Source organism: Misgurnus anguillicaudatus, chromosome 24, assembly GCF_027580225.2.
Source record: "Misgurnus anguillicaudatus chromosome 24, ASM2758022v2, whole genome shotgun sequence".
NCBI lineage: Eukaryota > Metazoa > Chordata > Actinopteri > Cypriniformes > Cobitidae > Misgurnus > Misgurnus anguillicaudatus.
The window spans coordinates 1022427-1310784 of record NC_073360.2 but is presented as its reverse complement, the minus strand read 5'-3'; the positions used below and the strand labels follow the sequence as shown (position 1 = coordinate 1310784).

Here is a 288358-nt window from a genome sequence, read left to right as displayed (position 1 = left end):
GATTTCCACTTAAACCTTGTGGGATTTGAACATGGGTCTCCCATATGGGAGAATCAGTGCTCTAACCACTAGACTTCAAGGATGAGTTGAAGCTGGGCCAGCAAAACCTGGTCCTGTGCATTGCTGCCTATGCTCAGACTGTTGGCTGGCTGGTACAGTCAGAGTCAATCCCACAAATACATGAAACTATCAGATCTAAAGAAGATTTGTTTGTTTCTTTCAAAACCCAAAAACACTGTTGGCATCTGATGTATTTTTTGTTAATTGTATGTCCAGGACATTTTCTTCAATTGAAACTTACATGAACATTTAACTTGAAAGCACTAAATGTTATGTCCAGTACTCTATCTTAAATTTTATCTCAAACGTCCAGCAGAAACCTTAAGCCCACATCAACTATGAAGACTGCTTTAGGAGACTTAGGAACAGTAGTAAAATGAACAACCTACTGGCTTTGGGAAGGGAAAATAGAATTTGCAGGCTATATGATGCCCACAAACTCTATCAGAGCTAAAGAAGTGGCTACTGGTCAACTGAGATTTCCACTTAAACCTTGTGGGATTTGAACCTGGGTCTCCCATATGGGAGAATCAGTGCTCTAACCACTAGACTACAGAGGATGAGTTGAAGCTGGGCCAGCAAAACCTGGTCCTATTTATTGCTGCCTATGCTCAGACTGTTGGCTGGCTGGTACAGTCAGAGTCAATCCCACAAATACATGAAAACTATCAGATCTAAAGATTTGTTTGCTTCTTTCAAAACCCAAAGACACTGTTGGCATCTGCTGTATTTTTTGCTAATTGTATGTCCAGGACTCTTTCTTAAATGGAAACTTACATGAATACATTTAGCTTGAAAGCACTAAATGTTATGTCCAGTACTCTATCTTAAATTTGATCTCAAATGTCCAGCAGAAACCTTAAGCCCACATCAACTATGAAGACTGCTTTAGGAGACTTAGGAACAGTAATAAAATGGACAGCCTATTGGCTTTGGGAAGGGAAAATAGAATTTGCAGGCTATAAGATGCCCACAAACTCTATCAGAGCTAAAGAAGTGACTACTGGTCAATGGAGATTTCCACTTAAACCTTGCGGGATTTGAACCTGGGTCTCCTTTATGGGAGAATCAGTGCTCTAACCACTAGAGTACAAGGAGGAGTTGAAGCTGGGCCAGCAAAACCTGGTCCTGTGTATTGCTGCCTATGCTCAGACTGTTGGCTGGCTGGTACAGTCAGAGTCAATCCCACAAATACATGAAAACTATCAGATCTAAAGAAGACTTGTTTGCTTCTTTCAAAACCCAAAGACACTGTTGGCATCTGCTGTATTTTTTGCTAATTGTATGTCCAGGACTCTTTCTTAAATTGAAACTTACATGAATACATTTTGCTTGAAAACACTAAATGTTATGTCCAGTACTCTATCTTAAATTTGATCTCAAATGTCCAGCAGAAACCTTAAGCCCACATCAACTATGAAGACTGCTTTAGGATACTTAGGAACAGTAATAAAATTGACAGCCTATTGGCTTTGGGAAGGGAAAATAGAATTTGCAGGCTATAAGATGCCCACAAACTCTATCAGATTTAAAGAAGTGACAACTGGTCAATGGAGATTTCCACTTAAACCTTGCGGGATTTGAACCTGGGTCTCCCATATGGGAGAATCAGTGCTCTAACCACTAGACTTCAAGGATGAGTTGAAGCTGGGCCAGCAAAACCTGGTCCTGTGTATTGCTGCCTATGCTCAGACTGTTGGCTGGCTGGTACAGTCAGAGTCAATCCCACAAATACATGAAACTATCAGATCTAAAGAAGATTTGTTTGTTTCTTTCAAAACCCAAAAACACTGTTGGCATCTGATGTATTTTTTGTTAATTGTATGTCCAGGACATTTTCTTCAATTGAAACTTACATAAACATTTAACTTGAAAGCACTAAATGTTATGTCCAGTACTCTATCTTAAATTTTATCTCAAACGTCCAGCAGAAACCTTAAGCCCACATCAACTATGAAGACTGCTTTAGGAGACTTAGGAACAGTAGTAAAATGAACAACCTACTGGCTTTGGTAAGCGAAAATAGAATTTGCAGGCTATAAGATGCCCACAAACTCTATCAGAGCTAAAGAAGTGACTACTGGTCAATGGAGATTTCCATTTAAACCTAGTGGGATTTGAACCTGGGTCTCCCGTATGGGAGAATCAGTGCTCTAACCACTAGACTACAAGGATGAGTTGAAGCTGGGCCAGCAAAACCTGGTCCAGCAAAACCTGGTCCTGTGTATTGCTGCCTATGCTCAGACTGTTGGCTGGCTGGTACAGTCAGAGTCAATCCCACAAATACATGAAAACTATCAGATCTAAAGAAGACTTGTTTGCTTCTTTAAAAACCCAAAGACACTGTTGGCATCTGCTGTATTTTTTGCTAATTGTATGTCCAGGACTCTTTCTTAAATTGAAACTTACATGAAAACATTTTGCTTGAAAACACTAAATGTTATGTCCAGTACTCTATCTTTAATTTGATCTCAAATGTCCAGCAGAAACCTTAAGCCCACATCAACTATGAAGACTGCTTTAGGAGACTTAGGAACAGTAATAAAATGAACAGCCTACTGGCTTTGGGAAGGGAAAACTGAATTTGCAGGCTATAAGATGCCCACAAACTCTATCAGAGCTAAAGAAGTGACTACTGGTCAACGGAGATTTCCACTTAAACCTTGTGGGATTTGAACCTGGGTCTCCCATATGGGAGAATCAGTGCTCTAACCACTAGACTTCAAGGATGAGTTGAAGCTGGGCCAGCAAAACCTGGTCCTGTGTATTGCTGCCTATGCTCAGACTGTTGGCTGGCTGGTACAGTCAGAGTCAATCCCACAAATACATGAAACTATCAGATCTAAAGAAGATTTGTTTGTTTCTTTCAAAACCCAAAAACACTGTTGGCATCTGATGTATTTTTTGTTAATTGTATGTCCAGGACATTTTCTTCAATTGAAACTTACATAAACATTTAACTTGAAAGCACTAAATGTTATGTCCAGTACTCTATCTTAAATTTTATCTCAAACGTCCAGCAGAAACCTTAAGCCCACATCAACTATGAAGACTGCTTTAGGAGACTTAGGAACAGTAGTAAAATGAACAACCTACTGGCTTTGGTAAGCGAAAATAGAATTTGCAGGCTATAAGATGCCCACAAACTCTATCAGAGCTAAAGAAGTGACTACTGGTCAATGGAGATTTCCATTTAAACCTAGTGGGATTTGAACCTGGGTCTCCCGTATGGGAGAATCAGTGCTCTAACCACTAGACTACAAGGATGAGTTGAAGCTGGGCCAGCAAAACCTGGTCCAGCAAAACCTGGTCCTGTGTATTGCTGCCTATGCTCAGACTGTTGGCTGGCTGGTACAGTCAGAGTCAATCCCACAAATACATGAAAACTATCAGATCTAAAGAAGACTTGTTTGCTTCTTTAAAAACCCAAAGACACTGTTGGCATCTGCTGTATTTTTTGCTAATTGTATGTCCAGGACTCTTTCTTAAATTGAAACTTACATGAAAACATTTTGCTTGAAAACACTAAATGTTATGTCCAGTACTCTATCTTTAATTTGATCTCAAATGTCCAGCAGAAACCTTAAGCCCACATCAACTATGAAGACTGCTTTAGGAGACTTAGGAACAGTAATAAAATGAACAGCCTACTGGCTTTGGGAAGGGAAAACTGAATTTGCAGGCTATAAGATGCCCACAAACTCTATCAGAGCTAAAGAAGTGACTACTGGTCAACGGAGATTTCCACTTAAACCTTGTGGGATTTGAACCTGGGTCTCCCATATGGGAGAATCAGTGCTCTAACCACTAGACTACAGAGGATGAGTTGAAGCTGGGCCAGCAAAACCTGGTCCTATGTATTGCTGCCTATGCTCAGACTGTTGGCTGGCTGGTACAGTCAGAGTCAATCCCATAAATACATGAAAACTATCAGATCTAACGATTTGTTTGCTTCTTTCAAAACCCAAAGACACTGTTGGCATCTGCTGTATTTTTTGCTAATTGTATGTCCAGGACTCTTTCTTCAATTGTAACTTACATGAACATTTGGCTAGAAAGCACTAAATGTTATGTCCAGTACTCTATCTTAAATTTGATCTCAAATGTCCAGCAGAAACCTTAAGCCCACATCAACTATGAAGACTGCTTTAGGAGACTTAGGAACAGTAATAAAATGGACAGCCTATTGGCTTTGGGAAGGGAAAATAGAATTTGCAGGCTATAAGATGCCCACAAACTCTATCAGAGCTAAAGAAGTGACTACTGGTCGATGGAGATTTCCACTTAAACCTTGTGGGATTTGAACCTGGGTCTCCCATATGGGAGAATCAGTGCTCTAACAACTAGTTTACAAGGATGAGTTGAAGCTGGGCCAGCAAAACCTGGTCCTGTGTATTGCTGCCTATGCTCAGACTGTTGGCTGGCTGGTACAGTCAGAGTCAATCCCACAAATACATGAAAACTATCAGATCTAAAGATTTGTTTGCTTCTTTCAAAACCCAAAGACACTGTTGGCATCTGCTGTATTTGTTGCTAGTTGTATGCCCAGGACTCTTTCTTAAATGGAAACTTACATGAATACATTTAGCTTGAAAGCACTAAATGTTATGTCCAGTACTCTATCTTAAATTTGATCTCAAATGTCCAGCAGAAACCTTAAGCCCACATCAACTATGAAGACTGCTTTAGGAGACTTAGGAACAGTAATAAAATGAACAGCCTATTGGCTTTGGGAAGGGAAAATAGAATTTGCAGGCTATAAGATGCCCACAAACTCTATCAAGGCGAAATAAGTGACTACTGGTCAATGGAGATTTCCACTTAAACCTTGTGGGAGTTGATCCTGGGTCTCCCATATGGGAGAATCAGTGCTCTAACCACTAGACTACAGAGGATGAGTTGAAGCTGGGCCAGCAAAACCTGGTCCTATGTATTGCTGCCTATGCTCAGACTGTTGGCTGGCTGGTACAGTCAGAGTCAATCCCACAAATACATGAAAACTATCAGATCTAAAGATTTGTTTGCTTCTTTCAAAACCCAAAGACACTGTTGGCATCTGCTGTATTTTTTGCTAATTGTATGTCCAGGACTCTTTCTTAAATGGAAACTTACATGAATACATTTAGCTTGAAAGCACTAAATGTTATGTCCAGTACTCTATCTTAAATTTGATCTCAAATGTCCAGCAGAAACCTTAAGCCCACATCAACTATGAAGACTGCTTTAGGAGACTTAGGAACAGTAATAAAATGGACAGCCTATTGGCTTTGGGAAGGGAAAATAGAATTTGCAGGCTATAAGATGCCCACAAACTCTATCAGAGCTAAAGAAGTGACTACTGGTCAATGGAGATTTCCACTTAAACCTTGTGGGATTTGAACCTGGGTCTCCCATATGGGAGAATCAGTGCTCTAACCACTAGTCTACAAGGATGAGTTGAAGCTGGGCCAGCAAAACCTGGTCCTGTGTATTGCTGCCTATGCTCAGACTGTTGGCTGGCTGGTACAGTCAGAGTCAATCCCACAAATACATGAAAACTATCAGATCTAAAGATTTGTTTGCTTCTTTCAAAACCCAAAGACACTGTTGGCATCTGCTGTATTTGTTGCTAATTGTATGCCCAGGACTCTTTCTTAAATGGAAACTTACATGAATACATTTAGCTTGAAAGCACTAAATGTTATGTCCAGTACTCTATCTTAAATTTGATCTCAAATGTCCAGCAGAAACCTTAAGCCCACATCAACTATGAAGACTGCTTTAGGAGACTTAGGAACAGTAATAAAATGAACAGCCTATTGGCTTTGGGAAGGGAAAATAGAATTTGCAGGCTATAAGATGCCCACAAACTCTATCAGAGCTAAAGAAGTGACTACTGGTCAATGGAGATTTCCACTTAAACCTTGTGGGATTTGAACCTGGGTCTCACATATGGGAGAATCAGTGCTCTAACCACTAGTCTACAAGGATGAGTTGAAGCTGGGCCAGCAAAACCTGGTCCTGTGTATTGCTGCCTATGCTCAGACTGTTGGCTGGCTGGTACAGTCAGAGTCAATCCCACAAATACATGAAAACTATCAGATCTAAAGATTTGTTTGCTTCTTTCAAAACCCAAAGACACTGTTGGCATCTGCTGTATTTTTTGCTAATTGTATGCCCAGGACTCTTTCTTAAATGGAAACTTACATGAATACATTTAGCTTGAAAGCACTAAATGTTATGTCCAGTACTCTATCTTAAATTTGATCTCAAATGTCCAGCAGAAACCTTAAGCCCACATCAACTATGAAGACTGCATTAGGAGACTTAGGAACAGTAATAAAATGAACAGCCTACTGGCTTTGGGAAGGGAAAACTGAATTTGCAGGCTATAAGATGCCCACAAACTCTATCAGAGCTAAATAAGTGGATACTGCTCAAAGGAGATCTCCACTTAAACCTTGCGGGATTTGAACCTGGGTCTCCCGTATGGGAGAATCAGTGCTCAAACCACTAGACTACAGAGGATGAGTTGAAGCTGGGCCAGTAAAATCTGGTCCTGTGTATTGCTGCCTATGCTCAGACTGTTGGCTGGCTGGTACAGTCAGAGTCAATCCCACAAATACATGAAAACTATCAGATCTAAAGATTTGTTTGCTTCTTTCAAAACCCAAAGACACTGTTGGCATCTGCTGTATTTTTTGCTAATTGTATGCCCAGGACTCTTTCTTAAATTGAAACTTACATGAATACATTTAGCTTGAAAGCACTAAATGTTATGTCCAGTACTCTATCTTAAATTTGATCTCAAATGTCCAGCAGAAACCTTAAGCCCACATCAACTATGAAGACTGCTTTAGGAGACTTAGGAACAGTAATAAAATGAACAGCCTATTGGCTTTGGGAAGGGAAAATAGAATTTGCAGGCTATAAGATGCCCACAAACTCTATCAGAGCTAAAGAAGTGACTACTGGTCAATGGAGATTTCCACTTAAACCTTGTGGGATTTGAACCTGGGTCTCCCATATGTGAGAATCAGTGCTCTAACCACTAGTCTACAAGGATGAGTTGAAGCTGGGCCAGCAAAACCTGGTCCTGTGTATTGCTGCCTATGCTCAGACTGTTGGCTGGCTGGTACAGTCAGAGTCAATCCCACAAATACATGAAAACTATCAGTTCTAAAGATTTGTTTGCTTCTTTCAAAACCCAAAGACACTGTTGGCATCTGCTGTATTTTTTGCTAATTGTATGCCCAGGACTCTTTCTTAAATGGAAACTTACATGAATACATTTAGCTTGAAAGCACTACATGTTATGTCCAGTACTCTATCTTAAATTTGATCTCAAATGTCCAGCAGAAACCTTAAGCCCACATCAACTATGAAGACTGCTTTAGGAGACTTAGGAACAGTAATAAAATGGACAGCCTATTGGCTTTGGGAAGGGAAAATAGAATTTGCAGGCTATAAGATGCCCACAAACTCTATCAGAGCTAAAGAAGTGACTACTGGTCAATGGAGATTTCCACTTAAACCTTGTGGGATTTGAACCTGGGTCTCCCATATGGGAGAATCAGTGCTCTAACCACTAGTCTACAAGGATGGGTTGAAGCTGGGCCAGCAAAACCTGGTCCTGTGTATTGCTGCCTATGCTCAGACTGTTGGCTGGCTGGTACAGTCAGAGTCAATCCCACAAATACATGAAAACTATCAGATCTAAAGATTTGTTTGCTTCTTTCAAAACCCAAAGACACTGTTGGCATCTGCTGTATTTTTTGCTAATTGCATGCCCAGGACTCTTTCTTAAATGGAAACTTACATGAATACATTTAGCTTGAAAGCACTAAATGTTATGTCCAGTACTCTATCTTAAATTTGATCTCAAATGTCCAGCAGAAACCTTAAGCCCCCATCAACTATGAAGACTGCTTTAGGAGACTTAGGAACAGTAATAAAAAGAACAGCCTATTGGCTTTGGGAAGGGAAAATAGAATCTGCATGCTATAAGATGCCCACAAACTCTATCAGAGCTAAAGAAGTGGCTACTGGTCAACTGAGATTTCCACTTAAACCTTGTGGGATTTGAACCTGAGTCTCCCATATGGGAGAATCAGTGCTCTAACCACTAGACTACAGAGGATGAGTTGAAGCTGGGCCAGCAAAACCTGGTCCTATGTATTGCTGCCTATGCTCAGACTGTTGGCTGGCTGGTACAGTCAGAGTCAATCCCACAAATACATGAAAACTATCAGATCTAAAGATTTGTTTGCTTCTTTCAAAACCCAAAGACACTGTTGGCATCTGCTGTATTTTTTGCTAATTGTATGTCCAGGACTCTTTCTTAAATGGAAACTTACATGAATACATTTAGCTTGAAAGCACTAAATGTTATGTCCAGTACTCTATCTTAAATTTGATCTCAAATGTCCAGCAGAAACCTTAAGCCCACATCAACTATGAAGACTGCTTTAGGAGACTTAGGAACAGTAATAAAATGGACAGCCTATTGGCTTTGGGAAGGGAAAATAGAATTTGCAGGCTATAAGATGCCCACAAACTCCATCAGAGCTAAAGAAGTGATTACTGGTCAATGGAGATTTCCACTTAAACCTTGTGGGATTTGAACCTGGGTCTCCCATATGGGAGAATCAGTGCTCTAACCACTAGTCTACAAGGATGAGTTGAAGCTGGGCCAGCAAAACCTGGTCCTGTGTATTGCTGCCTATGCTCAGACTGTTGGCTGGCTGGTACAGTCAGAGTCAATCCCACAAATACATGAAAACTATCAGATCTAAAGATTTGTTTGCTTCTTTCAAAACCCAAAGACACTGTTGGCATCTGCTGTATTTTTTGCTAATTGTATGCCCAGGACTCTTTCTTAAATGGAAACTTACATGAATACATTTAGGTTGAAAGCACTAAATGTTATGTCCAGTACTCTATCTTAAATTTGATCTCAAATGTCCAGCAGAAACCTTAAGCCCACATCAACTATGAAGACTGCTTTAGGAGACTTAGGAACAGTAATAAAATGGACAGCCTATTGGCTTTGGGAAGGGAAAATAGAATTTGCAGGCTATAAGATGCCCACAAACTCTATCAGAGCTAAAGAAGTGACTACTGGTCAATGGAGATTTCCACTTAAACCTTGTGGGATTTGAACCTGGGTCTCCCATATGGGAGAATCAGTGCTCTAACCACTAGTCTACAAGGATGAGTTGAAGCTGGGCCAGCAAAACCTGGTCCTGTGTATTGCTGCCTATGCTCAGACTGTTGGCTGGCTGGTACAGTCAGAGTCAATCCCACAAATACATGAAAACTATCAGATCTAAAGATTTGTTTGCTTCTTTCAAAACCCAAAGACACTGTTGGCATCTGCTGTACTTTTTGCTAATTGTATGTCCAGGACTCTTTCTTAAATTGAAACTTACATGAATACATTTTGCTTGAAAACACTAAATGTTATGTACAGTACTCTATCTTTAATTTGATCTCAAATGTCCAGCAGAAACCTTAAGCCCACATCAACTATGAAGACTGCTTTAGGAGACTTAGGAACAGTAATAAAATGAACAGCCTACTGGCTTTGGGAAGGGAAAACTGAATTTGCAGGCTATAAGATGCCCACAAACTCTATCAGAGCTAAAGAAGTGACTACTGGTCAAAGGAGATTTCCACTTAAACCTTGCGGGATTTGAACCTGGGTCTCCCATATGGGAGAATCAGTGCTCTAACCACTAGACTACAGAGGATGAGTTGAAGCTGGGCCAGTAAAATCTGGTCCTGTGTATTGCTGCCTATGCTCAGACTGTTGGCTGGCTGGTACAGTCAGAGTCAATCCCACATATACATGAAAACTATGAGATCTAAAGAAGACTTGTTTGCTTCTTTCAAAACCCAAAGACACTGTTGGCATCTGCTGTATTTTTTGCTAATTGTATGTCCAGGACTCTTTCTTAAATTGAAACTTACATGAATACATTTTGCTTGAAAACACTAAATGTTATGTCCAGTACTCTATCTTTAATTTGATCTCAAATGTCCAGCAGAAACCTTAAGCCCACATCAACTATGAAGACTGCTTTTGGAGACTTAGGAACAGTAATACAATGAACAGCCTACTGGCTTTGGGAAGGGAAAACTGAATTTGCAGGCTATAAGATGCCCACAAACTCTATCAGAGCTAAAGAAGTGACTACTGGTCAATGGAGATTTCCACTTAAACCTTGTGGGATTTGAACCTGGGTCTCCCATATGGGAGAATCAGTGCTCTAACCACTAGATTTCAAGGATGAGTTGAAGCTGGGCCAGCAAAACCTGGTCCTGTGTATTGCTGCCTATGCTCAGACTGTTGGCTGGCTGGTACAGTCAGAGTCAATCCCACAAATACATGAAACTATCAGATCTAAAGAAGATTTGTTTGTTTCTTTCAAAACCCAAAAACACTGTTGGCATCTGATGTATTTTTTGTTAATTGTATGTCCAGGACATTTTCTTCAATTGAAACTTACATAAACATTTAACTTGAAAGCACTAAATGTTATGTCCAGTACTCTATCTTAAATTTTATCTTAAACGTCCAGCAGAAACCTTAAGCCCACATCAACTATGAAGACTGCTTTAGGAGACTTAGGAACAGTAGTAAAATGAACAACCTACTGGCTTTGGGAAGGGAAAATAGAATTTGCAGGCTATATGATGCCCACAAACTCTATCAGAGCTAAAGAAGTGGCTACTGGTCAACTGAGATTTCCACTTAAACCTTGTGGGATTTGAACCTGGGTCTCCCATATGGGAGAATCAGTGCTCTAACCACTAGACTACAGAGGATGAGTTGAAGCTGGGCCAGCAAAACCTGGTCCTATGTATTGCTGCCTATGCTCAGACTGTTGGCTGGCTGGTACAGTCAGAGTCAATCCCACAAATACATGAAAACTATCAGATCTAAAGATTTGTTTGCTTCTTTCAAAACCCAAAGACACTGTTGGCATCTGCTGTATTTTTTGCTAATTGTATGTCCAGGACTCTTTCTTCAATTGTAACTTACATGAACATTTGGCTAGAAAGCACGAAATGTTATGTCCAGTACTCTATCTTAAATTTGATCTCAAATGTCCAGCAGAAAGCTTAAGCCCACATCAACTATGAAGACTGCTTTAGGAGACTTAGGAACAGTAATAAAATGAACAGCCTATTGGCTTTGGGGAGGGAAAATAGAATTTGCAGGCTATAAGATGCCCACAAACTCTATCAGAGCTAAAGAAGTGACTACTGGTCAATGGAGATTTCCACTTAAACCTTGCGGGATTTGAACCTGGGTCTCCGTTATGGGAGAATCAGTGCTCTAACCACTAGACTACAAGGAGGAGTTGAAGCTGGGCCAGCAAAACCTGGTCCTGTGTATTGCTGCCTATGCTCAGACTGTTGGCTGGCTGGTACAGTCAGAGTCAATCCCACAAATACATGAAAACTATCAGATCTAAAGATTTGTTTGCTTCTTTCAAAACCCAAAGACACTGTTGGCATCTGCTGTATTTGTTGCTAATTGTATGCCCAGGACTCTTTCTTAAATGGAAACTTACATGAATACATTTAGCTTGAAAGCACTAAATGTTATGTCCAGTACTCTATCTTAAATTTGATCTCAAATGTCCAGCAGAAACCTTAAGCCCACATCAACTATGAAGACTGCTTTAGGAGACTTGGGAACAGTAATAAAATGAACAGCCTATTGGCTTTGGGAAGGGAAAATAGAATTTGCAGGCTATAAGATGCCCACAAACTCCATCAGAGCTAAAGAAGTGGCTACTGGTCAACTGAGATTTCCACTTAAACCTTGTGGGATTTGAACCTGGGTCTCCCATATGGGAGAATCAGTGCTCTAACCACTAGACTACAGAGGATGAGTAGAAGCTGGGCCAGCAAAACCTGGTCCTATGTATTGCTGCCTATGCTCAGACTGTTGGCTGGCTGGTACAGTCAGAGTCAATCCCACAAATACATGAAAACTATCAGATCTAAAGATTTGTTTGCTTCTTTCAAAACCCAAAGACACTGTTGGCATCTGCTGTATTTTTTGCTAATTGTATGCCCAGGACTCTTTCTTAAATGGAAACTTACATGAATACATTTAGCTTGAAAGCACTAAATGTTATGTCCAGTACTCTATCTTAAATTTGATCTCAAATGTCCAGCAGAAACCTTAAGCCCACATCAACTATGAAGACTGCTTTAGGAGACTTAGGAACAGTAATAAAATGGACAGCCTATTGGCTTTGGGAAGGGAAAATAGAATTTGCAGGCTATAAGATGCCCACAAACTCTATCAGAGCTAAAGAAGTGACTACTGGTCAATGGAGATTTCCACTTAAACCTTGTGGGATTTGAACCTGGGTCTCCCATATGGGAGAATCAGTGCTCTAACCACTAGTCTACAAGGATGAGTTGAAGCTGGGCCAGCAAAACCTGGTCCTATGTATTGCTGCCTATGCTCAGACTGTTGGCTGGCTGGTACAGTCAGAGTCAATCCCACAAATACATGAAAACTATCAGATCTAAAGATTTGTTTGCTTCTTTCAAAACCCAAAGACACTGTTGGCATCTGCTGTATTTTTTGCTAATTGTATGCCCAGGACTCTTTCTTAAATGGAAACTTACATGAATACATTTAGCTTGAAAGCACTAAATGTTATGTCCAGTACTCTATCTTAAATTTGATCTCAAATGTCCAGCAGAAACCTTAAGCCCACATCAACTATGAAGACTGCATTAGGAGACTTAGGAACAGTAATAAAATGAACAGCCTACTGGCTTTGGGAAGGGATAACTGATTTTGCAGGCTATAAGATGCCCACAAACTCTATCAGAGCTAAATAAGTGGATACTGCTCAAAGGAGATCTCCACTTAAACCTTGTGGGATTTGAACCTGGGTCTCCCGTATGGGAGAATCAGTGCTCAAACCACTAGACTACAGAGGATGAGTTGAAGCTGGGCCAGCAAAACCTGGTCCTATGTATTGCTGCCTATGCTCAGACTGTTGGCTGGCTGGTACAGTCAGAGTCAATCCCACAAATACATGAAAACTATCAGATCTAAAGATTTGTTTGCTTCTTTCAAAACCCAAAGACACTGTTGGCATCTGCTGTATTTTTTGCTAATTGTATGCCCAGGACTCTTTCTTAAATGGAAACTTACATGAATACATTTAGCTTGAAAGAACTAAATGTTATGTCCAGTACTCTATCTTTAATTTGATCTCAAATGTCCAGCAGAAACCTTAAGCCCACATCAACTATGAAGACTGCATTAGGAGACTTAGGAACAGTAATAAAATGAACAGCCTACTGGCTTTGGGAAGGGAAAACTGAATTTGCAGGCTATAAGATGCCCACAAACTCTATCAGAGCTAAATAAGTGGATACTGCTCAAAGGAGATCTCCACTTAAACCTTGTGGGATTTGAACCTGGGTCTCCCGTATGGGAGAATCAGTGCTCAAACCACTAGACTACAGAGGATGAGTTGAAGCTGGGCCAGTAAAATCTGGTCCTGTGTATTGCTGCCTATGCTCAGACTGTTGGCTGGCTGGTACAGTCAGAGTCAATCCCACAAATACATGAAAACTATCAGATCTAAAGATTTGTTTGCTTCTTTCAAAACCCAAAGACACTGTTGGCATCTGCTGTATTTGTAGCTAATTGTATGCCCAGGACTCTTTCTTAAATGGAAACTTACATGAATACATTTAGCTTGAAAGCACTAAATGTTATGTCCAGTACTCTATCTTAAATTTGATCTCAAATGTCCAGCAGAAACCTTAAGCCCACATCAACTATGAAGACTGCTTTAGGAGACTTAGGAACAGTAATAAAATGAACAGCCTATTGGCTTTGGGAAGGGAAAATAGAATTTGCAGGCTATAAGATGCCCACAAACTCTATCAGAGCTAAAGAAGTGGCTACTGGTCAACTGAGATTTCCACTTAAACCTTGTGGGATTTGAACCTGGGTCTCCCATATGGGAGAATCAGTGCTCTAACCACTAGACTACAGAGGATGAGTTGAAGCTGGGCCAGCAAAACCTGGTCCTATGTATTGCTGCCTATGCTCAGACTGTTGGCTGGCTGGTACAGTCAGAGTCAATCCCACAAATACATGAAAACTATCAGATCTAAAGATTTGTTTGCTTCTTTCAAAACCCAAAGACACTGTTGGCATCTGCTGTATTTTTTGCTAATTGTATGCCCAGGACTCTTTCTTAAATGGAAACTTACATGAATACATTTAGCTTGAAAGCACTAAATGTTATGTCCAGTACTCTATCTTAAATTTGATCTCAAATGTCCAGCAGAAACCTTAAGCCCACATCAACTATGAAGACTGCTTTAGGAGACTTAGGAACAGTAATAAAATGGACAGCCTATTGGCTTTGGGAAGGGAAAATAGAATTTGCAGGCTATAAGATGCCCACAAACTCTATCAGAGCTAAAGAAGTGACTACTGGTCAATGGAGATTTCCACTTAAACCTTGTGGGATTTGAACCTGGGTCTCCCATATGGGAGAATCAGTGCTCTAACCACTAGTCTACAAGGATGAGTTGAAGCTGGGCCAGCAAAACCTGGTCCTGTGTATTGCTGCCTATGCTCAGACTGTTGGCTGGCTGGTACAGTCAGAGTCAATCCCACAAATACATGAAAACTATCAGTTCTAAAGATTTGTTTGCTTCTTTTAAAACCCAAAGACACTGTTGGCATCTGCTGTATTTTTTGCTAATTGTATGCCCAGGACTCTTTCTTAAATGGAAACTTACATGAATACATTTAGCTTGAAAGCACTAAATGTTATGTCCAGTACTCTATCTTAAATTTGATCTCAAATGTCCAGCAGAAACCTTAAGCCCACATCAACTATGAAGACTGCTTTAGGAGACTTAGGAACAGTAATAAAATGAACAGCCTATTGGCTTTGGGAAGGGAAAATAGAATTTGCAGGCTATAAGATGCCCACAAACTCTATCAGAGCTAAAGAAGTGGCTACTGGTCAACTGAGATTTCCAGTTAAACCTTGTGGGATTTGAACCTGGGTCTCCCATATGGGAGAATCAGTGCTCTAACCACTAGATTACAGAGGATGAGTTGAAGCTGGGCCAGCAAAACCTGGTCCTATGTATTGCTGCCTATGCTCAGACTGTTGGCTGGCTGGTACAGTCAGAGTCAATCCCACAAATACATGAAAACTATCAGATCTAAAGATTTGTTTGCTTCTTTCAAAACCCAAAGACACTGTTGGCATCTGCTGTATTTTTTGCTAATTGTATGCCCAGGACTCTTTCTTAAATGGAAACTTACATGAATACATTTAGCTTGAAAGCACTAAATGTTATGTCCAGTACTCTATCTTAAATTTGATCTCAAATGTCCAGCAGAAACCTTAAGCCCACATCAACTATGAAGACTGCATTAGGAGACTTAGGAACAGTAATAAAATGAACAGCCTACTGGCTTTGGGAAGGGAAAACTGAATTTGCAGGCTATAAGATGCCCACAAACTCTATCAGAGCTAAATAAGTGGATACTGCTCAAAGGAGATCTCCACTTAAACCTTGTGGGATTTGAACCTGGGTCTCCCGTATGGGAGAATCAGTGCTCAAACCACTAGACTACAGAGGATGAGTTGAAGCTGGGCCAGCAAAACCTGGTCCTATGTATTGCTGCCTATGCTCAGACTGTTGGCTGGCTGGTACAGTCAGAGTCAATCCCACAAATACATGAAAACTATCAGATCTAAAGATTTGTTTGCTTCTTTCAAAACCCAAAGACACTGTTGGCATCTGCTGTATTTGTAGCTAATTGTATGCCCAGGACTCTTTCTTAAATGGAAACTTACATGAATACATTTAGCTTGAAAGCACTAAATGTTATGTCCAGTACTCTATCTTAAATTTGATCTCAAATGTCCAGCAGAAACCTTAAGCCCACATCAACTATGAAGACTGCTTTAGGAGACTTAGGAACAGTAATAAAATGAACAGCCTATTGGCTTTGGGAAGGGAAAATAGAATTTGCAGGCTATAAGATGCCCACAAACTCTATCAGAGCTAAAGAAGTGGCTACTGGTCAACTGAGATTTCCACTTAAACCTTGTGGGATTTGAACCTGGGTCTCCCATATGGGAGAATCAGTGCTCTAACCACTAGACTACAGAGGATGAGTTGAAGCTGGGCCAGCAAAACCTGGTCCTATGTATTGCTGCCTATGCTCAGACTGTTGGCTGGCTGGTACAGTCAGAGTCAATCCCACAAATACATGAAAACTATCAGATCTAAAGATTTGTTTGCTTCTTTCAAAACCCAAAGACACTGTTGGCATCTGCTGTATTTTTTGCTAATTGTATGCCCAGGACTCTTTCTTAAATGGAAACTTACATGAATACATTTAGCTTGAAAGCACTAAATGTTATGTCCAGTACTCTATCTTAAATTTGATCTCAAATGTCCAGCAGAAACCTTAAGCCCACATCAACTATGAAGACTGCTTTAGGAGACTTAGGAACAGTAATAAAATGGACAGCCTATTGGCTTTGGGAAGGGAAAATAGAATTTGCAGGCTATAAGATGCCCACAAACTCTATCAGAGCTAAAGAAGTGACTACTGGTCAATGGAGATTTCCACTTAAACCTTGTGGGATTTGAACCTGGGTCTCCCATATGGGAGAATCAGTGCTCTAACCACTAGTCTACAAGGATGAGTTGAAGCTGGGCCAGCAAAACCTGGTCCTGTGTATTGCTGCCTATGCTCAGACTGTTGGCTGGCTGGTACAGTCAGAGTCAATCCCACAAATACATGAAAACTATCAGTTCTAAAGATTTGTTTGCTTCTTTCAAAACCCAAAGACACTGTTGGCATCTGCTGTATTTTTTGCTAATTGTATGCCCAGGACTCTTTCTTAAATGGAAACTTACATGAATACATTTAGCTTGAAAGCACTAAATGTTATGTCCAGTACTCTATCTTAAATTTGATCTCAAATGTCCAGCAGAAACCTTAAGCCCCCATCAACTATGAAGACTGCTTTAGGAGACTTAGGAACAGTAATAAAAAGAACAGCCTATTGGCTTTGGGAAGGGAAAATAGAATTTGCATGCTATAAGATGCCCACAAACTCTATCAGAGCTAAAGAAGTGGCTACTGGTCAACTGAGATTTCCACTTAAACGTTGTGGGATTTGAACCTGGGTCTCCCATATGGGAGAATCAGTGCTCTAACCACTAGACTACAGAGGATGAGTTGAAGCTGGGCCAGCAAAACCTGGTCCTATGTATTGCTGCCTATGCTCAGACTGTTGGCTGGCTGGTACAGTCAGAGTCAATCCCACAAATACATGAAAACTATCAGATCTAAAGATTTGTTTGCTTCTTTCAAAACCCAAAGACACTGTTGGCATCTGCTGTATTTTTTGCTAATTGTATGTCCAGGACTCTTTCTTAAATGGAAACTTACATGAATACATTTAGCTTGAAAGCACTAAATGTTATGTCCAGTACTCTATCTTAAATTTGATCTCAAATGTCCAGCAGAAACCTTAAGCCCACATCAACTATGAAGACTGCTTTAGGAGACTTAGGAACAGTAATAAAATGGACAGCCTATTGGCTTTGGGAAGGGAAAATAGAATTTGCAGGCTATAAGATGCCCACAAACTCCATCAGAGCTAAAGAAGTGATTACTGGTCAATGGAGATTTCCACTTAAACCTTGTGGGATTTGAACCTGGGTCTCCCATATGGGAGAATCAGTGCTCTAACCACTAGTCTACAAGGATGAGTTGAAGCTGGGCCAGCAAAACCTAGTCCTGTGTATTGCTGCCTATGCTCAGACTGTTGGCTGGCTGGTACAGTCAGAGTCAATCCCACAAATACATGAAAACTATCAGATCTAAAGATTTGTTTGCTTCTTTCAAAACCCAAAGACACTGTTGGCATCTGCTGTATTTTTTGCTAATTGTATGCCCAGGACTCTTTCTTAAATGGAAACTTACATGAATACATTTAGGTTGAAAGCACTAAATGTTATGTCCAGTACTCTATCTTAAATTTGATCTCAAATGTCCAGCAGAAACCTTAAGCCCACATCAACTATGAAGACTGCTTTAGGAGACTTAGGAACAGTAATAAAATGGACAGCCTATTGGCTTTGGGAAGGGAAAATAGAATTTGCAGGCTATAAGATGCCCACAAACTCTATCAGAGCTAAAGAAGTGACTACTGGTCAATGGAGATTTCCACTTAAACCTTGTGGGATTTGAACCTGGGTCTCCCATATGGGAGAATCAGTGCTCTATCCACTAGTCTACAAGGATGAGTTGAAGCTAGGCCAGCAAAACCTGGTCCTGTGTATTGCTGCCTATGCTCAGACTGTTGGCTGGCTGGTACAGTCAGAGTCAATCCCACAAATACATGAAAACTATCAGATCTAAAGATTTGTTTGCTTCTTTCAAAACCCAAAGACACTGTTGGCATCTGCTGTACTTTTTGCTAATTGTATGTCCAGGACTCTTTCTTAAATTGAAACTTACATGAATACATTTTGCTTGAAAACACTAAATGTTATGTCCAGTACTCTATCTTTAATTTGATCTCAAATGTCCAGCAGAAACCTTAAGCCCACATCAACTATGAAGACTGCTTTAGGAGACTTAGGAACAGTAATAAAATGAACAGCCTACTGGCTTTGGGAAGGGAAAACTGAATTTGCAGGCTATAAGATGCCCACAAACTCTATCAGAGCTAAAGAAGTGACTACTGGTCAAAGGAGATTTCCACTTAAACCTTGTGGGATTTGAACCTGGGTCTCCCATATGGGAGAATCAGTGCTCTAACCACTAGACTACAGAGGATGAGTTGAAGCTGGGCCAGTAAAATCTGGTCCTGTGTATTGCTGCCTATGCTCAGACTGTTGGCTGGCTGGTACAGTCAGAGTCAATCCCACAAATACATGAAAACTATGAGATCTAAAGAAGACTTGTTTGCTTCTTTCAAAACCCAAAGACACTGTTGGCATCTGCTGTATTTTTTGCTAATTGTATGTCCAGGACTCTTTCTTAAATTGAAACTTACATGAATACATTTTGCTTGAAAACACTAAATGTTATGTCCAGTACTCTATCTTTAATTTGATCTCAAATGTCCAGCAGAAACCTTAAGCCCACATCAACTATGAAGACTGCTTTAGGAGACTTAGGAACAGTAATAAAATGAACAGCCTACTGGCTTTGGGAAGGGAAAACTGAATTTGCAGGCTATAAGATGCCCACAAACTCTATCAGAGCTAAAGAAGTGACTACTGGTCAATGGAGATTTCCACTTAAACCTTGTGGGATTTGAACCTGGGTCTCCCATATGGGAGAATCAGTGCTCTAACCACTAGACTTCAAGGATGAGTTGAAGCTGGGCCAGCAAAACCTGGTCCTGTGTATTGCTGCCTATGCTCAGACTGTTGGCTGGCTGGTACAGTCAGAGTCAATCCCACAAATACATGAAACTATCAGATCTAAAGAAGATTTGTTTGTTTCTTTCAAAACCCAAAAACACTGTTGGCATCTGATGTATTTTTTGTTAATTGTATGTCCAGGACATTTTCTTCAATTGAAACTTACATGAACATTTAACTTGAAAGCACTAAATGTTATGTCCAGTACTCTATCTTAAATTTTATCTTAAACGTCCAGCAGAAACCTTAAGCCCACATCAACTATGAAGACTGCTTTAGGAGACTTAGGAACAGTAGTAAAATGAACAACCTACTGGCTTTGGGAAGGGAAAATAGAATTTGCAGGCTATATGATGCCCACAAACTCTATCAGAGCTAAAGAAGTGGCTACTGGTCAACTGAGATTTCCACTTAAACCTTGTGGGATTTGAACCTGGGTCTCCCATATGGGAGAATCAGTGCTCTAACCACTAGACTACAGAGGATGAGTTGAACCTGGGCCAGCAAAACCTGGTCCTATGTATTGCTGCCTATGCTCAGACTGTTGGCTGGCTGGTACAGTCAGAGTCAATCCCACAAATACATGAAAACTATCAGATCTAAAGATTTGTTTGCTTCTTTCAAAACCCAAAGACACTGTTGGCATCTGCTGTATTTTTTGCTAATTGTATGTCCAGGACTCTTTCTTCAATTGTAACTTACATGAACATTTGGCTAGAAAGCACTAAATGTTATGTCCAGTACTCTATCTTAAATTTGATCTCAAATGTCCAGCAGAAACCTTAAGCCCACATCAACTATGAAGACTGCTTTAGGAGACTTAGGAACAGTAATAAAATGAACAGCCTATTGGCTTTGGGAAGGGAAAATAGAATTTGCAGGCTATAAGATGCCCACAAACTCTATCAGAGCTAAAGAAGTGGCTACTGGTCAACTGAGATTTCCACTTAAACCTTGTGGGATTTGAACCTGGGTCTCCCATATGGGAGAATCAGTGCTCTAACCACTAGACTACAGAGGATGAGTTGAAGCTGGGCCAGCAAAACCTGGTCCTATGTATTGCTGCCTATGCTCAGACTGTTGGCTGGCTGGTACAGTCAGAGTCAATCCCACAAATACATGAAAACTATCAGATCTAAAGATTTGTTTGCTTCTTTCAAAACCCAAAGACACTGTTGGCATCTGCTGTATTTTTTGCTAATTGTATGCCCAGGACTCTTTCTTAAAAGGAAACTTACATGAATACATTTAGCTTGAAAGCACTAAATGTTATGTCCAGTACTCTATCTTAAATTTGATCTCAAATGTCCAGCAGAAACCTTAAGCCCACATCAACTATGAAGACAGCTTTAGGAGACTTAGGAACAGTAATAAAATGAACAGCCTATTGGCTTTGGGAAGGGAAAATAGAATTTGCAGGCTATAAGATGCCCACAAACTCTATCAGAGCTAAAGAAGTGACTACTGGTCAATGGAGATTTCCACTTAAATCTTGTGGAATTTGAACCTGGGTCTCCCATATGGGAGGATCAGTGCTCCAACCACTAGACTACAGAGGATGAGTTGAAGCTGGGCAAGCAAAATCTGGTCCTGTGTATTGCTTCCTATGCTCAGACTGTTGGCTGGCTGGTAAAGTCAGAGTCAAACCCACAAATACATGAAAACTATCAGATCTAAAGGAGATTTATTTGTTTCTTTCAAAACCCAAAGACACTGTTGGCATCTGATGTATTTTTTGCTAATTGTATGTCTTGTACTCTTTCTTAAATTGAAACTTACATGGATATATTTTGCTTGAAAGCACTAAATGTTATGTCCAGTACTCTATGTTAAATTTGATCTCAAATGTCCAGCAGAAACCTTAAGCCCACATCAACTATGAAGACTGCTTTAGGAGACTTAGGAACAGTAATAAAATGAACAACCTACTGGCTTTGGGAAGGGAAAATAGAATTGCAGGCTATAAGATGCCCATAAACTCTATCAGAGCTAAAGAAGTGACTACTGGTCGATGGAGAATTCCACTTAAACCTTGTGGGAGTTGAACCTGGGTCTCCCATATGGGAGAATCAGTGCTTTAACCACTAGACTACAGAGGATGAGTCGAAGCTGGGCCAGCAAAATCTGGTCCTGTGTAGTGCTGCCTATGCTCAGACTGTTGGCTGGCTGGTACAGTCAGAGTCAAACCAACAAATACATGAAATCTATCAGATCTAAAGATTTGTTTACTTCTTTCAAACCCCAAAGACACTTTTGGCATTTGCTGTATTTTTTGCTAATTGTATGTCCAGGACCATTTCTTCAATTGTAACTTACATGAACATTTTGCTTGAAAGTACTAAATGTTATGTCCAGTACTCTATGTTAAATTTGATCTCAAATGTCCAGCAGAAACCTTAAGCCCACATCAACTATAAAGACTGCTTTAGGAGACTTAGGAAAAGTAGTAAAATGAACAACCTACTGGCTTTGGGAAGGGAAAATAGAAATTGCAGGCTCTAAGATGCCCACAATCTCTATCAGAGCTAAAGAAGTGACTAATGGTCAATGGAGATTTCCACTTAAACCTTGTGGGATTTGAACCTGGGTCTCCCATATGGGAGAATCAGTGCTCTAACCACTAGACTACAAGGATGAGTTGAAGCTGGGCCAGCAAAACCTGGTCCTGTGTATTGCTGCCTATGCTCAGACTGTTGGCTGGCTGGTACAGTCAGAGTCAATCCCACAAATACATGAAACTATCAGATCTAAAGAAGATTTGTTTGTTTCTTTCAAAACCCAAAAACACTGTTGGCATCTGATGTATTTTTTGTTAATTGTATGTCCAGGACATTTTCTTAAATTGAAACTTACATGAACATTTAACTTGAAAGCACTAAATGTTATGTCCAGTACTCTATCTTAAATTTTATCTTAAACGTCCAGCAGAAACCTTAAGCCCACATCAACTATGAAGACTGCTTTAGGAGACTTAGGAACAGTAGTAAAATGAACAACCTACTGGCTTTGGGAAGGGAAAATAGAATTTGCAGGCTATATGATGCCCACAAACTCTATCAGAGCTAAAGAAGTGGCTACTGGTCAACTGAGATTTCCACTTAAACCTTGTGGGATTTGAACCTGGGTCTCCCATATGGGAGAATCAGTGCTCTAACCACTAGACTACAGAGGATGAGTTGAAGCTGGGCCAGCAAAACCTGGTCCTATGTATTGCTGCCTATGCTCAGACTGTTGGCTGGCTGGTACAGTCAGAGTCAATCCCACAAATACATGAAAACTATCAGATCTAAAGATTTGTTTGCTTCTTTCAAAACCCAAAGACACTGTTGGCATCTGCTGTATTTTTTGCTAATTGTATGTCCAGGACTCTTTCTTCAATTGTAACTTACATGAACATTTGGCTAGAAAGCACGAAATGTTATGTCCAGTACTCTATCTTAAATTTGATCTCAAATGTCCAGCAGAAACCTTAAGCCCACATCAACTATGAAGACTGCTTTAGGAGACTTGGGAACAGTAATAAAATGAACAGCCTATTGGCTTTGGGAAGGGAAAATAGAATTTGCAGGCTATAAGATGCCCACAAACTCTATCAGAGCTAAAGAAGTGGCTACTGGTCAACTGAGATTTCCACTTAAACCTTGTGGGATTTGAACGTGGGTCTCCCATATGGGAGAATCAGTGCTCTAACCACTAGACTACAGAGGATGAGTTGAAGCTGGGCCAGCAAAACCTGGTCCTATGTATTGCTGCCTATGCTCAGACTGTTGGCTGGCTGGTACAGTCAGAGTCAATCCCACAAATACATGAAAACTATCAGATCTAAAGATTTGTTTGCTTCTTTCAAAACCCAAAGACACTGTTGGCATCTGCTGTATTTTTTGCTAATTGTATGCCCAGGACTCTTTCTTAAATGGAAACTTACATGAATACATTTAGCTTGAAAGCACTAAATGTTATGTCCAGTACTCTATCTTAAATTTGATCTCAAATGTCCAGCAGAAACCTTAAGCCCACATCAACTATGAAGACTGCATTAGGAGACTTAGGAACAGTAATAAAATGAACAGCCTACTGGCTTTGGGAAGGGAAAACTGAATTTGCAGGCTATAAGATGCCCACAAACTCTATCAGAGCTAAATAAGCGGATACTGCTCGAAGGAGATCTCCACTTAAACCTTGTGGGATTTGAACCTGGGTCTCCCGTATGGGAGAATCAGTGCTCAAACCACTAGACTACAGAGGATGAGTTGAAGCTGGGCCAGCAAAACCTGGTCCTATGTATTGCTGCCTATGCTCAGACTGTTGGCTGGCTGGTACAGTCAGAGTCAATCCCACAAATACATGAAAACTATCAGATCTAAAGATTTGTTTGCTTCTTTCAAAACCCAAAGACACTGTTGGCATCTGCTGTATTTTTTGCTAATTGTATGCCCAGGACTCTTTCTTAAATGGAAACTTACATGAATACATTTAGGTTGAAAGCACTAAATGTTATGTCCAGTACTCTATCTTAAATTTGATCTCAAATGTCCAGCAGAAACCTTAAGCCCACATCAATTATGAAGACTGCTTTAGGAGACTTAGGAACAGTAATAAAATGGACAGCCTATTGGCTTTGGGAAGGGAAAATAGAATTTGCAGGCTATAAGATGCCCACAAACTCTATCAGAGCTAAAGAAGTGACTACTGGTCAATGGAGATTCCACTTAAACCTTGTGGGATTTGAACCTGGGTCTCCCATATGGGAGAATCAGTGCTCTAACCACTAGTCTACAAGGATGAGTTGAAGCTGGGCCAGCAAAACCTGGTCCTGTGTATTGCTGCCTATGCTCAGACTGTTGGCTGGCTGGTACAGTCAGAGTCAATCCCACAAATACATGAAAACTATCAGATCTAAAGATTTGTTTGCTTCTTTCAAAACCCAAAGACACTGTTGGCATCTGCTGTACTTTTTGCTAATTGTATGTCCAGGACTCTTTCTTAAATTGAAACTTACATGAATACATTTAGCTTGAAAGCACTACATGTTATGTCCAGTACTCTATCTTAAATTTGATCTCAAATGTCCAGCAGAAACCTTAAGCCCACATCAACTATGAAGACTGCTTTAGGAGACTTAGGAACAGTAATAAAATGGACAGCCTATTGGCTTTGGGAAGGGAAAATAGAATTTGCAGGCTATAAGATGCCCACAAACTCTATCAGAGCTAAAGAAGTGACTACTGGTCAATGGAGATTTCCACTTAAACCTTGTGGGATTTGAACCTGGGTCTCCCATATGGGAGAATCAGTGCTCTAACCACTAGTCTACAAGGATGAGTTGAAGCTGGGCCAGCAAAACCTGGTCCTGTGTATTGCTGCCTATGCTCAGACTGTTGGCTGGCTGGTACAGTCAGAGTCAATCCCACAAATACATGAAAACTATCAGATCTAAAGATTTGTTTGCTTCTTTCAAAACCCAAAGACACTGTTGGCATCTGCTGTATTTTTTGCTAATTGTATGCCCAGGACTCTTTCTTAAATGGAAACTTACATGAATACATTTAGCTTGAAAGCACTAAATGTTATGTCCAGTACTCTATCTTAAATTTGATCTCAAATGTCCAGCAGAAACCTTAAGCCCCCATCAACTATGAAGACTGCTTTAGGAGACTTAGGAACAGTAATAAAAAGAACAGCCTATTGGCTTTGGGAAGGGAAAATAGAATTTGCATGCTATAAGATGCCCACAAACTCTATCAGAGCTAAAGAAGTGGCTACTGGTCAACTGAGATTTCCACTTAAACCTTGTGGGATTTGAACCTGGGTCTCCCATATGGGAGAATCAGTGCTCTAACCACTAGACTACAGAGGATGAGTTGAAGCTGGGCCAGCAAAACCTGGTCCTATGTATTGCTGCCTATGCTCAGACTGTTGGCTGGCTGGTACAGTCAGAGTCAATCCCACAAATACATGAAAACTATCAGATCTAAAGATTTGTTTGCTTCTTTCAAAACCCAAAGACACTGTTGGCATCTGCTGTATTTTTTGCTAATTGTATGTCCAGGACTCTTTCTTAAATGGAAACTTACATGAATACATTTAGCTTGAAAGCACTAAATGTTATGTCCAGTACTCTATCTTAAATTTGATCTCAAATGTCCAGCAGAAACCTTAAGCCCACATCAACTATGAAGACTGCTTAAGGAGACTTAGGAACAGTAATAAAATGGACAGCCTATTGGCTTTGGGAAGGGAAAATAGAATTTGCAGGCTATAAGATGCCCACAAACTCTATCAGAGCTAAAGAAGTGACTACTGGTCAATGGAGATTTCCACTTAAACCTTGTGGGATTTGAACCTGGGTCTCCCATATGGGAGAATCAGTGCTCTAACCACTAGTCTACAAGGATGAGTTGAAGCTGGGCCAGCAAAACCTGGTCCTGTGTATTGCTGCCTATGCTCAGACTGTTGGCTGGCTGGTACAGTCAGAGTCAATCCCACAAATACATGAAAACTATCAGTTCTAAAGATTTGTTTGCTTCTTTCAAAACCCAAAGACACTGTTGGCATCTGCTGTATTTTTTGCTAATTGTATGCCCAGGACTCTTTCTTAAATGGAAACTTACATGAATACATTTAGCTTGAAAGCACTAAATGTTATGTCCAGTACTCTATCTTAAATTTGATCTCAAATGTCCAGCAGAAACCTTAAGCCCCCATCAACTATGAAGACTGCTTTAGGAGACTTAGGAACAGTAATAAAAAGAACAGCCTATTGGCTTTGGGAAGGGAAAATAGAATTTGCATGCTATAAGATGCCCACAAACTCTATCAGAGCTAAAGAAGTGGCTACTGGTCAACTGAGATTTCCACTTAAACCTTGTGGGATTTGAACCTGGGTCTCCCATATGGGAGAATCAGTGCTCTAACCACTAGACTACAGAGGATGAGTTGAAGCTGGGCCAGCAAAACCTGGTCCTATGTATTGCTGCCTATGCTCAGACTGTTGGCTGGCTGGTACAGTCAGAGTCAATCCCACAAATACATGAAAACTATCAGATCTAAAGATTTGTTTGCTTCTTTCAAAACCCAAAGACACTGTTGGCATCTGCTGTATTTTTTGCTAATTGTATGTCCAGGACTCTTTCTTAAATGGAAACTTACATGAATACATTTAGCTTGAAAGCACTAAATGTTATGTCCAGTACTCTATCTTAAATTTGATCTCAAATGTCCAGCAGAAACCTTAAGCCCACATCAACTATGAAGACTGCTTTAGGAGACTTAGGAACAGTAATAAAATGGACAGCCTATTGGCTTTGGGAAGGGAAAATAGAATTTGCAGGCTATAAGATGCCCACAAACTCCATCAGAGCTAAAGAAGTGATTACTGGTCAATGGAGATTTCCACTTAAACCTTGTGGGATTTGAACCTGGGTCTCCCATATGGGAGAATCAGTGCTCTAACCACTAGTCTACAAGGATGAGTTGAAGCTGGTCCAGCAAAACCTGGTCCTGTGTATTGCTGCCTATGCTCAGACTGTTGGCTGGCTGGTACAGTCAGAGTCAATCCCACAAATACATGAAAACTATCAGATCTAAAGATTTGTTTGCTTCTTTCAAAACCCAAAGACACTGTTGGCATCTGCTGTATTTTTTGCTAATTGTATGCCCAGGACTCTTTCTTAAATGGAAACTTACATGAATACATTTAGGTTGAAAGCACTAAATGTTATGTCCAGTACTCTATCTTAAATTTGATCTCAAATGTCCAGCAGAAACCTTAAGCCCACATCAACTATGAAGACTGCTTTAGGAGACTTAGGAACAGTAATAAAATGGACAGCCTATTGGCTTTGGGAAGGGAAAATAGAATTTGCAGGCTATAAGATGCCCACAAACTCTATCAGAGCTAAAGAAGTGACTACTGGTCAATGGAGATTTCCACTTAAACCTTGTGGGATTTGAACCTGGGTCTCCCATATGGGAGAATCAGTGCTCTATCCACTAGTCTACAAGGATGAGTTGAAGCTGGGCCAGCAAAACCTGGTCCTGTGTATTGCTGCCTATGCTCAGACTGTTGGCTGGCTGGTACAGTCAGAGTCAATCCCACAAATACATGAAAACTATCAGATCTAAAGATTTGTTTGCTTCTTTCAAAACCCAAAGACACTGTTGGCATCTGCTGTATTTTTTGCTAATTGTATGCCCAGGACTCTTTCTTAAATGGAAACTTACATGAATACATTTAGGTTGAAAGCACTAAATGTTATGTCCAGTACTCTATCTTAAATTTGATCTCAAATGTCCAGCAGAAACCTTAAGCCCACATCAACTATGAAGACTGCTTTAGGAGACTTAGGAACAGTAATAAAATGGACAGCCTATTGGCTTTGGGAAGGGAAAATAGAATTTGCAGGCTATAAGATGCCCACAAACTCTATCAGAGCTAAAGAAGTGACTACTGGTCAATGGAGATTTCCACTTAAACCTTGTGGGATTTGAACCTGGGTCTCCCATATGGGAGAATCAGTGCTCTATCCACTAGTCTACAAGGATGAGTTGAAGCTGGGCCAGCAAAACCTGGTCTTGTGTATTGCTGCCTATGCTCAGACTGTTGGCTGGCTGGTACAGTCAGAGTCAATCCCACAAATACATGAAAACTATCAGATCTAAAGATTTGTTTGCTTCTTTCAAAACCCAAAGACACTGTTGGCATCTGCTGTACTTTTTGCTAATTGTATGTCCAGGACTCTTTCTTAAATTGAAACTTACATGAATACATTTTGCTTGAAAACACTAAATGTTATGTCCAGTACTCTATCTTTAATTTGATCTCAAATGTCCAGCAGAAACCTTAAGCCCACATCAACTATGAAGACTGCTTTAGGAGACTTAGGAACAGTAATAAAATGAACAGCCTACTGGCTTTGGGAAGGGAAAACTGAATTTGCAGGCTATAAGATGCCCACAAACTCTATCAGAGCTAAAGAAGTGACTACTGGTCAAAGGAGATTTCCACTTAAACCTTGTGGGATTTGAACCTGGGTCTCCCATATGGGAGAATCAGTGCTCTAACCACTAGACTACAGAGGATGAGTTGAAGCTGGGCCAGTAAAATCTGGTCCTGTGTATTGCTGCCTATGCTCAGACTGTTGGCTGGCTGGTACAGTCAGAGTCAATCCCACAAATACATGAAAACTATGAGATCTAAAGAAGACTTGTTTGCTTCTTTCAAAACCCAAAGACACTGTTGGCATCTGCTGTATTTTTTGCTAATTGTATGTCCAGGACTCTTTCTTAAATTGAAACTTACATGAATACATTTTGCTTGAAAACACTAAATGTTATGTCCAGTACTCTATCTTTAATTTGATCTCAAATGTCCAGCAGAAACCTTAAGCCCACATCAACTATGAAGACTGCTTTAGGAGACTTAGGAACAGTAATAAAATGAACAGCCTACTGGCTTTGGGAAGGGAAAACTGAATTTGCAGGCTATAAGATGCCCACAAACTCTATCAGAGCTAAAGAAGTGACTACTGGTCAATGGAGATTTCCACTTAAACCTTGTGGGATTTGAACCTGGGTCTCCCATATGGGAGAATCAGTGCTCTAACCACTAGACTTCAAGGATGAGTTGAAGCTGGGCCAGCAAAACCTGGTCCTGTGTATTGCTGCCTATGCTCAGACTGTTGGCTGGCTGGTACAGTCAGAGTCAATCCCACAAATACATGAAACTATCAGATCTAAAGAAGATTTGTTTGTTTCTTTCAAAACCCAAAAACACTGTTGGCATCTGATGTATTTTTTGTTAATTGTATGTCCAGGACATTTTCTTCAATTGAAACTTACATGAACATTTAACTTGAAAGCACTAAATGTTATGTCCAGTACTCTATCTTAAATTTTATCTTAAACGTCCAGCAGAAACCTTAAGCCCACATCAACTATGAAGACTGCTTTAGGAGACTTAGGAACAGTAGTAAAATGAACAACCTACTGGCTTTGGGAAGGGAAAATAGAATTTGCAGGCTATATGATGCCCACAAACTCTATCAGAGCTAAAGAAGTGGCTACTGGTCAACTGAGATTTCCACTTAAACCTTGTGGGATTTGAACCTGGGTCTCCCATATGGGAGAATCAGTGCTCTAACCACTAGACTACAGAGGATGAGTTGAAGCTGGGCCAGCAAAACCTGGTCCTATGTATTGCTGCCTATGCTCAGACTGTTGGCTGGCTGGTACAGTCAGAGTCAATCCCACAAATACATGAAAACTATCAGATCTAAAGATTTGTTTGCTTCTTTCAAAACCCAAAGACACTGTTGGCATCTGCTGTATTTTTTGCTAATTGTATGTCCAGGACTCTTTCTTCAATTGTAACTTACATGAACATTTGGCTAGAAAGCACTAAATGTTATGTCCAGTACTCTATCTTAAATTTGATCTCAAATGTCCAGCAGAAACCTTAAGCCCACATCAACTATGAAGACTGCTTTAGGAGACTTAGGAACAGTAATAAAATGAACAGCCTATTGGCTTTGGGAAGGGAAAATAGAATTTGCAGGCTATAAGATGCCCACAAACTCTATCAGAGCTAAAGAAGTGGCTACTGGTCAACTGAGATTTCCACTTAAACCTTGTGGGATTTGAACCTGGGTCTCCCATATGGGAGAATCAGTGCTCTAACCACTAGACTACAGAGGATGAGTTGAAGCTGGGCCAGCAAAACCTGGTCCTATGTATTGCTGCCTATGCTCAGACTGTTGGCTGGCTGGTACAGTCAGAGTCAATCCCACAAATACATGAAAACTATCAGATCTAAAGATTTGTTTGCTTCTTTCAAAACCCAAAGACACTGTTGGCATCTGCTGTATTTTTTGCTAATTGTATGTCCAGGACTCTTTCTTAAATGGAAACTTACATGAATACATTTAGCTTGAAAGCACTAAATGTTATGTCCAGTACTCTATCTTAAATTTGATCTCAAATGTCCAGCAGAAACCTTAAGCCCACATCAACTATGAAGACTGCTTTAGGAGACTTAGGAACAGTAATAAAATGGACAGCCTATTGGCTTTGGGAAGGGAAAATAGAATTTGCAGGCTATAAGATGCCCACAAACTCTATCAGAGCTAAAGAAGTGACTACTGGTCAATGGAGATTTCCACTTAAACCTTGTGGGATTTGAACCTGGGTCTCCCATATGGGAGAATCAGTGCTCTAACCACTAGTCTACAAGGATGAGTTGAAGCTGGGCCAGCAAAACCTGGTCCTGTGTATTGCTGCCTATGCTCAGACTGTTGGCTGGCTGGTACAGTCAGAGTCAATCCCACAAATACATGAAAACTATCAGATCTAAAGATTTGTTTGCTTCTTTCAAAACCCAAAGACACTGTTGGCATCTGCTGTATTTTTTGCTAATTGTATGCCCAGGACTCTTTCTTAAAAGGAAACTTACATGAATACATTTAGCTTGAAAGCACTAAATGTTATGTCCAGTACTCTATCTTAAATTTGATCTCAAATGTCCAGCAGAAACCTTAAGCCCACATCAACTATGAAGACAGCTTTAGGAGACTTAGGAATAGTAATAAAATGAACAGCCTATTGTCTTTGGAAGGGAAAATAGAATTTGCAGGCTATAAGATGCCCACAAACTCTATCAGAGCTAAAGAAGTGACTACTGGTCAATGGAGATTTCCACTTAAATCTTGTGGAATTTGAACCTGGGTCTCCCATATGGGAGGATCAGTGCTCCAACCACTAGACTACAGAGGATGAGTTGAAGCTGGGCAAGCAAATTCTGGTCCTGTGTATTGCTTCCTATGCTCAGACTGTTGGCTGGCTGGTAAAGTCAGAGTCAAACCCACAAATACATGAAAACTATCAGATCTAAAGGAGATTTATTTGTTTCTTTCAAAACCCAAAAACACTGTTGGGATCTGATGTATTTTTTGCTAATTGTATGTCTTGTACTCTTTCTTAAATTGAAACTTACATGGATATATTTTGCTTGAAAGCACTAAATGTTATGTCCAGTACTCTATGTTAAATTTGATCTCAAATGTCCAGCAGAAACCTTAAGCCCACATCAACTATGAAGACTGCTTTAGGAGACTTAGGAACAGTAATAAAATGAACAACCTACTGGCTTTGGGAAGGGAAAATAGAATTGCAGGCTATAAGATGCCCATAAACTCTATCAGAGCTAAAGAAGTGACTACTGGTCGATGGAGAATTCCACTTAAACCTTGTGGGAGTTGAACCTGGGTCTCCCATATGGGAGAATCAGTGCTTTAACCACTAGACTACAGAGGATGAGTCGAAGCTGGGCCAGCAAAATCTGGTCCTGTGTAGTGCTGCCTATGCTCAGACTGTTGGCTGGCTGGTACAGTCAGAGTCAAACCAACAAATACATGAAATCTATCAGATCTAAAGATTTGTTTACTTCTTTCAAACCCCAAAGACACTTTTGGCATTTGCTGTATTTTTTGCTAATTGTATGTCCAGGACCATTTCTTCAATTGTAACTTACATGAACATTTTGCTTGAAAGTACTAAATGTTATGTCCAGTACTCTATGTTAAATTTGATCTCAAATGTCCAGCAGAAACCTTAAGCCCACATCAACTATAAAGACTGCTTTAGGAGACTTAGGAAAAGTAGTAAAATGAACAACCTACTGGCTTTGGGAAGGGAAAATAGAAATTGCAGGCTCTAAGATGCCCACAATCTCTATCAGAGCTAAAGAAGTGACTAATGGTCAATGGAGATTTCCACTTAAACCTTGTGGGATTTGAACCTGGGTCTCCCATATGGGAGAATCAGTGCTCTAACCACTAGACTACAAGGATGAGTTGAAGCTGGGCCAGCAAAACCTGGTCCTGTGTATTGCTGCCTATGCTCAGACTGTTGGCTGGCTGGTACAGTCAGAGTCAATCCCACAAATACATGAAACTATCAGATCTAAAGAAGATTTGTTTGTTTCTTTCAAAACCCAAAAACACTGTTGGCATCTGATGTATTTTTTGTTAATTGTATGTCCAGGACATTTTCTTAAATTGAAACTTACATGAACATTTAACTTGAAAGCACTAAATGTTATGTCCAGTACTCTATCTTAAATTTTATCTTAAACGTCCAGCAGAAACCTTAAGCCCACATCAACTATGAAGACTGCTTTAGGAGACTTAGGAACAGTAGTAAAATGAACAACCTACTGGCTTTGGGAAGGGAAAATAGAATTTGCAGGCTATATGATGCCCACAAACTCTATCAGAGCTAAAGAAGTGGCTACTGGTCAACTGAGATTTCCACTTAAACCTTGTGAGATTTGAACCTGGGTCTCCCATATGGGAGAATCAGTGCTCTAACCACTAGACTACAGAGGATGAGTTGAAGCTGGGCCAGCAAAACCTGGTCCTATGTATTGCTGCCTATGCTCAGACTGTTGGCTGGCTGGTACAGTCAGAGTCAATCCCACAAATACATGAAAACTATCAGATCTAAAGATTTGTTTGCTTCTTTCAAAACCCAAAGACACTGTTGGCATCTGCTGTATTTTTTGCTAATTGTATGTCCAGGACTCTTTCTTCAATTGTAACTTACATGAACATTTGGCTAGAAAGCACGAAATGTTATGTCCAGTACTCTATCTTAAATTTGATCTCAAATGTCCAGCAGAAACCTTAAGCCCACATCAACTATGAAGACTGCTTTAGGAGACTTAGGAACAGTAATAAAATGAACAGCCTATTGGCTTTGGGGAGGGAAAATAGAATTTGCAGGCTATAAGATGCCCACAAACTCTATCAGAGCTAAAGAAGTGACTACTGGTCAATGGAGATTTCCACTTAAACCTTGCGGGATTTGAACCTGGGTCTCCGTTATGGGAGAATCAGTGCTCTAACCACTAGACTACAAGGAGGAGTTGAAGCTGGGCCAGCAAAACCTGGTCCTGTGTATTGCTGCCTATGCTCAGACTGTTGGCTGGCTGGTACAGTCAGAGTCAATCCCACAAATACATGAAAACTATCAGATCTAAAGATTTGTTTGCTTCTTTCAAAACCCAAAGACACTGTTGGCATCTGCTGTATTTGTTGCTAATTGTATGCCCAGGACTCTTTCTTAAATGGAAACTTACATGAATACATTTAGCTTGAAAGCACTAAATGTTATGTCCAGTACTCTATCTTAAATTTGATCTCAAATGTCCAGCAGAAACCTTAAGCCCACATCAACTATGAAGACTGCTTTAGGAGACTTGGGAACAGTAATAAAATGAACAGCCTATTGGCTTTGGGAAGGGAAAATAGAATTTGCAGGCTATAAGATGCCCACAAACTCTATCAGAGCTAAAGAAGTGGCTACTGGTCAACTGAGATTTCCACTTAAACCTTGTGGGATTTGAACCTGGGTCTCCCATATGGGAGAATCAGTGCTCTAACCACTAGACTACAGAGGATGAGTTGAAGCTGGGCCAGCAAAACCTGGTCCTATGTATTGCTGCCTATGCTCAGACTGTTGGCTGGCTGGTACAGTCAGAGTCAATCCCACAAATACATGAAAACTATCAGATCTAAAGATTTGTTTGCTTCTTTCAAAACCCAAAGACACTGTTGGCATCTGCTGTATTTTTTGCTAATTGTATGCCCAGGAATCTTTCTTAAATGGAAACTTACATGAATACATTTAGCTTGAAAGCACTAAATGTTATGTCCAGTACTCTATCTTAAATTTGATCTCAAATGTCCAGCAGAAACCTTAAGCCCACATCAACTATGAAGACTGCATTAGGAGACTTAGGAACAGTAATAAAATGAACAGCCTACTGGCTTTGGGAAGGGAAAACTGAATTTGCAGGCTATAAGATGCCCACAAACTCTATCAGAGCTAAATAAGCGGATACTGCTCGAAGGAGATCTCCACTTAAACCTTGTGGGATTTGAACCTGGGTCTCCCGTATGGGAGAATCAGTGCTCAAACCACTAGACTACAGAGGATGAGTTGAAGCTGGGCCAGCAAAACCTGGTCCTATGTATTGCTGCCTATGCTCAGACTGTTGGCTGGCTGGTACAGTCAGAGTCAATCCCACAAATACATGAAAACTATCAGATCTAAAGATTTGTTTGCTTCTTTCAAAACCCAAAGACACTGTTGGCATCTGCTGTATTTTTTGCTAATTGTATGCCCAGGACTCTTTCTTAAATGGAAACTTACATGAATACATTTAGGTTGAAAGCACTAAATGTTATGTCCAGTACTCTATCTTAAATTTGATCTCAAATGTCCAGCAGAAACCTTAAGCCCACATCAATTATGAAGACTGCTTTAGGAGACTTAGGAACAGTAATAAAATGGACAGCCTATTGGCTTTGGGAAGGGAAAATAGAATTTGCAGGCTATAAGATGCCCACAAACTCTATCAGAGCTAAAGAAGTGACTACTGGTCAATGGAGATTTCCACTTAAACCTTGTGGGATTTGAACCTGGGTCTCCCATATGGGAGAATCAGTGCTCTAACCACTAGTCTACAAGGATGAGTTGAAGCTGGGCCAGCAAAACCTGGTCCTGTGTATTGCTGCCTATGCTCAGACTGTTGGCTGGCTGGTACAGTCAGAGTCAATCCCACAAATACATGAAAACTATCAGATCTAAAGATTTGTTTGCTTCTTTCAAAACCCAAAGACACTGTTGGCATCTGCTGTACTTTTTGCTAATTGTATGTCCAGGACTCTTTCTTAAATTGAAACTTACATGAATACATTTAGCTTGAAAGCACTACATGTTATGTCCAGTACTCTATCTTAAATTTGATCTCAAATGTCCAGCAGAAACCTTAAGCCCACATCAACTATGAAGACTGCTTTAGGAGACTTAGGAACAGTAATAAAATGGACAGCCTATTGGCTTTGGGAAGGGAAAATAGAATTTGCAGGCTATAAGATGCCCACAAACTCTATCAGAGCTAAAGAAGTGGCTACTGGTCAACTGAGATTTCCACTTAAACCTTGTGGGATTTGAACCTGGGTCTCCCATATGGGAGAATCAGTGCTCTAACCACTAGACTACAGAGGATGAGTTGAAGCTGGGCCAGCAAAACCTGGTCCTATGTATTGCAGCCTATGCTCAGACTGTTGGCTGGCTGGTACAGTCAGAGTCAATCCCACAAATACATGAAAACTATCAGATCTAAAGATTTGTTTGCTTCTTTCAAAACCCAAAGACACTGTTGGCATCTGCTGTATTTTTTGCTAATTGTATGCCCAGGACTCTTTCTTAAATGGAAACTTACATGAATACATTTAGCTTGAAAGCACTAAATGTTATGTCCAGTACTCTATCTTAAATTTGATCTCAAATGTCCAGCAGAAACCTTAAGCCCACATCAACTATGAAGACTGCTTTAGGAGACTTAGGAACAGTAATAAAATGGACAGCCTATTGGCTTTGGGAAGGGAAAATAGAATTTGCAGGCTATAAGATGCCCACAAACTCTATCAGAGCTAAAGAAGTGACTACTGGTCAATGGAGATTTCCACTTAAACCTTGTGGGATTTGAACCTGGGTCTCCCATATGGGAGAATCAGTGCTCTAACCACTAGTCTACAAGGATGAGTTGAAGCTGGGCCAGCAAAACCTGGTCCTGTGTATTGCTGCCTATGCTCAGACTGTTGGCTGGCTGGTACAGTCAGAGTCAATCCCACAAATACATGAAAACTATCAGTTCTAAAGATTTGTTTGCTTCTTTCAAAACCCAAAGACACTGTTGGCATCTGCTGTATTTTTTGCTAATTGTATGCCCAGGACTCTTTCTTAAATGGAAACTTACATGAATACATTTAGCTTGAAAGCACTAAATGTTATGTCCAGTACTCTATCTTAAATTTGATCTCAAATGTCCAGCAGAAACCTTAAGCCCCCATCAACTATGAAGACTGCTTTAGGAGACTTAGGAACAGTAATAAAAAGAACAGCCTATTGGCTTTGGGAAGGGAAAATAGAATTTGCATGCTATAAGATGCCCACAAACTCTATCAGAGCTAAAGAAGTGGCTACTGGTCAACTGAGATTTCCAGTTAAACCTTGTGGGATTTGAACCTGGGTCTCCCATATGGGAGAATCAGTGCTCTAACCACTAGACTACAGAGGATGAGTTGAAGCTGGGCCAGCAAAACCTGGTCCTATGTATTGCTGCCTATGCTCAGACTGTTGGCTGGCTGGTACAGTCAGAGTCAATCCCACAAATACATGACAACTATCAGATCTAAAGATTTGTTTGCTTCTTTCAAAACCCAAAGACACTGTTGGCATCTGCTGTATTTTTTGCTAATTGTATGTCCAGGACTCTTTCTTAAATGGAAACTTACATGAATACATTTAGCTTGAAAGCACTAAATGTTATGTCCAGTACTCTATCTTAAATTTGATCTCAAATGTCCAGCAGAAACCTTAAGCCCACATCAACTATGAAGATTGCTTTAGGAGACTTAGGAACAGTAATAAAATGGACAGCCTATTGGCTTTGGGAAGGGAAAATAGAATTTGCAGGCTATAAGATGCCCACAAACTCCATCAGAGCTAAAGAAGTGATTACTGGTCAATGGAGATTTCCACTTAAACCTTGTGGGATTTGAACCTGGGTCTCCCATATGGGAGAATCAGTGCTCTAACCACTAGTCTACAAGGATGAGTTGAAGCTGGGCCAGCAAAACCTGGTCCTGTGTATTGCTGCCTATGCTCAGACTGTTGGCTGGCTGGTACAGTCAGAGTCAATCCCACAAATACATGAAAACTATCAGATCTAAAGATTTGTTTGCTTCTTTCAAAACCCAAAGACACTGTTGGCATCTGCTGTATTTTTTGCTAATTGTATGCCCAGGACTCTTTCTTAAATGGAAACTTACATGAATACATTTAGGTTGAAAGCACTAAATGTTATGTCCAGTACTCTATCTTAAATTTGATCTCAAATGTCCAGCAGAAACCTTAAGCCCACATCAACTATGAAGACTGCTTTAGGAGACTTAGGAACAGTAATAAAATGGACAGCCTATTGGCTTTGGGAAGGGAAATAGAATTTGCAGGCTATAAGATGCCCACAAACTCTATCAGAGCTAAAGAAGTGACTACTGGTCAATGGAGATTTCCACTTAAACCTTGTGGGATTTGAACCTGGGTCTCCCATATGGGAGAATCAGTGCTCTATCCACTAGTCTACAAGGATGAGTTGAAGCTGGGCCAGCAAAACCTGGTCCTGTGTATTGCTGCCTATGCTCAGACTGTTGGCTGGCTGGTACAGTCAGAGTCAATCCCACAAATACATGAAAACTATCAGATCTAAAGATTTGTTTGCTTCTTTCAAAACCCAAAGACACTGTTGGCATCTGCTGTACTTTTTGCTAATTGTATGTCCAGGACTCTTTCTTAAATTGAAACTTACATGAATACATTTTGCTTGAAAACACTAAATGTTATGTCCAGTACTCTATCTTTAATTTGATCTCAAATGTCCAGCAGAAACCTTAAGCCCACATCAACTATGAAGACTGCTTTAGGAGACTTAGGAACAGTAATAAAATGAACAGCCTACTGGCTTTGGGAAGGGAAAACGGAATTTGCAGGCTATAAGATGCCCACAAACTCTATCAGAGCTAAAGAAGTGACTACTGGTCAAAGGAGATTTCCACTTAAACCTTGTGGGATTTGAACCTGGGTCTCCCATATGGGAGAATCAGTGCTCTAACCACTAGACTACAGAGGATGAGTTGAAGCTGGGCCAGTAAAATCTGGTCCTGTGTATTGCTGCCTATGCTCAGACTGTTGGCTGGCTGGTACAGTCAGAGTCAATCCCACAAATACATGAAAACTATGAGATCTAAAGAAGACTTGTTTGCTTCTTTCAAAACCCAAAGACACTGTTGGCATCTGCTGTATTTTTTGCTAATTGTATGTCCAGGACTCTTTCTTAAATGGAAACTTACATGAATACATTTAGCTTGAAAACACTAAATGTTATGTCCAGTACTCTATCTTTAATTTGATCTCAAATGTCCAGCAGAAACCTTAAGCCCACATCAACTATGAAGACTGCTTTAGGAGACTTAGGAACAGTAATAAAATGAACAGCCTACTGGCTTTGGGAAGGGAAAACTGAATTTGCAGGCTATAAGATGCCCACAAACTCTATCAGAGCTAAAGAAGTGACTACTGGTCAATGGAGATTTCCACTTAAACCTTGTGGGATTTGAACCTCGGTCTCCCATATGGGAGAATCAGTGCTCTAACCACTAGACTACAGAGGATGAGTTGAAGCTGGGCCAGCAAAACCTGGTCCTATGTATTGCTGCCTATGCTCAGACTGTTGGCTGGCTGGTACAGTCAGAGTCAATCCCACAAATACATGAAAACTATCAGATCTAAAGATTTGTTTGCTTCTTTCAAAACCCAAAGACACTGTTGGCATCTGCTGTATTTTTTGCTAATTGTATGTCCAGGACTCTTTCTTCAATTGTAACTTACATGAACATTTGGCTAGAAAGCACGAAATGTTATGTCCAGTACTCTATCTTAAATTTGATCTCAAATGTCCAGCAGAAACCTTAAGCCCACATCAACTATGAAGACTGCTTTAGGAGACTTAGGAACAGTAATAAAATGAACAGCCTATTGGCTTTGGGGAGGGAAAATAGAATTTGCAGGCTATAAGATGCCCACAAACTCTATCAGAGCTAAAGAAGTGACTACTGGTCAATGGAGATTTCCACTTAAACCTTGCGGGATTTGAACCTGGGTCTCCATTATGGGAGAATCAGTGCTCTAACCACTAGACTACAAGGAGGAGTTGAAGCTGGGCCAGCAAAACCTGGTCCTGTGTATTGCTGCCTATGCTCAGACTGTTGGCTGGCTGGTACAGTCAGAGTCAATCCCACAAATACATGAAAACTATCAGATCTAAAGATTTGTTTGCTTCTTTCAAAACCCAAAGACACTGTTGGCATCTGCTATATTTGTTGCTAATTGTATGCCCAGGACTCTTTCTTAAATGGAAACTTACATGAATACATTTAGCTTGAAAGCACTAAATGTTATGTCCAGTACTCTATCTTAAATTTGATCTCAAATGTCCAGCAGAAACCTTAAGCCCACATCAACTATGAAGACTGCTTTAGGAGACTTGGGAACAGTAATAAAATGAACAGCCTATTGGCTTTGGGAAGGGAAAATAGAATTTGCAGACTATAAGATGCCCACAAACTCTATCAGAGCTAAAGAAGTGACTACTGGTCAATGGAGATTTCCACTTAAACCTTGTGGGATTTGAACCTGGGTCTCCCATATGGGAGAATCAGTGCTCTATCCACTAGTCTACAAGGATGAGTTGAAGCTGGGCCAGCAAAACCTGGTCCTGTGTATTGCTGCCTATGCTCAGACTGTTGGCTGGCTGGTACAGTCAGAGTCAATCCCACAAATACATGAAAACTATCAGATCTAAAGATTTGTTTGCTTCTTTCAAAACCCAAAGACACTGTTGGCATCTGCTGTACTTTTTGCTAATTGTATGTCCAGGACTCTTTCTTAAATTGAAACTTACATGAATACATTTTGCTTGAAAACACTAAATGTTATGTCCAGTACTCTATCTTTAATTTGATCTCAAATGTCCAGCAGAAACCTTAAGCCCACATCAACTATGAAGACTGCTTTAGGAGACTTAGGAACAGTAATAAAATGAACAGCCTACTGGCTTTGGGAAGGGAAAACTGAATTTGCAGGCTATAAGATGCCCACAAACTCTATCAGAGCTAAAGAAGTGACTACTGGTCAAAGGAGATTTCCACTTAAACCTTGTGGGATTTGAACCTGGGTCTCCCATATGGGAGAATCAGTGCTCTAACCACTAGACTACAGAGGATGAGTTGAAGCTGGGCCAGTAAAATCTGGTCCTGTGTATTGCTGCCTATGCTCAGACTGTTGGCTGGCTGGTACAGTCAGAGTCAATCCCACAAATACATGAAAACTATGAGATCTAAAGAAGACTTGTTTGCTTCTTTCAAAACCCAAAGACACTGTTGGCATCTGCTGTATTTTTTGCTAATTGTATGTCCAGGACTCTTTCTTAAATTGAAACTTACATGAATACATTTTGCTTGAAAACACTAAATGTTATGTCCAGTACTCTATCTTTAATTTGATCTCAAATGTCCAGCAGAAACCTTAAGCCCACATCAACTATGAAGACTGCTTTAGGAGACTTAGGAACAGTAATAAAATGAACAGCCTACTGGCTTTGGGAAGGGAAAACTGAATTTGCAGGCTATAAGATGCCCACAAACTCTATCAGAGCTAAAGAAGTGGCTACTGGTCAACTGAGATTTCCACTTAAACCTTGTGGGATTTGAACCTGGGTCTCCCCTATGGGAGAATCAGTGCTCTAACCACTAGTCTACAAGGATGAGTTGAAGCTGGGCCAGCAAAACCTGGTCCTATGTATTGCTGCCTATGCTCAGACTGTTGGCTGGCTGGTACAGTCAGAGTCAATCCCACAAATACATGAAAACTATCAGATCTAAAGATTTGTTGCTTCTTTCAAAACCCAAAGACACTGTTGGCATCTGCTGTATTTTTTGCTAATTGTATGCCCAGGACTCTTTCTTAAAAGGAAACTTACATGAATACATTTAGCTTGAAAGCACTAAATGTTATGTCCAGTACTCTATCTTAAATTTGATCTCAAATGTCCAGCAGAAACCTTAAGCCCACATCAACTATGAAGACAGCTTTAGGAGACTTAGGAACAGTAATAAAATGAACAGCCTATTGGCTTTGGGAAGGGAAAATAGAATTTGCAGGCTATAAGATGCCCACAAACTCTATCAGAGCTAAAGAAGTGACTACTGGTCAATGGAGATTTCCACTTAAATCTTGTGGAATTTGAACCTGGGTCTCCCATATGGGAGGATCAGTGCTCCAACCACTAGACTACAGAGGATGAGTTGAAGCTGGGCAAGCAAAATCTGGTCCTGTGTATTGCTTCCTATGCTCAGACTGTTGGCTGGCTGGTAAAGTCAGAGTCAAACCCACAAATACATGAAAACTATCAGATCTAAAGGAGATTTATTTGTTTCTTTCAAAACCCAAAAACACTGTTGGGATCTGATGTATTTTTTGCTAATTGTATGTCTTGTACTCTTTCTTAAATTGAAACTTACATGGATATATTTTGCTTGAAAGCACTAAATGTTATGTCCAGTACTCTATGTTAAATTTGATCTCAAATGTCCAGCAGAAACCTTAAGCCCACATCAACTATGAAGACTGCTTTAGGAGACTTAGGAACAGTAATAAAATGAACAACCTACTGGCTTTGGGAAGGGAAAATAGAATTGCAGGCTATAAGATGCCCATAAACTCTATCAGAGCTAAAGAAGTGACTACTGGTCGATGGAGAATTCCACTTAAACCTTGTGGGAGTTGAACCTGGGTCTCCCATATGGGAGAATCAGGGCTTTAACCACTAGACTACAGAGGATGAGTCGAAGCTGGGCCAGCAAAATCTGGTCCTGTGTAGTGCTGCCTATGCTCAGACTGTTGGCTGGCTGGTACAGTCAGAGTCAAACCAACAAATACATGAAATCTATCAGATCTAAAGATTTGTTTACTTCTTTCAAACCCCAAAGACACTTTTGGCATTTGCTGTATTTTTTGCTAATTGTATGTCCAGGACCATTTCTTCAATTGTAACTTACATGAACATTTTGCTTGAAAGTACTAAATGTTATGTCCAGTACTCTATGTTAAATTTGATCTCAAATGTCCAGCAGAAACCTTAAGCCCACATCAACTATAAAGACTGCTTTAGGAGACTTAGGAAAAGTAGTAAAATGAACAACCTACTGGCTTTGGGAAGGGAAAATAGAAATTGCAGGCTCTAAGATGCCCACAATCTCTATCAGAGCTAAAGAAGTGACTAATGGTCAATGGAGATTTCCACTTAAACCTTGTGGGATTTGAACCTGGGTCTCCCATATGGGAGAATCAGTGCTCTAACCACTAGACTACAAGGATGAGTTGAAGCTGGGCCAGCAAAACCTGGTCCTGTGTATTGCTGCCTATGCTCAGACTGTTGGCTGGCTGGTACAGTCAGAGTCAATCCCACAAATACATGAAACTATCAGATCTAAAGAAGATTTGTTTGTTTCTTTCAAAACCCAAAAACACTGTTGGCATCTGATGTATTTTTTGTTAATTGTATGTCCAGGACATTTTCTTAAATTGAAACTTACATGAACATTTAACTTGAAAGCACTAAATGTTATGTCCAGTACTCTATCTTAAATTTTATCTTAAACGTCCAGCAGAAACCTTAAGCCCACATCAACTATGAAGACTGCTTTAGGAGACTTAGGAACAGTAGTAAAATGAACAACCTACTGGCTTTGGGAAGGGAAAATAGAATTTGCAGGCTATATGATGCCCACAAACTCTATCAGAGCTAAAGAAGTGGCTACTGGTCAACTGAGATTTCCACTTAAACCTTGTGGGATTTGAACCTGGGTCTCCCATATGGGAGAATCAGTGCTCTAACCACTAGACTACAGAGGATGAGTTGAAGCTGGGCCAGCAAAACCTGGTCCTATGTATTGCTGCCTTTGCTCAGACTGTTGGCTGGCTGGTACAGTCAGAGTCAATCCCACAAATACATGAAAACTATCAGATCTAAAGATTTGTTTGCTTCTTTCAAAACCCAAAGACACTGTTGGCATCTGCTGTATTTTTTGCTAATTGTATGTCCAGGACTCTTTCTTCAATTGTAACTTACATGAACATTTGGCTAGAAAGCACGAAATGTTATGTCCAGTACTCTATCTTAAATTTGATCTCAAATGTCCAGCAGAAACCTTAAGCCCACATCAACTATGAAGACTGCTTTAGGAGACTTAGGAACAGTAATAAAATGAACAGCCTATTGGCTTTGGGGAGGGAAAATAGAATTTGCAGGCTATAAGATGCCCACAAACTCTATCAGAGCTAAAGAAGTGACTACTGGTCAATGGAGATTTCCACTTAAACCTTGCGGGATTTGAACCTGGGTCTCCGTTATGGGAGAATCAGTGCTCTAACCACTAGACTACAAGGAGGAGTTGAAGCTGGGCCAGCAAAACCTGGTCCTGTGTATTGCTGCCTATGCTCAGACTGTTGGCTGGCTGGTACAGTCAGAGTCAATCCCACAAATACATGAAAACTATCAGATCTAAAGATTTGTTTGCTTCTTTCAAAACCCAAAGACACTGTTGGCATCTGCTGTATTTGTTGCTAATTGTATGCCCAGGACTCTTTCTTAAATGGAAACTTACATGAATACATTTAGCTTGAAAGCACTAAATGTTATGTCCAGTACTCTATCTTAAATTTGATCTCAAATGTCCAGCAGAAACCTTAAGCCCACATCAACTATGAAGACTGCATTAGGAGACTTAGGAACAGTAATAAAATGAACAGCCTACTGGCTTTGGGAAGGTGTTAGAATCTAATTCTAAGCAGGTCTAGAGGTATGAGAGTTTCTTTAGTTTTCTGTGCTGAGGTAGTTCGATGAGGTCTGAGATGAGCAGCAGAGAAGTCTGATATATATCAGGGGACCATGAAAGACACTGACACCGAGATGCAGTACAAACATAGACCAAAGTTTATTAGACATCCTCCACATTATATAGGATACAGAAAGGAAATGTTTAGTCACCTGGGGACCATTAGTCATAATCTTGTGATCAACACGTTGAGCAAATCCGTCGAGACAAACAATCGCGTGATATCAATTAACTCTGCAAGCATGCATTTGGCAAACAATCCTAGACAGTTTTATGTTCTACCTACGTGTAAGGAAGTGGTGCTTAGAACAGAGAAGTTGGGTCTGGAACATGTCCCCAGCTTGCCCTACTTGACCCAACCACAATCAACCTGCAGCAAAGCTAGAGGATATGTTGTAATACCTCCCAACATAGTAAGTGCAAGCTCATCAATCATCAAGATGAAATTTGAGTGAACCAGCTTAGAGCTGAACAGTATATGTTAAACAATTATGTGAACACGGCATAAGCAGACATATACTCTAAACATGTTGCATTACGATATACAGTGTATACATTTGAAACCTAAGGCACAGGATAAAGTTGTTATGGGAACCATACCATAGGAAAGAACACCACTTAAAGGAGGGATGCTCATATGCATACAAACATAAATTTAATAGAAAGCAGGATATACATGAATATGCTGGGTTTAGATTATAAAGTAAATACTGGGGGTGGGAAAGGGCATCTTTAGATTTAGATTCTCACAATGGCCCCTTTGATACACGATAGTGGATCACAACGCTTCCCACACCCAGGAATTGCAATTTGCTGTTTTTGCGGGCTATAGACCCTATTGTTCTGCAAGCATAAAAGATCCGTTAACATAAAACCCAAAAGAAAATAATTGAATCAAAATATGAAAAATGATTAACAGGTTACAATGAAACAAAAATGGTTACATGTGATTATAATTTTGACCCCTGTTGTTACAGTGTTGTTTCAACCACATCATTACTGGTGCTTATACACCTCAACCTACGCACAATCTCATGCAACTCCTCCGTAGAGGGTAAATCATCAGGTTCAGGCAAATCATAGATGGGCTCGGGGTCTTCTGGTTCCAAAACATAAGTACGAATATATTCATCAGAATCTTCACTGTCAATCACACTATGAACCTCAGGGGTATTAGTGATCATCGCACGGGGATTCTGGTATTCCAGATTCCTTTGGGGTACCGCAATACTGACCATGGTTTGATACGTACTATTGGAGGTCATGTTCGTGATTGTTCTACCAATTAATCCCGTAATGCATTGTATTATACACGGTGCGAATAACAATAGTACCAAAAGTATTAGTACCACAGGAAGGACAGTATGGAAGATCCATGTTCCCCAACCTCCCCACAGGCTTCCTAGCCAAGTGAACAATGAATCGTTTACCTTCTCAGGTTGGGGTATGGCTCTTCTCATATGTCCTATGATGTCAGTGATGTTCCCGGAGTTATCAGGGATGCTAAAACAACACGAAACCGATAACATTTTACATATACCTCCTTTCTCCGCTGTTAGCATATCCAATACCAATCGATGTTGAATTACTGCTTCTCGCATCTTTTTTATCTCATCGCCGATCAACTGAAAAGCGTACGTGGTATCGTTTTCAAGAGACAATACTTGCCATGCTAACCCATTGATTTTATTCAGCGCAACGGTTGTACCCACCCCAGTAAGCATTCCAGCTAAGGACCATCCCACGTTTTCCCATGGGCTGGTCCACGGATCAGCGGTGCGGTACCCTTCGTAGTGATCTGGCCGAGTTTCACTAAACAAATCTCTTTTAGATCGTGTCTTATTTGCTCCTACAATTTCATTACCTTTTCCAGATATGATGGTGGTACCTGTAGAGATCAAAGATGGGTAGCAACATCCCTGCCATTCTCCTGGATCTAGATGGTAATGAGCTACCCCTCCGCAGGTCCACATCATACCTGGAGCACTGTCTAAATGTGAAAAGGGACAGTTAAAAATCTTCACCTTTTTTTCTTTGGTGTGTAAAGTACAATTACCAGTTCGTTTAGTAGAATTAATGGTGACAGTATTCTTACAATCTGACATGCCAACAAAATGTGTTCCTGAGGTGGAACAAATACACAGTTCTGCTAAATGGGACTGTACATGAAATGTAGGTCCCCTAAAAGGTAAACCTGGATGAGAACAACGATGGCTTGTAAGATTGGACATTATGGGTTGACTTGCCTTTAAATTGTCACTCATTTTAACAATGATTGACATCTGTTCTGGCATTACACATTCGTTCGTTATCATTTCTGAAGTCAACGGCTGAGTTCTCCATGCTGTATGTAACTGCATGCAGACCCAGCAATCTCCATCTAATTCATCTTTCACAACATCTCTTTGCAACAGTGCTAATGCACAGGCATAATTACCACTACATTTAGCTTTAGCTGTTCTTACTTCTTTGATGTTATCACTCAAATCAGAACCCATAATGTACTCAATATCTTTCCTTGAGAAATTTTGTGACATCTGATTGGGGTTGGGAAATAAATCAGCCATAACATTTTTCATCGTTATCTCGGGAGGAGGTGGAATTACATTAAGTTGCACTTCTTGATACGCATCTGTTCCAGACAGAGCCCATACACAGTAATATTTTCCTGCATCTGTAAATTGGACATTGGCAATGGTGACATTAAATAACCAAAGGTATTGTCTGGTCCGATATCGTTCCACTATTCGGGGTTTTACTCTTCTGGTTGCTATTACGGTGTGTTCTCTTTTAGCAATTCCAGCCTTGAATCTAGGGTTGGGCTCAACTTGTTCATTACCATAATACACTTTGACATCGGACCAGGCACACCTTTCTGAACAAAAATACAAATCCCTACTATATTTAATTCGGGTTGCTTCAATATTAAGATCCTTTCCCACACTGACAGATATGGGGTCACAAAGGAAACTCCCATCTTTACCTTGATGTAAAGTTACTCGTAACGGGTTACTTTCGGGGGCGATTACAGTCTGATCTTCTAAGGCTCGTTTGATAGGGGTTGTGGCATTATAAATTTCAGATTTTAACTCAAAATAAAGAATTAATCCAACTATTGTGACGGAGAGGAAGAACAAGATGCATGTTGTTCCTCTCAGTCCACACAGGCCCGGCACTCTAAAGGGGTGCCATGGTCTGCGTCTTGTTCCAATCATTTCGTCAATTATCTGGTTAAACTACACAAGTTAAGAAGTAGTGTACATATGTTCTTTTGCTACCATTCGTGTTTGAGCTCTAAAGGCTCCCCCGTGTTTGAAAATACAAAACTGGATCACAGAAGGGTGTTGGTCTGCAACCAAACTAATTACTACCCCGCCAACACCAGGCTCTGTATTCAGTGCCTGTTTGGCTTGTTCCACGAGGTCGTGGCCTATAATGCTTGCGGCAAATGCCAAGGTTGAATTTACGCACCCAGGAAGCCTTGGCTCCATAAATGTTCTTATGAAACAACCTGGATGTAAAGAGGGTTCACCACCTGTAAAAGGTCCTTGAAAATCAAAATACACAGTATAGGTTTCCAGAATGTCAGTTTGTATAATGTTCTTTTGAAATATTACAAAGTTTCAGTGGCAAAAAGCTTTCAGTCGTCCTTCTTGTATGTTTTCAATATACCTTCGTCAATCGTGAACAGGTACCAAAGGGTGTAGTAATGGAAAAGTGATCGCTTTGCAATCACATACGAGATCTCAACGTGGTCTTCCAAGATATCGACAATATCTTCCACCGTTTCTTGCCCGAAAAAAGTGTAGACTTCAGCTACGTCGCACTCTGTGAACCCTTCCAATGGTAGGGCTTCCATGAAGGTCATGCGAGCTTATATAGTTGTGTTGGTTCTCCCCGTGGGTCCCTGTGGCTCTGGTTCGTCTCCTGCGTCCCGTACCGTGGCAAGGTGGTGTTTCAGCCTCGAGGCGTGGATCCACTGTGGTTGGTGGTCAGTCAGGACCCCGGTCCTGGTGATCGCAATCACTTTAGCCGGGCCGTGGTATTTAGGTTCTCCAACCCTCACCGGTCTCAGGCTCTTAATTAGAACACTCTGGCCAGGGACAAAGGAATGAGTAGGGTTTTCTGAGGGAAGAGGAAGAGACAGAGAAACATCAGCACAAATAGAGTTCAACTTCTCAATCAGGGACGCCGTGTAATCCTCCCGTATCACCTCCAGGTCACCTAGGGAAGAAATGCCAGCACGGCCCTTCACCCAGGGTGTGGGGAAGGGCCTGCCCATTAGTATTTCAAATGGAGACAGTTTTGTGGTTGAAGATGGTGTCATTCTCATTTCTGCTAGTACCGTGGGTAGCAAATCTACCCATTTCTTGCCTGTCTCCAGTGCAGCTTTGGTAACTCTTTGTTTAATCGTCCCGTTCGTTCGTTCTACTACAGCGGCGGACTGTGGATGGTACGGGATATTAAAATGCCAATCAATGGACAACGCTTTTGCCAGGAGCTGTGTTATTTTAGATGCAAAAGGTGTCCCGTTATCCGACTCGATCGTTGTCGGTATGCCAAAACGAGGAATGATTTCTCTGGTCAGAATTCTTACCACAGTCTTTGCGTCTTCTTTTGCGCACGCAAAAGCTTCAGGCCATTTCGTAAATCTGTCGACAATGACGAGAAGAAACTTCAAATTTCCGACAGGCGGCATGTGTGTGAAATCAATTTGCACATGTTGAAAAGGTGCGTCGGGGTGTGGTAATGCATCATGTTTGGTTTGCCTGTGCGGGTTAACCTTTGCACAGATCAGACAAGAATCTAAAATTAATTTGGTGGTTCTGTTTACATCATCAATACAATATAACTTATTGATGGCTTGTATCACTTTTGCACTACTGGTGTGTGATAAACCATGGTAATGTCGGATTAAAATTACCAAACCCAATTTCGGGAGCGCCACCCTTCCTTTGTCATCTCTTACGATTCCTTTCTCATCGGGTGCACAGCCGTGCTTACTCCAATGTTCAAGGTCAGCCTGTGTTGGTTGGCTCTGTAAAAGTTTGATATCAATATCAGGTATGTTAGTCACATGTACAGTCATAGCAAGGTTTGTTTTGATGTCACACTCAAATGGTGATTTAATCTGAGCCTGAGCTGCTTCTCTGGCAGCCTCGTCTGCCTTCCTGTTTCCCACAGCTTGATCATCCTTTCCTGGTGCATGGCCTTTTACTTTCACTATTGCCACTTCTGACGGTAGCTGTACTGCTTTTGTCAACCGTCCTATCAAATTTGAATGGGCAATAGGCTTACCGTCTGCTGTCTTAAAATCTCGGGCTTCCCATGTCTTAGCATAGTTATGCACTACACCCCACCCATATTTTGAGTCAGTATAGATTGTCACCCTTTTCCCTTTCATCAACTCACATGCTCTTATCAAAGCTACCAGTTCTGCAGCTTGTGCTGAATTGTAGTTTAGAGCAAAAGCTTCCATGACCTCACCAGTATCCGACACCACAGCATAGCCACACAGGTAGACGCCGTCCGATGGCTTTGCACATGAGCCATCCACATATATGTGCTCCCCCCCATCTAGGGGCGAGTCCTTTAAATCGGCCCTAGAGCAACAGGAAGTGGTAAGTTCAACAATACAATCATGTTCAATGTTATGATCAGTCATGTCAACCAACCCCAAAACCCCCAATAGAGCGGAGTTAATGGTAGATGTGGGTTGGATAGACAGATTTTTGGTTGCCAGCAGCGTCGCCTCATACCCAGACCTTCTTTGTGCTGTCATGTGTTGTGTTTGCATGTTATGTAGAATGGCACCTACTTGATGTGATGTGTAGAGTGTCATTGGATGTGACAACACCGTTCTTTCCGCCATCTGTACAACCAGAGAAGCAGCAGCCACTGCGCGAAGACATGCAGGCATACCTGAAACTACATTATCTAGCTTTTTAGACAGATATGCCACTGGCCTATAAGTAGTACCGTGTTGCTGGAGCAAGACTCCCACAGCCACTCCCCCCGCCTCACGTGCGTGCAAATGGAAAGTCTTTGTGTAATCTGGCAACCCCAATGCAGGGGCTGTTGTAACTGCTTGCTTCAGTGCTTCGAAATGGATGTCAGCCTCAGCCGTCCAGCAAACAGGTGATCCGGGCGGAGCTTTGTGGTCGATCAGACCTCTCAGGTACTTGTCGTGGGCAGCACATTCAGGAATCCACGATCGGCAGTAATTGATCAGTCCCAGAAAGCTTTGTAGCTGTTGTACAGTTCGTGGAGCTGTCATGCTCCGAATGAGTTGAACTCGATCCGTGGAGATCGCTCGTAGACCTGGCATGATGACGTGTCCCAGGTACGATACTTTCTGCTGCACCCACTGAAGTTTTTCTTTTGATGCTTTGAATCCTGCGTCCGCCAACACATTGCAAACGACAATAGAAGCTTTCTCACAGTCTGTTTGTGTTTCAGCAGATACCAAAATGTCATCGGCATACTGCAGAACGCAGACCGAAGGTGGTAAATCAGTCATTTTTGCAAGAGTCTTTTGCACGGCGGCGGAGAAAACGGCTGGAGAATCGATGAACCCCTGAGCAAGGCGTGTATATGCAAATTGGCGCCCCCTATAGGTAAATGCTAGCAGTGGCTGTGTCTCCGGATGCACTGGAACAGAGAAGAAGGCAGCACATAAGTCAATGACAGTGAAAAAATTATGTGTACATGGTATTGAATTGATTACTGTTACCACATCTGGTACAATGGGAGACAGAGGGATAATCAGTTTATTGATCTGTCTTAAATCTTGTGTCAGTCTCCATGTCTTCCCATCTGCCTTCAATACCGGGTTGATAGGTGTGTTGTATGGAGAATGAATGGGTCTGAGGACGCCCTGCTGGAGAAAATTTTCAACAAGAGGGGCAATACCATCTTCCTTTTCTTTAGATAAAGGATATTGTTTAATGTAAACAGGTTTATCAGTTGCAAGTTTAGCTTTGTAAGGCTCTATATCAATGAAGCCTGCATCATTGTTTGATTGAGACCATAGAGCTGGGTTAATCAGAATATCTGCATCCTGTGGCATGTGGGTGGGTACTGGATGAGGATCACGGTCAGCGTTCTCACTTCCTCCCCCCATTGAGAGGGTGTCACTGTATGTCTGTGAACAGGACATAAAAGAGAAAATTACATGTGAGGGATGAAACTTGATATCCATGTTCAATTTATGCATCATATCACGCCCAAGCAGATTTCGACAAGCATCAGGTATAATATGAAATGTGTGAAAAAATGGTTTAACACCTGGAGCCCTTACCTCCAGGGATGGGGTAATTGGACAGAACATGTCAGTTCCTGAAATACCCATAGAACACGCAAATTTGTCAGTTATTGGTCCCTCATATTCATAAGATGAAATTGAAGAGGCGTCCGCCCCTGTATCCAGCAGAAATGTATACATCGTACCATTTACCATTAAATCAAAATAAGGTGAGCTTTCTACATCATTATCAAAAGAGAGGGATACCATTGACAAATCGGAACTGACATTGTTCTGTGGGCCCCGTCATTGTTTCTGATTATGCCAGGTTGTTTGATATTTACGCTCAACCTGTTGTTGTTGCATTGGCTGGGGTTGTTGGCCTTGCTGTGGCTGTACCGTTGACTGTCCACGTGGTGGCGCCCTTGGATTAAAATTACGGTCAGGGTTATACATACAATTTCTCTTAATGTGGCCCCTTCTACCGCAACAGAAACACACAATCTCTGATCTAAGTTTCCGTTCCTGTTTTAGTTCCGGAGCTCGGGCAGGCTGCCTCGTTTCTTGCGGCGTCTGCCCTGTAAACATAGCATGTTCAGTTTTAACAGAAAAACCACCAGAAGCATCAAGTTCACGAATTCGTTTACCCAAATCAGTCACATTCATTTCCATCAAATTAGTCGTAGTCACTCTGATCAGCTGCGCTTGCCTGGGGTTCATGTTGTTCAACAGGGTGTTAGCAAATAATGCGCTCAAATCTCTGGTTATGGGTAATTTTGAGTCATCAACCCAGGCAGTTTTAAAACGAGTGAAAAATTCAGAAGCACTCTCTTTAGGCTTCTGTTTGGTGTTTATCGCAAACGACAAATCTTGTCGAGAACCAGCGCGTTTCTCCAAGAATTTGCGCAGCTGACCATAAAACAATTCAACATGCTTAACATTCTCCCAAAAAGATTGTTGCGGCGAGCGCGCACTTCCATCACCAACTATTTCATCATTATCGCGTGTCAAACACGGACATGCTTCAATCAACATTTCTTCTGTTACATCAGATTCCATCGAACGCATCAAAATCGCACGATAGTCTGCACCGGTGAGGTGTGCATACTTCGTGTGTGTTTGTAAAACATTCACAAATTTTGCTGCATTTTGCGGAGGTGGCAAACTTTTACAAATTGTGTCCATATCAGACATTTGCAAAGGCTTAATACGCAGCTGATTTCCAGCTCTCGTCCAAACCATAGCTTTATACTTTCCCTGTGCAGATTCATTGTCAGGTTGGTCAGAGGCTGTTTTTACTGGTTTCGGGGATTGAACCCGTCGTGAAATTACTTTCTCTTCCACAGACGCCGGCGGCGCGCTTGCGGGCTGACCGGCAGCGGCTGTGGGCACCACATTATATGGTGGTGGAGCTTTCTCTGAACAATCATTCAATTTACAGAATTGTTGTAATTTTGATTTCTCTGGACCTTTGTCCCATACCTTTTTCATTTCTTTCCAAACATTAAAACATTCTTTCATGTAAGACATATCCCAATTATGATTCGCTAAGCCATGAATGCACATGCTTTCAGCCAATCGCATGCCACTTTTTGTGAATGAACCCGTTCGTGGATAAACAGGGTCCACTTGTGGATACAGCTTCTCAGACCAACCAGACAAATTCTCCACATAAGGATCAACAAAGTAAGACTTTCTATTACGTTTCATAAAGTCGACGGGGGTTTCCCCCGGCAACGGCCTTGAAACAGAATCACCCATCTTCAAACACTGTAGTGTATACACAATCAACAATAAACAAAATAGCAGCACAGCGTCACAGCAGTGACGAAAAGCATAAAATAGCAGCACCCGGGTTTTTTCTGTGCTCCTCCGCTCAGCCTCAGTTATAATTTCGTACCGTTCGTAAATTTTTTAGACATTCATTTGTCAAATCATTCTGTAGAATTTAGACAATTTTTCTCTTTTTGAAACAATTTGTTATTTCAAATTTGCAGGTTCAATTTCAAGAAATTAGTCCGAATTTTATTTGTTCACAATTTCAGTATAGTCCGAATTTTATTTGTTCACAATTTCATTCAATAAGGGGCATAAACAAATAATAGCTTGTTTACTGTTAGCTTATTTCCAATCAGCTTATTCCAAACGGGCCGCGCTCGTAAAATATACGATTAAATAACAATTTACCAACACCGCGATCCCAAATATACAGTGAGCTCAGGCTGTATATTTGACTTCGCTTCGATCCATAGTCTAGCTATGTAGCTGGCAGTATTCAACTCCAGCTATTCACGGAACTTCGTGTTCGAATTTAATCTCGACCAAATCCCTCTGTCCTTCGAAGCGAGCACCTCACTCGTTATATTCTGTAGCATCAGCTACCTGCCTTTTCGGCCCCGAGTGAATTAAAAATCTTGTCTCGAGTCACAAGACCGGACACTACAGGGGGTAAGCGCTGTATTTCAAAATTAGAAATATCGCAAACACTTACCCCTTTTGTAGGTCCTTCCCGATCTGCGGTGTTCGAATTTTCGGTCTCCGGATCTGTCGGAGGATCTCCCCCCTTTCGCCGGACGAGCGCCCAACTGTTAGAATCTAATTCTAAGCAGGTCTAGAGGTATGAGAGTTTCTTTAGTTTTCTGTGCTGAGGTAGTTCGATGAGGTCTGAGATGAGCAGCAGAGAAGTCTGATATATATCAGGGGACCATGAAAGACACTGACACCGAGATGCAGTACAAACATAGACCAAAGTTTATTAGACATCCTCCACATTATATAGGATACAGAAAGGAAATGTTTAGTCACCTGGGGACCATTAGTCATAATCTTGTGATCAACACGTTGAGCAAATCCGTCGAGACAAACAATCGCGTGATATCAATTAACTCTGCAAGCATGCATTTGGCAAACAATCCTAGACAGTTTTATGTTCTACCTACGTGTAAGGAAGTGGTGCTTAGAACAGAGAAGTTGGGTCTGGAACATGTCCCCAGCTTGCCTTACTTGACCCAACCACAATCAACCTGCAGCAAAGCTAGAGGATATGTTGTAATAACTCCCAACATAGTAAGTGCAAGCTCATCAATCATCAAGAGGAAATTTGAGTGAACCAGCTTGGAGCTGAACAGTATATGTTAAACAATTATGTGAACACGGCATAAGCAGACATATACTCTAAACATGTTGCATTACGATATACAGTGTATACATTTGAAACCTAAGGCACAGGATAAAGTTGTTATGGGAAACATACCATAGGAAAGAACACCACTTAAAAGAGGGATGCTCATATGCATACAAACATAAATTTAATAGAAAGCAGGATATACATGAATATGCTGGGTTTAAATTATAAAGTAAATACTGGGGGTGGGAAAGGGCATCTTTAGATTCAGATTCTCACAGAAGGGAAAACTGAATTTGCAGGCTATAAGATGCCCACAAACTCTATCAGAGCTAAATAAGCGGATACTGCTCGAAGGAGATCTCCACTTAAACCTTGTGGGATTTGAACCTGGGTCTCCCGTATGGGAGAATCAGTGCTCAAACCACTAGACTACAGAGGATGAGTTGAAGCTGGGCCAGCAAAACCTGGTCCTATGTATTGCTGCCTATGCTCAGACTGTTGGCTGGCTGGTACAGTCAGAGTCAATCCCACAAATACATGAAAACTATCAGATCTAAAGATTTGTTTGCTTCTTTCAAAACCCAAAGACACTGTTGGCATCTGCTGTATTTTTTGCTAATTGTATGCCCAGGACTCTTTCTTAAATGGAAACTTACATGAATACATTTAGGTTGAAAGCACTAAATGTTATGTCCAGTACTCTATCTTAAATTTGATCTCAAATGTCCAGCAGAAACCTTAAGCCCACATCAATTATGAAGACTGCTTTAGGAGACTTAGGAACAGTAATAAAATGGACAGCCTATTGGCTTTGGGAAGGGAAAATAGAATTTGCAGGCTATAAGATGCCCACAAACTCTATCAGAGCTAAAGAAGTGACTACTGGTCAATGGAGATTTCCACTTAAACCTTGTGGGATTTGAACCTGGGTCTCCCATATGGGAGAATCAGTGCTCTAACCACTAGTCTACAAGGATGAGTTGAAGCTGGGCCAGCAAAACCTGGTCCTGTGTATTGCTGCCTATGCTCAGACTGTTGGCTGGCTGGTACAGTCAGAGTCAATCCCACAAATACATGAAAACTATCAGATCTAAAGATTTGTTTGCTTCTTTCAAAACCCAAAGACACTGTTGGCATCTGCTGTACTTTTTGCTAATTGTATGTCCAGGACTCTTTCTTAAATTGAAACTTACATGAATACATTTAGCTTGAAAGCACTACATGTTATGTCCAGTACTCTATCTTAAATTTGATCTCAAATGTCCAGCAGAAACCTTAAGCCCACATCAACTATGAAGACTGCTTTAGGAGACTTAGGAACAGTAATAAAAAGAACAGCCTATTGGCTTTGGGAAGGGAAAATAGAATTTGCATGCTATAAGATGCCCACAAACTCTATCAGAGCTAAAGAAGTGGCTACTGGTCAACAGAGATTTCCACTTAAACCTTGTGGGATTTGAACCTGGGTCTCCCATATGGGAGAATCAGTGCTCTAACCACTAGACTACAGAGGATGAGTTGAAGCTGGGCCAGCAAAACCTGGTCCTATGTATTGCTGCCTATGCTCAGACTGTTGGCTGGCTGGTACAGTCAGAGTCAATCCCACAAATACATGAAAACTATCAGATCTAAAGATTTGTTTGCTTCTTTCAAAACCCAAAGACACTGTTGGCATCTGCTGTATTTTTTGCTAATTGTATGTCCAGGACTCTTTCTTAAATGGAAACTTACATGAATACATTTAGCTTGAAAGCACTAAATGTTATGTCCAGTACTCTATCTTAAATTTGATCTCAAATGTCCAGCAGAAACCTTAAGCCCACATCAACTATGAAGACTGCATTAGGAGACTTAGGAACAGTAATAAAATGAACAGCCTACTGGCTTTGGGAAGGGAAAACTGAATTTGCAGGCTATAAGATGCCCACAAACTCTATCAGAGCTAAATAAGTGGATACTGCTCAAAGGAGATCTGCACTTAAACCTTGTGGGATTTGAACCTGGGTCTCCCGTATGGGAGAATCAGTGCTCAAACCACTAGACTACAGAGGATGAGTTGAAGCTGGGCCAGTAAAATCTGGTCCTGTGTATTGCTGCCTATGCTCAGACTGTTGGCTGGCTGGTACAGTCAGAGTCAATCCCACAAATACATGAAAACTATCAGATCTAAAGATTTGTTTGCTTCTTTCAAAACCCAAAGACACTGTTGGCATCTGCTGTATTTGTAGCTAATTGTATGCCCAGGACTCTTTCTTAAATGGAAACTTACATGAATACATTTAGCTTGAAAGCACTAAATGTTATGTCCAGTACTCTATCTTAAATTTGATCTCAAATGTCCAGCAGAAACCTTAAGCCCACATCAACTATGAAGACTGCTTTAGGAGACTTAGGAACAGTAATAAAATGAACAGCCTATTGGCTTTGGGAAGGGAAAATAGAATTTGCAGGCTATAAGATGCCCACAAACTCTATCAGAGCTAAAGAAGTGGCTACTGGTCAACTGAGATTTCCACTTAAACCTTGTGGGATTTGAACCTGGGTCTCCCATATGGGAGAATCAGTGCTCTAACCACTAGACTACAGAGGATGAGTTGAAGCTGGGCCAGCAAAACCTGGTCCTATGTATTGCTGCCTATGCTCAGACTGTTGGCTGGCTGGTACAGTCAGAGTCAATCCCACAAATACATGAAAACTATCAGATCTAAAGATTTGTTTGCTTCTTTCAAAACCCAAAGACACTGTTGGCATCTGCTGTATTTTTTGCTAATTGTATGCCCAGGACTCTTTCTTAAATGGAAACTTACATGAATACATTTAGCTTGAAAGCACTAAATGTTATGTCCAGTACTCTATCTTAAATTTGATCTCAAATGTCCAGCAGAAACCTTAAGCCCACATCAACTATGAAGACTGCTTTAGGAGACTTAGGAACAGTAATAAAATGGACAGCCTATTGGCTTTGGGAAGGGAAAATAGAATTTGCAGGCTATAAGATGCCCACAAACTCTATCAGAGCTAAAGAAGTGACTACTGGTCAATGGAGATTTCCACTTAAACCTTGTGGGATTTGAACCTGGGTCTCCCATATGGGAGAATCAGTGCTCTAACCACTAGTCTACAAGGATGAGTTGAAGCTGGGCCAGCAAAACCTGGTCCTGTGTATTGCTGCCTATGCTCAGACTGTTGGCTGGCTGGTACAGTCAGAGTCAATCCCACAAATACATGAAAACTATCAGTTCTAAAGATTTGTTTGCTTCTTTCAAAACCCAAAGACACTGTTGGCATCTGCTGTATTTTTTTCTAATTGTATGCCCAGGACTCTTTCTTAAATGGAAACTTACATGAATACATTTAGCTTGAAAGCACTAAATGTTATGTCCAGTACTCTATCTTAAATTTGATCTCAAATGTCCAGCAGAAACCTTAAGCCCACATCAACTATGAAGACTGCTTTAGGAGACTTAGGAACAGTAATAAAATGAACAGCCTATTGGCTTTGGGAAGGGAAAATAGAATTTGCAGGCTATAAGATGCCCACAAACTCTATCAGAGCTAAAGAAGTGGCTACTGGTCAACTGAGATTTCCACTTAAACCTTGTGGGATTTGAACCTGGGTCTCCCATATGGGAGAATCAGTGCTCTAACCACTAGACTACAGAGGATGAGTTGAAGCTGGGCCAGCAAAACCTGGTCCTATGTATTGCTGCCTATGCTCAGACTGTTGGCTGGCTGGTACAGTCAGAGTCAATCCCACAAATACATGAAAACTATCAGATCTAAAGATTTGTTTGCTTCTTTCAAAACCCAAAGACACTGTTGGCATCTGCTGTATTTTTTGCTAATTGTATGCCCAGGACTCTTTCTTAAATGGAAACTTACATGAATACATTTAGCTTGAAAGCACTAAATGTTATGTCCAGTACTCTATCTTAAATTTGATCTCAAATGTCCAGCAGAAACCTTAAGCCCACATCAACTATGAAGACTGCTTTAGGAGACTTAGGAACAGTAATAAAATGGACAGCCTATTGGCTTTGGGAAGGGAAAATAGAATTTGCAGGCTATAAGATGCCCACAAACTCTATCAGAGCTAAAGAAGTGACTACTGGTCAATGGAGATTTCCACTTAAACCTTGTGGGATTTGAACCTGGGTCTCCCATATGGGAGAATCAGTGCTCTAACCACTAGTCTACAAGGATGAGTTGAAGCTGGGCCAGCAAAACCTGGTCCTGTGTATTGCTGCCTATGCTCAGACTGTTGGCTGGCTGGTACAGTCAGAGTCAATCCCACAAATACATGAAAACTATCAGTTCTAAAGATTTGTTTGCTTCTTTCAAAACCCAAAGACACTGTTGGCATCTGCTGTATTTTTTTCTAATTGTATGCCCAGGACTCTTTCTTAAATGGAAACTTACATGAATACATTTAGCTTGAAAGCACTAAATGTTATGTCCAGTACTCTATCTTAAATTTGATCTCAAATGTCCAGCAGAAACCTTAAGCCCCCATCAACTATGAAGACTGCTTTAGGAGACTTAGGAACAGTAATAAAAAGAACAGCCTATTGGCTTTGGGAAGGGAAAATAGAATTTGCATGCTATAAGATGCCCACAAACTCTATCAGAGCTAAAGAAGTGGCTACTGGTCAACTGAGATTTCCACTTAAACCTTGTGGGATTTGAACCTGGGTCTCCCATATGGGAGAATCAGTGCTCTAACCACTAGACTACAGAGGATGAGTTGAAGCTGGGCCAGCAAAACCTGGTCCTATGTATTGCTGCCTATGCTCAGACTGTTGGCTGGCTGGTACAGTCAGAGTCAATCCCACAAATACATGAAAACTATCAGATCTAAAGATTTGTTTGCTTCTTTCAAAACCCAAAGACACTGTTGGCATCTGCTGTATTTTTTGCTAATTGTATGTCCAGGACTCTTTCTTAAATGGAAACTTACATGAATACATTTAGCTTGAAAGCACTAAATGTTATGTCCAGTACTCTATCTTAAATTTGATCTCAAATGTCCAGCAGAAACCTTAAGCCCACATCAACTATGAAGATTGCTTTAGGAGACTTAGGAACAGTAATGAAATGGACAGCCTATTGGCTTTGGGAAGGGAAAATAGAATTTGCAGGCTATAAGATGCCCACAAACTCCATCAGAGCTAAAGAAGTGATTACTGGTCAATGGAGATTTCCACTTAAACCTTGTGGGATTTGAACCTGGGTCTCCCATATGGGAGAATCAGTGCTCTAACCACTAGTCTACAAGGATGAGTTGAAGCTGGGCCAGCAAAACCTGGTCCTGTGTATTGCTGCCTATGCTCAGACTGTTGGCTGGCTGGTACAGTCAGAGTCAATCCCACAAATACATGAAAACTATCAGATCTAAAGATTTGTTTGCTTCTTTCAAAACCCAAAGACACTGTTGGCATCTGCTGTATTTTTTGCTAATTGTATGCCCAGGACTCTTTCTTAAATGGAAACTTACATGAATACATTTAGGTTGAAAGCACTAAATGTTATGTCCAGTACTCTATCTTAAATTTGATCTCAAATGTCCAGCAGAAACCTTAAGCCCACATCAACTATGAAGACTGCTTTAGGAGACTTAGGAACAGTAATAAAATGGACAGCCTATTGGCTTTGGGAAGGGAAATAGAATTTGCAGGCTATAAGATGCCCACAAACTCTATCAGAGCTAAAGAAGTGACTACTGGTCAATGGAGATTTCCACTTAAACCTTGTGGGATTTGAACCTGGGTCTCCCATATGGGAGAATCAGTGCTCTATCCACTAGTCTACAAGGATGAGTTGAAGCTGGGCCAGCAAAACCTGGTCCTGTGTATTGCTGCCTATGCTCAGACTGTTGGCTGGCTGGTACAGTCAGAGTCAATCCCACAAATACATGAAAACTATCAGATCTAAAGATTTGTTTGCTTCTTTCAAAACCCAAAGACACTGTTGGCATCTGCTGTACTTTTTGCTAATTGTATGTCCAGGACTCTTTCTTAAATTGAAACTTACATGAATACATTTTGCTTGAAAACACTAAATGTTATGTCCAGTACTCTATCTTTAATTTGATCTCAAATGTCCAGCAGAAACCTTAAGCCCACATCAACTATGAAGACTGCTTTAGGAGACTTAGGAACAGTAATAAAATGAACAGCCTACTGGCTTTGGGAAGGGAAAACTGAATTTGCAGGCTATAAGATGCCCACAAACTCTATCAGAGCTAAAGAAGTGACTACTGGTCAAAGGAGATTTCCACTTAAACCTTGTGGGATTTGAACCTGGGTCTCCCATATGGGAGAATCAGTGCTCTAACCACTAGACTACAGAGGATGAGTTGAAGCTGGGCCAGTAAAATCTGGTCCTGTGTATTGCTGCCTATGCTCAGACTGTTGGCTGGCTGGTACAGTCAGAGTCAATCCCACAAATACATGAAAACTATGAGATCTAAAGAAGACTTGTTTGCTTCTTTCAAAACCCAAAGACACTGTTGGCATCTGCTGTATTTTTTGCTAATTGTATGTCCAGGACTCTTTCTTAAATGGAAACTTACATGAATACATTTTGCTTGAAAACACTAAATGTTATGTCCAGTACTCTATCTTTAATTTGATCTCAAATGTCCAGCAGAAACCTTAAGCCCACATCAACTATGAAGACTGCTTTAGGAGACTTAGGAACAGTAATAAAATGAACAGCCTACTGGCTTTGGGAAGGGAAAACTGAATTTGCAGGCTATAAGATGCCCACAAACTCTATCAGAGCTAAAGAAGTGACTACTGGTCAATGGAGATTTCCACTTAAACCTTGTGGGATTTGAACCTGGGTCTCCCATATGGGAGAATCAGTGCTCTAACCACTAGACTTCAAGGATGAGTTGAAGCTGGGCCAGCAAAACCTGGTCCTGTGTATTGCTGCCTATGCTCAGACTGTTGGCTGGCTGGTACAGTCAGAGTCAATCCCACAAATACATGAAACTATCAGATCTAAAGAAGATTTGTTTGTTTCTTTCAAAACCCAAAAACACTGTTGGCATCTGATGTATTTTTTGTTAATTGTATGTCCAGGACATTTTCTTCAATTGAAACTTACATGAACATTTAACTTGAAAGCACTAAATGTTATGTCCAGTACTCTATCTTAAATTTTATCTTAAACGTCCAGCAGAAACCTTAAGCCCACATCAACTATGAAGACTGCTTTAGGAGACTTAGGAACAGTAGTAAAATGAACAACCTACTGGCTTTGGGAAGGGAAAATAGAATTTGCAGGCTATATGATGCCCACAAACTCTATCAGAGCTAAAGAAGTGGCTACTGGTCAACTGAGATTTCCACTTAAACCTTGTGGGATTTGAACCTGGGTCTCCCATATGGGAGAATCAGTGCTCTAACCACTAGACTACAGAGGATGAGTTGAAGCTGGGCCAGCAAAACCTGGTCCTATGTATTGCTGCCTATGCTCAGACTGTTGGCTGGCTGGTACAGTCAGAGTCAATCCCACAAATACATGAAAACTATCAGATCTAAAGATTTGTTTGCTTCTTTCAAAACCCAAAGACACTGTTGGCATCTGCTGTATTTTTTGCTAATTGTATGTCCAGGACTCTTTCTTCAATTGTAACTTACATGAACATTTGGCTAGAAAGCACGAAATGTTATGTCCAGTACTCTATCTTTAATTTGATCTCAAATGTCCAGCAGAAACCTTAAGCCCACATCAACTATGAAGACTGCTTTAGGAGACTTAGGAACAGTAATAAAATGAACAGCCTATTGGCTTTGGGGAGGGAAAATAGAATTTGCAGGCTATAAGATGCCCACAAACTCTATCAGAGCTAAAGAAGTGACTACTGGTCAATGGAGATTTCCACTTAAACCTTGCGGGATTTGAACCTGGGTCTCCATTATGGGAGAATCAGTGCTCTAACCACTAGACTACAAGGAGGAGTTGAAGCTGGGCCAGCAAAACCTGGTCCTGTGTATTGCTGCCTATGCTCAGACTGTTGGCTGGCTGGTACAGTCAGAGTCAATCCCACAAATACATGAAAACTATCAGATCTAAAGATTTGTTTGCTTCTTTCAAAACCCAAAGACACTGTTGGCATCTGCTGTATTTGTTGCTAATTGTATGCCCAGGACTCTTTCTTAAATGGAAACTTACATGAATACATTTAGCTTGAAAGCACTAAATGTTATGTCCAGTACTCTATCTTAAATTTGATCTCAAATGTCCAGCAGAGACCTTAAGCCCACATCAACTATGAAGACTGCTTTAGGAGACTTGGGAACAGTAATAAAATGAACAGCCTATTGGCTTTGGGAAGGGAAAATAGAATTTGCAGGCTATAAGATGCCCACAAACTCTATCAGAGCTAAAGAAGTGGCTACTGGTCAACTGAGATTTCCACTTAAACCTTGTGGGATTTGAACCTGGGTCTCCCATATGGGAGAATCAGTGCTCTAACCACTAGACTACAGAGGATGAGTTGAAGCTGGGCCAGCAAAACCTGGTCCTATGTATTGCTGCCTATGCTCAGACTGTTGGCTGGCTGGTACAGTCAGAGTCAATCCCACAAATACATGAAAACTATCAGATCTAAAGATTTGTTTGCTTCTTTCAAAACCCAAAGACACTGTTGGCATCTGCTGTATTTTTTGCTAATTGTATGCCCAGGACTCTTTCTTAAATGGAAACTTACATGAATACATTTAGCTTGAAAGCACTAAATGTTATGTCCAGTACTCTATCTTAAATTTGATCTCAAATGTCCAGCAGAAACCTTAAGCCCACATCAACTATGAAGACTGCTTTAGGAGACTTAGGAACAGTAATAAAATGGACAGCCTATTGGCTTTGGGAAGGGAAAATAGAATTTGCAGGCTATAAGATGCCCACAAACTCTATCAGAGCTAAAGAAGTGACTACTGGTCAATGGAGATTTCCACTTAAACCTTGTGGGATTTGAACCTGGGTCTCCCATATGGGAGAATCAGTGCTCTAACCACTAGTCTACAAGGATGAGTTGAAGCTGGGCCAGCAAAACCTGGTCCTGTGTATTGCTGCCTATGCTCAGACTGTTGGCTGGCTGGTACAGTCAGAGTCAATCCCACAAATACATGAAAACTATCAGATCTAAAGATTTGTTTGCTTCTTTCAAAACCCAAAGACACTGTTGGCATCTGCTGTATTTTTTGCTAATTGTATGCCCAGGACTCTTTCTTAAATGGAAACTTACATGAATACATTCAGCTTGAAAGCACTAAATGTTATGTCCAGTACTCTATCTTAAATTTGATCTCAAATGTCCAGCAGAAACCTTAAGCCCACATCAACTATGAAGACTGCTTTAGGAGACTTGGGAACAGTAATAAAATGAACAGCCTATTGGCTTTGGGAAGGGAAAATAGAATTTGCAGGCTATAAGATGCCCACAAACTCTATCAGAGCTAAAGAAGTGGCTACTGGTCAACTGAGATTTCCACTTAAACCTTGTGGGATTTGAACCTGGGTCTCCCATATGGGAGAATCAGTGCTCTAACCACTAGACTACAGAGGATGAGTTGAAGCTGGGCCAGCAAAACCTGGTCCTATGTATTGCTGCCTATGCTCAGACTGTTGGCTGGCTGGTACAGTCAGAGTCAATCCCACAAATACATGAAAACTATCAGATCTAAAGATTTGTTTGCTTCTTTCAAAACCCAAAGACACTGTTGGCATCTGCTGTATTTTTTGCTAATTGTATGCCCAGGACTCTTTCTTAAATGGAAACTTACATGAATACATTTAGCTTGAAAGCACTAAATGTTATGTCCAGTACTCTATCTTAAATTTGATCTCAAATGTCCAGCAGAAACCTTAAGCCCACATCAACTATGAAGACTGCTTTAGGAGACTTAGGAACAGTAATAAAATGGACAGCCTATTGGCTTTGGGAAGGGAAAATAGAATTTGCAGGCTATAAGATGCCCACAAACTCTATCAGAGCTAAAGAAGTGACTACTGGTCAATGGAGATTTCCACTTAAACCTTGTGGGATTTGAACCTGGGTCTCCCATATGGGAGAATCAGTGCTCTAACCACTAGTCTACAAGGATGAGTTGAAGCTGGGCCAGCAAAACCTGGTCCTGTGTATTGCTGCCTATGCTCAGACTGTTGGCTGGCTGGTACAGTCAGAGTCAATCCCACAAATACATGAAAACTATCAGATCTAAAGATTTGTTTGCTTCTTTCAAAACCCAAAGACACTGTTGGCATCTGCTGTATTTTTTGCTAATTGTATGCCCAGGACTCTTTCTTAAATGGAAACTTACATGAATACATTCAGCTTGAAAGCACTAAATGTTATGTCCAGTACTCTATCTTAAATTTGATCTCAAATGTCCAGCAGAAACCTTAAGCCCACATCAACTATGAAGACTGCTTTAGGAGACTTAGGAACAGTAATAAAATGAACAGCCTATTGGCTTTGGGAAGGGAAAATAGAATTTGCAGGCTATAAGATGCCCACAAACTCTATCAGAGCTAAAGAAGTGGCTACTGGTCAACTGAGATTTCCACTTAAACCTTGTGGGATTTGAACCTGGGTCTCCCATATGGGAGAATCAGTGCTCTAACCACTAGACTACAGAGGATGAGTTGAAGCTGGGCCAGCAAAACCTGGTCCTATGTATTGCTGCCTATGCTCAGACTGTTGGCTGGCTGGTACAGTCAGAGTCAATCCCACAAATACATGAAAACTATCAGATCTAAAGATTTGTTTGCTTCTTTCAAAACCCAAAGACACTGTTGGCATCTGCTGTATTTTTTGCTAATTGTATGTCCAGGACTCTTTCTTAAATGGAAACTTACATGAATACATTTAGCTTGAAAGCACTAAATGTTATGTCCAGTACTCTATCTTAAATTTGATCTCAAATGTCCAGCAGAAACCTTAAGCCCACATCAACTATGAAGACTGCTTTAGGAGACTTAGGAACAGTAATAAAATGGACAGCCTATTGGCTTTGGGAAGGGAAAATAGAATTTGCAGGCTATAAGATGCCCACAAACTCTATCAGAGCTAAAGAAGTGAGTACTGGTCAATGGAGATTTCCACTTAAACCTTGTGGGATTTGAACCTGGGTCTCCCATATGGGAGAATCAGTGCTCTAACCACTAGTCTACAAGGATGAGTTGAAGCTGGGCCAGCAAAACCTGGTCCTGTGTATTGCTGCCTATGCTCAGACTGTTGGCTGGCTGGTACAGTCAGAGTCAATCCCACAAATACATGAAAACTATCAGATCTAAAGATTTGTTTGCTTCTTTCAAAACCCAAAGACACTGTTGGCATCTGCTGTATTTTTTGCTAATTGTATGCCCAGGACTCTTTCTTAAAAGGAAACTTACATGAATACATTTAGCTTGAAAGCACTAAATGTTATGTCCAGTACTCTATCTTAAATTTGATCTCAAATGTCCAGCAGAAACCTTAAGCCCACATCAACTATGAAGACAGCTTTAGGAGACTTAGGAACAGTAATAAAATGAACAGCCTATTGGCTTTGGGAAGGGAAAATAGAATTTGCAGGCTATAAGATGCCCACAAACTCTATCAGAGCTAAAGAAGTGACTACTGGTCAATGGAGATTTCCACTTAAATCTTGTGGAATTTGAACCTGGGTCTCCCATATGGGAGGATCAGTGCTCCAACCACTAGACTACAGAGGATGAGTTGAAGCTGGGCAAGCAAAATCTGGTCCTGTGTATTGCTTCCTATGCTCAGACTGTTGGCTGGCTGGTAAAGTCAGAGTCAAACCCACAAATACATGAAAACTATCAGATCTAAAGGAGATTTATTTGTTTCTTTCAAAACCCAAAAACACTGTTGGGATCTGATGTATTTTTTGCTAATTGTATGTCTTGTACTCTTTCTTAAATTGAAACTTACATGGATATATTTTGCTTGAAAGCACTAAATGTTATGTCCAGTACTCTATGTTAAATTTGATCTCAAATGTCCAGCAGAAACCTTAAGCCCACATCAACTATGAAGACTGCTTTAGGAGACTTAGGAACAGTAATAAAATGAACAACCTACTGGCTTTGGGAAGGGAAAATAGAATTGCAGGCTATAAGATGCCCATAAACTCTATCAGAGCTAAAGAAGTGACTACTGGTCGATGGAGAATTCCACTTAAACCTTGTGGGAGTTGAACCTGGGTCTCCCATATGGGAGAATCAGTGCTTTAACCACTAGACTACAGAGGATGAGTTGAAGCTGGGCAAGCAAAATCTGGTCCTGTGTATTGCTTCCTATGCTCAGACTGTTGGCTGGCTGGTAAAGTCAGAGTCAAACCCACAAATACATGAAAACTATCAGATCTAAAGATTTGTTTGCTTCTTTCAAAACCCAAAGACACAGTTGGCATCTGCTGTATTTTTTGCTAATTGTATGCCCAGGACTCTTTCTTAAAAGGAAACTTACATGAATACATTTAGCTTGAAAGCACTAAATGTTATGTCCAGTACTCTATCTTAAATTTGATCTCAAATGTCCAGCAGAAACCTTAAGCCCACATCAACTATGAAGACAGCTTTAGGAGACTTAGGAACAGTAATAAAATGAACAGCCTATTGGCTTTGGGAAGGGAAAATAGAATTTGCAGGCTATAAGATGCCCACAAACTCTATCAGAGCTAAAGAAGTGACTACTGGTCAATGGAGATTTCCACTTAAATCTTGTGGAATTTGAACCTGGGTCTCCCATATGGGAGGATCAGTGCTCCAACCACTAGACTACAGAGGATGAGTTGAAGCTGGGCAAGCAAAATCTGGTCCTGTGTATTGCTTCCTATGCTCAGACTGTTGGCTGGCTGGTAAAGTCAGAGTCAAACCCACAAATACATGAAAACTATCAGATCTAAAGGAGATTTATTTGTTTCTTTCAAAACCCAAAGACACTGTTGGCATCTGATGTATTTTTTGCTAATTGTATGTCTTGTACTCTTTCTTAAATTGAAACTTACATGGATATATTTTGCTTGAAAGCACTAAATGTTATGTCCAGTACTCTATGTTAAATTTGATCTCAAATGTCCAGCAGAAACCTTAAGCCCACATCAACTATGAAGACTGCTTTAGGAGACTTAGGAACAGTAATAAAATGAACAACCTACTGGCTTTGGGAAGGGAAAATAGAATTGCAGGCTATAAGATGCCCATAAACTCTATCAGAGCTAAAGAAGTGACTACTGGTCGATGGAGAATTCCACTTAAACCTTGTGGGAGTTGAACCTGGGTCTCCCATATGGGAGAATCAGTGCTTTAACCACTAGACTACAGAGGATGAGTCGAAGCTGGGCCAGCAAAATCTGGTCCTGTGTAGTGCTGCCTATGCTCAGACTGTTGGCTGGCTGGTACAGTCAGAGTCAAACCAACAAATACATGAAATCTATCAGATCTAAAGATTTGTTTACTTCTTTCAAACCCCAAAGACACTTTTGGCATTTGCTGTATTTTTTGCTAATTGTATGTCCAGGACCATTTCTTCAATTGTAACTTACATGAACATTTTGCTTGAAAGTACTAAATGTTATGTCCAGTACTCTATGTTAAATTTGATCTCAAATGTCCAGCAGAAACCTTAAGCCCACATCAACTATAAAGACTGCTTTAGGAGACTTAGGAAAAGTAGTAAAATGAACAACCTACTGGCTTTGGGAAGGGAAAATAGAAATTGCAGGCTCTAAGATGCCCACAATCTCTATCAGAGCTAAAGAAGTGACTAATGGTCAATGGAGATTTCCACTTAAACCTTGTGGGATTTGAACCTGGGTCTCCCATATGGGAGAATCAGTGCTCTAACCACTAGACTACAAGGATGAGTTGAAGCTGGGCCAGCAAAACCTGGTCCTGTGTATTGCTGCCTATGCTCAGACTGTTGGCTGGCTGGTACAGTCAGAGTCAATCCCACAAATACATGAAACTATCAGATCTAAAGAAGATTTGTTTGTTTCTTTCAAAACCCAAAAACACTGTTGGCATCTGATGTATTTTTTGTTAATTGTATGTCCAGGACATTTTCTTAAATTGAAACTTACATGAACATTTAACTTGAAAGCACTAAATGTTATGTCCAGTACTCTATCTTAAATTTTATCTTAAACGTCCAGCAGAAACCTTAAGCCCACATCAACTATGAAGACTGCTTTAGGAGACTTAGGAACAGTAGTAAAATGAACAACCTACTGGCTTTGGGAAGGGAAAATAGAATTTGCAGGCTATATGATGCCCACAAACTCTATCAGAGCTAAAGAAGTGGCTACTGGTCAACTGAGATTTCCACTTAAACCTTGTGGGATTTGAACCTGGGTCTCCCATATGGGAGAATCAGTGCTCTAACCACTAGACTACAGAGGATGAGTTGAAGCTGGGCCAGCAAAACCTGGTCCTATGTATTGCTGCCTATGCTCAGACTGTTGGCTGGCTGGTACAGTCAGAGTCAATCCCACAAATACATGAAAACTATCAGATCTAAAGATTTGTTTGCTTCTTTCAAAACCCAAAGACACTGTTGGCATCTGCTGTATTTTTTGCTAATTGTATGTCCAGGACTCTTTCTTCAATTGTAACTTACATGAACATTTGGCTAGAAAGCACGAAATGTTATGTCCAGTACTCTATCTTAAATTTGATCTCAAATGTCCAGCAGAAACCTTAAGCCCACATCAACTATGAAGACTGCTTTAGGAGACTTAGGAACAGTAATAAAATGAACAGCCTATTGGCTTTGGGGAGGGAAAATAGAATTTGCAGGCTATAAGATGCCCACAAACTCTATCAGAGCTAAAGAAGTGACTACTGGTCAATGGAGATTTCCACTTAAACCTTGCGGGATTTGAACCTGGGTCTCCGTTATGGGAGAATCAGTGCTCTAACCACTAGACTACAAGGAGGAGTTGAAGCTGGGCCAGCAAAACCTGGTCCTGTGTATTGCTGCCTATGCTCAGACTGTTGGCTGGCTGGTACAGTCAGAGTCAATCCCACAAATACATGAAAACTATCAGATCTAAAGATTTGTTTGCTTCTTTCAAAACCCAAAGACACTGTTGGCATCTGCTGTATTTGTTGCTAATTGTATGCCCAGGACTCTTTCTTAAATGGAAACTTACATGAATACATTTAGCTTAAAAGCACTAAATGTTATGTCCAGTACTCTATCTTAAATTTGATCTCAAATGTCCAGCAGAAACCTTAAGCCCACATCAACTATGAAGACTGCTTTAGGAGACTTGGGAACAGTAATAAAATGAACAGCCTATTGGCTTTGGGAAGGGAAAATAGAATTTGCAGGCTATAAGATGCCCACAAACTCTATCAGAGCTAAAGAAGTGGCTACTGGTCAACTGAGATTTCCACTTAAACCTTGTGGGATTTGAACCTGGGTCTCCCATATGGGAGAATCAGTGCTCTAACCACTAGACTACAGAGGATGAGTTGAAGCTGGGCCAGCAAAACCTGGTCCTGTGTATTGCTGCCTATGCTCAGACTGTTGGCTGGCTGGTACAGTCAGAGTCAATCCCACAAATACATGAAAACTATCAGATCTAAAGATTTGTTTGCTTCTTTCAAAACCCAAAGACACTGTTGGCATCTGCTGTATTTTTTGCTAATTGTATGCCCAGGACTCTTTCTTAAATGGAAACTTACATGAATACATTTAGCTTGAAAGCACTAAATGTTATGTCCAGTACTCTATCTTAAATTTGATCTCAAATGTCCAGCAGAAACCTTAAGCCCACATCAACTATGAAGACTGCTTTAGGAGACTTAGGAACAGTAATAAAATGAACAGCCTATTGGCTTTGGGAAGGGAAAATAGAATTTGCAGGCTATAAGATGCCCACAAACTCTATCAGAGCTAAAGAAGTGGCTACTGGTCAACTGAGATTTCCACTTAAACCTTGTGGGATTTGAACCTGGGTCTCCCATATGGGAGAATCAGTGCTCTAACCACTAGACTACAGAGGATGAGTTGAAGCTGGGCCAGCAAAACCTGGTCCTATGTATTGCTGCCTATGCTCAGACTGTTGGCTGGCTGGTACAGTCAGAGTCAATCCCACAAATACATGAAAACTATCAGATCTAAAGATTTGTTTGCTTCTTTCAAAACCCAAAGACACTGTTGGCATCTGCTGTATTTTTTGCTAATTGTATGCCCAGGACTCTTTCTTAAATGGAAACTTACATGAATACATTTAGCTTGAAAGCACTAAATGTTATGTCCAGTACTCTATCTTAAATTTGATCTCAAATGTCCAGCAGAAACCTTAAGCCCACATCAACTATGAAGACTGCTTTAGGAGACTTAGGAACAGTAATAAAATGAACAACCTACTGGCTTTGGGAAGGGAAACTAGAATTGCAGGCTATAAGATGCCCATAAACTCTATCAGAGCTAAAGAAGTGACTACTGGTCGATGGAGAATTCCACTTAAACCTTGTGGGATTTGAACCTGGGTCTCCCATATGGGAGAATCAGTGCTTTAACCACTAGACTACAGAGGATGAGTCGAAGCTGGGCCAGCAAAATCTGGTCCTGTGTAGTGCTGCCTATGCTCAGACTGTTGGCTGGCTGGTACAGTCAGAGTAAAACCAACAAATACATGAAATCTATCAGATCTAAAGATTTGTTTACTTCTTTCAAACCCCAAAGACACTTTTGGCATTTGCTGTATTTTTTGCTAATTGTATGTCCAGGACCATTTCTTCAATTGTAACTTACATGAACATTTTGCTTGAAAGTACTAAATGTTATGTCCAGTACTCTATGTTAAATTTGATCTCAAATGTCCAGCAGAAACCTTAAGCCCACATCAACTATAAAGACTGCTTTAGGAGACTTAGGAAAAGTAATAAAATTAACAAACTACTGGCTTTGGAAAGGGAAAATAGAATTTGCAGGCTATAAGATGCCGACAAAATCTATCAGAGCTAAAGAAGTGACTATTAGTCTATGGGGATTTCCACTTAAACCTTGTGGAATTTGAACCTGGGTCTCCCACATGGGAGAATCACTGCTCTAACCACTAGATTACAGAGGATGAGTTGATGCTGGGCAAGCAAAATCTGGTCCTGTGTATTGTTGCCTATGCTCAGACTGTTGGCTGGCTGGTAAAGTCAGAGTCAAACCCACAAATACATGAAAACTATCAGATCTTAAGGAGATTTATTTGTTTCTTTCAAAACCCAAAGACACTGTTGGGATCTGATGTATTTTTTGCTAATTGTATGTCTTGGACTCTTTCTTAAATTGAAACTTACATGGATATATTTTGCTTAAAAGCACTAAATGTTATGTCCAGTACTCTATGTTAAATTTGATCTCAAATGTCCAGCAGAAACCTTAAGCCCACATCAACTAGGAAGACTGCTTTAGGAGACTAAGGAACAGTAATAAAATGAACAACCTACTGGCTTTGGGAAGGGAAAATAGAACTTGCAGGGTATAAGATGCCCACAAACTCTATCAGAGCTAAAGAAGTGACTATTTGTCAATGGAGATTTTTCACTTAAATCTTGTGGGATTTGAACCTGGATCTCCCATACGGGAGAATCAGTGCTCTAACCACTAGACTACAGAGGATGAGTTAAAGCTGGGGCAGCAAAACCTGGTCCTGTGTATTGCTGCCTATGCTCAGACTGTTGGCTGGCTGGTACAGTCAGAGTCAATCCCACAAATACATGAAAACTATCAGATCTAAAGAAGACTTGTTTGCTTCTTTCAAAACCCAAAGACACTGTTGGCATCTGCTGTATTTTTTGCTAATTGTATGTCCAGGACTCTTTCTTAAATTGAAACTTACATGAATACATTTAGCTTGAAGCAATAAATGCTATGTCCAGTACTCTATCTTAAATTTTATCTCAAACGTCCAGCAGAAACCTTAAGCCCACATCAACTATGAAGACTGCTTTAGGAGACTAAGGAACAGTAGTAAAATGAACAACCTACTGGCTTTGGGAAGGGAAAATAGAATTTGCAGGCTATAAGATGCCCACAAACTCTATCAGAGCTAAAGAAGTGACTACTGATCAATGGAGATTTCCACTTAAACCTTGTGGGATTTGAACCTGGGTCTCCCATATGGGAGAATCAGTGCTCTAACCACTAGACTACAGAGGATGAGTCGAAGCTGGGCAAGCAAAATCTGGTCCTGTGTATTGCTGCCTATGCTCAGACTGTTGGCTGGCTTGTAAAGTCAGAGTCAAACCCACAAATACATGAAAACTATCAGATCTAAAGGAGATTTATTTGTTTCTTTCAAAACCCAAAGACACTGTTTGGATCTGATGTATTTTTTGCTAATTGTATGTCCAGGAGTCTTTCGTAAATTGAAACTTACATGAATACATTTTGCTTGAAAGAACTAAATGTTATGTCCAGTACTCTATGTTAAATTTGATCTCAAATGTCCAGCAGAAACCTTAAGCCCACATCAACTATGAAGACTGCTTTAGGAGACTTAGGAACAGTAATAAAATGAACAACCTACTGGCTTTGGGAAGGGAAACTAGAATTGCAGGCTATAAGATGCCCACAAACTCTATCAGAGCTAAACAAGTGACTACTGGTCAATGGAGAATTCGACTTAAACCTTGTGGGATTTGAACCTGGGTCTCCCATATGGGAGAATCAGTGCTCTAATCACTAGACTACAGAGGACGAGATGAAGTTGGGCCAGCAAAACCTGGTCCTGTGTATTGCTGCCTATGCTAAGACTGTTGGCTGGCTTGTACAGTCAGAGTCAAACCCACAAATACATGAAAACTATCAGATCTAAAGAAGATTTGTTTGCTTCTTTCAAAACCCAAAGACACTGTTGGCATCTGATGTATTTTTTGCTAATTGTATGTCTTGGACTCTTTCTTAAATTGAAACTTACATGGATATATTTTGCTTGAAAGTACTAAATGTTATGTCCAGTACTCTATGTTAAATTTGGTCTCAAATGTCCAGCAGAAACCTTAAGCCCACATCAACTATGAAGACTGCTTTAGGAGACTAAGGAACAGTAATAAAATGAACAACCTACTGGCTTTGGGAAGGGAAAATAGAATTGCAATCTATCAGAGCTAAACAAGTGACTACTGGTCAATGGAGAGTTCCACTTAAACCTTGTGGGATTTGAACCTGGGTCTCCCATATGGGGGAATCAGTGCTCTAACCACTAGTCTACAAGGATGAGTTGAAGCTGGTCCAGCAAAACCTGGTCCTGTGTATTGCTGCCTATGCTGAGACTGTTGGCTGGCTGGTACAGTCAGAGTCAATCCCACAAATACATGAAAACTATCAGATCTAAAGGAGATTTATTTGTTTCTTTCAAAACCCAAAGACACTGTTTGGATCTGATGTATTTTTTGCTAATTGTATGTCCAGGAGTCTTTCGTAAATTGAAACTTACATGAATATATTTTGCTTGAAAGAACTAAATGTTATGTCCAGTACTCTATGTTAAATTTGATCTCAAATGTCCAGCAGAAACCTTAAGCCCACATCAACTATGAAGACTGCTTTAGGAGACTTAGGAACAGTAATAAAATGAACAACCTACTGGCTTTGGGAAGGGAAACTAGAATTGCAGGCTATAAGATGCCCATAAACTCTATCAGAGCTAAAGAAGTGACTACTGGTCGATGGAGAATTCCACTTAAACCTTGTGGGATTTGAACCTGGGTCTCCCATATGGGAGAATCAGTGCTTTAACCACTAGACTACAGAGGATGAGTCGAAGCTGGGCCAGCAAAATCTGGTCCTGTGTAGTGCTGCCTATGCTCAGACTGTTGGCTGGCTGGTACAGTCAGAGTCAAACCAACAAATACATGAAATCTATCAGATCTAAAGATTTGTTTACTTCTTTCAAACCCCAAAGACACTTTTGGCATTTGCTGTATTTTTTGCTAATTGTATGTGCAGGACCATTTCTTCAATTGTAACTTACATGAACATTTTGCTTGAAAGTACTAAATGTTATGTCCAGTACTCTATGTTAAATTTGATCTCAAATGTCCAGCAGAAACCTTAAGCCCACATCAACTATAAAGACTGCTTTAGGAGACTTAGGAAAAGTAATAAAATTAACAAACTACTGGCTTTGGAAAGGGAAAATAGAATTTGCAGGCTATAAGATGCCGACAAAATCTATCAGAGCTAAAGAAGTGACTATTGGTCTATGGGGATTTCCACTTAAACCTTGTGGAATTTGAACCTGGGTCTCCCACATGGGAGAATCACTGCTCTAACCACTAGATTACAGAGGATGAGTTGATGCTGGGCAAGCAAAATCTGGTCCTGTGTATTGTTGCCTATGCTCAGACTGTTGGCTGGCTGGTAAAGTCAGAGTCAAACCCACAAATACATGAAAACTATCAGATCTTAAGGAGATTTATTTGTTTCTTTCAAAACCCAAAGACACTGTTGGGATCTGATGTATTTTTTGCTAATTGTATGTCTTGGACTCTTTCTTAAATTGAAACTTACATGGATATATTTTGCTTAAAAGCACTAAATGTTATGTCCAGTACTCTATGTTAAATTTGATCTCAAATGTCCAGCAGAAACCTTAAGCCCACATCAACTATAAAGACTGCTTTAGGAGACTTAGGAAAAGTAATAAAATTAACAAACTACTGGCTTTGGAAAGGGAAAATAGAATTTGCAGGCTATAAGATGCCGACAAAATCTATCAGAGCTAAAGAAGTGACTATTGGTCTATGGGGATTTCCACTTAAACCTTGTGGAATTTGAACCTGGGTCTCCCACATGGGAGAATCACTGCTCTAACCACTAGATTACAGAGGATGAGTTGATGCTGGGCAAGCAAAATCTGGTCCTGTGTATTGTTGCCTATGCTCAGACTGTTGGCTGGCTGGTAAAGTCAGAGTCAAACCCACAAATACATGAAAACTATCAGATCTTAAGGAGATTTATTTGTTTCTTTCAAAACCCAAAGACACTGTTGGGATCTGATGTATTTTTTGCTAATTGTATGTCTTGGACTCTTTCTTAAATTGAAACTTACATGGATATATTTTGCTTAAAAGCACTAAATGTTATGTCCAGTACTCTATGTTAAATTTGATCTCAAATGTCCAGCAGAAACCTTAAGCCCACATCAACTAGGAAGACTGCTTTAGGAGACTAAGGAACAGTAATAAAATGAACAACCTACTGGCTTTGGGAAGGGAAAATAGAACTTGCAGGGTATAAGATGCCCACAAACTCTATCAGAGCTAAAGAAGTGACTATTTGTCAATGGAGACTTTTCACTTAAACCTTGTGGGATTTGAACCTGGATCTCCCATACGGGAGAATCAGTGCTCTAACCACTAGACTACAGAGGATGAGTTAAAGCTGGGGCAGCAAAACCTGGTCCTGTGTATTGCTGCCTATGCTCAGACTGTTGGCTGGCTGGTACAGTCAGAGTCAATCCCACAAATACATGAAAACTATCAGATCTAAAGAAGACTTGTTTGCTTCTTTCAAAACCCAAAGACACTGTTGGCATCTGCTGTATTTTTTGCTAATTGTATGTCCAGGACTCTTTCTTAAATTGAAACTTACATGAATACATTTAGCTTGAAGCAATAAATGCTATGTCCAGTACTCTATCTTAAATTTGAGCTCAAATGTCCAGCAGAAACCTTAAGCCCACATCATCTATGAAGACTGCTTTAGGAGACTTAAGAACAGTAATAAAATGAACAACCTACTGGCTTTGGGAAGGGAAAAAAAATTGCACTCTATTAGAGCTAAAGAAGTGACTACTGGTCAATGGAGATTTCAACTTAAACCTTGTGGAATTTGAACCTGGGTCTCCCATATGGGGGAATCAGTGCTCTAACAGTAGACTACAGAGGATGAGATGAAGTTGGGCCAGCAAAACCTGGTCCTGTGTATTGCTGCCTATGCTAAGACTGTTGGCTGGCTTGTACAGTCAGAGTCAAACCCACAAATACATGAAAACTATCAGATCTAAAGAAGATTTGTTTGCTTCTTTCAAAACCCAAAGACACTGTTGGCATCTGATGTATTTTTTGCTAATTGTATGTCTTGGACTCTTTCTTAAATTGAAACTTACATGGATATATTTTGCTTGAAAGTACTAAATGTTATGTCCAGTACTCTATGTTAAATTTGGTCTCAAATGTCCAGCAGAAACCTTAAGCCCACATCAACTATGAAGACTGCTTTAGGAGACTAAGGAACAGTAATAAAATGAACAACCTACTGGCTTTGGGAAGGGAAAATAGAATTGCAATCTATCAGAGCTAAACAAGTGACTACTGGTCAATGGAGAGTTCCACTTAAACCTTGTGGGATTTGAACCTGGGTCTCCCATATGGGGGAATCAGTGCTCTAACCACTAGTCTACAAGGATGAGTTGAAGCTGGTCCAGCAAAACCTGGTCCTGTGTATTGCTGCCTATGCTGAGACTGTTGGCTGGCTGGTACAGTCAGAGTCAATCCCACAAATACATGAAAACTATCAGATCTAAAGGAGATTTATTTGTTTCTTTCAAAACCCAAAGACACTGTTTGGATCTGATGTATTTTTTGCTAATTGTATGTCCAGGAATCTTTCGTAAATTGAAACTTACATGAATATATTTGGCTTGAAAGAACTAAATGTTATGTCCAGTACTCTATGTTAAATTTGATCTCAAATGTCCAGCAGAAACCTTAAGCCCACATCAACTATGAAGACTGCTTTAGGAGACTTAGGAACAGTAATAAAATGAACAACCTACTGGCTTTGGGAAGGGAAACTAGAATTGCAGGCTATAAGATGCCCACAAACTCTGTCAGAGCTAAAGAAGTGACTACTGGTCAATGGAGATTTCCACTTAAACCTTGTGGGATTTGAACCTGGGTCTCCCATATGGGAGAATCAGTGCTCTAACCACTAGTCTACAAGGATGAGTTGAAGCTGGGCCAGCAAAACCTGGTCCTGTGTATTGCTGCCTATGCTCAGACTGTTGGCTGGCTGGTACAGTCAGAGTCAATCCCACAAATACATGAAAACTATCAGATCTAAAGATTTGTTTGCTTCTTTCAAAACCCAAAGACACTGTTGGCATCTGCTGTACTTTTTGCTAATTGTATGTCCAGGACTCTTTCTTAAATTGAAACTTACATGAATACATTTAGCTTGAAAACACTAAATGTTATGTCCAGTACTCTATCTTTAATTTGATCTCAAATGTCCAGCAGAAACCTTAAGCCCACATCAATTATGAAGACTGCTTTAGGAGACTTAGGAACAGTAATAAAATGAACAGCCTATTGGCTTTGGGAAGGGAAAATAGAATTTGCAGGCTATAAGATGCCCACAAACTCTATCAGAGCTAAAGAAGTGACTACTGGTCAATGGAGATTTCCACTTAAACCTTGTGGGATTTGAACCTGGGTCTCCCATATGGGAGAATCAGTGCTCTAACCACTAGACTACAAGGATGAGTTGAAGCTGGGCCAGCAAAACCTGGTCCTGTGTATTGCTGCCTATGCTCAGACTGTTGGCTGGCTGGTACAGTCAGAGTCAAACCCACAAATACATGAAAACTATCAGATCTAAAGGAGATTTATTTGTTTCTTTCAAAACCCAAAAACACTGTTGGGATCTGATGTATTTTTTGCTAATTGTATGTCTTGTACTCTTTCTTAAATTGAAACTTACATGGATATATTTTGCTTGAAAGCACTAAATGTTATGTCCAGTATTCTATGTTAAATTTGATCTCAAATGTCCAGCAGAAACCTTAAGCCCACATCAACTATAAAGACTGCTTTAGGAGACTTAGGAAAAGTAATAAAATTAACAAACTACTGGCTTTGGAAAGGGAAAATAGAATTTGCAGGCTATAAGATGCCGACAAAATCTATCAGAGCTAAAGAAGTGACTATTGGTCTATGGGGATTTCCACTTAAACCTTGTGGAATTTGAACCTGGGTCTCCCACATGGGAGAATCACTGCTCTAACCACTAGATTACAGAGGATGAGTTGATGCTGGGCAAGCAAAATCTGGTCCTGTGTATTGTTGCCTATGCTCAGACTGTTGGCTGGCTGGTAAAGTCAGAGTCAAACCCACAAATACATGAAAACTATCAGATCTTAAGGAGATTTATTTGTTTCTTTCAAAACCCAAAGACACTGTTGGGATCTGATGTATTTTTTGCTAATTGTATGTCTTGGACTCTTTCTTAAATTGAAACTTACATGGATATATTTTGCTTAAAAGCACTAAATGTTATGTCCAGTACTCTATGTTAAATTTGATCTCAAATGTCCAGCAGAAACCTTAAGCCCACATCAACTATAAAGACTGCTTTAGGAGACTTAGGAAAAGTAATAAAATTAACAAACTACTGGCTTTGGAAAGGGAAAATAGAATTTGCAGGCTATAAGATGCCGACAAAATCTATCAGAGCTAAAGAAGTGACTATTGGTCTATGGGGATTTCCACTTAAACCTTGTGGAATTTGAACCTGGGTCTCCCACATGGGAGAATCACTGCTCTAACCACTAGATTACAGAGGATGAGTTGATGCTGGGCAAGCAAAATCTGGTCCTGTGTATTGTTGCCTATGCTCAGACTGTTGGCTGGCTGGTAAAGTCAGAGTCAAACCCACAAATACATGAAAACTATCAGATCTTAAGGAGATTTATTTGTTTCTTTCAAAACCCAAAGACACTGTTGGGATCTGATGTATTTTTTGCTAATTGTATGTCTTGGACTCTTTCTTAAATTGAAACTTACATGGATATATTTTGCTTAAAAGCACTAAATGGTATGTCCAGTACTCTATGTTAAATTTGATCTCAAATGTCCAGCAGAAACCTTAAGCCCACATCAACTAGGAAGACTGCTTTAGGAGACTAAGGAACAGTAATAAAATGAACAACCTACTGGCTTTGGGAAGGGAAAATAGAACTTGCAGGGTATAAGATGCCCACAAACTCTATCAGAGCTAAAGAAGTGACTATTTGTCAATGGAGATTTTTCACTTAAACCTTGTGGGATTTGAACCTGGATCTCCCATACGGGAAAATCAGTGCTCTAACCACTAGACTACAGAGGATGAGTTAAAGCTGGGGCAGCAAAACCTGGTCCTGTGTATTGCTGCCTATGCTCAGACTGTTGGCTGGCTGGTACAGTCAGAGTCAATCCCACAAATACATGAAAACTATCAGATCTAAAGAAGACTTGTTTGCTTCTTTCAAAACCCAAAGACACTGTTGGCATCTGCTGTATTTTTTGCTAATTGTATGTCCAGGACTCTTTCTTAAATTGAAACTTACATGAATACATTTAGCTTGAAGCAATAAATGCTATGTCCAGTACTCTATCTTAAATTTGAGCTCAAATGTCCAGCAGAAACCTTAAGCCCACATCATCTATGAAGACTGCTTTAGGAGACTTAAGAACAGTAATAAAATGAACAACCTACTGGCTTTGGGAAGGGAAAAAAAATTGCACTCTATTAGAGCTAAAGAAGTGACTACTGGTCAATGGAGATTTCAACTTAAACCTTGTGGAATTTGAACCTGGGTCTCCCATATGGGGGAATCAGTGCTCTAACAGTAGACTACAGAGGATGAGATGAAGTTGGGCCAGCAAAACCTGGTCCTGTGTATTGCTGCCTATGCTAAGACTGTTGGCTGGCTTGTACAGTCAGAGTCAAACCCACAAATACATGAAAACTATCAGATCTAAAGAAGATTTGTTTGCTTCTTTCAAAACCCAAAGACACTGTTGGCATCTGATGTATTTTTTGCTAATTGTATGTCTTGGACTCTTTCTTAAATTGAAACTTACATGGATATATTTTGCTTGAAAGTACTAAATGTTATGTCCAGTACTCTATGTTAAATTTGGTCTCAAATGTCCAGCAGAAACCTTAAGCCCACATCAACTATGAAGACTGCTTTAGGAGACTAAGGAACAGTAATAAAATGAACAACCTACTGGCTTTGGGAAGGGAAAATAGAATTGCAATCTATCAGAGCTAAACAAGTGACTACTGGTCAATGGAGAGTTCCACTTAAACCTTGTGGGATTTGAACCTGGGTCTCCCATATGGGGGAATCAGTGCTCTAACCACTAGTCTACAAGGATGAGTTGAAGCTGGTCCAGCAAAACCTGGTCCTGTGTATTGCTGCCTATGCTGAGACTGTTGGCTGGCTGGTACAGTCAGAGTCAATCCCACAAATACATGAAAACTATCAGATCTAAAGGAGATTTATTTGTTTCTTTCAAAACCCAAAGACACTGTTTGGATCTGATGTATTTTTTGCTAATTGTATGTCCAGGAGTCTTTCGTAAATTGAAACTTACATGAATATATTTTGCTTGAAAGAACTAAATGTTATGTCCAGTACTCTATGTTAAATTTGATCTCAAATGTCCAGCAGAAACCTTAAGCCCACATCAACTATGAAGACTGCTTTAGGAGACTTAGGAACAGTAATAAAATGAACAACCTACTGGCTTTGGGAAGGGAAACTAGAATTGCAGGCTATAAGATGCCCACAAACTCTGTCAGAGCTAAAGAAGTGACTACTGGTCAATGGAGATTTCCACTTAAACCTTGTGGGATTTGAACCTGGGTCTCCCATATGGGAGAATCAGTGCTCTAACCACTAGTCTACAAGGATGAGTTGAAGCTGGGCCAGCAAAACCTGGTCCTGTGTATTGCTGCCTATGCTCAGACTGTTGGCTGGCTGGTACAGTCAGAGTCAATCCCACAAATACATGAAAACTATCAGATCTAAAGATTTGTTTGCTTCTTTCAAAACCCAAAGACACTGTTGGCATCTGCTGTACTTTTTGCTAATTGTATGTCCAGGACTCTTTCTTAAATTGAAACTTACATGAATACATTTAGCTTGAAAACACTAAATGTTATGTCCAGTACTCTATCTTTAATTTGATCTCAAATGTCCAGCAGAAACCTTAAGCCCACATCAATTATGAAGACTGCTTTAGGAGACTTAGGAACAGTAATAAAATGAACAGCCTATTGGCTTTGGGAAGGGAAAATAGAATTTGCAGGCTATAAGATGCCCACAAACTCTATCAGAGCTAAAGAAGTGACTACTGGTCAATGGAGATTTCCACTTAAACCTTGTGGGATTTGAACCTGGGTCTCCCATATGGGAGAATCAGTGCTCCAAACCACTAGACTACAAGGATGAGTTGAAGCTGGGCCAGCAAAACCTGGTCCTGTGTATTGCTGCCTATGCTCAGACTGTTGGCTGGCTGGTACAGTCAGAGTCAAACCCACAAATACATGAAAACTATCAGATCTAAAGGAGATTTATTTGTTTCTTTCAAAACCCAAAAACACTGTTGGGATCTGATGTATTTTTTGCTAATTGTATGTCTTGTACTCTTTCTTAAATTGAAACTTACATGGATATATTTTGCTTGAAAGCACTAAATGTTATGTCCAGTACTCTATGTTAAATTTGATCTCAAATGTCCAGCAGAAACCTTAAGCCCACATCAACTATAAGAAATGCATTTCCGGGGCGCTCGTGCTTCTGTGCGACCCGTGAGCAGCGTGCGCGTGTGCTATGTATGTGTATGTTAAACGTTAAATGTTTCCTTGTGTTAGGCGGTTAATGTAGGGAGCACTTTTTAAGTTTAAATTTAAAACCCCATTTAAACTTTTGGAGTCATGAATTGTGTTTATTTGTCCTTTTTGATAGCATTTTTTAATCATTTTACTTGGGGAAGCGACGACAGCGGGGGTGACTGTAGGATTATCTACTCCCGAGAGCAATTATTGGAACTTCGTTTACGTGCACCGGTGGCAAAGGACAATATCCTATATCCGGCTCGCAGTAACGATGATGCGGCAGCAGAGGATATATTTAAAGTTCCCAAAAACCGAAGGAAAAGAGGAAGAAGAGGAGGCGTTCAACGCCGACTAAAGAGATGGGGATTGACTGACAAGCGCCGGCTTCCTCCGCTCCCCTCCATCTTTCTTTCTAATGTACAATCCATTAGGAATAAAGTCGACGAACTGGAGGCATACGCTAGGTGTAAGCGTGATTTTAGAGACTCGTGCCTGTTGGCTTTCACTGAGACATGGCTGGGTGAGACGGACAGAAATGAGGACTTACAAATCAGCGGCTTCGGGTGCCCGGTGCGTATGGACAGGTCACCTGAAATAACACACAAATCCACTGGAGGAGGAGTCTGCTTTTACATCAATGAGAGGTACTGTAACACCATCATTGTTCGGGAGGAAATTTGTACCCCTGATCTCGAACTGCTATCTATCTCTCTTCGCCCTTTCTATCTGCCAAGGGAGTTTCCCCAGCTTTTCTTTACCTTGGTGTATATACATCCACGTGCGAACGCTTCCTCAGCTGCTAATGTAATTGCAGAGGTGACAAATAGACTCGATGCTCTCTCACCTGATGCTCCAAAATTTGTAATGGGAGATTTTAACCATTGCCAGATACAAAAAACACTGAAAACATATGAGCAGTATGTAACTTGTGCAACAACTAAGAAAAACACAACCATTGATCTTTGCTTTGGCTCAGTACCTGGTGCTTTTAAATCTATGCCCAAGCCTGCCTTCGGAGCATCGTACCATAACAGTGTTCTCCTGCTACCTATCTATAAACCCATCTGTAAGCGACAGGAGAAGATTGAAAAGACGGTGAAATGCTGGACTGAAAATAGCATAGCTAGTTTACAAGCATGCTTTGAATGCACAGACTGGGATGTGTTTTACAATTCTTGCACTGATTTAAATGATCTAACACAAACGGTGTCATCTTATATATCTTTCTGTGTGGACAGTAATATTCCATGTAAAAATATCACAATATTTCCGAATAATAAGCCATGGGTTACAAAAGAGCTAAAAAGTGTTTTAAATAAAAAGAAACGCATTTTTTATACAGGGAGTAGTCAAGAGAAGAAAGAAATCAATAGAGAAGTAAGAAATGGGATAAAGAAAGCTAAAATTAGGTATAAGGACAATATAGAGCATAAGTATAGTAGTGGTGATCTTCGAACAGCCTGGAGGGGAATAAAAACAATGTCTTCATTTATTCAGGGAAATGAAAATAGTAGGAAACCCATAACAATTACGGGAATAAATGATGCTGATCTCCCCAATGCTTTTAATAATTTCTATTCACGTTTTGAAAAATTCAACCCTACTAAAACTAATGTTAGTTTTGAAGAAGCTCAAGGGCTTCATAATGACATCACCATCAGTCAAGAGTGTGTTAGGGATCATTTGAGCAAAGTTAACATAAGGAAAGCTCCAGGCCCTGATTCTATTTGTGGGCGGACACTGCGCTATTGTGCCGACCAGTTGGGCGGCGTCCTCCAGCACATTTTTCAGAGGTCACTTGAGAGCAGTGTGGTCCCCACTCCTTGGAAATCTTCCAAAGTGATTCCAGTTCCTAAAAGGATTAGCAAACCAGGGCACTTAAATGATTTCAGGCCTGTCGCTCTAACGTCATTAATCATGAAGGTTTTTGAAAAAATAATAAAAAATTTGATACTATCATCTGTAGAGAGCAGACTGGATCCCCTACAATTTGCTTATCGGGCAGGGAGGGGAGTAGAGGATGCAAAGCTTTTTATATTGAATAGTGTATATAAACATTTGGACAAACCAAAATCCCATGCAAGGCTTTTGTTCGCTGACTTTTCCTCAGCTTTTAATACAGTGCAACCACACATTTTAATAGATAAGCTGCTGGATGATTTTAATTTGCCTCTCCAACTGGTACTATGGAGTTTAGATTTTCTAACTGTTAGAGAACAGAGAGTATTTGTAAATGGCCATTTGTCAGACCCATTAGTGCTCTCTACAGGATTACCCCAAGGGTGTGTCCTTTCGCCCCTTTTTTTTATCATGTACACAAATGGCTGTAGAAGTACACAAGAGAACAGTTATTTGGTGAAATTTTCAGATGATACAGCATTGTTATCACTTTTGCAAGGGCCAGTATCTGATCATGGAAATGCTCTGACTGAATTTATCTCATGGTGTGATAACCATTGCCTTGATTTGAATGTATCTAAAACCAAAGAATTAATTATTGATTTTGGCCGGAACAGAGAGACTGCTTCTGAGAGTATTATACATAATGTAAAGGTGGAAATTGTCTCATCGTATAAATACTTGGGCACATTTCTCGATGACCACCTCAAGTTTGACATAAATACTGCTGCCATCATGAAACAGGGACAACAGAGAATTTACCTTTTACGTAAATTAAATTCTTTTTCTGTCTCATCGGTCATCTTAGGCAGATTCTACCAATCTTTTATTGAGAGCATATTAAGCTTTTCTTTTATATGCTGGTTTCAAAATTTGTCAGTTAAAGACAGAAATAGCCTGAACAATATTGTAAAAATCTGTTCGAAAATTATTGGTATCACACAAAGAGATCTTAACGCCCTCTGCAATCAACAAATGGGTCGGAAAGCGGCAAGTATTCTCGCTTCTCCGGGACACATTTTAGCAGGGGAATTCTCTCTGTTGCCTTCTGGGCGTCGTTATGCGCTTCCGGTATGTAAAACAAATAGCTATCATAAATCTTTTATTCCTTATGCTATCAAAATCTTAAATTCTATGTAGGGCTTCTTGGTGGTTTTATTTATTATTTAAACAAGTGCTTGTGTAGATTAAAATTGTATGTTGTGAATGTGTATGTTGTATATTATGTGCACGTGTATGATGTATGCTATGAATGTATACAGAATTTGCTGCTCTTAACTAATTGCCCCATGTGGGATTAATAAAGTTGATAACTAACTAACTAACTAACTAACTATGAAGACTGCTTTAGGAGACTTAGGAACAGTAATAAAATGAACAACCTACTGGCTTTGGGAAGGGAAAATAGAATTGCAGGTTATAAGATGCCCATAAACTCTATCAGAGCTAAAGAAGTGACTACTGGTCGATGGAGAATTCCACTTAAACCTTGTGGGATTTGAACCTGGGTCTCCCATATGGGAGAATCAGTGCTTTAACCACTAGACTACAGAGGATGAGTCGAAGTTGGGCCAGCAAAATCTGGTCCTGTGTAGTGCTGCCTATGCTCAGACTGTTGGCTGGCTGGTACAGTCAGAGTCAAACCAACAAATACATGAAATCTATCAGATCTAAAGATTTGTTTACTTCTTTCAAACCCCAAAGACACTTTTGGCATTTGCTGTATTTTTTGCTAATTGTATGTCCAGGACCATTTCTTCAATTGTAACTTACATGAACATTTTGCTTGAAAGTACTAAATGTTATGTCCAGTATTCTATGTTAAATTTGATCTCAAATGTCCAGCAGAAATCTTAAGCCCACATCAACTATAAAGACTGCTTTAGGAGACTTAGGAAAAGTAATAAAATTAACAAACTACTGGCTTTGGAAAGGGAAAATAGAATTTGCAGGCTATAAGATGCCGACAAAATCTATCAGAGCTAAAGAAGTGACTATTGGTCTATGGGGATTTCCACTTAAACCTTGTGGAATTTGAACCTGGGTCTCCCACATGGGAGAATCACTGCTCTAACCACTAGATTACAGAGGATGAGTTGATGCTGGGCAAGCAAAATCTGGTCCTGTGTATTGTTGCCTATGCTCAGACTGTTGGCTGGCTGGTAAAGTCAGAGTCAAACCCACAAATACATGAAAACTATCAGATCTTAAGGAGATTTATTTGTTTCTTTCAAAACCCAAAGACACTGTTGGGATCTGATGTATTTTTTGCTAATTGTATGTCTTGGACTCTTTCTTAAATTGAAACTTACATGGATATATTTTGCTTAAAAGCACTAAATGTTATGTCCAGTACTCTATGTTAAATTTGATCTCAAATGTCCAGCAGAAACCTTAAGCCCACATCAACTAGGAAGACTGCTTTAGGAGACTAAGGAACAGTAATAAAATGAACAACCTACTGGCTTTGGGAAGGGAAAATAGAACTTGCAGGGTATAAGATGCCCACAAACTCTATCAGAGCTAAAGAAGTGACTATTTGTCAATGGAGATTTTTCACTTAAATCTTGTGGGATTTGAACCTGGATCTCCCATACGGGAGAATCAGTGCTCTAACCACTAGACTACAGAGGATGAGTTAAAGCTGGGGCAGCAAAACCTGGTCCTGTGTATTGCTGCCTATGCTCAGACTGTTGGCTGGCTGGTACAGTCAGAGTCAATCCCACAAATACATGAAAACTATCAGATCTAAAGAAGACTTGTTTGCTTCTTTCAAAACCCAAAGACACTGTTTGGATCTGATGTATTTTTTGCTAATTGTATGTCCAGGAGTCTTTCGTAAATTGAAACTTACATGAATACATTTTGCTTGAAAGAACTAAATGTTATGTCCAGTACTCTATGTTAAATTTGATCTCAAATGTCCAGCAGAAACCTTAAGCCCACATCAACTATGAAGACTGCTTTAGGAGACTTAGGAACAGTAATAAAATGAACAACCTACTGGCTTTGGGAAGGGAAACTAGAATTGCAGGCTATAAGATGCCCACAAACTCTATCAGAGCTAAACAAGTGACTACTGGTCAATGGAGAATTCGACTTAAACCTTGTGGGATTTGAAACTGGGTCTCCCATATGGGAGAATCAGTGCTCTAATCACTAGACTACAGAGGACGAGATGAAGTTGGGCCAGCAAAACCTGGTCCTGTGTATTGCTGCCTATGCTAAGACTGTTGGCTGGCTTGTACAGTCAGAGTCAAACCCACAAATACATGAAAACTATCAGATCTAAAGAAGATTTGTTTGCTTCTTTCAAAACCCAAAGACACTGTTGGCATCTGATGTATTTTTTGCTAATTGTATGTCTTGGACTCTTTCTTAAATTGAAACTTACATGGATATATTTTGCTTGAAAGTACTAAATGTTATGTCCAGTACTCTATGTTAAATTTGGTCTCAAATGTCCAGCAGAAACCTTAAGCCCACATCAACTATGAAGACTGCTTTAGGAGACTAAGGAACAGTAATAAAATGAACAACCTACTGGCTTTGGGAAGGGAAAATAGAATTGCAATCTATCAGAGCTAAACAAGTGACTACTGGTCAATGGAGAGTTCCACTTAAACCTTGTGGGATTTGAACCTGGGTCTCCCATATGGGGGAATCAGTGCTCTAACCACTAGTCTACAAGGATGTGTTGAAGCTGGTCCAGCAAAACCTGGTCCTGTGTATTGCTGCCTATGCTGAGACTGTTGGCTGGCTGGTACAGTCAGAGTCAATCCCACAAATACATGAAAACTATCAGATCTAAAGGAGATTTATTTGTTTCTTTCAAAACCCAAAGACACTGTTTGGATCTGATGTATTTTTTGCTAATTGTATGTCCAGGAGTCTTTCGTAAATTGAAACTTACATGAATATATTTTGCTTGAAAGAACTAAATGTTATGTCCAGTACTCTATGTTAAATTTGATCTCAAATGTCCAGCAGAAACCTTAAGCCCACATCAACTATGAAGACTGCTTTAGGAGACTTAGGAACAGTAATAAAATGAACAACCTACTGGCTTTGGGAAGGGAAACTAGAATTGCAGGCTATAAGATGCCCATAAACTCTATCAGAGCTAAAGAAGTGACTACTGGTCGATGGAGAATTCCACTTAAACCTTGTGGGATTTGAACCTGGGTCTCCCATATGGGAGAATCAGTGCTTTAACCACTAGACTACAGAGGATGAGTCGAATCTGGGCCAGCAAAATCTGGTCCTGTGTAGTGCTGCCTATGCTCAGACTGTTGGCTGGCTGGTACAGTCAGAGTCAAACCAACAAATACATGAAATCTATCAGATCTAAAGATTTGTTTACTTCTTTCAAACCCCAAAGACACTTTTGGCATTTGCTGTATTTTTTGCTAATTGTATGTCCAGGACCATTTCTTCAATTGTAACTTACATGAACATTTTGCTTGAAAGTACTAAATGTTATGTCCAGTACTCTATGTTAAATTTGATCTCAAATGTCCAGCAGAAACCTTAAGCCCACATCAACTATAAAGACTGCTTTAGGAGACTTAGGAAAAGTAATAAAATTAACAAACTACTGGCTTTGGAAAGGGAAAATAGAATTTGCAGGCTATAAGATGCCGACAAAATCTATCAGAGCTAAAGAAGTGACTATTGGTCTATGGGGATTTCCACTTAAACCTTGTGGAATTTGAACCTGGGTCTCCCACATGGGAGAATCACTGCTCTAACCACTAGATTACAGAGGATGAGTTGATGCTGGGCAAGCAAAATCTGGTCCTGTGTATTGTTGCCTATGCTCAGACTGTTGGCTGGCTGGTAAAGTCAGAGTCAAACCCACAAATACATGAAAACTATCAGATCTTAAGGAGATTTATTTGTTTCTTTCAAAACCCAAAGACACTGTTGGGATCTGATGTATTTTTTGCTAATTGTATGTCTTGGACTCTTTCTTAAATTGAAACTTACATGGATATATTTTGCTTAAAAGCACTAAATGTTATGTCCAGTACTCTATGTTAAATTTGATCTCAAATGTCCAGCAGAAACCTTAAGCCCACATCAACTATAAAGACTGCTTTAGGAGACTTAGGAAAAGTAATAAAATTAACAAACTACTGGCTTTGGAAAGGGAAAATAGAATTTGCAGGCTATAAGATGCCGACAAAATCTATCAGAGCTAAAGAAGTGACTATTGGTCTATGGGGATTTCCACTTAAACCTTGTGGAATTTGAACCTGGGTCTCCCACATGGGAGAATCACTGCTCTAACCACTAGATTACAGAGGATGAGTTGATGCTGGGCAAGCAAAATCTGGTCCTGTGTATTGTTGCCTATGCTCAGACTGTTGGCTGGCTGGTAAAGTCAGAGTCAAACCCACAAATACATGAAAACTATCAGATCTTAAGGAGATTTATTTGTTTCTTTCAAAACCCAAAGACACTGTTGGGATCTGATGTATTTTTTGCTAATTGTATGTCTTGGACTCTTTCTTAAATTGAAACTTACATGGATATATTTTGCTTAAAAGCACTAAATGTTATGTCCAGTACTCTATGTTAAATTTGATCTCAAATGTCCAGCAGAAACCTTAAGCCCACATCAACTAGGAAGACTGCTTTAGGAGACTAAGGAACAGTAATAAAATGAACAACCTACTGGCTTTGGGAAGGGAAAATAGAACTTGCAGGGTATAAGATGCCCACAAACTCTATCAGAGCTAAAGAAGTGACTATTTGTCAATGGAGATTTTTCACTTAAACCTTGTGGGATTTGAACCTGGATCTCCCATACGGGAGAATCAGTGCTCTAACCACTAGACTACAGAGGATGAGTTAAAGCTGGGGCAGCAAAACCTGGTCCTGTGTATTGCTGCCTATGCTCAGACTGTTGGCTGGCTGGTACAGTCAGAGTCAATCCCACAAATACATGAAAACTATCAGATCTAAAGAAGACTTGTTTGCTTCTTTCAAAACCCAAAGACACTGTTGGCATCTGCTGTATTTTTTGCTAATTGTATGTCCAGGACTCTTTCTTAAATTGAAACTTACATGAATACATTTAGCTTGAAGCAATAAATGCTATGTCCAGTACTCTATCTTAAATTTGAGCTCAAATGTCCAGCAGAAACCTTAAGCCCACATCATCTATGAAGACTGCTTTAGGAGACTTAAGAACAGTAATAAAATGAACAACCTACTGGCTTTGGGAAGGGAAAAAAAATTGCACTCTATTAGAGCTAAAGAAGTGACTACTGGTCAATGGAGATTTCAACTTAAACCTTGTGGAATTTGAACCTGGGTCTCCCATATGGGGGAATCAGTGCTCTAACAGTAGACTACAGAGGATGAGATGAAGTTGGGCCAGCAAAACCTGGTCCTGTGTATTGCTGCCTATGCTAAGACTGTTGGCTGGCTTGTACAGTCAGAGTCAAACCCACAAATACATGAAAACTATCAGATCTAAAGAAGATTTGTTTGCTTCTTTCAAAACCCAAAGACACTGTTGGCATCTGATGTATTTTTTGCTAATTGTATGTCTTGGACTCTTTCTTAAATTGAAACTTACATGGATATATTTTGCTTGAAAGTACTAAATGTTATGTCCAGTACTCTATGTTAAATTTGGTCTCAAATGTCCAGCAGAAACCTTAAGCCCACATCAACTATGAAGACTGCTTTAGGAGACTAAGGAACAGTAATAAAATGAACAACCTACTGGCTTTGGGAAGGGAAAATAGAATTGCATTCTATCAGAGCTAAACAAGTGACTACTGGTCAATGGAGAGTTCCACTTAAACCTTGTGGGATTTGAACCTGGGTCTCCCATATGGGGGAATCAGTGCTCTAACCACTAGTCTACAAGGATGTGTTGAAGCTGGTCCAGCAAAACCTGGTCCTGTGTATTGCTGCCTATGCTGAGACTGTTGGCTGGCTGGTACAGTCAGAGTCAATCCCACAAATACATGAAAACTATCAGATCTAAAGGAGATTTATTTGTTTCTTTCAAAACCCAAAGACACTGTTTGGATCTGATGTATTTTTTGCTAATTGTATGTCCAGGAGTCTTTCGTAAATTGAAACTTACATGAATATATTTTGCTTGAAAGAACTAAATGTTATGTCCAGTACTCTATGTTAAATTTGATCTCAAATGTCCAGCAGAAACCTTAAGCCCACATCAACTATGAAGACTGCTTTAGGAGACTTAGGAACAGTAATAAAATGAACAACCTACTGGCTTTGGGAAGGGAAACTAGAATTGCAGGCTATAAGATGCCCACAAACTCTGTCAGAGCTAAAGAAGTGACTACTGGTCGATGGAGAATTCCACTTAAACCTTGTGGGATTTGAACCTGGGTCTCCCATATGGGAGAATCAGTGCTTTAACCACTAGACTACAGAGGATGAGTCGAATCTGGGCCAGCAAAATCTGGTCCTGTGTAGTGCTGCCTATGCTCAGACTGTTGGCTGGCTGGTACAGTCAGAGTCAAACCAACAAATACATGAAATCTATCAGATCTAAAGATTTGTTTACTTCTTTCAAACCCCAAAGACACTTTTGGCATTTGCTGTATTTTTTGCTAATTGTATGTCCAGGACCATTTCTTCAATTGTAACTTACATGAACATTTTGCTTGAAAGTACTAAATGTTATGTCCAGTACTCTATGTTAAATTTGATCTCAAATGTCCAGCAGAAACCTTAAGCCCACATCAACTATAAAGACTGCTTTAGGAGACTTAGGAAAAGTAATAAAATTAACAAACTACTGGCTTTGGAAAGGGAAAATAGAATTTGCAGGCTATAAGATGCCGACAAAATCTATCAGAGCTAAAGAAGTGACTATTGGTCTATGGGGATTTCCACTTAAACCTTGTGGAATTTGAACCTGGGTCTCCCACATGGGAGAATCACTGCTCTAACCACTAGATTACAGAGGATGAGTTGATGCTGGGCAAGCAAAATCTGGTCCTGTGTATTGTTGCCTATGCTCAGACTGTTGGCTGGCTGGTAAAGTCAGAGTCAAACCCACAAATACATGAAAACTATCAGATCTTAAGGAGATTTATTTGTTTCTTTCAAAACCCAAAGACACTGTTGGGATCTGATGTATTTTTTGCTAATTGTATGTCTTGGACTCTTTCTTAAATTGAAACTTACATGGATATATTTTGCTTAAAAGCACTAAATGTTATGTCCAGTACTCTATGTTAAATTTGATCTCAAATGTCCAGCAGAAACCTTAAGCCCACATCAACTATAAAGACTGCTTTAGGAGACTTAGGAAAAGTAATAAAATTAACAAACTACTGGCTTTGGAAAGGGAAAATAGAATTTGCAGGCTATAAGATGCCGACAAAATCTATCAGAGCTAAAGAAGTGACTATTGGTCTATGGGGATTTCCACTTAAACCTTGTGGAATTTGAACCTGGGTCTCCCACATGGGAGAATCACTGCTCTAACCACTAGATTACAGAGGATGAGTTGATGCTGGGCAAGCAAAATCTGGTCCTGTGTATTGTTGCCTATGCTCAGACTGTTGGCTGGCTGGTAAAGTCAGAGTCAAACCCACAAATACATGAAAACTATCAGATCTTAAGGAGATTTATTTGTTTCTTTCAAAACCCAAAGACACTGTTGGGATCTGATGTATTTTTTGCTAATTGTATGTCTTGGACTCTTTCTTAAATTGAAACTTACATGGATATATTTTGCTTAAAAGCACTAAATGTTATGTCCAGTACTCTATGTTAAATTTGATCTCAAATGTCCAGCAGAAACCTTAAGCCCACATCAACTAGGAAGACTGCTTTAGGAGACTAAGGAACAGTAATAAAATGAACAACCTACTGGCTTTGGGAAGGGAAAATAGAACTTGCAGGGTATAAGATGCCCACAAACTCTATCAGAGCTAAAGAAGTGACTATTTGTCAATGGAGATTTTTCACTTAAACCTTGTGGGATTTGAACCTGGATCTCCCATACGGGAGAATCAGTGCTCTAACCACTAGACTACAGAGGATGAGTTAAAGCTGGGGCAGCAAAACCTGGTCCTGTGTATTGCTGCCTATGCTCAGACTGTTGGCTGGCTGGTACAGTCAGAGTCAATCCCACAAATACATGAAAACTATCAGATCTAAAGAAGACTTGTTTGCTTCTTTCAAAACCCAAAGACACTGTTGGCATCTGCTGTATTTTTTGCTAATTGTATGTCCAGGACTCTTTCTTAAATTGAAACTTACATGAATACATTTAGCTTGAAGCAATAAATGCTATGTCCAGTACTCTATCTTAAATTTGAGCTCAAATGTCCAGCAGAAACCTTAAGCCCACATCATCTATGAAGACTGCTTTAGGAGACTTAAGAACAGTAATAAAATGAACAACCTACTGGCTTTGGGAAGGGAAAAAAAATTGCACTCTATTAGAGCTAAAGAAGTGACTACTGGTCAATGGAGATTTCAACTTAAACCTTGTGGAATTTGAACCTGGGTCTCCCATATGGGGGAATCAGTGCTCTAACAGTAGACTACAGAGGATGAGATGAAGTTGGGCCAGCAAAACCTGGTCCTGTGTATTGCTGCCTATGCTAAGACTGTTGGCTGGCTTGTACAGTCAGAGTCAAACCCACAAATACATGAAAACTATCAGATCTAAAGAAGATTTGTTTGCTTCTTTCAAAACCCAAAGACACTGTTGGCATCTGATGTATTTTTTGCTAATTGTATGTCTTGGACTCTTTCTTAAATTGAAACTTACATGGATATATTTTGCTTGAAAGTACTAAATGTTATGTCCAGTACTCTATGTTAAATTTGGTCTCAAATGTCCAGCAGAAACCTTAAGCCCACATCAACTATGAAGACTGCTTTAGGAGACTAAGGAACAGTAATAAAATGAACAACCTACTGGCTTTGGGAAGGGAAAATAGAATTGCATTCTATCAGAGCTAAACAAGTGACTACTGGTCAATGGAGAGTTCCACTTAAACCTTGTGGGATTTGAACCTGGGTCTCCCATATGGGGGAATCAGTGCTCTAACCACTAGTCTACAAGGATGTGTTGAAGCTGGTCCAGCAAAACCTGGTCCTGTGTATTGCTGCCTATGCTGAGACTGTTGGCTGGCTGGTACAGTCAGAGTCAATCCCACAAATACATGAAAACTATCAGATCTAAAGGAGATTTATTTGTTTCTTTCAAAACCCAAAGACACTGTTTGGATCTGATGTATTTTTTGCTAATTGTATGTCCAGGAGTCTTTCGTAAATTGAAACTTACATGAATATATTTTGCTTGAAAGAACTAAATGTTATGTCCAGTACTCTATGTTAAATTTGATCTCAAATGTCCAGCAGAAACCTTAAGCCCACATCAACTATGAAGACTGCTTTAGGAGACTTAGGAACAGTAATAAAATGAACAACCTACTGGCTTTGGGAAGGGAAACTAGAATTGCAGGCTATAAGATGCCCACAAACTCTGTCAGAGCTAAAGAAGTGACTACTGGTCAATGGAGATTTCCACTTAAACCTTGTGGGATTTGAACCTGGGTCTCCCATATGGGAGAATCAGTGCTCTAACCACTAGTCTACAAGGATGAGTTGAAGCTGGGCCAGCAAAACCTGGTCCTGTGTATTGCTGCCTATGCTCAGACTGTTGGCTGGCTGGTACAGTCAGAGTCAATCCCACAAATACATGAAAACTATCAGATCTAAAGATTTGTTTGCTTCTTTCAAAACCCAAAGACACTGTTGGCATCTGCTGTACTTTTTGCTAATTGTATGTCCAGGACTCTTTCTTAAATTGAAACTTACATGAATACATTTAGCTTGAAAACACTAAATGTTATGTCCAGTACTCTATCTTTAATTTGATCTCAAATGTCCAGCAGAAACCTTAAGCCCACATCAATTATGAAGACTGCTTTAGGAGACTTAGGAACAGTAATAAAATGAACAGCCTATTGGCTTTGGGAAGGGAAAATAGAATTTGCAGGCTATAAGATGCCCACAAACTCTATCAGAGCTAAAGAAGTGACTACTGGTCAATGGAGATTTCCACTTAAACCTTGTGGGATTTGAACCTGGGTCTCCCATATGGGAGAATCAGTGCTCTAACCACTAGACTACAAGGATGAGTTGAAGCTGGGCCAGCAAAACCTGGTCCTGTGTATTGCTGCCTATGCTCAGACTGTTGGCTGGCTGGTACAGTCAGAGTCAAACCCACAAATACATGAAAACTATCAGATCTAAAGGAGATTTATTTGTTTCTTTCAAAACCCAAAAACACTGTTGGGATCAGATGTATTTTTTGCTAATTGTATGTCTTGTACTCTTTCTTAAATTGAAACTTACATGGATATATTTTGCTTGAAAGCACTAAATGTTATGTCCAGTACTCTATGTTAAATTTGATCTCAAATGTCCAGCAGAAACCTTAAGCCCACATCAACTATGAAGACTGCTTTAGGAGACTTAGGAACAGTAATAAAATGAACAACCTACTGGCTTTGGGAAGGGAAAATAGAATTGCAGGTTATAAGATGCCCATAAACTCTATCAGAGCTAAAGAAGTGACTACTGGTCGATGGAGAATTCCACTTAAACCTTGTGGGATTTGAACCTGGGTCTCCCATATGGGAGAATCAGTGCTTTAACCACTAGTCTACAAGGATGAGTTGAAGCTGGGCCAGCAAAACCTGGTCCTGTGTATTGCTGCCTATGCTCAGACTGTTGGCTGGCTGGTACAGTCAGAGTCAATCCCACAAATACATGAAAACTATCAGATCTAAAGATTTGTTTGCTTCTTTCAAAACCCAAAGACACTGTTGGCATCTGCTGTACTTTTTGCTAATTGTATGTCCAGGACTCTTTCTTAAATTGAAACTTACATGAATACATTTAGCTTGAAAACACTAAATGTTATGTCCAGTACTCTATCTTTAATTTGATCTCAAATGTCCAGCAGAAACCTTAAGCCCACATCAATTATGAAGACTGCTTTAGGAGACTTAGGAACAGTAATAAAATGAACAGCCTATTGGCTTTGGGAAGGGAAAATAGAATTTGCAGGCTATAAGATGCCCACAAACTCTATCAGAGCTAAAGAAGTGACTACTGGTCAATGGAGATTTCCACTTAAACCTTGTGGGATTTGAACCTGGGTCTCCCATATGGGAGAATCAGTGCTCTAACCACTAGACTACAAGGATGAGTTGAAGCTGGGCCAGCAAAACCTGGTCCTGTGTATTGCTGCCTATGCTCAGACTGTTGGCTGGCTGGTACAGTCAGAGTCAAACCCACAAATACATGAAAACTATCAGATCTAAAGGAGATTTATTTGTTTCTTTCAAAACCCAAAAACACTGTTGGGATCAGATGTATTTTTTGCTAATTGTATGTCTTGTACTCTTTCTTAAATTGAAACTTACATGGATATATTTTGCTTGAAAGCACTAAATGTTATGTCCAGTACTCTATGTTAAATTTGATCTCAAATGTCCAGCAGAAACCTTAAGCCCACATCAACTATGAAGACTGCTTTAGGAGACTTAGGAACAGTAATAAAATGAACAACCTACTGGCTTTGGGAAGGGAAAATAGAATTGCAGGTTATAAGATGCCCATAAACTCTATCAGAGCTAAAGAAGTGACTACTGGTCGATGGAGAATTCCACTTAAACCTTGTGGGATTTGAACCTGGGTCTCCCATATGGGAGAATCAGTGCTTTAACCACTAGACTACAGAGGATGAGTCGAAGTTGGGCCAGCAAAATCTGGTCCTGTGTAGTGCTGCCTATGCTCAGACTGTTGGCTGGCTGGTACAGTCAGAGTCAAACCAACAAATACATGAAATCTATCAGATCTAAAGATTTGTTTACTTCTTTCAAACCCCAAAGACACTTTTGGCATTTGCTGTATTTTTTGCTAATTGTATGTCCAGGACCATTTCTTCAATTGTAACTTACATGAACATTTTGCTTGAAAGTACTAAATGTTATGTCCAGTATTCTATGTTAAATTTGATCTCAAATGTCCAGCAGAAACCTTAAGCCCACATCAACTATAAAGACTGCTTTAGGAGACTTAGGAAAAGTAATAAAATTAACAAACTACTGGCTTTGGAAAGGGAAAATAGAATTTGCAGGCTATAAGATGCCGACAAAATCTATCAGAGCTAAAGAAGTGACTATTGGTCTATGGGGATTTCCACTTAAACCTTGTGGAATTTGAACCTGGGTCTCCCACATGGGAGAATCACTGCTCTAACCACTAGATTACAGAGGATGAGTTGATGCTGGGCAAGCAAAATCTGGTCCTGTGTATTGTTGCCTATGCTCAGACTGTTGGCTGGCTGGTAAAGTCAGAGTCAAACCCACAAATACATGAAAACTATCAGATCTTAAGGAGATTTATTTGTTTCTTTCAAAACCCAAAGACACTGTTGGGATCTGATGTATTTTTTGCTAATTGTATGTCTTGGACTCTTTCTTAAATTGAAACTTACATGGATATATTTTGCTTAAAAGCACTAAATGTTATGTCCAGTACTCTATGTTAAATTTGATCTCAAATGTCCAGCAGAAACCTTAAGCCCACATCAACTAGGAAGACTGCTTTAGGAGACTAAGGAACAGTAATAAAATGAACAACCTACTGGCTTTGGGAAGGGAAAATAGAACTTGCAGGGTATAAGATGCCCACAAACTCTATCAGAGCTAAAGAAGTGACTATTTGTCAATGGAGATTTTTCACTTAAACCTTGTGGGATTTGAACCTGGATCTCCCATACGGGAGAATCAGTGCTCTAACCACTAGACTACAGAGGATGAGTTAAAGCTGGGGCAGCAAAACCTGGTCCTGTGTATTGCTGCCTATGCTCAGACTGTTGGCTGGCTGGTACAGTCAGAGTCAATCCCACAAATACATGAAAACTATCAGATCTAAAGAAGACTTGTTTGCTTCTTTCAAAACCCAAAGACACTGTTGGCATCTGCTGTATTTTTTGCTAATTGTATGTCCAGGACTCTTTCTTAAATTGAAACTTACATGAATACATTTAGCTTGAAGCAATAAATGCTATGTCCAGTACTCTATCTTAAATTTGAGCTCAAATGTCCAGCAGAAACCTTAAGCCCACATCATCTATGAAGACTGCTTTAGGAGACTTAAGAACAGTAATAAAATGAACAACCTACTGGCTTTGGGAAGGGAAAAAAAATTGCACTCTATTAGAGCTAAAGAAGTGACTACTGGTCAATGGAGATTTCAACTTAAACCTTGTGGAATTTGAACCTGGGTCTCCCATATGGGGGAATCAGTGCTCTAACAGTAGACTACAGAGGATGAGATGAAGTTGGGCCAGCAAAACCTGGTCCTGTGTATTGCTGCCTATGCTAAGACTGTTGGCTGGCTTGTACAGTCAGAGTCAAACCCACAAATACATGAAAACTATCAGATCTAAAGAAGATTTGTTTGCTTCTTTCAAAACCCAAAGACACTGTTGGCATCTGATGTATTTTTTGCTAATTGTATGTCTTGGACTCTTTCTTAAATTGAAACTTACATGGATATATTTTGCTTGAAAGTACTAAATGTTATGTCCAGTACTCTATGTTAAATTTGGTCTCAAATGTCCAGCAGAAACCTTAAGCCCACATCAACTATGAAGACTGCTTTAGGAGACTAAGGAACAGTAATAAAATGAACAACCTACTGGCTTTGGGAAGGGAAAATAGAATTGCATTCTATCAGAGCTAAACAAGTGACTACTGGTCAATGGAGAGTTCCACTTAAACCTTGTGGGATTTGAACCTGGGTCTCCCATATGGGGGAATCAGTGCTCTAACCACTAGTCTACAAGGATGTGTTGAAGCTGGTCCAGCAAAACCTGGTCCTGTGTATTGCTGCCTATGCTGAGACTGTTGGCTGGCTGGTACAGTCAGAGTCAATCCCACAAATACATGAAAACTATCAGATCTAAAGGAGATTTATTTGTTTCTTTCAAAACCCAAAGACACTGTTTGGATCTGATGTATTTTTTGCTAATTGTATGTCCAGGAGTCTTTCGTAAATTGAAACTTACATGAATATATTTTGCTTGAAAGAACTAAATGTTATGTCCAGTACTCTATGTTAAATTTGATCTCAAATGTCCAGCAGAAACCTTAAGCCCACATCAACTATGAAGACTGCTTTAGGAGACTTAGGAACAGTAATAAAATGAACAACCTACTGGCTTTGGGAAGGGAAACTAGAATTGCAGGCTATAAGATGCCCACAAACTCTGTCAGAGCTAAAGAAGTGACTACTGGTCAATGGAGATTTCCACTTAAACCTTGTGGGATTTGAACCTGGGTCTCCCATATGGGAGAATCAGTGCTCTAACCACTAGTCTACAAGGATGAGTTGAAGCTGGGCCAGCAAAACCTGGTCCTGTGTATTGCTGCCTATGCTCAGACTGTTGGCTGGCTGGTACAGTCAGAGTCAATCCCACAAATACATGAAAACTATCAGATCTAAAGATTTGTTTGCTTCTTTCAAAACCCAAAGACACTGTTGGCATCTGCTGTACTTTTTGCTAATTGTATGTCCAGGACTCTTTCTTAAATTGAAACTTACATGAATACATTTAGCTTGAAAACACTAAATGTTATGTCCAGTACTCTATCTTTAATTTGATCTCAAATGTCCAGCAGAAACCTTAAGCCCACATCAATTATGAAGACTGCTTTAGGAGACTTAGGAACAGTAATAAAATGAACAGCCTATTGGCTTTGGGAAGGGAAAATAGAATTTGCAGGCTATAAGATGCCCACAAACTCTATCAGAGCTAAAGAAGTGACTACTGGTCAATGGAGATTTCCACTTAAACCTTGTGGGATTTGAACCTGGGTCTCCCATATGGGAGAATCAGTGCTCTAACCACTAGACTACAAGGATGAGTTGAAGCTGGGCCAGCAAAACCTGGTCCTGTGTATTGCTGCCTATGCTCAGACTGTTGGCTGGCTGGTACAGTCAGAGTCAAACCCACAAATACATGAAAACTATCAGATCTAAAGGAGATTTATTTGTTTCTTTCAAAACCCAAAAACACTGTTGGGATCAGATGTATTTTTTGCTAATTGTATGTCTTGTACTCTTTCTTAAATTGAAACTTACATGGATATATTTTGCTTGAAAGCACTAAATGTTATGTCCAGTACTCTATGTTAAATTTGATCTCAAATGTCCAGCAGAAACCTTAAGCCCACATCAACTATGAAGACTGCTTTAGGAGACTTAGGAACAGTAATAAAATGAACAACCTACTGGCTTTGGGAAGGGAAAATAGAATTGCAGGTTATAAGATGCCCATAAACTCTATCAGAGCTAAAGAAGTGACTACTGGTCGATGGAGAATTCCACTTAAACCTTGTGGGATTTGAACCTGGGTCTCCCATATGGGAGAATCAGTGCTTTAACCACTAGACTACAGAGGATGAGTCGAAGTTGGGCCAGCAAAATCTGGTCCTGTGTAGTGCTGCCTATGCTCAGACTGTTGGCTGGCTGGTACAGTCAGAGTCAAACCAACAAATACATGAAATCTATCAGATCTAAAGATTTGTTTACTTCTTTCAAACCCCAAAGACACTTTTGGCATTTGCTGTATTTTTTGCTAATTGTATGTCCAGGACCATTTCTTCAATTGTAACTTACATGAACATTTTGCTTGAAAGTACTAAATGTTATGTCCAGTATTCTATGTTAAATTTGATCTCAAATGTCCAGCAGAAACCTTAAGCCCACATCAACTATAAAGACTGCTTTAGGAGACTTAGGAAAAGTAATAAAATTAACAAACTACTGGCTTTGGAAAGGGAAAATAGAATTTGCAGGCTATAAGATGCCGACAAAATCTATCAGAGCTAAAGAAGTGACTATTGGTCTATGGGGATTTCCACTTAAACCTTGTGGAATTTGAACCTGGGTCTCCCACATGGGAGAATCACTGCTCTAACCACTAGATTACAGAGGATGAGTTGATGCTGGGCAAGCAAAATCTGGTCCTGTGTATTGTTGCCTATGCTCAGACTGTTGGCTGGCTGGTAAAGTCAGAGTCAAACCCACAAATACATGAAAACTATCAGATCTTAAGGAGATTTATTTGTTTCTTTCAAAACCCAAAGACACTGTTGGGATCTGATGTATTTTTTGCTAATTGTATGTCTTGGACTCTTTCTTAAATTGAAACTTACATGGATATATTTTGCTTAAAAGCACTAAATGTTATGTCCAGTACTCTATGTTAAATTTGATCTCAAATGTCCAGCAGAAACCTTAAGCCCACATCAACTAGGAAGACTGCTTTAGGAGACAAAGGAACAGTAATAAAATGAACAACCTACTGGCTTTGGGAAGGGAAAATAGAACTTGCAGGGTATAAGATGCCCACAAACTCTATCAGAGCTAAAGAAGTGACTATTTGTCAATGGAGATTTTTCACTTAAATCTTGTGGGATTTTAACCTGGATCTCCCATACGGGAGAATCAGTGCTCTAACCACTAGACTACAGAGGATGAGTTAAAGCTAGGGCAGCAAAACCTGGTCCTGTGTATTGCTGCCTATGCTCAGACTGTTGGCTGGCTGGTACAGTCAGAGTCAATCCCACAAATACATGAAAACTATCAGATCTAAAGAAGACTTGTTTGCTTCTTTCAAAACCCAAAGACACTGTTGGCATCTGCTGTATTTTTTGCTAATTGTATGTCCAGGACTCTTTCTTAAATTGAAACTTACATGAATACATTTAGCTTGAAGCAATAAATGCTATGTCCAGTACTCTATGTTAAATTTGATCTCAAATGTCCAGCAGAAACCTTAAGCCCACATCATCTATGAAGACTGCTTTAGGAGACTTAAGAACAGTAATAAAATGAACAACCTACTGGCTTTGGGAAGGGAAACTAGAATTGCAGGCTATAAGATGCCCACAAACTCTATCAGAGCTAAACAAGTGACTACTGGTCAATGGAGAATTCGACTTAAACCTTGTGGGATTTGAACCTGGGTCTCCCATAAGGGAGAATCAGTGCTCTAATCACTAGACTACAGAGGACGAGATGAAGTTGGGCCAGCAAAACCTGGTCCTGTGTATTGCTGCCTATGCTAAGACTGTTGGCTGGCTTGTACAGTCAGAGTCAAACCCACAAATACATGAAAACTATCAGATCTAAAGAAGATTTGTTTGCTTCTTTCAAAACCCAAAGACACTGTTGGCATCTGATGTATTTTTTGCTAATTGTATGTCTTGGACTCTTTCTTAAATTGAAACTTACATGGATATATTTTGCTTGAAAGTACTAAATGTTATGTCCAGTATTCTATGTTAAATTTGATCTCAAATGTCCAGCAGAAACCTTAAGCCCACATCAACTATAAAGACTGCTTTAGGAGACTTAGGAAAAGTAATAAAATTAACAAACTACTGGCTTTGGAAAGGGAAAATAGAATTTGCAGGCTATAAGATGCCGACAAAATCTATCAGAGCTAAAGAAGTGACTATTGGTCTATGGGGATTTCCACTTAAACCTTGTGGAATTTGAACCTGGGTCTCCCACATGGGAGAATCACTGCTCTAACCACTAGATTACAGAGGATGAGTTGATGCTGGGCAAGCAAAATCTGGTCCTGTGTATTGTTGCCTATGCTCAGACTGTTGGCTGGCTGGTAAAGTCAGAGTCAAACCCACAAATACATGAAAACTATCAGATCTTAAGGAGATTTATTTGTTTCTTTCAAAACCCAAAGACACTGTTGGGATCTGATGTATTTTTTGCTAATTGTATGTCTTGGACTCTTTCTTAAATTGAAACTTACATGGATATATTTTGCTTAAAAGCACTAAATGTTATGTTCAGTACTCTATGTTAAATTTGATCTCAAATGTCCAGCAGAAACCTTAAGCCCACATCAACTAGGAAGACTGCTTTAGGAGACAAAGGAACAGTAATAAAATGAACAACCTACTGGCTTTGGGAAGGGAAAATAGAACTTGCAGGGTATAAGATGCCCACAAACTCTATCAGAGCTAAAGAAGTGACTATTTGTCAATGGAGATTTTTCACTTAAATCTTGTGGGATTTTAACCTGGATCTCCCATACGGGAGAATCAGTGCTCTAACCACTAGACTACAGAGGATGAGTTAAAGCTAGGGCAGCAAAACCTGGTCCTGTGTATTGCTGCCTATGCTCAGACTGTTGGCTGGCTGGTACAGTCAGAGTCAATCCCACAAATACATGAAAACTATCAGATCTAAAGAAGACTTGTTTGCTTCTTTCAAAACCCAAAGACACTGTTGGCATCTGCTGTATTTTTTGCTAATTGTATGTCCAGGACTCTTTCTTAAATTGAAACTTACATGAATACATTTAGCTTGAAGCAATAAATGCTATGTCCAGTACTCTATGTTAAATTTGATCTCAAATGTCCAGCAGAAACCTTAAGCCCACATCATCTATGAAGACTGCTTTAGGAGACTTAAGAACAGTAATAAAATGAACAACCTACTGGCTTTGGGAAGGGAAACTAGAATTGCAGGCTATAAGATGCCCACAAACTCTATCAGAGCTAAACAAGTGACTACTGGTCAATGGAGAATTCGACTTAAACCTTGTGGGATTTGAACCTGGGTCTCCCATAAGGGAGAATCAGTGCTCTAATCACTAGACTACAGAGGACGAGATGAAGTTGGGCCAGCAAAACCTGGTCCTGTGTATTGCTGCCTATGCTAAGACTGTTGGCTGGCTTGTACAGTCAGAGTCAAACCCACAAATACATGAAAACTATCAGATCTAAAGAAGATTTGTTTGCTTCTTTCAAAACCCAAAGACACTGTTGGCATCTGATGTATTTTTTGCTAATTGTATGTCTTGGACTCTTTCTTAAATTGAAACTTACATGGATATATTTTGCTTGAAAGTACAAAATGTTATGTCCAGTACTCTATGTTAAATTTGATCTCAAATGTCCAGCAGAAACCTTAAGCCCACATCAACTATGAAGACTGCTTTAGGAGACTAAGGAACAGTAATAAAATGAACAACCTACTGGCTTTGGGAAGGGAAAATAGAATTGCAATCTATCAGAGCTAAACAAGTGACTACTGGTCAATGGAGAGTTCCACTTAAACCTTGTGGGATTTGAACCTGGGTCTCCCATATGGGGGAATCAGTGCTCTAACCACTAGTCTACAAGGACGAGTTGAAGCTGGTCCAGCAAAACCTGGTCCTGTGTATTGCTGCCTATGCTGAGACTGTTGGCTGGCTGGTACAGTCAGAGTCAATCCCACAAATACATGAAAACTATCAGATCTAAAGGAGATTTATTTGTTTCTTTCAAAACCCAAAGACACTGTTTGGATCTGATGTATTTTTTGCTAATTGTATGTCCAGGAGTCTTTCGTAAATTGAAACTTACATGAATACATTTTGCTTGAAAGAACTAAATGTTATGTCCAGTACTCTATGTTAAATTTGATCTCAAATGTCCAGCAGAAACCTTAAGCCCACATCAACTATGAAGACTGCTTTAGGAGACTTAGGAACAGTAATAAAATGAACAACCTACTGGCTTTGGGAAGGGAAACTAGAATTGCAGGCTATAAGATGCCCACAAACTCTATCAGAGCTAAACAAGTGACTACTGGTCAATGGAGAATTCCACTTAAACCTTGTGGGATTTGAACCTGGGTCTCCCATATGGGAGAATCAGTGCTCTAATCACTAGACTACAGAGGACGAGATGAAGTTGGGCCAGCATAACCTGGTCCTGTGTATTGCTGCCTATGCTAAGACTGTTGGCTGGCTTGTACAGTCAGAGTCAAACCCACAAATACATGAAAACTATCAGATCTAAAGAAGATTTGTTTGCTTCTTTCAAAACCCAAAGACACTGTTGGTATCTGATGTATTTTTTGCTAATTGTATGTCTTGGACTCTTTCTTAAATTGAAACTTACATGGATATATTTTGCTTGAAAGTACTAAATGTTATGTCCAGTACTCTATGTTAAATTTGATCTCAAATGTCCAGCAGAAACCTTAAGCCCACATCAACTATGAAGACTGCTTTAGGAGACTAAGGAACAGTAATAAAATGAACAACCTACTGGCTTTGGGAAGGGAAAATAGAATTGCAATCTATCAGAGCTAAACAAGTGACTACTGGTCAATAGAGAGTTCCACTTAAACCTTGTGGGATTTGAACCTGGGTCTCCCATATGGGAGAATCAGTGCTCTAACCACTAGTCTACAAGGATGAGTTGAAGCTGGTCCAGCAAAACCTGATCCTGTGTATTGCTGCCTATGCTCAGACTGTTGGCTGGCTGGTACAGTCAGAGTCAATCCCACAAATACATGAAAACTATCAGATCTAAAGGAGATTTATTTGTTTCTTTCAAAACCCAAAGACACTGTTGTGATCTGATGTACTTTTTGCTAATTGTATGTCCAGGAGTCTTTCGTAAATTGAAACTTACATGAATACATTTTGCTTGAAAGAACTAAATGTTATGTCCAGGACTCTATGTTAAATTTGATCTCAAATGTCCAGCAGAAACCTTAAGCCCACATCAACTATGAAGACTGCTTTAGGAGACTTAGGAACAGTAATAAAATGTACAACCTACTGGCTTTGGGAAGGGAAAATAGAATTGCAGGCTATAAGATGCCCACAAACTCTATCAGAGCTAAACAAGTGACTACTGGTCAATGGAGAATTCCACTTAAACCTTGTGGGATTTGAACCTGGGTCTCCCATATGGGAGAATCAGTGCTCTAATCACTAGACTACAGAGGATGAGTTGAAGCTGGGCCAGCAAAACCTGGTCCAGCAAAACCTGGTCCTGTGTATTGCTGCCTATGCTAAGACTGTTGGCTGGCTGGTACAGTCAGAGTCAAACCCACAAATACATGAAAACTTTCAGATCTAAAGAAGATTTGTTTGCTTCTATCAAAACCCAAAGACACTGTTGGCATTTGCTGTATTTTTTGCTAATTGTATGTCCAGGACCCTTTCTTCAATTGTAACTTACATGAACATTTGGCTTGAAAGTACTAAATGTTATGTCCAGGGGCCTCATTTATAAAAGTGCGACGTAGGAACTGTCCTACATTTCATCTAAGACCATTTCTGAAATCATCGTAAGTGTGATTCAGAGAAAAGGAACTTACGCACAAAAAAACGTGCGTACGCCTCTTTTCCAGATGTGCGGTTTATAAATCACAAATTATCTTAAAATTGTGCGCAGCTGAATGCTTTTAGAACTCCGCCTTGTAAACGCCCCTAATTTAATTCATTAGCATATAAATATTACATTTTCAAAGGCCAAATTCTCTGACTGCTACAATGGCGAGTGGTAAGAAAAGATATTTGTTGTCGTTTGCTTAAGTTTTAAATATTTCTAAATTCTAACATGGAAACTTTATTGACATCACTCAATTTAAGTCGATTATTAGTGGATCTTTCAATTCACGGGTTTCATTTAAATATAATTTTACACGTAGGCTAAACGTAATATTTGTGTCTTTAAAGTTTTGTTTCAGTTTGCCATGCCTCCTGCGCGCCGGTGTTAAAATAAGATATTTTCGACTTTAAAATTCAAAGATCGTATCTTAAAATGTCGGAATATATTCCATATGGATTTATTTGGATTTACAGATGTTTAACATTAAAATCGATGCATGGGAATAATTTATATTAATTTTTGAAATACCCATCACTCTTAAATGTCGCATGTCCCTTATTGTAGGATATATCAAGGCTTCACAATTTAGTTCCTTTCACGTCTTTTTAATCATTAAATTCGATCGGTCTTACTTTCATTCAATAAAGCACATGTTCTGTAACATTAACATGTGCGTTAAACACCGCGAAAGATTTTTGCTATATTTTTAAATATTTTTTTAAAAGATGACGAACTAGAAAATCGTTTCATGAACATATAGCTGGGCGCCATCTTTTTGCATTAGAATAGGCCTACATTTAAAAATATCAAAATAGGCCAACATATTTTGTTTTAAAATATATTCTAAAACCTGGTTAAATTATTTTGGAGTAGTATGCCTTTCCTTCTTGTTCATTTTCTGTGTGCATCATTGCTGCATGTTTTTAGGTTTCTATTCTGAATAAACAAACAGCGCAGTTTACATGCTTCGTCCTTGTAGCATTAGTTCATTAAGATAATTCTAAACAGATTTCTGTAATTCAAACAACTCTGAATTGTAGTCGGCGCACTAATAAAACATTGTCGGTAATGTGTCGGTCGGGCCGGGCTTGGACACAACGTGCAGGAGCTTCGGTTATGGTTTTTTGTGCCCGATCTAAGCTCTAATACAGATGATGTTGACGCTGTAAAAGTTTCGAATATGTATTTATTTTTTATCAAACATATTCAACACTTTTTTTACATTAGCCAGGGGATGAAAGAGAAAAATAATTAAATAAAAACATGGAAATGCTGACATACATTAATACATTTAGCAGCTTTAGTTTATCAGATTATTAATAGATTTTAGGTAGCCTATTGCTTAACTTCTAATAGAAAAATACAGAATAATGGTTTATAATCACAATATTTACATTTATTTATAATAAACGTTGCAAACAAAAGTAACACTCTAATCAAATAATATTTCTTAATAAGATATCATAAGAGAAAAAACTAATTAAATATTTTCCAAACAAAGTCTTAAGCAAAATATATTAATTCTAACAAAAGAGCACAAACCTTTTTTTTGTTTGTTTCTGTATGTGGACCACAAAAGGTACAAAACAAAAAGTTTCGAATATGCCTACCTGTAATACTGCAATATTGCCACAAGGAAACGTGCGTACGTCAAGTCGGAACCTGACGTGGAGGTAAGTGCTTTTCCACGTCAAAGACAAGTTTTATAAATCTGAGCGTTTGAGTGGATTTGAGCATACGCACGGTCTTAGATCAAATCTGTGCGTAAAAACGCTTTATAAATGAGGCCCCAGTACTCTATGTTAAATTTGATCTCAAATGTCCAGCAGAAACCTTAAGCCCACATCAACTATGAAGACTGCTTTAGGAGATTTAGGAACAGTAATAAAATGAACAACCTACTGGCATTGGGAAGGGAAAAACGAATTGCATGCTGTAAGATGCCCATAAACTCTATCAGAGCTGAAGAAGTGACTATTGGTCAATGGGGATTTCCACTTAAACCTTGTGGAATTTGAACCTGGGTCTCACATATGGGAAAATCACTGCTCTAACCACTAGACTAAAGAGGATGAGTTGATGCTGGGCTAGCAAAATCTGGTCCTGTGTATTGCTGCCTATGCTAAGACTGTTGGCTGGCTGGTAAAGTCGGAGTCAAACCCACAAATACATGAAAACTATCAGATCTAAAGAAGATTTGTTTGCTTCTATCAAAACCCAAAGACACTGTTGGTATTTGCTGTATTTTTTGCTAATTGTATGTCCAGGACCCTTTCTTCAATTGTAACTTACATGAACATTTGGCTAGAAAGCACTAAATGTTATGTCCAGTACTCTATGTTAAATTTGATCTCAAATGTCCAGCAGAAACCTTAAGCCCACATCAACTATGAAGACTGCTTTAGGAGACTTAGGAACAGTAATAAAATGAACAACCTACTGGCTTTGGGAAGGGAAAATAGAATTGCAGGCTGTAAGATGCCCACAAAAAAAAAAATAGAATTGCACTCTATCAGAGCTAAAGAAGTGACTACTGGTCAATGGAGATTTCCACTTAAACCTTTGAGGATTTGAACCTGGGTAACAAAGTCCTTCAGGTACCCTGGCACTGTTCTCTCTCTCACTGGATACCTTCTTGGCTCAGGACTGCTGGGCTGCATATGGATAGGTCCAGCAGAACTGTGGACTGCTGTGGGTGGTTCTGCTGCAATCGTGTCAGGTGGGGTCTCAGGTGAATATTCAGATATTCCTGGAGCCACAGGTGTATTTGTAAGATGGTATCGATTGCGACGGAGCACGCCGCTAGGAGTCTCAATTAAGTAGGATCTTGGTGTGTTAGCGGGTCTCAACACTGTTCCTCTTTCTTTTGTGTCTGACACCCAGACATGATCTCCTGTATTGAGCCGAGGCAGAAGGTAAGTCTTGTGTCGTCTGTCGTAGTTCAGTTGTTGTTTCCTTTTGTTTTCCTTCTCCTCCTGTCTCAGCAGCCGCAAGTTAGTCCAACCTGGCTGGAGGGAAGATGGGATGATAGGGACAGTTGTTCTGATGCGTCTGCCCATAAGTAGCTCGGCTGGGCTGTGGCCGTTAGAGAGAGGGGTTGCTCGATAAGCCATAAGGGCTAAATATGGGTCTGACTCTTTCTGTAGCAGTCTTTTGACTGTTCTGACTGCTCGTTCGGCCTCTCCGTTGCTCTGGGGAAACCTTGGGCTTGATGTGATATGTTCAAATGTCCATTTTCTTGCAAACTGGCTAAAAAGGTCGGAAGAAAACTGGGGCCCATTGTCACTTCTTACTATAGAAGGAATCCCATGTCGAGCAAAGAACGATTTCAGATGGTCAATAATGGCTGATGATGTTGTACTAGACAGTTTAGCTACTTCCACGTAGCGGGAAAAATAATCAACCACTAAAAGATACTGGTGGTTATTCAACTCAAATAAATCTGTTCCTATGACGTCCCATGGTCTCTCTGGGAAATCTGAGGGAATCAGTGGTTCTTTATGGTGAACTCTTTCTCTGGCACAGGTGTCACATGATTCAACCAGGTTCTTGAGCTGAGTGCTGAGTCCTGGCCACCATACTGATTGTCTGGCTCTCTTGCGACATTTAACAATGCCGAGATGGCCCACGTGCAGTTTCTCCAGTATCTCAGGCTGTAGTGTTTTGGGTATAACCAGTCTTTTGTTTCTGAGTAGCAGACCTTTTTCTACCGTTAGCTCTCCAGCAAACGTGGCATACTGGTGACATCTCCCGTCCAACATAAACTTGTCTGGCCAGCCTTCATGGCAGTACCACTTTACCTCTCTCAGTATCTCGTCTCTGTCTTGGTGCTCTTTTATTTCCTGCAGCCTCTTCTCTGTGGCAGGCAAGCTGTTCATAAGCATGTTCACATACAAGTTGAGATCTGTTTCTAGGTAAGTGTCGGTCATTTCTTTCTGAGGTGCTCTCGATAGGACATCTGCCGTGGCCATGTTTTTCCCAGGTACGTGAGAGATTGTATATCTGTATCGCATTAACCTCATTCGTAGTCTTTGGATTCGTGAAGGTAGTTCGTCCAAGTCTTTTGAACCTAACAGCGGTACAAGTGGTTTGTGATCAGTTTCAATATGGAAGTCTATGCCCACTAGAAAGTCGGAGAAGCGTTCGCATGCCCATGTAGTAGCTAGGGCCTCCTTCTCGATCTGGGCATATCTTCTTTCTGTGTCACTAAGGGCACGTGAAGCATATGCCACTGGCTTCAGAGTGTGGTCCCCTTGCTGTTGTAGTAGGACAGCTCCCAGTGCATATGAAGACGAATCGGCCGACACAACTGTATGTGCTTGAGTACTGTACAATGCCATAACGGGTGTGGTGCTCAGCTCATTCTTGATGTGGTAAAATGCCTGCTGCTGGGCGTGTCCCCACGTCCACATGTTTCTTACATGCAGAAGATCTCGCAGCGGCTGTGTCTTCGCTGCCAACTGAGGTATGTATTTCCCGAGGTGATTCACCATGCCTAGGAAACGTCTCACACCGCTGATATCACTTGGTTCTTCCATAGCGGTGACAGCTTTCACTTTATTCGGGTCTGCCCGCACTCCCTCGGCATCAATGATTTGACCTAGAAATTTCACTGAGTTTTTTGAGAATTCACATTTTTCTGTTTTTAATGTGACTCCGTTCTCCTCTAGTCTTTTCAACACTTTCCAAAGACGCTCATCATGACGTGCCTTTGTCTCTGCGTACACCAGAACATCATCCATCTGACATACTACACCCTCCAAGCCTTCCAGTATACGGGACATCCTTCGCTGGAAGTGCTCTGGTGCCGATGAAATGCCAAAACACAGGCGGTTAAAACAGTACCGCCCGAATGGTGTAATGAACGTGGTTAGTAGTCTGGAGTCTTCAGAGAGGGGGATTTGCCAAAATCCGGAATTAGCATCCATCTTTGAAAAAACTTTGGCTCCCTCTAGCTGCCCTAAGGTGTGTTCTACTGAAGGCAGCATGTGTTTTTCTCTCTGCACTGACTGGTTCAGCTTCGTCAAGTCTACACAAATGCGGACCTCACTGTTTGGCTTTGGAACCGGAACCATGCCAGCACACCAGTCAGTAGGTTGTTCGACTTTAGAAATAACACCTAGATCTTCCATGCGTTTCAACTCCTGTTTGACCTTAGACATGAGTGGCAGTGGTATGCGTCTTGGGGTTGAAAGGGAGTAGGGTTTTGCACCTGGTTTGAGTTTAATTTTGTATTCCCCATTTATCTTTCCCAGACCGCTGAACAACTGTGGGAACTGCTCAATCACCGTCTCTGGGCAGAAAGTGGCATCAATTCTAGCAACAAGTCCCAGTGCTATGCTTGCAGTGCGGCCTAATAATCCTGACTTCAACCCTGATACAACATACACATCTTGCAGGCTGTTTTTTTGGCGACTGCTTGTCAGTGTGGCAGTGAATTTCCGTTTAACTGAGAGACGATTCATTCCTGCTCCGTATAAGACTTTGTCTGTCAACTGTAATGATGGGAAGTCTTTACATGCGGTGTACTCTGTTTCCGGAATGACCGTAACATCTGCTCCTGTGTCTATTTTTAGCTGTGTGCTATGATCATTAATTTTTACTTCTGTAATCCATTCATTTTCTGAGTTCTCCGAGTTAACTAACCCCAAATATGCTGTATCCTCATCATCAGTTGATTCATCCGGTTTGATTTCTATTTCTCCTACTACTCTGTTCCTGCATACCCTTGCAAAGTGCCCCCTCTTGTGACAACTGTTGCAATTTTCCTCTCTCGCTGGACATTGTTGTTTTCTATGAGCAGGTGCTCTCCCGCATCTGTTGCATGCGTTGTCTTTCTCTATTGCTAGCTGTTGTTTTGGAGTAAAAGTTTTAGCCTGTGTACGCGGTCTGTCTTGGATTTTTCTGTATGTTTTCTGATAGAAACGAACACTGTCTACATTTGTGCCAGCTTCAGCTTTGAAGTTAGTTTTCATGAGCTCCTGCTGTTTCTTTACTTGCTCGCTCTGTCGTGCACGAGTGACTGCCTTTTCTAGTGTTAGCTCAGCATCCATTTGAAGTTGTTCTGCTAACTTTTTATCTCGTAAACCCACAACAAGTCTGTCGCGTATCATCTCGTCATGTAAGGCTCCGTAGCCACAGTGTTCTGCTAAACAATAAAGCGCAGTGATAAAATTGTCTGTTGTCTCTCCGTTTTCTTGGTGTCTTTGGTTGAACTTTGCACGTTCAAAAATCACATTTCTTCTCACTACGAAATGGTTTTCGAGTCGGTTCATTACAACTGCATAGTCTGTCTGCTCTTCTTCTGTTAGAGCGAGAGACGTTATAATGTCCTCGACATCCTCTCCCATAGTGTATATTAAGGTGTTTACCTGATTTTCACCCGGCTGTGCGTCTAGCCGTGATGCTATCCGATATCTTTCAAACCTTTTTCTCCACCTGGGCCATTCCTCTGGCTTCGAAACGTCAAATTTTTGTGGTGGGGGAATTTGTAACCGCTCCATATTCCTCACTTCCATCTTCCGGTAGGCTAGTTCGCACGCTGTTTCTTTTCAAATCGTCTTAAAGTTAGACCGAATTGTGTCTGTCTGTTTCTAACACACTTCTGACACCATGTTATCTCTCCTGATGCAAACTCGATGAATGAAACAGCAACTGACAACACTCGAAAGATACTTGAGTTGGAGCTTTACTTAACCATGTCAAACTCTCCATACAAGTGAACATTATTCTCTCGTCCTGTAGAGGGCAGTAATACTCCTCTATTATTTACTTGCTAACACAACACTAACCACTAGACTACAGAGGATGAGTACAAGCTGGACCAGTAAAATCTGGTCCTGTGTATAGAGGGGTTGCAAGTTTACAAACATTGCAGGGTGCGCGCGCAACCAAGGGGCAGAAAGCCCGATTGGTGAGCTGATCTGCTACTGCAACAACCTTAAATATTGAAGCGTTCTTTATTGTTTGTACATAAATAAAACTTGATTTTAGTTGTATCTGTTTTTCTGTCTTTATTTTTGCAGTGTTACTGTGATACATGTATGAATTATAATGTTATAATTATAATGCTAGTAACGTAATAGTCGCATCTACTGGTATGTTAACATCAGGCACCCAGCACTGACTCTGTTGGTAGTATTTTCCACGCAACAATTCCTTGGCATTTTGAATTACAGACACCGCTACTAGCATACAACACAATGCACGTCTCTTCTTTCTGCCCCTCGGTTGCGCGCGCAACCAGTTAGTGACGTCACCGTGCAACCCGTCTATTGCTGCCTATGCTCAGACTGTTGGCTGGCTGGTACAGTCAGAGTCAAACCAACAAATACATTGTAATACTGGATGTTAAATAATCAACTTTAATTTTCTCTATGAAGAGATACTATAAAACAATTAAACCTCAGGTGGTGTTGCTAACCCAAATTTGACTCTTAGGTGGAACTGGTTACAGACATGAAACTCTTGGTGCTCCTAATCTCTTCATCACAAAGGCTTTTTCACTGTTAGCCTTTAGGCTCATATCACTGAGTTTCTGCTGAAATATATGATGTAATGTATACATATTTTGTGGTTCTAAGATTGTAATTTTATATTAATGTTTAGTATTATTTTAAAGGTCATGGTGCAATGAGTAAAAAGGTCTCATTTCTATAAGTCTAAGATCAGATGGATTAAGGTTTTAGAACTTTGGATAGAGGATGCATTTCTTGTGGAGGTGGGGTTTTGCCTTGATATTTCTGGCTAGTTTGACCAGTTGCCAAGATACTCCTAGCTAGTTTGACCAGGTGCTCTTTAGTATCACTTGGCACAGGTCAAACTGGATTTTGACCAGGTGTTCTTTAGTATCACTTGGTACAGGTCAAACTAGATTTTGGTAGTTTTCTCAAGCTGTGTATAAAGGGTGGCCTGGCAAAATATTCTGGGAGCCATTCTGTACCCAGAAGCTCCCACACTCTGTGTGTATTCAAACCTTATGGAGGCATCCTGTAACCAGGAGCTCCCACACTTTGTGTGTGTATTAAAACATCATGGAAGAAATCTTTAACAAAGAATCTTCCTAGACCACTTTGTGTGTCTTTAATTGCCAGGTATGCTTTGTATTTTGTGAAATGTTCATTTTTCTATGCTGATCTTTTAGTGAATGTTTTGATATATTTTTGATGGATTTGAATAACCAAATTATTGATTTAAGTGTAACCTGCCTGGCAAAATAAATTGTTAATCTTTATTCATTCCAAAACTTGTCAAATCTTTATTATATTTTCAGGGTTTAAGTTAAATGTATTGAAGGGGGCATAGATTAGGAGAATTGCCTCTATTGAAAATATTACTGGAGTAATTGCCTCCCCGTTTTAAGGTTAGATGGAGAAACCTCAACCTAAAACATAGATGGATCCTCTTATTTTCAATGTGTTTTGGAGAAACCTCTAACTTCAACTTAAGTTAGAAGGAGAATGCCTCTATGCCCAGCTGTATGGAACTGCCTTAGCACCTTCAGAATTACACCTTATTCCCTATGTGAATATAATTCATTCTAAATAAATATAATAATAATTTTATAAATTATGATCAGCATCAGAATAGTATTGGTAACTTATCAATTGGAGTCAGATTATAATTTAACCGCAGAGGTCAAAGAAACAAATTAAATAAATGGAATTATTCTTCTAGAAGCGCTACGGACGGAAAGAACACGTGATCCCTTCACCACGCCATTGGACTTCGAATTTGGGCCAATTGGGTGGCATCTTACAACATGAAATCTATCAGATCTAAAAAAGATTTGTTTACTTCTTTCAAAACCCAAAGACACTGTTGGTATTTGCTGTATTTTTTGCTAATTGTATGTCCAGGAACCTTTCTTCAATTGGAACTTACATAAACATTTTGCTTGAAAGTACTAAATGTTATGTCCAGTACTCTATCTTAAATTTGAGCTCAAATGTCCAGCAGAAACCTTAAGCCCACATCATCTATGAAGACTGCTTTAGGAGACTTAAGAACACTAATAAAATGATCAGCCTACTGGCTTTGGAAAGGGAAAATAGAATTTGCAGGCTATAAGATGCCCACAAACTCTATCAGAGCTTAAGAAGTGACTACTGGTCAATGGAGATTTCAACTTAAACCTTGTGGAATTTGAACCTGGGTCTCCCATATGGGAGAATCAGTGCTCTAACCACTAGACTACAGAGGATGAGTCGAAGCTGGGCCAGCAAAATCGGGTCCTGTGTATTGCTGCCTATGCTCAGACTGTTGGCTGGCTGGTAAAGTCAGAGTCAAACCCACAAATACATGAAAACTATCAGATCTAAAGAAGATTTATTTGTTTCTTTCAAAACCCAAAGACACTGTTGGCATCTGCTGTATTTTTAGCTAATTGTATGTCCAGGACCATTTCTTCATTTGTAACTTGAAAGTACTTAATGTTATGTCCAGTACTCTCTGTTAAATTTGATATCAAATGTCCAACAGAAACCTTAAGCCCACATCAACTATGAAGACTGCTTTAGGAGACTTAGGAACAGTAATAAAATGAACAAGTTACTGGTTTTGGGAAGGGAAAATAGAATTTGCAGGCTATAAGATGCCCACAAACTCTATCAGACTTAAAGAAGTGACTACTGTTCAAAGGAGATTTTCACTTAGACCTTTTGGGATTTGAACCTGGGTCTCCCATATGGGAGAATCAGTACTCTAACCACTAGACTACAAGGATGAGTTGAAGCTGGACCAGCAAAATCTGGTCCTGTGTATTGCTGCCTATGCTAAGACTGTTGGCTGGCTGGTACAGTCAGAGTCAAACCCACAAATACATGAAAACTATCAGATCTAAAGAAGATTTGTTTGCTTCTATCAAAACCCAAAGACACTGTTGGTATCTGATGTATTTTTTGCTAATTGTATGTCCAGGACTCTTTCTTTAATTGAAACTTACATGAATACATTTTGCTTGAAAGCACTAAATGTTATGTCCATAGGTAGTCCTATGTCCAGGACTCTATGTTAAATTTGATCTCAAATGTCCAGCAGAAACCTTAAGCCCACATCAGCTATGAAGACTGCTTCAGGAGATATAGGAACAGTAATAAAATGAACAACCTACTGGCTTTGGGAAGGTAAAAGATAATTTGCAAGCTAGAAGCTGCCCACAAACTGTATCAGAGATAAGGAAGTGACAACTTGAAGAATTCCATTTGAACCTTGTGGGATTTGAACCTGGGTCTCCCATATGGGAGAATTAGTGCTCTAGCCCCTAGACCTGCGTATTGCTGTCTATGCTCACACTGTTGAATGGCTGGTACAGTCAGAGTCAAACCCACACAGGCTGACACATACATGAATACATTTTGCTTGAAAGCACTAAATGTTATGTCCAGTACTCTATCTTAAATTTATTACAAATGTCCAGCAGAAACTTTAGCTCACATCAGCTAAGAACAAAGGTGGAAAGAGTAATAAAATATTGTACTCAAGTAAAAGTAAAGTTACTTTAATAATATTTTACTTAAGTAAAAGTAAAGTTACTGGTCTAAAAATCTACTCAAGTAAAAGTAAAAAGTAAATAATTGTAACTTTACTCAGAGTAAAAGTTACTTTTTTTACAGCGGGGAGAGGTGGGGGATTCTATTATAGTTTTAAAAAAACAAGGGAATATACATCTCAAACTAGTTGTTTTTTATTGTAGGAACATCTTTACAATTAAAGTGCAATAACAAAAAGTTAATAAAATAAAAAGCTTTTTTAAACTAAGAAAGGACGTTCTCGAGGACGTTCTGAGTTGTGTTTGACTTCTTGACCCGAAGCTCTTTAGTGTTGCTTTAAAAAATTTTGTTTTATCTCCTGATTTAAAAATTGGTGAGACCATAGCCACCTTCCATCCTGATGGAACAACTGCCATTGCAATTGATAGATTTATTAGATGTGTTATTGGGCATACAGTGGGGCAAAAAAGTATTTAGTCAGCTACCAATTGTTCAAGTTCTCACACTTAAAAAGATGAGAGAGGCCTGTAATTTTGGTCAAAGGTACACTTCAACTATGAGAGACAAAATGAGAAAAAAATCCAGAAAATCACATTGTCTGATTTTTTTTTAAGAATTTATTTGCAAATCATGGTGAAAAATAAGTATTTGGTCAATAACAAAAGTTTATGTCAATACTTTGTTATATACCCTTTGTTGGCAATGACAGAGATCAAACGTTTTCTGTAAGTCTCCACAAGGTTTTTACATATTGTTGCTGGTAGTTTGGCCCATTCCTCCATGCAGATCTCCTCTAGAGCAGTGATGTTTTGGGGCTGTCGCTGGGCAACACGGAATTTCAACTCCCTCCAAAGATTTTCTATGGGGTTGAGATCTGGAGACTGGCTAGGCCACTCCAGGACCTTGAAATTATTCTTACGAAACCACTCCTTCTTTGCCCGGGCGGTATGTTTGGGATCACTGCCATACTGAAAGATCCAGCCACGTTTCATCTTTAATGCCCTTGCTGATGAAAGGAGGTTTTGAGTCATAATCTCACGATACATGGCCCCATTCATTCTTTCCTTAACTCGGATCAGTTGTCCTGGTCCCTTTGCAAAAAAACAGACCCAAAGCATGAGGTTTCCACCCCCATGCTTCACAGTAGGTATGGTGTTCTTTGAATGCAACTCAGCATCTTTCTCCTCCAAACACAAGAAGTTGAGTTTCTACCTAAAAGTTATGTTTTGGTTTCATCTGACCATATGACATTCTCCCACTCTTCTTCTGGATCATCCAAATGCTCTCTAGCAAACTTCAGACGGGTCCGGACATGTACTGGCTTAAGCAGGTGGACACATCTGGCACTGCAGGAATTGAGTCCCTGGCTGCATAGTGTGTTACTGATGGTAGCCTTTGTTACTTTGGTCCCAGCTCCTGCAGGTCATTCACTAGGTTCCCCCATGTGGTTATAGGATTTTTGCTCACCATTCTGGTGATAATTTTTACCCTACGGGATGAGATCTTGCGTGGAGCCCCAGATCGAGGGACATTATCAGTGTTCTTGTATGTCTTTCATTTTCTAATAATTGCTCTCACAGTTGATTTCTTCACACCAAGCTGCTTACCTATTGCAGATTCAGTCTTCCCAGCCTGGTGCAGGTCTACAATTTTGTTTCTGGTGTCCTTTCACAGCTCTTTGGTCTTGGCCATAGTTGAGTTTGCATTCTGACTGTTTTAGGTTGTGGACAGGTGTCTTTTATACTGCTAACAAGTTCAAACAGGTGCCATTAACACAGGTAACAAGTGGAGGACAGATGATCCTCTTAAAGAAGAAGTTACAGGTCTGTGATAGAAAGAAATCTTGCTTTTTTGTTATTGACCAAATACTTATTTTCCACCATAAATTGCAAATAAATTCTTAAAAAATCAGACAATGTGATTTTCTGGATTTTTTTCCTCACTTTGTCTCTCATAGCTGAAGCGTACCCATGATGAAAATCACAGGCCTCTCTCATCTTTCCAAGTGGGAGAACTTGCACAATTGGCGGCCGACCAAATACTTTCCTGCCCCACTGTACCAGCAAATCTTTATGTATTTTTAAAGAATATGTATCAAGGCCATACGCATCTATGGCCTTTGAAGGTTTCATAGACTTAATAATGTTAGTCACTTCCAGATCAGTTATTTGCTCTATCCTAAAAACCGGCTGTCCAAGATTAATAGGCTTACAAGCGGTTCGCATTCACACTGCCCTTTTTGCAAGTGAACCAAAATTTGTAAACAAAACCACATGTGTATTAAGGTCATTCATTCATTGGACAGAAATGATCAGATGGGGAAAAGCAGGAAGAGCAAAAATAATGGACATAATTCGTAATGAAATATTTGTTCTGTTACTGATTGGGTGTTATCAGCAGGTAAACCAAAATACAGACACTATATTGAGGAGCACATGATAAAATGTCATATAAACAATATTTTGCAATGTTAAATGGACTGCATTTATATAGCGTTTTTAACAGACCTATGGCCATCCAAAGTGCTTTACAAGTTGCCTCACATTCCCCCATTCGCTCACGCATTCATACACCGACGGCGGTGTCAGCCATGCAAGGCGCCATCCAGCTCGTCGGGAGCAGCTGGGGTTTGGTGTCTTGCTCAAGGACACCTCGACACTTGGTCAGATGGAGCCGGAGATTGAACCACCAACCTTCCGGTTTGTAGACAACCTACATGAACCACTGAGCCACTGTCGCCCCGCAAAGACAACATGTTCTGAAAGTTGCGCTGTGCAGAAGACGGATCAGGTATGAAGTATGAATCAGGCTTTTGCGCGCACAGATAGAGAGAGATATGCAGTGTATACGTGGCTTTCATTATTCATACAATTCAGACAGTGGTCTATAGCCACGTATGTGTTTATTTTATGTTAAGTTTATAAATATTTGTTCAAACAAAATTATTTCAGTCCCTTCAGGATTTCACGATTTATTTTTGTGATCAAAATGACTGTTATTTTGTGGCAGTAATTTCCAGAAATTTGCGCAAAAATAGATATTTTTTTTCTCTCTAATTAGGATACCAATGCTTGTATAATATTAATTTAGAAGTTCTGAAGTAATTAAATAATTAAGTAAACAGTCAGTGATATAATAAGAACAGAGAAACAAAATGAAAACATGACAATCAAATACAACTTCAAGATACAGATACACTGTTTTTTTTTTTTTTTTTCTTTTTTTATTAACCTAGACAAGCTGTCATACAGTGGTTTTAAAAATTTAAGGATTTAAGGAAAATATAATTAAAATAATTAACTTCAGCCGTGTAAATAATTGATAAATGTTTGATATTAATGAGAACATATGAATCAATCCTTATCGCCAACACTGAGAGAGTTGCATTGCAATCTTGTTTTTTTACAGTCGCTTTTTAAAGAGCCAGTAAGATGCCAATTTTAAGCGTTCTATCACTGCGTTCTAGTCTGCGTTAAGCGTTCTAGTCCCCGACAACAGGTTTAAATCCATGAAAGGTCAAAAAAACACTGTAATTTTCTCAAAATATAAATTTAAAATTACCCCATTTCTCAGAGATCCCCAAATAATTCGTGTGAAGCCGTTCAACGACTCAGTCTGCCTAAACCCCACCTTTCATTAGCCTACTCTGCTCTGATTGGTCAACTGACAGAGTCTCCACACAGACCACAGATCCGTGGCACAGACCAACGATAGTGCAACGTGTATTGACCTAGTGCTAACATGATTTACTGAGAAGGCATTATCGACATCAATACATATCATTCATTATTAATTCAAGCAATTAAAACGACGATAGAAACTAATGTTTTTACACTCATTTAAGCATTTATTTGTTGTTTGTGGTTCTCCCCCTTAAAAACATTTTCATATGACCAAAAAAGACACAATCAATGTATGCATTAGCACATTTTTATTCATTCATGTGCTACACAGCACAACTGTAAAACATTTTTAAAAAAATTATTCCGGCTCAACATCCCGTCTTTGTTCTGGGTCAGGCCAGAGAATCTCGTCCACAGTCTATATTGGTCCTAGCCAAACATCAAGAGTAAAATCCTCTTGCATGATTCACCCCTGGCATTCATCTACTGATATGTTTTCCTCCCTGGAGGCTCTGAAGATGGAGGCAACAGTGAAGCGACTCAAATTAGGCTTTACTCGTTGCTCAGCCTCCCTCATAGTCATACCACGGACAAGGACATGGTAGGCTAGAGACTGCTTGCCACTTTGCCCTACGTCTCCCTCCTCCTCTTTCACCACATTCCTCCTCCTCTTCCTCCTCATTCACAATGTCCTCTTCCTCCTTTTTCATCACATCCTCCACCTCTTCCTAGTCCTTCACCATGTCTTCTTCCTTCCCCTTCACCATGTCCTCCTCCTTCATCATGTCCTCCTCCTTTACCTCCTCTTCTGCCTCCTCCTCTGCCTCTCACTCCTCCTCCTCCTCCTCCTTGACCTACAGTATTCCTTCATTTCTCTGTGGATCCATTGTTCCAAAGCTCAGTGAACAGATTCAGGACTTTTTATCTAAAGATCTGATTGATGTGTGTTCAATTTTGATTCTTAGTGTTTCCACCTTGGTAATTGTTTGCTATTTGAGCCTAAGCTGTGCTGACTTGAGTGAACAGTATTGAATGCTAGTGCTTTCCATATGACCACATGGTATAAGCAGTGAGAAATGTAGGGATTTGTGTGTAGAGTTTTGAAGTAACAGTTAACCAAATCTGACTCATGTGTTAAAGCAGGGGAGTAGTGTTTATTGTTCAGCAAAATGATTGTGCTTCTTGAAAAATTGCGTTATAGTTTTAGTTCAATAGACTGGTTATAGTGTTCTAGCAATCGAGAAAATCTGTAAACAACAACATCATTCATCATTAATCCAAGCAATAAAAACAACGATAGAAACTAAAAATTGTACACCCATTTAAGCATTTATGTTAGCCAGGGGTCTCTTAATTGCAGGTAGCTCGCTCGTGGGTTTATTTATTTATTTATTTTCTGTGGTTATGGCGCATTTGGATGTCTGGTTAGTGTTACAAGCGCCTGTGGTAAAGACTGGGTACGTGTTTGACGTCGCGTTGAGCTGTGTAGACCGGGGTATCATATGGCATCAGTAATTTAACATGTATGATTCAAAAACAAACAGATAAATCCGCGCACATCTCGAGTCGAGGCACTATAGTTAAAATGGATGCCGTCATTTTCGGATTCATTTTTGATAAAACCCTAGCTCTCGACCACTTTTATTTTTTAGAAAGTAGCTCTCCAATAAAAAAAGGTTGGAGACCCCTGATGTAAGCTATCTGGGCCATAGCAAAACCGTAAGTCCAGCATGCATTAGCCTCTTGCTAACGTGACTCTCTGACAGTATATTAAGAGTTTAAAAAACAACATCAATACACATCATTCATCATTAGTCCAGGTTGTAAAAACAAAGACAGACATTAACATTTTTACACTAATTTAAGCAAGTATGTAGCTATAATCATACTTACAGGTTGTAGTTAGGAGACGCATGTTGTTCCAAAACAGTGGGTACTGAACCATCTTTCATTGCAAAACGTCTAGTAAATCCCTCCGTGAAAAAGTTAACATTATTTTAACCATTGATTATTCAAAGCCAAACGTCTAGTGAATCCCTCCGTGAAAAGTAATTTTAACCATTGATTCTTCACAGCCAAACGTTTAGTAAATCCCTCCTTGAAAAAGTTATTTTAACCACAGATTCTTCATATATCTTCATCCTTTGGTAGTGAAAACAACACAAACTGAAAACACAGCGTTGATGTTTACACACTAACTAGCTGTGGGCAGGTCACAGTTTTCATTTCTCCCACAGGCAAGGCTGTAGGCGGAGATTAGTATCTTGTGTGAACGTGGATAAAGACAGGCAGGAGATTCAATCCATATAATGACTCGTTTCAACTATTCAGAGTCGACTCCCTACTTTAGAAGCCAATAACTTTATCGTGTCAATAACTTTATCGAGCCAATATCATTAATCGTGCACTTTTTGGTTCAACTACTTTGCACATTGTTTACATTGATGGACAGCTACATTACACACTGCAATACAGGACATTTTCGATTTTGGATCTGTGTGGCTCTTTAAAAAGTTTGAAAATGACTTACCTACAGTAAAGCACAATAGCCACAAGTCCAAAGCTACATTTTCCCTATAATATGTGTTTACGTTGTGTGTTATTATTATGCGTGTATGTGACCGGACCGTTCAAGTGCAAAGACTGAAAGGAAAATGATTGGTCCTCACGCGCTGACAGCATGCGCACATGTTTGCTAACGCAGTTTTTGGCATTTATGTGAGACAGCAGGTGCGGCACACAGTTCACACAGGCCTTTCACGTATGTATCCTCATGAGAATAATGCATTATACTAGATAACAATTTAAAACTTTAAAATTAAAAAAGATAACGTAATGATATGTGCACAGGAGATTTTGATTGACTGTTATTTGTGGGGTGCGGTTTGGCTGGTAATGGAGTGCATCATGCTGGAGAGAGATTGAAGTAAAATAAAGCCAGAAATGTTTACCAAGTTGTCTACTCTGTATCAAAGAATATTAGATCATTTTATTAAAAATATAAGACGACATTTTAAATGTATGCTATTATTTTGCCATGAAATAACAAATAATGCAGGTTGGCAAGACATTTCTTTTAATTTTGCGTTTTTTAAAACGTTAAATTATGCTGATTTAGATGGTCTGTTTATGCATAATATTTTGCTATTACAATAAAGGTATTCAAAATCATTGCCTTAAAGTATATAAACACGACATAAACTGCTTGTTAGCACATCTCCCACTAGCAACATAACAATAATATAATACACTTGGTGCGAATCGAGGTCAGTACATGTTCACACCTTAAACGAACCGTACCAGAGTTCGTTTGGAACCGGACCGAGACCACCTATTCAGCTGGGTCTCTGTGCGGTTGTTTGGTCCGCACCAGAGTTCGATTGCTGTATTCACACCTGCCCAAATGGTCCGCACCAAACAAACTTGAGTTCGATTCAATCGAACCAAACAAGGCAGATGTGAATACAGCCTTAGGTTTATGTTTATGAACCAGTCTGTGCTTCTCTTAGAGAGACAGTAACCTCAATTAACCCCCTCAAGTCTGTGTCATTACAGTTTTTCTCAGTTGCTTTGGTGCATTTCCCACATTTACTTTTGCACAACAGTTAGTTCAACCTCCACAACATTAAGTAATTTGTGCACATCTGCTGCTCTATAACATTATCATTTGCTTATGTCATGTCAGTCAAAATTAACTATACTTGTGAATGCTGAATAGTCCTTCCATATAAAACTAATACTCATTTCATTTCTTGAGTCATTATATACAAAAATGTTGAACTAGTTGTCAAAATAATTTTTTTAATCTCTTTTTTTTCGAAAATGTCTCCTAAATTGAACAATTTCTGAAATTACAGTTTTTCTCAATTGCTGAAACACTAAACCCTATTGTCTGAACCAAATGCTCAGTTGCCTGAACCCACTGATTGAATCAGTCACTCTTTTGGCAAAACCATAAGCACTTTTCACCTGTTTAGACACAACTTGCCAACACATTTTCATTGTGATGCACCCGTGCTGCAAAATGGTGAACGCAGGTGACAAAAGTCAAACACAATTAAAGCACAAGTGTCACTACTTGAACACAAAAACTCAAAATTGATCACACTTTTGGCTTATGATATTAGGGAACATATACAGTAAGCCAGTTCAGAGAGCACTGGTTTATGAGGCCCTACAATGGATAGATATCTGTGTGGAAGAGTTTGTGTGAGAGGAGGTCGAGGTGGTCAGCGAAGACAAAGATCAGTAATATCTGATTAAATTAGAGCTACTGTGATTGACCATGTTCTGCATAAGATTTCTGTTATGTCTTTTTGTACAAGTGCTAAATGCACAGTTTGTTTTTGTTTTGCAACATGCATTTAGCAGTAAACAATAAACATTTATTTCTCAGGCTTCAAGGGATAGTTCACCCAAAAATGAAAATTCTGTCTTTGTTCTGATGAACACAAAGGAAGATATTTTGAGAAATGTTTGTAAGGAAACCATTCATGGACCCCATTTACTTACATACTTTTTTCCTACTATGGAAGTGAATTGGGTCCACGAATGGTTTGGTTATAAACATTTCTCAATATATTTTCCTTTGTGTTCATCAGAACAAAGAAATGTATGTGGGTTTGTAACAAAATGAGGGTGAACAAATTATGACAGAATTTTCATTTTTGTGTTTTCTATTTTTCTACATAGTGTTTAGTGACTGTTCTGTAGTGTTTTTAATGTTGATTGACCCGGAGCACGATTTGACAACATAGTTCAGTTTTGAGCACAGATTGAACTGTTTTGAGGTGAAAGTTTGGTTTTGCAAGAAACCTGAGTCTGAGGTTTTGTGAATGTAGCTTGAAAATTGGGTTTTGTGTTCACAGTTTAGAGAAAAGGAGAGCAGCATTCAAGAAATGTCGAGAAAAACTGTATGTGGCCAGACAGAGAGAAATGTACTGCAGTATTTTTTTACAGTTGTGCACAGCTCTACCCAAAGGTGTCACGGCTGGTATAAACCGGATTGTGGAAAAGTAACAGATGAACCCAAACGCAAGATGTACAAAAATATAACTATTTATTAACTGTAACTGAAAACACCCACGAGGGGGTAAAAACAGAAGGGAACAAAAACACTGTGCTGGAACACAAAATAAAACAGAACACGAGAAAAACTCGGATGGAAACTGGTGACATAAACACAGTATCAACAAACAACGCACGCACACCACACAGAGAACACAAGGGCATTAAATAGACAGCACATCAATGGGGAACAGGTGAACATAATTAATCACTTAAGACATGATTACATAAGGGAGTAGGGTAAAAGTGACAAGACACTGGGAATACGTGTTACACATACATGATGTGAAAACACATGTATTCCCACATAAAACAATGCTGCCCTGGTCCTGCCCTCTGGATAATAACCAAGGTCAGGCAAGACCATGACAGCCACAAAACACTGGGAACACGTGTCACACAGATATGATGTGAACACACGTGTTCCCACGTACACACACTGCTGCCCTGACCTTGCCCACAGAACATAGACCTGAACCTATACTAAGGTCTGGCAAGATCACGACAGCAACAAGACACCGGGAACATGTGGAAGCCACACACAGAATGTGATCCCACATGTCCCCACACCGAACATGATACTGCCACGGTCCTGTCAGATGCACTCAGACCTACATCCAGCACGGATGTCCGACAGGACCGTGACAGTACCCCCCACTTAAAAGACGGATACAAGACGTCACAAACAAAGACAAACAAAAACATTAAACACGAGGAACGAAAGACTGCACAACAGAAGACAACCACGACAACATTACTACAAACAACAAAGGTAAACAAACATAAGTAACAAAAGGATTGGGATGATTTAACAAAAACAATAAATGATGAAGGGGAGGTGGGGAAAAAACAGGGGAAACAAAATGTCCATGGGGCACATGAGTCTTAGGGTCCCGCGGCTGAAAAGCCGACCGGTGACGTGTCTCCGGCCGCGCAGGCGGTTGACGTGTCTCCGGCCGCGCCGGCGGTTGACGTGTCTCCGGCCGCGCCGGCGGTTGACGTGTCTCCGGCCGCGCCGGCGGTTGACGTGTCTCCGGCCGCGCCGGCGGTTGACGTGTCTCCGGCCGCGCCGGCGGTTGACGTGTCTCCGGCCGCGCCGGCGGTTGACGTGTCTCCGGCCGCGCCGGCGTGTGACGTGTCTCCGGCCGCGCCGGCGTGTGACGTGTCTCCGGCCGCGCCGGCGGGTGACGTGTCTCCGGCCGCGCCGGCGGGTGACGTGTCTCCGGCCGCGCCGGCGGGTGACGTGTCTCCGGCCGCGCCGGCGGGTGACGTGTCTCCGGCCGCGCCGGCGGATGACGTGTCTCCGGCTGCGCCGATTCCGAGGCCCTCTTCGTCCTCCTCCTCCTCCCTCTGGACGCAGGGAGTGCAGGACCGAGATTGGCCCCGGGAGTAGTCTCCAACACCGGGGAGACGGGAGTCGACTCCTCCAGCCGGGTCGCCCCGGTCCTAATGGCCCTCAAGCTGGCCTGCGTCTGGCGGGATCCAGCAGGTCCGGTTGGTCGCCGCCTGGCGTAAACTTCGGGTCTGCATACGAGTGGGTCATAGAGTTCGTAACCCGACTCGTATGCGGGACGTGAACCCCTTCCCCGTATCGCCAGGCGGCTACCGGCAAACATCTCGCTGGGTTCTGTTGGGTGCGTGCGTTATGTCACGGCTGGTATTAACCGGATTGTGGAAAAGTAATGGATGAACCCAAACGCAAGATGTACAAAAATATAACTATTTATTAACTGTAACTGAAAACACCCACGAGGGGGTAAAAACAGAAGGGAACAAAAACACTGTGCTGGAACACAAAATAAAACAGAACACGAGAAAAACTCGGATGGAAACTGGTGACATAAACACAGTATCAACAAACAACGCACGCACACCACACAGAGAACACAAGGGCATTAAATAGACAGCACATCAATGGGGAACAGGTGAACATAATTAATCACTTAAGACATGATTACATAAGGGAGTAGGGTAAAAGTGACAAGACACTGGGAATACGTGTTACACATACATGATGTGAAAACACACGTATTCCCACATAAAACAATGCTGCCCTGGTCCTGCCCTCTGGATAATAACCAAGGTCAGGCAAGACCATGACAGCCACAAAACACTGGGAACACGTGTCACACAGATATGATGTGAACACACGTGTTCCCACGTACACACACTGCTGCCCTGACCTTGCCCACAGAACATAGACCTGAACCTATACTAAGGTCTGGCAAGATCACGACAGCAACAAGACACCGGGAACATGTGGAAGCCACACACAGAATGTGATCCCACATGTCCCCACACCGAACATGATACTGCCACGGTCCTGTCAGATGCACTCAGACCTACATCCAGCACGGATGTCCGACAGGACCGTGACAAAAGGGAGTTTATGTTTGTTGTAGATAAGGGTGTATTTTTTCTTTTGCACAATGCTGTGAACAAATTAGAATTGCAAAGAGCATATGCAGTAAAAATGTGAAAACATGACAAAGCCATTTGACTATCTTATTAATGAACAATGGTGTCAGGAGGACTTTTCATCTTGATGACAATGACACTTTCATTGACATGAATACTTGCTTTTGAGGAATGACCTATCCATTTTGAGCAAGTGACACGGTTTTGCAGGTTATCAACTAGGTTTCGCAGTTTGTACTAATTGTTTTGAGAACTACATTAAAGGGATACTTCACCGATTTAGCATTCAGCTTTGTATCTGTAGAAACCCGGCAGTATTACTGAATGACCATGTTTCCCTCCATCATTTCCCCCTGAGAGGAGAGATATCTGCATTTTGGTTCTGCAAAAAAGTCCTCCGATGATGCAAAAATCGTCATATTACATCATCGGAGGACTTTTTTGCAGAACCAAAATGCAGATATCTCTCCTCTCAGGGGGAAATGATGGAGGGAAACATGGTCATTCAGTAATACTGCCGGGTTTCTACAGATACAAAGCTGAATGCTAAATCGGTGAAGTATCCCTTTAACTGTTGTGCAAATGTAAATAGTGATGTGAAAAATGCACCAAAGCGACTGAAAAAAACTGTAATGTTACAGTTTTTACAGACGCTAGGACACATTTCTCAATACTTAGGTCACTTTTGCAAAACGGTTCACACAGTTCTCCTAACCAACTTTCAGGTTGCCAAGCAGTTCATTTCACATTCAAAATGCACTACAAATACCGAAACACTTTATTCAGGTTTCAAATCAACTCATTCTTTCAGAACACTAGCAAAGGTTGACAGCCGACAAAAACACTTTGTGACCCACAAAACAATGACCTAAAAACACTAACAACATGTAGCATTATACAATTTTATTTATATAGCACATTTCACAATTATTTAATTGTTCCAAAGCAACTTATATTAATAAAAGCAGGAGGAAAAGCATGAAATACCGTTAAACCCCCATTTAAAGTAAGTATTGTTAAGCTATGATTAGGAAAATTATTTATTATTTGAAGGGGTAATGAATCGGCCGTTTTAATTGTCTCATACTGTTGTCTGAGGTCTACATATGACGTTCACGTGGTTTTTAAATAAAAAAATAAGTAATGGGCTATTTTATAACCTGGTTTAGAGGCTGGCTCGAAAAAAACTCTGTTTGATGGGCAGGCCTCATTGAAGACCTGGACGGACACGCCCACTGCTATGATTGGATATCTTCATTCCCGGTCATTACATTTGGGGAATTGTTTTGAAAACCTTAATGTATAAAAATAGCAGCCGAACACACGTTTGAGGCTATGTTTACATTAATGCATTTACCTTTCAAAACAAATTACTTTTGCCATGTTTACGCCTTTCATTTACACTACGCCACCGTTTTCGACCCTCATAAACGTAGTCATTCGTAAACGCTGAAGACCCTGTTTTAGTTTGAGAACTCAGAAGTTGCACTGCAGTGTAAATGAACGTAGACGGAGTCTTATGTAAACCAACAGCTGATGTTAACGGGACAGCGCATCATTTTCAAAGTAAAAATTATTTTAATTCAGGTAAATGGAGGTTTGCAACGGAGGTTTTGCCAAAAAATAGTAAACATCTACCAACCACCTATTATAAACGCTATATCAGATTGTTTTAAAATGTATCCTTATAGATAATGTCTGTTTTATATTAATGTTTGAGTATTGTTGGGTTTGAATATTGTTGTAATGTTGTTTATGTTTTTAAATTTAGTTTGTTTCATATAATTTGTCTCTTAATTTTAATTGATGTTTTGTTGATAAGTTTTGTGAAAATAAATTAATAAAAACAATAAAATCAACATCTCTAAGCGAATCTGTGTAACGTCACTTCTTGTTGACATTCGAAGTGTTTTCAAACAAAACGGAGCGTAGCTAACTCCTCCCCTCCCCCTCCCTTCTGTGCTTTCTGAACGAGTCATGAACGCGCCCAACCCCCACTCCCAAATTCTTCTTGTCGTTTATTGGTTGAACACAGTTATGTTTCGTGGTGGTAGGTTGGTGGGACTTTGTTTTTGATGCAGTTTGCGAAGCCTGGGCTGTCTACAGAGACCGCGTTTTTTTACAGTGTGTTCAGAGAACAGGCAGCTAGCAGAAAGTGAGGAGATGTTTACTGTATGAAACAAAAAATGTTTATGGCCTAAAACATGTGAATTCGCGTAGAGCACCTTTAATATTTAATGCTCGTTTAGCCAATTGCGCTTTTTGCTATTTCTGTGTTGCTAGCGGAGGACGTGCACGGACCTCGCACACTTTAAAAAATTAACATCATATACATTTTTAATACTTTATCAGGCCACGCTTTTTTGTCGGAGAACGCGTGTGAGGGGACACAAACACGCACTGAACAGCGACAGGTATGGGAATATAAGTTATTTGGTGTTTTTCTGAAGAATACATTCAGTGCATACGAAAATTTTCGAATGGACTATAAGATCATAAATATGAACTGCGAACAATGAACTATTATAAATATAACAGCGTGAACTTCCTACATTAAAGCAATAAGCATTTCTGTAGGCTAAAGCTATACTTCACCTCTTATTATGTTTGATTGAAGTTTGCATTTGCTGAAATTTATATTTGCTTCAAATTCCATACTTTTTAGTACTGTTCACTTGAATGCTTCCTTTTTAAATCATAAAGACCTTTCTGTTTGGTTTATAACATCAACATTAACCTATTAATCATATTATATGCTCATATTATATGCTTATAGGTTCAAAATTAGTGTCTGTTGTAGTTGGCGGCAAACAATCCAGGTATTTTTGTCAATATCGCACACCCCTAGGCTGCATAAATGCGCAAATAAGCTATTATTAGAGTAATAAGTTATATTACACTTTTATGCGCATACCCAGTTACGTGATTGGTCATGTTTCATGCGTTTATGGTCGTGTATAAACGAGGATCATTTTCATTTTAAAATGCCTGTTTTAAAACGCAAATGCTCTAATGTAAACAGGGTCTGAGCCACAAAAAATTCTGGGTTCTAAAGATGATACACATGAATGACAATTACCCGGGTCTCGGGTAACTTAAAATGAATGTGTTTTTGCCGAACGGACCCTAGAAGACCCAAACTCTCTCGCGTGTGCGTCAATGTCCTTTTCAAACCTCTAATCTGTTTGCCAAGAGCGCTTGCAACATTGTGTGACTGGCGGTAGGTTAATTTTCGTTGAAACAGACATGTCAGTCAATTTTAAATGTACATTTTAGCGGTTACCTTGGTGATTTTTTTGTTCATTTACACTGCCAATGATTTGCCGGCATGCAAGGTCCCGGAAAGACAGGTGACCTGTTTAAAGCCCTTCCCTATCTTCTACGCAGCGTCTGAAGTTTTATTATTTATTATTTCTCTCTCCAGAAACCACTCGTGTGCATTTTTGTTTATAAGACGACTATAAAGGGGCGCATGGCGCGGCGTTCTATGCTGGTGAATGATCTCCGCTTCAGAGTGGATATTCGACGAGCACTCTGATCTCTGCTTTAATCCAGTTTGCAGACATTTCTCATCGTGATTGTTAATATGCATTTAAAACCCTCGTTTTGAGGAGCTGAACGATATATCTTGTTGGGATAAGCGCGGGCATGTTTGTTTATTATAAGCTCAAATGAGCATGTGACACAATTATGCAGCTGATCTCCGCTTCAGCGCAGTACAGTGACAAGTTAACTTACCTGATTTCTAAGTCAATCCAGTTTGCTGACATTTCTCATCATGAATGTTGTATTGCATGTAAATCCCTCATTTTAAAGAGTTGAACCAACTTCATGTTACCATGACACGCGCGTCCTCACTACGGCACGCTCGTCATTGTTTTTGCGTCTCATTTATCATTGATAACTGATAACTGCTTCAATTTCGTTTGCGACATTTCTCGTTGTGAATGTTGATGTAAATCTCTCGTTTTAAAGAGCTGAACCATAACTTTAGTGTGATGACACTCGCGTCCTCACTACGACACGCCCATTACGGCATTGTTTCTGCTTCTTGTTTACACAGAGGGTTTTCCGTGTATCTTACTAGGTCCTCTTTCCGGCAATGATCTCAGAAGATTTACGGGACGTGTTTGTGTTCACACAGACGCTTGTCTGGCAATTTTACCGGTATTTTCTGGGACCAAAGGTCTGTGTGAATGCGGTAGGAGTTTCTTTCTGTCTGACTGCTGCGTGTGAGTCTGCCGAATGCACAGACGTCAGTGCCGTTTACATTCGGGTCCAGTTGGGAAAAAAAAATTGCCACTAGCTCGGGTCGGACTCAAGTCTAATTTTCTCGGGTTTGTCCCGGGTTGGGTCTTTCTTTAAAAAAAGATATATGTATGCACGTCGGGTTCGGGTATAAAGTGATTTGGGTCATTTCGGGTTGGGTACATTTCTTTGGACCCAAGAAGACCTCTACTACAGCCTTCTACTTCCCGATTGAATAACGTCAATAAAACAGTTTTTGTCTAAACTTCGCCCACATGAATACCTCAGTCACCAGCTTTGGCTCAAACGGCTCTACTAAGCTAAGCTGGTGTCGAATCACAACACACTAAACAAACTACACAATCAGAACTCAATACATATTTCTGAAGGAGGGACTTCATAGAACAAGGAAGACATCAGCCCGTTTTTAGGACAGTGAAAACACGCTATAGAGATAAGCAAATTGTGTGAAAAATACACCGTTTTTACACGTGAAACATGAACACATGTTATTGCACACTGTAAACACAAAGCTTCAAAAACACTGTGCGTTTTTGTAGTTTAAAGGTCCCGTTCTTTCAGGGCGCACTCACACTATCCAAACCAAACCGCGCTCGGGCGCGTTTGACCCCCAAAGCCTGGTTCGTTTGACTAGTGTGAGTGCTCTGTTCCGCGCCCGGGCGCGGATTGGTTAATCGCGCCGCGGCCGGGTTGCAGAGGTGGGCCGGAGCGCGGTTCACTTGGGCTCAGGCGCGGAAGGCTGTGGTGTGAGCGCAATCGCGCCTGAGCGCCATTCAAAAGGTGAAGACGTCAGTTGCGCGACCACACACCTTCATCATCTTCCGTAAAAACCTTTTGATGCGCGCAGCGGGGTTACGTGAATGTCCGAGCTGCGAACGTTACAGATCAACTAAGCAATATGATGACATGTGAGAGGGCTGTCTGTAATCGCGCACCAAACGACTCCGAATAAAAAAACACAGACCTATCATTACGGTGGGTTCCAGTGTTCAGTGAGAGCTTTACTTCCTGCTTTTTTCAAAACAATCGCATCTTAATGACGAAAGCGCGCCCGGACTCGGATCGATAAAAGTACAGTGTGAGTGCGTGCACATGGGGGAAGTAGGGAGGGGTGACATTCGCGCTGGGGCATGGTTTGGTTTGGTTTGGATAATGTGAGTGCGCCCTCAATCTACTGCACATTTGAAGTGGCACCACCACCACCACCTTTGTTGAAAGCTATCTTTTAAATACAGAGAGTGTATTGACAAATACATAATAGAATAGACAGGGCTTTTAAATGTTTTAATGGCAAAAAAGGCATTTCCAGTCATTTAGCTCTTTCTACATACAAAGTGCTAACTTGACTACAAGGTGCTGACATCACATAATCAGACAAAAATATTCTGACATAATAGACTGTAAGCATGGGGGGATTTTAACTTTTACAGTGTTTTAACCTCACTATAGTATAATTCTATATATTTTAGCCACTACCACATTTAGCAGTTACTTGGCAGTTTAATTTTGCCTAATAAAAAATATTTACACCACCAGTCAAAGATTTGGATACACATACTTATCATTAGAACTTTTTAAACATTGAAGTCAATAATACTGAATTTGTCAAAACTATGAAATATGCATATTAAACTAGGCAGTTAGGATTTCATTTTAATAAAGTAGAAAACCTTTGTCTAAAGTAAAGCTACGATTCCCTGTCAACTTCATGAGGTGCACAGTGGGATGCTTTTCAAACAATTTTGAGGAACTTGTATTTATGTCATATAAAAATATGAACAAATTACAGTTTTAGTTTTGTGAAGAAATTCATAGGCGGTTTATATTGACCCAACGGCATGCATTTAAACATCCTAAACCAAAATATTCTGATCAAATCACATTAAAAAATCAAAGTGTGTCCAAAATTTTGATCGGAAGTGTACTTCACAATGTAAGACACTCAAAGAAGTATTTGCAAGTATTGGTTTGGCATATATGAGACCTATTTTGAGACATACGAGTCTACAGAACATTCTCAACATGTGAGTCACAAACTATGATCTATATGTACAATAATAAAAAACATTCCCTTTTTTCATTTGTAAAGCAGCAATAAATGTTTGTGAACAATAAAGCAAAAGGCATTTTGCGACCTCATCAATGTAATTAGTGGGATAAGGTAAAGTTTTTCTACAGTTGGCGCCTAGTTTGTCCTGAGTGCATGTTCTTCAGTGCAGCGGTGTCACATTTGGCCTGAGCAATGCTCTGATAAGGGTGTTTGTGGGAGTTTTTGGCAGACAGCTCCAGGGCAGGTGGCATGTTACTGTACTTCATGCTGAAATACAAAGAGCAGAGAAAGTGTATACAGGGTGAATGCGTTCAAAAATTCATAAATATTGGTCTTATCAGTGGTTAAAGTGTCTTCCTTACTGCTGAAATGCTCACTCAAATTACAACAGAATTATCTTATCCTGCCCAATTTTAACATAAACATTGCAAATAACATCAGAAGTAATTCATTTACGTACAAATATCCTAAAATGTAATCTTGTGTGACTGATACGCTGAAAAAAAAACGGGTGAATTTAGATAATGATTTTAAATGTAAGTCAATGACGCCCTCAGATGGTTGGGCATACCAAGATGGCGGCTCGAACTCAGCGACGGCTTCACTTCACGCTGTTATGTTAGCGTTCTAAGCGCAATCCAGTCATTTACATACATCAGTGGTTCTTGGTTTACTCTTTCCTCGCCATTGACTAGTTATCTCATCAATGAAGAGAAAATGCTTCCCTGCCAATGACAAGTTTTTATGGAATTCTATATTTCTGCAATTATCCACTAGGTGGTGCTCTCACCCAACTTATAAAACACTAAAGCATTCACAGATCCAAAAACTGTAAAAAAAAAACTGTGTATGTTTTGATTATCTTTTTGAATCGGATCTCTAAAAAAACCTTTACAAAAAAAATTATTATCTATTTTTTTTGCTCAACATTTGATATTTTTAAAGAAACCTACTCATATTTGAGAGGTAATAAAAAGAGAACAACTGAAAATTGGATGAAACACTTTTTTTAAGCAGAAAGTCTGTTCTTTAATTTTATATATGCATGTTTATATATTTGATCCAGCAAAATGAGTCACAGTGACCCAAATTTCAAAATTTAGATTTTTTTTGGTATCAATGAAAAGAGGAGTAAAAGTCATACCTTGAATGGTTTTAAAGATAAAGACTTTTGAATTAAGGTTGTCTGTCCTCTTTTTCCAACTGAAAACCTGAGAAAAACGCCTTTAAAGTTTTTTGCTCGTTTTTTGTAGCTATCTTTCAAAATCCATTGCATTTTTTAAGGGATAAACTATTTATTTTACAGCTTAATTTGACCAAGGCCATTAATATAAATGCTATAAGAGTAAACCAGGAAACAAGCTTATAAATCAAACAGAATGATGTTTATTGAAAATGTGAAGTAACAGAAAGGTTTCTGTGATGGTTGGGGTTTGAGTTAGGGGAAGGGAATAGAACATTACGTCTATGGAATGTCCCCACAAAACATGGAAACCAAAATGTGTGCGTGCACGTGTGAGAAATTGAGAGAGGCAGAGAGACAAGCAAAAAGAAAACAATAATGCTTGCCTATGCAATCATATCTTTGTAGGCTAGTTGACAATAACAGTGTAAACAATTCAAAAAGTAGTTAAATAGGAGAGGAGATTGCTGTGAGTATGACAGGAGGATGGCTGGACCAATCGCGTGCCCCGGGGTTTCCCATTGACAAATGATCAGCGTTTATGAAGATTTCTGATTGGCTCTAAAACAACGTGTAACACCATATTTGCAGAGATAGTGACGTTTCAGGGGATACCCGGGAAATGCTCGGAGGTGACGAGAGGATTTGAGAAAAGCAATTTCCAACGAATTTAGTAAAACTGTTTAATAGTCATTTAAACACTTTTACTCAATTATTTGGACTACGAAACTTTGGGAGATAATTTTTTTAATGTCTGTTCTTTGAAGTTAACTAATTTTTTTTTTTTATAATTTCATTGTTTTTCCACATTATCGACTCGTATCTTAAAACGGAACGTTGCGACTTCCGACTCATTTCGCCAGAGCGGGTCACATTTAAAGAAAATTTTCTGGAAGGCATTAAACTCTTGTGAAAATTAAAGAAATGCTGGTGCTGGCTGGCAACTTTAAAATAAAAAAACACTGGCAGGAAAAATTTAAAGACAATTTGAGCTATACAATAATCTTTTTGAAGCACTTTAAAAATTATATAAAATTATATCATATGATATGATATAGAAAGCTTCAGCAGCAACAACAAACGGCTTCTGGAACCAAACTTAACTTCTGGTGGACTTCCACATAGAATCAATAACAACAGAGTCATTTTAGTGTAGATATTTCTGACAACAAGCAAAATAAATGACAAGTAAATTATCTTCTTTCGTTATCAAATCTAACGCATAACAACTACTACACTGACCAGAAGTAAAATTGTTGACCCAAGCTCACCATCTCCATTCGTCTTTTGGAAACCCAAACATTTTATTTTCCACAAGGAAATTGTTCCAGGGGTCAATTTAGTCACTAGACAAACTGGTTAACAAGCACATACCAGAAGTTAACTTTGGTTTCAGGCCCATAACAGCAGCAACACAGGGTTTCAGATGAAACTGTTTATATTATATTATATTATATTTTATTTTATACAACAGTTCTTCCTGGTTCTCGAATCTGATTGGCTTAGAGGCGTGCTAAATTCTACTGATAACGGCACAGTAACCGCTTCACCTTTCGTATCATTCCGCCACCTAGTGAATGGAGGTCCTTTAAACAGGCTCATCTCTGAATGGAAAAACTGCCCACACACGGACACACACAAATGCGCTGTTTTGAATCACTCTCCGTGTGTCTCATTAGTTCACTAGCTCGTAAATCAGTGTGTGAATCCCAATCGGAAGTTATTATTCCATTAAAGATCAGCGCTCTTGGATGTTACGTTAAACTTAATGGAAGTTATGTCTTGTCACATCGTGTGGATGACTAACACTTGGAAAGAGGAATGTAAACTACTTTTTTCTGGAGCAATATCTCCAGAACTGGAACACCGTGGAACTGCAGGTAAGCACCGCAGCTTTTAAATGTGGACGTTGATCATTTACTTTATCGTGACGTGACTATTAAAACATGTTATGAGATATCGCCACTGCTATATTTATAAGCAGCATGCAAAAACATCTCTCTGACAAAAAAACGTTTTATATAGTACTGACAAGAACAAAGTTTAATAATAATAATCGAGTGCTCGTATCACGTTAAGATGAAATGGGAAAGCAATAGTAACGTTATACATGTAGTTTTATTAACTTTTACCTCGTGCCAAAACAATAACAACACAAAAGACATTAAATATGAATAAAAAACAAGTAATAGTTTGATCATGACACCAAATACTGGTGATTTGATCTCATTTTGACCATCAAAAACAAACAAGGCTAATATGAGAGCCAGGGAATCCCTGTAAGAGATGTAGCCCAGAGAGGGCGGTGGTCAGCGGGGCGAGTGAACACTGATGTCCGCTCATGCTTTGGTTCTCATTCGTACCGAATCTCACTAAGCAAACGTTTAAACAGGCGCTATCTTTACTAATCGACTGCAGATTTAAATATAATACATATACATTCTCGACTGAACTAATCTTAAAACTACACTTTGTGACCAAGAAACGGTAATATAAAAAAACGGCTTTTCCGTCCATTGAGTTGTTATGAGATTCAAAGCAGCCGAAAGTGTTACCTGTCATTCTGGCCGCCCTTAAATCTGTGGCGGAAGAAGTAGTTCTCAAACAAAGACGCTTTTAAAATAAATCCGTTGTTGTTTTCTAGTTTTCGTTTTTCAAACGTGTGCCGTCGAACTGTTGTACAAAAGCAATATCGATATTGCTTAAATAGAAGGGAAACCGCCACTATGTGAGCAGCTGGTTAACTCTTGAGGGTGCACTCAAATTATCCAAACCAAACCATGCCCCAGCGTGATTGTCCCCCCTCCCTACTCCCCCAGAAGCATGCACTCACACTTTACTTTATCGATAACATGTATTACCTGTGTAGGAAGATTCAGCTCCAATATTCATGTCTTAAGGAAATTAGTCTTCAGCCTCCTGTAGATAACACCAACCACACAGTTTACAATAAAATATATAAATAGTGTGCTTTAAATTCTTTGTGTAAAGTGTTTACTTCTTGCATAGATTAAACGTATAACTTTAGCTATTTTATAACAAGTCAACAAAGTACATCATCTGTCTCTCGTTCTAGTGTTCATGCACACATTGTGGTTTGTACTGTATAGGCATGGCAGTAGTTAAAATAATAAATAGTACTGAATTATAAAACTAAACAAACTATTGAACATTATTCAATAATTGTAAAATATAGGTCCCATTTTATATTAGAAGTCTTTAACTGCATGTACTTGTATAGGAAAAAGCATTTAATACATTGTACTCATTGTGTATATGCATACTGTTTAGAACAGGTTCCGGGTCAAGAGTTAATGACATGCATATGCTTTAAACATATACAAGTACAATGTAACAACTTGAACATACACAATCATATCACATTTTTATGTAAGTTCATAGAAGTTAAAGACACCTAACATTAAACGTAAGAATGTGAAGTTTAAGAAGCTATAGTTTTCAAAACTGTGTATTTCATGGTTTACTCCAGAGCAACGCAAACACTTTTTATTACAGTAAATGAATTACTCAAAGGGGTGGTTTCCCAGACAGGGATTAGCTTAAGCCAGGACTAGATATTGATTTAATTAGGAAATATAACTAGTTTTAACAAACAAACATGTCTAAAAACATTACTTGTGTGCATTTTGAAGCAAAACAAAGGGCACAGATGTATTTTAAGATAATGTCAGTGCAAGTTGTTTTCAATTTGGACAGCTCTTACATTTATTTTAGTCTAGGACTAGTCTAATCCCTGTGCGGGAAACCGCCCCATTGTGTTTGCCAAATTTTAAAATATGCATAAAACACATTAAAGCAACTTGAGCATTACATACAGTAATAATTTTTGGCATGTATTTTATCAGCAAGAAAGAGATGTTATCCATGTTCCTGTCAAGTCTTGTTTCAGTTTTGTTTGTGATGCCAAGTCAGTCCAGGTCTAGTCTGTTTTATTTCTAGTACCGTTTTCCTATTGTGGGTTTTTTTTCCCCTCAACCTAGTCCGCGATTGGGTCTTTTAACACAGTCAGATTATTAGCAAATCTTTTGCTGTTTACAGAGTCGAGGGCTGTCATAGAATTTTTTTCTTGAGCAATGACATTTGCAGTTTCTGTAATATTTGTTGTATAGTACAGATGATTTAGGTGCGCTATCTCTTCAATCTAAAAAGTTCTGGGTAAGTTTAACACATGGTTGTGTAAAAATTGGACAAAACCAACGGGTTATAAATAATCATATGCTGGGTTGTTTCAATCAATAGTTGGGTAACAAAAAACAAACATAGGTTTATTTATAACCCAACAGTTGTTTGTGTCCAATATTTACCCAACTATGGGCTAAACTTAATTAGTATGTTGTTAGAGTATTTTAAGCAGCTTTTACCACTTTTACAGTAAGAAAACAACCCAAGCAATTAGGACAAATATAAAAAATGCAACTAGTTAGTCAACAAGGAGTTAGAATACAACGGATGCTTTTTGAGTGGAAAGAACTGCTAATTTCTGGTCTTAAATGATCACAACATGCTAAAAAAAAACAAGCTTGTGCTAAAGTACCTCAGAGCCCTGCTCTTCCTCCTCGTCCTGAGGTGAAGGGATTTAAATATAAAAAAGAAATATGTGTGAAAATCAGCCCACGTATTTGATTCACAGCAACAGCTACTAAGGAAAAAGAAAGTTATGCTACGTCCAGCTAAAAGCGGTGTATGTGCGTACATATGTTTTTACAAAAGAAACATGCTGAAAATCATAGCCAAATGAAACTACTTCCAGGACTTCTTCTCCGGTAAGTGAGGTGTGAAATGACTGGAATGGGAAAAAGTACAGAAACAGAGAAGGTGAAGGGTAAAGGCAAAAACAAGAGTCAATACGGTCACGTCTGCCTAGTTTACTGCAATTAATTGTGGCCCACAAATTAACACTGAATATGTTGATGTAGTGTTTGTGAGCTTTTTCACTAGTTTGCAATAGTATGCTTTAACATGTGGCCTGTTTTAAAGAGCCCCAATTATCCAATTTACGATTTTACATTTCCTTTGGTGTGTAAGTGTGGATTACTACATGTTAGCAATATGCAAAAGGTACAAATCCCAAAGTAAACAATGACGCGACTTGTCATTTCCAATGTAAATCTCTTTCTTGGACTACAACAAATACATGGATTGTAGGCAACTTCCTGTGTTTACTTCCTGGACCGGTTGACTTGAACACAACGGTCATTATAATAATTCCTCCCACTTCTGACTCACAGCCTGCAAGCGTCTACTGTATGTTTTCATATATAAAGAATTTACTACAGACTACTAAACCATGATTCAAACGCAAGTTTTGAGCAGTGCAGAGTTGCGCTTGTTGTTTGTACGATCACAAATGCAGACATGGTTTTAATATTTAAGACAATATTTAGGTTGATCAATGAATTTGGTCCTCTGCATTTACTAGATTAGATTTGGCTCATATTGATAAGGTAGTAAAGATGCATTGCAGTGTGAGCTAATCTTTAAAACATGGTGAGGAGCATCCCATTTCCGGTATTCAGGCCAATCACAACGTACAGATCAGCTGGCCAATCGGATCATACTGCGCTTTTCAGAACCATGAGCTCTGTACAAATTCAAAGCGTTTGAGGAAGGAAGGGATTTATAGCGCAACAATAATGTACGGTATGTGGAAAATAATGTGTTTTTTAACCATAAACCAGGCGAACACATTGTATTATACCAAATACACAAAATAATGTTGCTTTTAGCAAATGTCCACAACATTTTCCAGTCCTGTTCTTTAAAGAATAATGTTATCTCTGTACAACATAATCTCATTGGGTATTCATAAAAAAAATTTGTTCTAGCATACATACATACATTTTATATTGAGTGTCTCTAAATTGTAGATCATATGAACAACTATGAGACATACCAAATATATTGTCTATTGCATTAAAAATGTATGTGTAAATTAAATTACATACTATTTATTTGGTCTACCCTACTTGTATTTTTTTAAAGAAGCCTATTCTATAATTCCCATTGTTTTAACCAATTGTATCTGCCTACAGAAAATCTCTGACTATTTTATGTAATTGAAAAAGTGATTCCAATAATTTATGACTTACAACTTAAAAATATATGGAAAATATATATAATCTACAAACACAAGCCTTTGCCGATTACATATCTAGAGAGCTTGAAAATACACTGCACATCAAAACCAAGTTACCTCATAGGCCAAGACGTTTACCTAATCTTAACAACACAAAAAGGAGTGCAAATGTTTGCCTTTACAACTCTCTCAGTATATATCCTTAATTATAAAATCCTAAACGTGATAATGATTTAGTTTTGTTTAATATATTTTGATATGAATCATAAGTATTAGACTACATTCTCTGCCAAAGACATTACAAGAAAAAAGTTTTATATCTCCTGGAAAGAAAATATTTCACCAAACAGAGGGAGAAAAAAAAAGAGCAAGAGGGACAAACTAAAATGAAAGAGCAAGCGTATTAAACTACCTCAAGCTTTTGGAGCTCTTCTTCGTCCTAGAGAGGAGAACAGACAGTATGTCAGATGAAAAAAGAACAGGAGTTAAAAGTTAAAAGAGAGATGCATGCATCTGAAGAACAGATACAGGAAGGAGGCAGCTACAGGACTATGGAGAGAAATAGGGAGAAACAGGAGGTTAACAGGAAAGGATGGCAGTTGAGAAATTATAGGCGTAAGGGGTTATGTTTTAAGATACCAAATGCCAAATTTACGTTAATACATAAATTTGGTTCACTCTAAAATGACTGGGTTGTTTTCAACTCATAATGGGTAAATATTGGACAGAACACCTGCTGGGTTAAAAATGACCCAATGGTGGGTTGTTGTTATGCAACCATGGGCTATAATAACCCAGCAGCTGGGTTAAAACAAGTCTTTTTTAACCCAGCTGTGTGTTTTGTCCAGCACTCACCCAACATGGTTTAAAAGTAACCCAGGCATTTTTAGTGTTTACACTCTTAAAAATAAAGGCTCCTAAAAATTATTTTCGTGTTGTATGTTTCCATAAAGACTATGCAGAGCATTTCTGTAGCACAAAAGGCTATTTGTATATGTATGTAATAAAGCAATGGCTCCTTTAACTCTTTCCCCGCCAGCATTTTTTTAAAGTTGCCGGAGGCAGCATTTTTTATGATTTTCACAAAAGTTTAATGCCTTCCAGAAAATGTTATATAAACATATATTTTTAACAATATATCAGATGAATGAACAGACCCCCTGCTTTGAAATAAAAACCTGTTTAATCCTATCGTCATTTATTCTCTTATTATCACCCCTCAAATATGGGTAGGTTTCTTCAAAAATACAAAGATTTTGAATACTTTGGTATTCTAAAGGATTTTTGTTTATGATCAGATTCAGAGCGATGATTAAAACATGCACAGAGCATTTACTGTTTTTGGATCCGTGGATGCGTCAGTGTTTTATAAGATGGGTAAGAGCCCTAACCCGCCTAGTGGATAATAGCGGAAATATGGATTGCCGTAAAACTTGTTATTGACAGGGGGAAGCATTTTCTCTTAATTGACAAGATAACTCGTAGGGTTGGGTACCGAAACCCTTTATGGCCGGTACCTACCGGGCCGAATCAGAACACAGATTAAATGCCTCAATGGTCGACTAAAATATTTTGCTGTGATGCAAAAAGCATAATCTCACAAGCACCGCACATGATAGCTACTTAAATTATACTGCACTCATATGGTGTATATAATTTCCTGACTTACAAAATTCACATGAATGTGAAAGTCAGAAAGCTTTAATAATACATATGATGAAGTTCATAATAAAAGTTATGTTTCTTCGCTTAACTTAGGTGAGTTTGTTCATGTTTCCAATTGTTGTAGTTTTATATTTATTAATAAACGCAAACCAAGCATTTGTTTTGAAAAATCTAAGGATCTTTAGATTTATTTATGTTATAGGGCGGGTAAAATGTTTTCGGTCTATTCATTTTGGTTAAACGTTCCATTTAATATAAGCGAGTCATTTTACTCATTTATTGTTGTTCTGTTTTTAAAAAAAAATTGTAATGAAAAAATACTAAGCATTCGTGGTAATGGAAAATTATGTCTTTCATTTATTAGGGCCTGAGCACAGAGGAGCAGGCATGAATGCACCGTGGGTGCAAAGCCCTATTGTTTTTGCTCCGTTTTTATTATTTTCCGAAAATTAATCACATCTTTGACAGCCTAAACATATTTAAAAACTCATAAAACTTTGCACACGTCAGATGTGACGTAAGTTTAAGGGCTCTATCTTACACCCGGCGCAATGCAGCGCAATGCGCGACGCAAGTGTCTTTCGCTAGTTTCCACCCTAATTTTCACGTTTAGCGCCGCGTTGTTTAAATAGCAAATGCATTTGCGCCCCCTTTTGCGCCCATGGGCGTTCTGGTCTGAAAAACGAGGTGTGTTCAGGCGCATTGTTGGCGCTTTCCTATTTTGAGGCAACTAAAATGGACTACGGCATTGACCAACAAAAACCTGGTCTAAAGTCAATGGCGCAATATGTTTTATGTTATTTAAAGAGCGCATTAGTAATATGCACCTAAACGGGAGGACAACGCGGGTTTGCTTATTACAAAGGTTTTAAAGGTTTTAATAAAAAAATTAACAATTTCAATACAAGTGAAAAACAACACAATTTTTTTAACATTAATCTTAAACTGGGGATCTTCTTCCTCCGCTTAGTTTTTCAGTTTACAAAGTCCGTCATCTAAATAGGGATTAGACATAGCGCCAGCGCAACAGGCTTTTAAAGGTGATGAGAGCTGAGACTCTCATTGGTTTATTGAACATTACGTCCAAAATACTCCCATTACAATAGGACCAACCCTTTTCGACCATGCGCTCGGCGCACAAACCATTTTTCACGTCGTTAAATTAGCAAAAGTGGATTCGGACACGCCCATTTACACGTTGGGCTGTGCTGTGCGCTTTAGACAATGCGCTTAGATCGTTCAAATAGGGCCCTAAATGTAGTATAGATCAAAATTTTATAAGATAAAGATCAAATGTAGCCTACTACAGATTTTGAACTTCTTTGCGAAAGATATTTTCGTTTAAAATATGCGCTGTGTTTAATAATTTTAAAAAGTGAAAAAAGTCCTTACCTGCACATCCCTAATAATACAAATCCAACACATCTTTGTAAGAACTTAAGTGTCCGTGTTATTTTTATTTTCTGACTTAAAAGAACAATTTGGAAAATGAGATCCTCAGAGGAGCACGTGAATTCCGCAATTGCTCTGACGGCAGCTTATTTTGCTAATATGGAAACCTTTCTTCAGAGGAATTGCTAAACATATTACTTTACTGATGTTTTTATTAGTACTATGGCTTTTATGGGCCTTTGAGATGAGACGCGGCAGTCACAAGTGTCAAGTTCATTAATCGGAGACATGCAGAAAGCGGCAAAGCATGGATCGTTTCACAGGCAGATAACAAAAATATTTGGGGTGAATTCCAAATGGCACTTCGCGAAGGGGATGTCGCATAAACAGTTGATCCCAATAAAGAAAAAATACTATTTTATTGCTCTATTCGTCAAGTATATATTAATTACCCACACTATTAGACACAATTCCTCAACTTTCTCTAAAGTTTATACATCAAGAGTTCTGATCTTCGAAGGGAATAGGGTATAGGAATGATCACTTTCGATTGGAACTCGCTTTTTATCTTTTTGTGAGCAGCAGCCATGTATGATTTAACCTATCAATGACCAGATTAGTAACAACCAATCACAAAACATTTTACTGACCTTAAAGTGGAGTGTTGAAAAGATTTCATTTAATTCACACATCAAAAATCTCAAAGAAAAAAATCAAGAATGCAGGGCTTAAAAGATGATCATTAATAAAAAAAATTATTAATAAACAAATCATGACACAATCACAAACATAGAAGAATTTTCATTGTGTTTTATGCTGAACTTTCATCTACCGTCTTTTTGTTACTCTATTTTCAAAGTATCGGTTTAGGTAACGTTAAGGCACCGGTAGCATTTTAAAAGTATCGTTATAAAACGTCTCGTTCTGGTTCTTCATTCTGATTGGTTGAAACGCGTTCTAAGCCGTGATAAAATACCCCGGTAACCCCACGGTTCAGACCGCATTACATAAGTATCACTGCGCCACTGTTGCTGCGTACTGATTTATGAAAATAAACTTTAATCATATTTTTAATTTGTCTACGTTTGCACAATTAATAGCGATATCCAGATAAATGTCAATAAATATTGTTGAGTCATCTCGTCAATAAGGAGAAAACGTTTCCTGAAGAGAACTACCTTAAATTCATATTTCCGTTATCCACTGGGTGGCGATCTTACCCAACTTAAACATGGACGTATTCACTCAACACTAAAAATAGCGTGAAACTACGTTTTGATCAGGCTCTGAATCTGATCTCTTAGAAAAGTTATTCACAAAAATTTTATTATCTCCGCTTTTACCTGAAAATTTGAGAGGTGATAAGAGAACAAATGAAGGTAGGAAGAAACTTTTAAAAGCGGAGGGTCTGTTCTTTCATTTGATATATTTTATGTTTATTTAAAGAAGATCATTTTTCTGAAAGCAATAAAATAAACTCTTTTATTAAGTTGCCACCCAGTTTAAGCATGCTTCCAAGCATATTTAATCATCACTTCAACAGTTATATACAACAGCGGGATATAAATGTTAATATATAAATTAGATGAATGTTGATTTATAAAAATAAACACCACAGTCTTAAATCATATTTTCATTGTGTCTTTGCTGCGTCTGTGTTGGTTGGGAACTGCGCTGTTTCAGACACACTTGATTCTGAGGAACTACTTTATTTGGCGGAAGAGTAATATTTGTACTACATTACAACTTATTTGTGTTTTATTTTATGAAATCCTGCTATGCATATGAAGTAACCGTTTTATAAAAGCAATAAGCCCACGCAAAGCACCGGGGTCACAGTGCACCCTATAACAGCCAAGGGGGTTTTAACAACGCCCCTTAGCTGTTATAAAATGCACTGGTAACCCACTGCTTCTTGGGGCTTATTGCTTTAATTTGGCACCAGTATACCCATTACACCAAAACGATACCCATGTCTAATAGCTCGTCAAAGGCGGGGAAAAGAGTTAACAAGCTGTGACTGAAATGTTCTTTGTGGCATCACTACAAAGAACCATTTTTATCACCTTCATTTTTAAGTGGGTACAACAACCAGCTTTTACTGATTACGGTCTTTAAAGCCAAGTTACCTCAGACATCAAATCTTCTTCAGACTATAAAAAAAATAGGTGGACAGAGAAAAATTGAGGTTAAACATTTTTAAGATCTTAAATTTAAAGGCGCTAAATAATTTTGTCCATCATAAAAATTCGATTTTCATTTCATTTGTTGTTAGTATGAGTAATCTGCTAGTATGCCTGTAACAGCTTCGCAAATGTACCAAAAGTTTTCAAAGTGGTGTCCGGGAACCACTGGTTGTCCTTAATGCTTAGCCAGAGGGCCTGTGAAATAATTTGTTATAAATTATATAATTGTGTTGTATTATTAAGAAGGGTATATTTACAACATGCTACCTTTTAGAAACCATGTCAGTCTTGCTACTACTAATTTTATGAAAGCTATTAATTTCATATTTAATTTCAAACTCTTGGGTCTAAATGTAATTTGAACAAAACAACCTTCTTAAAAACACACAAGTTGAATTAACTTGATTCAGGAGAGAATGTGTTTTGTTTATTACTATGAACTAAGTGTAAAAACATGCTTTAAGGTAAGAATTTGCTTAGTAACTATTAGAATTTTAAAGGGGTCCTTTTTTCTCCTCGGTAAGGGGTCCCTGGTCGAAAAAAGTTTGAGCCTTAAAAAATGTTGGGTTGTTGGGCCAAAAAGGGACAATCCCAACCGTTTTGGTTGTTTTAATTTTTTTATAGTGACCAATGACTTCTGTCATTAGTCACAGAAACAGGCACTGCTGCCAAAATAAATGCTATTGTTCAAGCAAGAAGTGTACGGCAACAAAGGAAAAACTTAAGTGTCAGTGTTAACATGCTTCAGAAAGTGTCTTCACTTTTAAAAAATAAAAGTGCTTCATTAAGTCATAGAAGAACCCTTTTTGCTAAATAGTTCCATGAAGAACCATTAAAGGGATAGTTCGGCCAAAAACGATATTAAACCCATGATTTACTCACCCCCAAGCTGTCCGAGTTGCATATGTCCATCGTTTTTCAGACAAACACATTTTCGGATATTTTAGAAAATATTTTAGATATTTCTTTTAATTAATTTTTATGTTACGGGGTCCAGGAATAGTCCACGACCTTAAAGTCCAAAAATGTGCGTCCATCCTTCACAAATTAAATCCAAACGGCTCCAGGATGATAAACAAAGGTCTTCTGTGGGTGGTCCGTGCGGTGTTTTTGTAGAAATATCCATATTTAAAATGTTATTAACTTTATAAACTAGCTTCCGGTAGCGCCGCCATTTTGGAGTGATGCGCATTCAGGATGAGAGCTTACGCAGCGTACAGAGTTTCTCTGCTGCTGCTCGGTGCCCCCGCCCTCCGAATTTGTCATACGTCACTAAGAAAAGTGCGTACACTACGCTAATCCTCTCTCCTGAGTCTAAGATGGCGGCGCTACCGGAAGCTAGTTTATAAAGTTAATAACATTTTAAATATGGATATTTCTACAAAAACACCGCACGGATTACCCACAGAAGACCTTTGTTTATCATCCTGGAGCTGTTTGGATTTAATTTGTGAAGGATGGACGCACTTTTTTGGACTTGAAGGTCGTGGACTATTCCTGGACCCCGTAACATAACATTTAACGAACAGAAATATCTAAAATATTTTCTAAAATATCCGAAAATGTGTTTGTCTGAAAAACGATGGACATATGCAACTCGGACAGCTTGGGGGTGAGTAAATCATGGGTTTAATATCGTTTTTGGCCGAACTATCCCTTTAACATTGTTAACATTCCTGTTTCATAAAAAGCTATTGTTAAAAAGGTTCTTTCTGGAACAAAAAAAAATTTATTTTATGGCAATGCTCTGAAGAACCTTTTAAGCACCTTTATTCTTAAGAGTGTTTGAATGACTTATTTATAGTTGTCTATAGATATTAAAATAGAACAGGATCTTTACAAATGTACATATGTGACCCTGGACCACAAAACCAGCTGTATAGGGTAAATGTTTTGTTTGTTGGGATAGGACAATATTTGGCACAGATACGATGATTTCAAAAAAATCATTTAAAATTAAAGGTGCAATTTGTAAGATATTTGCAGTAAAAACCACTAGGCCAGTGTTAAATATTTTGTCCAGCTGATTACTATCAATATCTGTAATGTTTTCAACTACTTGTAAATTGTGAGAAAATTTCCATTCAAAACATTGACACGGGGCAGTGCAGTCTCCTGTCAATGCCATGTGACCCTTTGTCACCGCCTTTACTGACGTAAAAACCACATGACAACAGTGTTCGAGTTCGAAAAAATAAAATGGCGGCCAAGGAAGCGACTGGAGCACAAATTTAGTGTAAATAAACGTATATTTTCACTTTTTACACATTTTAATTGCATTTCTAGCGAGAAATTAGTATTGTAGTTTTCAAATATGTGATTAGTTATCACAAAGGTGCTCTCTGTTTATATTTCAAACACGCTGCCTTTGAAGAGTGTCCAAAAGCCTTTCTCTGAGCTGCCTTCATGCCTCTGAAGTCATTTCCTCATGAGGCAGCGAGGCAACAAGTCCCTGCCTTGAGTTTTCGGACGCAGCCAGTGTCGTGGACAAATGCGGAACTATGCGATAGCGCCTGTCGGGCTACGTGCTTGCCATATGGACTATGGATTAATCTTTACCGTCTGTCAGCAAAGACAGCTCCCGTAAGCGTACGGGCCAACCAAACGAACCAAGAAGAGTTTGGAACAAAACAAGAGAGGATCAATTTGGTGTTGCATCTGGATGGAGAAGAGCTTCGCAACAACATTTAACTAGACCGAGATTCTGATCCTGCTTGTGTTTTACGCGATGGGGGAGTTGTTTTGATTCGTAACCCTTCAAAAAACGTATGCTATTATATTGATCACAACATTAGTGTGTAGATTGTAATCAGCGCGTCTTCCCGCGGACGATATGCACATCAATAGGTATTGTACAGCAATATAAATGGTCATTTTAAGACACTTCACAATAAGATTTGTACTGTCAATACATTATGTGAAAAATCATTGTAGATTGTAAGTTGAAAACTTAATTCTGTGCTGTGTTAACCATCGAATTGGACTAATACTGTGGACTTTGGACTAATACTATGACTAACAATTTTGTTTTGAACATCACATTAACTTACATACTGAAATAAACAATGTCATCAAACGCAACATTTATAAGACTTGATTACCTGATCTGTCAACGTGAGTTCTCTTTCGCGTCTGATTGATGGCCATCAGCGGTTGAGTTAAAGACTACAAATCCCATAATCCCATGCTGCTTCAGAGCATCATTAAACAACGCCATTGTTATTGATTTGATCTGGCGCCATCTAGCGCGCAGATAATACAAATTGCATCTTTAAAGTTATTTAAATGTGGCTTTTTCTACAAATATACCCAAGCGACTTATTACTGGTTTGGTAGTTCATGCTCACATATCAATTTAAAAACTTTACATGAAAAATGCACCCACATCACCTATAAGGGAAAAGGAAACCACAGTGAAAGAAAGGGCATAGTGAGTTAGAAAAAAAGGGGGGGAAATGCAATCATTAAAAATGAAGGACGACTGAAAAAAAAAGTAAAGAAAGATTGTTGTCAGCGAGATGATAAAGAGAAATGAGGGAGCATAATAAGTAAAAAAAAAACACTCCAACGTTCTAGAACAAACAAATTATAAATTAAGTTTCACCTCTGAGGCTAGATGGTTGTCCTCTCCCTGAAACAGTAAATAGCAACCATTATTAGTTTTGTCTGATAATTTTATCTATGAAAAAAATAAGCAAACATGAATTAACATGTAAAATCGTGAAAACACTCAAAAACACTGACAAATAATTCACTTACATTTTTATATATTTATAGACATCACAATGGTTTTTCATTTTTGAACGAAACGCTTGGTGTACAAATATTTATAGGACAAAATTATAGACTTGAAATTGCACGATGAGCAATACCTAGCTAATAAAATAATTTAGAGCAGTGGTTCTCAATCTTGTTCCTGCGGGCCCACTGCTCTGCACATTCTGTAGTTCTCTCCTTACTGTGGGTTTACACCAGATGCGGGTTCAACGATTTGCGCAAGTAGATTACATACAAAGTCAATGCAAAGACGCGATATAAAGAAAATGTGCAGAGCAATGGTCCCCCGGAACAAGACTAAGAACCACACTTCAAAAGCAATGCATACCCAGTAAAAATACCGTACATATATCCATAACAGAATTTATTTTTAAAATACCCTGATTTTCCATGAATACCCTGGTTTTCTGTGACCACAGGAACAAACTGATCACTGAAAGTGAGCGTCCTTTAGAAGCTTGAATCAGTTTTTCTTGTTACAATATTTAAGCAAGAGAATGTTCCCAGTTATTTTTAAAGCAAACATGTTATAGTCCAATAAGAAACAATCCTTAAAGCAAATCTTATGACCTGCTGTATCATAATTTTGTTAAATGCAGGCCTGGACTGGCCATAGGGAGAACCGGGAGGATTCCCAGTGGGCCGGTCTGTTTTTTGGGTCACGTGGGCCGGTGTTGTCATGCCACCGGTTTGAAGGTTGCTGTCCCTAGGCTGCCAGTACTCACAGCAGCCCCATTTGCGCATTTGCCCATTTTTTTAACTCTTCAAAAAGAATAGAGTAATGGTAACAGCCCTAAATTCAATGTTGAGGTATAGTCCTAATAAGCATTTTAAGTGTTATAAAAAATAATTAACTGTTTTTAGCAGGTAGATCTCGTCGGCTCTATCATTTTAAAAGTAGATCACCACACAAAAAAGTCTGGACACCCCTGGTCTATATAGTCATTATTCATTGTTTATTGCAATAGGAAACAAAAATCTATTTGATGCAAAACTCATCAGTTTATTTGAAAAATGCTAAGTTTCAAAAGTAAGTTGAATGATGTTTTCTTTTTTTGACACAATGTACACCTACCTTAGCCTACGTTATTTGTCAATAGACATGATCTAATAAGTACTAAAAAATTATAAAACAGATTTTTTCCATTTGTTTCCACTGCATACTTCATAATTCTTGTTAAGGCTATTGTATATGATATCAGGGGTTTCCAAACTTTATCAACCCAACAGGTAATCTCAAGACCCACACTGTAAAAAATCCAATTAATGAAATGTTGGACGGGCAAAAATATATAAGTTAAACCAATTTTATTGTTTGGGCTTAGTTGAGAAGACATATTATTTTAAGTCTAGATAAATCTGTGTTTAAAACATTAAATGAATGATTATTTTTAAATCAACATTAGAATGGCTAGTGTTGACTGAACTAATTAAGACAAATCAGGTAAATATGTGGGCTTATGACAGCTATGTTTCCTGACAACAAAATGCTCATAATGTTACTGTTATTTGGTCACAAAATGTAATTGCAATCGTTGTTCAGGCGTGAATGTATGTGTTTAAAGTTTAAATATGCGGTCAGTTAATAAAGATAGCGTCTATTTAAAAATGTGTTCGGACACTTTCGGGCAGAGAAGAGCTCCAGATGAGCTCCAGAAAATCACAGACACTTAAGCGCTCACACCCCGCCCAGCGCAGCCTCGCCTCGGCAAGCCCATCAAAAATCGACTGCTGGCTTTGATATCTCTGTGGCGTTTAAACATGTGATTTAATTCATTTTAATTTCTCATACTGAATAATGAAAGGGTTATGTTTTAAATCATATTTTAGAATTGCACTTAACTGATACCGCTGTTGAGTGATGTTTCATATCTTTTACATTTGTTATAACTGTGTTGCCTGCGAATTTGAACTTCAAAGCTGAAGGAGTGGGTGGAGAAAAAGTCCCAATATCATAACAATCTTAAATAAAACTTCTAAATATACCCGTGTGTGTACCCGTGTGCATGTGTGTCCGCGCTCCCCGTACGCTCGCGTGTGTATGTATGTTTGTACGTGTGTTTTAAATTTAAAATGTCTTAACTCGGAAGGATCTGGATCACAGGTCATTTCATCTGAGATCAATCCGCACGCAACAGCCGGAATCACTTACAGTTTCACACAAGGACACAAGTCATCAGCCGTTTCCTCAAGGTCACGTCAGGTAAGTGTTTGTAAATAAATGTTAATTTTAGACTATATTAATTGGCAAAGACGCGAATACTCAACGTTTTTGTAAAGATATACGTTTTATAAAGGTGTGTTATGTTATGTGTCCGAGTTAAAGTGGAGCTATTTTAGTTAAGATGGATTAGGACTGTCTTAATTATAATTAGGGCATTTTTACAAACAAACCTTATAAAATACAATACTGGCGTGCATTTTGAGACAAAACAATAGCACTCATATGTCAGTATTTTAGTCAGTTATAAGCCCTGTCAGAGAAAACTGCCCGTCACCGTCTTTATTATATTAAACAATTATTTATGTATGTATGTGTGTGTGTGTGTGTGTGTGTGTGTGTGTGTGTGTGTGTGTGTGTGTGTGTGTGTGTGTGTGTGTGTGTGTGTGTATTTATATTCCTCTGTTTATCAAACCAGAGCGGTGATGATGTGGAGAGACAGACCAGAGGGATACATGGCGAGACTGTCTCCTCTTATACGGGGGAAGAAGTTGTTCTCCTAAATGACCCTGCAGATTTTCTGACTGACTTTGGAGTGCTTTTTGGACTGTTTTATGCCCTCTATTTAGAGAAGACTTAATTTTGTATGTTCAGTCTGTACGATAAGTGAATAAAGCTTTTGTTTTTATGTGACTGAAGTTAATTATTTTGTTAACAACACCAGCATAAATTATTTGATGAATAATTTAAAAAAAGTTTATTAAAAATTTCCAAATAATAAATATGAATTGAAGTAACACGTAAAACATTGAGTAAATATTTAAATTTTAATTGACAGAGTCTTGCTGTAAGTTTTTAAAGATTCAACTGATTAAAACATTTTACTTGAATGAACTATAATGCTAGTTTAGCAAACATACTTTTTTATATTTGAGTCAAGTTTGGGTCAACTGAAAAACAACAATCCAGGTAACACTTTGGAGTCAGAAATTGAGTGAACGTAAAATTTCTGTGGAACTAGTTACTAAAAAATAATTCATTGAGCCAACTATTTATTTTTTACAGTGCACATTTTTTAGAAATAGTAATATAGGGGAACACATTTGTTCCCTTTCAGTAGTGTTTGAATAATAGAATTCAGAAGTTTACTTAAATAATATTAAAATGTCTTATGGCAGGGCTGCACAAATATGGCAAAAATCATAATTGTTTAGGCTGCTGTATTTGCACTAAATTGGAAAGATATATTTGAAAAATACAATGAATTTGCAAGGCTGCAGAGAACAGTGCACTACTGCAGACTTATATACTACGGATGATTTAATTATATTATTTTAGTAGTCAGTCGTGAACTACAGTGGGCGGGTCTAAGGCTTAAAACTCCAGGGCTGAAAATGAGTCCCACTCCGGCCCTGGTTAAATGTGTAAAATATAGAAATGAATGCCACAAAATACCTCTCGGGAGACTAATAATATAGATGTGTGTTTTACCTTGTCATCACCCACTTCATCCTCTTCATCCTGCCAAAAAAAAAAAAAATATTTTAGAGTGATAATGTAAAGCTAAAAGCAGATGCATTTCAGGGTTTTTTTTCAACTGCTATTGTTTCCCCCAAAAACTTTTTTTCATGATTGTTTTAACTGTTATGTCTAATTGTTACATTATTTATAAAATGTGTAAAAGCAACTGTTATATAAAAGCAATAAAGCACTTGAGGCTGTGCTACATTGGATATGAAGTCACCACATAAATGGTAGCCGGCACACTACAAACTCCTACGTTTGACCCCACGGTACAGTTCGTTTGGCTAGTGTGATCTTTTAGGGGCTTTTTCCCAGACAGGGCTTATCCTAGTACTAGACTAAAATGCGTATTTGAGCTGCCTTAGTTTGAATACATCTTGCACTGACCTATCTTAACATATCAGTGCCATCGTTGTCTCAAGATGCACAAAGCATTGTTTTTGTAATGTTTGCAAAAACTACTTAAATGTCCTAATATAACTAAGGTCTAATCCTGTATTAATATAAACCCTGTCCAGAAAACCACCCTGACGCAGGCATACTTGGATACATACACTACATTGCAAATATAAGTGAAAAAAAACTCTTCATGCTTCATCATAAGACATTTTGGACAATTTCATGCTTCCAACTTTGTGGGAAAAGTTTGGGGATGGCCCCTTCCCCCGTAAGTGCAGACCAGTGGGGGAGTGGGGACAATCTCACTCGATTTCGGTTCGATCCGGTTAAGTATAATATTACTCTTCTGAAAAATCCAGCTAAGACCATGTGAATGATTCAGCAGTTATATTATGTTGTTTAGTCCTCTTGTTGTGCTTTATTTTCCCATTGTGTCAAATAAAGTTTGCGTTACACAAAAGCAATCTGCACCAGGGTTCTGTCATTCATATTTCCTGACAGAACGATACCAGCCATAATGAAGACTCCTTCTGACAGCGATCCATTTTCTCCCAAAGGCAAGTGATCCCTCCAAGACTATGTCCTGGATCTTGAGCGGAAGAGACGATCCTGTTATGAAGAGGTGATCAATACTTATCTTATTGTGGGTCTTAATGGTCCTCCACTTCAGCATAAGTTGGACGAAATGATGCATTAGCCATTTTCAAAGTTGGTGGAGCACCTGTACCATCGTCAGGGGGTGCAAGATCAGTTTTCGTCTTTGTCAATGTCTTTCATAGAGCACCATTTAAGCCTGTCTTGGCTCCTCCTACAGCTTCTGAGGAGCTGTGTTACCTCCAGTCCCAGAGGGTTGCATCCTGGCTATTGCAACCCTGCCAAGCCCATTTTGACTTCTGAGAATCCCCAGCTATCAATTTTAGGGGTGATCGGAGAAGGAGGATCTTTCAGGAGTCTGTTAATGCTACATCCATCTCTAAATCAGTTTGGTCGATTGCAGTGGTTCCCTACTCCAGTCCTCAGGGCCCCCCTCCCAGAACGTTTTAAATGTCTCCATATATAAAACACCTGATTCAGTTCATCAGCTTGTTAGTGTGTTAATTAAGGAACTGTTTCAAACATCCTGGAAGGAGCCTGATGAGTGGAATCAGGTGTTTTATATAAGGAGACATCTAAAAGATTCTGGGAGGGGGGGCCCTGAGGACTGGAGTTGGGAACCACTATTGCAATTTCCTTAGAGCAGTCATGTCCTCTACAGTGATCCCAGAGCCAGTCACATCCTTAGCATTAGCCTCACAGTCAGCCATGAGCACCATAGCCCATCCTCTGAGGATGAGGTGGAAAAGGGGAATTTACACATTTCTGCCACAGTCCACTCCAGAGCCACGGACTAAGGAACTGCACTTAAGCAGGACTACTATGTGACCCAAAGCAACACAGTGCGGGCGGGTTGCAGGATCATATATTGATTTGCTGTGCTCCCGCAAAACAGAAATATCTAATAATAAAATATCCTAAATACAAAATTATATCTAGCTCTTGCACAACAACAACGGCGACTAAACTTAAATAAAATTATTTACATAGGGTAAACAACAATCTTGCATACACCTTTCTCGGGAATAATTTTTGAGCATGATACAATGGGTTTATTTCTTAGTACAGTACAACAGGCAAACGTTCAGGTCTAAAGAGTCATGTCTGTACATTTTTTTAAAAAGCGAATCTTCCCAGACATTTTATGACAAGTCAACTGATGAGTCAAGGGCACTAAGAGACAAGACTACAGAAAAAGACAGCAGTCAGCATACAAAACATTTTTCAGCTCCAGAGGCCAGACCTTGGATGGGACTGCCTCTGACAAGTCTGCAGAGGACATCACCTAGTCAGCTCCAGAGGCCAGTGCCCGGTTGCATGAAACTCCTTAAGTGAGGGTTTCCCTGAGGGAGAAAAAATCCCTGAGGTAAGGTATTTATCTAAGAGCGTTGCAACAAAGGTCTTAACTGTCACCCTTACCTAAATGTTAATACAAAGTATTTTACGGTAGTCTCTGCAAAAACACGGCAGCGGAGAAACGGTTGCTATAGTTACAAAATCTCACAGCGTAAACAAATGAGCGCACGCAGGTCAACAGAAGCCGGATTTGTGTACAATTAAACATCGCAAACAACAGACTGTAAAGTGCCGCATGTATAAAACCTTAAAGTAATTCAAACTTGAAGCACTTTAGATTGACTGACGATCAAACCGCTATTCTCCTAATAAATCCGCATCACTCTTCTTTAAGGGATTATTTCGATTGTTAGAAATGCGTGTTGGTACTTCATTTTCTTAGATAACCATAAAATCAGCCATCGCGTGTGACGTTAAGGGACCTGTTATAGTCCCTTACGTTTTTAAGGGAAAATGGGACTTAAGGACTTTATAGCAACGCATAGCATAACTAAGATAATACTTTAGCATTTAAGGGTAAATACTTATTGACAGCCTTAAGGTTTCCTTAAGGGTTTTTCTTGCAACCTATTTTTTATTAAGGGTACCCATAACCTTATATTTAAGGGATTTCTTAGCTTAAGGACTTTCATGCAACCGGGCACAGATCTTCACCAAAGTCCACTTCAGAGGCCAGCTCTCTATTTGAATCCACTCCAGAGGCCTGATCCCCAGTGCCCAGGTCTCCACCTGACCCCGCTCCAGAGACCAGGGGCCTCATTTATAAAACTTTGCGTAGGATTTGCGTCAGAAGTGGCGTACGGATGAAACATAGGACGTGCGTACGCACAGAAATATTCGGATTTATAAAACCGTGCGCACGCACATCCTACGCATTTTTCCCTTAATAAATCACAATCAATTCTAAATGTAGCGCAGCTTTTGCGGCTTCATGACACGCCCATAGTTGCCCATAAATAGTCCGTGAAACGCCCACAAGTTAATATGCATTGATTGCGAAATCATGGCAAACACATAGAGGAAATAAAAAAAACGTAAATTCACTCAATGTGAAGTAGAAGTTATCGTTGGCGAGGTGGAAAAGAGGAGAAAAACGTTGTTTGGAGGGCACAGTGTGGGCATTACGCATTGTGATGGGGCATTTTATTTCCATTCATTTAATTGCATCTGACAAGCTACAGATGTCGGTAATAATCGACGTGGAAATGGGACATTGTTCAGCGCAAATGTTATTTCTTGTTGCTTCCTGAATGGTTGAGACATACGCCATACATTGTTTTATCAAAAATAAACACACTAAAGGCATATGCATGAATACCATAATTCCGTAGATTATGAAGATATGGTTTACTATGAAAACAACTTTCCCCAGTGGACAATTAATACATCTATCTATTTATTTATCTATCTATCTAACTATATATCTCCTTAATTATCTATCTATCTGTCTATGTAATTGCATCTATATCTGCTCCGCCAGACGGACACATTGACGAGAATATCAGTTTTGTACGTTATTTCGTTCTGTTAACGATATTCTTTGAGGATGAATTGAACAACATGCCAATATTATTGCAGAACATATTTCACTTTTCTTTTAGCAAATATGTGTTCATTCGAATTTTCGATTGATTTATTTTTTTGTTTCACTGCTGATCGATCAAACGGGTGTTCGTGTAGGCTGTTAATTGTAAGACTTGCTTTGTGAAGTGTTGTGTCGAACTCAGTTCCCCCTATGTTTCCCTTTAGTGTAGTGCTTTTATAGCGTTTTCATCACGTTACATTTAGAAAGATTAAAGATTTTAATTGGTTATACTAAAAAGGCATAATATCATGTATTTTATAATACAATTTATTACATATTTCATACATTTGACAGTTTTCTATTAGGGTATTTCTTTTAAAATATAGCCTGTCTTTTTCTTTTTTTTTCCCTTTACTGGTCGTTTTAAAAATGTAATGTTTGCATACATAGTTAAATAAATATTATACATATAATATGATTCATACTGTTAAAATAATTGACTTACCATTAAGAACAATACAGATACATTACAGAAATGCACACATATACATCTCAGTTTCCATTAAAACTTTAAATATATAAATAATAAAACCTATAACGTGATAAAAACGCCATAAAAACACTACACTGAAGGGAAAAATAGGGGGAACATAGTGGCAACAGACTTCGACACAACAGAAGTCTTCATGTTATTTATGAGAGGTAGTGTTGTCATTTTTACTTTCACTTTCACGTGTTCCTTCCATCTGCCGTCGGTGTCGCCATTTCTCATTTCACCCGTTTTTGTGCGTACGCCTGGGTCCGAGCTTGCGTGACGGACCGCACATTTTCCCGTCAAGTTTGCTTTTTATAAATAACAACTATTGCGTAGAGAGTGGCGTACGCCGCCTTTTGTGCGTACGCAACGTTTATAAATGAGGCCCCAGGTGTTTTATCAGTCTTGATGCCTTCTCTGGACTCAGGGCGCACTCACATCATCCAAAACTAAACCAAACCATGCCCCAGCGCGATTGTCACCCCTCCCTACTCCCCCAGGTGCACGCACTCACATTGTACTTTTTATCGATCCGAGTCCGGGCGCGCTTTGGTCATTAAGATGCGATTGTTTTGAAAAAAAGCAGGAAGTAAAGCGCTCTCTTAACATTGGAACCCACCGTAATGATAAGTGTGTGTTTTTTATTCGGAGTCGTTTGGTGCGCGATTACAGAAAGCCCACTCACATGTCATCATATTGCTTAGTTGATCTGTCACGTGTGCAGCTCGGACATTCACGTAACCCCGCTGCTCGCATCAAAAGGTTTTTACGGAGGCAGATGAAGGTGAGTGGTCGCGCAACTGACGTCTTCACCTTTTGAATCGCGCTCAGGCGCGATTGCGCTCACACCACAGCCTTCCGCGCCTGAGCCCAAGTGAACCGCGCTCCGGCCCACCTCTGCAACCCGGGCGCGGTACAGGGCGATCACACTAGTCAAACAAACCAGGCTTTGGGGGTCAAACCCGCCCGAGCGCGGTTTGGTTTGTATAGTGTGAGTGCGCCCTCAGAGTCTGGGATCCTCTCTAGGCCCTGGACCTTCTGGTTCGGCTCCACCATGCCTGTGTACCTCCTGTTCTGCCTTGGTTTTCCTGCCTATTCTTGGTCTCTGAATCCTGCCCTGAATTAGTCTGCCCCTCCTGCCCCTGTCCATCCATAGATGTCCACTCATCCTTGTCTGGTAATCCTAAGGCTGTCTCTTCACATTCTTCAAGCTCAGCCCATCAATCAACACCCGCTGTTTGTCGCCAGTCCCATGTTCTGAGTTTGGAAACACATGGCCATTGTTTGTGTGTGCCATGTACTCTTTTGCCTCTTACTTGACCCCATCCCCTTGTTTACTTGTTAGTTATTGTTTCATGCCCCACACCTCTGTAATGGCCTATCAAGTCAAGCATTGATTTATTGTGTCTTGACATTCTGTTATTTTATGTAGTTTATTCCCCTCATGGGTTTTTGTAATCCCTGTTGTGTCTAATCAATTATTTGTTGTGCAAGTTTCTGCGCCTGGGTTTCCTTATCTACATTTTCTGACAATGCTACATTTGCAATATAGCACAGCCACTCATTTTTATATTTTTATGCTGTTGAAATATTCTTAGTGGGTATTTTATCTTAAATAGCCAATGAAGCATATCTTAATGTCACTATATATTTTAAAATACAAGCAAACAATTAGTATAAGACACGAAGAATTCTTCAAGAATGTTTTACTTACTTGGTATTCCTCCTCAGCTACTTGTCTCTAACAAAAAGAAAGTTAAGTATTAAAATCATCAAATGACAAAATCTAACTGACTAAGAGTAAGAAAATCCCTAAAAGACATTTAGTCTTCTCATTTATATGAAGAGCACCAAAGATTTTTTTAACAATTAAGCTAAAATCTGCGAGGAATATCTTTAAACACTTATAGCTCGTACAATTAACAAAACACTGATCAAATATTCAACTGTCATTTTTTCACCAGGAAATGAGGAAAGAAGAAATAACAACAGCGCTCAAACAACAGGAATGGAGAATGAAAAGCAAAGAGATTAGATGAGGTTAATTTCAGAGGTGCTAATGAGATGTTTAGAAGGGAACCTGCATAAGAAACCAATCATTAATAATAGAGGATGGGTGGAGCAAAAGAGGATATTATACAGAGGATAAAGCAGCTTGGGGAAAACACACTATGTAAGCCAATGGGGAAGGGACAGAAAAATGGTCAGATAGTTAGTTACACTCTCTTCTTCCTCTGTCTCTTCTGTTGGTTCCTCCTCTTCGTTTCCCTCTTCCTCAGCATTTGTCTCCCCATCCTCGGCCTGATCTTCTTCCTCCAGCTCTGTGGTGTGTGCGTCTCCATTTTGCTCACTTTCTTTAATTTCTTTTCTCTAGAACAACATATAACGCACCCCAAAAAGATTAAAATTGTTATTTAATACAGGGGTTATTAATATGAAACATTGTGCTGCAACAACATCCAGGATAATTTCAGAACCGGTTTCTCAGGATGAGAACAAACATGAATTAATGAGATCACAGCTTTTCACAACAGCAAAAGAGAGTGGAACCTGAGAAATACACTAAGGATGACAAAAGATAGACTGTTATAGTGGATAAAAGGTGTGCTAGATTTTATCAATCACTTAACAGTATTAGGGGCTGATCACAGAGAACGTGTTTATGGCAGTGGCAGGTGCCTTTTTTAATGGTTTTCTATGGGCAGTGAGCGTTATATTATGCCTTGCGTTTGGTTTGCCTCCCGCGCCACACGGTTTTGAAGGAGCGCTCTGACCAGAGAAGCACCCAACGTCATACAGTTTTTGATTGTCCAATTGAATGAGGTGAGAGGCGGGCCTTTGGTTGTGGTGTGCACACCTTGTGTTTACAGGCGTTTTAAACGCGTTTGGTGTGATCGTCCCTCTTAGTCATCTAGATCAGGGGTTTTCAAACTTTATGATGCCAAGGACCCTAAATATGATGCCTTTGTGAGGAACCCCCTTAATATATATAACAATTAACATATTTGTATGTATAACGAAAATATAATTGGCTAAACTTACAGTACAGCTGGACGTATAAACCTGAAGACAAACATTTTTAATTCATGTTTAATTGTACTGCAGCAATTTTGACAATATATCTTGTTTCATAGCAGCTTTACAAGGAATTCTGCCTTGCGGACCCCAGTAAGATAAAGGGAACTCTAATAAGAAAAACACGGTAGAAAGATACAAAGCAAATATAAATTATTTAAGAAATTGGAAATAAATACCTAATTAATGAACTATACAATTTTTTGTCTTTTTTTCTCTGAAATTTCCTCCGGCACGCTCCCTGGGGGTCCCCGGACCCCATTTTGAAGACCCCTGATCTAGATCTAATGAATTGCATAAAACGAAATCACAGGCATTCAACAGCTGTTCGGTGCTAATCGAAAACTTGCATTGATTAACGTGCATTTCAGACAATTTGTGTTATTGTAGGAAAATTTTTTAACAACATTAAGTACTAGTACTAATCTAATCATAATGCAATAGAATAGACGGTGGTTTACTGCACTCTAGTGGGAAATTGAAGCAAACATTGAGTAGAAAAACTTTTTTCAGAAAATTGCTCTCTGCTTTCTGAAATTTCCAAACTGCCTCCCAGATGCCGAATAAGGTACTACTGTTAAACATATGTGACCCATGCTGGCAAAATGAGTTTTAATGCACATGGTCCAATTTTGAGCTGCTGGGAAAAGAAAAAAAGTCAGGTTTTCATAAAAAAGTAAATTAAGCCCTCTTCTAGCAATCCCAATGCTCTAAAAAGTCATTAAACATCTAAAATGATCTTAATTTGTACATTTTTAGAGAGGTGTACCATCCTAAATGCTTATTTAAAGATGCGTGTCCATCCACGCCATGTCCATGTGCGTGACATTTTGGTCATAAAACATGAGAAAATAAACTGATATAGTTCTGTCATTTTTTTGTCAGATTCCAACAAATCATACATTGTTTTCATTTTTTTTAGAGAGAGAATCATGTCAAAATATAAATAAAGATTTTTTTAAAATGTGCTCATTTTGCAAGCACGGGTCACATATGCATATAAAAATTCTAATAAAACATACAAAAGTCTTACATAATATATCAGACACATATCATAAAAATCATATCATATACAACATATCAGTAGTAATTACATAAAAAATTATCCTATATATAATCCAAACACTACTTGACATAAACTTTGCAAATGTAGTAGCTATCAAGCTGGACATCAGGAAACGTGCTGTTCCAGCTAGGAGCAGATTGGAAATTCAGAAAGTACAGGTAGGTACAGATTTTAGGACCCACAAAATCCAACCTGTTTTTTACAATCTCCCGTGAGAAAATGTTGTCTTACTTTGTTGATAATATCACACACTGTAAAACCCGACAAGTTCAGAGTACTCAAAAATTTTGTTGAAACTGATTACATCAATTTTTTTAAGTAAACCAACATCAAAAATTTTAAGTAAAGATAACTTTAAAAATCTCAGTTAACCCAAATTTAAAAGTTTACGTTTAATTTTATTAATTCTTCAAGTACAATATACATAAAACTACTGTTTATTATAAGGACTGTTTACCATAAATATTTTTTTGTATACCATACTTAAAACCTCTTTTTACCATTAAATTTTGTTCACAAGTCACAGAAACAGATCATGTGACTCATGAAAATGTAATACCAGTGAAAGTGTGTTGAGACTGAACTGAGTGCAGACTTTCACACAGTCATAGTTTATATGATAAACCAACATGTATCCAACCTACAGCCTAAGCACAGGCACTACACTTCTGAACAATGGTAACCACAAAACTAAAAAATAGCAAACTCTTCTAAATCTCCAACATAAATAAATGTTTAACACTATTAAGTCTTTCTCTTTACTAAAAACCACATAAAATAGCACTTAATTTAAAAAAATGCTCTCGTATTGCAGGCTCATGCAAAGCATGCTGGGAACTGGAACCTCCGCAACCAATCGTGTTGATTTAACTTTAAACTGAATTAAATTTGCAGTGCCAGACTCTTTCTTAGTTTACCTGGCAAATTGAACTGATCACTATCACCAAAAGTTTGTACTTATTTGCAGTGTTTGTTACAATGAGGCTGTGGTATTGAAATGACTCAGTTTGAAAGTAATAAATAAATGTTTTGAGTTCTTTGACTCATTTTATTTGAGTTTGTGGAACTTAAAATGGCGAACTTGTTGAAAACACATAAAAATTTTAAGCTCAATAAACTTTTTCACAGTTTTGAGTTCAGTTCACTAATTTTAAATGAGTACATTGTACTGTTCGGGTTTACAGTGCAGACATCCTACCACTACACTAACTTTCCACCATTTTCTATTCATTCACAAAGGGGAAAATTAGGCCCTGTAAATAAACTGAACCAAATCTGATTATATCTTCATTATACTCAAGGATTATATATACAAATTTGTCAATTATACCAGGTGAATTTAACTAAGGATCTTATTGAATTAGCTTGACTGTTATTTTTGTGCTTTGTTAGGAACTGATAGAATGAATCAAAATATGATGCAGTCTGTGAAAACCGAGCTGAAGTCATTTTTGTGATTACATAAAATCATAAAGTTCAGAACATTCTGTGAAAATATAACCTTGATATCTTTAAAGGTGCCATAGAATAAAAAACTGTACCTTTACCTAGGCATAGATGAATAGTAAGAGTTCTGTACATGGTAATGACATATCGTGAGCCTCAAACGCGTTTGTTTCCTCATTTTTATGTCAACCTTGTGCACTAAGAAGACTGCTGGAAAACAGGCCAATCTCAACACCAACTGTGACGTCACAGTCGAGATGAACGCCCCAATATTAAATTACTCATTAAATTAACTACAAAATTGTTACAATGCAAAAACAAAGTTGTGACTGCTGACTTAGCACTATATGCTAGTTTATGCTATATGTTAGCGTTTAGGATGAAGTTCTACTATTGACATTACAGTTACGTTTTGCAGGTCAATACTGAAAAAACAAACTTACCACTCAGAAACAACCATTAACAATCTCCAAACAATTAGTTGTTCCTCAAAATCTGTATAGATGAGGTCTGTTTACTAATGTGAGCTACTGAAGGAGCTGCTCTGAGAAACAGCCAATCAAAGCAGAGCACAACATTATTATTCATGACCTTTCCGAATAGGCCAAAAATGGACCATTTCATTCAAAGGACAAATCCTAGGGTTGTAAATGGACATGTAAAAAATGATGAATGATCTGAATGATTTTTGTACTTAATAAAGTTGCATACCTTCTATGTACATATCAAAGACAGATTATTTCAATGCATTCTTTGGCACCTTTAATATTGACTGAGTAAGGCCAACTCAAAGATTCAAATCAATGACTAAAATCAAACTTCTGATTTGATTTTACAATTATGAGACTTCAGATTTTCACAGACAGGGTCACAAATGTGGATTAGAAAGATACAATAAAGTGCTAGTAGATTTCTGGAAATGAACAAAAAGTGAACATGGATTCAATGGGATGAGAAATAATGAGTAAAAAAAGTTTAGTGGGGCATTACTGTTGAGTCATCATCAAGGTGTTCCTCTGAGCCAGATCCATGAGCTTTATGAAGCTTTTGTGAATTTTCAGCGTTTTTTGCCTCCTGTGCCAAAAGAAATTTTCATTAAAACAGTGAAGAATGTATTGCTTTGCTGTCAGTCATGGGTAACCAACAAGTAACCAAAAAAAGTAAATAACTCAAAAACAGCTCAAAATACACCACAGACCATTTATGTCCAAAATGACCCTATTTGAGCAGAAGCAAAAAAAGTGTTTTCATGTGTACCTTTAAATGCACATAAGCAACTGCTTTTGGTAAAAAAAAATAGAGCTGATTCCTGTGAACACAGTCTGAGACAATATTAATTTCACTCGCATTAGTGCTACGTGATAAACACATTTAAACCTCATTCACACAGCACTTTGGTCCCAGAAAATTTGCATACAATTGCCAGACAGACTTCTGTGTGGACAAAAACACGTCCCATAAATGTTCTGTGATCGCTCCTGAAAAGAGGACCTAGTAACATTGCCGTAACATACACGGAAAGCATTGTGTGTGAACAAGACACAGAAACAATGCCGTAAGGGGCGTGCCGTAATGAGGATGCATGTGTCATTGCACATAATTAGCAAACTTCAGTCGCTGTGGAAAAACCCTACCAAGTGCCGGACTTTAAATACATCATGTGTCTTTACAGGATTTGTATGGTATGCGTGTGAAAGCATGCACAGATTCCAGAAAATCATTGGCAGTGTGAATTAACCAAAAATCAAACAATCTTGGACACGTTGTCCTAGTATTTTCTGTGTGAAAAGGACTTTAGAAAAGCTTTTGGGTAAAGTTAACCAGTTATTCAGTGGCTTTGGACGGGGCTTTGTTAGTGCGACACTATATCAGTTATCACTAAAAACCTGTTTCACAATTGACCTATCACTAAGCCCCGCCCTCTTAGTTTCGGTTTCCAGCTCAGACAAACACACAGTTGCTAGCTGTCTTACAATGGAAGCGCTCAAGTTTGAAAACCTTGTACCAGTATGTTTTTAATTTATTTTGGACACTGAAGGACCACCTAGTGGGACTTAAATATGCCACAGAGGGATACATAAAAGATTTTAATATAAATATGGTGGGAAACAAGATTAATTTGGAAGCGAGGGTTTACAGGTCACAATGCAAACGGGAGAAGCTAATGTTATGGTCGTTACGATCGCAGATGACATCAGGATTAACACTGTTCATGTACTGCAGGGTACAATTAAATTAATTGTTTGACCAGTTTAATATGTAGAGGCACTGAACTTTAAGCACTGAACTTAACAGAGGCGAGGCTGTTTTATTACGTAATGATTGCATTACCTAAGAACAAATGTATACATCCTTGTTGATCTGGACATTACGTGACATTTTGCTCTGGGTTGTTTCGGTTTAAAAAAAAAAAAATTTGCCCATCTTCCCAAGATAACCGGGATTTAGTGTTACAAGTACCCCAGGCACATTGTTTTACCATTTTGGCAGCATAAACACAATAAAATCGATACATGCTTCAGGTTTTACAATGCTTCTCTATGGCGCTGAAACCTGAAGTTTTCCCGAGTTCCAGGTCCTAGTGCAACTGATACTCAACTGCCATTGACTCATCTGCATTCAAGGGATGGGCTTAGCAATAGGTTAATTGTTTTTACACAATATCAGCACAGCTGTGAATACTTCAACCAAATCATGGCGAATCTTTAAGCAAACAGACATTCAGTTATAACTTACTTTGATAAACGTATAAATTAATTAATGGCAATTTTTTTCTGACTTTTCTTCTCCACAATGGAAATAGTTATAGAGCCAAACCTCAAACTTTGTGTATCACAAGTTTAGGAAAAAAAACACTTCCTGCTGTTCAGAATGTCCTGCCCAAACTTCTTGTTTCTGTACGAAATAGCAAAGATGAACATGCTCCTTAACTGTTTGGTGTCTTATAACACAATACTTTTAGCAGAATGGAGCAAATGTTTGGATACAGCATGCAACATTCACTTTTGAGGCATTTATAAATATAAGACACCTATGGCAGTATTTGTCCTCCCTCCCCTGCTACATTATTAGGGAAAACAAAATGTTTTCTTCATTGTAGGTAAATGAAAGAAAAGTTAAGACACAGGAAAAATTACAATTACAACCTTTGATTCTGGTGGAGGTGTCAGACCCAAAAATTCATAGACTGCATTGTCCTCCTTAGCGTTAAAGAAAGTGTCATAGTCCTGCAAATTAAAACAGAAACATTGAATTAATGATTTATATAAATTAAATGTTAGTCAATCATTAAACTAACATTGCCCAAAACTGAAATTATTTTTTTTACACATTTTGTAATGCAATATGAGTTATAAGACAGAGACAATAGCTATTATGAACAAAGCTTACATGTGGCTTTACAAGAATTACAATAATATAGCACATACGGTCTATGACATGCCATATTTTTGTATAATTTTTATTATACTTTTTCATTATTGTTCTTAAATTTATAGATCATTTCATCAGACACACACAGGTTGCCATGTTTTGCGACTGGACAGAAGTTAACTTCCGGTCTGTGCTTGTTTATTGGTCAGGCTAGGGACTAAACTGACCTCAAACAAATACCTTGTGGAAACCTTTTGATTTACAAAAGACGAGGGAAGACAGCGAGCATGGATCACCGCTCTGCGGATTTGGCATCCAGGCAAGAATTTAAGTATCTGTAGTATCTAACATTGTATGGATTAATTTTATACAGTAATGTAAGCTCAGTGTAATGGTTGATACGCTTTAGCTATGACTTTGAACTAGGTAAATTACTGGTTAATTATTTAGCTTATTAAAGAGCCCCTTTCATGGATTTCAACTTTAGTTACAGTTTAATGTAGCAGTTTAAGCACAAACGGGATGTGCTGAGTTACAAAGCTCTGAGTCCAATTTAAAGGGAGCCGGTTGGTTATTGTGATACTTGTCCCGCCACTCCCCCACTGTGATTGGACGGCCGTGTGAGAACTGACATTGGTATCTCGTGAGCAACTTTACACAATCACACATTAAAAAGTGATATTAAAATGTTTTTAAGTTTGAATTATAATTTTGTCAGAGAAAAATTTGTTAATCGAGAAGCCATTGCTACTTTAGTTAACAAATAGTCGCAAGTTTTAGATGAAATGCACTTGGGTTGTCAATGTCAAAACACTATGTAAGCTGTGATTCAAATAATAAATAATAGCTGCGTCCGAAAACGCTCCCTAATTCACTATTACATATATAGCAAATGACAATTGAGTCCACTATATGAGAAATAAGTGAAACAAAAAATGAGTGAGCAAATTCAGACACTGACATAAATATCATGTGTCAGAGAGCTGTCGCAGAGATTCTTCATAAACCCTTACACCTGTGTGGCTTTATTGGTTGTACTGTGAAAAGGTGAAGTGTTCTTTCTTACTGTTTGTCACATTTGTCATGTTTATTGTATTAGTTGATAATAAAGAGAACAAAACAACTACTTGTCATATTTATTTACTGTTGTTACAAAGCAAACGGGCCAAACATTTTGAATTGGTTCGCGCATCAGTTTAAATGAATTGTTTAGAACGCTGCAAAAACTCAATAGTCTGATGCGGTTTTGCTCGTATCTAGAAACACGCAGAACATAAAGAGTGTTGGATGACGTGGATATGAATCTACTAATCAAACACTTCACACGTGTACGTGCCATTATTTTTTTATTTAATTTAATATGGACATAGCAATAACATTGGACGAACCAGATGCATTGTTTCAAGTGTTATAGCACATGTGCTAATTTTCGACACCTGTCCATAGGAGGCTTTTCCAACAAAAAAAAACTAAAACCACAGTATACTAAACAAGCACAATGACACATGAGAACAACTTTGGCCCGATTTATGCCACTGATAAAGATATTTCAAAGATGTTGATATTGTTCTGCAGTTTAAATCCAGTGGAGAGAGAGTTTCATAGTATAGCCCCTCTGAAGGAGAAGCTAGATTGTCCAAAAGATGTTCTTAGCTTCGGGAGCACACAATAGGTGAGGCTCTGGTGGAGCGTTTATGGCAGTTGCAGGCGCCTTTTTTGAATATTCTATGGACAGGGAGCGTTTGCGCGCAGAGCGCCTTGCGGTTTTTGCCGCCAGCTTCAGCACGTGCTTTTGAAGGAGCGCTGAGAGCGGAAAAGCGGCCAACGTCATTAGCGTCTTTCCATTGTCCAATCGAATGAGTGGAGAGGCGGGCCTTACGTTGTGGTGAATAGGGATGGGAATTGATAAGAATTTAACGATTCCGATTCCATTATCGATGTTGCTTATCGATCCGATTCCTTACCGATTCTCTTATTGTATGTTTGTATTAACTCGCTTTAATATCTGTTCAAAAGACACAGAACAGAGTGTACACAAATTGTGTAGCAAGCTCAGAACAAACTTAAAAGTAGGCGAGCTACTTCATAAAGTAAAGTCCAGGGACCTATAGCATATAGGGCAGTGTTTCTCAACCAGTAAATATGTGATAGGATTAGGAATTAATAAAAAAGAAGTAGACTGACATAAAACATGCAACTTTTGGTCATGCATGCATTTGTTATTTTCTTTTGAAAAGACCTGATGCTGGACAAAATACAGCAAATAAACCTATTGAAATGCAGAGGCATCTACTGTGGCAAACGGATGCAAACCCTTTACCACAAACTTAGTCACTGCTCGGTAGAGGTGGACACTACTTGAGTATTTTAGTTTCATTTTCCAAGCATCTGTGCTTTATCAGAGTGTTGTCTTGGGAAAAAAATTACTTTAGAATGTAGTGACAATTTTTTTGTAATTTTTTTTTAAATCTAAAGCATAGAATCATTCTGTGTATTCCTTTTATATTGCATATTAAAATTGATTTAATACATAATTACATAATTGTGTACTTTTACTTTTCTTGGTAAAAGTGCAAAAGTACTTTTTACTTAAGTAAAAGTAAAACATTACTAGATTTTTAATGTACTTAAATATTAAATATAAACCAAAAACTTGAAATTATGAAATATAGTTGAGTTAAAATTATGATAAAATGCTTTGGAATGTATGTTTTCAAAAAAATAAAAAACACTGATAAAATACAAATACTTGAAAATGTACTTTTAAGTAGAAATACTTACGTAGTTTCTACTGCTATGTGAAATTTGTTTATCCTCGCCTCGGTCATTTTATTCCTCCCTGCCTCTGTAAACGGAGTAAGTTAGCTAGAGGTGCACGAGAGATACTTTCTGCAGCCTCTGAGCCAGTGTGAGAGCCAGTCAGACTCTGGCCGTCTTCAATTTGATGGACAATGACAACGGAGATTATCCGTATAGTAAAAGTTTACATCATGAAATGGCGCTCACATTAACATTAACACATTACCTTCGGCATTAATAACAGATGGCGTCCCGTTAGCTCCGCTGGTGCTTGACTCGCTGGTGTTGTTGTGTAATAGTGTATCAAACACGCAACAGTCCTGCAACCTTGTGCAACGCGACCGTATTGTCGTATTTTCGCGTAAAATATAAGTTATTGATTCAACAGTTTCAGTGTTTCACAAAGCCTCGCTCTGCCCACCACTAAATATAACCAAACTTTGGATCGTTCTGCCTCGATCCAATGTTTGCTGCGTTCTAAACCAAAACAACATAGCGCGTGTGTGACGTCATGACACATTTGCAACGAGTGGAACCGATAAGCGGAAACGTTAAGCAGGCATGCTAACGGTTCAAAGGAATCGATTCACTGGGCACCGGTTCTCGATTCCCATCCCTAGTGGTGAGGGAAGTTTACAGTTGCTTTGAAGACTCCATTCGCTCACTCTCTCCTGCGTGTTTGTGCACCTCTCACCCTCAAACAAGGTCAGAGCAAGCACCCTCTTTTTAAGGTTTCTGCTAATATGACAGTTAACAGCAAAAGAACGCTCACGCTTCAATATTTGATTGACAAGACAGCTGACTCGGTGGTTGCTTAGCAATATAAAAAGCCGCGTCGCACTGCTCTTTTTTAAAAGAGGCAGTGCATCGCGAATTGCGTTTCCAAGCGTTTAAATCAATTTTGGTGTGATTAGCCCCTAAGAGAATCCTGACGCCTCTCCATGAGGCCCGAAAACATTGGTGACAAACAATTGTTCAAACATTTAAAAGTCAATTTCAAAACACTAAAATTTACAAAATTTTCAAAAGTAAAAAGCTTGTGCTTTTGTAAGATGTCACATTGATGCCATATCATAGGTTTTTTATCAAATATCTTAATTGCCTGTTTGTAAAGAGAAGTGACGGGTTTCTGAGTGGACGCTGATGTTTGTGACCATGCTGTAATGCAGTATGACAAATGCGAAAAAACCATAGCATGCATAAACAATAAAGCCACATGATGTGACAAATGCCCTCTAATAAAACAAAAACAATTCAAGTTTGATTTCAGTTTCCTGCAAACATGGTCTACTTGACTTTGAAACTTCAAGTATTTGTCCAAAATAATTCCCAAATATTTTGTTTCATGAACCTTTTGAATGGGTTCATGGTCTAAATGAACCTTAAAGATGCTGTCAGGGGACCTCCGGTTGATCGAAAAACACACTGAAAAAGTTTTCTGTACGTTTAGAGTTAAAGGAACAGTATGTAAGAAATTTATATCAATTAATCATAAAATGGCCCTGATATGTCACTAGACATTAAGAAATAATTTTCATTTCAAAAACTTATATCACTGACAACAGTGGTCCAGCCAGGATATTGTCATTTAAAAAGTGGAGTTGCAGCCCTCAACTGATGTTTATGTTGTCATTTTGTGTATTGACTACCAGTTATGTGATTGCAATACCAGTTTTGACCACAATCCTACATACTGTTCCTTTAAATGGGACAGCTGAAGCCATCTTGAGATGTTATGTAGCGCCTGTGTTAACTGCTGCCCAGGCAGTGCAGTTGTTTTTGCTGACACATGAATAACTGTGTTGTCAGCATAAAGCTTGCAGTTTACACCCTGACAGAAATCTGGAAGATCATTTATATACATTGAAAACAACAGTGGTCCTAAAACTGACCCTTGAGGCACTCCTAAGTCATTTAGACTCAGGTTGAATTTAACGGTTCCTACTTTCACATATTGTATACACATGCGACCTGTTCGTCGTCAGACACATTTAAACCCGCGACACCTCCAAAAGCACTGTTTACACTCGACTGAATAAAGAAAGTCCATCTATTATTGACATCTGATTTTCTGTATACTGTACTGTATGAGGTAAGTTTTTCTCACAACACACGTGACATGAGATTTACAACATAAGAAAACATGAGTTTTGTCTAAAATCAGTATGTATTTCATGTAAGTGTAACCTGTCGATGTCCTCAGATCATCTTAGTAGATTCTCTGAGTTAACTTTAATATGCATAACTGAATGCAAAACTCTGTTGGTTTACTTTGAAGTCTGATATTTCAGCTATAAGCTGTATACATCAACATTAACGATCTAAGCGCATTGTCTAAAGCGCACGGGGCACGGTCTAAATGGGCATGTCCGAATCCACTTTTGCTAATGACGGAAAGCGTCATGGGTTTTTTAAAAAGCATTACTTAAAAATGTTTCTCATCTCACCATATCCACAAGTACAGAGTCATCATATACATTAAATCTGTGGGGTAGTATTTAAAAAACATTTAAAAATAGATGAATTTGTTTAAAGCAAAGCATTTATTTACTTACCAGGCTACAGGTGAAGCAGCTCTTTACGCCTTCTAACGTCTCATAATGTCCAAGAGACTCAATAATATCTTTTACATTTTAATCCTTTAATTTTTCATATTTAAAAGCGTTTTTGTGCTGCTGCGCATCCATGTATGTGATAAGCAAACCCGTGTTGTCGTCCCATTTATACTGTAGGCGCATATTATTAACGAGCTCTTTGAATAACAAAAACATTATTGGGCCATTGACTTTAGACTAGGTTTTAGTTGCCTTAAAATAGCAACACGCCAACAATGTGCCTGAACCTCGTTTTCAGACCAGAACGTCCATGGGCGCAAAATTGGGCACACATGCATTTGCTATTTAAACAACGTGGCGCTAAACGTGAAAATTATCATTGCGCCACGTTGAAACTAGCAAAAAACACTTGCGTTGCACATTGCGCCAGGTGTATGATAGAGCCCTAAGACGAAGTTAGTTTCATAGAAATGCTTGTTTATTCTGTGTTTGTCTAAAGTACTCTTTAATCTATACTGTTTGTGTATTTTGCAATTTTACACACTGTGTAGGCCTATGTACCTTTCAAAAGTTTTGAGACAATACAGGCAAAAATTCTCAGTTTGCTCGGTGGAGTCAAGAAATGTCTAAACATTAAAAGATGAATAGACAAAAGCACAGAAATGTCACCTGTTTTAACATACACACTATTCCAAATTAATGACACAACATGTTTGTATTTTAATACTCCTATCTAATGTGGCCATGTTGAGACCATTGGCTCAAAAGTGTTCAAGTGATGAACTGTGTGCATTAATTGTTCACACGTGTGTAGTTTCAGTTTGATCCATTTCTCCCGCAGGGATCAGTTCTAGGCCCTATCCTCTTCTCCTTAAATGTTACCTCTAGGAGACATTATCAGGACACATACGTTTTCACTGCTATGCAGATTTACCCAGCTTTACATCTCACATCCTAGCAAAAGCAACTAGTTTTCTAAGATAACAGACTCTGGCTGTTTACATTAATGCGTTTATCTTTTAAAACGCGTTACTTTTGCTATGTTTACGCCTTTCATTTACACTACACCAGCGTTTTCGACCCTCATAAACGAATTCGTTCGCAAATGCTGCAGACCCTGTTTTAGTTTGAGAACTCAGACGTTGCGCTGCAGTGTAAATGAACATAGACGGAGTCTTATGTAAACCAACAGCTGATGTTAACGTGACAGCGCATCATTTTCAAAGAAAAAATATTTTTATTCAGGTAAATGGAGGTTTGCAATGGAGATTTTGCCAAAAATAGTAAACATCTACCAACCAGCTATATTATAAACGCTATATCAGATGTCTGTTTTATATTTATGTTTGAGTATTGTTGAGTTTGAATATTGTTGTGATGTTGTTTATGTTTTGTTTTAATTTAGTTAGCTTATTACGAAAGATAGACTGTAATTTTAAACGCGTTGTAAAGGCCAATATGACGGGAGAATTGTAATGGGTCAGACATTATTTTCGAGTTTAATTTAAGTTTTGTTTGCTACTTTAAAATGAATTTCCTTTCATATAATTTGTCTCTTAATTTTAATAGAAGTTTTGTGAATATAAACAAAAACAATAAAACCAATGTCATATTAATATTTAATGCTCGTTTAGCCGATTGCGCTTTTTTCCATTTCTGTGTTGCTAGCGGAGGACGTGCATGGACCTCACACACTTTAAAAAATGAATGTCATTTTAATTTTTAATACTTCAGCCGGCCACGCTTTTTTGTCGGAGAATGTGTGTGAGGGAACACACATGCACTAAACACAGAGACAGGTAAGGGAAGATAAGTTATTTGGTGTTTACCTCTTATTATGTTTGATTGAAGTTTGCATTTGCTGAAATTTATTCGCTACTGTTTAGTACTGTTCACTTGAATGCTTCCTTTTTAAATCATAAAGACCTTTCTGTTTGGTTTATAAAATCAACATTAACCTATTAATCATATTAATATGTTGTAGGGGGGAGCTAAAACAATATAAGACTTTCCCAAACACATTTTTATAGGTTCAAAAATAGTGTCTGTTGTAATTGCCGGCAAAGGATTCAGGTATGAATTTTTGTCAATATCACACACCCCTAGGCTGCATAAATTAGTTAGTTAAAGCTTTATTTGTCCCCTTAGGGCAATTTGTTCTGCAGCGAGACATATAAACACAAATACAGAAATTGAGACGCATAAAATACTTACATTACAATACAATCACCATTACATCAACAACATCATCAAACCTCAATGAGTACTATACATGCTATTTAACAGACCCATCACTAATTAATTGTCGAGTCCTCTGGGCTGCGTTTAAGAGAGAAATGGCTGTCAGAACGAACGAGTGCCTGTATCTGTTGCTCTTAACTAAAGGTAGTCTAAACCAATATAAATGCGCAAAGGTAAGCTATTATTAGAGTAATAAGTTATTTTACACTTTTTTGCGCATGCCCAGTTACGTGACTGGTCATGTTTCATGCGTTTATGGTCGTGAATAGTGTGGATGAAGATTCTTTTTAAAATGCCAGTATAAACGAGGATCGTTTTCATTTTAAAATGCTCTAATGTAAACAGGGCCTCTATTAGTGATATCAGTGACTGGGTGGCTGTTACGTTCCCAGGAACGTATACTTTTTTCCTTTTATGATTGTTAATGTGGTTGTGTACCTGTGGGTATTGGGTATGTGTGTTTGTGGTTTCTCTCTTCGTGTATCCCACCAGGTGAGAGGAGAGAGAGTGAATGCTCTGATTGCTGTCACCACCTGCACTCATTTGCCCCGAGCGTTCAAACACCTTAAGAGAGCAGCAGCGAAAGACTATGGAGCAGCCTCCTAAGCGTGTTGAATCCTCCTTGCTAACGCCATATGTGTGCTTTTCTGGTTGTTAGAGTATTTTGACTCTTTGTTGTATTGTGTTGTACTGCCTGGCTGGTAGTGATGGGCAGAGCGAGGCTTCGTGAAACACTGAAACAGTTGAATCAATTGTGTCGAGGCTTCGAAACATAGTTCGAAACCGCCTCCACAGTGACACCTAGAGGTCATTTGCACGTATAGCCATAGCGCAGCCTTGACAAGGTTTTAGACGATCGCTGACAAATTGTATCCCACATGTTGATTGATTGACACAAGTGATTCGGTGGGAGAGTGGATAGTGTCGTCGACTCTCATACAATAACCCTTTGGATCGAACCCCGGGAAACGCATTACTATTACCGTCGTCACAATGAAGTTACATATTTTTTGTTGTTGTTTTAACATCTGTTTGACAACTACATGAGCTTTTAGGCTCCTCATTGTCAATAACTATAAGCTGGTCTATTTAATAAATAAATTGAATAGAGATAAATACCACATAAACAATAAGAAATTAATAAAATATATCAAGCCACCATGTCACATATAAATATCTGCTGTGTGTGGAAGGACTTAGCCTACTTCTTTTTTTACAGATAATTTCTCCAGCCTTTGAAAAACTTCTCTCACAAAACCCACAAGGTCAATTATTTCACTTTTATACAGATGTGCGATTGTGTTGTCTGTTCCCGACCGTGCCAATCAAACGCTGATTCGGCAGACCACACCTGGGGCCCGTTTCAGAAAGGTGGTTAAGTGAAAACTCTGAGTTTGTTAACCCTGAAATAAGAGAAACTCTGAGTTTTCCATTTCAAAAAGGGAGGTAGGTTAAACCTGAGACAGCGGGGTAAGTCAAGCCTGTTTTAGAAGGAGAGGTAACTTATACTCAGAGTCTGTTTCCGGAGTAACTTACTCTGTGAACCTAACCTGGTCGGGAGCAGGTTTTATCCTGTAAACTCTGAGTTTCTTGTGGTCTCCTCCCCATTTTTAAAGGAGTAGCGGTGTTTAATCTTGTTAGTTGCTTTAGTACATTCATTCATTGTGCACATTTTTATCATGTACACTGTAAAATATTTTTAGCTGTATTTAATTTATAATCAAATTGCCAGTGCAAATCATTTTACCTTAGTGCTTAATATATTTTATAAATTACACTTAAATTTAAACAAACAAAAAAAATGTAGAGAGTTTATTGAAATGACTAGTAAAGCCAATTTTATATACTTAGGTGCAGAGACCGTCTAAGTCAGTGTTTCCCAACCCTGGTCCTCGGGCACCCCCTCCCAGAAAGTTTTAGATGTCTCCTTATTTAACACACCTGTGGCCGGTTGCATAAAACTTTAAGACTAGTCTTTAAAGTTAGTCATGAATTTTTTTCTTCAAGACTGATCATAACTGTTTTAAGTATGTTACATAGAAAGGTAGATTGGTCTAATTTAAATCCAAATAATAAGACTGATTAGCCCTAACTAATTGCTAGTTAGTCAGAATCATTCTTAAGACGCAGTCTTAATGTCACGGCTATGTTTATGCAACCGGCCCCTGATTTAACTCATCAGCTTGTTAGGGAGACATGTTTACCATTTTAGAAGGAGGCTGATGAGTCGAATCAGGTGTTTTAAATAAGGAGACATCTAAAACTTTCTGGGAGGGGGTGCCTGAGGACCAGGATTGGGAAACACTGGTCTAAGTGACTAAAATTTTAAAGGCGGAGTCCACGATGTTTGAAAGCCAATGTTGATATTTGAAATCACCTAAACAAACACGCCCCTAACCCCAATAGAATCTGAACCTTCTGTTGATAGACCCGCCCCACACATACGCAACCCGGCAAGGATGTCGGTTAGTAGACACGCTCCTTACTGCTGATTGGCTATAAGTGTGTTTTGGTAGTCGGCCCGTCTCCTTTTCCAAAGCGTTTTTCAAACATTGTGGACTCCGCCTTTAAGTGCTTTTATAGAGGATCCTGTAGAAGATGATGCTGCATTTATTTGTAGAAAGTTACGTTTGAGACCCGATTGGATTTTTGTCATATTTGCATTTATGTGAGCGGTATTCTTTTTCTTTGCAGTCATTTTAGATCTATAAATATCCCTACGTGACTAATATCAGCTTTTGTAGCCGTGCTCTTCCATCTGAACAGTTGCCTTTACATTTATTATGTATCCACTCATCATTATCGCTGGTCTAGTGAGTAGTGCTGTGCGTAGTGGTTTGAGCAGATGTACTGTCGGTGATATGAGTTTGAATACCAGCTTGGCGTATTTCTGTTTTATTCATGACAAACATTTGTAAACTTTGTAGCCTTTCTATGCCCAACAATTATGCCTAATTTCATTTTTAGCTGAGCTGCTGTCATCTTTTTGTCCATGGGATTGCATCTGCATGAAAATGAATATAATAACGTACAGTCCTCCGTTTATTTACTTCTGATATTTTTACCGTGTTGAAAAATTAAATGAATGCATTTACTAGAGTAGCAATTTTTTTATTTAAAATATAATGCTTGTAGTTGCTGTACACTTGCAGTAACACTTTCAGTTTTAGTAGTAAAAATGATTAAGACCTCTTTGTCACGTGCTGTTGCCATGGTAAATCGTAATATCGAAGCTCCATTGATGATGGCTTTTCATTGTGGCTGTGCATGCGCTTAACTCAGAGTCGTTAACTAACTCAGATCAACTGTTCTGTAACCGAAAACTTAGAGTTTCCTATCTCAGAGTAAGTCAACTCAGAGTTCAAGTTTAAACTCAGAGTTGGTTGAACCTCCTTATTGAAACGGGCCCCTGATGAAACACTTAGTGAAACACTTCGAGGCTTCGTTTGGTCATAGTCACGTGACATGGGTGTTTTGAATCACGCTTCAGATCAGTGTTTCGACACATCTGCGCTTCGGGATCTCGCAAAGCTTCGGAACGACTGTTTCGCGTCAGCCATCCCTACTGGCTGGTTGTAGCTCTTTAGTGGAACTACTCTATTGTACACCTTGAACTTTGCTACTGGAAACTTTAGGGAGGTGTGTGCCCGCTTATTCCTTTTTGTAACATGTTTTCTCCTGTTTTTCTTCTAGTCAGGGAGGTAGAGTATACTTTTGTTGTTTATTTCGTTTTCTGTTGTAAGCTTTGCAGTTACATGTATCTAACTAGACAGAGGGTCATTTTGTTTGTTGTTTTGGGCTTTCCCCCTCCTGAATTTTTGTCTGCCTCCTTATCTTCGTTTTAACTGAGAAAAGAGTTCCATACAAATAAAACACTTCTCAGTTTACCTTTTTGTGTTCAGTGACTCTTGCCTGGTCATACATTATCACTTTATCAACTTGCTGTTACCTTAAAATTCAACTCCTAGACTGCCACCTTAACTAAGAACGTAACAGTGGCAAATAGCTTCCTTATGCTAAATCTCAATAAGACAGAGATACTTTTTATTGAACCAAATCGCTCCAAACAAAATATGTCAGATTACAAGTTGCCTATATACGACTGCACTGTTGTGCCATCTTCCACAGTCAAGAACCTAGGTGTGTTTGACAGCAATCTATCTTTCGATCATCATATCTCCAACGTCTGCCGCACAGCATTCTTCCATCTTAGAAATCTCTCAAAAATAAGGTATGGCAGCGCCATAACTGGATCATATCTGATACTTGGATCATAGAATAGCTATTAAATATTGACAGCATGGGGGTTATCCCCACCCACCTCCTGTCCTGGGGCCTATACCATGAAGCCGGTTTAAGTGGATAGCCAGGTAAGTTTAAGATTAGTTTGCGCCAACCCTGGGTTTTAGGTACCATGAAAGTAGCGCGGCTTTAATCGGTGTTCGTCGCCATGGTATCTTACGCTGCACGGCTAACCTAAGAGCACTTCGTAGAGAGAGTTTTTAGTTTTCCCTTGCCCAGTTATTTGTATGAAATATCTAGATTTTCCACAGAAGGGATCTTATCTTTGCAAACTTCTAGCCTTCTAGAAGAAATCTATCATGTTGAATCCATGCCCTTACTTTACCGCAAATGATGTGTATTGCGTTGCGCTTTTTTGCAAGTGTACAGTATGCGGTCGGTGGGGAAAACACGGTTTGTCGAACCATGCGCAAGGTGGTCCTCGCACTGTAGGGCTACATTAACAGCTTCATAGTGTTTCCCGGACATTTCCCGACCATGTCTTTTAAAAGAGGGCTTTTAAAATTCCCTGTAAGATCATTAACGAATTTAACAGTGTACATTAACTTAATAAAAGCATATTTCACTTTGGGTAGCCTACCTAAATATATTTTACAATGAAGTATGTTAATGTACATGTTATATATATATATATATATATATATATATATATATATATATATATATATATATATATATATATATATATATTAAAAAGAGCAGAGGCAGTATTATTTCGCTCTTGAAATACATTTTTATAATCTTCATACTTTTTTATAATTAGCTTATGCTCCCCCGCTTACAAAATACACTGCTTGTATGTGCTCTCTCCGTTTTCTATTCCGATTGGTTGTTCGTGCCGACGTCACTCTTTTATGTGCACGCGCGGGTGGAGTAATCATAGCCTAAAGATCAAATCCTGAGTTGACAGAGAAAGTTGATAAGCCGCTTCATGGGACCAATAAAGCCTGATTGCATCGGTTTGGTTTTGTCAACTCAAAACCAATCCTGTAACCCCGAGTTTGTTCAGCTACCTTCATGGTATAAGCCCCTGGTCTCTGGATGCCAGAGCCAGGCCTGTTTCTAGTGGGTTCATATCGATTGCCCAAAAACTTTGGTTTGGACATTTATGACCCCTTCTGAAGCTCAAAAGAAAACAGAGGTGTGAAACGTTACATATGGCCCTAAAACTTGAGACATGTGGTTGACACAGAGAACAATCTTTGATGAAACCACACAAAAAAAATTCCTTTTCTGTAAATACATGTATGCATGATTGCTGTATTTTTGCTACCTTGCCATTTTAAACTCCCTGGGGTCAAGCGCTGCAAGTGCAACCATTTTTTTTCAATCATTGCGCAAAGAGACTTAGGCTATGTTTACACGTGGGCGGCTATTTTTTAGTTTTTAGTCACTTTTAGTTTTCAGAAAAGTGTTTATGTACACGTACCCGTGCATATATGCCGTCAAGAGAAGCTCAAGCCCACGTAAGCCAATCACCGGCAGCGCTGGTGGTGACGCGAACTGGTTCTTCATGTTGGAGGGAGGAGCTGTTGCAGTAGGTGATCGATGACGTCAAAGTACCGCGAGAGCGAGTTGAGGAATCACACGTAGAGGTCTAATTTTGAATTGCTCTCGCGGTACTTTGACATCATCCGTCCGTCGGTTTTTGCAGCGGCGCATGAAGTCAAACACGCGTTAAATTGCTGATCTCCGAGCACTCGTCTCTGCTCCTCGACATAATGGAGCAGCTGTATTTGCAAATAAAAACACACGAAACGAGTTTGCAGGAACATAAATGTGATCTTGGAAGCGTTCAGAGTAGCAGTCACATGTAAACATAGGTTGCACTTTTGACGTAGGTGCGAGCTCTGGCGCATACTCTGTGACGTTGCCTGCTTAAACTTCCGTTTGTCTCAGTTTACATGCAACCGTGCAACCGAAGATTTTCAAGATCTCCACTCTGGCCGGAGTTTTTAGAAACAATCGATTTCAGAGGCGAGTTCTCCGTTTGCGTGTAAAGAGGGGCACAAACGAAGGTAAATCTCTCAGTTTTTAAAAATAACCATGTACGTGTAAACAGAGCCTTAAATTACTCTGTTGATTTTGGACATACAGATATGATTTATACATTTAAAACATTAAAGGGTCTAGTTTTTTTGTGTCCACTCTCAATAAAAACTGAATGTTGTGCTTTTTGCAAAATTAGGAAAATAAACATGATGCGGGATCGCCCCACAGTTAATGGACACTCAACCCCTGATCTCTGCAGAGTGCAGCAAACATGACATCTAAATCCTTATTTACTTGCGTATGTGTGTCTCCTCACTAAAAGTTCTCTCCAGACGTAAATGTTTTTTTCCACAAACACACGAGGCATCATGTTTGACGTGCTTTGTTGTATTCTTATAAATAACGCAATTGCAAACAGGACATCTAAAACCTTGTTTATTCGCACTGTTACTGCACAGCAAGTTTCTTACAGGAACAATCACACGTCTGGCCAGGCATTCCTTTGTGCTTCTTTTAAAAAACACGCCACGGAGTAATGGCGTCTGTAAACAAACATGAAGTATAGATAAGTTGCCCACGCTCATCCCTTACAAAATTGTGTATTTGTAGCTAAACCAAAGTAACCACAAATGTACCATTATAGAAACCAGTTTTTTGATTAAACATAACGTAATACAAATTGCATTATCCATGGCATGCATTTAACCAAAACATGGTTCCTTTTTTTCTTTTGTTAAAACCACGGTTTCTATAAGGCAGTGGTTCTCAACTCCAGTCCTCGGGACCCACTGCTCTGCACATTTTGGATGTCTCTCATATCTGACACACTCAGTTCAGTTCATGGAAGCCGTTTCTCAATACCAAGTACGCCAAGTTCGGACTTGTGTCCTTCCTAGTTCGGACTTGCAAGTTCAGACTCGGAAGAACGAACTTCTGACGCGAAATGCATTCTGGGAAACTTCGCTGTCATAAGTCCACACAAGTCTACTCTGATGCATCCTCGATAAAATGGGCGGATCAAGAACACATCCAGGGATTTTATGTGAACTTGGGCTTGATGCGAACTTTGAATTGGAACAGTACTTGGGCCGCGACTGATGACGTTTCACAAGTCCACAAGAACGCAAGTACAGACAAGAACGCATATTGAGAAACGGCTGGAATCTATCCTAACGAGCTGATGATCTGAATCAGGTGTGTTAAATAAGGGAGACATCCAAAATGTGCAGAGCAGTGGGTCCCGAGGACTGGAGTTATAACCACTGCTATAAGGTACACTTGTGAAATTACAACAACATATTTCTTACACACACTTACTCACTCAAGACTTCTCAAGTGTTAGATTTATTGTAAAGTTATACCATGGGTCTGTTGAATGCTGTATTCTGATTGGCTGAGAAATGTTCCATGAGTGTTGATTATTTTTCTGTAAACCACACACCTAACTTGTCAAATGTCTAAAACATAGGGACCAGAGCAATGTTTGTGGTAACCATGGTATAAGAGGAATAATTGACTCCGGTCCTTTGAATTATCTGAAAATAATGCACACCCGCGGTGTAACGTTTTAATATGCTTCTTCTGAATATGTTGATTAGGTGATTTGTTTAAAGAAAACTTTACACTGCAGCATTTGTTTAATTGTTACAACTAAAGATGTGTAACAGATCCAATGCTTAAGTTTAACAGCTTTATTTTTTGTATTAATTTATTTTTTATAATTTTTTCTACAACTACCTCAGTGATTGTCACTATTGCACATTTTGGCACAAAACACTCAAAGACTTTGAGCGTTGCCATCATGAGCTTGATTTTATGTGACATTTTGCCCCTCATTATTAATTTTCTTTTAAAGGTGTATTTTTATTAGATTGTTGTTGTAAATATTCCAATTGTGACCCAGATTGTGCCATTATTGTGCATACATATTTTGGTTGCATTTGTAAGTAATTAAAAATGTAACTGCTTAACTAGGCGCATAATGTAAAAAATCAATAAAATAATCGTTTCGTAATTGCTAGGGATGCTCCGATCGATCGGCTGCCAATCGGTATCGGCCGATAATGGCATTAAATGACTTGATCGGTACTCGCTAAATTTGCAGATCTCATGAACTGATCTTTCTGTTTACTTTTGTCATCATAGGGATCCTGAATGCAGCTGCAATTAGAGCCATTTTTTACATAGTGCGAGCATTTTTATAACCTGTTGCTCATGTGCCACGTGCCATGTGTGCAAGGACGCGACGCATTTTCACATCCCCATCAAACAGCGTATACAACACATATCAATCGCGGACAATTGCGTCCTCATGCCAAAAGTTTACTATTTGCATGAGTTTTAATGTTTTGACCGTTTAAAATTTCATTTTTCCTCACAGCTACTCTTGTCTGCGTACATCAGATGCGCGCACACACCAGCCTGTCATCAGTGCACGTGAACAGAGCGATCTCTCTCTCAAAGTTGCAGTATCCTTATTCATCTCTCAATAAAATCACTATCTGCTCTTAACTAAGGAACTGTTATACTTCATACAAATGCGTGTATATTTAATTCATATATTTAACACTGAAGTGTTTAACTTCATTACTTTTAAAAGACATAAACCTTTTAAAAAAGATATTAAATATCTCTTTGCAGAATAAATATTTGTTCTGCTTATTTATTTGATTCTTTATTAAAACAATAATATACCACATTACTGCAAGTAATATAACAAAGGCAACATCTGTAGTATTACTTTATCTAGAAAAAATGTTAACAGTTACAGTCATCAAAGAGCTTGCATATCAGCTTATAAAAAAAATTGGTATCGGCCGATCAGGAAGTCAAATCGGTAATCAGTATTGGCTGCAAAAATCCTGATTGGAGCATCCCTAGTAATTGCATCGAAGAATCATTTGATGTATCAGCGAATACTGCATCGATATTGTAACGCATCATATAAATGAACCATCCAATTTACACCCCTAGTAAACAGACAATGATTGGTTGCACCAAATACACATAATATATGTTTGAAAATATGCAAAATATCATTACATACATTTTTAAAAGATTTTTTATGAGCTTGTTTTGTCATTGACCCTTGTGTATTTTAACATTTAAGGAATGACCCAATTTCCATTGTAGATCCCTCATTGTATCCTTGATTTTTGTCTTGATGAAATAGATCCCTGTCTTTTATTCAATGAGTGCACTTCATCTTTGTACCGCGCCTCATGAATGTGTTAGCATTTAGTCTAGCCCAGTGGTTTTCTATCTTGTCCTAGGGGACCCACTGCTCTGTACATTTTGCATGTCTCCCTTATCTAACACACCTGATTCAGATCATCAGCTCATTAAGGAAGAGATCCATGAACAGAACTGGGTGTGTCAGTTAAGGGAGACATACAAGATATGCAGAGCTGTGGGTCCCCTAGGTCAGTGGTTCTCAACTCCAGTCCTCGGCCCCCCCTACCAGAATGTTTTAGATATCACCTGATATGAAACACCTGATTCCACTTATCAGACTCCTTCCAGAATGTTTGAAACGTTTCCTTAATTGACACACTAACAAGCTGATAAACTGAATCAGGTGTTTTATATATGGAGACATCTAAAATGTTCTGGGAGGGGGGGCCGAGGACTGGAGTTGAGAACCACTGATCTAGGACAAGATTAAAAACCACTGGTCTAGCTCATTCATTCCTATGGCTCCAAACAGGGATTCATTTCGAAGCAACCAAACACTTCCATGTTTTCCCTATTTAAAGACTGTTACATGAGTAGTTACACAAGTAAGTATGGTGGCACAAAATAAAACGTGGCGATTTTTAAGCGGAAAAAAGAGAACTATATTGTATGGCAGAAGAGTACTAGTTTGCAGCACTTTGACCTTTGGCGCAGTAACATCATCACCCCTCCTCTCACTGAGTTTGAACAAGAGAGAAAGTGGAAGTGTTTGGTTGCTTCTAAATTCATCCCTGTTTGGAGCCATAGGAATGAATGGGCTAGACTAAATGCTAACATATACACGACACACTGTACAAAGATGAAGCACACGCATTAAAAAAAGACAGGGATCTATTGTTTTGTCTTAGTTAAGATAAGAACATAGTAAAATATTGAAAAACGGTGTAGTTTTCCTTTAACACATTTAATCATTTAGCAGATGCTTTTGCCCAAAGCGACTATGAGGTAACAATAAAAGCAATACGAGCAACACAAGAACAGCAATACATAAGTGCACAAATATAGGCATTACTCTCATCAAGTCCAACACAGTATACACAGCCAAGGGTTAGCATTTTTTTACGACAGAAAATGTACATATAAAGATAAAAAAAGAAGAGATACTAGTAAGTGATGTGTTGGCGAAATAATCATGAATCTATACCACAAATGAGTTTATACCACAGATGTTGTCATCTGAATTTAATTTGCATAAGGATGCACCCTTATATCCAATAGCGAGCTATTTAAAAGCACCAATTCTAAAATACAATTATTTAATCAAATACAAAATCAATAGCCGATTTTCTGCCTGTCATGGCCATATTGTAATTTTCATGTAAACTTAAGCAGGACATTATTAGGAAAATGTCTGTTGTGCTATATTCTTACCCCGCAATACATTTCCTCATTGAAGATCTGTGGAGGAAGAGGAATTCCGTTGGTGGGCTTCTTTTCTCCAGGGACATTTTCCCTCATCCACTGCCGGTTCACTTCATTTGAAGCAATGTCAAGCTGTGTGTAGTCAATTTTAAGCGCCTCAAGAAACCCAACAACATCTTGCTGTTTCTTTTTGATCTGCGATTTTGGTAATGAGATGTGCATGAATACATTTGGAAAAAACCTTCATTTACATACAAGCAGTCTGGACTATTTTACTTTATTGCAAATAGGATGTCCAGCCATTATAAACTATAACATGCTTAGCATTAGTCCCATTACAAAAAAAACTTTTGGGCTTTATTCAAGTTAAATTTAATGGTGTTTCCCATTCCAGAAGGAGAACTAAATTCAGGTGCTTAACTTTAGGTATTTAATACCTACTAGGTTAGTTACTTAAAAAACATGGTACAAACGGCAAAGATACATGATATTATTGTGTTAGTTTTAAATGTAGTGTTTTAAAATAGGCAAACAACAATAAAAACATATGCACTTCTAAATCAATAGGTTATTTTGACTCTAAAAACTATAAAGAAAGTAAATTCTGCAAGGGTATTATGTATAAAGGAATGGCTGTTGCAGGACTGGAACGTGATCTCAGAGATATTTAAGGAAACTGGCCTCGCGTTGCAACTGTTATCGGGTCACTCGGATATTTAAAATTCCGACTTTAATAAACTTTCTGTGAGAAACTAGTTAAATCTGCTGTTGATAAATGCAAAAAACTCTTCAGGACTTCTTATTAAATCTGCTGCTAATAATTTTCAATGCATTTGTGGACTGCTGCTGCCTGATACCTCAATCTGTATGAAACGAAGCTGACCTGTTGAATGACTGAACAAAAAACATAGTTACTACCCAGTTCCTTACCGCTGTTGATCCAGAGGACGATGCCAAGAAGACTTTAATGACCATTTTGTAAAAAGTGCGAATTTAAATGATCGGGGAAAGACACGGAGATACAAGCCAAAACAGGATCGCCTCGAGCTGCGCGGTGTCTATTTCTGTCCCGCAAGCGCATCATCATCTGGCGGCGGGATTGGTGCGGCTGGCCTCGTGTTGTCCGAGTGATTGGCACTTTCAGCTGTCCGTCTGCTAAAGTTAGTGTTGAGACATTTGCATATATGGACAGAATAGTGTTTTTAAAGAAACGTGTCATTTCTTGTCACCCTTTCCCATTAAACAAGTTATTATTTAAAACATGTTTGTGTTTAATAATCAGTAATTAGTTAAATGATGAATGCATTAGTTCACTGCTCATACATATATTATATAATCAAAAATTGTTATGTAATGACATTGAACCTTGCATGTTCATTATGAAGGATCTCAAAGCAGTGTGTTTTTATTTTTATTAAGCCATACATTGTGGACAAGAAATCACAAAAATAAAGGATAATTTGGAACATTGTTCATGTTGACTCAGTGAACAATCAGCCACAGTTTGGGTGGGGCCCTATGAATTATGCAGGTGCATATATAGACTACATGTATTTGAAATACAAAATAGTATTTTAAAGCCTTTGAAAAAAATGAAATGTAATTTGTATTTAAATACATTTAAGATGAGTATTTTTGTATTTTTAAAATACTCAAAATACTTTGAGCCAGTCAACCAGTCAGGGTGCTGTTTTCATGCATCAAGTTCAGACCAGACACCAGAGTTCAGGAGAGCAAATATATCTGTGCAGCTTTTAGTGGGCAATAATTGAAATGTTGGAGTGGGAAAAAAGCAAGGGCGATTGAATTATTGGGTGTGGTGTGATTTTTTTATTATAACTGTTGCGAAAGGAAATTCAAATTCACACTGGCACGTTGGCAGGCAGTTGCACGTTGCACGACTGAGACAGAGGCTGCATAAATTGCTGCCTTCTGAGGCAGCTTTCCAAGGCAGGAAGGCATCAAGGCATGTCCGAATTCAATGTTAGGTTTACTTCCTGTCTCCTGAGATACCTATGCGTGAGCGTACAATAAGAATGTGATTGGTCGAGCCTGGTTGAGTTCGAAAAATAAAATGGCGGCCAAGGAAGCGACTGGAGCACAAATTTCGTGTAAATAAAGGTATATTTTCACTTTTTACACCTTTTAATTGCATTTATAGTGAGAAATTAGTATTGTAGTTTTCAAATATGTGATTTGAACACACCGCCTTTGAAGTGTGTCCAAAAGTCTTGCTCTGAGCTGCCTTCATGTCTCCGAAGTCATTTCCTCATGAGGCAGCAAGGCAACGAGTCACTGCCTTGAGTTTTCGGATGCAGCCAGAGTGTGGAACGCTGACAAATAGGCCTACACTTTTGACTTAAAGGAAACCACCATTTTTTATATTTCACCATGTTCTTACCTCAACTTAGACAAATTAATACATAACTATCTATTTTCAATGCATGGAGGAAGAGCACTTAGTTTGCAGCATTTAGACCTCAGCGCTAAGTAACATCTTCACAGGAGTGATGATGTTACTGCGCCAGAGGCTGAAGTGCTGCAAACTAAGTGCTCTTCCGCCATACAATATAGTTCTCATTTTATATTCACTTAAAAATCACGTTTTATTTTGTGCCACCATACTTACTCTTGTAACTACTCATGTAACATTCTTTGAATGGGGAAAACATGGAAGTGTTTGGTGGCTTCTAAATTCTTCCCTGTTTAGATCCTAAGGAATAAATGGGACTAGGCTAAATGCTAACACATTCATGACACGCTGTGCAAAGATGAAGTGCACATACAGTGGCAAGAAAAAGTATGTGAACCCCTAGAAATGAACTAGTTTTCTACAGTGATTTGCCATAAAATGTTATCTGATCCTCATCTAGGTCACGACAATAAACAAACACGATGTGCATAAGCTCACAAGACATAAATAATTTCTTTTTTGGAAACACCCATTAAATATTCACAGTGCTGGAGGAAAATGTAAGTGAGCCCATGGACTAATTACTTTATTGAAATCTTTTTTGTCAGAAGCTGGCAAACTGGAGTCCAATTAATAAAATGAGTTTAAATGTGTGGTTTAGTGCAACTTTGATTGATATTAAGACACTCACACATTTTAAGATTGCTGTCCTTAAGAAGCATCAGCTCTTCTGAACCATGCTCTTATAAAGATATCTGATCAAGAGATGTTGCACTCCATAAGGCTGAAAAGGGATACAAAATAATCTCAAAATGTTTAGACATCCAACAGTTAGACAAATTGTCTATAAATGGAGACAGTTAAATACTGTAGCTACCCTTCCTAGAAGTGGGCGCACAGTCAAGATGACTCCTAGATGACTCCCACGAGTAACAGCTAAAGGCTTGAAGACATAATTGGAACGGGGAAACACAGCTCTGTTCCTGAGTCTACCATACGCAGGTCTTTGGACAGGCACGGTGTCTATGAAAGTACACCACGGAGGAAGCCGCTGCTCTCCCGAAAAACATTGCTGTGAGCCTGAAGTTTGCAAAAGAGCACCTTGGCAAACCTCAGTGCTACTGGGAAAATATTTTATGGATTGATGAAACAAAAGTTGAATTTTTTGGGGGAAAATGTTATGGCGCAAAATGGGCACAGCTTTATCAACATCAAAATATCATCCCAACAGTGAAGTATGGTGGAGGGAACATCATGATTTGGGCTTGCTTTGCTGCCTCATGGCCTGGACCACTTGCCATCATCGAGGGTAAAATGAATTATTAAGTTAAAAAAAATCCTACAGGATAATGTCAGGGTGGCTGTCCACCAGATGAAGCTCAGGACAATGACCTTAAGCATTGTAGTAAATCCACTACAGACTGGCTTAAGAAAAACAAAATGTGCCATTTGGAGTGGCCTAGTCAAAGCCCAGACCTTAACCTGTGGAATGACCTCAAGAGAGCGGTTCACATCAGACATCCTACAAATGTGTCTGAGTTAAAGCGGTTTTGTAAAGGGGAATGAGCAAAAATTGCTTCTGAACGATGCGCAGGTCTGATTCAGAACTACTGAAAGCGCTTGCTTGAAGTATTTGCTGCCAAATAAGGCTCAACAAGCTGTTAAATCCAAGGGTTCACTTACATTTTCCTCCAGCACTATGAATGTTTAATGGGGGTTCTCAAAAAAGACACAAGAAACTAGAATTATTTGTGTGTTGTCACCTTATGCACATTGTGTTTGTCTATTGTTGTGACCTAGATGAGGATCAGATCACATTTTATGGCAAATTACAGTAGAAAACCAGTTTATTCCTAGGGGTTCACATACTTTTTCTTGCCACTGCATTGAAAAAAGATAGGCATGTATTCTTTCATCTAAGTTGAGGTAAGAACATAGTAAAACATTGAAAAACTGTGGTGTCACACGTGATGCGGCAAGTGGTGGAATCAGCACACAGTTGCTGATTTCTTTTTAGCTTTGTGCAGTTGAAGCCTTGTTTACACTTTTGAAATACGCATGGCTCTACTCTACGGCGTGAACCTGCAGGCTCCTCAGTAAACCTACAAGACTTTTATGCTTGACGTGCTGTCCGTTGTATAATTCTGTGAAATGACAGAGGTCGCGACTCTTGAGTAATTGTTCTCAAAACCATCAAAAAGCAGCAATGAGAGGAAGTAGTTTGCTGAATAATTTGTCAAACACTTGTCTCGTGAGAAGTAAATACGTGGATTTCTTCACATATAAACTGTTTAGGTTGTTTAGGTTGTGGGTCGATGACACATGAAAAAGTTTTTATGATGTTTTTATAAAATATCACTTTACTTGAATGGGTGTTCATAAGGCTGACATGACACCTTCATAACCATGACATGACGCGTGTCATGAATATGAAGGAGATTTTATGGACGTTTATGACAACTGCCATTAAGTGTCATTTGTTCAATTATGTAATTTTTATTGCAAAGATGACATTGTTTGAGATGTCTTTGTTATGACAACTTGACATTAACCCATACATCATAACTTGTCATGACAACTTGACATCAACAAAGACAACATAACTGACCATTTTTTTTACCAGTGATAGAAATTGAATTTGTCATTAAAATGTCATTAAGTGTTAATACGCTGTTAAATAGTTTATATTCTTCACTTCATAATGTTTATTTGACCGAGTAATAATAATATTTGACATAGTATTACCACTTAATGACATTTAAATCACAGTTTAATGTAATGTTAACCCACAAAGCTAGGTAGTTTCTTACGTTTGATAATTATTGTTTATGATTTATAACAAGTTGTGTTGTATTGGTTTATGTGTCAAGCTGTCATAACAAAGATATCTCAAACAATGTCATCTTTGCATTAAAAATTACATAATTGAGTAAATTACACTTAATGGCATGTCATAAATGTGCATAAAATCTTCATGTTGATGACACATGTCATGTTATGATTATGAAGGTGTCATGTCAGTCTTATGCACACCCCTTCAAGTAAAGTGTTACCAAGTTTTTTTCTAGTTTTTTTCCCTACAGGGCAGGGGAAAGCAAGAGATACGTAAAATAAAATGAAAGTTTCTAAGCACTCAGAAATAGACCCAGATAGATTTCAGCCTAATAGGGATACACTGAATCACCAATTTTACATGTATTTTGTGTATTTTCAAAATACAAAATACCGTATTTGTATTTAAATACATTTTTCGACACAGTATTTTGTATTTGAAATACATTTCCATGTATTTATGCCCATCTCTGGCTGCTGGTCATATAATTAGAATATCATAAAAAAAAAAGATTTATTTCACTAATTCCATTCAAAAAGTGAAACTTGTATATTATATTGATTCGTTATATGCAGACTGATATATTTCAAATATCCTTTAAATTGAATGATTATAACTGACAACTAAGGAAAATCCTAAATTCTGTATCTCAGTAAATTATAATGTTACTCAAGACCAATCCAAAATAAGAAAGGATTTTTAGATATCTTGGCAAACTGAAAAGTTTAACCTTTTACAAAACTCAATAGTTGGGGCTCCTTTTGCCTGAATTCCCTTTGCATATCAATTAATATGCTTGGACACAGAGCTCTGTGAACAGCCAGCCTCTTTTGCAATGACATTTTGTCTTGCCCTTCTTGTGCAAGTTGTCAATGGTCATCTTTTGGACAACTGTCAGGTCAGCAGTCTTCACCATGATAGTGTAGCCTTAAGAACTAGAAACTGGCTGCGTCCGAAAACTAAGGCAGCTGACTTGTTGCCTTGGTGCCTCATGTGGCAATGACTTCGGCATGAAGGCAGCTCAGAGAAACGCTTTCGTACACAGAGTGTGTTGGAATGGGGATATTTTTCAGTCATGAAACTGTATGACCTGTAATTAAAAACATTTTGAATTATGTGTGAAAAATGGCATAAGATGGAAAGCATAGATCAGTGATGCTGCAGGACAATAATCCATGATACAGACTGAATAGATGAAACTAAGTTAAAAATTTGGAATCCTGACTTTAACCCAATAAAAATAACGTGGCAAGATGATGAACAATGAGACAAAGAAATATTTTTTATGATACTGTTATTTTACTGTGTGATATTTGTTTTTAATCTGTTAAAATAAAGAGAAACACTATCCTATACCGCAACATCATTGGGACAATATTGTAGGCCAACCCAGAAGTGGGGCCCTCGACAAAAAGCCCATTAATTTTTCCCATAAACCTTTGGATTATAAGCTCTGTGTTTAACAAATGTTTATGACACTTATATGTTTTGTATAACAAGATAATCTTTATAGATAAACGTTTATAATTTTTCAAGTCTAAATGTGTTTACTGGAAATTAAAAGCTAACCTTTAGGCTACAAGAACCACACCACAGTCTCTCGAGATCAATGTCATCACCACCAAGCTTACGACTGCTCTTTCAAAGTTTATTAAAAACATTTTAAAACATGTTAAGGAAATATTCTGTGGATGTTTGTTGGGAATTGTGCATTGTTTTTGAGATCTTCATTTGTGATGACATGCCAGACAAACTCTGTGGTCCCATCCAGCAACTGCCCTTCTTAAGACATTTTAAAGCTTTAAAAAAAAATCACGAGTGAGGGTATTACTGCTGTGTTTTATGCCTTAGAATAAAACGTGAAAATATCGTAAATAATAATATTGGGCTGATGCTAACCCATTATCTTATTTAAGAAGTTTTACAAAAACCCCATTCAAAAACCCCTATTTACTTTAGGACGGTAGAACCGGAAGTGCTTAAATAATAACTTGCTTCCGGGTTTTGCCTACAAAAATATGTCATTCCTGTAGCACTCTATTACACCATGCATGAGCATTACATTCGCAAGTCATAGGCATATTACAACAATTTACGATAAACTAAGAATAATAGCAAACTTTATAATTGTTAATATTCTGTAATAAGACAGTCTTCATGAAGTATGCAGTCTACAAATGCGACCTCCAAAGGATGCAGCCTTTTGTTTGAGAAATTTAACCTCCACGAGAAATCTTGTGACATATAATTTCACGATACATATTTAATCTTGCGAGATCTCGTCACACCCCTACATGGTCTACATGTTTTATCTCACCTGGATTGAACCTATGACCTCTACCAGTTGAGCTACATGAACACCGACAAACCAGTCCATAATTATGTGGTTTTCCCTTTTGAATAAACAGATTTGTATATTTCAATAAATGCAATAAATCTTAATGCTATGCCATGAGAGAAAATTGTTTGATTTTCACTTGATTGAAACTGTTTTGGGAGAGGCCTCTCCTATTAAAGCAACTACCAAGTGTTCTACTCAAGTGGTAGATTTTTTTAAAGCACATGGCAAGGGTTTAATTCCTAGGGAAAAGATATACCTATGTATTTTGTATAAGAGCACCTGTCATTAAATTACAGGAAGACTATGTCTATGTAAACAATATGAATGTCCCTATACAAATGATTTCTTTTATAAATGTGCATTTCCACATTTTAATGCATGAACAGAAAAAAATACAATTGAATTAAATAATTATGGTACAGGTTTTGATAAACAAATGTAACAAAAAAGCCAAAATATACAAATATGGTAAAATAAATTATCACCTTTTGTTGGTTACAACTTCATCACTCATAAGCTTAAGACAATGAAAAATATTAAGAAAATATTTCAACCAGAAAGACATGTCAAGTTTGCTGCATGTGTTTGAATCTATTAATAAAATAATGTCGTTTTTCTAAAAGCAATGTACTACAGACCTGTAATGACCATTATTTAAAGCCCACATAACACACACCATTTCTGCATTTCTGATGTTAATCTGGAGTACCTATAGAGTAGTATTACATCCTTTATATCTCCGAAGAGTTTTTAGTTTAATCAGATTTATAAAAGAAAGATTAGCTTTACCGAATCTTTCCGATGACGTATGAAAAAATGAAGAAGGAGGAGTTACTACCGCAGGAGGAGCGAGTACGAGTCATGCAACACTATACTGTTTAACTTATGATTCACTACATGTTCCTGTCATTTATATAATATGCACGCGCCTATTTCCAACATAACACAAGTTCTTACTTACCGCATGCAACTCATGACCCGGTTGGGACTTTTCAATGAAATCCAGCGCATCGAACACAAAAACATCCAAAAACACACTTCTTCTTTCGTACCATTGTTGAGTTTTGAAATTAAACAAAGCTGCCACGTCATGTAATGTTTGTAAGTTCTAGCGTCTCCCACTGATTGACGGGTGGGCTGGGTTTTCCGGGGGAAGTGCCCATAAAAATAAGTGATGCTTATAGAAACCCCTGAAACGTCAGAACCCTGGCAAAGTGCATTCGGCACAGAAATACTCTGTAACACGCCCAGCTGCTTTTTTGACACTTTTCCTACTTTTAGCATGAGGAAACAACTCTTAAACAGTGTTAATAAGTCAGAATGCTTGAAATACCATTGAACCCCCCCTTTAAAAAACAAAGGCGTTTCATGGAGCTTGAAAGAAACTTTAAACAAGTATCAAAAATCCAGTCACTGCACATGTTGAGACAACACTGAAATATAATTGAGGTAACTCGGTTTAACTGACGGCATGTAGCCCAATGGCTACCACCTTGTTGCAGACAACTAGCCAGCATGTGATTCCAACACCACCTAAGATAAAACGGCAAAAAGCACATATATTTTGGTTCATGTGTGGATAAAGTTTAATTTCACATACTGTATTTAGAAGGAAGTAATTTATTCCAACATTCTTAATAATATGTCCCGCTATCTATCCAAAATTATTGTTTACCTGTGACTCCAGATGGAAAGGCTACTAGTCTCTCAAGTGGAGAAATCCATTTACTGGGCACCACTGTAACTGGGTCTGCATAATACTTCAATATGAGTGAGATCATAAGCACTGCCTAGAAACAGAAAAACAGAACAACATTGACTTACTGTATTTAGATGACTAACACAGGATTCATAAACTTATAAGATTTATAATGATAAAAGTGCATCTCACTTGAAGAATGTAGAATGCAATATTCACAATCCACTTCATTTTTGCCTGCTGTGCAGTTCTTGATTTGACTGAAATAAGAAAACAATATTCAAATTTAAACTCCCCAAAAAGGTTAAAGTTTTGGAATATAGTAATTTTCAGAATGAATAACAATGCTGACATGAAAAAATGGTTGATGCATAAAAACAAAATAATTGATAAAACAAATGCAATTCACTATAAAACATGTGCGCCACGGGTCACCAATTTTATTGTAAATAAAGTACTTATCTTGTGAGAAAACATTGTTGACTTAAACCATGTGAATACATTTGTCCTTTAGAATCAGCCAGCACAAAGTGAACTGGTGAACATGATAGTCCTTTGTGTTTTTACACCTTTTTTTCCAGGGATCCGAGCACTGTTGTAGTTGTTTAGGTTTTAAAAGGTTTCATAATGACATTTAAAATGTGTGCTTTGTTCATTTCAATTATTAATTTTATATATATTTTAAACAGAACATGTAACAGAAAAGGTTTTGTAATACACTAGGTATAAGCCACACATAAATAAACATTTATTTAGCCTTTTCTACCTCTAATACATTATTTGAAAAGCAGGGGCATTAGGCCGATTTAGAAATGTGTCAAGATAAAGAAAAAAGCTTACAGAAGCCTCAGTCACTTTTTTAATATCAAGCTTAAATGTAAAAATAACTTTGTTAGACCCGTGGCTTGGAGACCATTGTTATCTGGGCTGCTATGTAACATCTATTTTGTGCATAACATCTTAGTTCCACTATATCTCCTTTTCTTTTTAACATATCTTAATTTTGAAATAAAGTCCCAATTGTCTTCTTTCAGAAGATTATTTTTTTTCTTTTTAACAAAAACATTTTTAAGAACAACAGCAATGTGTGTAGAACTACAACGCACTTCTTCAATACAATGTGAATTCACAATTTTACTATTTAATTAATTCCCACTCAAGTCATTCAGGGCAGGCCTGATTGAGCTGCTTAGTAGAAGCAATAAACAGCGTTATTTGACAAATCCGTATATCTTCTTAAGCCTAACATATTTATACTAAGAGGACTAGGTAAAGACATACTGCATAATGTGAAAAATATGATCAATAAAGCATGAAAACCTATTCACCATAGTACACCCCACAAATTAAAACTTTGTTAAGGGGATATCAGGACCCATTTAAGTTTTTTTGACCTCTGTTGGTGGATCACATAACAAATAGTAGTTAAAGAGCACCTATTGCATTGCTAAAAAACAATGTTAGGTTGTGTATTTGGTATAATACAATGTGTTTGCATGGTTTATGGGAAAAAACAACAACATTATTTTCCACATATTATTAGGGTGACCACCTGTCCCGCGTAGCGCGTGAACGCACAGTGTTTGAAGCCCAATTCATGCGTCCCGCAAATTGAGACCGTGTCACGCATAATCAATGCTTGCTTAAAAAAGTTGGTCGCTCTATATCCTTGAGCCCCAGGCAGCCAAACGAACATTACTAGACAGTTCAGGCTCGCTCGCCACTCGCTACTCGCACGCTACTGTTGCCCCTCAGCTGAACTGCTGACTAGGTTGTTGTCAACTTTTCGTTGTTGCATGACAGCGCAGTCCGCACGCAGCCACGCACGTGCATGCCTTTTAGATGCGCGCTTTCCAATTCGAAAAATGGAGAAAGAGACTGAGTCTGACTCTGCACCGCCATCATCAATTAAAAAGAGAAAGTGTGGGAACAAGAAAGACTGGGAAAATAAATATTTGTGGCTGAAAGTCCTAAAGATGTTTCCAGAACACTGAACAGTTTTTTTCCTGCGCCTGCCTTTACTAACATGCAAGTTCACCATCCTTTCTCCCTCTTCTCGTTCCGTGAACCCCTGGAGTTGTGAGTTAAGACTTTTTTTAACTGTTTCTGTGTTGTTGAGCAACTTCAATTCCTGTTAATTCTATAATTTTATATTATAATTTATGTAAAGTGAATAAATTATAATGAAAAATAAATTAAATAGCTAAAGTAAATCGTAAATGAAAGTGCATCTGTCAATCATTGAATGTTCAAAATATTATGAATCTTTATTTTAAAAAAATACACATTGGTTGGCCTATTCATGAGCATACATCATGTTTAGGGGAATAGGGCATTATTAATATGCCATGTACACGGCAAAAAATGATTTTCAAGAAAAAAATGTCTTGGTATTTTTGTCTTGCTTTCAGTAAAAATATCAAAACATTCTTAAATTAAGATGCTTTTTCTTAAGGAGCAAAACGACCCAAGAAAATAAGTCTAGTTTTTACACCAAAAATATCAAATTTAAGTGATTTTGTGCATAAAACAAGGAAAAAATCTTGAATTTAGTGTTTTAGGAAAATGTTCAAGATTTTTTTCTTACCCCATTGGCAGATTTTTTTGTTTTGTGCACAAAATCACTTAAATTTGATATTTTTGACTAAAAACTAGACTTATTTTCTTGGGTCGTTTTGCTCATCAAGAAAAAGCATCTTCATTTAAGAATTTTTAGATATTATTACTGAAAACAAGACAAAAATACAAGTTTTTTTCTAGAAAATAAGTTTTTTTTTTGCAGTGTAAGGGCGCAGTCACACCAAAAGCGCTTTAAACGCTTGCAAACGCAAGGCGCGACGCACTGCCTTTTTTAAAAAAAGAGCAGTGCAGCGCAGCTTTTCATATTGCTAAGCAACCACCGAGTCAGCTGTCTTGTCAATCAAATATTGAAGTGTGAGCGCTCTTTTGCTGTTAACTGTCATATTAGCAGAAACTTTAAAAAGAGGACGCTTGCTCTGACCTTGTTTGAGGATAAGAGGAGCACAAACACACAGGAGAGAGTGAGCGAGTGGAGTCAGGTTCTTCAAAGCAACTGTAAACTTCCCTCACCACAACGTAAGGCCCGCCTCTCCCCTCATTCGATTGGACAATGGAAGACGCGAATGACGTCAGGCGCTTTCTCCGCTCTCAGCGCTCCTTCAAAAACGCGTGCGCGGCAGGTGGCAGAAAACCGCAAGGCGCTCGGCGCGCATAAACAGCGCGCAAACGCGCCCTGCCCATAGAATATCATTCAAAAAAGGCGCCTGCAACTGCCATAAACGCTTTTGGTGTGACTGAGCCCTAAGGTGGTATGTGCTAGAAATGGGTAAACCACTATCAATAAGTCGGCCCGTGGGTCGGGTGCACCGCCAGGCCAGGGAGTGTCCCACATTGTCCCTCAGAAACACACCCCTTGTCCCCCCTTGGGCTTATTAGCAGGTGGTCACCCTACATATCATACATTTTTGTAGCTCCAGATTTTACTCTTTTCTTGAAACGCACGGATTTGAAAAGCTCTGTGTCCCTGATTGGTCAGCTAATCTGTACGCTGTGATTTGCTTGAATAACTCAGAAATGTGAAGCTCCTTACCATGAAAGATTCGCTCACAATGCAATGCTAACAGGAGTTAACTTACAGACTGTGAGACAAAGTGGGAGAAATTATGATGTCAGTCTTTACAACATAACCAATCCAAGGAAGTAAACTGTTGCCTACAATCCGTGTGTTTGTTGTAGTCCAAGAAAAGAGATTTACGTTGGAGATGATAACTCGCATCATTGCACATCATTAACATGTACTAATACACACTTACACACCAAAATGTGAATCGGACAACGGGTGCTCTTTAAAGATTTTGGTTGTATCTGATAAACGGTTTGGTATGTATCTGATATATTTTACATGTTGCTATAAAAATTAGGCTTTTTCTGGTTTTGTGTGTATCATCCACAGTATTTCAAATGGTGGGTAAAATTTTTTTTCTCATTGATATTTTGCCCATGCAGACTGTTATTAATGTGCAGACTTGTAATACATGCGTCTCTTAAATACTATTGTATGCTTTTAATTACCAAGAGTCTTTAGCTGGTCAGTCATCTTGTTGATCTTGCGCTCCAATCTAGCGTATCTGGCAAACTCATCCATTATACTGATGGTGGAAAGCTCAATCTTCATGTTCTGGATCTCTGTCCGCATCTCCATCTCCTGTTCAGCATCTTTCTGAAAGATCTTTGACAGCTATGAGAGCAAACACAAAAGATCTTCGTGTATATGTTTATATGCTCACTTATTTTAGCTAGTATTGTCTAAAACCAAGGCTTTAACAATGGGATTCCCCCACAAAACAAAAACAAAGATGTATAAAGTGTCTATATTTTCTCTAATATAACAACAAACAGGTAACACAACAATAAGACTAACACATTTAGGTTTTCTTTTGTTTACTGTAACAGTAACAACAAAACATGACCGTAAAAGTTGCTTTTGGACGTTGTAAATGTTATTATTTTAAGTAGAAGTATCATAAAAATACAATGGTAAATTAATATGGTATGATACTATTCAGCAGCACGATATACTCTGCTTTGTGTTGTTTCTGTAACGTTGGTATTATTAATGTTAGATGATATTGTGAAATGCAAGTGTTTGTGAACGAGTTCTCGGTTCAAGATGTAAACTGTGCTAGTTTAACAGCGCAGCTTTTGCTTGCTCATGAAGTCACTAAAGGGAACTAGCTAACGTTAGCAGATATGCTAACAGCTAATATGACAGATAATTGAGGCTTTATCACTTTATTATCCATTATCATGTAAACACTACACGTTCTCATGCATTTCTGAGAGGTGTCTGGGTCAGTACTTACAAATGAAGAAATCGAAGGCAGGAACGATTTAACAAGGTTGCATAAAAACACCGAGCTCAATACAAGAAACCAGTTAAACGTGGCAGCCATTTTCTGTTCACCAGCCTCCAGAGCCCAACAATACAAAATCAACAATGCTGCTTTAACAGCGTTCTCACTACAATATATATATATATATATATATATATATATATATATATATATATATATATATATATTAATTATAGCGTCTAAATTAAATTTATACTAGGTTTGTATGAATACGTGTTTATAAAACGATTTGTTTTAAGGGGGTGTTTTTCTTTAAATCCATTCAAATGGTAAGCAATGCATATAATCATGCAACCATGTTATCGCGCTTACATACACAACAAAAACACAGATGCTTCACCTAAAATACATACAAGATTTTAATTGAGTGACATCTTAACCCATCCATATACGGATTTTGCTTTGGTTTGAAATGTGGTTGCTAAGACATTTTAGCCAATCAGCGACGAGAAGGGGCGGGGAGCAAGTGCCCATCACGTTAGTGTAGTGATTCAGTGAAAAGAATAGAAAAGGAGATCCAGCCTGGTGAACGGTAGTTTCTGTTCCGATAGTACATTAATACTGTCTTAAGTGTTTTTAGACCAATTTACACTTGATTATAAGCTATTTCATTTTTACATTTTGTTCCTAAAGTATACAAGCCTGAAACAACAATGCCGAAAAGAAGCAAAGCTAAGTTGCAAATACTGTATATTCTATTTTATGTCATAGTATGTTTATTAATAGCATGCAGTAATCTAATGGGAGGTTTTTTTAATGTTGACTGCTTTGATACATGCGTTATAATACGTGTTTTGGGGCATGAGAGTCTTGGACATGAATCTGGCGCCTTTTTACTTAGAGCGTGCAATGTTTTGTCGAATGCATGTGAAGAGTCCATGGGTAGAAAAAAACACCCCTTGTTGTCATATTAAAATGTGTAAAGTAATGGTCACACGGGTGTAACCTTATATCGTTTGAACATGTTTTCGCTGTTTCAATTACTCTATTTATGAATTTGCTTAAACTTTTATTTGACCATAATGCGTCTATGTGTAATTTACATATGGAGTTGGTCCTGTGTTCGTCTCCATATGGTTCTTGGTTGGGTGTCATGGCTGCCTTCATATACTTTTATTTTCCTGCAGGGTTATTCCTTAATGCATATTCGTCTAATCCGATTTGATTTTCACATGACCTTTGAAGCGGATTTGGCGAAGTGGTTTAGGAAAGTTTTCACCTAACGTTACTTTTACTTAGATTTCTGTGCGTTTAGCTACTAACTTACATTAGCAATATACCTACATTTTACAATGCATTTTAAATCGATGCCAAAACCGAATTATGTTTGTGGTTAGGACAGAATGTATCGATTACTTTTGTGAATCTGACGATCGACACTCAATGAATCTTGTCGAGAACGGCCGCGCTGCTATTCCCCTCCTCCCACCATAAACATGGTACGCGAATTTCGATAACATGGATAAAAAGTCTTTGAAAATAATTGCATGTGGTCGTAATTGTTTAATTCTGTCCAGGTAACTTGCTGTTTTTTGTTTTATTTTTACATTTCCGACAAACTTTAGTTTAACTGGTATAAAACAATGCTGAAATTGAATAAAATATAACAACTTTGTATATCTGTACAACTATAAAAAAAAATGTATCCGCCTTCCCCACCCTTACTTTTAGTAATTACATAATAATAGAGTGCCGCAGGGATGACGTATTTTTGTAGGCCAACCCGGAAGTTAGCGGTTCCCTGGTTCCCTCACTAAAATGCCGATTCATTTTTTCCCCATAGACTTTAAGATTATCCCAAAAAAAGCTCTTTGTTTAACAAAAGTTAAAGACACATTTATATTTTGTCCAAAAATATCTTTACAGATGTCTAATTGCATTTACTAGAAATGAAAAGCTAACCTTAGGCTACAAGTGGACTACACCACTGTCTCTCGACATCAACGTCATCACCACCAAGCTTCCAACAACTCTTTCAAACTTTATTAAATGCGTTTAAAATTTGAACCGGAAGTGCCAAAATGCTAACTCGCTTCCGGCATTGGCCTACAAAAATGTGTCATTTCTGTGGCACTAAATTTGGAGGGGGTGTGGTGGTATGACACTCCCCCTTTGACAACAGACACCTAAGGATATGTTTACAGATATGCTTAACTAATAGCTTATGTTTTCTCGCATACAGGCTAACAGTGGCACTGAAGCAACCGGGGTGAGTTTATCACTATTTATTGTGTTAAAAAAATGAATTTTAACTTATGCATATATGTAATATTGTTACAATATTGTAACAGTGATGATAATAATTCTTTATTCACATTAAACTAATCCTGACCACCCATCAAACAAACAGCCAAAGAGAAGGTCTGAGAGACTTCAAACTGTAAGTACATTTTTCCTAAAAATCTATATAGATAACTTTCACAATTCATGACTTACACAGAATCCTGTTTTGTAGAAACCCCAAACGTCAAAGCCGGAGCCAAAGCCAAAGGTACATTTTGTAATAAACTTTTATATAGAGGAACGGTTTATATGCTTCAGCTTCAACATTTAAGGTTTCTTGAATATTGCAGAAGGCACCTGCAAAGGGCAAAAAGGCTAAGGCAGTAGAAAAGGCCAAACCAGAGGCTAAATCTGAGGAGAAGACCCCTGCGGAGAATGGAGATACTAAAGCTGATGAAGTAAGTATTAGACCATTTTGCAAGATGTAAACAACACTGGTCCAGAACCACTTCTTGTTTCAGTTTTTTAGTATAACACAATTTTTAGAAACAAAATGCAACCAATGGAACATTTAGAACTGAATCAAAATGACAAAAAAGTGCATGTTTTCTTGTAAATTATCTTTTTTTATCAGACTCCTAATGGTTTCTGCAAAAAAACGTATTTCTAAATGCCATGAGGCTGTGATTAATTGGATTAGAAGCGAACATATTTGCTGAACGTGTATGATGTGTCAAAAGTATTTGGTTAACATCATCATCTCTTTTGGAGGAGGAGGTATTAGCGGCTATTGCATCTAAGCTCCTCATATGTAAAATCAAAAAGCAACTGAAAACCTGAAACGGGAAGTGCTTAATCTGTACCTGTGTTTACATCTGACCAGTATCTACCTGGACTTGTTGTCTAGTACACAGTAATTTTATCTGTTGCTGTGTGTGTTAATTTAATTAAAAAGTTATTTTTTGTTTCATTGAAGGGAGCAAACGCTGATGGAGAGGAGAAATAATGAGGAGAAATAGACCAGAAAGAGAGCTGCTAAATAACACCAGAGCTCCCATACCTCTTTTCTTGTACAATACAGAGGAATATTTTTTATGACTATTTTCTAAGAAAGCATGTTTTTTAGTTCAATATTAAAAACTCATTTTATTAAAAAAAAAATCAAGAAAAACATTAGAAGTATTTCATTCCCAATGTCTCCCGAAGAAGATTCACAATCATGAAACAACAAAAATCCTTCCTGTTACTTTGTATTATTCCTGTCAATTTTTTTGTTTGTTTTTGTTCTGTTTTGTAAAAAAAATTATTGCTGTGAAAAGGTTTATATATTTTCTATTTACAGTATGTGGTGGTACTTTTTAAAAGGATGAGAAATGGAATAGCATTAGGAAAAGTAATAACACAACTGTGCCACAGTTTTAAACATGCAGGCCGCTGCTGCTGATGATATAAAAATTAGTGTATGTTCATTTGTAAACATGGCAGCAGTAACATGTTTTAGGTTAAAAATACAACTGTACAGTTTTGTGGTTTTATTTCTGTTTTTATGTAGTATCTGTAATGATTGTTGTAAAATACCAATAAAATGGTTGTAATTTCATCAAGTTTTTTTGTTTTGTAGTGTAAACAGCAAATGTTTAAAGACGCAAACCATAGATGTGAAAATATGCTAGTAGACTCCCAAGATCCAAATCAGTTGTGTATTTTGCTTTTTATAGTGCTGCTGCCTATCCCAGTTTTATGTTTATGTAGTTAAACAGACTCTTTGGAATAGATAGAAATTGATCTCTGTGTGTGATTACTCTAAATAATGTGTATAAACCTGATGTTTCATTAAAACATTGTGTTTTTCATTTTTACTATTAGGGGAAAGACCTTGTGCTAAAACGGTACACTGACAACTAATTTAAATTCACAGTCCAGTAAAACTGCTGGTCCCAGAAAACATGCTTGATGTAAAAATGAAGTATGACTATTTATTATTGAATCATTTTAATAATAATTGGGGTTAATCCATATGTTTTGCAAGAAATTTAGAGGGTTTTAAGGCACTCCTCATTTTTAGTTGTTTTATGGAATTAAATAAAATTATAGTCATTTTTAAATGCTTCAAAACAAGGAGAAACTTTAACAAATCTACATTTGTGTAGGTAAAATTTGGCTACAATCAACACATTGCACAAAAATTCAATGTCTTTGTTGTCCAAAAAGACCCCAAATTTAACACTATGATATTCAAAGGCAGGTATTCCATTTTTTTTTGTCTCCAACCACTCATACAATCTGTCCCAAAAGGACTTAACAATTGTACAATTATATGAAGTATGACATATTGCATTAGATAACAAAATATAAAAGTGGTATATTCCAATTGCTTATGACCAAATGCCTTTAAAGGCATTTAAGAGGAGAAACTGATGAAACATCTTATTTTGAAATATCAGCATTGTTTCCATCAATGGACAGTTTTGTGTAGTTTTAGATGTGTCTTTGTAGATGAGAAGAAAAACTAAACATATACAAATGCATGTAACTTTATCACATGGGTGTCATTTTAAAATCTTAGGACATCTAGAAATTGTTTTACATGAGCCTGATTGGATGATCAAATAAATTATTTGCCTAATATTTGAAAATGAAATGTAAAAACCTGTATTTGGTGACATGTATTGGTCTAGTAGTAACATAGCCCACACTTAAAAATGTAGAAATATCCTTGCATTAGATAGCAAAATATCACAAATTAAATTAAAATTAAAACAAAATGCAACCAATGGAACATTTAGAACTGAATCAAAATGACAAAAAAGTGCATGTTTTCTTGTAAATTATCTTTTTTTATCAGACTCCTAATGGTTTCTGCAAAAAAACGTATTTCTAAATGCCATGAGGCTGTGATTAATTGGATTAGAAGCGAACATATTTGCTGAACGTGTATGATGTGTCAAAAGTATTTGGTTAACATCATCATCTCTTTTGGAGGAGGAGGTATTAGCGGCTATTGCATCTAAGCTCCTCATATGTAAAATCAAAAAGCAACTGAAAACCTGAAACGGGAAGTGCTTAATCTGTACCTGTGTTTACATCTGACCAGTATCTACCTGGACTTGTTGTCTAGTACACAGTAATTTTATCTGTTGCTGTGTGTGTTAATTTAATTAAAAAGTTATTTTTTGTTTCATTGAAGGAGCAAACGCTGATGGAGAGGAGAAATAATGAGGAGAAATAGACCAGAAAGAGAGCTGCTAAATAACACCAGAGCTCCCATACCTCTTTTCTTGTACAATACAGAGGAATATTTTTTATGACTATTTTCTAAGAAAGCATGTTTTTTAGTTCAATATTAAAAACTCATTTTATTAAAAAAAAAATCAAGAAAAACATTAGAAGTATTTCATTCCCAATGTCTCCCGAAGAAGATTCACAATCATGAAACAACAAAAATCCTTCCTGTTACTTTGTATTATTCCTGTCAATTTTTTTTGTTTGTTTTTGTTCTGTTTTGTAAAAAAATAATTGGGATTTGGGCAGGTGTTGACGGATAGCATGCTGTATCTCATCAAATGATTTAAAATAGAAATTTCTTAGGTCTTTGAATTGAAACTGGAAGAGTTTGTTTGAGACTAACATTCCTCAGCTGATATGAGATAAATGGGTATGTAGCCTTTACTGTATTTTGAAATTCAAGTATTGCGCTTGTTTCTGGGGTGCTGGAACTGATTTTAAGCTGTATTTTATGGATTAAAGCCTGCTCACTAGTACTGGAACATTCATTAGATATCTACAATGACTTTTGGCTTTGGTGATAGTACCGCAAAAATGTTATATGGCTGCTGTGAAAAGGTTTATATATTTTCTATTTACAGTATGTGGTGGTACTTTTTAAAAGGATGAGAAATGGAATAGCATTAGGAAAAGTAATAACACAACTGTGCCACAGTTTTAAACATGCAGGCCGCTGCTGCTGATGATATAAAAATTAGTGTATGTTCATTTGTAAACATGGCAGCAGTAACATGTTTTAGGTTAAAAATACAACTGTACAGTTTTGTGGTTTTATTTCTGTTTTTATGTAGTATCTGTAATGATTGTTGTAAAATACCAATAAAATGGTTGTAATTTCATCAAGTTTTTTTGTTTTGTAGTGTAAACAGCAAATGTTTAAAGACGCAAACCATAGATGTGAAAATATGCTAGTAGACTCCCAAGATCCAAATCAGTTGTGTATTTTGCTTTTTATAGTGCTGCTGCCTATCCCAGTTTTATGTTTATGTAGTTAAACAGACTCTTTGGAATAGATAGAAATTGATCTCTGTGTGTGATTACTCTAAATAATGTGTATAAACCTGATGTTTCATTAAAACATTGTGTTTTTCATTTTTACTATTAGGGGAAAGACCTTGTGCTAAAACGGTACACTGACAACTAATTTAAATTCACAGTCCAGTAAAACTGCTGGTCCCAGAAAACATGCTTGATGTAAAAATGAAGTATGACTATTTATTATTGAATCATTTTAATAATAATTGGGGTTAATCCATATGTTTTGCAAGAAATTTAGAGGGTTTTAAGGCACTCCTCATTTTTAGTTGTTTTATGGAATTAAATAAAATTATAGTCATTTTTAAATGCTTCAAAACAAGGAGAAACTTTAACAAATCTACATTTGTGTAGGTAAAATTTGGCTACAATCAACACATTGCACAAAAATTCAATGTCTTTGTTGTCCAAAAAGACCCCAAATTTAACACTATGATATTCAAAGGCAGGTATTCCATTTTTTTTTGTCTCCAACCACTCATACAATCTGTCCCAAAAGGACTTAACAATTGTACAATTATATGAAGTATGACATATTGCATTAGATAACAAAATATAAAAGTGGTATATTCCAATTGCTTATGACCAAATGCCTTTAAAGGCATTTAAGAGGAGAAACTGATGAAACATCTTATTTTGAAATATCAGCATTGTTTCCATCAATGGACAGTTTTGTGTAGTTTTAGATGTGTCTTTGTAGATGAGAAGAAAAACTAAACATATACAAATGCATGTAACTTTATCACATGGGTGTCATTTTAAAATCTTAGGACATCTAGAAATTGTTTTACATGAGCCTGATTGGATGATCAAATAAATTATTTGCCTAATATTTGAAAATGAAATGTAAAAACCTGTATTTGGTGACATGTATTGGTCTAGTAGTAACATAGCCCACACTTAAAAATGTAGAAATATCCTTGCATTAGATAGCAAAATATCACAAATTAAATTTCAATTTCCTTAAAAAACTGATACCTTTCCCCTGAGCTAACTTCCAAGTTATGGTGAAAGACAGATGAATTGTCTTATTATTTTGATCTATCATGGCATGTTTATTCCAGCTCATATTTCCGATGGCAACCCAAAACTGATGTAGACAAATGCAAAACATTATCATATCATCGTGTGTGTTTTATTAGTAAATTGTAGTGATTATTCATTTGTCCCATAAACAAAAGATAAACGGTTACTCGGTCGCCATTCACGGTTGACGTCACGAGCTAGTCATTTGACCTCGTTTGAACACAAACGCGGGTTTTCGCTTTTCTGTAAAGTTTCGACAAACAAACACTTAGTTTAACAATGACATAATCAACGTCAAAGATTAAATCTATTACGTCCGTGTGGCTTTTGCTTTGCCGAAGAAGAAGACGAGCAGTGAGACACCCCCCACTTCCGGCGTTAAGGCGGAAGTAGCTATGAGCTCAGGCCTCATACTTTCAATGGCGACCGAAAACTGGCCGAACAGAAAGCGGGAGCAATCGTGGAGGGGTACGAAGCGTACAATCGACATTTATTAAATAATTATTTAATTTACAAACTACACATAAAGTTTGTGCTCTGATAACACTTACGTTGAGGTATGGCCGATAGTGCAGCCAGAAACGGCAGTCTTTCGCCTTTGGAATCGGGTAAGACACAAAAAGTAACACTTGATAAATAATATTAGGGGCTACTTTTATAGGTTATGTTTCGTGAATATTTACAACCTCACGTGGTTCATTCGCAGAGTTGTATTACTTGATATCGCGCTTTTTGAGCACGGGGCCATGTCGGAAAGCGGCCGAGGTAAGTTGTCTTCAGTCTTTGATACTTTTAAAAGATTTTATTTAAAAGGATGTTCATTTGGATCAGAGCACTGATCGGAAGTCAACATCATTTGTTGCAGGCTCTTGTGTGTGAGCTGGAGGAGAATCATACGGTGGCCGTCAGGGGTCACTGGCTTGCAATGAAAGAAAACACATGCAAATAGAAAAAACACCAGCAAATCAAGAAAACATCATCATCAGTTTGACAACACATGCGCTGCAGATATCGCAACACATCCAAATACAGAAACGCGTTGCAAATATCACAACACGACCAAAAACAGAAACGCGTTCCAAATCTCACAACACATCCAAATACAGAAACGCGTTGCAAATTCTTACAACACGACCAAAAACAGAAACGCGTTCCAAATCTCACAACACAACGGAAGTGTTTCAGGGGGGTCACAAAAAGTGATGCACCGGTCTGAGAAGTGTTTTCGGTTTACATTCAATTCGTCCGTGGAGCTTTTGTGAGTTTACATCGATCAAATGTAAGTTTTTCTTGTTTATTTTAATATCCTAATTGCATATTTTTTTAGCCTTTCCATTATTATTAGCCTATAGACTCAAATAACTTGACGAAATACATAATAAACTGTGAAACGTTGTGTTAGCTGTCTTAGTTACACAAATGTCACTAGATAGTGTTCTAAGAGGACAATAAATACCACTTTCTTCATTAAAACAAGTAAAAATAACGTGTGTGTGTGTGTACACGTGTGTTTCTATGGGAGGTTTTTGTGCTAATAATAGCTTATTGAATGTCTAACCAAACGTCTTGTGTGTGTGTGTTTTATTTTCAGGCAGCGAACGTGCTGTTTGTAACTGTATATAGTGGTGTTGGTTCGGGTTGTTTTTCATATTTTATTTACACATTTATCAGTTTTATATCATCTCTTTTATTAACGTCTGAAACTTGTTTAATTTATATTGTGTGCTATGTGATTTTACGAATAGTTAACATAATTATTCTGTATTTTGTCTTTTTATTCTTCTAGGAAAGCTAAAGGACCTGCTATTACATTGAGAGCATCCTGAGCAGATGCAGTGTGATATGGTAGCATGATAGAAATTAACTGCAAGAGCCTGTAGAGAGGGATAAAGTCTACTGAGAGGAACACCACTGCCTTCCTTTTCACATTTGACAAACTAACGCACCAAAATTAACCAGAGTTTTGTTAGGTAGCTTTAAATTTGAGCTTGGGGCTTGTGTCAGACTGGTCTATCATTGTATCTATTCCAGAGCAAGATTTCTACTGCAAACTAAATAAAAATTAAATTGCATTAAAAAAAAAAACATTACTAGCTTAAAACAACATAACATATAACAAATAACACGTTTTATAATTGTAACACAATTTTAAGTGAAAGTTAAGCATCAGGGCCATTCTTTGTATTTTTCATTAGTAACAGCTTATGTTTTGTAGCTCAACTTGTGACAGTTTTAGATGCTGGTAGGTGATAATCTGGTCATACAGATTTACAATGTTAATGTTAATCTGAGAATGGTGATTATTTGTAATTATTTCTCTTGATTCTTTGTAGACCACTGCATTGTATTTCATATCATATCAGCTGCATATGAAGATGCATAAATTGGATTGACATTAAACATCTTGTTCAAAGATTCCTCTCCTGATTTTCTTACTGGAATCTGCTCCATATTTAGCCACCTCAACCAGCTAAACCTTAAATGTAGTGAAGCTAACTACAACCAGAACATCAATCTTATCGCTTTGACATGTACTGTATGACTTTTATTTGAATGAATAATACAGTTACTATAACATCTTACAATGTTGATACTTCTTTTTAGTTCCTGCTTAGAACTTCTCGTAAAGGACAATGCTGTTAAAAAACTTGCAGTAAAGCTGATTGATTGCCTATTTGTTTACTACAAATACCATGGCTATATGCAAATACAGTAACAAAACTGTTTCTTTTCTATCATCCTTGGTAGGTTATTTTCTATTTTTATCAAATTACTTACATTTTAAGATTATAAATCTTGCTGTTTCCTTTTCTTCCCTAAAATGAAAGAGTGTTTTTAAAGGAATCAAAGAAATTATTTTAAATATTCTCTCTTAAATATGCAAATGAAAAATGCATTTGAAGTTTAAAGCCTTTATTTTCATATGTATAGATACCTGTACAATGACATTCTTCCTTTTTATTGCCACATTACATTAAACTGTGGTTGTCATTAAAATAATAAACTAGAAAGAAACCTGTTATACAATATAATGTTGTCTGTGCAGTGTAAGTGTGACATGCTTGCCAAGTATGCAGCGCATACTCAAAAATGTGACCTCTGCATTTAACCCATCCCAGTAAATGGTGAACACACATGGAGCAGTGGGCAGCTATTCCTTCAGTGCCCGGGGAGCAATTGGGTTTAATGTGCCTTGTTCAAGGACATCACAGTCGCAACCTGCCGGCAGAGACGGAAACTGGAACTGGCAACTTTCGGGTTACAAGTCCAACCCTCTAACCACTACGCTATGACTATGTGTATCAAAACCTGCAGTATTAAACTAATGTTTGTGTAGAGATTAAAATAATGACAGTGATATTGGGGTCAATTAATGTTTTTGACATATTGAACACTGAGGGCTGCTGGATAAAACGGTTCCTCAATCTTTACGTCCTGTAGCTTACACTTCTGTATGTATTGCCAGAGGATGTAGGTGGAAACAGTTTGGTATAAGTGGGCATTTTAACAATGGAACCGGCTCCTTTCTGTACTGTGTTCCTCTCAGTAGACTATATCCCTCTCTACAGGCTCTTGCCGTTCATTTAAATCATGCTACCATATCACACTATGCATCTGGTCAGGACTCCCCCAATGCCAAAACAGGCCCTCCAGCCCTCCCAGAAGAACAAAAAGACAAAACACAGAACAACCATGCCAACCACTCGCAAAATCACACAGCACACAACACAAAACAAACAAGCTTGAGACATAATAAAAGAGATGATATAAAACTGACAAATGTGCAAACAAAACATGAAAAACAACTTGAATTAACACTATTATATATAGTTATAAACAGTATGTTGCTGCCTGAAAATAAAACACACACACACACAAGACGTTTGGTTAGACATTCAATAAGCTATTATTAGCACAAAAACCTCCCATAGAAACACACGTTATTTTTACTTGTTTTAATGAAGAATGTGGTATTTATTGTCCTCTTAGAACACTATCTAGTGACATTTGTGTAACTAAGCCAGCTAACACAACGTTTTACAGTTTATTATGTATTTCGTCAAGTTATTTGAGTCTATAGGCTAATAATAATAGAAAGGCTAAAAAATATGCAATTAGGATATTAAAATAAACAAGAAAAACTTACATTTGATCGATGTAAACTCACAAAAGCTCCACGGACGAATTGAATGTAAACCGAAAACACTTCTCAGACCGGTGCATCACTTTTTGTGACCCCCCTGAAACACTTCCGTTGTGTCGTGAGATTTGGAACGCGTTTCTGTTTTTGGTCGTGTTGTAAGAATTTGCAACGCGTTTCTGTATTTGGATGTGTTGTGAGATTTGGAACGCGTTTCTGTTTTTGGTCGTGTTGTGATATTTGCAACGCGTTTCTGTATTTGGATGTGTTGCGATATCTGCAGCGCATGTGTTGTCAAACTGATGAAGATGTTTTCTTGATTTGCTGGTGTTTTTTCTATTTGCATGTGTTTTCTTTCATTGCAAGCCAGTGACCCCTGACGGCCACCGTAGAATCAGGTGTGTTATACTTCTTCATCCTTTATATCTTTACGAATACTTCCTTTTGGATTTAGATATGAATCTGGATACTGATAATGCATATCGCCTTCTAATAATTGCATATTCTGGCAAAATATTAATATTATTAATTTGTTTTCTCTATTTTTTTCCATTTTTACCCGGCTTTTTGATAGCTCCTTCCACGCCGATTGGATTGGAAAGGAAATGAGCACCCACGATCTTATGAAGATTTGGTAAGTGTTTTGATTTTTTTTAGCATGTGAATGGCATGTTGTTTATTCTTGCACGTGTTTATTTTGTTAAAGATGTAATATAAACTACTGGTAGGCACAGTTATAAGGTTTCATTTTCGTTTACTTAGCAAGTTCAGTATTTGACAGCTTCAGTCGGGATGTACGTTATATTGTTGTTTCTATAACGCACAAAGCTGGATTTTGTGTTTTGACTGCTTTCCTATTATTCAGTCAGTGGTGTATTGCAGTTAGGGTGGGGCCTCTTTGGGTTGTGGCTACGTCAGAATGTTGAACCTTCCAATCAGCTATTTGGATTCGCAGTCGGCTTTTTATTTTGCATGCGACCTGCGCGTTGATTGGCTAATAAACAGGCTTGTTTTGCATAAACTCTTTGCACTTAACCACACGAGACAGCCGTCGTATTTATGTGTGCTGAAGGGCCATTATTACCACCGGTCAGCTACTTTAGGATTGCAGTGAGTAAACATTTAAATGATTAGTTAAACAAAAAAATAAAAATCGTTTCATCATTTACTCACCCGCTATCCCAGATGAATATGACTTTCTTCAACTGAATACAAATATTTTTTTCAATTACTAATTTGTAGTCTTTTTATTTTAATCTTATAAAATGCTTAACATTTAAAGTTCCAAAAAAGCACCTGCATCCATCATAAAAATAACCCAAATGACTGATAAATGTAGATATTTTATAAAGAAATTATGTATAGTAAAAATAAATCCAAGACAAACATACATCAGTGCTACATTCAAATACGGTCTTGCTTCAAATCTCATTGGTTCTGGTCTTTTAATGAAATATCATATGACAGATAGTCACAAAAATTATATTTCTGTGTGGACTGTTATCCAAAAAGAAAAGCAAGTAGCCTACAATAATGTGCTATCGTATTTATTTACCTAGATATTTGTATTAATGGATCTTTTGCAAAGACCCGCCCCATTTTAATATGTCCCACATCAACCAAATCAATGTTGTGTTGATTTCAGACAAAAGCCGATAGAAGGTTTGCAATATGCTTTAATAACATACAGATTGTAAAACTGAAAGTACTGCCTCATCTTTTGATCAAGACTGAGAATCACAATATTGAGGTGCAACGCTGTTTTTGTAAAGCTATGTAGCTCTCTGTTCACGATTACAATCATTAAAAAGCAAAATAAGTATGCACTTTTAACATCACATTTAGTAAGTCACCATAGGTAGCGTAATAGTGTTGTAACAACATAACGTTTGGTAAGCGCCACGGTTTCTGTCAGATTTAGTGTATGGGTAAAACTGTGATCATCACTATTACAGTCAAGTTTTCCTTCGATAAAATTCTGGCAATGTCCAAGGTTTTGAAAGGCAGGTTTTGAGACTGCAAGTTTCACTATAAGAAAAAACTCTGGACGAGTCTTTTTGTTTAGCTTTGTTATTAAAGTCTTTATTTTTGTACAGTGTGACAACCGAGATCCCACAGTGTGACATTGACTTTTAGCTGGGATCATGTTCGTACAGTGTAACATTGTGATAACAAGTAACTATTGCAAATGAGTATTTAAATTGCATAGCCAGTTTAACAGTAGTTTGTGGTTGATTATCTGACAAAATGCCGAATTGCAAGGCTCTACGTACCTTTTTATTTTTGGAGCGCATGTGCATGTTTTGGAGCATTGACAATTTAAGTACATTTTTTAGAGACAAAATAATGTTTCACAATATAACAGGAACAAATGAGGGATGGTGTGAAAATCTGAGCTTATCAATTATGACAGAATTCAGGAAAATGGTGTGAGACATGACAGAAGTTTGCTTTAATATATTCAGTTTAAAAAACAGTTTGACTGGTTTACATGAACATTTATTCATTTAGCAAACACTTTTATCCAAAGTGACTTACAAATAAGAGGATGCATTTCTCTTCTCACAAAACCCGTTTCAGATGCACAAATTCACAATGTATATTTGAGTAGTCCTTGAAGACATTTGTCCAACTTGGATAAAGAAGATCATACACTTCTTTCTAATCAGTTTTTTGCAACTGCAAGTTGAGAATCACCAACTCTAACCTGTTAAGCAAAAACAAACATTCTCCATTATGAATGTTGATGTAACAGTACAGAGACAGTACTGGCATGTAGTGAATCATCATCATCATCTCTGTAAAAGATCAATTACTCCACCACAGATTCCCATATTTACAGATGCATCATCTGCACCAAATGCAATGCATTTTTCTGTCCAGCCAGGCAGGGGTTCCAAGAGAGAGAAAATATTTTTTGCATCATGTAGGATGCAAACCAGTTTTAATTATTTCAGGTTTTAATTGAACAGTGTAAGTGTTTACGTTGTTGCCCGTTTTCATTCAGCGAAAAATCACTGTTGCTATGTGTCAGCACATTTGGGAGTTGTAGTTTTTAATGTGCGATTGAATGGTTTATGAGCTGTAAGCGGGTCCATCGCACTGTGCGACCATGAGAAAATATTATTGGAACACCACAGGTATTTTCAGTCGTACTGTATAGTCCGAAATAGCAATGGCACATAGAGCTGTGTATCGCCAACAATTTTCCGATATAAGGCCATGATACGATTCGTATCATGACACAGGAAATTTTTTAATGACATTTTTGTTTAGTTTTTGGTAACATTATTACCTGTTTATTGCACATTGAATGGACAGTGTTGTAAAAGTTGTTTTTGCCATTCATTTATTAACATTTGGGGAAGGCATACAATCCATCTCTTTCAGACCTACAGTACTTAACTCGTGTTGTTTCAAAGCAGTTTTACAAAGATAGTGCCTTACTGCGCTTCTCTCATTTTATAATTCTTTTATATCTATGAATATATGTATGAACATGCAGTCATACTAAATGTTTCTCTATAGAAATCAGATTATTAATGTGACAGCCATAGTTTGAAGTAGTTTCTTTCTTCACCTAGACGCACACTTTTCACCTGCAGCTCGTCTTTCTTCCCATATGTGTTACTGTATTATAAGAGAGCAGATAAAGATCAGCTTCGCTCGCATCAGTCAAACTCCCGGCAAAGGTTTAAAATATATATATATATATATATATATATATATATATATATATATATATATATATATATAGGGGAGAGCGGGGTAAGTTGTCACACGGGTAAGTTGTCACACTGTTAATAACTCCAACACTAGAGGCTCTATCTCAAAAATCAAATAGCCACTTTATGTGACTTCTTCTTCTATAGTGAACTTCCTGTTCACATGTGGTCAAGATCACTGTAATCTGAGGTTAGCACAATTTTCTTATTTTTCTGCTTAAAAAGTAAAAAAAAATCACTTTACATTTTATGCAATACAACTTTGTTAGGTGTGAATGTTTAAAATGATTATTTTGCACAAAATAGAGGAGACCGTAAAGTGTCTTTTGATACTTTAGCTAAAGTGATATGATGAGCTAAACTTGAGATTTAGACAACATTAGCACACAAGTAAGTATGGGGCAAGTTGTCTCAATGACTTTGGGGCAAGTCGTCACATCTGACAACTTGCCCCTGTACAAACAAACACATCGAACATGCTCAGAAAACATGATATAGAAAAGAATAAGCCTCAATCTAGCAAAAAGCTGTTTCAAAAGAAAGGGAAGCAGAAATCTGGACCTATGAAAAACAAGGCAGCTAAAAGAAGAAAAATCATGCAAGAGTCATCATCAGATGATGAAGAGTGCTTCTGCCTCGTCTGTGTAGAGCCATTTTGAAAGAGTCGTCCAAAGGAGACCTGGGTAAAATGTGTAAAATGCAACAATTGGGCCCATGATGCTTGCACCTCAGGCCAGGCAATTTATGTGTGTCAGAATTGTGATTCTGGAGATGAGTCCTATTAGTCATACAGGGCATCTGTTTTGTTCAGAGGTTAAACATGTTAAGTTAAGCAAGTTATCTGCAGCGTTCCATTCAGTTATCTGGTTTTATGTGAAAGCCATAGAACATTTGAACCAAAGTTCAAAGTAAAGTGGTCTTGCCACTTAATTGAAATGTGCATTATTTGGATTGAAATAATTGTTTTTCCAGATTCTCCAGGCACGGATGTTTATATTTCCAGTTTGGTTTGAGTTTAAAAATTAAAATCAATATTCACAATTAAGTAGTTGTGTTCTTATTTTTAGATAATCTAGTGTGACAACTTACCCGCCCTAGTGTGACAACTTACCCTCCGATGGGGCAAATTGTCACAAGTGCACAGTCACTATTCAACAGTCTACAACTCTGTAATGAGATAAGATATAAAGATGTTATGAATACAACATATGTGCCCAAGACTTCCTTCTTTCATTTGGTATGAGATTTATACCATTTTGATGTATGGTGCTCAGTAAATGTTAGACAGTGTGAAAATTGTGACAACATACCCCGCTCTCCCCTATATATATATATATACAAATGAAGAGTTTGGTTCCAAAACGCAATAAATCCATTTTGACAAATTTCGGTAAAAACGTGTTTTCTATACCAAGAAAGTGACAAGATGAAAACCAGTATTTTCTGTTACACACTTTCACATAGCATCTTTAGGTTATAAAAACATAAAAAATTCAAATCCATAACTTGATTTTCAAAGATTTATTATAAAAACGAATTCTTTTTTCCACAAAATGCAATAAATCCATGACAGTTTTTTATTTCAAAAGGCTATAAATCTATTAAATCAATGTATAAATGTGCATTCATCTTTACCATTTTATATTTATTTAGTTGATTAGTGGTATACAATGATTAAAAAATAAACATTAATGGCATTAACCAAAACACTTACTTCGTTATATTAAGAACACAATGGTGCCTCTCGCGGAAATTATTAGCTGTTGATGGCTTACGTTTCTTTCCCGTCACAGAAAACCATCACAGGTTTGGCAATGCTATTTAAGTATTATTTTGTTTTGTTTGTTGATCACGAAGTACAAAGTAGATGAGGAAAACTAGGACTCCGTGTACTCAGCGCGCCGCCATGTTTGTTTACATTGCGTGAATGGTCCGCTGTAATATCAGAAATGGATTTATTGCATTCTGTAAAAAAGCAGCAGTGGCGTTTGTCGCATTTTGGGAAAAAAGGGAGAAAAGATGACAGAATATCACGGCGGGTATTGGATTTTGCGTAAAATTAATTATTTACTTTTAACTACTGACCTGATATAATACTGATTTTGGCAGTAACTCATTTTTTTCAAAAATGGCGTTTATTGCGTTTTGGAACCAAACTCTTCATATATATATATATATATATATATATATATATATATATATATATATATATATATATATATATATATATATATATATATATATATATATATATATAACGCAAACAAATAACAGTCTCTACTTGTCTGAGATCCTGACCACCCGTCAAATCACAGTTGATAAAGTCAGGTCCGAACTTACCTTTCTAAATGTAATTTCCTGTTTCACATGGATATTTTGGAAGTAAAATGTTCTGTGAAGGCAGTTTATGCTGTTTATGTAAAACCACGAAGCAAAATAAAAAGTAAATTAGTTAAGAATGCTTGAAACCCTTTTTTTCTCTCCACTAAATGTTCTTTATTCTTTTAAGGTTGCTGCCAACAGACACATTGCACCAGACCACCTGCTGCAGATATGCAAGCAGATCGGCCCAATTCTGGACCGAGAGGTTCCGTCTGGTGTGCCAGGAGTGCATTCGCTACTCGGAGCTGGGAAACACTCTTTACTGCGAACATCAAAAGGTGAGACCATGCTGGATCGCTATGCCCCATTGTCCTTCTTGTGATTTTAAGTATCTGTGCCTAGATTGACCAATATTTGCCCCCTTCGCCATTTCTAGAATGTGGCAATAGTAGATGGAAAGCTTCCACATTCGCAGCCCTTCACAGAGGACGACCACCAGAGTGGCCTTTAAGATGCAGGGATGCTCCAAATATAGGTGAGTTCCTGCAACAATCTGTTGTTTATGTTTAGATATTTAGGACCTATTATGCTTTTTACTCTTTCACTTTAGTTAGTGACTAATGTTAATGGTTGAGCATAAAAAATGTGTGCAAAGTTAAAAAGATCAAAGTCCACTCCACTTTGTTCAGCCTTCTCATGACAGACAAATGATAATATAGTTTTCAGCTGCGCGTTATTTACATTTGTAAGTCTCTGTTCACTCACTGCTTGTTGTTCTGGCGGTTTTAAAATTTTGCTTACATCCACTCTGACAAGTTAATTATGGTGTGTGAAGAAAAAGTTCAAATTATTCAGCAGATTCAAACTGATCACTTCTGCTCGGGGACGGGATGACGTCAGTTTTTTTAACACTGCTAACAATATCTAAATAGCCTACTGCAGGGTTCCCCAAATCTTACCCTGGAGGGCTGGAGCACTACAGAGTTTAGGTCCAACCCTAATCAAACTTACCCACCTGTGATTTTCTAGTGATCATGAAGACCTTGATTAGCTTGCTCAGGTGTGTTTGATCAGGGTTGGAGCTAAACTCTGTAGTGCTCTGGCCCTCCAGGGTAAGATTTAGTGTGAACCCTGGCCTACTGTCTACAAACATTAATAATAATAACATTACTATACATCGTTTAAAAGGTCTACGGGTTTAGCATCAGTGTATGGTCTCTGTTTTTGAGATACATATGCTCTAGCATCATAAATGTAGTATTTTGTGACAGAAGTCCAGATGACAACATGCAAAAATATAAACGGGACTTCTTACCTTTGTGTTGATTTAATGATCGTGAATCGAATCCAGTCTGTTTCAGATGTGTGAATAACATTCCCGGACAGGGTTTAGGCTAATCCAGGACTAGGCCTTATTTATATTGGGTCATTTAAGACGTTTTTACAAACATACCTCACAAAAAACACTACAGGTGTGCATCTTGAGACAAAACAATGTCACCGATATATGTTAAAATTAGTCAGGACAAGGTGTTTTTAAATTAAAGCAGCTCAAACTTGCATTTTAGTCTGGGACTAGGATAAGCCCTGTCTGGGAAACTGCCCCTATGTGATGTAGGTAAATACTTTTGTTTTGTCTCCTCTGGCTGCATTTAATAAGGCAGACTACTTAAATGTAAAATGGTTCACAGAATTGTCCTAAAAGCTAAATTTTTCTTCTTCTTGTAGTGGAGGTGTGCCGAGGCAGAGAGCTGACGGGAGCTCAGCGCTTCGGCTCTATAAACCCTGTTAGCAATTATCAACACATGAGAATGCACAGGAGGATTCTGGGACATTTGTCTGCCGTGTACTGTATCGCCTTTGATCGAACAGGTTCCAGGATTTTTACGGTAAGCAACAAAATCTTTTGGATGCTGTTTGCGAGGTTGTGACAAGGAGCTCTAACAGTTTTGTCTAATGAATAGATTGTAATTTTGATTGTTTGCTGCTTTTCACAGGGTTCTGATGATGCTTTGGTAAAGATATGGTCTTCTTTTGATGGGAGGCTTCACTCCACTCTCAGAGGACATCACGCAGAGATATCTGACCTCGCCGTTAACTTTGAGAATACCCTTATTGCGGCCGGAAGCTGCGACAAAACCATTCGAGTCTGGTGCCTTCGAACCTGTGCCCCAGTGGCAGTCCTCCAGGGCCACAGTGGATCTATTACCTCTTTACAGGTTAGAAGGCTTCAACATTTTCAAAGCTTTCATTTTTAATACAGTTTTTTGGGGACCGGTCCACAATGAACCTTTTTGTCATATGCAAAATGGTGAGTTACTGGTAAATTTCAGGCCAGTCTAACGGTACACGGTATTTGGGAAACTTAATGGATCATTAAAGGTGAATTAAATATATTTAAAGGGCACATATTATGCATATTATTACAAGATAAGTCTCAGGTGTGCATAGAATGTGTCTGTAAAGCTTTAGCTCTTAAACTTAAATAATTTTTTGTCTTTTCAAGATCTGGAAAAGGTTAATGATGCTTTTTTTAACCTCATGTTTGGATTACTGTAACTCACTGTACTCAATCATTGATATCATGCAGCTGCAAGGCTGCTGACTGGGTAAAAAGTATGACCACGTAGCTTCACTGGCTTCCGATCCATTTTAGAGTTCAGTTTAAGATTATATTGTTTGTTTTTAAAGCTCTTAATAATCAATCTCCATCTCATCTTATAGATCATATCATCCCTTTGTCATCTTGCAGATTTTTAAGATCCGCTGACAGGGCTCTTTTATCTGTCCCTCGTTCCTGTTTGAAAACTAAAGCCCTTTTCACACAGAAATACCGTAAAATACACTGGATAGTAGGCTTGCCGCGATAGTCGGTGAAACGGTGATAACCGGTGCTTTAGCCTCTCACCGGTTAGATCACTTGCCCACCGCGACACCGTCTTTCACCGTCGTTTTGATATTTCCGTGTAATTTAATCATTTAGTTTCGTTAGAGAGAGCAAACTGAATGTGTCTGGTGCCTGAATTCAGCGAAGCTGAACGCGCGTCACGTCACAGAGCAGCAGGTGTCAGATTTCATTTATTCCTGTCAGAGTTTGCGAGGCGAGCTGACTGACCAGACGAAGGCAGAAGCCGCGTGCTTACTCGTTTTTGTTATAATACACATATATGATGTTTAATATAAGCGAGATCGTTTTGTTGTTGTGTTTATCATCAAGAGAAAAAAGAAACCCATCATTCAAGCAGCGCTTTATGGAGAAGTAGCCGGTTGCTCTGCTTGGGACTGGCTGGTTCTTTGAGAATTACCTGCGCACATTGACTCAAGCACTTATAATTAAACCAGCTGTTGCACTCGCATTGCATGCAAATTCATACGCAATTTAACGCAGCGTACGCAAGCACTGCATTTAAACAGTTGCGTAATTCAAAAGTGAAAGTAAAATGTGCACGTCTGCATGCGCATTTTTAAGCCCCTCCCACACGGTGACACCGGTTTCACCGGGTTTGTGACGCGCTGATTAACCGGTGGGAAAATTACGTCACCGCGGCAACCCTACTGGATAGGCATCCTGGATTTTTCCGGAATAGTTAGATTTTTTTTTCATTCACACTGCCAAGTTTACCCGGCATGTGATGGTCCCGGAAAGACACGTGACCTATTGAAAGTCCCGCCCTCTCTTCTATGCAGCGTCTGAAGTTTGCATATTATATATTATTTCTCCCTCGAAGAACCACTTGCGTGCATTTTTGTTTATGATAAGATTATAAAGGAGGGCGTGACGCACCGTTCTAATGCTGGTGAATGATCTCAGCTTCAGAGTGAATATTTGACGAGCTCCCTGATCTCTGCTTTAATACAGTTTTCAGACATTTCTCATCGTGATTGTTTATATGCATTTAAAACCTGCATTTTGAGGAGCTGAACGATATATCTTGTTGGGATGACACGCGGGTATTTTCGTTTATTATAGCTCAAATGAGCACGTGACGCGATATTATTTTATGCTGCTGAATGATCTCCGTTTCAACGCAGTAAGTGACGAGCTAACTTACCTGATATCTGCTTCAGTCCAGTTTGCTGACGTTTCTCGTCATGAATGTTGTAAATCCTTCATTTTAAAGAGTTGAACCAACTTCATGTTGCCATGACACACGCGTCCACACTACGGCACGTGCGTCATTGTTTATGCGTCTCATTTATCATTTCCTGATTACTGCGTCAATCTAGTTTGCAACATTTCTCGTGGTGAATTTTGATATGCATGTTATCTCTCATTTTAAGGAGCTGAACCATAACTTTTGTTGTGATAATGCGTGCGTCCTCACTACGACACGCCCATTACGGCATTCGTCCGGCTTGTTGTTCACACAGAGGGTTACCCGCGTATCTTACTAGGTCCTCTTTCCGGCAACAATCCCAGAAGATTAACGGAACGAGTTTTTGTTCACACAGACGCTTGTCAGGCAATTTTACAGGAATTTTCTGGGACCAAAGGTCTGTGTGAATAGGGTTTAAGGGTGACAGAGCTTTGTCAATCACTGCTAGCCTGGCTGCGCCCTCCTACGCACTTCCGCTCAATTTCATTTTCCTTCAGTACTACGTCTGGGATTTCGGTCTATTCCAGTGTTTCAAGAAATCAAATTTTTGTAGGACCAATCAGCCAACAGAGGGAGTGGCTGAGAACGATGACATTGATGTTGTGCGTCAGTTTGAGTTGTCGTTCAGTAATGGCAGCGGTCCGTTGTTGCAAACTGCCGAATATACAGAAGTTAAAGCCGGAGCAAGAACAATGTTTGCTAAGTTTTGTTTGGTGGCCATGATGTTGTGGCCCTCCTACCCACAGGGTTCGGGGAAAAGTTTGATTTTCCAGCTCACTTCGCTAGTGGTGAATGAGTTGGCTAAGGCGAACGATAGGGTTGCAAAGCCAATAGTTGTTGTCGTCTCCCCTCTTGTTGCACGCATGCGCATGATATACGTCATGACCACACATTAGCGATTGGCTATGGCAGATCCAAAAGTGTTGAACTTTAACAGAGAACCCGCCTACAAGTAAACGTTTCTCAATGGAGAGAGGCCAGACTCTCGTACAAATGAAATGTACGCGAGTCTGGTAGAACCAGGCTAAATCACTGCCCCCTGTCTGGGGAACCAATTGCCTCTAGACTGTTGCCTCGCACCTTCATTACATTTTTAAATCGAGGTTGAAAACATACCTTTTCCCCTTAATTTTTTAATTTCTATTTTATTGTTGTGCTATTGTCTCTTGTTTGCTTTGGTTTTGTTGTGTGTTCCTTTTCCTTTAAAGTTTATTTTATATTAAGCACTTTGGATGGCTTTGCCATGTAAAATATATGCTATATAAATACAGTTGACTTACTGTACTGGCTTGCTATTGGATAGAAACTGAGTGAGTGTGTGTTCGAGCCCCGGCTAGGGCAGGTGGCCTTTTTGTGTCGAGTTTTGATGTTCTCCCTGTGTCAGCGTGGGTTTTCTTTTCTCTGGGTACTTCGGTTTCCTCCCACAGGCCAAAAGCCTGCAAGTTATTCCAATTGGAGATGCCAATTTGTCCCTCCCCCAACCTGTGTATGGATCAACTTGTCTGAATCAACTTGTGCATGGATTAACCAATTCTTGCCATGAATATAGCTGTAGATGCTGGAATGGGGTAAAGAAATAAAGGAAGGAGTGAGTGGGGGGGTCTTCAAATATTGTTGTGGGTAATATGGGGGCCTTGAAGTTAGGGTTGTGTCGATAGACCTCAGTCAGACATATGGCCGATGCCCTTTATGATGATGACTGGCATGTTTGCCCATTATATTATCATTATAGTTTCACATTAACATTTCTGCACTTGTGACACCAATGTATGTTGCTTTTTCTTGCACGAGAGATGATCTCTTTGTGCAAGAGTGCCTTCTCGCACATGAACTTGTAATTTGGGTGGCACAGACTTTTCCTCACACCTGAGCTTTTAATACGTGCGGAAATGAGCTTGCACTAAAGAGGCGGGTATGCGCGCATGGTTTTAAAACCAGTGGGTGGGTTATTAGAAGTTTGCGGCAGTGACAGTGTTGCCAGCTGCCCTTAAAGTAAATCAGCTTCTTTTTTGAACACCAATCCAGTGGCTATTAAAAAATTTGTGAAGAAATTAACAAATAAATGTGAAAACTATCGCCCCCCAATACTAGTATGTATCGGCGATATCACAGGCTGGCGATAGGATGATCGCACTATGGGTCTTATTGCGCAACACTACTAGAAGTGAAAAAAATCTGATTTACATGATAATCTGAGTCGAACATTGAAACTGATTGATGTCCTGGCCCCAATTTTCTTTCGGATGTTCAGGAAGGGAAAATCGGGGTAAATACAGGCTGAAAATCCTGTAGTGTGAGCCCACCTTAAATGACAAATTGCTTTTGAAAAAATGGTCTGTTTGAATCAATTTGCCTTGATGATATTTGTGTAAAGTTGCATGTTTCGATTCGTGTATAGTGTTCTTATCTTCACTTGCTCTAACAGTTTTGGTATTTATCTTACTTTCTGTCCGTAGTTCTCTCCATTTGTCAAGGGCTCCAAAAGGTACATGGTGTCCACAGGAACAGATGCAACAGTGTGTTTCTGGCAGTGGGATGTTATTAATAACGTTTTTAGGTGAGTTTGTTTTCACCACATCAGCATTAACAGAATATTTTTAAAGAGCCCACAGTGCTACATTCATAACTGTCTCCATTAAATGTTTAGTGATCGGCCACACAAATTCACAGAGAGGCCAAGACCTGGTGTTCAAATGATCTGTTCATCCTTCAGCCCTGGTGAGACTGACTGAACATCTAAATTGCTCTTTTTGACCTGTATGTTTACATTTGTTTACAATGTATACATTTGTTTTCCCTTCAGGTGGCATGTTCCTTGCAACAGGAAGTACTGATGATGTCATCAGGATATACTACCTGGGCAGTGGTAGTCCGGAAAAACTAGCTGAACTTGACTCTCACACTGTAAGGGCTGGTGAATTCAATAAACTGTTTATCCAAAAATCGAAATATCCCTTGAGTCGTTCCCAAGCGGTTCGACTTTCTTTTCTGCAAGCATTTTACAATAGGTTTGAGGTCCTGTTTTTTTGTATAATGGATGATTAGCTAAAAATAAAAATGTTAAAAACATCAAGTATGTTTTGTGCTATATCCAATGTTTTCTGAAAAACAATTCACATTCATTTTGATCATGGCACTTAAGTTCTAGTTGAATGTTTTGCCACCGACGTCAAACCTGGCACGATGTATTTTGACGTGGCACGTTTAAATGGAAAGAAGTAAATAGCTATAGTTGTTTTTTTTGGACCTAAATTGTTTAAAGCGTTAAATAATGTGTTTATTCTATGGACTATGTAGATTCATTTTGTGTGGATGTTGTGTGTGCGAGTTATTAAATTTTAACCATGATATTTTGCAGGACAAGGTGGACAGCATCCAGTTCTGTCATTCAGGAGAGAGGTACTATTTATGGTTTCCAACAAATGTTTTGCTCTCTGTTAGTCTGTGCTGTAAATGTTTTAATAGTAATTTATCTATATTTTAGATTTGTGAGTGGCAGTCGGGATGGGACGGCACGTATATGGCGGCTGCATCAAAGACATCAATGGAAGAGTCTTTTATTGCACATGTCTGCCACTCTTCCAGGGTATACAAATATTTTGAGAAACTATATCTCAAAGTAATGTTTCATTAAAGGCGTTCTGCAGCTTACTGTACTTTCTCCCTCTCTTTTTTCTTTAGGTCCGCACCTTTAACAGAGGATGAAAGTTTTTTCAAACCCAAAGTCACCATGGTCTCCTGGGACCGACATGACAACACAGTCATAACTGCTGTTAACAATCATCTTCTCAAAGTCTGGAATTCCTACAGCGGACAGTTGCTTCATATTTTAAAGGTCACATGACACTGCCAAATCTCGTGTTAATCTTTGGGTATCTAACAAACAAATAGGGCTGCACGATTACAGGAAAAATTATGATCACGATTGTTTTGCTCAAACTTTTGATCACGATTAAAAATTACGATCATTCTTTTAGTGATGAACTTCTATTTACTTCTGTATTTTTATCACATTTTATAGCCATGTATATAATATTATATACATTTTATAAGCCTATATTATAAAATATTTTATTGTTTTGTAATATCCACAGCTCCCATTCTCGTATATCTTTTAAAAAAAATTAAAATCATTCTGCAAAATTCCGCATAGATTTTGCAAAAGAAATGCGCAGAAATAACAAAAAAAAACCTCCTTACACAGATTCCTTACAGCTGTACTACTACTGCAGCAATTAAAGCAGTTCAGTTTTAACTGTCAAAATTATAAAATATCTTTTATTTCTTACATTTTAGAGCCTTTTTTGTTTGTTAAATTAAGGTTTTTGATAATGACCAAGCGGTTAGCAGCCGACAGCTAACGTCATGTTGACGACTTGTTTGATTAGTTGAGCCTCTCAAATCAACACTTCACTTGCCTACAATAAGATCTATATAAAATATATATTTTCAGCATATAACAATGTTAGTTTAAATGTTTATTATCAACACTATTTTTTTTTAAAGCGGAGGGAGGCTGCTCTGTTGCTCGCAGTTGCGGCGGGGTGCAGAAAATAATGAAAATTAATTAATCAAAACAAAACGAAATAAACATGAAACGAAATAAACATGCAGGTTGCCTTACCTTACACATTCACTATGCATCAATTAAAATTCAAGGCTTTAACATAGAATATGGTTATTCGTGTATCCAACAGTTAAACTAAGAAGAAAGTCTCTCAAACAAGAAAAAAATGACACCGCATTTTTACATGACTACAGAAAGAAGTCTTTTATAGATTATGCGCAGTATTTAAGGTTTTAATTCAGTTCTCCATTTTTCCTGATGCGCTAAATGTCCTGCTGGCGGAGACGCTAAACACTGTTGCAACAGGTGCATTGTGAACTATTGAAACTTTTGATATTTCACGCTTGTCACGGAACAGGATCACAGTTTGCACAAGACGTATCTTACCTGATCAGCATCACTTTCCTCAAATCCGAAATATCCAAACAATGTAGGTAGGCCTATATGACCCTTTTTGGGAATTAAACATACATATTTCTGCACTTTCTTCTTGTTGCTCTGCCTTTATTCTCGTTCAAGGTGAATGACCGTAAATCTTGTGATGCTATCGTATTTTGTACCATAAGACTGCGCTTGCAAAAACACTCCGTTTACTCTGACTCCGCCCATAACGAACACATTGCTTGATTCTAGACTGTTTTGTGCTTGGTGTTTACACATTAATCGTGACGATTGTCATTAATTAATCGTGGGGCATGCATATCGTTATCATGATAAAAATACGATTAATCGTGCAGCCCTACAAACAAACATACTTGACATGTAGGTATGTGCTCTGTAAAACTAAATGCATCTCTCTTGACCCCTTATGCAGGGCCATGAGGCAGAGGTTTTTGTTTTGGAGCCACACCCCTATGATCCTCGGGTCATGCTCTCTGCCGGCCATGATGGAAACGTCTTCATATGGGACCTAATCAGAGGCACCAAAACTCTACATTACTTCAATATGGTACAATTGTTTCCAGCACTTGCACATCCTCAATAGTTTTATCATTAGACATTTGTTTGTGCATGAGGTAGGGATGCCCAAAAACATACTTTATAAAAGTGTGTGCATCACTGTGGTCGTAAAAAAGCCTTTAGGCCCTCAACGAAAGCGAAGACATTCCTTACATTCTGCTAATTTAGCAATGACTTTGATGTAATTTTCTTTTTTAAATACTATTTTCTCTATTCATCTAAATGTTGTTTCTGTTGTGTAGATTGAAGGTCAAGGACACGGTGCTGTGTTTGACTGTAAGTTTACACCTGATGGCCATCGATTTGCTTGCACAGACTCTCATGGACATCTGGTTATATTTGGCTTTGGGAGCTCCAAGCCTTATGAAAAGCTTTGTAAGATTCATGAAGTCTAGCAGCAAGATATTAAACAACTGGCAACTTCCTACATACAGAATAGTTTCACATTTTGATTTATCTGTCCTTAGCTTCCAGACCAGGTGTTCTTCCACACGGATTACCGGCCGCTCATCCGGGATTCGAACGGGTTTGTTCTGGATGAACAGACCCAGCAAGCCCCACACCTGATGCCTCCTCCCTTCCTAGTGGATGTAGATGGAAACCCTCATCCTCCCAAGTTTCAAAGACTGGTCCCTGGAAGAGAGAATATCGCAGATGAACATCTAGTTCCTCAACTAGGCTATGTCGCTACAAGTAAGATGCCCTTGTTTTGTCGTCATTTGTCGTTTACTGCATTCATAGTCCAGAGCAGAAAAGCAGTGCAAAGTCTTTCTGATCTACAACGTTTAATTTCAGGTGACGGTGAGGTTGTGGAGCAGGTCATCAGTCAGCAGCCCACAGAGAGCGAGGAACCTCGCCACAACGTTCTGGATGATGTCATTCGCCAACTTCAGGAGCATCAGGACCGGCAGGTCGCAGGTCGGGTGCAGGGTGTCCCTGCCCGTCTTCCAGAGCCTGGAACTCCTCGCAGAGGTGCGACAGAGATTTACACTGAAGAATTAAAACTGCTGTGGTTTTCTGACTTGAATTAAACTACCATAGTAAAGGGCTAGGGGTTAACTGACATGGGTTTATGTCGGAAACAGTAGTTGCTAATATGTAGTAATAATTACTGTGTGATAAATGGTAAAATGTTATACTACATAATATTAGTAATACTGTAATGCTGCGTTTACACCAACCGTGTTTGAGGCGTCAAAATCGCGTCTACCATGCCTAGTTTGCTGCTTGAACAGTTTGAATGCATTCGTCTAGAGCGAAGTAGTGAGGCAAAATCCACTTCTTGTGGGAGGGGCAAGTGCTATCCGGTTGTTTGTTTGCAAGATGACTGATGTTGATTGTGCATTTATCAAGAGAGTTACCGGTTTGTGTTTAGTCACCTTACTATAGGGGGAAAATAAACGGCGCGGGTTGATAAACGTCACGTGACTCAAAAGTGAAATGTGTATTTACAACTTACCAGGTTGCCCGATGTCCTCACTGACACTCTTCCAAGCAATGTCCTTTTTATTCCTGTCTATATAGAAATAAGAACTTGTGTCGTATAGCTCCGGGTGACTGCTTTTGGACAATATCAAGCGTTCCTTCATGTTGAATGAGTGACTCCGGGCGGGGCTGCCACCACAGCAGCAAGCAGGCTCCTGATTGGTTAACGCGGCGCGAAAATCCGCCAAAGTTCAAATTTTTTTACTCTGGCGTTAGCCGCAAGTTCGAGTCAAACGCAAAATGCACCAATCGCGCGTATCACGCCAGACGCTCAATTCGCACCATTTGTGCGAACTAGACACACGAATGAGGCGGAATTGCCTGTAACGCGCCACACCAAACGCCTCAACCGCACCGCGAGACCTCCAGACGTGCGTCAATGCATCTTCACATTTACTTAACATTGAAATCACTCGCACTTGACGCCTCTACTCCGGCTGGTGTAAACGTAGCATTAGACTAGTAATACTAAACATTCACACCCTATTTGAAAATAATTGCGTGGATGATGGTAGGAGTTAAATGCTATGAGTGCTGGCCTGTTCAATCAAGTCATTAACAGGGAAGTCATTAAAAATTTTCTGAACCAAAAATGTGACCTACATATTTATGAAAAAAGTGTATTTTTAAAACGAAAAAATTAGACCCATTACTCTTACTGTTACAATGAACAACCCTAGCATAAAGATGTGCAGTGATGAATTTGTTTGCCATGCCATAGTCAGTTTGCCATTTTCTCTTTTGCTAATCACATGCTTATTCGTTTAAAATCGCAGTGTCATTGAACGATCGGATGGAGGTGCAGTCTCCGCCTAATGTGGGTTTGCGTCGCAGTGGACAGGTGGAGGGCGTACGGCAGATGCACCAAAATGCTCCACGCAGCCAGATGGCCACAGAAAGGGACCTTCAGGCCTGGAGACGTAGGGTCGTCGTGCCTGAGCTCACGGCAAGCAGCTACAGGTAACATTCTTAATCTGTAGACTCTCAGTTTAGCTGGTGGATAAAATTAGATTATGTTTCCAGAACATTGTTGTGCTTGATACATTCCACAACTTGAAATATGATGTTTTCGGATGATAACTAGACACTGCTCTCGTGCAATGTGATGTCGTCATCAATGTGTGAAACATTTGCTACGTTTCCTTATGTGTTAAATTAGTAGTAAGCTAGTATTTTACAACAGTCATAATGTGCACAAAGACTTTATCCTCCATTTGGAAAATCATTTAAACCATGCTGATGGTTCATTTAGGTCCCAGGAGTCGTTCAGATCAGTCAAGGGTGAGGAGGAGGTGGCCTTTTACAACACAAAGAAACGGAGAGTGACCCATGCCAGCTTCAGGGTAGGGTTATGTCGGTTATGAACCTTGTCACTGACATTGTGTTCAACACACATTAAAGTTGGATCTTACTGATGCTTGCAGGATGATTCGGATGATGAAGGGCCATGTGACAAGCGTGTACAGTCACGCAAACGTCATAAGAACTTGGAGCGTAAAGAGAGACTGGCTGAAGAGTTCATAGAGATGTCCTGTGAGGAGGGGGAGGAGACATCCTCTTCTGAGGTAAAATGTTTGGAAGTACTGTAATACCTACAAACAAAATTATTAATGTCAATATCAATTGGGGATGGGGATAATTAATCGATGATCGATAATTGATTGTTAAGAATTTCGTCAATCACGTTAATTTGTTTTTTATCTAACTCCTGTTTCACAAATACTCCGTATGCAGTGCGGTTGCGTATGTGTGCGGACGAATCCGTCAAGCACCCGTTGCAGTGCGCTGCTGACCGCTTATTCTGCATATAAAACGTTCATGTGATTGACACTTTCTGTGAACACTTTTCCGCATAAACAATAGAACAAAGCATGATTTTTTTTTCACAAAACAATATATTTTAGATATTATTTGACAGACTAGTAAGTGTGGATTAAGGGTGTTTAAAAATCTCTAGCCTGGTGGTCAGGATCTGAATGGATCAAATCAGCACTTTTGCAATGCTTTATTTATCTCCACTTATATCATAAATAAAAATAAGCAGAGTAACTTTGCAAGTCTACCCTTCCACATTATATATTTCCTACTATGTATGTATATGATTTCCATATAATAAACGAGAGTAGCTATTCAACGACAAAAAGCGTCTCATATGGAAAGAATCCTCACAATATTATTATTTCTCAAAACTTTATGACAAAAATAAGCAACTGTATTCCTACAGTTATTCAAAGATGCAGACATTATTCCGCATATTATTTGAATATTATACGAAAGTATTAACATAACGGCACGTCTCATATGGCAAAGAAATATCCTCACATTAACATAACAGCATAATGAAATGAATAAACAGACAATGAAACAGGATTGAAATATAAATTGTATTATTATTACCGGAAAAAAGCAATATTACTAAAATAATCTCTGAGGTAAATGCGTCAAAAACGCTGTTAACCGCACAATAAATCTAAATAAGCAATAAGTGAAAAAAAAACATTATTAAGCCATGTCTCAAAACTTTATATGACAAAAATATATTTAAAAGAAATGTATTCTTACAGTTATTCGAAATAAGCCAAGTTAGCGCTGAGGTAGCCTACCTGTGCATCCCGGTCAGTCTCCTCGGAGCAGGTATTTTCGGCGGCGGCTGGACTGACAGTCACCATGGGTTGCGGTCGCGTCTGACCCCAAAACATGCTTATATTTCTCAAAAAAATAGACTGGTGCAGAAGTTTTATGCGAGTTACTAAAGTTAGTTATTATTCAAGAGGCTTTAAGTAGCCTAATTTGTTAAGTTAGCCTAATGTTAGAAAGGCTAATATCTGGCTTGGATAATTTTGAGTTACACTTTGACAAAACCTTTCAGATCTAAGTAATATTATGTTTTTTGTTTAATTTAATGTTAAACATGTTTCTTTTTTTTATTTTGGAACCAATGAGGTCTCTGTTTAAGAACGCTGGCTCGCAGCTGCAGGTTCTGTGGCTTTAGAGCACCGCATATGCATGCACATATATGTTTGAAACATAGTTTAACTGTCTGCCACAAGTTGATCTTGTAATAAATTTCTCATCAAGGAAAAAACACGCTGAATATTTGTATTCATTGCATTTTTTAATTATAAAAGTTGAATAATACATTTTATTATAAAAATATTAATGATTAATCGATAGTCGATCGTTAATTCTCCCGACGATCGACTAAGAAAACTTAATCGAATGCCCATCCCTAATATCAATTTGTATGATTGTTTTTGGTGTAGGCCAGTGAAATCGAGGGCAGTGATGTTGATTCATCCATTGAGGATGAGGAGGAATGGAGAAGTGATAGCTCGAGGTATGTTGCATCATGTTGCATGTTGTATCAAATAAAAATTGTGTGATGAGCAAAATTGTTTGACCAAAACAACCAAAAGCTCTTAACAGTACATCTAATAATACAATATAACAATTAATTCATTTGTTTGATGGTCGTCATTGAATGATTTACCATCATCAATTGTTGTGTGATGTGAGTTACATAGAAATGTCCAAGGATTTCAGGAAAACTGTGCCATTTTCTGTTTGGCAATGATGAAATGCACGATTTTTTATGCAGTGCTTTTTTATACACTTTAGTGATAAATGTTTTTTATTTCAAGTCACTCCTCCAGTGATTGTTCGGACTGGACGGCAGATGCTGGAATCAGCATGCGACCGCCTTCATCCTCATCGTCCCGAAGGCGCACTTGCCGCAGGATCAGCAGCTCTGAGGAAGAGGATGAGGACGAGGAGGATGAAGATGCAGCAGAAGAAGAGCAAACTCTGGGTGAAGAGGAACAGACATCTTCACCTCGAAAGCACAAGAAGGCCAAGAACAAAACGCCAAAGGTACCTGCTGGGCTGTATAACATACAACATAAACGTTATAATGAGAATTAGAGATGTACATTAATTGAACATTTATTTGACCTTTTGAAACCCCTATTGTAATGATGCTGGTACTTGAGAGTTAAATAGTAATATGAGGTGACAGTAGGATACACATCTGGACCTGAAGCTGATACAGATTTTAGTGGTGACCTAAAACACAAACCCTGGCTTATGCTTGGTTAAAGAGAGGAGTCTAGAGTTAAGAGTGTAAGATTTTAGGAGAGCAGACTATTTTAATTTAATAATTTATCATTTTTTTTCTCTTGTAAAGTGTCCGTACACTGCAAAAATGAATTTCTTAGTTTTTTTCTTGTTTTCAGTAGAAATATCTTAAAATTTTAAAATCAAGATGTATTTTCTTGATGAGCAAAATTTGTCTAGTTTTTAGACCAAATATATACAATTTAAGTCAATGTGTGCTTAAAACAAGCAAAAATATCTGCCAATGGGGTAAGAATTTTTTTCTTTAAGTGTTTAAGGAAAAAGTAAACTTATTTCAAGATTTTTTTCTTATCCCATTTATTTGCTTGTTTTAAGCACACATTCACTATTTTTGTCAAAGAACTAGACTTATTTTCTTAGGTAATTTTGCTCATCAAGAAAATACATCTTGATTTAGGGATTTTTAGATAAATAATAAGTAATTTTTTTCAGTGTAAAGCTGCAATCCAAAATTTGCTTCTATTCATCTCTGTATGAAATAAAATGCCAAGTTATCTGGAGTTTTTTTTTTCTTCTCCAAGTAACGCTAAATTTTGTGTACTTGCTCAGTGGTTATTTTTTGTTCATTTTTAATCAATAGACATTACAGATTGCAGCTTTAAGTTATTAAATAAGTTAAGTTATTTTAAAATTTAATTGTTATGTCTGGCTCTGTGAAATTGAGCGCCCAAAACCAAGGCCGCCCATTAACAGAGAGATCTCAAATGAGTTCCGCCCCTCAGCCTGGATCACTGATGTCATTCCCAGGAAGTCCCCCTTTGTGCCTCAAATGGGAGATGAGGTATTGATTGTTTCACTTGTCTTTTGTATTATCGTATGTCTGTGGAACCTGTATGTCTAATGTACTTTTGTTTCTGTGTTTCTCTTTGTAGGTCATCTATTTTCGGCAGGGTCATGAGGCGTATGTGGATGCGGTCTGTAGGAGTAACCTGTACCCTATCAATCTAGAGAAACAGCCATGGAAGAAATTTGAGTTAAGGGTAAGATTTCAATCAAATTACTAAAGGAACTTTGAAAATACACTGCCTGTCCAAAAAAAGTCACCACCTTGATTTAACGAAGCAAATAGGTAAGAGCCTCTCTTTGCAGAGTAACTGCATGGATGATTGTGTTTCAGCTGGCAACAAGTTATTTAATACTAACTAATGCAGTGAGTAGCTTCTCATTTCTTAAACAACCATGTCGGAAGACACATCCTGTGGTCATGAAAAAGGTGTTAATCGGTTTCAGAAGGCTCAAATTATTGGCATGTATAAAGCAAAGAAAAATATCTAAGGGAGATTGCTGAAACTACTAAAATTGGGTTAATAACTCTCCAACGTTTTAATAAAATCTGAAAGGATAGTGGGGAACCATCTTCTTGTGAAAAAAATCTTGAATTATCGTGATCGGCGATCACTTAAACGTTTGGTGAACTCAAATGCTGCTGCAGTTGCTCAGGTCAAGGTTCAGCAACTTTATGTGCCCAAAGAATGCAGTCAGCTGGCTACCTGAATATATTGAATGACCAGGTTATTCCATCAATGGATCTTTTTTCCCTGATGGCACGGACATATTCCAAGATAACAAGTCTAGGATGTATCAGGCTCAAATTGTGAAAGAGTGGTTTAGGGAGCATGCAACACTGTTTATTTTCACACATGGATTCCAGACCTTAACCCCAAAGAGAATCTTTGAGATGTGCTGAAGAAGACTTTGCGCAGCGGTCCGACTCTTTCATCATCAATACAAGATCTTGGCAAAAATATATGCAACTCTGGATGGAAATAAATGTTGTGACATTGTAGAAGCTTATCGAATCAATGCCATGACGAATGCATTCTATAGTCAAAGCTAAAGGCGGTCCAATGCATTATTAGAGTGTGTGTGACTTTTTTGGAAGTGCAGCGTATATTGCTGGTTATTAAAGCAATAACCCCCGCGAAGCAGTGGGGTTACCAGTGCATTTTATAACAGCTAAGGGGCGTTGTTAGGCACAACGCGAAGCGGAGTTATAACCCTTAGCTGTTATAAAATGCACTGTAACCCCACTGCTTCGCGGGGGTTATTGCTTTTATAAAACGGTTACTTTATATGCATTACGTTAGCGGGATTTTATAAAATAAAACACAAATAAGCTGTAATTATATTAATACAAATATTACTCTTCCGCCAAACAAAGTAGTTCCTCAGAATCAAGTGTGGCTGCAACAGAGCGCAGTTTCCAACCAACACAGATGCAGAAAAGACACAATGAAAATATGATAAGACTGTGGTGTATTTTCATAAATCAACATTCATCTAATTTATACATTAACATTTATATCGTGCAACTGTTGAAGTGATGATCAAATATGATTGGAAGCATGCTGAACTCTTTCCCCATCAGCGTTTTTTTTTTTTATAAAGTTGCCACCCAGTTTTTGTTTAATGCCTTACAGAAAAATGATCTTCTTTAAATAAACATAAAATATCAAATGAAAGAACAGACCATCCGCTTTCAAACAACAACAACAAAACCGTGTCATTTGTTATCAACAATTTTTAGCTAAAAGCGGAGATAATTCCATTTTTGTGAATAACTTTTGTAAGAGAATGTTGAGTGTATGCGTCAGTGTTTAAGTTGGGTAAGATCGCCACCCAGTGGATAGCAGAAATATGAATTTGAGGCAGAAACTCATCAGGAAGCGTTTTCTCTTTATTGATTAGATGACTCAACAATATTTATTGACCTGTATCTGTATATCGCCATAATTGTGCAATTGTTGACAAATTAAAAATATGATTAAAGACTGTGGTGTTTATTTTCATAAATCAGTACGCAGCAACAGTGGTGCAGTGATAATTATGTAATGCGGTCTGAACCGTGGGTTTACCGGGGTATTTTATCACGGCTTAGAACGCGTTTCGACCAATCAGAATGAAGAACCAGAACTGCCCGTTTTATAATATTGATTTGACACCTTAGACCTAGTGCACACTACCCATCTAGCTATGGTGTGAACGACCACTTGAACTTGCTCACTGATGCAAAGAAAACTTTTGTTTTGTGCTTTTGACTAGGATCAGGAGTTTGTGAAAATAACAGGGATCAAGTATGAAGTGTGCCCACCAACGCTGTGCTGTTTGAAACTGACCCAAATTGATCCTGGAACAGGCCAAGTTACAGACAGATCCTTCTCAATTAAGTATGTTTGCACTTAAAAAATGTAATCCTTTTAGCAAAAACAGGGATGCAAACTTTTGGCGAAATTTGCTGTTTAGGATCCAAAATAGGTAATTATTGTGATTCATCTAGATCCGATAAGTTTTTGAAAATGAGGGCTGAGGGGGATCTGCAAGGTCAGTCTTTGGTGTCCAGTAATGAATTTCTTCTGGTGACTCGACCATGCAGCCCATCTTTCTTCAAGTGCCTCCTTATTGTGCATCTTGAAACAGCCGCCACACATGTTTTTAGAGAGTCCTGTATTTCATCTGAAGTTATTTGTGGGTTTTATCCTGATCAATTAATACATACATGCATGCATACATACACATATCATAATTATTATAGAAAATTAGTTTCGTATTTGTATATACTTATACACCCCACACAGACAGGTTATTTATTTATTCACTCCTGATGAGTTTGCATCCGTTAAGATATATTTCAATGTAAATAATATGTTTATAAATGTTGCTTTGTAGATTTAGGAATGTAGTAAATGTTTTGCTATGTTTTCTTAGATATCATGATATGCCAGATGTAATTGATTTCCTGGTGCTGCATCAGAGTTATGATGAGGCGCGAAACAGAGCGTGGAGACCGAGTAAGTTGACTGGATGACCCGAATGGAGAGTTTATTGTGATTTTATATCGGATCAACATGTATTTAATGAAGTGATGGACATATGCAGAACATGTGTTGATTTATGTGTTCATTGTTGCTGTAGATGATCGATTTCGCTCTGTGATTGATGATGCCTGGTGGTTTGGGACCATAGTTTGTCAGGAACCGTATCAGCTGCAATATCCTGACAGCCATTTTCAGTGCTTTAAAGTCAAGTAAGCCCAAACTTTGCTTGGAAAAAATAAGAGTGTGGTAAACTCCTTGGCCATGGACTGAATTTGTGACTTTCTGTTTTTTGCAGGTGGGACAATGGTGAGACTGAGAAGCTGAGTCCTTGGGATGTGGAAGCTATTCCTGAAGATGGTAGATATCTCAACCTTATATTTCAAGTTCCTCTTTTGTCAGGAATCTAGCATTTGAACATTGTCTTTGGTTTCTGTGTCGTAGCTGAGCGGCCAGAGTCGGTCGGGGCAGGTGTGCCAGTGACAGATGAAGAGATGATTGATATCCTATATACGCCACAGGAGGGTGAATGGGGCGACAGGGGACGAGAGGAAGAGAGTGCACGCATTATCATGGCCATAGAGCAGCTCACATCTGTGGGTGCGTGGCTTTATTATCTTTTTTTAATGTGTCATTTAGCCTGATTTTAAATTAGATGTGATGTGTATCTGTACCCATTGCTCAAACTGGATGATCTGCCTGTCACTGCCAAAAATGTGTTGGAGATAATGCGCGCGTGTGCGTGGGAAAGTCATGATAAACTCGATCAGTCGTCTTCTCTGTCAGTAACATCCGTGACTGTTGATGTTTACGCAAAAAAAATAAAGTATACGGAGGCGGACTTTCAAAACACCGTCACCAGTTATGGGAGAGAGAGGCGCGAGCTACACAGAGAGAGAGCATGCGCAGTAAATTAAGCCGAACAGTAAAATATAAATGTGCGCAAACACTGAGAGAATCATGCCATCGTGGAAATAAGATAAATAACATATTACTTGAGGGCTGTTTAGTTTGTTTAATAAAATAGCAAATTGTTCTCTGGCACTTCAAAGAAAATCTAATAAAATTTACTTGACCTTCAAGGGGGGCGGGAGGAGCCGTAAGGAGGGTGAGGCGCCCCCCTTATAAAATGGTAGGGGAAACACTGGTGTTTTGTGTGTTCGTCCCCTAGTTTGCGTACTATTCTGATGAGGAAATTTGAATCACGTACACTGCTGGTGTGGAATGATTCCTTTCCAAGCATACTTTTTTCATTAAGACTAAAAACATTTAAACATTTTACCGTTGCTACAGTTTAAATGAAGCAGCGCATCAACACAACAAAGCTGTAAAGAAACGTTGTAAATATAAACACAATATTAGGGTTATTTATGGTGATGGTACAACAGTACTGTGGATACTTGTACTGTAAATGCTTATTTTAATGAGTTACAATGATAGAATTAATCAAAACTCTTATTAATGGTTAAGCGGTTAATAATGTTAATCCCTGTGTAGTTCCTCTAAAAGGTTCCCCTTCTTAAAACATTAGGATAGGTGAAGAAAAGTAGCCGTTCCACCATTGCAAACACAGTTTAAAACAAACAAGAAGACAACAAAGAACAGGAATCAAACATTATGGTAATGAACGTGCTCCACACCTTTCTGTTCTTGGAAGAAGTAAAAATTAAAGAAGAAAAACAATAGTGTGTGTGCAAAGGCTGTTTATTTCCTTAGTATAATTGTTTGTAGTGGATGGTCCTGTCTTAATATTTTCACGCACATGCGCTGTTGTACGCGGACTATATGCGCACTGGTATACCTTCGGCTTTAGTGGATCCATTGCTTATGCCACTCAAATTACAATGCTGCACTCTTCAGAAGGTCTTAACGAAAGCAGATGAAGTTGAATATTCCTTAGAATATCTTTTTGATTCTGTTTGGACTAATTCTTTATTTGTATTAGACTGGAACTTAAATGTGACGCGTGACTCCTTGTCTCCATTTCTGTCTCTCATCTTCAACAGAAATCACTGCACCTTTCTCTGGTCCAGTCGACCTTCTTCAATATCCCACATACTGTGCAGTCATCGCATATCCCACAGACTTGACCACCATTAAACTACGGTTAAAGCACAACTTCTACAGGTCTGTATCTTTAAAGTAATTGTCATTATGTACTCACCTGCGTATCGCACCAACCAGTTTGGTTTACTTTCGTGGTACACAGTAGGAAGATTCATTTTGCTCACTTGCATTAAGTGAATATGGATGGTAATTCACATCTTTGTTTGGTGAACTAAAATACAACTCTCTTTATAGTCTATGCCATTGGTGTTTGTGTTGCTGGGTTTCTTCATAACTAGGGATGCACCGAATCCAGGATTCGGATTCGGCCGAATACTGGGCTTTTTGACGGGGTTCGGGTTCGGCCGAATCCTAGATTTTTTTTCCACCGAACCGAACCCTAGGCTTGCGCTACGCTGGTCGACGTCACGCGGTCGTTGATTACACAAAATCGGGTGCTGACGTGGAGATGAGCTTTTTCTTTCGGTGAGCCTTAGGAGCTGGACACACCAAAACCTTTAAACACGGCTGAAAACGCCTTGAGGACGCCAAATGCCAGCTGTTTTTCAGCCGAGCGCTTGGTAGGTGTGATGCTTCAGCTGTGAGCCGGTTGGTTGCTGTGGTAATGTCCCGCCCCTCCTCCACTGTAATTGGACGGCCGTGTGAAAACTGACATTGACGAGCGGAACTTCTCACTCAAAGTTGAATATGGTTTTCAGCGCAGAGCTGCTTGCTTATTGGAAAAACGAGCGTGTCGCAACGCATCGCTTTCATTATGCATAGGCTTATGGTAATTGTCAAAATAGTTTTTCCAACTTGTCATCCTGGCATAATGTACAGTTAAAATTAAATAAAATGAAAAATACACTGCTGTGGGAAGTTGTTTACTTCATTAATGTGCTTTATTGTGTTAATGGAATAAGGATGCAAGTAGGATTCGGTATTCGGTTTCGGATTCGGCCGAATCTTAAACGGTGGATTCGGGATTCGGCCGAACCTAAAAAATCTGGATTCGGTGCATCCCTATTCATAACATGTGTCTCTTTCAGGCGACTGTCTGCACTGATCTGGGATATTAAACACATTGAACAAAATGCCAAGACATTCAACGAGCCCCGCAGTAAAATTGCCCACTCTGCAAAGATCATCACCAATGTTCTCTTAAAGTTTATAAGGTCAGTTTTTGACATTTGGAAAAACAATTACAAACCAAAGCAAACATCATAAGAGCTTCTGAATTTGTTACCTACAGTAAACCTCACTGTACGGATGTTATGGAAATCTACAATGCTGTCGAAAACATGGAGTACTCAGATGATGAGGTGAGGTTATGTTCTAGCTTTGATCTTCTGTGTTTTCCTTGAAACATAAGATTGATTCATTCATATGTGTTTTTTAAGGACTTGGATGACATTGACGCACCTGGAACCTCGGCTGGACATAGACTCCGTCAGGTAGTGTAAAATACATTTAATAGTTTTGAGAAGCCAAAATGTTTAATCAAATGAATTATGGATGTAAAAGATGTTGGTGGTTCTGCGTATGTTTGCAGCCCTCACTGGATGCTGTGCAAGACAGGGATGCGTGGAAAGACCAATGCAAGCATCTGTTGGACTACATGTTTCAGTGTGAAGACTCCGAACCTTTCCGGGATCCTGTAGATCAGAGTGAATATCCTGTAAGTCTGCTTAAATAGTCAATGAAATGACTTTAGGGAATCAGTTATGTTTCTTCACCTGTTCAGATAGTGTATGTAGATAAAGGTCTTGTCTTGGGTTCCTCTGCCAACTGATTGCTTAGTTTTGGCAAATCATGGCGCACAATATTTGGTTTAAAGAACGATTAACAAGTGTTTCAATGCTTCAATTGGTAAAGCTTTGCGTTAGATGCACGAAGATCTTATGTTTGATTCCCAGGGAACACACATGCTGATTAAAGTGCTGTTGATCGCTGTGGATAAAAGCATTTTCCAAATGCTTCAATATGTAAATAAATGTATTTCTGGATAAAATGGCTTACAATAATCTTGATGGTCTGACAATAATAATAATAATAATAAACTTTATTTTCTATAGTGCCTTTTAAAGGTAGCATCTCAAAGCGCTGCACAAGGGAAAAAAGAAACAAACAATTATACAAACAATACATAAAACAAGTCAAATATAAAAACCACACAAAATAAGAACGTACTGTCAGGATAAGTGAGTTAAAAGAGAGTTCAATTTGAGGTAAAAGCTACCCTAAAGAAATAAGCTTTAAGGGAGTATTTAAAAACACTAAGGGATTCTGCTTGGCTAATTGGAGCAGGCAAGGAATTCCAAAGCCTTGAAGCGACAGCTGAAAATGCCCTATCACCCATAGATTTTAAACAGGTATTAGTAACTAGTAAAAGGCCAGTTTCAGAAGAGCTCAAAGCACGCACAGGGGTGTAGGCAACTAAAAGCTCAGTGAGATTTATATGTAAGCATAAGAACTTTAAAGTCCACCCGAAATCTAACAGGGAGCTTCAAAACTGGAGTGATGTAATGGCTCCAGTCAGTATTCAGGCGGCTGAATTTTGGACCAGCTGTAGTTTATTTAGGGTAGCGCTTGGGACCCCCACCAAAAAAGCATTACAATAATCAATGCGAGAAAACACAAAGATATTGATCAGTTTTTTTAGCAACCGGAAGTGACAGCATCGGATGCAATACTTTTAAGATGAAATAAAGATGTCTTAACAGTGTTCTGAACATGTGGAACAAATGTTAAATAAGCATCAAAGATCACCCCTAAATTTTTCAGTTTTGTTTTAAAGTCCAGTGAAGAGCCATCCACATCTAATGTTAGAGACCCAGCCTTACGTAACTGATAGGGTGAACCAATAAGCATTACCTCCGTCTTGTCACTGTTCATGTACCAAAAGTTACCAGTCATCCTTTTTTTTATCTCAGAAATACATTGAGAGAGAAAAGACACAGCCACATTAACATCAGGCTTTGAATGTACATACACCTGAGTGTCATCTGCATAAAAGTGGAAATTGAGACCAAGTGATCTTAATAGTTGACCCAATGGGTAAATGTAAATACTAAAAAGTAGAGGTCCCAAAATTGATCCTTGAGGAACACCAGATTTTACAACACCAGTATCAGACCTACAACCACCCATAGTAATAAACTGTTTCCGATCTGAAAGATAAGACTTAAACCGATTTAGTGCAATCCCAGAGACACCAAAGACAGATTCCAGCCGAGTAAGTAAAATTGAATGATCAACCATGTCGAATGCGGCACTGAGATCAAGAAGAATCAACAAGGAATGACAGCCAGAGTCCGAAGCTATTAGTAAATCATTAGTGACCTTGACTAAAGCTGTTTCAGTGCTGTGGAGTTTACGGAATCCTGATTGAAGGAGCTCAAAGAGGTTATTTGTGGTAAGATGTGAATTCAATTGATTTGCAACAATTCGCTCCAAAATTTTGTCGAGAAATGGAAGATTGGATATAGGATGGAAATGATTGAGATTATTAAAGTTGATGTTATTTTTTTTGGTACAGGAGTCACAGCAGCCATACACCAGTACACAAAGAATCATTGATGATGTTTAATACAGCCGGACATAAATATGCATAAATAAACACGACTGAAATAACTTGGTTGGTAAAGGATCAACAATGGAAGTGGCAGCTTTCATTTTTGAAACCTCATTTAATAGAGAATTCAAATCCATTAAGGAGAAGTTTGAGAAATGAATACCAGTAAATTCTGAAGCAGAAAAAGAAGAAACGGACAAAGGTAAAGAAATAATACATTTTCGAGCATGATCAATCTTAGAGCTAAAGAAATCAAGAAACTTATTACCAAGGTAGGTTCAGGCAGAATCAGTCATAGAATTATCACATTTAAGTAGCTTGTTGATGGAATCTGAGCAAAGTATGCAGATCTTGTCGCTGCAATATTAGACTTATATTCATGTAGGTGGTCTTTCCATGCCTGCAGATGAACAGTCAGGTGGACACACGCCACCTACGCTCCATTGCACGAAATGATCTCTTCATTGCACGCAGATTGTCATTATACCAAGGAGAGGAACGTCAAAAGGAAACAGATTGAGATTTCAACGGGGCAAATAAATCCAAACCAGATGAGAGAACAGAGTTAATCATGACGACTTTGTCTTCCAATGTATCAGATGGAGAAAAACAGCTTAAGGAAGAGTCAATATATTCAGCAAAATCAGTGGGGGCAATAGATCACCATTTGCGATAGCTTATAGTATGCAAAAAGGTAGTGTTAATGTCAGGTAGCTCCATATTAAAGCAATACAGCAAGATGATCGGATAGCCCGAAGTCAAAGGTGGACAACTGAGACACAAAAGGAACCATTTAAAATCACCAGATCAAGCTGGTTCAAATCAAAACACTCCAATAAGGATGAAAAGTCTTTTGTTGCTGTAGAATCTTTTATGTCCATGCGGATGTTAAAAACACCCAAAATGAGAATTCTCTCAAATTTGAGGCACAACAAGGACATATCTGCAAATTCAGACAAAAAGTCTTTGTTTATCTTAGGAGGCCTATAGATAGTGACTATGATAAGCAAGAGAAGCTGCGCCCTTGCGAGTGAAGTATAAATCGCTTGGGTCTCAAAATACCAGCGTGATCGCAGCGCGCATATATGTCATTCGCCAAATAAAGCTTTGCTTTAAGATTCATCAGTTCGCGTGCAGTGTACCTCAAAGCCATGTTGAAGAAGTCCACACCAGTCGTAACCTCACAACGATGAAGTTCCTTGAAGAGGCAGCAGGAGAGTAGATTCCAGAATGAAACCAGTAATAAAAACAGTAATCCAACGGATAATGCAAAGTTCCGAATGGCAACAAATGGGCAGTCAACGTGCTTCAAAACCCACTTAAAAGCTCTAAAAACTCCTTAAAACTCGTATAAACACAATAATCCTAAGAGGAGAGGCAGCCAAACGCGCCAGCGTACCCCGTAAACCGGAAGTGAGCCTCAATAATATATTTTCTCTCCAACATTAATGTTTGAATGTAACCTTCATGTTGTCTTTGCGTACCTCAGGACTACTTGGATATTATTGATACACCCATGGACCTTAGAACTGTCCGACAAACTCTTGAGGAAGACCGCTACGAAAATCTCACAGACCTTTGCAAGGACACCAGGCTCATATTTGCCAATGCTAAAGCCTACACGCCAAATAAACGGTCAAAGGTAATGCAGTAACATCTAGAACAAGTGCTTAATCCTATTAATCCAGATTATTATGACCATTTCTTGTGTCATTTGACAGATTTATAGTATGACATTGCGACTCTCAGCGTTTTTTGAGGAGAGCATACGAAAAATCATTTCCGACTACAAGACCGCTGTCAAAAGTAGCTTGAAGCTAAGACGGAGTCAGAGGTTCAGGAAGAAAATGCAGCATCAGGATTCAGCTGCCTCTAGCCAAGAATCCTCATGGTAAGCCTGATCTCTGAGTTAATATAACCGGTTTATTGCCTCCTGTATACACATTACTCATGCGGTCTCTCTATTACTAGTCAAAAGAGGGCTACTGTTAAAACTCAGGAAACCATGGAACCGTCTACAACCAAATCTACCTCAGCTAAAGTGTCAGAGCGCCGTAGAGTCGGCGAATCGAAGAACGGTTTTAGACGGCGACACATGTCTATGTCTGGTGAGACCAAAAAAACTTTTCTCCTATAATTTATGTAAGATCTTTTAATGGAACTTTGAAATCAGGATTGGATGCAGAAGACAACTTGTGCCTTCATCATGTTAATGTAGGGTCTGATCAGGACAGCAAACAATCTTCAAGTGAGTCTGAGGATGATGAAGGGGCTTCATCGTCTCATCTCTTTAGGCGAGAGACAAGAGCCACGAGGAGGGCTGCACAGAATAAATCAACAAAGCAGAGACATGGTGAGACCTTCCAACCAATGACTAACAATCATATTCACCTGTTTTGATGTACTCTATATTTGGTATGAAATTTTGAGCATATCCTAGAGCAGGGGTCGGCAACAGGCGGCCCGCGGGCCACAAGTGGCCCGCCAGCAATATTTTCTGGCCCGCCGGATTAATTTGAAGTCCGTTTTTTAAATTTTTTTTAATCAGATTTTTTTATTTTACAATAACAGTTTACAAAAATGTCCCCGTGTATCATTCCTTCATTCGTTTTTTCAAATCAAAACAAAAAAAAAAAAAAAAAAAAACTATTTTTTTTTCTATTATTTATTTCCTCAACTAAAATCAAACGACTCGTTTTCTGAATGTGCGCTCAGATCAAAAATAAAAAAATGAATGAAAACGGGTTCGGACAAATTTTAATTGAACACCTTAGCAGACATATACCAATGAAATAAATTTAAACAGATCAGGTACCAACAGATTACATTTTAATAAGGGTTTTAATAAGGGTTTGAATAGCAACCATGCTTTCCTGTAAGTCTCATTCGCTTACAGTCCGACTTTTGAACTTTTTTCATTATTATTTATTCGCGTATATTATTATTATTATTATTATTATTTATTGCTACACTGACAAATAGCAAGAATGTCCTGAAAAAAATGCGTATAATAGCTATCTTAACGGGCCGCTTTTTCTCGTTCTCTTTCTCTACCAGCGCATCCGCGATCATAACTGTCATTAGAGTTTGAGCATACTTCTAAAACACAATCGATTAAATAATTGCAGAGGTATGACTTCATGAATCATTTGCAAATTTACCTCGTAAATCATGTCAATTCATCACGCGTGAAGACGTTAAACTCCGTGACATTGCAAATTACTGAAAAGTAATTGCTGGCTTTTAGAAACCACTACAAAATAGTATAAAAATAAACTCTTTTACTGCAATAATATTTTAACTAATACACTTTTAAAGTAGATTTGAAAGGAATACTGTTGTTTTCTGCTACTTGAACTTGGGGCTCGAGCGCCCGACCTAAGGTTCGACCTGCCTTCGAAAACAGCAAGTCAAGTTCGTTTACCGTTAATTATTAAGACTAAATGGGCAGGTAAATTCGTTAAAAAAATGAAAGTAATCCGCCAAAATATGGTTTTACATGTCTATTAAAATAAAGCCATTATTAATTTTCCTAACGCATAGTTCTTTGATCTTTACCTCCGTTTAAAACGCTATAAATTTGGCAAAGGAGGATGTTCAGCAATTTGAACAGCAACTCCGCGACCAACTCGGTTTATGATGGTGAGAAATTTGAGTGAGAGGCTTTGTCCTATTTAATTTATTATTTATATATTATTTATACTATTTATATATAAATAATATAATAGTATAAATACAATGAATACAATGTTAAAATAATATTTTTATTGGCACGAACACAATTTTTGTATAACATTTAAAATTATCTGTCTCTTTTCGTTAGAGACATTTGAATGTGAGATTCTGGAAACGAAACGTGACGTTAAGTTTTGCGGACCCGTCAGGTCGGGAAATAAAGCGGGTGAACACAAATGAATCTATGAATAGAACCTTGTCGGAGCTGGACAAAAAACAGTCCAGCGGAGACCTCCTTAAACCTTAGGTGTGTATATGTGTGTCCCGGTTAAATATTAATAAAAAAAGGAATAGTTCAAAAGTCGGACTGTAAGAGTATTTCATGAGAGCATAAATGCCTGTAATATTACCACTATAGTACTTGATCTGTTTAAAATGATTTCATTGATATATTATGCCTATAAAGGAGTTAAATAAAAAAAATGTCTAATCCAGTAATTAATTTTTTTATCTGAGCACACAATCAGAAAACCCGTGGTGGTTAATTTTTTCATTTTTGTTTTTAATTTGAAAAAAAAAAACGATTGAACGAATGATACACAGACCCATTACCATGTTTTTAGCAATTTTTCATGCCGTCTTTCGTCTTTTAAATAGGAAATAAAGACAATGTTTCTTGACAAAAGATCAGATAGCCTATACTAGGCTAATTCAAAATAAGACGTAAGTGTGCCAACAACAGTTGGCCCGCCATCTACTGGCTAAAAAAAATATTGGCCCGCGGCCAAAGTTACTTGCCGACCCCTGTCCTAGAGTGTGGTGTGATTTAATTCATCTTAGACCAGTGTTCCTCAATTAGTTTTCACCACGGGACAATTTTCCAAAACAACACAAGCGAAGGCTTCTGCTGTTGCCTTATGATGCTGTTGTTTTTTAACAAACAAAAGTCTCGAGTACATTATTGTTTTGGTAACACTTTATTATAATGTTCATGATTTAACATTAGTTAATGTATTAACTAACATGAACAAACCATGAGCAATAATACATTTGTTAGAGTATTTATTCATCTTTGTTAATGTTAGTTAATAGAAATAAAGCTGTTCATTGTTTGTTCATTTTAGTTCACGGTGCAATAACTAACGTTAACCAAATTTTAATAAAGTATTAGTAATTGTTGAAATTAACATTAATAAAGATTAATAAATGCTGGACAAGTGCAGTTCATCATTAGTTCATGTTAACTAATGTAGTTAACTAATGTTAATTAATGAACATTATAATAAAGTGTTACCATTATTTTTATAAATCAGTTATCGCACAATACAAATATTAAGAAAAAAAAGTATGTATCAACGCAACTTTAATCAAGTAAAATAGCAAAGTCTTCATTCCACTGGAAAAATAGTCCCTCACTGACCGTAAACATGTGTTTACATTTGTGTATGACTGATAAGCATCCTTTGCAGAGTAATTGGATGTATCAGTCATATTGACCAATCAGAATCAAGGACTAGAACTGTTTTATAATATTAAGTAATATGCAGATAAGCAAAAATATGGATGGACACCAACTAGGGCTGCACAATAATGAAGAAAACTGACATCGTCAAATTTAGTTTTGCCGCAATGTATTTTGCGATATAAAAAATACAGGATAACTTTATCAGATGACTTGAATAGCTAAATTTAAGAAGAAAAACGTAATCTAGAATGATTTTGTTAGGAAACCACATCTCCATAGAAAATGTTTCAACTTGTGCCTTAGATTTTTCGTACAGTTATGGGATAGTGTTGTGGCTTTTAATTAATTACCCACTTAAAAACTTATGTTCACTGTTCTTTTTTTATTAGTATAGTATTTGTATTAAATTTATATTTATTGAGTTGAATGGAGAATCGAGTATAAAAACCGACCCGAGAACCGGAATCGAAAATTGAATCAAGAATCGAAATCGAATCGATCTGGAACATCTGAATTGATACCCAGCCCTAACACTAGCAAAAGGCATTCAAAATAGTTTCCCTTTTAAAAAGATAACCTACATTGCATGAGTTGCAATGTGACTATTACAGATGTGCACATTGCGATGTCAATGCTAAAAAATATATATTGTGCTGCCGTACCACCAACTTGAGTAAATAACCAGATTTTGGTATAGAAAATGCTTTTGAAATGTTACACACATCCTTTACTGAGGTGTCTGTCTGTATTTTAGAGAGCCACGCCATGGTGAACGGGCACAGCAGGAGCCAGGAGTGTCAGAGGGCACGGCCCTGCAGTGACCAGGAGCCGTCGCAGGACTCTGATGCCTCTGAGAACGAGTCGTCATCTTCTGTCAGTTGTCGGCGCAGGACCCGCAAAACTGCCATGGCAGCCGTCAGTAAGATAAAACTCATGGAGACCCTGGAGGAAGACGATGGCTCGGATGAGGAGGGCCGTAGATGCAGCGTCCGACACGTGACCCGCGCTAGCAAACGCTTGGCTGTAATTCAGAGCAGTGGTGATTCAGAGGAAGACGACGCTTCTCAGGGTATACATTCATTAGCTTAAAAGTTATTTTCAGGGGTGTGGCAACAACCTTATCCTAGTGTCGTAGCATAGTGGTTAGAGAATTGAGCTTGTAACCAGAGAGTTGCCATTTCGAATCTCGTTGCCTGAGGTTGCAACTGGGCACTGAATGGATAGCTGCCCACTGCTCCATGTATGTGTGTTCAATATTCACTGGGATGGGTTAAATGCAGAGGTAATATTTTGAGTATGCGTTGCAATACTTCAGAAGCATGTCACACTTTTACTTTGCAATATAACTTGAAATTGAATCTAATCACAGTTGTTGCTTGAATTTTAACCCCAAAATATTTAAAGCCCATTATCGATAATTCAAATAAAAAGTACACATATGGAACTTAAAGCCAAAAATAGCAGTGCATATCGAAAGCATCCAGGTTGAACACGATTTGTGAAGTAGACAGTGGGTTTCTGTATGGTAGTGGATTTTTAACTTGGTAAACTGCAAAAAATTATTTTCAAGAAAGATTTTTTTTAGTATTTTTGTCTTGTTTTCAGCAAAAATATCGAAAAATTCCTAAATTAAGATGCTTTTTCTTGATGAGCAAAACGACCCAAGAAAATAAGTCTAGTTTTTAGACCAAAAATATCAAATTTAAGAGATTTTGTGCATAAAACGAGCAAAATAATCTGCCAATGGGGTAAGCAAAAAAATCTTGAACATTTTTCTTAAAGACTAAATCAGATTTTTTTTGCTTGTTTTATGCACAAAATCACTTAAATTTGATATTTTTGGTCTAAAAACTAGACTTATTTTCTTGGGTCTTAAAGGCGGAGTCCGTGATGTTTGAAAGCCAATGTTGATATTTGAAATCACCTAAACAAACACGCCCCTACCCCAATAGAATCTGGACCTTCTGTTGATATACCCGCCCCACACATACGCAACCCGGCAAGGATGTCGGTTAGTAGACACGCTCCTTACTGCTGATTGGCTATAAGTGTGTTTTGGTAGTCGGCCCGTCTCCTTTTCCAAAGCGTTTTTCAAACATCGTGCACTCCGCCTTTAATTTAAGCATCTTTATTTAAGAGTTTTTAGATATTTTACTGAAAACAAGACAAAAATATTAAGAATTTATTTTAGGGCTGTCAAAAGATTAATCGTGATTAATCGCATCCAAAATAAAAGTTTGTGTTAACATAACAAATGTGTGTGTACGGTGTATAATTATTATTTATATTTAAAAACACACCCAATTATGTATATATTTAAGAAAATGTGATTATATTTATATATAAAATATTTATATTCGTATATAATATAAATTATATAAATGTATATGCAGTATTATAATGCAAATATTTCTTAAATATATACCTGAATGTGTCTGTCTGTATTTATATATACATAATATTTAGACACGGTACACACACATATGTTTTGTAAACACAAACTTATATTTTGGATGCGATTAATCGTGATTACTCTTTTGACAGCCCTAATTTTTTTTCTTGGAAATCTATTTTTGCAGTTTACAGCAGAATTTATTTTTTAGCAAATATTTAAGGTTGCATATAATGTTATACTGCCCAGGCTTTTACAAAATGTTTATACTGTCACTTCTATTTTCATGTTTGTCTTTTTCTCACAGAATCAAATAAAAGCGATGTTTCTGCCAGCGATGAAGAGAAAAGTGATGCTTGCGCTGACAGCGATTTCTCCTTTGACAACAAAGGAAGTCGAAAAGCTGCCCGTAGATCATGTAGACAGACAGCAGAGAGAAAGGGTGCGTTTAGTAGTATCTTTTTATGTTAAACCAAAGACTTGTGAAAAGTGACATTTTACATTCTGATATTTTCTTATTTCCCATTGATAGAAACTTCTTCCATTAATGGACATGGCACCAAACGCCAATACGTTGAAAGTGAGGACAACTCGGATAATGAGCAGAATGTGAGCGAAAGTTTAGCCGAGGAGTCTGACGAAGGTCTCGTTATCAAACGGAAGTCCACAAGGATGACGGCGAAAGCTGCCGTCAGTAAAATTAAAAACATGAATCACAGCGATGCAGAGGAACAGGACGATCATCAAATACACCAATCAAGAAAGCAGGATGTCAGAAGTTCTGATGAGGAAGAAATGCCCAGAACTCAAAAGCATTCTCATCAAAATGGAAGGAAGGTGGAAATGAAGAGTTTAAAGAGGGGTAAATTACCATCAAAAAGCCAAGAACAAACTTCTGTCCTGAAACTTCAAGACATCCACAAGAAAACCTCAGCCATGGATGCATTAACTTCAACAACCCAGGACTCGGAGGAGCTTAGTGACGTTCCAGAAAAATGTAGAAAGCCTATTAAATCATGTGACGATGATGACACGAATCCATGTGAGGATCGTAAGCGGAAAGGATCACTTAGAAACAAAAAGTCCACATCCAGTGCTTTGAGAAAGGAGGATGCAAGCTCAGATGGTTCAAGTTCAGAGACATCTGTTGTGCACAGACAGAGGATTAAATCTGAGGAAGATGAGGACCAGAATGATGCTGAGGAAAGGTCACTCCGAAACAGAAAGTGTGTGACTTACACTCAGAGAAAAAAGCGAGATGCCAGCTCAGATGTTGTCAGCTCAGATGATTCCAGTTCAGAGAAATCTGTTGCACAAAAGAAGAGGTTCAAATCTGATGATGATGAGAGTCAAGATGATGATGAGGAAATGAGGTCAAACAAAAAGTGGGCGTCTAGTGCTCCGAAGAAGCAGCCGGATGCAAGCTCAGATGTTTGTAGTTCAGGAAGCGAAGAGAAGGTGGTTAATAAAAGATCCAGGAAAAAGGAAAGCAGTTCTTCTAATGAATGGCAACAGAGTGATGAATCCGAGGAGGATAAGAAAACACACACAAGGAGGAGGTCATGCCCTAAAGCTGCTTCTAAAAGAATTTCTCTCAGGGTTGTTCCCAAGAAAAACTACGTTATGGAGGACTCGGATGAAGATTTCAATTCTGAGGTGGAGATGCAGTCAAAGTGTGGAAGGAACAAGAACTATCGTGCAAGAAAGCCACAAGGGGACTCCAAAAGAAAACGGGCCTTCACCACAGATTCTGAGCAGAGCAGTGATGAGTGCATGGAACCTGAAAGAAAGAGCGTGAAACCCTCCAAGCGCTTAAAGAAGGGCTCTAATGCTTCTGAAAGCGGCTCTGAAACTGTGCGTACAACGGAAAACGGACGGTTACGCGGCAAACAGGAGCAACGATCAGAGGAGGACTCTCCCAAAACAACGCGCCAACGTCAGGTGCGCCACAACGCTAAACAGAGGGAAAGAGAGAGCTACAGTAGTCACGATGATGAAAGCAGCTCTGAGAGCGACGGGGAATCCGAGTCCGATAGCAGCTCGGATTCACAAAGCGGTCCAAAGACGAGGCTTAGAGGCTTACGGAGAAGTCGGCGAGACGTTTCCGATGAGGAGAGCGACGCGTCGTATGGAAAACCTCAACGGGCTACGCGCATCCGGACCAGAAACAGAGGCAAACGGACCGTCAATTACCAAGACAGCGAATGAAGGACCTTGCCCATGCAAGAGACACTAAGAGACCTTGAAGACACTTGATTGTGCCCAAATATAACTGGTAGTAGCACTGGAGTCCTCAATATACTGTGAATCAGTTTCATTCAGGGATATTTATATTTTCTATGAAAAAGCAACAGAAAAATGATTTATAAGATGTATTGATCCGCTGGTTCAGACCAGTCCCACTTTGTGATTCGGCCAACAGAAAAGACTGCGTAGAGGAGCGTTGTCTGCTTGGGTGCTATCCTAATATACCTCCCGGTTTAATTGAGCATATTTTGCTGGCTTGCACTAAAAGGCACACTGTAATGAGCTATTTTATACACTAGTTCTGCATTAGAAACTCAGGGGTCAGCGGTGTTTACCATTTTCTAAGACTGTTTTTTTTTTTGTCTCGAAGTTGTAGGATTCAGTGAGCATTTAAGTCTAACACACTTTACTAAAACTCTTGGACCGTTGGACACATTTTGTATTGTCACTGAGGGATTGTTGAGCCAAAATGTACAAAATCTCTTCCTTTTGCCATCTTTATTGTCTCTGTTGGTTTTGGTTGTACGTTTTTCTTTTCCTTGACATGTTTCCAGAGGTTTCAGAAAATCAGTTTGTAGCAAACCATTGTATATTTAAACTTTTCTCGGTTAAGCATTACTTTCTTTTTTTTTATACTATTGAAATGCATTGCAATGCCATGTACTATGAATTGGTACCTATTTGCTAAGTACAGTAAATCAGTTTCGTACTTGCAGCAAAGTACTGTGATTTCTCATATTGGGAAGATGTTTTGGTGATCTGTGTTGCAAACTTTCAGTATTAATTCCTTATCAAATGTAACTTATGGACAGCAATGAACTTTTGTACCTGGACTTTGAATTGTGCATCGCAATGTATGTAATGCAGTTGTCACTTGGCATTTTTGCTTAATGTCTTTTCATAAGAGCTTATTCTTTAATGCAGGTTTCAAAGAGGATGTTAAGCTTGTTGGCCACTGAAGTGGGAGAGAAGTGACTTTCTATGAATAAAAAAATACAGTTTCAGGTTGGAATTGATTTGTGCCTTTCACTCTCTTCAAGTTAGCTGCTTTTGTTATTATGTTATCATTTTATTATTTTGTGTTTTGGTGCTACTTAGCTGTATTTTTTAAGTTAGGAAGGTTTAAATCAAAACAAACAAACTGCAGTTGAATTGATATTAATTGGAATGCTCAACGAAAAAACGAGATTTCTGAAAAATTTAAAAAACTGAGTTATCTCGTTTTGCAACGAAACTCTTCATATTTCATTGAAATCTTCATTAGCAGCTGTTTTATAAAGAAAGGCAGATCTAGTTTTATTTTGTGACTACTTGAGTGTCATAATTGGGGTGCTGTAAATAGACAACACATTTGAGTTTAGTGGTTCTGGGGTCTTTTTTAAAAGCTTTTTATCTCAACTTTTCCATGTGTTTTCTTCAATTGTCAGGTTAATGCCATGAACAAACTTAACTTAAGCCTGTTTCTTACTTTTATATGACTTCTCTCATAAGCTGCATCTAAAGTGGCATTTTTTTACTTGTTTAATGCTGTTGTGATGCGGTATAAATACAATTCATGATTACAATCGCATTATTAATGCATACACCAATGTTTTTATTGAATATTGAATTCGATTGATTCATTCAGATGGTTGATTTATTCAGCACAAGAAGCAAGTTAATGACCGAATTTTGAACCTTATTGTAGTGCCATACTACTAATCCATATATGGTTGAAATGGTAAGAATAGTTAAGTATTATGTGGTAAAAATTCAGCAACATGTTTTATAAAAATGAGTCACTTATTCAGACCTTATTCGTTCAATAACACTGCTGTGTGGTATTTGTTATGTATACAACAAAGCGAAACTTAAAATCAACTCAAATATTACAATATTGTTTATTAAACTGTTGTATAAAATCCATATAACATTTACAATTAAGAATAATATGGGAAAACTATACTCGTGTTTGTGTGTTATTGCTTATAAGAAAAACTAATATTTTACATTTAAAGAGCATCCAAATAGTCTTCATCATGCCATGAAGTGCACTGTAGCAACTTAATGTAATAACTGTACTGTAACTAGTATTACATTATTATTGTAATGAAATTATCACAGTGCAATGATTCTCTCAAAACGTACTAAAATCTAGTGCTCATAATGTAATACTGAGAAATGTAATACATTTTAAACTCACCAAAATTTTGTCTAACGGTAATTGTAACAATGCAAACTTATTATTAATGGTGCTTGCATTTAAGCAAAGCCTTATTATTATTATACATCATAGAAACATGGTGATGGGCTTGTGGGTCACTGGTGGGTGCCAATTCTTCCTCTAGCAACCGTTTAGGAAGACCAATATCTCTGTATCAGAATATCGTAGAGACATGGTCTCGTTGCCTTCATGGCTTGGACTGCAACAGCCTTGCAACCACCCCGGGTACCCTTGAATTTATTAATAAGTCATTTTAACGTACTATTACTTATCTTGACTAGAGATGAGTTGTTATAACCTTTTAAATATAAAATGAAGTTGACTGCAACTCCTCATTTGTCAAGATAAATAATTGTTTATTTGAACAAAAAAAAGATAGCAAAGAATTTTTACAGTGTGCAAAATTAAAGATAAGATTGTGTGGATTTGGGTAAGGAAACGATAAATTTTTACGTTTGTGGAAATTCGTAACCAATCTGCAAAACTGAAAACACAGTCAGGGGTGTATAAAGACCTTTTATAATGAACCCTTATGTTTTTATTACCTTAGAATAATTTTTTTATCTACATACACAGAGGGTCCCCTTACATGGAAGTCGCCATTTTGTGCCACCATGTTTCCACAGAAGCCCTTAACAGACAAACTTTTTTTAAGAAGCTGTCTCCAAAGGTGACATTTTTGTCTGGTGGCGGCTACCGTAGCTTATGCGTTTTAAAAGTGAGAGGTGAGCAGTTAACTGAGCCATTGGTTGCAATTCGCAACCTCACCACTAGATGCCACTAAAATGTACACACTGCACCTTTAAATAAATCATCTTTTTTGTAGGAAAAAGATAAGACTCTTAGACTAAGACCTCACTTTGTGATCATTATCTTCTATTACAAACATTGTGTGACTACTACATAAAAAGAAAACAAAGAAACAACATCCCAACAAAATGGAAATGTCTGAAGTGAGTGGAGACATTAAAATCGGGCATTATTAAATCAGCAACTACATGTAATTAAAAATTCAAGGAAAGATTCAGTTTTAACATTGACATTTCTTCAGTTATCAGATCCTGTAGTAGCACACGTGGATGTTAGGAGTCATTAGGGGAGGGCGCACACAGATCCTGTGAAGCTTCTGTTGCCTCATTGTGGATTACACTAAAAAAGACATGCTACTTACAGTGTGATATAAACCTTGACCCCTTTTTCCAATCGTTGGTCTCTTTTCGATATGATCTTATTAGAAAGAGGCACTGACTGTATGTGGCACTGACTCTACAAAGTAAAGGTGATACAAAAGGTATTTCACAAATGCCATTACATTTGAATAGTTTAAAGGACCTTTTGTGAATCAGAGATGCATCATGTAGCAACTTTATTTAAGAGTGGACATTTTTCTTGCTGATTTACAATTTTTGGCAGTTGGTGAAAACTGTGTCATGTGTCCTGAACAAGCATGCCCTACGCTCTATTTCTTAAGCAATACACCCTTCTGCTCGGCTTACTAAACCATGTAACATTAAAAAAAAAAATACAGAAACAAACGCAGATTCATGGTCTTTTAATGCTGAAATCAGCCTTTTGCTGTTTAACAGCATAATAGGATATAATGTTTAGCAAGATGGCCAGTAAGGAGTTTATTTTGCAAAAATTATAGCATTTTTCATACTTGATAGATATATAATAATACACGAGACTACCACAGCTATGCCATCAATTTTGGTAACAAAATCAAATATTGTACTAAAGTTTCAGAAGGGGCTCTTGTTTTATTAACATCTCATGTCATTCATAGACACGTTATATTGTGACTCTAATGGCAGATATAATAAATATTTTATGAATTTATTTTGAATAAATATATTTTTAAAGCTAGAACATTTGAACTTCATTATCTTGACAGGTGAGTTTTTAACATGTTGATGATTGGACTGCTTTAATGATGAAACCTAATGATCAAAGATTGTGGTTTACACACCCGTGAGCTGATTATGAGAGCCATTTGTCTCATGGTGACAGAGAAGATAAGTGTCTTTCTTCATCTAATCTCTGTGTTAACTTATATTACTTATTACACCCTGCACTTTTACAAGGGCTGAAAAGAGCCCCTCGAAGTGTTGCACACATTATATGCCTTACTTTAAAATATTTAATTAAATAAATATTTTCACTACATATGTTCAAAATATTTCCAGGTTATTCATTTTGCAGTTATATGACAATGTTTCTATGTAACATTTATTCTCTCAATTCATATGCGACCCTGGACCACAAAACCAGCTTTAAACTTAAAGTACAAAATCATTTGTCCAAATGAATTCCTTAGCAACATGATAAATACAGTTTTGATATATTTATTACATAAATATCTTCATGGAATATGATCTTTACTTAATATCCTTTGATATTATTTGAGAATTTTGGCATAAAAATACCCATACAATGAAATGTTGGCGACTGCTAAAAATGTACCAATGCAACTTATGACTGGTTTTGTGGCTCAGGGTCATGAGAACATGCATAATAATTATACAAGAGTTAAAACAGGTAATTACAATCGTTATATAACTGTATACATTTATACAGTATAAATTGATATGCTCTCTCACAGAACACATTAATAGCTGACACAGGAACGTTATCATTGTTGAAAGAGGAGGAGTTTCGAGAGAGCTCTTAACTCCTCCTCTTTTATTGAAGATAAAGGGTCTTATCAAAAGAACCAAGTCTACATTCAAAGATACACAGCTATAAAAGGCAGTGCCTGACCTTTTTCCCCATCCACATCCTATACCCCTTCACACACACACCTGCGCGCACACAAACACCATCCCAGCTTCACAATGCCAGCGGATTACAATGGAACGTGGGAGATGATCACCAATGACAAATTTGAAGATGTTATGAAAGCCATGGGTAAGTGATTTACTTTTGCATGAACTTTTGCATGAATTACATATCAGTGATGGCTTACACAACAGACATTGATTTGGGTTTTATTGTTCTTACTGAAACTGAAAGAAGAGGATGCAGTGTAAGGCACGAAAGTGAGGAGTTTCTGCATCATGCAAGCGTACATTCAGTCGTATATGACAGAGAGGCCACTTGGAGCATTTGAATAACTATTAATTCTACTTATTTAAAGCTGTTGATAAGACTTAACACTGCACCTAAGTCACAAACATAGTTAGTAACCTTGATTTATCCAGGTAAGGAGACTCATTTTGATTAAAAATCTCAAACTTACTTTGAAATTTAAAAAACTGCATGAACACGGTGCTTCTTCAAGGGTCAAAGTTCATGCCAGGTCACAGTATCTTATCATGCACTTTGATAAAGGTGAAAGATCAGTGAATCTGAACGCATTAGTCACCTTTGTCCCTGTGTGTGCATGTGCGAGTTCATTTCTGTGAATCTATTGCATAATAAGGCTTTTATTAAAGGAACAGTATGTAGGATTGTGGTCAAAACTGGTATTGCAATAACAAAACTAGTGGCTAAAACTGGTACTGCAATCACACAACTGGTGGCCAATACACAAAATGACAACATAAACATCAGTTGAGGGCTGCAACTCCACTTTTTAAATGACAATATCCTGGCCGGACCACTGTTGTCAGTGATATAAGTATTTGAAATGAAAATTATTTCTTAATGTCTAGTGACATATCAGGGACATTTTATGATTAATTGATATAAATTTCTTACATACTGTTCCTTTAATTGTACTGTTAAAACTGTGTTTCTACAAATTTCTGTTGAAAGTTGTAATAACAAACATTTTGACCTACAGATATCGACTTTGCCACTCGTAAGATTGCGGTGCATCTCAAACAGACTAAGGTCATTGTGCAAAATGGAGACAAATTTGAGACCAAAACGCTCAGCACCTTCAGAAATTATGAGGTCAACTTCACGATTGGGGAAGAGTTTGAGGAGCACACAAAAGGACTGGACAATAGAGTTGTTAAGGCAAGTGTCCCAAATGTCTCAGTATTTTCTAATATTATGTATCATCTGTTTGTACTCTTTCTCATAACATCTTTTCATGTTTCTGCTGTTTTAAAAATGCAATGTGGTGGCACCATGATGTATTGGATTTTTAAATTAGACTGCTAAAAAGGGTGCCAAAGGGTTAAAATATCAGTTTCTTTCTTTAATTCAATAGAATTCAGTTCAGTTTTAATTCTAAAATTCTTTTAGCTCTTTTCACAATTTTAGACGAGAGAAAAACAGCTTTACAGTAAACACAAAGTACGGCTCATGAATGATAGAATATTATGCATTACAGAATACACGCATCAGCAGTACCAACTGTGAAAACAATCAGCTTTTATATTGCACATGTATCACATCATTTTTTCTTTCGGTGTAATAATTTGTGGATTGTAATTGGACCCTTATATTTTAATAGTGCTCAGAAAATATGCTCAGTGTCCATCACCATTATTCATATACCATGTTATTTTCCAAGGTACATAAAATTTTTTGTTAGCGAGTTAAAAATATGGTCTCTGTTTGTTTTCAGACCCTGGTGACATGGGACGGTGATAAATTGGTATGTGTGCAAAAAGGGGAGAAAGAGAACCGTGGTTGGAAACAGTGGATTGAAGGAGACCTACTTTACCTGGTAAAGAATAGGCCTATAAACAATACACTAATACATTAATACTGTATAGAGACAAATCATATGAAAAAGAAAGACATGATTTGCACTTTACTTTACACTACGTGCCCTTACAGTGTGCTTAAACAACAAAATAGTCCACCCATAATTTGATCCCTTAAAACTCATCTTTGAGCATCAAAACAGCATATGTAAAACTTGTTTCCTTTAATGATAATTTCTTCATGCCTTAAAATAGCTTGAATGTAACTCTACACCCTTTCCTCACACATATATATACCATATATACATATATTTTTTACAGTCCATGATATATACAAGGAATACCATATTTGTCATAAGGGTACTTTAAAAAAAAGCTGAATAAATAGGTTTCCATTGATGTATTGTTTGTTAGCACAACATTTGGCTAAGATAATCTGTAATCTGAGGGTGTACGCGCCGCCCAGCTTTGACTCAGGAAGTTGCTCAAATCCCTGTCGCGCCACTCACATAGTTTAACATTAAATAACATCATATTTGTCCCAAATCATTAATGATTAACATTGGCTGCTAATGTATATTTTGAAGTAGATGCTATCGGAATAAGCTTGCGCTATTTAATGTGCACTTCAGGGGGACGATACGTCCGAGTTGAGACTCGACGCGGCGCTGAGCTAGTACAGCACAGCTAGGACTGGAACTAATGTCTAATAAAACTTATGTAATTCACATGGTACTTTATAGTTATATCTTTAGTACATGTCCAACAAAACATGGTAATATCACACTTTTATGCTAGAGTAATAAGTGAGCTAGTAATTGTATTCCCTGAGATAGTTTTTCCATTTCATATATCTCATTTTGCTATTTTGTATTTTAATAAATGTTTCAGTGTATGTGTGTGATACAACATTTCTGTCTCTCTCAACGTTTATTAGGATATCCACTGTCAGGACAAAGTCTGCCATCAAGTTTTCAAGAAGAAAAATTAACGCTTTTTAAATAGCTGGATGGTGTTGTGCTGTATATATTTGTTAACGCAATTTAAATAAACAGCTAAAACCAAACAAGTTCAACTGGAATTGTTTTTTGTTAAATGCAAATGTGGTTAAACCCATAAGGAAAACAAACGAAGGTAAATATTTTATGAAGAGACACGTAGCGGTAAGGTGCGTGTCTACTAACTGACATTGTTGCCTGGGTTGTGTATGTGTGGGGCCGGTCTATCAAAAAAGGGTCCAGATTCTATTGGGGTGAGGGCGTGTTTGTTTAGGCTATTTCAAATGTCAACATTGGCTTTCAGAGATCATACACCCTGCCTTTAAAAGGCAGAAGGTTGTGTTTAACAGTATATTTGTTTAAACAAATAATTCACGTTTGCTTACCCTGTCACTCCATTCTTTAAGAAAATATTGATATGTTTGAGAAAATAAATGAAATAGATGAAAAATAATATGTTTGTAATATGGAAGCTGTTGCTCATGGTGCAAGGTGCTGATAAAACGGCAAAATGTGATGCAATATCCAGACTTTTCCCACTAAACTTGGCAGAAATGCCTAAACTGACCCCATGATGTCAGACACTAATATGTAACTTAGTGCTGCAATATAACAAAAACATAACAAGTAAATATAAACAGCCAAGTGACTGTGGTAAATAACACTATAAACAATTTAGAGTCCAATTAATGACTGACAGTGACAATGTTTTGATATCTTTGATACCTTAAACATGGTATTGCAATTAAACTTATATTTCATTCAAACAATGAGAAGAAAAATAAAAACGAAACACTACTAAAACAGAACAAATATGTGTTTTCCCCTATAGCCTATTAAACTTTTTTTAAGGGTGCTGTATACTGTAAAACTGTATTTACTGTAGGCATAGATGAATAATAACCTCATTTATGTTTCCTTATTTTATGTAAACCTCACCATTTCAACATAACAACTGTGACGTTACAGTCATGATTTACGCCCCAACATTAAATTAAGTACAATGTTGTTACAATGCTAAAAACAAAGTTGTGAGTGCTGAGTTAGCGCTATATGCTAGCTAATGCTATATGCTAACGTTTAAGCTAAAGTTCCATTATTGACGTTACAGTTACGTTTTCCAGGTCCATACTGAAAAACACAAACATGACACTTCCATCAACAATCTCCAAACAATTGATTATTCCTCAAAATCTGTAGATATCATCTATGTAGATATCTGAGAACAATTTAACATATTATTTCAATGCATTCTTTGGCACCTTTAAAATATTTTGGTGGATCTTGAGAAAGATTATACCAGTTAAGGTGGGTAAAAACGTTTGGGAACAATGCACTACAAAATGTCAATGACAGAGATGCACTTTGACCTATAAAGTAATATCTGCATACTGATACTGAACGCGGCACTAAAAGGGCATTTTAAGGACATACACTGTGCGCATAATTTATTAGGCAAGTTAATTTTTATCAGAATTTTCATTTTACAATTCCAAACCACATCAATCTTATTTACTACCAATACATTTTGTATATAATCATTTATAAGTGATTTATTATTGTTAATGATGGCTGTAGGTAAAAACACCTCATATTCAGGTGTGCATGATTATTATGCAGGTTTTCTTTTTCAGGTAAAATGGGCAAAAAAAAAGTTTTAAAACACTGAAAATCATTATTAATTGTCCATGTGAAAGAGCAAGAAAATGCAAAATTAGATTACAAATCTTGATTGGGGCAGCAGAGTCACAAAAATACATTTCCCTTCTTTATTAGAAAGACAGAAAGGATTAGCTACAAAACTTTTGTCTATATCTGTAGTCATTGTCACTGTGGACATGCATGTTGATTGTCAGTTGAAACACAAATTTCCTATATGCAAGTAATTACACAGATGACAGGAATTGTATTTATATCAGTGGTTACGCACTACAATGAGTCTGGAATTAAAGTCTGTTGTCTATGTTTGATACAGTAAAATGTGAAAAAAAGAAGAAAAATAATTGTGATACATTTAAATAAAGAAACTGCAACATTTATACAAAGATTTATTTATTATGTACAAAATGAGAACACATTTCAAAGCAACATTTGGTACTATATATTGGTATATATACTTCCTTTAGTGATGGTAATTGCTTTTCAGTAAACTGAAAAAAGTTGAATGTGTTCAAGAGGTGCTCAGAGCTTTGGTCTGTTCATAAGTCTGCACTGCCAGCTCGATGAATCCAGCTCTATTTGACTCATACTGGGCATAAATCTAAGACAAAGACAAAAACAAAAATGCATCAGAAACTGCTTATCAACTTTTTTTTTTTGCACACATACACATCGCAATTTTTACCCATCTGGACATGCTTGCATTTTGACTAATCTGAACAACTTTAACTGCTAGAGCGTTTATCTATAAAACTTCAAATAAACATTTAAAACTTGGTGGTTATTAAAAGCAACATAAAATATATTAAACTGTTTGCATGTAACTTGTCAACAAATATGATTGCAAGCACACTAAACAAGAGATGAGGTTTTATTTCAGCAATGCTTCTAAAATTTGAAAGAGATCAGATGCAAAAAACACTGTCACCTCTGTCAAAAATGGTGCACATAGTATATGTTCATAAAATATTTTTGCTCTATCCCGGCCTCAGGCCATTCAGGAAAACTGGATTGTTGGCAGAATCTGTTAAAAAGTATTTTTTTTTTTGCATGTCTGCATGGATATTTACAGAATGTATGAGCCTTTTACCTTTATTCTGAAAGGACAATGAAGATGGAGTGGGATTGGAAAACAACACTCAACTCAAGTCCCTTGTGAGTACTTGGACTCAATTCAACCCGGATGTGGCAGCCATATGCATCACAGCTCCCCCTCTAGTGTGAGCTTCAGGGTTTTTTTTACATTTTGAATTATGACTTTCATGTTTTATACACCATACCTAAAATATACCATGAACTTCATGTCAACTGTCATGTTTTCATTAACATCAACCTACTCACCTTCCTGTTTCAGAGGTTAAAGGGTCAGCGTTACACATGACGGAGGTGAGCCGAGTGTGCGCTACGCAGGAAGCGTGACTAAACGTCAGCCTCTTGCATTATCCCACTTCCTTTCAAAGAATTTAACACACTATCTCACATTCAATACAGACACTCGTGTCTCTCTCCATTACTGGTGGCAGATCAAAACCCAATTCTTTTCACCTTTCTTCACCCCATTCTCTCTAAATGACCTCCTCATGTGGGTCAAAAATCCAAACACGACCTAATAAGAAGTGATGTATCCTTGGCCTGACCTCTTTTAACCGGTTTCTAGAGTTGTCAAAGGCACATACGCTTAAAGTTCCCACTGAGCCCATGCATTCCTGCCTAAGGGTGCTGAGATGGTTTATAAATATAACCACTAGATCATTACCCACATTCACATTAATTGTTTTATTTAAATTTACACGCTTTTGAATTCTGAATGCAGGTTTATTTGTTTAAATCTCTTAGATTGGTGGGAATGATGAAGAAAAGACACAAAAAGGGGCAAACACACAAGATTACCATTAGTTTTCCATAAATTAGTACATGTGTTTGCTTCAACTATATTTTTTATGGCACAAACTTTTATAGCATTACATGATGTTTTGTTGAAATGTGTGGTGAGAATAAGAGATTTGAAAGCAAACTTTTATCAATAACACGTATGCAAGTTACCTTTAGAAGGTCCAGGTCAGTAGCCTGTTGTGTTTGAGCGTGACGTGCAGATTCACTCTGAGGATGAACGAGATTAAACAAACGTACCAACCTCACTGCATCTTGCATTCTGTAAATACAACATCACAAATCAATCATAAAGAAACAACAAAAGTTAAACTTCTGTATCTCTGACCAAATTCTCTCCCTTATTCCACACAATAAAAAATAAAATAGCCATATTAAAAATTACCAGACTTTAAAAATGTCTTCATTACTAGTTTCAGATATTATTTAATCATCTTTATAAAGAATATTATTCTGGAGATAATTAAATTCAACATTCTTGACTTTCTTCTCATGGAGATTTGTTGAAGAATTTGTACACTGCTCTTTGTGTAATATTTGAGATCCTGTCTATGAAACAATCTAATAATGAGATTAGGAGCAACAAAGTTTGATTGAAGAAAGGTTTGGAAAACATGATTCCTCAAAATAATTTTCTGTATAAAGCAAGAGCATTTGGGTGATTCTCGTGAAATTAGACTTATGAGGTGTCATGAAACATTTTGATAAAAAAAGTAAATGCAAAGTAAGAGTATCAAAATAAGAAGCATACAGTTATAAACATCTCTTCATGTACTATTTTGCACGTGATTTCAAATGACATACAAACCAATTTTTGTTGTTTTTTCACATTTAAGGGGAAAATTTTTATTACCGCAATGTGTCCATGACTGGATTTGGGTTCTTTGACATGGAAATATTTATAATAAAAAAAAACTAAAAAATAAAAAGCTTCAGTGCATATTATACTATAAACATTTACAGTAAAGAAACATGTGGTATTTGGTGATCATTGGTAAATGTAGAGACAATAATCAGGAATATAAATGTGTACAAGAAAAATGTTCTCATCCTCCGCCACGATTTTCAATCATTGTTTAAGCACTTAAGGAACTAACATTTTCAAAAAAAAATGTTGGAAGGGACATAATTGACTGTGACACTCAAGATGGCTTCCAGGTAAGCTTATTTTTTCTCTCCAGATAAATGTTGAAATTTTGTTTGTCATAGTACCTAGACAACTTTTTAGTTCTCATTACCGAAACATGAGTTTGTAAATGCATATATTTAGTGTAATATCATGTTGCGGTAATAATAATTTTTTATAATGCTAATCTAAAAACTGTAAATAATTCTATAGGAAATATTTTTAAATCCTCTAAAAATAATGGTTATAGTAAGTTCAGAACGTAATCTTATATGTAAAAAAAATTGGCTTCAAGAGCTTTTTAAAAACCTCTGATGCTGGACACCTTTTAAGTCTGGCTTTCGTGAGAATCACCCATTTGCACATGTTCTGTTGTAATAAATCTGTTGTATGGAGTCGTTTATCAATTATACAAATGTATTGTGCTTGAATTTCTTTTCCACTCACAGGTCTCTTTGCAGCATGTCCACAAGAAGGTTGTCAATCCGCTGGCCTCTGACCAAATGCCAGGTCAAACCACCAAAGAACCGCGTGGATCTTAGGAGATCATATTTGCCATGCTTTTCAATGTCCTCATAGGTCAATGTGTGCACCTTGGCACAGAAGACATAACAACAATTAAGTAATAACCAGAAAATATAAAAATGTAAAAGAAATATTTAAAATGTTGTAATTTACCCATTATTTTGATATTAACATCTATTCAACAATATATTTTCTGTAATCATACCTAAATGATTTACATGCTGACGCATTTGATTTATTTTAAGATAAAATATGTTGGGTTTAGATTAAGTTTTTAAATATTATTGTATTTCTTAAACATTGATTCACAGAAAACAATCTTTAATTAAATCTAGGCATATGCATTACTTTTATGTTGGTATATGTGTGTTATGTCAACATTTTGGATAATTTTTCGCATTTTATACAGAAGTGGTATAGGTATACAAAAAAATGTATTTGTTTTACTAAAATTCACATTTGTATTCACATGAAACTGTTGAATAAAAAAAAATCAGATCCATTTTTAACTGATCTATTCCTTCAATGTGTTAATAATTAGAGAGGAATCGCATCTATGCAGAGGGCCTTTATCCAAATAAAAAAGGTTGTTTTTAATGAGAATATTATCAGATTGAATTTGTCAGCGACACAAACTTACCCGTATAAATTCTGCAGAGTCTGGCTCAAACTGTACAACACAGTAGTTAAGCACATCCTCGTGTCTATCCTGTTCAAAAACCACCTGCAAAAAAGACACTAGTTGTAGGACATATGTTTGCAAACCCCCAAAACCTGTTGACTTTTGGTAGTTTTGTGACTTACCTTGAGATTCTCTTCTTTAAAGATGGGTGGTGGCGTAAGCTTGCGGCCCTCTTTGGGGAAATAAACTTGAATTATCCGGTCTCGTTCTTCCCATGATGCTTTTCTCAGTGTGCCACTAGACTCTCTCACAACAATGAAGCGTTCCTTTGGAGTGACAGTAAGAGAGAAAAATACAATGACAATACAAAACCAAAATCATTTCTTTCTGTGCTACACCACACAAGAAACAAGCAATGCTTGAATTGAAAACCTATGTAAAACGAGACACACAAAGCTGTCTTTCTTACTCGATGTGGGATGTTAAAGTTGATGTCCGTAAAAACATATTTCGCGGTATCCATGCCCTCCAATATCTGATCCTCGGACAGCACATCATTTATGGGTTTTCTCTCCGGCAATACTGGAGGCATCTTCAGCAACAGTTCAGCCTGCGTTTCTGCTTTATGCACTGCCTATACATCCACCAAACACACAGACACCTCTCACAAATCCCATTTCATTTATGAATGCCATCATCCCATAATAAAACATAATACTTCACCTCCTCTATCTCTGCATCTGTCATAAGTTTATATTTAGGTGGTGTTAGCAGCTGTTTTAGAGGCCGGAAGACTTTCTGCAGATCCAAACCTGTGATTTTGGTCAGAATATCTTGAACCTCTGGATCTGTGAACTTGGTTTGAGGGACATTGACTGAAGCTGAACACAGAAAAGCAACACAATCAATAAATCTATCAAGACAACGACAGTGATTGTCACATAATGCCATAGTGTAAAATTATTTAAGATTGCCATGGTAAATGTAAAAAGGAGAAAACCACAAAATGTCCATGCTACTCTGTTGTTAGTCTTTTATATACCAAAGCTGGTACACTGACCTAAAAGCTTTTTAACGATAATATAAATCACATAAGACATTAAACGTGATGCACAAGGTCAACGCAACACTTCTATTATGCAAGAGCAGATTTTGCATTTTGTCTGTCAGCTTACTGTTGTCTTGTGTTGAAACACACAGCGGTCGTCTAGCATTCCGCAAAAGCATTTGTGCATTTTGATCCACGACTTTAACGCAAGACCTCAGTACACACCGCGTTACACCGAGCGCCGCCATGATGAAATGACGTCACTAGACCTGTGTGTCAACTTTCACCTTTAACAGAGCCGCAAGGAATGCTGGGAGACGTAGTACTTAGAAGGGGCTAAATAAAGATTTTAATTCGTTATTCGTTAACATTTGCTAACATAAATTAACAATGACCAGTATATTTTACACCATTCATCCATCTTTGTCATTGTTAGTTTATTATTATCTAATGTTAAAAGACAGCTTTTATTTATTTATTTAAATTTTTCATGTACTATGTTACAATTAACATTTGCTAAGATTATAACTGTACATTTTGGAAATGAATTCTTTATGCTCCCTGCTAAACAAAAGCTAAAACTACCCTTACCATGTTTTTTTTTGTGGTAAAAGTGTAATAACCATGGTTTTTCTACAGCACCGTGTTGTTGTTTTTTTATTCTTCTGTATTTTAACCTGATCTGGAGACTGCTTTTAGCTGGACTCTCACAGCCTCCAAGGTTTCAGCTGGTTCAGCAGGAGACCATACCAAACTTGACCAGGCTGGAGAAAAACAGAGACATCTGGCGGAAGGAGTAGGCCACTCTTTTTCTGATTTTTCTGATACGTGTTATTTGAAATGTGAGTTTGTCCGGCCCTTGTGAACTTGCTTGACTAAAGTAGCTGCCAAAAATTGCGTTCCCAAGATGTCCGCCGAATGAACTCACTTGCTATGAAAGAGGCTTTAATACATGGCATGTGTTGGCTACAGTAATCCAGCACACAGGTAATCCTATGTGTGGTCATTGAAGATTTAAGCCAGTAGATGGCGCAGGAGGTCTACACAGTGCCCGATCTCTCCTCTCTAATCGTTGTACCTTTCAACAACAAATGCGTTACAAAGGTTTACAAAGACTTTCGAATTTGAATGACCAAATTCTTACTAAATAAAAGAAATGATAAAATTTATTAAAACAACATTTGAAAGAAAAAATGTCTGCTGTATAAGACTGTCTTCCTATACAAACCTTTATAAATCAACTGACCTTGGATTTTTATCAGCCAGATACATTATCAGCAAAGAATTAATGTAGCCTTAAAGTCAGTCCTGAATAGCACTAGAAATCACAGAAATTAAGTTAGAGTATTCATCTCACTTCCGTGCTTATATTATCTTTATTTGGGAAAAAACAATATGGGAAATGTCAAAACAGGTAACAAAAAAATGAAATGTGCAATCACCCTTTGCACATTTTATTTTATTTTTTGTGCCCTGTTTTGACATTTCCCATATTGTTTTTTCCCAAATAAAGATAATGATCTATAATAAAATAAATGTAGTACGCATGTCATTTAATTTTCACCTTTTTAAGAAAAATAAAATGAAATCTGAAATCCAGTCCTGATCAGGCAGACTTACAGTTCAGAGTGATTTGTTTTGTGTTGACAATAATCGAATGCAGTCGTGTTGTATCATAATGTCTCTTCTTTCACTACTATTTTGCTGCTGTTGTTAATTAGGTAATAAGTGTGTGTGTGTGTGTGTGTGTGTGTGTGTGTGTGTGTGTGTGTGTGTGTGTGTGTGTGTTATAGTAGTGATGAGTAATAATTATGATTGGAGGTCTTTTTAAGCAGGTGTGAACTGAGCTGATGAAGTGTAAATTATTATATATACTCTTCAAACAGACACACATTTATTTATTCCATCTAAATTTTCTCCATTTAGTATTTTTTGCCTTAATGGTTTGACAATTTGAAATTGGCTTATAGTGCGCGTGTGTGTGTGTGTGCGTGTGTGTGTGTGTGTGTGTGTGTGTGTGTGTGTGTGTGTGTGTGAGTGTGTGTGTGTACGCAGGGTTGCATACGGAGACAGCTGTTACTTGTTGAAAGGCTAAACCAGTCTTGCCTCTGGTGACTAGACTATTCACCCCCCCCCACACACACACACCTTAAAAACTTTATTAGTAAGAATCTATTGTAGATATTTTTTATGCTAAGATTCTAATGTTGCAACAACCTACACCTAAACACAAAATGTTTACATCTTTACATTTAAAACAAAAGAAAAATGTCATGTTGTCAGATCAGCAGGTTTGTTTTAGGAGGTTTAGTAAATATCCTTATCAACTCTGAGAGGTCCACGACTCCTCACAAATATAGGTTTTAGGGTCTATGTGTGTATTGTGTGTCCAGGAAGGTGAGAGCTTGACCCAGGATTTCTTGGCTGCGAAGGGAGTGTGTGATTAAACAAGTGTATGCAAACTTGTTGTATATGAAGACTAACTCAGTGTATGTTTATTTTGGTTCCTACACACCAGTCCGAAAACGGTGGGTTCAGTGAAGGGTAAAGCGGAAAGGTGTGTGTGTGTTTGTGCTCTCAGAGGCAGCTATAAGGCTTCAAGGACTGAATCATTGGTATGTCTCTGTCCAGTGGGAGGTGAATGAGGGAGAGGTTGAAAGAGGGCACAATGACACTCAACCTCTGTCTCCTCCTTTACAGAATACCTCTCACATGTTTCTCTCATTTCTCAGTCTTATAGCCGTCCATGTCTATCATTTGCATTTTTCTCACATTCTGTTTTCTCTTTCTATCAGTCCTTTGTGATATTTAACTCTTATTGAGTGCATCTTTGCGGTTCCTGAACGTTCATGTTTGAGTCTGTTTGGTATTCATAAGGACTATTTTGTGATAGTATGCCAATTATTACAGACATTCTGAGTAATTACAGTTTTTTTCGATTGCTGACAGTGAGCACAACTGGAGCTACATGTGCAAAACTCTAACTACAGTCTGCACTACCAAAAGTCACCTGAACTAAACTGTACATATCACCTGCAAAACTCACTACAAGCAACACAACTCTAAACACATGACTCAAAACAGCTCAGTGCAGCCAAACACTAAACACAACCCTCACTGAGATAACACACACTGTCACTCATAACACACTGAGAGGAAAAACACTAACATCAAACATCAATACACAAAATACTAACTTTTTATCTTTACAGATTGAACAATTTCAGTGACTTCATACAAAGTAATGTTTCTTCAAATAATTATTGATTGATTGATTGATTTATCACATGATTTTTTTTAGAACATCATAATTCTTTAAGGTAAATGAAAATTAGCAGTTTGCTTCAATAGTTTGTAGTAATTTATGGAATTACAGTAATGAGAAAAAAAGGTAGAAACTAAAAGTACATACTGTAATTCAAACAAATAATTGAGGGGCTAATCCTGCTTCTCTCTAGCATCAGGACACTACATGCCACCCTTCTCCCTCCACGAACCCGTCTTCTTTGTTTCATTTCGAAAATTAGTCTTTCTGAGCTCTACCTATCATATTTATATAAAAAGTAATATATATATATATATATATATATATATATATATATGAAATATATATATGACATTGGAATTTATATTTATATGAAATTGTAATCAGCAGTGTTTGAAAGGCACAATACTGAAATGAATTCTGTTTTGAATGTGTGGTTGACAGTTTTGACAGCAGTGTGTTAGCATTGGAACAAAGTGCTGTAAATCCACAGTGTTGTGCAGGTTGTGTTTAAAGTCATGGGATAAGTGTGTAGAGTTTTGAAAACTGTGTTCAAGCAATGAAAAATGAACTAGAGTTTGGTCCACATGAACTGCTGCTGTGCTGACTGTAGTTAGAGTTTTGCACATGTGACTCCAGGTGTGCCCACTGTCCTTTAGAAATCGAAAAAAGCTGTAATAAAGGAACATATATAAGGAAAATGTTTACAGTAATGCATTTAAAAAGATTTGTGCTAAAATTAGCTGTTTCAAACAAAATATCCCTTCAACATTTTGGGGCAGTTTCCCGGACAGGGATTAGACTAGTCCTAGACTAAAACATTTTTAAGAGCTGTCCAAACTGAAAACAACTTGCACTTACATATCTTAAAATACATCAGTGCCCTTTGTTTGACCTCAAAATGCACACAGGTAATGTTTTTAGTAAGGCATGTTTGTTAAAACTAGTTATATTTCCTAATTTAACTAAGGCCTAGTCCTGGATTAAGCCCCTTAGTGTTTTTGCATAAAACTTTCTGAACCCAATACACTTGGTAACGTCAGCATGCAAGACTACTCTTCTATTATTCAGAAATAATTGGTCAAAAATGGTCCCTAGCTAAGTACACATTTGCCCCTAAAGAGTTCATATTAGTACCTCAGAGGTACATATTGGTAACCTGTGTATTTGTATCTAAAGGGTAACTTCAACTTAATTTATTTATATACCACATTTTACATGCAACGATGTTGCCCAAGTGCTTCATAATTTTAAAATCTCATAAGAGTATAAAAAATAAGATATAATCACAATAAACGTGATACAATATCTGTAGAAAAATCCTATGTCAGACATTTCCTACTTTGAAGGCCAGACTGAAGAAATCAGCTGGGATTTAAAAACCTCTATAGTCGGAGTCAGTCGAATACAGGGACAGACAACAACGATCTAAGTGACCAAGCTGGTGTGTAGAATCCTACGAGATCATCGATGTAGTTTAGGGACATGGTGTGTAACTCTTTAAAAACCCATAATAAATCTTGAAATCAATCTGGAATGGAGAGATGAGAGATGATGTGTTCCCTCTTCCTGGTACCAGTCAAGAGCCTATAGCTGCAGTCGAGAAAGTTGCAGTTGACAAATCCCTACATAAAGTGAGTTGCAGCAGCATTGCAGTTGTGAAGTAATAAAAGCATGGACAATCTCTTAAACTTAAAAAAAAGGATAGGGGAGAGCAGGGCACAAAGTAACACTTTTTAGCTTTGGCTCTAAGTCTATCATTCAAAAAACATTGTTGTTTGTTAAATGACAAGTTAAATGATTTTTTTTTACAGAATCAACCCACACATCTCTGTTACAAATGAACACTTAAAGGAGCATTTCACCCGTAGAAACATTAATCTTTATTGAAAGTGTGTCATATTTGTATTTAAAATGTAACAATCATTTCAAATTTGGTGCCTATTTGACTGAGGAAAGGGGTGTTTGTAGTCTCACTCCCTCAACAAAGATATTGGACTTCCTGCTTTCAATGATGCAAAGTGATGATTTTTACATCATTGAAAGAAGGAAGTGCAAAACTGACATATGTATTTCTTCTGTCTCAGCGGCAACTGAGGAAATGATGCACGACCATTCAAAAACATGACTGGGGTTCTAACTATACAAAGATTAAAGCAAATGGGTGTAGTGTCCCTTTAAAGTTTGTTTTTGAGATCTAACATTATCGTACAATTACACCAAAAGTGACAGGAGTGCAAATGTTACCCCATATTGTAGGTGAGGTTTATTGTAACTAACAGAGGGTTTGTTGTAACACCTGCTAGAAAATTTAGTTTAAACACAAATAATTTAATAAACATCTGTATATATACTAAAGGTGGATATTGTTTATCCAAGACATCCACACATTCATCCATCCATCCATGATCCTTCATCTAACCATCCTTGTATTGTGCATCAATGCATATAAATAGATTTAAGACAAGAAATCATTGTGAATTATTTCTCTTGATATTGTATTAATAGTTATCATTTTGATGAATAGTATTTACATTGTTTTCATTTCATTATCATTGTATAACTGAGGCTTAATTGTAACATTGTGTGTCAACTAACCCCGCTCTGTAAAAATGTTTTCAATCCCAGCTATCAGTTACTAGGAGTTGCTGACATGTTTCAAAATGATGTTATGTAGGTAACAAGACAGTGATTCAAATAATATAAGGTTCGATTTGGTGACTTACACACCCAACTCAGAAATGAAAAAGATGAACAAATTTACGTCCATGCCTCCAAAACTCTTTGTTCAATATCTTAATCAAACACATCAAAACTTTTCACAGGAGATCATCTTCTGACAGTAAAAGAAAAAGACCAAAAGCACAGATTGCTTGACCCTGTAAAAATATGTAAAGTAGCCGTGTTACAATTAACCACGTGTTAGTTTATGCCCCACTCACTCGTAGATATTTTGACCTATTTTCAAAGGGCACTGCCCCAGTGACAACTATCCATAAAGTATTTTCACATACACTGTAAAAAAAATCCATAGAAATTGCAGCTGGGTTGCCGGTAATTTACCGTAGATTTAAATTTATGTTATTTACTGGCAAGAGTTTGTTCAAAGTTAAATAAATTTTAAATATTAACAAGACTTTATCTTTACAGAATAAAACTATACAATAACAGCCTCATGCAAAGCATTCTGGGAACCAGAAATCATCATCAACCATTTTCTGTTTTTTGCTTCAGATTTTGTTTCCAGAACGTTTTGCTTGATGCTGTTTTTTTAGTTTTACTCTGTAAAGACGAAGACTTGTAAATGTTAAATGTTCATTTAACTTTGAACAAAATGTTGCTAGTAAATAACATAAATCTAAATCTACGGTAAATTACCGGCAACCCAGCTGCAATTTCTATGGATTTTTTTACAGTGTAGGCCAAACTTCACCCAAATAAATTACTACTTGCTTTTTAGGATCCTAATTATGGTAACTATAATAATTATTACATTATTATTATGATATTATTTTTACATTAAACTCAATATTTTAACATTTTAAGTGAAGTGTAAATCTAATTCAGAAGTTGAGTTTGCATGTCTCAGTGTCTTTGTCAGAGATTGCTTAATTATCAATAGTAATGGCCATTGAGTAATTCAATTCAAACAGTGTTAAAATGTGCTGGTCAGTACATACAGTGTTTACAAATGATTTATATGCATTTGGCAGACACTTTTATCCAAATTGACTTACAGTGTAATATATACATGTTTTATTAGTATATGTGCTCTCTGGGTTCAAACCCATGACCCTTTGCACTGCTTACAAAATGCACTGAGCTATACAGAAGCAAACATTTTCAGTTTGACATATTCTGCTTCAGTGAAGGACAAATGCCGAAGCATCAGACACTATAATTACTCACAATCACTCTCACACACGCTGACACTCAGACAGTAGGAAGATTGTAATCAGAAAGAACACAATACAGGAAAGTACTTATGAAAACAAACATACAGAGAGGGCAAATTTGGGTGATGAATCAGAGTGACTCTATTTATAGACCTGATTTTAATGCTGCTTCATTCTCACAGAACAGTCAGAGCCTGCGGAAAAGCACTGTTTATCACTGACATCCATTCTGGAAATGAACTAACACGCAAGGACACTAATGGAGATCGAAAGAAGGGAGATGGTTACTGCCCAGGCTGTTTAATTTGATTTTATTATGTTTAAAATAGTATTTTATTTGATTTCATATTTCATCAGGTAAGGCTTTGCATGTTTTTTCAGTTTTCCCTGGTGATAGGTGGCACTGTCTGCTGTTACGCTGTAAAAAGTCATTTTACTTAATATTATTCATCTTGACAAGAGATGAGTTGCTATAACTTATAAAATGAAGCTGACTATTTTCAACTATATTTTATAAGTTATAACAACTCATCTGTAGTTATAACAGCTCATCTGCAGTTATAACAGCTCATCTCTAGTGAAGATAAATAATAGTAAGTTAAAATGACTTGTAAATCTAAGTTGATTCAACAAAGATTTTTTTTACAGTGTAGGAAGAATATAGAAACGTCTGTGCTTACCCAGATTTACTGATTTGTAATTGTGTAATGGTCATAGCGTGTTATCCGTTTTTTTTTACTGAAGTAGAAATATACAGTATATGTGTACTTGCATTACAACATGTTCAATTACAAAGTTTAAATGTCTAGGATGGAGAAACAATAGTATGGAATGTTGTTTCCTGTTGTTCAAGGCTTCTTCTCTAGTACACAGAACAATAAACAGAAAGTACATTCACACCATGTATTTGTGTTGCCTGATCCTAAACATTGTATATCTTACAAAAAATTACACTAGTCAAAAAAGGAAGTCTACCTAAAACAGGAAAACAACATATCAAATATAAAGTCCTAGAATCAGGACCAAATGTTTGGAGTTTACTCTTGTGGACCAAAAGTTTACCTCAGTGTGACTTTGTGTCACAAGGGAATGCTCAGACTGTTTACTATTTAATCACAGTTCAGAGTGTTAGGTCTTGTTTAAGGTGGGGTTGTGCTGGGGGTAACGCCCAGGGCTTCATAGTTCTGCTGGGCGTCTTCGGCAGTATCAGTGTTGGTGATGACAGAGAAACCTGCAGCAAAATGATTTGGAAAAGTGGCCTGCCTGATCTGAACCATGTTGTGTTGTTTGACTTCTTTGCCCATTATAAATTCCCTTATAATAAACAATAAAGGCCGTTCAAGTGAGGGCCCGCACACATCATACTTAACCCGACTGAACCAAACTGTACCCAACTGTCCCCCTCCCCACTCCCTCGCTCGTCATTAAAAGATGCGATTGTACCAAAACGTATGCAATATTTTTTCGTTAAAAACTATGTCGACCACCAATGGCCCTTTTCCATTGCATAGTACCCCACGGTTTGGTTTAGTTTTGGTCGGGTCAGCTTACTTTTGGGAGCTTTTCCATTGAGTGCAGTACGTAGTACCCAATATTTTTTTAGTACCACCTCGGTTCTGGGTCCAAGCGATCCGAGCTGATACCAAACGTGGCGGGAAAACACCGTAGATCACTGATTGGTCAATTTTGATTTTGTGGCGGACTGAGAAATAAATTCATGTATGGTGATGTTTAGCATTCCAACAACACTCTCACTTGTATGATACAGCAGCAGGCAGCGCAAATATAACGACACACCTATAATACCTCCCACTGCGAAGTGTTACTAAACTCGATGAACCAAGCCAAACTGAGGTGAGCTGACTCGACCCAAACTAAACTAAACCGTGGGGTACTATGCAATGGAAAGTGCCATAACAGGTATCTACAAGCTAGAAGAACTGCAGCCGCAACAGTCATGGTAACAAAAACTCGGGGAATCTGTGGGGAAGGACTTTTGGTTGGCCTCTAAGAGATTCTGGCAAACTATCAGACGGCTTAGGAGGGGGAAGCAGGGTCTGGCCCAGGCTGTTGTATTTTGGGACAGGATCCTACTGACCTTTTCTGCCAATGTAGTCTGGAGGTAAAGAAATCAAGTGTTCGATTCTCAGCAAATACACTACTGTTCAAATATATGTACTTCTGGACCAGTGTTGTTTACATATCGCAAATGGTCTATACAGGAAGACAAGGAACATTGATTTACAGGAATGTATTAAATTCATTAGCTGGGATCTTTGCTACAAATACAGCAATTTCTAAATTATGGATAGAAAAAAATGAAAACATGTTTTGTCCCTTTTGTCTGGAGAGCATCCAGTGGTTTCAAGAACAGTCACTCCACCGAAACTGCTCTCAGTCAGTGAAGCCCTAAGGCGGGCAAGGGCAGCCTCCAAGTCATCTGTACTGATCCTACTGGATCTGTCTGCTGCTTTTGACACTTTTACCACATCCTCCTGTCGACCCTCAAGGCTTTGGTTGTCTCTGTAATGGTGCTACTATGGTTCACATCTCTGGAGTCCAAGGTCTTAATACTAGGGTACCTCAATCCTCTGTGCTTGAACCACTGCTCTTTTCTATATACATGACATCCATGGGTTCTGTCATTCGGAAACAAAGCTTTTCCTACCATTGCTATGCAGATGACCCACAACTCCAGTTGCCATTCCAGCCTGACGGTTTCTGCCCGCATCTCAGCATACCTGAGTGACATCTCACTCTGGATGAAGGATCATCATCTCCAGCTGAACCTCGCAAAGATGGAACTGCTTGTCATATCATCTGACCCTAAGATTCATCACAATATTTCCATTCAACATGGTTCTTCGACCATTAAGCCCTCAAGGACAGCCAAAAACCTGGGAGTGGTCATTGATGATCAGCTTAGTTTCACAGAGCATGTTGCCAGCACCACCCACTCTTGTAGATTCTTCCAAAGAAAATGAGACTTTTCCTATCGGAGCATGCTACACAAATCCTAGTCCAGGCTCTTGACCTGTCCAGACTGTACTATTGCAATGCGTTACTGGCCAGACTCCCAGCCTGAACAACCGAACCCCTACAAATGATCCAGAATGCTGCACCAAGACTGGCCTTCAATGAGCCAAAGAGGGCAGACATCAGTCCTCTCCTCGTCAAGTTACACTGGCTTTCTATAGCAGCTCACATCAAACTCAAAGCTCTGCTCCTGGCCTTTAAAACCACCAATGGGTCAGCACATCCTTACCTTCACTCGCTTATACAGCCTTACATACCCTCTTGATCCCTGCGCTCTGTCACAGAGTGACATTCAGTGTCACGTTGTTTAAATAGCAAATGCATTTGCACCCATTTGTGCACCCATTGGTATGCTGGTCCAACACGAGGTGTATTCAGGTGCATTGTTGGTGCGTTGATGTTTTGAGGCAACTAAAATAGACTACGCCATTGACCAACTAAAACCTGGTTTAAACTCTATATTTAGCATAATATTGTTTTTGTTATTTAAAGAGTGTGTTAGTAATATGCGCCTATAAATAACAATGCGCATTTGCTTTTTACATGCATGGATGCACAACAGCATACAAATGTTTTTAAATATAAAAAATTAAAGGGGTTAAAATGTAAAAGATTAGGCTATTATTGAGATCTTTTGGGCATAATGCTTTTCAAAACACTCACAGTGCTAAAAACGTTTTGCCTCTCCACACACATTTGTAAATTCTTTATCTCCTGTTTGTTACAAATAAAGTTTTCAGAGTACAAACCTTTTCATGTATATTTGTAAACTATTCTTTGGGATAACACTGATCATGTAGGCTATCCTTCCGTTTTCAGCAATTAAAAGCCTGCTATTTATATGACTGAAAGAACACAAATTTTAAAGAGAATCAAATACAAATAAAAATAACTCATTTTTGGTCTTCTTCCTCCGCTTAGTTTTTCAGTTTACAAATTTCGCCATCTAAATAGGAATTTGGCATGATGCGAGCGTAACTGGCTTTTAAAGGGGATGAGCGCTGAGACTCTCGTTGGTTTATTGCACGTTACGGCCAAAACACACCCACTACTCATTACAAGAATAGGAACAACCCTTTTACTGTGCTTTCACACCGCCACTGGCAAGAGGGTCAATAAAAGCTCTGGCTGCCCTACTAACAACACTTGAATGCATTCTCTGGAATCCTTTCAAGCGGAGGTTTCCGCCTTCTGATTGGTTGTGGCCGAACATTTCCGCCTTTCAATTGGTTACCGCCAAACCGTGCCATAGCTCATTACCATAAAGTTAAGCTGATTTCAACTCTCCTCGACGCTCACACCGTACATGAGGCGTCGCGTGTGAAAGCACAGTTAGACTGTGCGCTTGTCGCACATTTTTCCCATTGTTAAATTAGCAAAAGTGGATTCGGACACGCACGTTTAGACCGTGCACGTGCGCTTTAGACCATGCACTTAGATCATTAAAATAGGGCCCAAAGGTTACAGAGTCTTATAAACGGTTTGATCGGATGCACATGCGTTGTCGCGGTTCAGCGTCTGGTTGGATCTTTACTTCTGGTTTCTGTTTGTTCAATGGTCTGACTAGTGGCTAAAATAAACTCTGGAACAAACTCATCAAAAATAACAAATGTTTTGGTTTCCTTAAGACAAGGGTAAATGGCAATCATGGATCACGGCTATGTGAAGGGAAGTTTGGCAGATGGTTTGTAGTTAACATTTTATATAGTATATAACTTACACAGCAACGTTAGCTCAGTGTTGCTTTTTAAAATGCTTTAGCTATGAAATATGAACTAAGGTAATCTACTTGTTGTTTATTTTGCTTGTTATCAGAAATTAATAACTCTAAATGGACTTTCTGGTTATTAATTCTTAGCGGGGTTAACCGGAAGTTACGTGTGTTCCACTAAATTTTTATTACAACCTGTGGTTACGTTTTAAGGTTTTTGCATTATACATCAGATAAAATGAAGCATTTATATTTTAAAGATATTTAGGAGCATCTAACCCCACCCTTACCCTAAACCCAACCCATTTAAAACCTTATTAAACACAACACTCAAGTAAAAGTGCAATGACTGGTATTTATTGCTTAAATTAACCAAATAACAACAGCATTAAAGTATTACAAACAATTTGTGTTTCAAACCTTGCGAACTGAAGCCATACGATCACTTTATATGAAGAAATCCATGAATGTACACAGATCTCATTTAAACCTAGAACATTAGAGCATGACGCAATATGCCGCGAGAGCCATTAGTGCTTCACATTTTAGCAAAAGTAATGATGCAATCGTTCAAGAAACACATAAGAGCCAATGGCATTTCACAATAAAAGATGACGTACCATCGCTTCTTCTGCTGCCATTTTTTGAATCAGTGTACACCAGTGGCCGGTTGCATAAAACTTTAAGACTAGCTTTAAAAGTTAGTCATGAATTTTTTTCTTCAAGACTGATCATAACTTTTTTAAGTATGTTACATAGAAAGGTAGATTTGTCTAATTTAATTCCAAACAATAAGACTGATTAGCCCTAACTAATTGCTAGTTAGTCAGAATCATACTTAAGACGCAATCTTAACGTCATGGCTATGTTTATGCAACCGGCCACAGGTCTGATATTTACAGCGGAGTCTGATCACTTTTGTGTCTTTTCTTCATATAACTTGATTGTTTCACCTCAGTACACTTGAAATATTTTAAGTGCGTTTAAAAAAAGTTGTGACTGGTTTGTATGCTGCACTGTTAGAAAATTCTTAAGCCATAATTAATTGGTTTTGTCAGTCATCTCAGCTTGTAAAATGAAAATATTTTAACTATATTTTAACTCATCTCTAGTCAAGATAAATAAGTTTTGAACTGTGAATAGTTGACAAAACAAGTTGAAACTATCCCAGTACATGTCACCTTTTATACCCCAAAATATATATTGTCATAAATAAATATATTAAGTATCAACAGCGGTTGGTAGAGGCACTAATTTAGTAAACACATCTGTTTCTACACATTTTTGTTTCTGGTTCTAAATATTTGGAGGAATAGACAAACAAACAAAACAATTTGTATAGGTTGAATCAGTACCTGTCGTGAAGCAGAGGGTCTTGTATCACACTGAAGGGGCTTTTTTCACAAGAACAACAGGCTGCCTATATATTATTACACTTATTACACGGTTATTTACCTCATAAGTAAGGTGAGGAAGATTAAAAATGTATTTGAAATAGAGGGGAAGCCCTTCCGAAAACCAGTTAACTTTCAGTTTTAAGATGAGACATTAAAATGTCATTGAACACACTATATATAATGTTATATATGTTTTTAAAAGATTTTTGTGTAAACTATACCGGTCAAAATGATTTGCAGCATCTGGGTTACCGTGTGTTATTAGTTTTGAGCAGTTATTATCTGGAAATAACAAACCTGCAAATGTTTTGACTCTCCAATCAGAATAAGCCATGTAATAAGATACCCTGAGTAACATAGGTACAGTATACATACATTAGTCTTGAATGCAGGTAAACTTTGTGAAAGTATTGCTCCATTGACAAGCTGTTTAATTGTTTTTGAACAGAGCTTAATCAGAGAAACTGCTTTCTCTTTCACACAAACCACAGCTGGATCTCAGCAGTGCACAGTGACCCTGAAGATAAGCTTATACCAGACTGTACTTCTACCACACATATACACAGACAAACTCACTGATAATATAACACCTGTGTGGAGGAGACCTTCATTTCTTCTCTTCAGATCTTTCATTTATTTCTCATATTTCTCTCTCACTCTCTTTAATTATGCTCTCTGAAGTCCATTTAATTTCATTTAACTTTATTTGTTTATTTAACAGGGACAATGCTGTATCACACTATACTACAATTCATAGCATCAATACTCTGCATACAGGCTTCTAGCCAAAAGCCACAGTCCCTGGTTAGGCTTATATATATATATGACCCGCACACCTAACTTGTCAAATGTCATAAAAATAGTCACCAGAACAATGTTTGTAGTAACTGTGGTATAAGAGGAATAATTGACTCTGGTCCTTTGAATTATTTGAAAATAATGCACACCCACGGTGTAACAGCACTCTGCTTCGCGTCATGCCGCATTACCACCTCCGGTGTGCATTATTTTTTTTATAATTCAACGGCCCGTCGTCAAATATTCCTCTTATACCACGGTTACCATTAATATTGCTCTGGTGACTATTTTTATGACATTTTAAAGGTTAGGTGTGCAGTTATTGAAAAATAATCAACACCTATGGAACATTTCTCAGCCAATCAGAATCAAGCATTCAGCAGACCTGTGGTATAAATATATATTATACAAAATACTAATGTTTTTACATGTATTTTAGGGGAAAATTTAACAGACAATGATGATTAAAGTCAAAATTGAAGTGGTCTTTTAATAAAATAACATAAAAATTAGGAAACAACCTGAGTTTTTATGTGTATATATATGTGTGTGTGTGTATTCATGTACAATAAAATCTGAGATTGAACAACCATCAATGTTGACAAACCTGCTTTTGTTTTAACTGGGGATGCACTGATGTATCAGCGTTTCAGCGTATAATCTGTATTAGCGGATTAAAGTAGTTTTTAGACCTCGGCTGAATTGCAGTTTGTATGCAAATATAAAAATACATTTATAAACATTTATTTCACCAGAAAAAAAGATAACTTTAGTGTATATCCTCTTAGAAAGTGCTGACTGGAGTCCTGATGATGGTCCAAAAAGCCTGCGACAGGTAACATAACAGTGAGGAGGTTACACTAAACACTGTCAATGTTTAATGGGTGTTTTCAAAAAAGAGACAAAAACTAGAATTATTTGTGTGTTGTCAGCTTATGCACATTGTGTTTGTCTATTGTTAAGGATCAGACCACATTTAATGGCAAATCACTGTAGAAAAACAGTTCATTCCTAGGGGTTCACATACTTTTTCTTGCCATTGTATATTAATATGAACCTTATTTATCCACACAAATCTGTCCGTGTTAAATCTGCAGCCGAAGTAAATTCAAACAGCACTGCCAACCCAATAGAGTAGCAACCACACGCCTACACAAGCGCTGAGTTAATTTGACCCAGCATTTGGGTTGATGCATCGTGGAAAGGTGAGGGGTGGAGGATTCATTCAACTGTCAGTGAAAATGACCCAAATATTATTCCAATATTAACCCAACTGATTGGCTTACACCAAACTACCCAAAAAACTACCAAAGAATAAGCACCTACTGTAAGTGTTGCTAAAGCATGAATATGCTGGTTTAACATAGCACAATATGGTGCTACTTGGTGATGTTTAGCACTAAAAATGCTTCCCCTATGATTGCGACCCAATGAACCACTTTTTTTTTTAGTGAGGTGGGGTTTTACGTCATACAGCGTCACATAATCTTACCAAGTGTTTATTTCTTTTGCTTATAAAAAGAATAAACATTTCATAATTTGGGTGAACCCCTTAGCATTCACACATTCAAACAAGCCCTCTTCTTTTATTTTTTTCTGAGCCACAGTACTGTACACCCTGAAAGGATGGTCCCAAAAAAATGTAATGCAACTGAAGTCTAAGGAGTTATACAGTGTTTGTGTTACCAGAATCATCCGACACTGCACCATGACTGACACACATTAAGAGTGACAGGAAGAAATTATGTTAATGCTGAGGTTTAAGGGTCAAGCTTATGTAAATAAAAGAGTCTCTCTCTCTCTCTCTCTCTCTCTGTGTGTGTGTGTGTGTGTGTGTGTGTGTGTGTGTGTGTGTGTGTGTGTGTGTGTGTGTGTGTGTGTGTGTGTGTGTGTGTGTGTGTGTGTGTGTGTGTGTGTGTGTGTGTGTGTCTGTGCGTGTGTGTCACTGTGATTGTTAAAGGTCATTGGATAGTTCATCATGTACTTGAAATATAGCGTAAAAGGTTTCCTTGTTACAGTTTAATTATACCTTTAAATACTGAGTAATAATGATTAACAACATGTACTTACTATAGGGGGTATTAGGGTTTGGTAGCATGTAATTATGTAAAATTTACTGTTATTACTCAACCCTATATCACAAAATTATGTACCTATAGGCACGTATGGACCAGCGTGACAATATCACATTTTGCCGCGTTTGTGCGTGAGCATGTCATGTATTGGTTACTCAACTTTTTTGTCTAGTTTATGATGATCTGGTTCGTGTGGCTTTGTAATGGAAATGTATTATTCTTATTCTTTTTTTATTATTATTAATTTTAATTATTTATTTATTTTTCTCTGTGTAAGCTATGTAGTAAGGTCTGTTATGCGTCTCCCCCTGTTATATATGTTATGTAATGTTGTACGTTTTCTTTTATGTAATGTTTAGTGAACATGCAATAAAAAAATACCACTGTCATAAACATCTCGAAAATGTGTAGAGGGTCACAACCTTACGCGGGGTTAATTGTAACACTGACCTTTTACATGGTCACACAGGATTATTATATTGTTAAGATAGCGCTGATTGGATTATTCATATACTCTGCTATAAAAGCTCATAATCATAAGGACCATAAATGGTGCTAAAGCATGACTAGCAGAACTTATGGTTTAACATAGTACAATATGGTTCTAGACAGGTGGAACACAGGTTCTACATTGGCGATGCTTAGCCCTAAAAATGGTTCCCCTATGATTATAAGCCAATGGACCACTTTTAGTCCTATTCAGCACCCATTTTTATAGTGCAGTTAGTACAACCCTTTCAAAAAATTATAACATTGGCTATAGTTTCATAGTACAGTTATTACTGTGCAACAAAACCATTGTGGGGTCTCATTAAATAATGTGCAAAGACTTTAGAATTTCAATTACAGTGATGGCTTTCAAAATTTATTGTAGTAATAACAATGTTGGTAGAAATGATGTATTATGTGTTATAATTTTTCTTGGGTTTGTTGAGTTCAGTAACAGGGATGTAACAGGTAATACTGTAACAGATAGGGAAATGAAACCTCAGTACAGGTACACAGACACACTTTTATATACTGTATATACCATTTGGTATAGAAAAGAAAATGGAAATATAATGTTATGCTGTGGAAACCTAGAAAGTGACATCAGCCTCTCTCTCTCTCTCTCTCTCTCTCTCTCTCTCTCTCTCTCTCTCTGTTTGTGTGTGTGTGTGTGTGTGTGTGTGTGTGTGTGTGTGTGTGTGTGTGTGTGTGTGTGTGTGTGTGTGTGTTTGTGTTACTCTCTTTCGAAGCCACTGTGTTAGATAATGTGACCTATAATTAAATGCATCAGTTAGTTTTGTGCTGGTGATGCTCACAGATCGGCCTGTGTGATAGGAGAGCACTTTCCTTTATTTCACTCTTGCATCCACACAGATCATGCGTATATACACACGCACAAACATATGGGTGATATGGTTTAATTCAGGAAGTTGTCAATATCTCAGTAACTGTAAGGTTTTGAGTCAAAAGACCTACACAAAATATTTTTATTTTTGAAAAATATACTTTAGTTTAATTAAATTAAACAATCAAATAAATTTGTAATTTGTGCCATTTAAACAAAAAATGCTGTATATTTTCCTGAATAAAGTGAGCAAAAATAATAAAAGTAAAGCAAAATTATACAAATGAATGATGAAATGAATGACAGTGTGCAGGTTGAGTTGTTTATATAAAAGAAGTTGTCACATTAGTTTTAAATTTTGTAATTAATTTAAAATCTTACCAAATTGCAAAACAATGATTTGCTATGTTTCTGCCATTTTTCCACATTACAAGTGTCATGTGCTGCAAGTACATATTTTATGTTTTTATTATTTTTGAACCAAAAAGGCTATGGCAGGTTCCTATTGTGACAACTTACCCCATATAACTTGGCAACACACTGCTCCTGTACTGGTCAATAAAAAACTTTATTGTTTTCTCTGGGCAAAAATAGTGGAAATGTTTTATCTCTTTTTGTTTCCAAGAATTTAAAGTATGTGCCAATACAGATAATCAACTTTAAAAAAATAAATAAACATACCCTGAGAAATATTCACTGGAGTAGAAAGTGTGACAACTAGCCCCGGTTTCCTTTAAATGTATCTGTCTGCTGTTTTTATTAGAGATTTGTCAGAGAGAAAGTGTGAGGTTATAGCAGCAGTCCGGGTGATGAAGGTTTCAGTAGTCTAGATGTGAAGTGAAAATAAACAAGTCATTGCTAGTTAAGACTTAACATTCACTCTCACTTATCAAGAGTGATGTGTGTCTGTGTATGCTTATATCTCCTTGACTCTTTGTTATGTTTTCATTTAAGTTCATTACAACTTTAAACATTTTCCTTGGACACAAGCAGGCCTAAAATGACTAATTAGAGGTGGAAAAATATTTTAAACTCTGAACAAATACTGTCAGCCTAATCTATACAGACCACATGAACTTTGTCTCCTTCTCAATCTCTCATTAGAGTAACTAGATTTTCAATGTTATACCTAAGAGACTGGCTGTGGATGAAGCACTTGCGTTTCATGAAAGTTAGTGGTATAACTATGCTTTCTTAGACACACTAATGGTATTATAGTAATATGATTGTGTTTTTTTTCACTAAACGTATGTTCATCAGGAATTTCAAAATATTTTAATCTAAACGCTTATGATTAATTGCTTGTTGCTTTATGTAATGCTTAAATACTTTAATATTTGATTAAATGTGAGTTTTTTATGTTCTCAAAATTCTTTCAACGTGCTATTTAATTTTTTCAAAATCTAACCAATTATTCACAAAAATAAAACACAAACAAACACACTTTTCTAATAAAATTGAACGGTGATAAAAGGATGGTGGGATAATTTCCCAGACATCTGTGAAAATTGTAACCTTCTCCATTCTTCTCATGATGTCATGGCGCAAGTACTCTCTGAGGGAGATTGGACCAAAAGGACCGGCAGGCCAAGCCAAGGTAAACTGGGCTTCGTGGAGCCACAATGCAGCGTTGAGAAACGCGGACACCAGTAACAAACGCCCTCAGATATGGATCGTTGGGTCTGAGCGCGACTGCAGCTTGAGTCAATTATTGGTGTCATCTTGATCCAATTTCACTGATCTAAAAGGGAACCGAGGGAATGAGGGGTGGGGGGTGCAGTAGAGGGCAAATTCTGGTCAAATATCCTGAGTGCACAGACCCCCCCCCCCCAAAAAAAAAGAACCTTTACCCACCTCTTCCAACAGCGGTCACTCCAACCCCCAGTGGGGCCAGAGGGTCAGCTGCAAAAAGTGTGATATGGCTGTGAAATTTAATGAGCGGGGATCACAGTGTGGCTATCAAATTAAACTACAGCATTCGATTGAAGATCTTCCATTTCCATAATCCTTACTGATATCCTAATGGTGAATTAACTTCATCATTTGGTGAGTTAAATACCTTATATGCTATATACGTTATATAATAACTCTTCTGTACATGATATTCGATGTTAACATTATGCATTAGCAGGCTGCTAACTCTCAAATAAATGAAAAGGCAAATTGTACTTGGTTGCATAGCTATTATAGAGAAAATAAATATTGAAATAAAGTAAAGTAAAGATCTCTGGTGTACGGATGCACTGTAAAAATTACTTTGCTGCCTTAAAATTTTTTGTTGAATCAACTTGGATTTACAAGTCATTTCAACTTACTATTATTTATCTTGACTAGAGATGAGTTGTTTTAACTACAGGTGAGTTGTTATAACTTATACAGTTAAGTTGACTTTTCTCAACTATATTTTATAAGTTGTGACAACTCATCTCTGTTGACATGACTTGTAAATCTGAGTTGATTTAACAAAACATTTTAAGGCAGCAAAGTATTCTTTACAGTGTAGAAACACTTAAAAATTCATAAAAATAGGATCCACAAAGCATACAGACTTTATTTAAAGGATTTATGTCCTTTAAATCCCAAACTTACAGTATACAAACCTGTAACATTCATAAACCCTGTTGATATCTGAGCAAATCCACCACGAGTACTCACACAACCTGCAAAATTTATACAACCCTACTATCAAAACATAACACAGAGCTTTTGTTCTGACTGCTGTCATATCACCTTCTTGATTATTTTAAATCCTTATGATGACATTTAGCATGTTTACACTGACAATATTGATATTATTCTGGCTAAGAGTTTTTCGTGTGGCCATGAAGTGATCTACACGCATCTGTGCTGTTTGATTTTCTTGAGATAGTTAATGCTGTTGGAGTATTTAGTTACCTGCGATAAGCGTGCACTTTAATCCAGGTGCTGGTGAGTCTGGTTACAGGAGCATCACTCAGTGATGCATGTGCAGAAAAATACTGGAGATATTGCTGTTTTGACATCCTAGACATGCTACTAATATGAAGTTTGGTTAAAATGTAGCAAAAATTAGGAACCACTTATAAAAAAATTTTAATCAAACAGATATTTTTTAATACATAATTTTGTCAAAATGTACTCGTGCTGATGCCATCCAAAATGTGTCTCTGAGTCATCACTAATATACATTTTGTTACAGGACACAAAAGAACCAATGAGATTTAAAGTTACATGGCACAAAATTTAGCGCTAATGTGTGTTTGTTTTGATTTCAGTTTCGTTAATGTCAGTAACTTATGAGACTTTAATTTTGGACGCAATATTTTCATAAGAGTGTCTCTAATTTTTGTACGGTGATTGTTTCACAAGAAGACAAAAATATGAGACATGCTGTGTAGGGCTGGGTATCGATTCAGAGGTTCCAGATCAATTCGATTTCGATTTACAAGCTGTCAAATCGATTTGATTTCGATTCTCGATTCAGTTTTCGATTCTGATTCTCGGATTGATTTTTATACTCGATTCTCGATTCAACTCAATGAATATAGATTAAATATTACTACAGAATTTTACCCCTGCATTACAAATCACGCATATAGCTTTGCTCTTGTTCACAACACTATCGTCGTTGTCTGGCTTGCGAAATCTAAAATGCTTCATACCTCTGACTTTTTATGTGAAGGTGGCATCAACATCGACAAAGCACCAGAAACCGACATTTTAAGCACTGAATAAATGAATGACAGGCT

At 38.3% G+C, this 288358-nt stretch overlaps 6 protein-coding genes across 23 annotated transcripts; 3 read left to right on the top strand and 3 right to left on the bottom strand.

Annotated features, from left to right (window-relative positions):
* Positions 1-133393: 133393 nt before the first annotated feature.
* On the bottom strand, positions 133394-187193 carry sh3bgr (SH3 domain binding glutamate-rich protein). 17 transcript variants are annotated; one of them, XM_055195583.2, is made up of 12 exons: positions 186947-187193; positions 186026-186211; positions 167306-167386; positions 165150-165233; positions 160793-160942; positions 160287-160313; positions 154131-154160; positions 150306-150332; positions 141871-141897; positions 139917-139943; positions 138223-138280; positions 133394-134445 (listed from the first exon to the last, which is right to left on the bottom strand). In XM_055195583.2, exons 1-11 carry the CDS (start codon positions 186989-186991, stop codon positions 138266-138268), a joined length of 699 nt encoding a protein of 232 aa, XP_055051558.1. In that variant the 5' UTR covers positions 186992-187193; the 3' UTR covers positions 133394-134445; positions 138223-138265. The 17 variants fall into 17 exon arrangements, with proteins under 17 accessions (XP_055051558.1, XP_055051560.1, XP_055051559.1 ...); XM_055195585.2 differs by lacking the exon at positions 139917-139943; XM_055195584.2 differs by lacking the exon at positions 141871-141897 and having other exon boundaries at positions 186947-187192.
* Positions 187194-193926: 6733 nt separating this feature from the next.
* Positions 193927-200344, bottom strand: get1 (guided entry of tail-anchored proteins factor 1). The gene is made up of 5 exons (XM_055195602.2): positions 200186-200344; positions 199395-199560; positions 195495-195562; positions 195279-195393; positions 193927-195136 (listed from the first exon to the last, which is right to left on the bottom strand). Exons 1-5 carry the CDS (start codon positions 200273-200275, stop codon positions 195063-195065), a joined length of 513 nt encoding a protein of 170 aa, XP_055051577.1. The 5' UTR covers positions 200276-200344; the 3' UTR covers positions 193927-195062.
* A 361-nt stretch (positions 200345-200705) lies between these two features.
* hmgn1a (high mobility group nucleosome binding domain 1a) lies at positions 200706-206822 on the top strand. 2 transcript variants are annotated; one of them, XM_055195607.2, is made up of 7 exons: positions 200706-200768; positions 200870-200907; positions 202419-202445; positions 202587-202616; positions 202692-202727; positions 202810-202917; positions 203436-203620. In XM_055195607.2, the coding sequence occupies exons 2-7, from the start codon at positions 200890-200892 to the stop codon at positions 203463-203465; spliced, it is 249 nt and encodes an 82-aa protein (XP_055051582.1). In that variant the 5' UTR covers positions 200706-200768; positions 200870-200889; the 3' UTR covers positions 203466-203620. The 2 variants fall into 2 exon arrangements, with proteins under 2 accessions (XP_055051582.1, XP_073719229.1); XM_073863128.1 differs by lacking the exons at positions 200706-200768; positions 203436-203620 and adding an exon at positions 205650-206822 and having other exon boundaries at positions 200775-200907; positions 202810-202921.
* A 1145-nt stretch (positions 206823-207967) lies between these two features.
* On the top strand, positions 207968-253459 carry brwd1 (bromodomain and WD repeat domain containing 1). The gene is made up of 42 exons (XM_073863095.1): positions 207968-208413; positions 208512-208570; positions 208671-208699; positions 212520-212580; positions 218181-218331; positions 218430-218528; positions 219722-219882; positions 219991-220212; positions 224547-224647; positions 224738-224808; positions 224894-224994; positions 225449-225489; positions 225575-225676; positions 225772-225925; positions 227472-227606; positions 227860-227991; positions 228088-228310; positions 228413-228589; positions 229879-230062; positions 230355-230445; positions 230527-230667; positions 232366-232439; positions 232744-232972; positions 233901-234017; positions 234109-234216; positions 236279-236403; positions 236942-237024; positions 237149-237260; positions 237347-237408; positions 237493-237648; positions 239055-239175; positions 240144-240269; positions 240347-240416; positions 240495-240548; positions 240647-240772; positions 244158-244310; positions 244390-244559; positions 244640-244776; positions 244887-245021; positions 248563-248877; positions 250508-250642; positions 250733-253459. Exons 1-42 carry the CDS (start codon positions 208365-208367, stop codon positions 252406-252408), a joined length of 6768 nt encoding a protein of 2255 aa, XP_073719196.1. The 5' UTR covers positions 207968-208364; the 3' UTR covers positions 252409-253459.
* Positions 253460-257364: 3905 nt separating this feature from the next.
* Positions 257365-260320, top strand: rbp2a (retinol binding protein 2a, cellular). The gene is made up of 4 exons (XM_055195603.2): positions 257365-257557; positions 258435-258613; positions 259170-259271; positions 260189-260320. Exons 1-4 carry the CDS (start codon positions 257485-257487, stop codon positions 260240-260242), a joined length of 408 nt encoding a protein of 135 aa, XP_055051578.1. The 5' UTR covers positions 257365-257484; the 3' UTR covers positions 260243-260320.
* A 1964-nt stretch (positions 260321-262284) lies between these two features.
* mrps22 (mitochondrial ribosomal protein S22) lies at positions 262285-267405 on the bottom strand. Its single transcript, XM_055195581.2, has 8 exons — positions 267247-267405; positions 266795-266952; positions 266541-266705; positions 266254-266397; positions 266090-266173; positions 265372-265517; positions 263952-264060; positions 262285-262509 (listed from the first exon to the last, which is right to left on the bottom strand). The coding sequence occupies exons 1-8, from the start codon at positions 267365-267367 to the stop codon at positions 262420-262422; spliced, it is 1017 nt and encodes a 338-aa protein (XP_055051556.2). The 5' UTR covers positions 267368-267405; the 3' UTR covers positions 262285-262419.
* Between the last annotated feature and the right edge of the window lie 20953 nt (positions 267406-288358).

What these genes read in the sequence shown, in the direction of transcription:
- mrps22 (XM_055195581.2), bottom strand. Translation starts at nt 267,367, where the DNA reads ATGGCGGCGCTCGGTGTAACGCGGTGTGTACTGAGGTCTTGCGTTAAA. An exon ending in TTAAAGAAGAGAATCTCAAG is followed by an intron (nt 266,174 to 266,253) that starts GTAAGTCACAAA and finishes TCTTTTTTGCAG; the next exon opens with GTGGTTTTTGAACAGGATAG. An exon ending in GACATGCTGCAAAGAGACCT is followed by an intron (nt 264,061 to 265,371) that starts GTGAGTGGAAAA and finishes TTGTATTTACAG; the next exon opens with AATGCAAGATGCAGTGAGGT.
- sh3bgr (XM_055195583.2), bottom strand. Translation starts at nt 186,991, where the DNA reads ATGGTCATTAAAGTCTTCTTGGCATCGTCCTCTGGATCAACAGCG. An exon ending in ACCTTGATGATGACTCAACA is followed by an intron (nt 160,943 to 165,149) that starts GTAATGCCCCAC and finishes ATGTTGTTCTAG; the next exon opens with AGAAAAGAAATTAAAGAAAG. An exon ending in AAGAGCTCCAAAAGCTTGAG is followed by an intron (nt 139,944 to 141,870) that starts GTAGTTTAATAC and finishes CCTTCACCTCAG; the next exon opens with GACGAGGAGGAAGAGCAGGG.
- rbp2a (XM_055195603.2), top strand. Translation starts at nt 257,485, where the DNA reads ATGCCAGCGGATTACAATGGAACGTGGGAGATGATCACCAATGACAAA. An exon ending in TGGACAATAGAGTTGTTAAG is followed by an intron (nt 258,614 to 259,169) that starts GCAAGTGTCCCA and finishes GTTTGTTTTCAG; the next exon opens with ACCCTGGTGACATGGGACGG. An exon ending in AAGGAGACCTACTTTACCTG is followed by an intron (nt 259,272 to 260,188) that starts GTAAAGAATAGG and finishes AACGTTTATTAG; the next exon opens with GATATCCACTGTCAGGACAA.
- hmgn1a (XM_073863128.1), top strand. An exon ending in GTGGCACTGAAGCAACCGGG is followed by an intron (nt 202,446 to 202,586) that starts GTGAGTTTATCA and finishes TCAAACAAACAG; the next exon opens with CCAAAGAGAAGGTCTGAGAG. An exon ending in AGCCGGAGCCAAAGCCAAAG is followed by an intron (nt 202,728 to 202,809) that starts GTACATTTTGTA and finishes TGAATATTGCAG; the next exon opens with AAGGCACCTGCAAAGGGCAA.
- get1 (XM_055195602.2), bottom strand. Translation starts at nt 200,275, where the DNA reads ATGGCTGCCACGTTTAACTGGTTTCTTGTATTGAGCTCGGTGTTTTTA. An exon ending in TGCCTTCGATTTCTTCATTT is followed by an intron (nt 199,561 to 200,185) that starts GTAAGTACTGAC and finishes TTGCTCTCATAG; the next exon opens with CTGTCAAAGATCTTTCAGAA. An exon ending in TGACCAGCTAAAGACTCTTG is followed by an intron (nt 195,563 to 199,394) that starts GTAATTAAAAGC and finishes TTCTTATTTCAG; the next exon opens with TCAAATCAAGAACTGCACAG.
- brwd1 (XM_073863095.1), top strand. Translation starts at nt 208,365, where the DNA reads ATGGCCGATAGTGCAGCCAGAAACGGCAGTCTTTCGCCTTTGGAATCG. An exon ending in CTCACGGCAAGCAGCTACAG is followed by an intron (nt 230,063 to 230,354) that starts GTAACATTCTTA and finishes TGGTTCATTTAG; the next exon opens with GTCCCAGGAGTCGTTCAGAT. An exon ending in AGGAGACATCCTCTTCTGAG is followed by an intron (nt 230,668 to 232,365) that starts GTAAAATGTTTG and finishes TTTTTGGTGTAG; the next exon opens with GCCAGTGAAATCGAGGGCAG.